Source organism: Ornithodoros turicata, chromosome 5, assembly GCF_037126465.1.
Source record: "Ornithodoros turicata isolate Travis chromosome 5, ASM3712646v1, whole genome shotgun sequence".
In the NCBI taxonomy this organism is placed as follows: domain Eukaryota; kingdom Metazoa; phylum Arthropoda; class Arachnida; order Ixodida; family Argasidae; genus Ornithodoros; species Ornithodoros turicata.
This window is the reverse complement of record NC_088205.1, coordinates 11591430-11835222: the sequence shown is the minus strand read 5'-3', so window position 1 is coordinate 11835222 and position 243793 is coordinate 11591430. Positions and strand designations below refer to the sequence as shown.

The following is a 243793-nucleotide window of genomic DNA, read 5'->3' as shown; positions in this document are numbered from 1 at the left end:
CCGTGGCGTAGTGGTTAAGATGATCGCTCCACGCTGAGACTGGGAGGTGACACGGGTTCGAACCCTGTCACCGACTGGGCTGTCTAAGGTTTTCCCTGGGTTTTCCGAAGACTTTCCAGACGAATGTCGGCACAGTTTCCCTTGAAGTCGGCCCAGGACGCACACTAACACCCTATCCCCCACTGCTTCCTACTGTCCTCTCTCCACCTGTCCACGTCTGTACGCCGCTCATAGACACAGTTGCTTCGCGGCGCTAACCCGGAATAAAACAACATATAGAAATTTATAAAGGTCGTGTTTGAAGTTACAACTGAGTGAAGTGAAAGCACTGCAATAGGGAATATTATCATAAATTCCAATTAATTAATTATTAAGCATTAGAAGCACATAGTTTAGAATTAGAAGCACATAGTAAGCACCAAGCAATCACAACGAAGAGAAGCTATGGAGCCGCACGCATGCATTTGCAAGCCAAACAAAGCACACCAAAACTATTGCAAGCCTTGAGACATCTACGAAGCCTTAAAACACCCAAACTAATCTAAACGCTCACAACGTTAAGCCTCTCATGACCTCCGCACGTTCAGTCCTCAACTGGAATCAAACTAAGTAGGCAAACCGCGCAGGTTGAGAGAGTCCAACGAAAACCGCTGGCTGCCTTCATTTCCCGATAGATGGCAGTTGGCGTTCTGTGCCTCTCACCCTCTCATTCGGGATAGCAGCGGCAGGCTCGGAAAAGTTGCCGTCTCGCTGTTCCCATAAGGCGTCGGTTGTGTCGGTCTCCCCGTTCTCTCGTTGCAATTCATGTGCGGCAAATTGTTGCGGATACTTTGTTCTGCTTCTCTGCGTCCGCATCCGACTTGTGCATCGTGTGGGATAATTGTGAGGACGCTCTTGATGATATGATGGGTTGTGTGTCATTTGATGCGACTACCTGAACCAGAAGGTAAGTCGCCAACAACTTCGTCGCAACATGAACAAGTGCGTTCGAAGTGAGATTTCGTTGTCGTTCTTGTATCTTTCTGCTTTCCGGGCGCATTGCTTGAGAACGGACGTCTCTTCTGCGGCAACGAGTCGTTAAGTAAAGTATGTGAAGTACAGCAAAGATGGGACTGCACTGTTGATGAAACTATTTGCGGGCCAGAAGAGCCCAGACAAGAGCATTGGGATACATGCGAAACTCGTTCTTTAGAAACACTTAACAAATGAAACACTCGTGCTCTTAAACGTGCAAACATAATCACCTTCGAGGTATGACCTTGCATCAGCAGGTTGAGCTCTGTTCGTTTATTTTTTGCTGTAAACTTTCATGAAAAGTTCTTCCGAAAAATTTGCTTCTAACGTGAGGGGGCAAGGAATGAATATGTTGCGAAGGTGTAGCGTTTTCTTACGTGGCTCCCTCGTAGTTTGTCACTTGTTTGAGAAGAAGGTCGTATCTTGCCGCCTTGTAAAATAAGCATATCTGGCTGGTTTGGGCACATGTTGTTCTTCGCTGTTTCTCTTTGAGTTTTATCAATCTATTCGATGATATGCAAGAACTTCAAAAGCAATATTTACCGTTGTGTTGTGCCTTATTACATGTATTGTCTCTTGTGCCTTATCTGCCCCCTGTCATCTGACATTATAACAGTAATAGTCCTTAGGGGAATAATCGGAATAATTTCCTTTAACATTTACGATAAAGATAATTCGTGGCATTACGTCGCGATACAACTGAGCGTACCGAGGGTACTTCATTGAAAACAATGTTTGGAATGGTTGTCTATCAAGACCTTTCCGTTGAACGTGCAGGATAAAAAGGGCTTTGCAGGTTTTTACGCGAAGAAAGTTTTTTACGAAAGAAAGAAACAAAATTTACAGTGCGATCGGTCGGTAGAATGATTTTGCCCACTCGAGAATTATGTATCCTTTTTGTTTCAACATTGACCTCCGGTACCCATATAACGCATTCTGCCGCGTTCTGGGCATTCTTACGAGCCCAGGCAGAACTTGGCCGACAACATTTATGCTGTCGTTACTGGCCCTTTGTGTGTCTGCATGAGGCTACATGTCGTTTAATCCCCCCCGTGACGGATGCGCACAATCAAACTCAAGCAGCACAATGTACCGAAAGTCGAGTGCAATAGGGGTGGACGGGTAGGTGGAAGGCCTTGAACAGAGTGATGAAGCTAAAGAACATTGATAAGACACATACCGTCCACCCCTATTGCACTCGACTTTCAATACATTGCGCTGCTTGGGCGGTGAGGCCGTCTGATAATGTATCACGCGATAAGCCGCGTACAACAAGGTCATTACAGTATAAGGTCTACACGAGTGATTAATGTCGTGATGTGGTTAGATAACCGCAGTTCGTGTCCAGATTAGAACTTTCTGGAACTTTCCAGGACAGACCCCCGAAAGATAAAAGTCGTCAAAACCAGTGATATACGATCGGCGACAGGTTCTTCTCTCTCTTGACGCTTACCCCATTGTTGTGGCGCCAAATTCTATTGCTAGCCGATTGCCAATTCCAAGTCCAGGCCAGGACGTAAACAGCCACCGCCAATCTGCTGACTTGGGTTTTCAGCAAATGGCTTTCAGCACTTCAGCTTCCTTCATGGGTCCGTGCGACATCTTAGAAACAAAATTCGTCATTATTCCGTCAGCAACGTGACTTATAATGGTAGTATTCGTGCGTGAACCGGAGTCACTGACGAGGCTGAGTGAGGTCCCGCGCATTCTGTGGGCTTGGTGTCCACGACTGTGGGACAGAGGAGGGTTCGGCTAAAACCCGCAGGAACAGTGCTTTAGCATTACGCAAGCTCCTCGTGCTCCAGGCAGGTTAATCTTTTTTTAGGGAGTGTGGACCCAAGCACAACGCAGTTGAAGCTAACAGCTGATACGAGATTCAATATTACCTTTGAATCAAGCGGCACAGGAGAAAAACAAAAGTCAGCGCGAAAGGTTTTATATGTCACACCTATCTCTCACAGGAGGGGTAGCGAAAGCACATGTGCAGCGGCCTTCCATAAGACATAATCCAAGCAACGTAGTGTACTGAATAAATAGCAGGTGAGCCAGTAATTCAAACGTTGTGTTTGCGCTCAGCCAGAGCTAGGAATGAAGTGCTACAACGATAAGACCACCTGTTCCACACGGGCACGAAAAATGACATTAAGTGCGTAATCAGTTAAGTCGTAATGTCATTCGCGCCGTGCTATACGGATATATTTAATGGTATTCGTCTGAATGAAATTTTTCGCGTAATGAGATCGCCACAAACTCCTTCGCCCACAAAATGAGTATCCTCGCGCTCGGAGTACAAGAGTAATTTAAAACTTCCGTAAAGCCACCCTGTTTTGCGTAACGCGTAATCATTTTATAAATTACACGAAAACGGTCATTATTTTTTGGCAAAATATCTGGCGTTGTCAAAGATTGCTTTTTTTGCATATTCACTTTTGGCGTAGACTGCCACCTGACAGGCAGGATGACAACAGTTTTCCGGCATAGTACAGACCATCGATTATGAAATAAAGCGAATTTTATGACTTTCAGATATTATGAGCATTTTCAATAACTTTGAACATGTTTACGCTCTTCTACATCTCTTACGCAGCAAGTGGGAGACCCGCATCGCCATCATCGCGTTTAAAGGGGCTATCGCATCCATCGCGGTTGATTCCGAAACTTCAGTACCATGATATTCCTCAGTGACCTCCTCCGGTCTTCAATATAGTGAAGGTGGTGGGACATTGGGCATCGAACACGAGGGATGCTGCCTTGGCGGCACTCGCGAAATTTGTTCAGAGCTGTGGGATGGACACAAGCTTTTAGGATTCTCTGTGCATGATCTTGGGATAATTGTGAATAGTGGACTTCTAGTGAACGTGGGAATAGTGGACTTCTGAATAGCGAACATGTGCATAGTGAAAAGCGAGCTTGCGAGTAGAGCACATGAGAAGCACGTATTTTTTTGGCGGGGGGGGGGGGGGGGATATGAGAATTTATGTTAGGCGTAACAGAACAAGTCGGGAGGCGAGTTCAATTTTTCCTGTTTTCCCCTCACAAACAAAGCAGACGACGGATTGCGAAAACACCTCACAAAAAAAAAAAAAGGAAAAAAAGAAATGAAAACGTCACGCGTAGTTACACCAATTAGAGCACATCTTGGTGCTCATCAGAACCACTTGCTGGCAAATGGTTCTGAGGAGTACACCAGCGATGAAATTGTGCTAGGTGATGTCCCTTACTCTCTACACCCTCTGCCACTCCATCCTGTCGCAGGTGAAGGTGCAGGCAGTGAGAACCAACCGTCCGTTTCGTGTACGCTTCAGATCTGATCGTTCCTGTTTGTGCACAGTTCAGCCAAGCGTTTGTCCACTTTAGAGCAGGCATCGGAACCGTTATCTTTTTCGGTTCGGTTCGGGTTCAGCTCCGCAGCAGCGCAAAATAGCGGTTCGAACCGGTTCAGGAAAGTGAATTTTGAGCAGATTGCAATGGGTTAAAGCAAGCACATCCTTATGATTCTCAAACAACACAAGCGTACTTTTGTTGTTATTGTCGTTGCCAATACAGCGACGGTTCACAGCAACACTGCGTGTTACTACGTTTCAGGTGCAATGCTACGGTATGATACTGTATATACTCCCTATGTTCACTCATCGTATACACCCTGTTACATAATCTGCTCAGGGACTGGCCGTTATAGTTTCACAGCCAAAACGAAAACACAACCGAATGAACGCAATAGCTGCGAGGAGGAAATACCTCGCGCACTTGGGTCGCAGTTTTGTTTTCTTGAGTTTCGGTTTGGAGTTTGTTTGGCAACGCGGCTCAATCCGCTGTGTAAATCTTAGTTCCGATGACTCACAACGCGCATTACGTCTGAACCGTTCCGTGAACAGGTAAACGCCTAAATTTATTTCGGTTCAGTTCCGGTTCAGCGAAAAGTACCGGTGTTTAGCGGTTTTCGGTTCGGGTTCAGTTTGATTCTGATCCCTGCTTTAAAGTAAAAGATGCCCCTGTGTCCCAAGGGACCCTTACGATCACATGTGCTGTAGTTCTGTTAGCTATAGGTGTCCGCTGTATTTGACGTGTGTCTGCGAACGGACCTCCTACTGGTTTACCGTACGCACCCATCTTTTGGCACCGTGCAGCGAACTAGCCAGGGTACTGCCACAAAAGCGGTGCTTCGCTTTCTGCGTGATTCGGGCATCCGGGGCTCCCTGTGAGCCGTCTGAATGCAGTCTTTTTTTGTTATTTTTCTAATAGCAAGCCGGCGTGCTGCTTGGCCGACCTTTCCGCATTTTCCTTTCCTTTTCTTTATTCATTCTGCCAATAAATCCCCGTCCCCCTATCTTTTGTCGCAGTAACCGCAGCATGCATCCTCGAGAGCCACATGGCATTGATTTTATATGTTCATGAAACAACAACAATGAGGCTTGTGCAGTGACGTCACGTTTGGTCACGTCACTGGGGAAAACATATTGCCGCACCGGAGTTACTGTAGCAAGGCATGCCGTGAGTTGTTGCAGTGTGCATTCAATTACGAGCCTACATTGTAAAAACACACGCTGTTGGCTCATTCGGTCCGCAGTATGACACCTGTGACGCATCTCCATGTTTTCCCGAGTCACGTGGCTCAAAGGCGCTCAAAGGCTGCGCGTGACGTCATCTGCACGAGCCTCATTATATTGTGACGATGAAGTGGGGAGGACTTCCATGTTCATGAGATTACGCAATATGTCGCCAAAAAGCATGAAAATACGTGGGATTAGCCTCCATGTTGTGACGTCACACCCCCAGGAACGAAATTCTGGGTAAGCCACTGGCGTAGTGGGTTGTCGTATGTTCTCTTGAGGGGACTTCGTTCTGGATAAACCTAGAACAAACGCTCACCTGCAAGTCGGCGGTTACTAACTACTGCGTTAAATCGTACTTTAACTACTAGTGTAACTACATCAGAGCACACTAGTTAAAACTACTTTGCAAGTCTAGGATGTAGTTGTTTAACTATGTTTTAACTACACCTGACGACGGAGGGGGCATAAGCGTTTTGAATGCGCTTTGTGTGTCGATTGTCATGTACCCTGATTAACACAAAAGACACACTTTCTGCTCATGTGCAGCAGCATTTCTGTACGAATCAAACTTCAAACTTAACCTACGAATGTCTCAATTCCGCGTCTAACCAATCTAACTCAACCTGTTTGACCAACGCTCCGACAGCTGATGGTTCTGTTGCAACACGTTGGATGCTGTCCTGTCCCTCTAGAAACCAGTTTTCGCGCCACGGGCTTTGCGGTCTTGTGCCAGGCAAAGCGCATCTGTGCACCACCATTTTCACGCGATCGCTGTGCGCATGCGCATCCAGCGTGTTCTGCTCTTCTGGTTGAAAACAATGGAACCATAGCTGAAACCGTAGCTGAAAACAGCCGTAGCCATGACTACGTTAACGCTGCTATACACCATTTTCCCGTTCCTGGATTGCTTCCGTCAATGAGTGAGGCTACGCTTCTCGGAACCAGAACGTATGAAAGGACCCAAGAACGATAACGAATAACTTTAGTGCTGGATGACTGCACTGCACTCAACAAGCGCAAGAATCTTCTTCTTCCTCCTCTTCAAAACAGTTGCGCACAGCTTATTGGTCTGGCATGGAATGACATGGACACGGTTTGCTCCAGGGTCCTGGCCACTAGGGGGCTGGACTCGCTCTTCTTCCGTAGACCCGGGATGTGAAGCGTTGTTGCGGGCACGAACTCCCGCCACGGCGGCGGCGGCTGAGAACCTGATCAGCGACGTTTATCACACACATACTCTGGTGTTCACGGATGGCTCCATTGACCACCGTTCCAAAAGTGCTACCAGTGCGTACTACATCCCGTCAATAAACAAGGCCTGGCAAGGGAAATCAGTTCGCTACCCAATCTCATCTACGACGGCCGAACTCCTGGCCTTGCTACACGCAGCTGCTGCGGTTCAAGTCACCGGAATACCTAAGGCCGTCTTGCTTACGGACTCCAAAAGTGCCCTCAACAACGTGATAAACCCCATGTGTGGTAGCATTCTGGCCCGATGTATAAGGAGATCGTGTGCCCAGCATAGGCTAACCGGAGGTGAGCTTACGCTCCAATGGATCCCATCTCATGTCGGCATCAGAGGCAACGAACGTGCGGACCAGCTAGCTTCCTCAGCACACAACAGCTGCAGCCCATCCTTAGCAGTCCCGGCCGACACTGACAGGCTCTTGGTCGTCAAACAGCTAGTTGACGTGCGTCACCCTGGCATACAGGACATCATGCAGAATCACCGACCCTCTCTTCCCACGAAAGATCTTCCCCGTGGTATGCAGACAATGCTCCATCGATTACGCACAGGATCTGCGTTCACGAACTCTCAACTGTGCAAGATCGGCTCCAGGGAGGATTCCAGTTGCGGACACTGTAATCATCCGGAGACAATTGCGCATATCCTGACAGAATGCCGTGCATACCATGCCATGCGGGAAACCCATCTTCCCCACGCCAGGCCTGGTATACTGACGGACGTCCTCTTCCCCGAAGGTTCTTGTGCGGAACGACTTTCAAAAACTCGCGGCCTCGTGCGCTTTCTCCAAGCAACGGGCCTAGCGGAGAGACCACTCTAGTGCACCTCTCACCTACAGTGTGCTTCCGTCCCATCAGTACCGGTCATCCTGCTTCTACATCACTTTGAAGTCCTCAACTCCCCTTTCTCCCACCTTCTTTTCCTTTTTTTTTGGCTATAGTCGTGACGATGCCCACTTGAGTGCGGCCAACAACGGCAAGCTACCTCGACACCCCCCCGTTTGCTCCAGGGTCGTGTTGCATACATCAAACGGACACTTACACCTTGTACAGGGAGAAGCAGCAGGCATAGGCCTCGAAGCCTAAGATGGATACTCAAAAAGTGAATGCACGAAGTATGCTGGAACGGAAGACACAGAAACCGCAGCGCTCCTCACGTGCATTTGTTTTCAGCCAGTAGCAGACGACATTCGAGAGGGCGCCACATCTCAGGAAAATGTTTCATTCTCCCGTGAATGACAATGCTGGGCGAGCTTTTGATGCCTGCGTCAGGTGCTCCGTGCCGGTCAGGTGCGGAAGATGAAAAAAATCTCAGTTGTTCCTAATAAGCGCAAAGAAAGGTCGTGGGGCACACGGAAGGCTAAGTGAAAAAATACGAAGTAGTTGTAGCCCGCTGTAACCTAACTACCCGTAGTTAACTAAAAAAACAAAAACAAAAAACAAGCAAACAGAAGACGTGTGACTAGTCACTACCATTTTTTCAAGTAATTCCTAACCACAACCCTTTTTATTTATTTGTTTTCCTTTTTCTTTGTTTTTCTTTTTGTTTGCCTTTTTCCCCTTTTTTCCTGGGAATAGCAAGCCGCCATACCGGTGGCTAACCTTTCCCTCTTATTTTTTTTATATATAATAAACATATCCCCCCCCTAACCACAAGTACGTAGTTAACTATGCACTTCCCTAGTACCAGCTCCCGTGGCATAGTGGTTAGGACGATCGATATTGGCCACGGCGAGACTGGGAGGTGACACGGGTTCGAATCCTGTCACCGGCTGTGTTGTCTGAGGTTTTCCCTCAGTTTTCCGAAGACTTTCCAGACGAATGTGAGCACAGTTCCCCCTGAAGTCGGCCCAGGACGCATACTAACCCCCTGTTTCCCGCTCCATCCTGCTGTCCTCTCTCCATCTGTCCACGTCTGCACGCCGCTCATAGACACAGTTTCTTCGCGGCGCTAAAATGAAATAAATAAAAAAGAGAACATCCCTGGTGGTTTCCATTCGCTCTTGGAATAATGCGGGCACAGGCGGGCTTTAGTCGCTTTCTTTTTGCAGCCAGCGCCATACGGATTTGCAATCCGCTTTAAATCCGATTTAAATCCGCTTCCACACACGCTTCGGTGGCAAGATACGAGGTATGAAGGTGCCGAACGCTCAATCCTTCCGTCTCGGTAGAAAACCTGCATGCCGGCGATTGCTGCTTCCCTTTTTGGCTGGTGTCCCTGCCCTTAGATACGGGAAATGTCAGTTCTGGCGTAGGCGTAGCTCCCGGGCGATTATTGCACTCAGGAACACAACGCCTCGTTCCCACATACCGCGTGGATAATTCGATGGGGGGGCAAATATGGTTTCCTAGCAGCAGCCCCGTCGAGTAGTGCAATGACGAAAGTAAAAGCGTCCGAAGTCAACTCCCCGTTTTTATGAAAATTTGTTGCAGCTAAAAAGAAACATCCTGTATAAGCAGGAAAAGTCAGAAGACGACACATAGCTTACAGGAAAACGCAAAGGGGAGTTTATTAACACTAATAGGGACGCCGGTCGATACTTTGGCAGTCAGCGTGCCTTCGACGGGACTTCGACCGTCCCTTTGGAGGCAGCTCTGACTGCCGGGACGTCGACCCCCCGTCCCGATACGTATATATACGAACGAGCCTCTTGCTGCGAAGGCTTTTGCTTAAACTACAAAGATTCCGGAAGCAAAGCCTCCGATGAATGTCCACAAATCTCTCGTAAGGTTGCTCTAACTCTTTTATGAGTCTCTCGAGTACTGTGCCGTCAAACGCGAGCGTAATATGTTTCTTGCGTGTTTGCTTACAAAGACACTTTGTGGTACACACCGCCCGTGTAAACAGATCATCTGTCTTGGCACTCTTTGGCCCTATGTGTTCTCGTGTTATAAAGCAGCAAAACAACAAAGACTGCCTGTGGGATTCGACGCTTCTGCTTTTTTGTAACGGCGAAGGAGAAAGATGTGTTTGGCTCGTGAGGCTGTGCATATTTACCGTACTTTTAATATTGCATTCCAAGTATCGGAAGCTTCACTGGGTGAAGCGTCACTGTATCATTGCGCTGTTCATGCTTTTCCGCACTCGTTGCTCCGATTATTTTGTATTTAATAAAAGTACGCAACTTGACATGTACAGGCGTCGCCACCCTTAACCGTAGGGCGGGAGCGCGTGGCCTGCTGAGCGAGCGGGGGTGGACAATCCGGGGCCCTGGTACATAAGCGTCACTCGGCAAGCACGCCACGGGTCGCCTGCTCAGTTACCTACACTGCACACACTTCAGCGATAAGCAAATCAGGATACCAATAAAAAATATCAGGGTGCCTTAGGAGTATTTGTATCCATGCAAACTCGTTACCAAATCTTTCCTCAGCACCATGAAACATAAGAAAAACACATATCAGGGCACTCGGGGCAAGCATGTGTGAGCCTACCAGCGTTGGCATACGCCGCAAAATAATTTCGTAATGTTGCGCCCCTCAAGCTCGCCCTTCCGCAAACCGGTATCTAGATAAAGTCTGGTAGATAACGCACACGCGTAGTGGGTGTGACGCGACTTCAATAAACTACCGGTTTGCACCACGCCGCCACTGTGGTCACTGGGAAGAACTCGAACATGTCTTCTTCCATAGATCTCTACCCGAGAAACATCATCATGACGTTGGTAGACGGACTGAAACAAGATCTATGAAGGGGATGGCTTCACTCTGAAGGGGAGGGCTGGGTTCCAGGAATGGGCACTTGCTCGCTGCTTCCTATTGAAAGAAAAGTAGGGCCGAATCTCGAATCCCTTTCAGGGCCCATCGTAATCTGCTCAGGACCGTGGCTTTCGGGCTAGACCATGTTCGCCCCCTAGCTTAGAGCATAGTTCAACTCTACCAAATTGGTGGCGCTGTCGAACACTATGACGTCACTTGTTCACAAACAGGGAGATGTCTATTGCCCGCAACACCAAGCCTTCATAATTACACTTACAGTGCCTTTCATTAAGCTAGTCTCTCGCCTTGTCAATATGACAAAATTGCTTGGTCCTTGGTAAAATTCCGCTCGCTTGTGCCATGACCTGAAGGCGTTGCTTATCTCTCTGGACGCTGTAATACTTTGGTATTCACTGTGAGACTCATTGTTATATTTTCGTATTACCGCGGGCAATAGGGTAGAGTACGGTATATGGCGACGAGACACACCCGCTCATTATCTTCAAAATAAAATTGTTCTTGTTACGCTAAACAAATAAATCGTTTTGTGGGCGTGCTTACTTATTATCCAACACTCATAAATGAATAGGAATTCATGCAAATTTCATAGCAAACAAAGCAAGAAACAAATACTACTTTTCTGAACACTTTAATGTTTCCTCGAATACGCTTGATGTATACTGTAGGGTACACTATTGTCTAAAGTCTGCACTCCGTGGTTTATCGCGTCTCACTCAAATGTCCAGACTATTTCTTTCGAATAACAAACATGGGCTGCACATGGTCCACCTTCAAATACAACATTGGCACACCATTTTAAAGTGCAATCAAAATAATATGGGACGGCGAAGTACTGACAGTCGATTTTAGCTAACTGTGTCCCCAACAGTATACACTAAAACACGAGTACTGAAATCTGCACTCGAAGCAATAGCGGAGAACATACTATAGAAACTTTTGGCGAATATTTATGTTCCATTAAGTACTAGTTAAGTGCACTCGATAGCGATAATCCTGAATGTACTGTATAGCGAGAAGAAGCAAGAGAGAGAAAACGCATTTCTTGCATTCGTATTTTTCTCTAGCTGAGAGCTTTATAAATCAGGCATGCTAGATATCTGCCCTTTCTCCAAGGGTATATCTGCTCTGAGGAACAGAGGCGTGGAAGAAGATACCACGCTGTGGGTGCCAAAAATATTCTTTCAGCGGAGCTCTTTAGGTTCTTTAGGTTCTCCGCGGTGATTATCCCTGCACGAGCTGGATGCCACTGAGACCTTATTATGTTATTTTTTGCTCGTATAAATATAGCGCAGAATACTTTGAATGCTGTACAGATACTTTAGCAGCATGTAAGTTAAATACCGCTGTGCTTCAAATGATAACGGCTTATACATTTGAGACCCGATAAACGTCATTCTAAAATTATGTACGACAAAAATATTGCGATATTATCCTATGCATGTAGGTGAAAGCGCAGCGCGTCCCTCCTGGCTGCCGCCTCTTCCAGTTTGTGAACGGCGTACTTTCATGATTAATATTCGTATACCAGGAAAATAAGTTTGAGGTGGACAACGGGCATTCTGTATCGGAGGCAAAATAAGACCAAGCCAAGGAAACAATATACCCAAACAACAATAACAACGCGTATGACACGTTACCCCTGTCAAGTAACGGGGCAGGGGTCCCATGACAACCATGTGGGCCCGCACGTGTTGATTTCGTCTCATGCGCAGAGGCATACTGTCTACTGTCTCTACTGAGTATTGAGAAATCTGTTCGGTCCCTGTACAAACTAAGGTCTGTGCCACATCTCCGTGCTACGAACGCGGTTAGCGAGCTCTGAAACGAGTGGAACTCTGGGATCTCGTTCTTCTTTAATTGCCATTTTTTTTCTCGGGGTCACTGTGTGGGGTAACGGACGTTCGCTTCCAGTACTGTGCGTGCCATGCCACGTATCATATCAGGTTCAGCCACAGCTGCTTCGCGGTGCTAACACGGAATTTACCAAAACATCATATCAGGTTCATATCATATCAGGTTCATGCATATAGCTGTAGCATCGTCATGCCCCTCACACACAGGATAGACTACCACTCCAAAATTGGAAAAGAGCTCTAAACAAGGGTACAGGGAACCAGTGATTTGCCCAGAAATTCACCGCTGGGGGGTGGGGGGGGGGGTGGGGGGTTGCCGAGCTTTCAAGGGGAGGGGGGGTATGCTTGGTGAAGGTTCCACTTACGGAATTTTTCTTAGACACGGAATGAATCGTGGCACAATGGTGACATATCTGCACAGCATTCCCGTTTCATTTGTACATGTTATTACGTTAGAACGCAGTACATTAGAATATAGATTCATTATGAACGGCATTGCAACATTAAGATGCATAATCGCACGACCGACAAAGAAACACGACTAGCACTAGATTGAGTTGGGCGCAAATGGTTCATGATGATCCACATTCAGTTTGCGTGCCCGCAGGCATTTTTGCTCGTATATGCGCGCAATATATGAATTGAACAGTCACTTTCAAATGACTTTGGAAAAATGCATGGTACGATCATCTGCATGACTGTGGTCCTACAGCATAAGTTCGACAGTACAGGATGTAATTCGCTGCGCCGGGCTCACTGCCAGAACGTGTTGGTGGCCGAGCTGGGTGGGGTCTCATGAGAAATTTCAGGGGGGGGGGGGTTCAAAAATGCAGGGAAGATGTACCACCCCCCTGGGAAGGGGGGGGGGGGGTGTAGGGAAATCCCTGCAGGGAACCATTTCTTATTCCAGCTCGTGCGTATACGTTTGTATCTCGCGAAAATACGCACGAAAACCGCTCCGACTCGAATGTGGCCCCGCGCACTGTTTACTATACTCGTGAACAAGCTAACTCCTACAGGACAAATCTAAAGACGTCGGCGGCTGGCTTAGGCTAGGGCATGACGCCTTCGAGTCACAACGCAGTGAGACTGCTGTGCATGCTTCAAACTGTTACTTGTACATTGATCAAGCTGCTGAGACAGTTGTCGGATACTGTGGCGCGTACTTAGAACACTTTTTCATGCTTTAAAAGACGACCTCGTAAAATATGCGTCTTAAAGGGACTATCGCATCCGTCAAGGTCGATTCCGAAACTGTCGTGCCGTTTTACTCGGCGTTCATCACTGCTGATCAGATCACTGCTCATCACTGATAATAATGCTGAAATTCAGACGCGAATTGGTGGCGTTGTTCCTGTGCAGTTTGATGTAAGGGCCGGGTCCCATAGCTTTATGCAAGCAGCAGCAGCAGCAAAGCAGCAAAGCAGCAACAAGGTTGCTTTCTCAAATCTTTGAACGTGGCTAGTTTTATCGGAATCAAAGAGAAAATGCTATGTGACCCATGATAGTAAGTGCCGGAAGATACTGAAGTGTAATACCAACCAACCTCCTGATTGGCTTGCGAGACCGGCTGCTCAGGCTGCAGAGCAACAGGGCAGCACAGCAACCAAAAATTCGGATACGGGAGCAACAGGGAATTTCTGCAGCTCGGCAGCGCTGCTGCTCTCGCCCAAAGCTATGGGACCACTCGTGTCGCTGCAGCTCTGCTGCTTCGCTGCTGTTGCTCTGCTGCTGCTGCTGCTCAAATCGCGGCTATGGGACCCCGCCTTAATACATGGCAAGAGCTGACGGCGCATATTGAGAGAATTCCGGATTCCCTGTATAGAAACGTCACCCGGACAAGGCCAATCAGAGACCAATCGGGGAGCGGCTGGAGGGACCTGCCTTGGCGACCGGCCGAACGACAGGCGGGCGGGCGAGACGGAATACTACGGGGTCCGCGTCTGCGCTGTGATCGGCTTGCAGAATGTTGTTTATGGTTAGCGTCGGACGTGTGCATACTGCCAGGAGCGTAACACCGTGTTCTACGCAACATGGTCGCGTCAGAACTCGCACTGGTAAGCGAAAGTCGGCGTATTTTCCGAGGACCGTTCACAGTATATTGCTCTGCGAGCGCCACCTCGGAGACAATCGCCTGCGCTGCGCTCCCACTCGTGTGCATGACACACGTCATCATGGTGTAATCTTTAGAACTCGTTTATTGGGTATGTTGCCTGTTTTCGGAAGAGAAACTTGGCTAAGTTGACTATGAGGCGGTGACGTACATTACCGTACCATACCGTACATTACCGTACCGTCTCGGATCACCAAATGTGGCGCAGGAATGGACTGACAACCGTACCCGGTGACTGGTGGAGAACAACTGGTTTAATCGCGCTCTGCGCGCTCGCGTTCAAATTGAGCTGCCATCATCCGATGGTACTAGTGCTGCTACAGGCTCATACATGCGTTCCCGGATGTGCAGGCCGCACTCTTCTTGTGCTCCCCACTTTCAGTGCAGACAATATTCTCCGCTGGCGGTGATATATCACCGTCCATCCTCATTCATTTCACAGGCTCTGATAAAAGGCAATTGCTGTATTGCTTTTTTTTTCTTTTGGGGGATGGGGGAGTCTGCTGGGGGGGGGGGTCGCACCACATGTATCCCAGTGCTAATGCGTGTTATGCCACCGATGTATTTCAAGTTCTAAATTTTCAAGGTCTCCTATGTGAAATTACGTGGGTGTAGCGGGGCCTCGAACACTGTGAAAATATCTCCGTTTAAACTTGTTTTGAGCAGTAGTTAAAAAGGTGTACGATTGAAAGACATTTAAAAATAATTTGTCTTTCGAAAACGGACTACCCGCTGCTTTCCATTACCGGCAATAGCTGGTTGCGATACGCTTAAAGAAGAGGGAGTTCAAACCGCCTTCTATTTATCGCTACCCTTCGTGCAGAAGAAAAACGTATCTGGCGATACTTTTTGTTTGACAGGCATCTGCTCCTGGCGTGTCGTTTCCAAAGCTTTTGACGCGTTACTATAAATAGCAACATTTAAAAAAATGCACGTTTATCGCAACAGTTCGCGTTCAACAATAATCGTTTGCGCGCCTGTGTGAAAATGACAGCTGTGGTAATAGTTGTCATCCACTCCACCTGTCAGCCCTTTCTATGAGGGTTGCGGTTCCTCATGAGGATGCAGATCCAGCAATGTAGAACAAAACAACAAAAATTACGACGATGAGGATTGTTTTAAAGTTCCGTGTTAGCGCCGCGATGCGTCCTGGGCCGACTTCAGGGGGATCTGTGCCGACATTCGTCTGGAAAGTCTTCGGAAAAACCAGGGAAAACCTCAGACAGCACAGTCGGTGACAGGATTCGAACCCGTGTCACCTCCCATGCAGTCTCTGCGTGGAAAAGCGATCATCCTAACCAATATGCAACGGGAGCTGGTCGATGATGATGCATTGAAATTACTGCTGAATTACTGAAATTAGCATTGCAAAAAAAAAAAAAATACTGCCCCCTTACCGCTAGGTTCAGTGCGATGCTGCTGCTCCTGATGCCCTGCTGCTGATGATGACGATGGTGATGACGGTGATAAAAGAATGTACAGAATAAATTAAAAAAAATAGCGGTCTCCTTGCTGATGCGACGTGAAGTAATGCGATAGCAATCGTTGACCTCGTCAGAAAATGCCGGCATTATTTTAAATTGTGCGCAATGGTTTGAAGATATGGGTCAAATGTAGGAGCACGCGTGCAATAGTTATGATGTCGTAATAGAGAAGGTAACGCGTTGTGGGGTTTGGAGTAAAGAAAAAAAACTCATACATGATGGGAAGAAAAGTAGCCGAAGCTCTGTGGCTGCACGTAGAACATGTGTTTATAAGTCCCAAACGTCGCTACATCAGCACTGGAGGGCTGTTTCGGCATTATTGGGCCATCGGCCGCAGTGCGCAGGTGGGCGACGTTTCAGCGAGTGGCGTCGGAGCGTCACGTGACACGTGATGTCCCCGTGAGAGACTCACCTCTGGCAGATATAATGCAAGTTATATCGAATCAACGACAGCGACTGGCACCAGGGTGTTGTGCTTCATATGCTTCAGGATGTTGGTCGGCAACAGGGCGTTGAAGTACCGTAAGGTGTGCCTTATGGACGGTCACTAGTCTAGTATGTGGAGACGGTAGAAGTGAGTACACCATAAGGTACTTCCCTCAGAAAGACGTAGTCGATGCAACTGCACGCTGGCTCTTCTTGCGCTGTAGGTTGTTCGCACTTCGTTGTTCGGCTTGCGCTTCGGTCTCCTGTGGGGTCCCGTTCGTCGCAGTTTTGGTGCGTCTCGCCCGTGCTTGTGCTGCGCGATGTGCCCGAAGCTCTTCAGGGGACGTATACTTCTTAGGACGAACCATAATGAGGCCAACGCCACAGCCAATGTGACTCTCCGACATGACCGATCTGCGTCTTGCAACTTTCTGCTCTTCTTCTCTTCCTTTCTTCTCTTCTGTGTTTCGGCGATGCGACATACGGGACAAGATCTTCACGAAATTGAGCCTGTCGCTGTAAAACGTTTTTGGCAGCACCACGAGTACCTTAGGTACGTAGAGCTTAGGACAAAAGCTTTTCACACCCGGTGCTGTACACTTGTGTTGTCATTGTTTGCTCTAATCTACCCTAACGTTTCCTTTCTTATTTACTTCCACGTATCTGTGCAGTTTGTTCACGCGGACTTATATTATTAAACGTTAACCATTCCCCTCTGTATTGCCTCAGTACCCTGAGGGTAAATAAATTAATAAATGAGTTGAAGGTCGCACTTTGCACTCATCGCGGAACCCAACTGTCCGCCCAACCTCAAGCACTGAGGCGTGGAGCCACAAGAAGCCGTAACTGTAATCCAGTGGCAAGTACGAAGGCGCGTACACGTCTTAGCGCCCGGTCGGGCACACTGCAAGTGTCTGCCTTCCGCCTGCAAATCCTTTCAGAGGGGCATAAATTGTGTTGAAATTGTATTGAAATTGTAGTACAGTGTACTTTTGCACATTAAATATCCTGAACAGACAAACGAGCTTTCTGCGCGGGACCCGTGGATGCCATATACGACAACTGATGTTTTTTTTTTTTTTTTTTTCCATACAGTGGCCATAAACTTTTCTCCACCGACTGGTCCCATGGCGGCATCTATCGTCCGAGCTGAGTTTTCGGCGCAGGCCAGTGGAATTTCTGAGGAGCTAGGGCAATAATGCTATCGCATTTAAAGGGTCCCTGGGGCAAATGAGAAAATGCGAAGGACTACGATATATCGAGCACGCCGGTGCATTGGAAAAAGTAGAAAACGGAGTGCAGGACTCCTTTCAGTTTGGCCGTGTTGTTTTCGAGGACCGAGGGTGGCGACTAAGCTGAGAGTTAGGCTGTCAAGCATTACAATTTGAGATCGCAATAGGTGCCGCTCATTTGTTTAAACCGGTGATAGACAAGATATGTATAACTATTACGCAGTTGAATGTAACAGTTTGCTAACAAACAGCTGTACTGCTACTATAAAACAGCGTAGTATAGGCTTGCACAATGTAGCAACACAATCAAGCAGAGTTCTAAGTGTTGACTAAGGAAAGTGTAGAAATCGATCACCTCATGTATTTTTCCTGTATACAAAGTTTCAGCTTGCGTATATTTGAAACGCTATATTGTGACATATTATCGCCGAAAAAGATAGGCTTCGTTATCTTACCTCATCTCACCTCACGTCACCTATAACCTAACCTAACTTAGCAACTACACGCAATTACTTATATCAAAGTTATCATCATCGCTCTGCTTCGTACCATCGTTATGAACTGCACTGTTGCTGCAATCCATTCTTGTATCGAAGCAGCTTCACTTTTTGCAAAATTCTTTAACATTTCTTGCCATTTCCCAAAGCGACGCGTTGAGCTGCCTACATAGAAGCCGACTGCACTGCTTTATGACGTCAGAATGCAGTCCTATCTCTTCTAATGAGTGATAAACACAATATGCTCGACATCCTTCACTTCAGCGCAGCGCTTTCCAGTTAACGTCAGGAGACTGCAGCTCCGGAACAAACTTTCCAAAAATGACAACGTCAGTGACGGAATTAATATTATGTCTCTGCGCAATATTTGATGAAGCTCGGTCCGTTTGCACGTTAACAGAAGCAGGATATGACTTACAGCAGGCATAGTTCGCACGCGTCCACCGAAAAAACAAGAACGAGCACATTTACAGAGCACGCGTGATATACAGATATTGGGTAAGCCTTTTTCCATGACGTCACATTAAATGCATGCTGCGGGGGTCTAACATGAAATTGTGATTGCCTGTCGACAACACCAGCGGCAGCAGCGAAGATGTCATACTTAGAAGAAGCTGGAAGCTATACAATGAAAAGAACACGCGGAAGAAGCCCTCACGCAGAATTTAAATTTTGCAAAAGCAGGCCGTCAAGAGTCTTCCGAATAAGCTTTCCGTAAGATTGGAGTTGTCTCGATCACTGGAGAACACTGGACACGTTATAAGATCCTGTTGAATTCCCTTGCTGTCGAAAAATGCCGAGGCGTGTGAAATTGAATAGCAAAAGTAAAATTCGGAATAGGAAAGAGCTCATAAAATTCATGGGTCGGTACTCGTTGTCCCCGTTTCCTTGGCGACCATGAAGAATTCACGCGCGTGGTTGATAAGAATAGTCTACGGCGAATGTGATACGCGTTAGAAAAGTTTATATTGAATATTTGTGTTTGTCCTTCTATGTTTCTGTTTAATTGCCTCATCCGCTACAACGTGAAATGACAACAGTTTTGCTACGCTCCTGCCACACGTCTAAGCACATTTGCAGCTTGATATCAAGACAATAATTAAGATGCCACTTATTGTGAAGTGTTCCGAAACTGTCACATCTGGTTGTCGCTGTCGCAGAACACGGATCGTGTATACAGATCACTTTTGTGTATGGGGGCGATTAACTGTTGCCCAACTCAACCAATATAGTTGATATGGCTCACATTAAGGAACAAGCGTGAGTAATTCGAGCATGGAAACACCTTTCCATCATCATCACTTTCTCATCCATTTCCACAAGCGCAATGGGGCAGTGTACCGCCATAATGGCGGCGAATGACCCACTACATCATCATCCCATTTATGTGTGTGTGTGTGTGTGTGTGTCGAGCTGGGGTTGTGATCAACAAATTGAATCACGAGTCTCCTCACTCGTCGTCACTACACGTATTTGTTGTTTTCGTCGCATCGTCGAAACGTAAGGATCTTTCGTGTCTTCTTAATGTGCGAACTACAATTTTTTCTACAAACATAATTTCATCTTGCGTGTGCGCATCCGTCGTTGCCTAACAACGCCTAAAGAACGCCTAAAGGCGGACACGCCGAAAGAATACCTATGTAAATGTATACCGCTGATGAGGGTGGCGTTCCAGCAGATGCTTTTTTTTTCTTCTGTTATCAACGTTGTTTTTATACTCAGTCGTCATGAGGGTGACCCGTTGTGTTCACATCAACAACAATTATATTCTGACGATGAAGTGGAGTGCTTTATGGAGAGGTAATATGAGCGATGATGAGAGATGATGGTGATGATCGGAGTGGTGATGGCGATCCTGATCGTGATGGTGGGAATGTCCGATGGCGCTGTCGGGGTCACAATGAGTCCTTTAGGGCAGTCGCCTCAAAAAAAAAAAAAAAAAAGAAAGAAAGAAAGAAAACTTACATAACGTAAGGTCGCATTGGGATAGGCCGCGGTGTCCCAAGGGCCGACGATGCGCGACAAGTTTAAGGGCCAGTTCTCACTTGGCGACGCCCGACGCGGCGTCGTGAGCGGGCGGCGGAAATAGACGCGCATTTCCGGAGTCGGGAGAGGAGAGACGTCGAGCCAAAAAAACTGCCATACCGAACTTCTTTCACGACGTCGGCGAGAGCTGGCGAGAACGACAGCTGGCGACCAATTAGGTGAGGCAGAAAGGCCACGCCCCCTGATTTTTCGTCTGCTTTGGACGACGGAAGGCCACTGTGGTGGGAACATGAAAATTGTGTGCGCTGACGAGGCGGCGGAAATGCGCCTCTACTTCCGCCGCCGGCTCACGACGCCGCGTCGGGCGTCGCCAAGTGAGAACTGGCCATAAGGGGTGGCTGCCAAGAGTAGCAAGCTGGGATTGCAGTGTACGCCTCTTGTTGATATAAGTCCGACAACGGCGAAGTATGTGCTCTGCGTTGGCAAGTACACCACACTCGTTTCAATTAGGGCTAGCCTCACAGCTTAGCTGGTAGCAATAGAACGGAGTGAAGGACAGACACGTTCAGACGTAGCCTGTGGATGAGCGACTCGAGGGGACGAGGAAGCTTTGCAAGCAGCCAGTATGACCGCGTTGGGTCTACACTTCGCAAAGAGGACCTGGCTACAATGTCGCGTTGCCATTGTAGGGTAGACCAGGAATCAGACAAATGCCTGAGGAGGGATCTTCTGTCGCCTCTCGAAGGCCGTTGTTGATTTGCAGCTGCAGCGTCGGCCTCGTGGTTTCTAGTTATTCTGCAATGCCCTGGAACCCATTGAAAGGCAACGGAGTCAGAGTTCTTGCAGAGACTTCAGTGTACACAGGATATCTATCACTACTGAGGATAGGGAACCGCGGATGCCCATGTTTTTAATGCACAGGAAAGCTGCTTTGGAGTCTGTATAAATTACCCATTGCCGCGGTTCACAGCCTGCTGCATATGTCAAGAATAGCAGGATAGCACAAACTTCAGAGCTGATGTCGATGAGGTGCAGTGAGACAGACGACATCCACGTGTAACGGACCCTAACGGAATGGCAAAGGCTGAAGATGAAGTGTCCCTGGTCGACGATCCATCCGTGTAGAGAGCGGTACCGTTGCAGTATTGAGCCTCGATGAAGTCAAGCGTAAGTTGCCTAAGGATAATATCAGGATAGCTCGTTTTCTTGTTCTTGAGGCCGGGTATGGAGACAGTGACAAGCGGCGATGGCAACGTCCATGAAGGCACTTGATCTATGTATCAACAAACAAACCAGTGCGCGATAGGTTGCTAGTATATCGTGGTTGCTTCCTAGCTTATAGGAACGAGGATTACGGGAATGCAACGCTATGGAAGACGCTTAGCACTGGTGTAATATTATGGGTGATCGAGTGGCATTGATGGTGGCTCAGGGCAGGTATTCGGAGGTTGGTAGCTCTTGCGACGCGTACAATAATAATACCAACGACGCACCTCCAAGGCGTTAAGAAGCCGGTGATGTCATGAAAGGATGTTGAACAAGGAAATCTCTTCTAAGCACTTGCGTGTGTGTGTAGCATACGAGTAAAACGTTTTTATTGAGAAATTGGAGGCAGTATATAGAGCTGGGGTCTGTGCGAAAGTTCTAATCAATATGCCAGAAGCAATATCTTTCCGGTCCAAGAGATGTAATTTCGACGTGCTTTTGAAAGCTAGCCGCGGCCTTGAAACTTATGTAGTACTTATGGGAATCCGGAAAGATGCGTACTGCAGTTTAGAAACCGCTATCTTAATATATTTACGTGCGCCCACGGCCGAAAGGCTTTTTTCGGAGAGAGGGCGAAATACACGATCACACAGACGCACAATATAGTTCGCAAATTGTTTTACTGTGCACGAAATGGGTAAGAAAGCCTCCATCGTTTTCTTTCTTAACTTATCAAATGCAGAGTGTTCCTGAAAGACCTTGGCATACCAACGTGATTTCATTAGACCCATAAGGTATGCTCGAACCAGTCTTCATAGCTGTGGTACCTTATCAACATAACGTGGTCCCTTTTGCGTCTTCATAGTGAAAGATCTCAGACATAATGTGTTGAAAAAAAAAAAAAAAAGTGGATCCCCACCTGCGGTTTCTAATGCCCCCAGCGCTCCGTTATATACCTCCGTCACCAGCTCCCGTGGCACAGTGGTTAGGATGATCCCTTTCCACGCCGAGACTGGGAGGTGACACACGGGTTCGAATCCTGTCACCGGCTGTGCTGTCTGAGGTTTTCCCTGGGTTTTCCGAAGACTTTCCAGACGAATGTCGGCACAATTACCACTGAAGTCGGCCCAGGACGCATACTAACCCCCTATCCCCCACTCCTTCCTGCTGTCCTCTCTCCATCTGTCCACGTCTGTACGCCGCTCATAGCCGCAGTTGCTTCGCGGCGCTAACACGGAACCTAAAAAAAATATCTCCATCATTTACCGGCTCCGTCTCAATGTCCCATATACCGGCCGCCTCCTCTTTAAACTTGGGAAGATTTCCTTACCGAATTGGAGGACAGAGAACCTGTTATCGAACCTGTTATCAGCGCGCCTTGTCGTTCCCTTGCGGCGGCACTATAGACCGCACACAGTCGACAGTCACCCTTTCTCCGTTGGGAAGTTCTCGGTTGCTGCCCTGCACTTCATCCCTCATCGCTTCGAACCTGCTTGACACTCTGTGACGACTTCTGTGACACTGTGTTTGCGCGGTCCCTGACATTATGAAGAACCAGTGGGTGTCTCTCTGTGCCTATAAGGTCTCCCCCTTTTTTCTTTTTCCCCTTTTTCCTTTATGCTTTCTTCTGCTTGACCCACTCTACTTCTTTACTGTTTGTTTGTTTTCTCTTTTTTCTGGCTCTATTGTTCCACCCACCAACGCGTTTTGGAGTAGCCAGTCCTGACTGGGTCGGGTCTAACATATTCAGATTTTTCTTTTATTTCCAATTCCAATTAAAAAAAAAAGGTCTGTGTAGAAGGTATTGAAGTGCACATTGAGAAAATTACGTTCTTGTTCTTTATTAATACTGGAATGCTGATTCGAAAATGTCATTTTCTATGCAGATTCATCCGAGTGCGCAAAGAGCTCGAGGCCTTCTTGGATGACGCGATTGTGACGATATTATTCGTATTACGAAACCAACAATACCAAAAGGTCTAAAATTAAGAAAATCGCATTATATCTTTCTCACCGTATAATAACGGGACAACGATCCGAAAAAAATACCGGGAACTTGCGAAACTATGCGCCGTGTGTATTTGCAGTCCGAGCTACGAAGCCAATCTCTCCAAAACGCTTTCAATCTTTCGCCTGAAACACATTAGCGGCATCGAAATAAAGTCCCAGAACGAGCATGAACAAAAAGATCCTGCTTCTGTTCCGAAGGATAATTGCTTTCCTGCGAACAGGTCTCCAATTCTAGATAGCAGCAACGCGTGGCTGAAATATCTGATACCAAGCCCTTCCTCCCTGTAGGCGGTTATGAAAGTTTAATATCTTTTGTCGCGTGTGTCGGAGTGGAACTTCATCAATTCCGGGGTCCGTTCGTGCTCTTGTCTCTTCATTAGCCGGCTTCCCCATAAAGGCGTAGAAGCCGCAACGCTCATCAGGCACACCACTTTGCCATGCATTCTGCATAGGCGTCGTTGACGAACCATTTCGGAGCGGCGCGTCGATAACGATTTCGATGTCGATGTTTACCGATAAGTTACACCGACTTCAGCCTTCAAGATACTGAAAGGGCGTGGACCGGTTGCAAGGTGGGAGTTTTAGAAGAGTTGAGTTGATAAGAAAAGGAACAAAAAAAAAAAAAAAAGAGAGAAATAGGCACTCATTACGAGAGCCGGCTACTCCAGATCACTTAGGAAAACACAAATGTCAGTCAGTCACTCACCGCTGTCAGTCACACTGTATCCACCAACTTGGAGTCTGCGCAAAATCGTACAAACGCCTGCATGGCGTGAAACTGATGGTCGGGTGTCCAAGGGCCAGAACCTTAACGACATCAAATGGTCTGCCATCCAGCCGAACTAAGGAAGCTTGTAGAGATTGTAGAGTTTTAGAACATATTCTCTTTTGAACGTCACTGCTGCGCTGTCAAGCATGAAAAGCGCGTGACATTACATTCCGCTCAGACATGAGCGTATATCGTTGACTGCGTTCGATATGCTTCGTAGCACATTTCGAAGTCACGTGGCGTAGCTTATACGAAGCTCGTTATGGAAACATCGATGCACGCCCTGGCGTCAGTAGGCTATAGAAGTCGTAGATGTGCCTGCGGTTCAAAAACCATGACCACCGGATGTGGGAATTGCCGATTTTGCGTGCCTTTCCGACAAGCAACTGGAGCAGTGTTGCCACACGCAAAAAAATATTTATCTGTAGATCCGAGTCCGAAAAATCTGTAGATCCAGCTAAAAATCCGTAGCCACTCAAAACTCAGTTTCTTGAACGCTTTGCCTTCAAATCTGGAACGTCTGCCTGCGTCTCTAAATTAGTGGAAGAGCAAGGGCTTATTTCGTTCCACTGCTGAAGACCACAGCCGGAATTTCTTGCTGTGGCGCACTGCCGTTGGAACTTCCGGTTTCGGTTTGCGATGTCGCATTTCTTGTGATTGCAGCGGACTTAAGTGTCTGCTACAATCACAAAAAAAGTGTCACTGCACGTAGATTGTAATACTTTGACATCTGTATTCACATCAGCTGTGGCGCTCCAATGCAAGAATAACCTATCGCGTGTAGTAGGAACATTTCTCTCGCTCGTTCCACCATCACAGTGATGAGTGAGGATCACAATGGACCACAAAAACAATAAAGCTCGATATATTATTTCCACAGACATAATGAAAGCGTACTTGCGTGACGTGAATTATAAACGTTTGGTTTCACTTCAAAGCCAGCCAAGTCAAGTCTGTGAGGCAAACTGGTAACCCGCACATACTCAAGAGGTGGTGCTGGTGCTGGTGAAAGAGCTCGCCAAATATTCAAGAAAACTGATTTAGCGTTGAGGCTCTCCAATGGTTCGTTCGCTGAAGACCTCCTTCTCCTCCGGCGAACCCCGCCAGTTTCGTGATCGACGGATCAAATTAATCCTTGTCAGTGGCGAAGGCAAAGCAGCTTGACCCAACAGCATGCGTTTCGTGTGCAGGAGGCCAGTTGTGGTAGTCGTTGAGAGGCTGTTTCTTTGATTCGTTTTCATCAAATTAACTGCAGAAAATATTCTAAAAAATAGTCGGTCAAACACTCATTGCCGCGTTCTGCTGACGTTTTTCATCGTTGTCGTTTTGTGCACTGATGCGAAACACGTACTGCGTCGAGTCATCCATTCATTGGACCAAAAATCATGAGATTTCCATAAATCACTGTAGATCTGTGGATTTTTCAAAAAGTAGGTAGATCTCATGATAAATCTGTAGGTGTGGCAACACTGAACTGGAGGTATGGAACGTACGCTGTTGTAGGGGGTTTAGAATATGGAAAATACTCTGCGACGGCGTACAACTCTTTGCCCCGTTTTGTGCATTCATTTCGAAAATTTGGAAAATAATAGGTGAACAGGACGTATAATATCCTGTTTTTCGAAAAAACCACGGACGTCATGAGCAAGTGTGTTGTTTTGACTGTTACGCCAAAGTAATTTTCTAAACGAAAGGCTTCTGCGGAGTAATGACATTCTGAAGACGGAAGGAGGAAGGCAATAATAATAATTGAGAATAGATTTGCCTGTAAGGTGAGCCCGCCCACATTTGTGTGGCTACATGGTGCACGTGGCGCAGGGTAGGACTGCGGATAATTTCGACCACCTAGGGTGGGGTGGGGGTGGGGGGTTATTGGCAGAAAGAAGAAGAGAAAAAAGGAAAAGAAAAAAAGGGGAAAGGTCAGTCAGGCAGCACGCCGGCTGGACGCCTGGGGTTCTTTCATGAAGACATTTGTAGTCGATCATGATTATTTCTGTTTATGTTCCTGATGACTGCAACAAGAAAGCGAACTGAAAGAAGACAAGGCCTCGTGATGACCACTACTTGTATTTTCTTTTCTAGACACGTGGTGGATATGACATACATAGGACATAAACGAAGCGAAGTGATTGGCGCGACACGTCCCTGCTACATGTTTTACGAACCCTTAGAGGCCGCACTCATTCATATTGCAAATCATACCTGGAATACCTATTTGATGAGTGCCAATATACGATGTTTGTAGTAGTGGGCTGTAGTGCAGGTACGTGACGCGAATGTCCGAAACTGTTGTCAAAGTGCTTAAGAGGCAAAATTCAATGAGCACTCATGTTATGTTAAGTTTACCTTTAACTTAACTTAACTTAACTCGATTTACGATATACGAGGGGTGTTCAAGTCAAACCGGGACTTTTCATTTTTCGCAAAAGTAAAATGAACTTACAGGCGAGAAATTAGTTTTATTTCTCAACGTAATCTCCTGCTGGCACTATTGCACTTGTCCCAGCGTTCCACGAGTGCTTGGATGTCAGCAGCGTAGAAATCCTTACCTGCGCGTAGCAGCCATGATCGGACCGCCTTCTTGACTTCGTCGTCGCAGCTGAAGTGGCGGCCCCCAAGGAACGCCTTCAGTGGCCCAAAGAGATGGAAATCGCCGGGTGGGAGGTCTGGACTGTATGGGAGATGTGGCATCAACTTCCAGCCAAGTTCCTGTAAGGTGCGTGTCGTGAGGTGCGGGCGTGCATTGTCCTGTAGGAGGAGGACTCCTTTGGTGAGGAGGCCCGGCTTTCCGAAACTGGAGGTGTTCATGAATGATAGTGTTCAACGTTCCCACAGAAAGGTCCGTCTTTCGAGCCAGTTCGAGACATGTTATTCGTCGGTCCTTGAGGATCAGGCGCTCCACAAGTTGAATGTTCTCAGGAATCTGACACTGGGCTCTGAGCCGCCCCGGCCGGGATCGTCCTGCACTGATGTACAGCCGTCTCGGAAACGTTTGCACCACTCAAACGCTTTGCTGCGGCTAAGTGTATCGTTGCCATACTGGGCATGAAGGTTTCTGTGAATTTCAGATGACTTTACGCCTTCATTCACGAGAAACTTCATGACAATTCGCTGTTCGATATGGGCGCTCACCTCGTTGTCGACCATCTTGCCCAGCACGTGTCTTCTGTTTTGCAACTTTGGACCACCACGTGGTGAACGCGGAGGCCTGTCGCGTGTGGAAATCGCGAAAATGAAGTAGCACGAGCAATTTGTACACTCAGGAGACAAAGTCCCAGTTTCACTTGAACACCCCTCGTATCTGTCTCTTATTGACCAATTAAAATATGGTGTGAGGATAAGAACATTTAATGAATTACACCTAAAATATTTCAAGTCGAGCAAAGTTTACTTTTGGGGGGCACATTCCACATGTACATAACAGGATGGCCCAATGAAAGATAATTTTGCGTTACGTTGATCTTCAAACAGGAGCTACCCTGTTTCATTTAAAAACAGCGCCAAGATAAAAAAGAAACTCTTTACTTATAACTCAGCCACTTCCCGCGGCTGCTTGGCAGTGCCGCAAAATTCTCTCCATTTCCTTTTCCTCGTTTTCTTTTTGGACCCGTTGCTATTCTGTCCTGCGTCTCCCGTGCGAATCTCTCTCCAGTCGGTGACGACAACCGTCGGTGACTAAAAATGCTCCCGAGTCACGTCGCAGAGGGGGGAACCGGGGCAACCGGGCCAGTAGCGTTCCCATTATAAACGACGCCGACGAATGCGACCGCTTCGCCTTCTAATGTTCAGATAAAAGGGAAGAGGAGGGAGAATGTCGCGTAGGCGGATGTCTTCCTGCAAAACAGACTGACAGAATGGCGTAAGGTGTTGGACCTGCCAGCTGCGTGAGTCGCCTGCAGGAGAAAATGCTACAATTGAGGTTGTGATTGGAAGAGACGGGCGTTTGCGGGAAGCAACATGCCGGGCTCAGACGTTACCAGAGAGTAGTAGCAATGACATGGGGTCCAGTTACGGCAATGAATGTTCTTTTTTTGAATATCAAATGTTAATGCTGTGAGCTTGTGCGCTGTTTTTATCTGCAGTGATTCTAGGGCGTTGTTTCTCTCTTTCTCTTTGTTAAGGTGTAACATTGATTATTTTGATTACGTCAGGTGACGTCTACCATGACGCAAAGTAGCGGACCTTCTGGTTATTTGTAATGGAACTCCATTAAAAATGAACGATATACAAAGTGGATATCCGCGATCCTGTTTTGAAAGTGATATCCTGGATCCCCGCACTGGAGATCCAGGGATTCCGTTCATTTCTGTTCTGTTGTTTTTCAAGCTGATGAGCCTGGTTCTGCAGTAGGCTCTTAGAAACTTGAGCATCCTAGGGACTTTAGAACTTTTCATGGCAATTACAATATCAGATATAGCGTAGCTAAATAGACAATAGCTGAATAGATGATCTTGTTGCGTCATAGGCTAAGACAAGGTAATCTGCCGCTTCTGTAGGGAACAGGTTCTGCAGACGTCGGAGCTGAGAGCGCAAGAAACCCGGACGGAGAATTATGGCCTTCGTCGCTTATGCGGCAGGAAAACCTGAATCATCATCATCATCATCCGGACGGAGAGACAGACAGGACGGGCCCTATTTCTCCGTTCTTCGTCCGCGTTTCTTGCGCTCTCAGCTCAGATGCCTCAATACCAACTAGCCCCACCCTCAACCCTTCTGCCGACGTGGCTTGTTTTGTCTTCATACTACAAGGGCGTACTAGTTTTCGGCCATCCTATAGGTACACATATTATTATACGTATGCTGCGGTCATGAAAGATCTTCAGTTTCCTAACGCGTCTACCTGAAATATTATAAAGAGGGTCGGACTTCCTTCTTGCCCAACTCAGTGCTGTAATGAGGAGTAGCGTAAGGAAAACCCATTGTGTTACCATCTGCTTCCATCCCACTGCATCCCGTGGTACATGACGTGGGAGCACTGTGACCGTGCAGGTCACGTACTACCGTACTACTTGTTTGCTAAGACATCTCTTACATACCTAGCAGATGACCCTTGCTGTTGTTGCGGCAAAAAACACAGAATCAATCAATCAATCAATCAATACCTAGCAGATATAGGGTGTCATGTAAACGTTTAAAGTTGCGTAACGCTTAAAGATGACGTAGGGGGATGTAGATGACGCAGGAAACTGTGTACGAGTTTTATGTTTATCTGCATTTCACTGTGATCTTCAACGTAGGTAATCTAACCCGATGCTTGGTGTAGATCGCGACAACAACAACATAGAGGTGACTTTATCACAATAAAAATGTCATGCTGATGAAAAGTAGTACGAACTTAGCACGACGTGCGGTTTCCGAACTACACTACCAGGTGCAACGAAGGTACGCCGACGTATCCTGCGTTGAACTACTCAATCGGAGTGCTCCCAAAAGTACCTAAGGAATGCGTTGCAAGGCAGGAACGCAATGGTACTGAAGTCAGCATGGTGCCTGAAACTGAAGACTAAAATTTGACATTTATCTTCTAAAGGGATCTTGCCCTAGAAACCAGAATACCTCTCATGTGAGGGGAATTCCCCTTCCACCGTTGAACGGGCCGAGACTGGTGGATTGTGGCCGACATTCCTCGTGTGTTCATGCCAACGACCCGTAGTTTGTCATGCGCCGCGACATGTTCGTTGAGTGGCATATCGCGTGTGAGCATGTTACTCGGGCCATGAAGTAGACAAAAAGAAAAAGACTGGTGAATAAATTAACGTCGACGAGAGAGCACTTCCCGAGGAGGTCATTTAAGTACGAAGTCGGCTTCTCACTCTAACCGCGGGGTCAGCAGCAAATAAATGCAAGTGTTGCGAGTAAAGCGAATTAGGCAAGGCGAGATCTATCAGAGGACCATGAGGACGACACATAAGCCTGCGATGTACAGAAAGAAAGATAGAATGGAATTAAATATAACCGAGGAAAACGCCGACGCCAGAGCTGTTTTTGTTATTGTTTCTGTATGACGTAACCATAAAAGCAGCAATGAATTTCCTGTATTTGTTCCACGTCATAGCTGCGGAAAATTACTTTGAAAACAAATACTGGAGTTCCTCGAAATCTGCTGTTGAAAGGGCTTGCCGTTGTCGGCCTCACAGAGGTGGACAACGTCACGACTAACGCCCTGGGAAAACGTGCGTCCTGTGCCGACTTCTAAGGGAACTGTGCCGACATAGGTCTGAAAGCGTCTGAGGAAAACAGCTCAACGACCGAGATGGTGGTGGTGGTGGTGGTGGTGATGGTGAAAGGGCTCGCCGTAGTCGGCCTCATATATGTGGGCAACGTCACGACTGGCGCCCTGGGGAATGTGTGTCTTGGGCCGACTTCTTAGGGAACTGTGCGGAGAATTTGAGAAGTGCACCGGCCAGTCAGCGAGGGGAGCATTGCCACGTGACTCCCGATGGCGTGGTGTGATTTCGTTAGTGGGTTCAAATCCTGCTGGTGCAGTTGTGAAATAACTTTTTTGTCTACTAACGTCACGCAGAAATGCAGTAGCCCTTTTTTTGAAGATCATGATGATCTTTTGGCGTCAAAAACTGACTAAAATTATATATTATATAAACAGCAGTTAAAGAAAAGACATCACCAGTTCGATTCGAACCCACGTTCTCCGGTTACCGTAGGGTTGCTTGTGGGTGGAGCCACCGAGTTGCTACGTGTGAACCACCACGACCACCACCACCACCACCACCACCACCACCACCACCACCACCACCACGTGTGGACTCGGTCTCAAAATTGCTCATAAGACGTCGGATCGAGTTGCTTCGAGTTGCTGGAAAAAGTTGTCCCGTGTGAACGCTGCCTTAAGCCACATAACGCCCAGTTACAGCAATTAAGAAGGCTGTCCTTTCACGTCAGCTAGCGATATTTAATGTTTTCTGGAAGCGAAAATACGTTTTGAATATTCCTCCACAGCGAAAGCATTAATACTACCGTTGCGTATTCAAACCGCGACTAAAGAGGACAGAGCACCTTCATACGCTTCGTAATCAGTTTATTCTTTTCTATCCGCAATGAAGATTTGAATCGTACCAGAATATTGTGCTCGAATCTCTCTAACGTGGGTTTGTTCATCTTACAGTCATTAATGATTCCTTTCGGGTAATGACCTGAATGTTTAATTTATTTATTTCCGTCCGCTTCGCAATTAGGGAGCTCAGCATTAGCGCTGTCTTTCGAATAAAAGAGTAATGCTGCGGTTGGATTATTGGGTTTGCAATTTGTGCGAAGCATGCGAGTACGTAGCAAGGTGGATATGGCTCTGCAAAATCCCTATATGCGGTGAATAGGACGTGACGTGCAAGATCACGTAGGGCCATGAGGTGCTTTGTACACGCACGTAGCTTTGGTATCACTAGATATAAAAATTGCTGCGGACCTTGCTAGGTGCACTTGCGCTACGTGCGTTACTGCTTTTGGGATTGCTTTCTGCTAGTAGCGGGAGAGGCATTTGAAACTTGGGTACTGTTCCTGTGTACCTTTTTTTTTAAATCTAGATTGCAAACGCAAAGGAGTAGGAAGCGCCTGCATAAAAGATAGACAGCGTGTAATAAACATGCGAGGGGACCATGTAATAAGTCTACTTCTTCAATTCGTGACCCATGATGCGGTTCAGTATAAAACTACACCCTAAGAAAAAAAAAGAGTGAATTGAAGAGTAATTACCGCTTCTACTGCCCTAGGTTGGACATACTCCTCAATTTTAGTCTCTAACTATGAAAGTTACTTTCTAGAACTAGGTGTAAATGATTGAAGCAATCCATCTCGTACATAGCAGGGCTAAAAGTAGTTTTGTCCTGTGTACAAGAGAACTACTGAGAGTGAATTAGTGTATGCAAAGAAAACGCGAAGAAAATGGAAGACTGCAGACTGATTACCACGTAATGGAAACTAACTATTCTGAGGAAAAATGAAAGGAAAAGAAAGTGAGAGGAGGGAACCGAACCCACGCCTGCTGATTACCGCTCAAGTGCCTCCACCATTACGCTACACTTAATTTTCTTTTACACTTAATAGACTGCATCAGGGCATGCACACATACACTATGGAGGCGAACTATGGAGGAACTATATGGAACCGTTATGACATAGTGTGAAAGATGTGTACATAATGAAAAGCGTCAAAAATGAAGGTTAGTCATAAGAGAATGAGATGATGTATAAGTGCGTTATGTACAACACCTAAAGGCGCTAAGCATGTGTATACGCATCTGTGTACATGCTTGTTACCAACCAAAGACAGGAAAAAGAAAAGAAAGAAGTGCCACACGTGGAAGTATGAATACCTGCGAACTAATAGACAGAAGGGCTTTTATCCATCAAATCGTGAACTGTAAACCACTCGGATTGCGGATCACACCCGGTCCGTGACACGAGGAAAGAAGGGCAAGGACCCTCGATGGAGGATCGATGCCATCTCGTATTCCACGCGCTATTTACAGGGAATACAGGCCAGCCAAGACTAGAGCATCCCAGGTCTTCCCCGGGCCTAACAGGAAGGCATATTACAGTGCATGGACACAGGTAGCTGTCTTCATTCAAAGACTTCTGAAAGACGTCCCAGAAGAAGATTGCGTTCCGACAGTACAAAAAGGCAAATTACCTCATTGCCAAGCCATAAGCCAAGGGAAAAGCTATAAGGAAAAGGACAGCTAAATTTCGCCATGAAATGTCCCGGGAGACAAATTACAAATATAATACGCACCTGCTAGCTCGAAAATAGACAAATAAGTTTTATCTCATATCGTATACCCACGCTCCTATACACCTACATTAACAACTAAGTTATGCGAAAACCAGATTGGGAGGGAACCACGTTAAGTAATATTTTTTTCGGACGTTCTTATCGCAGCTCTGCGTTATGTAAAAGCGTTACCCCGGCGTGTCTAGGCCGTATAAGGCCATGCAAGGCGCAGAATCAATTTAGGGCGAGGTGGCAGTGGAGCATTGCAAGGCCTGGTCCTTTCAGCTCCTGCTATCGATCAGCTCGTGGAAGGAAACGTTCCTCTTCACACCACACTGAACGTCGTGTCATTGTGCTTTTCATGTGGTGTTCGGACCGCGATGCAACTGAGTCTCTATTTGATGCACACATGGAAAGGAAACGGATGAAAAGGACTTGGGGGAAGCGCTGGGGACTGAGATACAAAAGAGTGATGGGTCCGTTATGTAGTTGAGGGAATGCAGGTCGTCTAAGTATTCAGGGGGAACTTTCAGGCAAGAAATAAGAGAGTAGATTTGTCGCAGATGGAAATTAAGACGTGCTTGGGTACGATTTCGACAGTTTTCGTCGTTTGTCCCCTTTGTCTGTAATTTGTTGTAACCAAGAATTCTAATTATGGTAAGAAAACGACATACTTTTCAGCGATTAAAACATTGAAATGAACATACAGCAACATTAAATCAATCCCCCCGGATGTGCCCGCACTGCTCACCACTTTTTGATGGATTATTATTTTGTTTGTGCTACTGGAGAGCGTTTCTACATAGTGTGCTGTAATTTTGTATGCTCAAAATCTGCTTTGAACCCCCGTAATGCTCTATACATTTGAGCTTTCGGCGGTGGATTTCTCTTTTTTTTTATTTAGGTACATCGCTTCGCCCGCAAAAAAGCTATTAATCTGTTTATGTACTTTATGATAGGTACCCTGACGGCATAGAGTGGGACCAATGTATGGAAATGTACGAAAACACCTTTAATTAACTTGAATTTCATGAACCCATTAAGAGATGTTCATCCGCATGCGGCAACAACTGCAAAAACTGCAACAATCTTCCAGTGGAACTGTAACAGACAGCGTCAGAAAATAGGGGATTTCCGTAACTTCGTCTTCCGCCATAAGTTCCCTATCTTAGCTCTGAGTGAACCAAGAGTGGACCCCACATTCAGGCTGTCAGTTTATGAGGTGTAGTCCTCCCAACAAGCCCACGGTCCGAGTAGGGCCGTGTTGTGTGTACGGAAGGAAATACCCTGTGCTTGCTTGCGTGCTTCCACGGATGACCATATCGAATACGTGACGTGCCGGGTTCGACTGCGGAGCAGTTTCATTACGATGAGCAGTGTGTATATAGCCTCGAATGTAAGAGTTACCATGGACCAACTCAGAGCTCTCTTCAGTGCTGTGCCTTCACCCATAATCGTCTGTGCAGACGTGAACGCGCACAGTGTAATATGGGGTAGTGAGCACACCGATGCTCGCGGCTGACTGTTTGAAGCTGTTATGGACGAGTTCCACCTTGTTGCCCTCAACGACGGGTCGCCAGCGTTCTTCCGTGGCGCTCGTTACCATAGCTCAATAGACGTCACAACATGTTCCCGGGAAGTTGCCCGTGAACTCGAGTGGTGCACCTATGCTGACTCAGTGGGGAGCGATCATATCGATGTGCTCATCACACATCATGCATCCAGCCGTCTTAAGAAACAACGACAGGTGCGTGTCACAGATTGGAGGAAGTATAGGTCCCAATCTGCTCAACATATAGCCGGCGCAACAACCGCTGAAGAATTTATTACTGCTTTGAGAAGCACAGCGGAGGGTGTTTGTAAGGTAGTCTCAGTGCCCGAAACGTATGCTCGGGTTGACGTGTACTATGAACGGTTGCGAGCAATCCGACGACGAGCAGAAAGAAGATTCCGCCGATCTGGGAACCTATGCGACTATCGCGAAGCGTGCCGTCTCCAGCGTCTCATCCGGCGTCACTTACAAAAGTTATCCCGGTAAGAGTGGCAGTCGTTCTGCTCCACACTTACACCATTTATACCCGCTACACGTGTGTGGCATATGATAAAGGCACTTGGATCAACAGATAGACTACTGTATCCGTTCCGAGCACTTGCCCTGCATCGAAACTCCGATGATAGATCCATCGCAAACGAATTCAGCAGCCTGCTTACTAGGCCATCCGAGGCATCAAAGACTCAATCATATCGCCTGTCGGAAGCGATCGCCAAGAACACTACATTACTGACCGAAGATGCCTCTCAGGTGCATTGGGCCTGAGCTTCACTCTCGCCGAGCTTAATGCAGCGACACAATTACGAAGCAGCAAATCATCACCGGGTGCCGACGGTGTGACGTACAAACATATCCGCTGGCTGGATGTCGCAGCACAGAAGACTTTACTAGATATCTTTAACAAAAGCTGGTACGATGCTGAACTTCTCACATCGTGGAAAGTAGCCAGGATCATCCCGGTCTTAAAGCCAGGGAAATCACCCCGAGACTTATCATCCTTCAGGCCAATAAGTCTATCGAGCTCTGTATGTAAAGTGCTAGAAAAGATGGTTTTAAGCCGACTGGAGTGGTTTTTAGAGACGGAGAAGCAATTCCCAGACTGCATGTCCGGCTTTCGCAAAGGCAGATGCACCATGGACGGGATCCTGGACCTAATTACCTTTGTAGAACACGAGCGCGCCGAGGGTCGGATTACGGTCGCAGTGTTCCTCGATATCCGAAGAGCGTACGGCACGGTAAGCCACAGCCATGTTGTCCATGAACTGTGTGCTCGCGGGATCAAGGGTCGGACCCTACGTTGGGTTGCGGATTTCCTTCGAGGGCGGTCCGTATACACGAAGAAAGAAGATGGAGACAGCGACAGATACGACCTGCCGAGTGGAGTGCCACAAGGCAGCGTTCTCAGTCCGTTGCTTTTCAATGTGGTTATGGCGGACCTTCCACAGCACCTGCACAAAAATATAGACATCGGTATGTACGCCGATGACATCTGCCTATGGACATCGGGCGTACAGTTACCAGCGCTGCAACGGCGGCTTCAAGATGCCCTCGACTGTACGCTAGCATTCTTGACGCAGAGGGGAATGGACATATCTCCCGAAAAGACGGTCTTCCTTCCCTTCACACGGAAAAAGATGAACAACTTCCACTTGCAGCTCTCGACACAACCAGTCCAATGGATTTCACATCATCGCTTTCTGGGAGTTATAATCGACGCACAACTAACATAGGCCGCCCATACCAAGTATTTGAAGGGCAGAGCCGACGCTCGGATTAACATACTACGGCATCTCACGGGGTCCCGGTGGGGAATGTCAACGTCGTCACTACTCACTCTGCACAGAGCCCTCATCCGGCAAATGGCAGCGTATCACCTTCCAGTTCTGAACAACATTTGCGCTACGTCGGAGAACATGCTGCAAGGCGTCTTAGCAAGGGGTTTGAAGGTCTGCCTTGGGGTACCCAGTGCCCACTGACCGTAGCAGAGGCCAAAGAACCTCCATTCGAAGCACTAAGGGTACGTGAAACGGTTCGGCATTACCTTCGTCTGTGCACTCAGCATGATCACCATCCCCTGATGCGGAAGCTGCTTCACCGAAACTCTTCTTTCTTAAAAGCACTCTCTCCATATCGACGTACATTGCCAACAGCACGGCCGCAACAAGCGGACCCACACCCTCCATGGACGCTACAGACACCTCCTATCTGTACCACCGTGCCCGGGATCAACCACGGAAAGTCAAGCCTCCTTTGGCCATGAGACAGCACTGCCGTGAACTGATGCAAAGGCACAAAGGTCGTGTAGCCATCTTCACCGACGGGTCCACGACTCTACCCGGGTCTGCCTCCGCATTTGTAGTACCAGAGCACAAGAGGGAAGGCATAGCACGATTGTCTCACAGGACCTCATCGACGACAGCGGAGCTCGTAGCCGTACAGCTAGCCATGACTTACCTTGTCACGCTCGAGCTGCCTGCGCAATGGATAGTGTACTGCGACTCCAAAGCCGGCCTTGAAGCTATCTCATCGTTCTTGGAAAAAGGCCGTACGGCGTCAACAGTACGAGACCTCTTGTTAGGGTATCGCAAGCGCACAGACATCGGTCACGACGTCACTCTTCAGTGGATACCTGGCCATATTGGCATAAGTGGTAACGAGAAGGCGGACGAAATGGCGAACATCGCACACCTGTCATCGACAGAACATCTAGTCACGTTTTCTAAGCAGGACATCAAATCTCTCCTAAAATCTATGACTGATGACATCCGCAGGACAAAATGGCACCAAGCCGACAGTGGTCCGTCACTGCTACGCACGCTAGACCCTGAGCTGAATTTTACCATACCTTCAAAAACGCCCAGACACATAGAAACTCTCCTGCATCGTCTACGCTTGAATGTGCCCTATGGTCGCCAGTTTCTTCATAAAGTGGGCAAGGTGAACTCGCCCAACTGTTTACTGTGCGGGACAGTGGAAAACACTGAACATATCATCATGCATTGTCCAAAACATGCTGCACAAAAAGGGAACTTGAGGCAGACCCTTGGCCATCTCGACAGCAGGGACTTCAGCATTTAGAAAGTCTTAGGCGTATGCGACGCTAAGCACAGGGACGCGGCCTTCAATGCTGTCGTCAATTTCATTGTGAAATCTGGACTGGAAACCCTATACTAGATGGTGCGTGGACATTATTATGATCCTTGATGTGAACGGCGCGCTCGGTCCTGCGTGGTCGCGGTCGAGACGCTCGCCCCAGTGAACTTTTGCGGTGCGCTCGCACCTTCTGTGGTGCAATCGTACCGTTCCCTTTTTTTTTTTTCGGGGTAGCAGAATTCGCTTGCGCGAATTCAACCTCCCTTTGTTATTTTACCAAACAACAACCAACCAACCAACTTGAATTCGTTCCCGTAATTACTGAACGCTGGGATGCCCTACTTGCAGGCTCCAAGCTTGTTCCGTGTTTTGTGCGTACCTGTATTTATTTGATTCTGGCTTATAACACGTAAGCGTTCAATGGCGTCGATAACGATGGCTGCGTTCCAATACCCCGGTTAGTCGACTGCCTAGCGGTCTAACCGGAAGTGCCGCCATTGTTCCAATTCCCGCCTAGACTGCTATCCGGGCGTCTTTCGCCTAGTCTGCATCGATGCACACTAGCTATGCGTCTGAGTGGTCGTCGCTGACAGCATCCGTGAAAATTAATACGCTTGTCGACGACATCGATACTCTTAGGTCTTGTGCGTATACGGCGTCAACAATAAGTCCAAAAAGAGATATTTTATCTAATTTATTTATTGAAAAAACAAGAATCGCGCATTTATAGGAATACTACGCCGTAACAGAAATGAGTTGTGACGGCATTTTCGCTGATCACTGTGTTCTGCAATATAACGATACGCAGGAAGAATGCATCGACAGTCGAGTTGAATTATTTAATTATTTGAGCGTTTATAAATGAATTACGCGGCGTTTAAACCGAATGCGGAATTAAAGTTCCTACGGGCCGTGACAGATGGCGGTAGCGGCGCCAAGTCCGCAAGTTTGTCCCAAATGTCCGCCGATAAGGCGTCTACCTTAGGCGTCTACCTAGCTGTCCACTCAGACAGCTTCTCCTGTGCTGAGTATTGGAACGCAGCCGTAATGTGAGTTTTCTTTTTCCGGCCACGTTGTGAGAGTTTGACGCTGTGTGTATGCCACATCTTTTTCATCGTCATCCCACTCATGTACTAACCGCAGGTAATGTACAACTCAGGTATGGTACCGCAGTTGTTGCGGTGAATCACCTCATCCTATAATCATTCATGTTGTTGTTGTTGACGCTGTGTTTAACGCATTGATAAGTGTTTTTTTATTCTTCTTTCTTTCTTAGAAATGGAGTGTATAGTCTTTATTTTGCACGTACGCTGGGCGGTTGCGGTCTAATTCGAAGTGCTTTAGTTCAGATACGCTGCATTTGTCGTGCTTATATAAGATGCTTTATAACATAGCGTTATTAACTCAACTCAAACTCTGAGATATGCAACACCATAGCAGAACTCTTTCCATGCTACGGAAGTAGCATGTACCACTGCTGTGGCTATCACTCTGTTAGTCGCGTTGAGCGAGTACATCACATCTGTCTTGGTTATCGCCGCGACGAGTGGGGCTGTAAATTTCTTTCGTTTTCCGCAGCACTCACAAGATGGCGCTGTGCTCTCAAATCTGTTGCCGCAGTCGTTTGCGGCTATCATCGCATCGAGCCGTGCCGTCACCAACCGAGCCAGAATTTTGTTGTTTTGCTCCACTCTGATGCAATAGGAGATCACCATAGGGAGACGAGATGAAAGCGCAGTTACTGGCCTCATCTCTAATGGCTGGTTCCCACTAGAACGATCCAACCGCCTCTGATTACGTAACGTTTGCACTGTTGTTGCGAAAACGGCCAGCAAATCTCGGTTATGTTGGTTTGGCAACTTCTCACGATTGAAGTTTCAATTAGTGTGAGTGTGCCCTCCGCTTTTGTAGAGAACTTTGATAACAGGATTCTGTAAAGAAAGCCATGTTTTGAGCCACTTCGCTGTCGTCGTGAACTGTTGTGGAAATCGTTGCCTTCTTGCAATGGAAGGCCTGCTTTCTCTCTCTCTCCCTCTCTTTTATTGCGAATTACGGCCCTTCCCTTGCAGAAGGAAGCAGGAAAACGTATAAGTGCACTGAGCCAACTGTAAATACGGACTAGGTCGTCAAGGATAGTATGGGGGTATGTGTTTATTCGAAACGTATATATGAGAAAGGTCAGTCAAGCACAAGGCCGTCTTGCTACTGCATTCAAAAGAAGTCGAAAGAAAAAGAAAACAACTATCTCACGAGTGTTAAAGGAAGCAGCACAGAACGTGAGCTGCCGATATTTCGAACGGAGACAATTCTCGGCTTCTCTCGTCCATAATATTTCCTCACGAGTCCACTGGTTTTTCAACCTTTCTACGTTCGCTCAATAGTAATTCGTCAAATAGAAGTGCTCGCTGACCGTACGCATTGCCACACCGGAATTCGAACCCGTGCACCTCCCAGTCTCAACGTGACATGGCCAGCACGCTAACCACTAAGACACGCGAGCTTGTCTCTGCTGTGCTGTCTGTTTTTTGTTTTTTTTCCTGGATTTTCCTCAGACACTGTCAGACATATATATCGGCAAAGTTCTCTTAGAAGTCTGCCCAGGATGCACATTCCCCCAGAACGTTAGTCGTGACATTGCCCACCTCTTTGAAGCCGACAAAGGCGCTCTTTCAGGAACACCACCATTTCAATACCGGAAAAGAAGAAAACAAAAATGACTAACCCCGCAAGTTTCGGTGTAAAAATAGTAGCAGAAGGAAGCAAAGAAAAGAGCCAGCGTCCCGAACAGTAACGATATGCGGGAAGTCCAACAGCGAAGCCTTCTTTAATATACACAAGCTTTCATGTAGTAGACTACATTACGTAGTCTGACATGTACATTATGTAGCCTGTACCACACGGAAGCTTGTGTACGTTAAAAGAATGCTTCACTGTTGGATTTCCTGTGAAACTTGGAGAAATTCGTCTAGATTGTGATTTTTGCCTTTCCAGTGTATTTCCTGCTTGAACGATAACAAAGCATTGTGCACTAGGGTTCATATTACTATGGTAGATTCCGCGGTAAATTTCTAAACAGTATACCGGCAGAGAACTTCGGTCCCCACTGTGCTCAAGGCACATCATTAACAAACATACTTGCGCGCAATGGGATGGAGTCAGCCCAAAAATCATCACAAAAATAAAATTGGTCAGTTCACCGAATATTACCTAAATTATAGGTTCCCAATGAGGCAGTCTTAGCCGATGGCTGTAGAGACTCTATCTATGGTACGAGGGCTGTTGAATAACCTTAAGTAACGCTGATGAAGTATATCGATTGACTGCACGCCTTTGTGGTTTCCCCACGTGTGAGGGCCGTGACCTTGGTGGTTGGGTTACCAGTCCGTGGACAGACAAGTCTGTGCTCAGTCATGTGCTTCCTGGCGTGTGGGCCCCGTTAGGTGGATGCACCGTTCCACGCGTGAGCACATGGAGCATGCACCACAAGAGTACAGCTATTTTCTTGCTCTTTGCATGCTCCTCGTATGTTCTCCATAGGAACTCCTAGTAGGCTAGGTGACATCTAGGTGAATTTTCTGTATCCCAGCTGTTTGTGTCTTCTTTTGTTTGCTTGAAAGCATTAGGGAATAGCAAGCCCACACCGTGGCTAACCTTTCCCTTCTCTTTTTTCTTACTTTGCATTAAGCATATCCCCCCCCCCCCTAGGTGACATCTCGCTTTATGATCCACCGTATCGTCAGAACTGTGTACCTTGAGTAGACAGTATAGCGCAGTACGCTCCGAACCACATATGCTGCCATTGGTGCGGGTACAAGGAACTATATAGTACTATGGTTTAGTAAACAGGGTGTTTGCTCTAACGTGTCCAGAAATTTTATTTAGAGCGAGCGATAAAAGAGAAACGAGCACTACTTTTCAGCTACTCGACTAAGGAACGGGTGCTCGTAGTGAAGCAGTACCTATTTCTTACTCAAGTAGCAGAAAAGTACCACTTGCTTTTCTTTTATCGCTCGCTTTAAATATAATTTCTGGACACGTTAGAGCAAACACCCTGTATAGTACTATGATCCTAGGTTTTTTTCCTCAGACACTTTGAGACACATGTCGGCACGGATCCCTTAGAAGTCGGCCAAGCACGCACATTCCCCCAGGGCGTCAATCATGACGTTGCCCACCACTATGAGGCCGGCATTGGCGACCTCTTGGCTGCAGATATTTCGAACAGATACTGTTCTTCTGTTATGGCGTCGCAAGCCGGTAGGTTTAGGGTACCGTTTACTTCAGTACCCATCACTTCCGAGCTTCCATTGAATTTCTGGACAATCTCGGCTATTCTGGAAGACTGACTGCAAGCTAATTTGAGACTACCCGGGAGTAGGGACTGATTTGAGACTGCGGGAGTAGCCGAATTTGTCGTGGGATGAATGGCCTCTCACCTTTTATTTTTTTCGCCAACATCAACATCACCGACTTTATTGACACCACCAAACTTGCCCCGTGTATAAGGTCCCATGGATGTAGGTTACGCATGTGTGCGCGTGTGTTACAGGAATACATGGTATGCGGAAAACCAGTATGGGACAGTAATGAAGTTGCGGTATTTCAAGAATTTAAGTTTAGCAGTAATGTATGCGTTTGAGATTGCGCTTTGTACTTAAAAAAAAAAAAGTATGTTTTGAAGTGTCTCTCTATATTTGGCCTCCATGCAATGCCCTCATTTTTAGGACACGTATGTTCTACGCAAACAAACCCAATTACGTTGTATGCTCCTTCTAAATATTGTGACATTATTCCACCTGTTCGTCTCATCAAAGCCACACATAGCTGCGCATCTAGTTCAACAGTGAGCGACTTTCAAGCTTCCTAATTACCACATGCACGGAGACAGCGCTGTAAAATTTCAGCGCGCTTGCTTTGTCGCACGACAAAGAAGTCTTCTCTAACCAAAATAACGTGCATTCAGTGACGTTTCCATATCGCTGCTCTATTTGCGCAAATGGGAGTCTTGAAGAATAAGAGAGTGGGAAAGAGAGAGAGAGAGAGATCGTTTTGAGTCAGATAATCGGTCTTTTAAGGCTTCTTCTGTCGACGCCACTTAATTGAAGGCCCGCGTCTCATTAAAATGTCGTTAGGTGTGGCATTCCGTCAGCGGGTAAAGCGTCCTTAACGATGCTTGGCTTTCTCTCCCTTTGTGTGTTTGCGTGTGTGGCGCTGTTGGACATGTAGTCATCAGTGGAAGGATATGTGTATGTGAAACAGTATGGGGAGCAGCTCCACGCATCGAGAGATGAAGCAATTAAGGCGCTGAGGAAGTCCGCCCAGGTGGAGTTCAGACGTTCCAACGTTTACTACTTGCACACCTGACGGAAGGCATTGCAGAACGTCAGTTTCATTCAATTTTCGGCGAATTCGAAACACTTTCCCAATGCATAACATTGGTATTTGTTTGCTTCTAAGTATTTTTTTTCTTCTTTTTCGGGTGATGTATAGCAGATAGATAGATATATAGCTGTATATAGATATATAGCAGCACTGTATAGCAGATGATTACTCTACGTCGGTCCGACCTCGAATAGGATGTGAATTTGTTTTTTATTGATCGATCCCGCAGACTGCATTTAACTAAGCTAACTATCAGTTGAAGTGAGACAGTGTGCTTCTTTAGCCACATATGCGCACGAACTTACTTGATGTGTGATGTGATCTGATAGAGGAAGAAAAAAAAAAAAAAAAAGAGGGACGTAAGTCTCGACGAACTTCTTGTGTTAAGTCTAGCGCAACCCAACGCATGGACCAACCCATTCTTGAGGTCCATTGACCCAACGATGGACTACACTATCTGCGGTCGTATCTCAAGGAGGGAAGAAGCTGTCATTCATCGGCTCCGCCTCAACGTCGCCCGCACTCCGTCACTTCTGTTCAAAATGGACCAGCAAGCCACACTCTTATATTCTACCTGCAACGTTGAGGCAGATATTCGTCACCTTCTGCTCGACTGCCCTGCCGCCGTTCCAAGTCCTTCCGCGACAACCTCAAGTCTCGCCTGACCAGCCTCGGATACTCCATCTCTCTCGCAACACTACTTGGCACACGGAGCAGTGGCGTAACCGCGGCGCTTCTCCATTACCTGAGTGATACCGGTCTCCTCAGCAGCCTGTCACACCGTGGGTGGGACGAAGGAAGACCTCAGACCCTCCATCGCCTTACTTTTAACTACCGCAGGACTACGCACTAACGAATTATTTAATAAGGAATAGCAAGCTGTCCATTTTGGCTGCCTTTTCCTGTGAAAATAAATAGATCCCCCCCCCCCCTCCTCTAGCGCAACTGATCTCGGTTTGTCTGCAACAACTGTGTACTTTAACAATCGTGAACGTCGCGAGCGAGCAGACAGTTACAGTGTATAAATGGATGTGACGGGTAGGAATGTACTTACGTTGTTTTTACTGCATAGAAATAAATAATGCTGAAATACATGGAATGCTTATGACGAGGAATGATATCATGAGGAATGCACGTGCAAATGCATATGACGCTGTGCCATTGCCCACCGTCACGGAGCTCACGACACATACCACTAGGAAACCTGCAACCTCAACTAACTAGATACACACTACATAGTAGGTACAGCTCCGGTCAACGTAAATAACAGTAGAAAAAATTCGGTCTCATTTCCAAGCGTGATAACTGCCACTCTTGGGGCACTGGGGGAATGTTAAGTGAACAAAATCCTCGCGTTAAACAAACCGAAAAATGTTGTTCAATTAAGATTTCCTCATGGGCCCCAGGGGTTGCTGTAATCGCGCCCGGGAACGAGACCGTATTTTTTTCAGTGTTAAGGTTGATGGCAGCTATACATACTCCTTCGAACTAGCACTGGTGCACATACTACCAACTACTTGGCTGATTACGGAGCGCAGCCTAACTGCGCTGAGTAGTCAGCTGAGTCGGTAACTACAAGCTCGAGAACACGGTACAAGCAGAAGTCAGTCGGGACTGAGATCTGCATCCTTTTTGAATCAATCAATCAATAAATCTGTTGCACAACCTGTAAGACACAGGATTATATTGGGCAGAAACAGTATGCAACTTGTGGTTATCAGCAAAAAAAGAACATCAGTTTAGCGGACCAGTCGGTAAAGGGTGCAGTCTACTGATCCTAGGTATGCGGATTCGAACCATGTCACGACGACGTACGCTACGCCAGTAGCTTTGTCGCCAGCCCTGTCTTGGCTAACCTCTCTCATAGCCCATGACAAACAAGTTCCCGGGACCCGTCGTCCACCGCGATTCACGTTCGTCACGGTGTGTCGTCTGCTAAAGACTTCAGCGCGAGTCAAAGAACCCTCTAGTGGGCATAACTAATCCGCACAGTAGCATTGCTGATGATCAGAGTTATCTCTTCATGTAGAACCACCAGCAGCTGTCACATCGTACCAATAAATCTAACGTTTCCTCCTTTCTTCGCGTTCTGCGGCTCATCGAAGAATAGCCGGCCTCTGTATAACGAAACTTATGGCTCCATCAAAGCGTCGCTTTCAGAATCAGGAGCAAATGGCATAGAAAGAGCGCGCCCGCGGAAGCGATTGAAAGATGCCAGACGATCAAACGACGAAGGCAACCTACAGCTTCGTTCTCCGACTAGGATGGCCCACGTTTTTTTTTTTTTTTTTGAAGCGCCGATTGTTAACTTTAGGAGGCGAGCGAGCCGTCAGTTTTAGTGCCGACGTTCAGATATTTTCTTTTTATTTTGTTCTTCAGTTATATCGTCCACGAAGACAGTGTCATGGCTTTCGTCTCTGAACGAGACCAAGAAGGAAAGAAGAGTTAAAGAAAAAGATGGAAGAAAGGAAAAACAGCTCAAAACACTAGTATAGCAAAGGGGCGATTGTTAAAATTGCGAAGACGGGATATATTGTTTAAAACTTGGAAAAATATAAAAGTGTTCCCGGTGTTTCTTTGTTTTTTTTTTTTTGTTCTTCTCTTTTTTTTGAGCAGTAACTAAGGTTATTGTGAACCCGCCTAGTTCTGCTCCATTGTGCGGATAAAAATGAGGCGTAGAGTCGGAAGTAGTGGATACGGTCAATCAATGTATACGGCGCGCGTAAAAAGTGTTTTCTTTCTTTCTCTCTCTTTTATTTCACAGTCGTTGTAAAAGGTTGTAAAAGTTGGGCTCAAGAAACAATGGTGCTCTTTTTATTGGTTGAGGAAGTGGATGCGGTGTTCGATTTGGTGCAAGATTTCAAAGTCCGTTTGATGGCCTTTTCGGGCTGAGACGGTACCGGGTCTACTTGTGGGCAAATGATGACGTCATTATCCTTCGGTTTTTTTAACGCGTCAAAGGAAGTGATGACGGTGATGATACTGATAAGAAAAAAGAATATCTGAACGTTTTTCCCACTTCATAAACATTGAGTCCTTTTACCTTGTATCTTTTGTCTTCGTGTGCATTTATGGAAGTTCTGAGCAACCTATGTAGCAGAATTGCTTCATTGAGCTGGTATCTAGTAATCGCCAGTGATGGCCACTAACTACTTCTACAGTAGTTTAACTATAACTACTAACTACTTTGGGATTGAGTAGTTCAACTAGTAGTTCAACTACTTTTCAGGGGAGTAGTTAAAACTACTTTTTTAACTACTGCAATGTAGTTTAACTACATCTATAACTACTTAACGTTGTCCACCATCACCAATCCCTTGTAGTGTTCTTGTGCACCTAAATATGAATCACAAGCGATAATAAACTTTTGCTCAAGTCATTGCTACGATCGTCAAATACAAAGCTTGCGGTGGGATTCTGTCTATGCCTACGCGATAAACTAAGTTGCAGAATTATTCCACAGCATATGAGACTTCAGTCGACAAGCATTAAAAGTAGAGGTGTGCCAATAATCGAAATTTTGAATACGAATCGAATATTTGCGATATTCGATTCGTATTCGTATTTGAAAATTTAATATTCGAAGTTTTCGAATATTCGATTTCTTTTCGCATATCACAGCAGCTTATTCCGAAACTGTTGCGGGCTGCGCACTGGAATTTGTACGTTGCGGCGACGAACATGCATAGTAAAACAGCTGCAAAGCTACGCGCGGAGCTTCCAAGGTACGCTCTTTCGCGAATGCGTCGCTATACGTTCGGTAACCGAAACCGAAACTAGTACGCAGTTGTGTGCGGCGGCCATTTTAAAGTCCGCCTCAGCGAAAATCGAGACCGCGGTACGTTTGATACATCGTCAGCACTGTCGTGGTTTTAGTGAATTGCTAGCGAACTCTGAACATTCGTATGAGGCCTACAGTTCGGTGAAATTACGGTTAAATATCAAAATTTTGTTGACGGTGAGCTGAACACCGCTGTTCAGCGTCCCATTGGATGCACAGCCAAAACCTGCGTCTCGAATGCGTCTTTTTCGGTTTCGATTTGTGGTTATCAGCGATATATGATAGAATCATGGTCGCGTTCGATGACGGCGATAATCGAGGAGTGCGACGTGTTGATATTTCGACATAGTTTCTCCAACTCCGGCGCTCTGCGACCGTATGAAAGCGCCAACTAGGATGACCGTAATGCTGCAGTCATTTGAAACTGCGCAAACTGTTGTTACAGATGATAGCAAGACGCATATATAGCCTAAAGCCCGACCTTCACAGATCGATTTTGCTCGCGACTGACGCGCGTCGCCGCCGGCGCGACAAAGTTTGAGGAACGCGCGCAGATTTCCGCTGTGAAAAGAAAGAAGCTTTGGACACGAACTTCGCGGAAACAATCACGCATGATAGAGCCATTCAACATCGTTCTGGATCGCAGTTTTACCACGCTATAATGCATGAGGCCGTTCCAAACTATGCATTACCGTCAGTAACGATAGTGAGCAGTGAAAATGAGAGCAGTGAAACCGTGCAGTTTCTCGCCTTCACGACAAGTGCGGAAGGCATTGTCAATGCAAGAAGAGACCACTTGCCACCATCATTTTCCTTCTGAGGTGCTCATCACTAAATCATCCCACACTCTGTACATGCCATTGCTCTTTACTTCCATTCTGTCTGTTTCACCAGCACTTTACAATGCCAACACAGGTGTTCACTGTTCATGAAAGATTTTTGAAATGAAAGTTTGTGCTTGCGGTTTTCAGCTTGCCTCATGAGAACAGCGCACTGTTTCATTGTAAAAATAATGTTGCTGTACATGTGCATATAAGCATGTATGCTCTATGCTAAGCCAATACATTAATACATATTCCTCATTAGCACTTGGGACATTTTCCTATCATCAGCAGAACACAACTGTGACGATGCTTTTTTCCGGGGCTTAATTAACTTAATTAACTCTTAGAAGCCGTTATCCTGTGACGTGATATTCGATATTCGAAGGACAATTTTGTCGATATTCGTATTCGATTCGTATTCAAAAATTTCAATATTCGCACACCTCTAATTAAAAGCGAAGATTTAGTACACATGCCCCACATAGTTGCTCTGCACCTCCGTTCTCAACAAACGAGTAGCTCAAGGCAAAAGTCGGAAGCACAATCGTGCCGTAAAGCTTGCGGCAAAATCGGAAGTAGTTGACGCCTCAGTAACTTAACTACTGTAGTTAACTACTTAAAATAGTAGTTTAACTAGTAGTTGCCACTACATTTCTGCAAGTAGTTGGTAACTACTTTTTAACTACAATCAGGTAGTTTAACTAGTAGTTTAACTACATGTAGTTAACTACTGGCCATCACTGGTAATCGCACACGTTAAGTTTCGGACTTTAACCTGAGTGATACAGTGAGTGGACTCATGAGGCATGAAAGTACACATACGTCCAGTGCTACTCTATATCGGAGTGATTGCTTCGAGAGGAAAAAAAATAGGGCCGGGACAGGCTACTCCCCAACATGTAAATAGAAAAGAAAGTAGAAAAAGCGAAACAAATGCGACCGAAGGTATCCAGGAGACATAAAAAAGAAAAATACCAACAGGGTAGGGCCCGTAACTGCCCGTAAGGGTCCTTGGGGTAAAGTAAATATATTAATAGATAAATAAATAGACTGAGTCGAGTTAATGAAACAATACCACAGAAGTCTGCAGACCAAATACAGCAAAGGCCCTCAATGCACGCTGCACAGTGTATCATGCCCACAGGACGGCAGCTGTAACTCACGGTGACTTCAACAGTATCGAGAAGGTCACATGATTTCAAAAATTTCACAACTCCGTGCATGGCCGGCACTTGGTGACCCACAGGCCAGCGCCTAAGAGCTTTCTCGCTGCTGAAAAGGTGGTTGTCCAGGTGACCACAGTGTTTACTTTCATCTACACTCTTGAAGGACGTGTTCAGCGCCCTCTAACCACGCAGCACTTTCTTCAATTGGGCGAGGGAACCTTTCCGAGTTTAAGCAGGAGACAGCCGCTATAGGGAACACTGAGGCTCAGCCTATATAGGTGATAAATGTAGGTGGCCGAGGCTGTCCCGGTGGCACTCAAAACTGAAGCTCAGGGTGAACTCTGTGTAAGAGTATTGAGCACTGGCAACAACAACAATAAATGATGACGATGAGATGGGGTGTTTTTGAACATTGGATTGAAAACGACTCCGGCAGCTTCTCTGTACAAATACCTTTTTTATGAAAGTGATACAATATTATAAACGATATATGCATGGCATACAAAAGTCGACAGGTCTGTAGGTCAGTTCTTAACAGTTCTGGAGTACCGTCACGTGTGACATTGGCGCGTGAGAGCACCACGTGATCGCCAGACTGTGTTTGCGTACGCTGAAATCGGGTAACCAACCAGAGTAACAATGTAAGAATAGCATACTCTTCCTCGAAACATCTTTTTTTTTACTTTCGTATTTATTTCCAAAGGAAAAGGGAGGTACAGCAAAAAAGCTGCAGAGGCAGCTCGACAGCAACCGTACCCCCAGATACCAGGGTAACAGAAACAGAAAACACACTATACAATCCAAGAACATATCAATCTACACAACAAGCAAAAAAAAAATGTAATGGCAATGCACCACTCGCTGCGCGCGCACATTTTCTACACAGTCTTATCGAAACAGAACTGCATCTGTAATAAAAAAAAATGTTTAAGCGTAACATCCTGACCTATTTCACCCCTGTGGCAAAGTATTTCTTTAGTTCTCTCTGGTGGCATTACAGATACGGCTGACCCGGCGTAAAGGTATGTATTTAATATGTGTGGAATATTGTAAAGTAACATCTGTTTTCCGTATTCAGTTCTGACTGTTGGGGTAACCCACCTGCATTCTTGTCACGTGTTATATGTTGTAGATGTTTCTCGTACATCTGCTAACCTATTGACATAAGAAATAAATACATCGCCCGAGAAGCGAATTTTTTTAGTAAGAAGAAAATTATAAAGATCGCGAACACGTACTACTCTGAATTCATCATAAAGTGGTTCTGTATGCGCAGTGTAAGCAACATTCGCAACACAACGAATAACCTTTTTTTGTAGCAGTGTTAGACGTTCAATATTTGATGCAGTTGTGTTTCCCCAAACCAAATGACAGTAACATATATGTGAGTAAAAGAGGCTATTATATATAAGTAATTTGACACTTTTTGGTAGGATTGAACGACATCTACACATCAGCCCTACTACGCGACTCAACGTTGTACATAGGTATTGCACATGAGTGTTCCAGCTCACGTCACACGTGAGATGAACTCCCAGAATTTTTACATGTTCAACTAACTGAATCGGTGTTCCAGCCAAGTAAATTGGTTGTTCCACGCGTTTTTTTTTTTTGTTTTTAGGGCGAAATATAACAGCTTTTGTCTTGTTTGTATTTATTCGCAGACCATTTTTGCAAGACCATAAATTTAAACTACTTAATACATCATTTGCACTGGTTATTAGTTCGTCAGTGTTGGGAGCGGAAATAAATATGCTAGTATCGTCGGCATAAATTACAAATTTAACGTGCTTGTCAATATCAACTGTGTCATTTATGAAGATATTAAAAAGAAGTGGACCCAATGTGCTGCCCTGAGGCACTCCACATGTAACCGGAACTTTGCTTGATACATGATTGTCTATAACAACACTTTGAGAGCGGTGCTGTAGGTAGGACTTCATTCAATTCAAGGCCAAGCCGCGTACACCATATGCAAAAAGCTTACGAAGAAGTAAACCATGGTTTAAATGACATTCCATAAAATATAAGGCTACTAAACCCAATCAGGCTACTGCATTTAAACGCTTTTGGCACAATGCCAGAAGATACGGCCAACTTTGTTTAGTTCTCATTCGTACAGAATGAAGGATAATAACACAGATGCGGAGTCAGCATATGTCAGTGTCTGACAGGTCAGTAGAGCATGGTAGTCTATGGAACTCTGTGCATGAAAGTATTTCCGGAGCAAGCTGATACATGTGGAGTCTTCAATGAGGATAGCAACCAATGAGCATCGAGCATGCGCGTGTCGGCACCAAGCGGGTAATGCGTCAACCACTCTAGAAGATTTGGATCCAAGCTGCATGAGAGAGCGGCTCTACATATTCAACGGCCATCGATTTCAATGACCATTGAAGTCTGCCCATTCCTGTCCTTGCTCACAGTACTTAGAAGCAGGGATCGGAACCGTTATTTTTTTTTTCCGGTTCGGTTCGGGTTTAGGTTCAGGCATATTGGTTCAGATCCACTTGAAAACGGTTTAAACCGGCTCGAACCGGTCAGGAAAGTGAATTTTGAGCACAGTGCCATGCGTTAAAACAAGCATATCCTTACGGTTCTGAAACAACACAAATGTACTTTTGTTGTTGCCGACACAGCAGTGGTTCACAGCGACACTGCGTGTTACAGATCTGCATTCCAGGTGCAATGTTATTTTAGCATACTGTACCCTCTATGTTCACTCTGTTTCATCCTGCCCAGGGACTAGCCGTTATTTTCACAGCCCAAAATGAAAACTTGGGGTTGCTGGACGACAAAAGTCGCGTACAAGGAAGATAATTATCAACAGGACGACCTCGAAACTAACACAGCTCAATGAACGCAATAGCTGTGAGGAGGAAATACCTCGCGCACTTGGGTTACAGTTTTATTTTGTTCAGTTTCGGTTTCGAATTTGTTTGGCAGCGCGGCTCAACCCGCTTTGTAAATCGTAGTTCCGGTCTCTCACGACGCACGTTCCGTTGGAACCGTTTCGCGAACCGGTAACCACCTAAATCTGTTTCGGTCCAGTTCTGGTTGAGACGGGTTTTTAGCGGATTTCGGTTCAGGTTCGGTTCCGATATCTACTTGGAACTAGAGTGTATACTTCTTGTATATAGTTTCCTGAGCAACAAGGACGATATAAAATTAAAGGGCATATTTAGCGCCTTTACTATATTCCGAAAACGTTTCGTATTATTACGTGGTCTTCACCCTTCCAGTTTGTATTGAGTCTGCGGCGTTTTCAGTCAACGAAGAGGTCCGCACCTCACATCACCCTCGGGCTGTGCTGATACCCGCTCAGATTGACGAATCAATTTCTCAATTTGTATTCGCGCCCCGACCCACTGGCTGATGAGCTTTATCGCGGTCGGTCAACCGTGGTTTGCATTTGGGGCAATCAAGGTCACCTCTAGGATTGACTCTGACATTAGACAAAATAGAAACGTGGGAGTTTTGCGCGCTAGCTTCGAAGAACGCCCTTTGAAACTAATGATCATCGAATAAGTCGATGCTTCGTCGTTCGATGATGTGTAAAATGTGTCTATAGGCGTGAATGTACTTATGAGACCCGTGCGAATAGCGGTTTCAAAACCGAAGGGAATACGAAGCAAATAGCTGTAAGACCGAAGCGAATAACTGTAGAACCGATGCAAATACGAAGCGAATAGCAGCAAAATGGAACGGTTTGCACGCATAGGCGGATTGAAAATAAAGTACAAACTTACAGGAAACCGTCAGCAGAGAACAGATATATTTCAATTTGTAGCAGTATACGAGCGCCAAATCTCTGTCAGTATGCTCTGCCAGTATATGTTTAGAAAGTGGTGCATTCGAGGACCACCTCGTTTGGACTTAAGGAAAGGGATAGGAGTGGGACGCGCCTATTAATGCCGTTAAACGCAGTGTCTCTCGCGGTTTCGCTGTACATTAATTGGTTGTTCTTGCGTGGCTTTTTGCGCGGCAACTATTCGAATATATTCGGTATGGAAGAGGCATTCGATTCCATTCGCAGTTCGAATATCGAAATTCGTACTCGGTTCGTAATTCGAATCGAACATATATAAGTTATCGCTTCGATATTACAAAAATTCGAATATTCGCACGGCACTCGTATTTATGTAGGTACTGTAAATATAGTTATGTGTGGTAATAAGGTAAAAGTGCATACAATTAGCGACGAGCGCCCATTTTCATGTCAAATTCAATTTAAGTGGCTCAGTGTTAATGTTTTGAGGCAGTTAATGCGCATATACGCGTAGTAACGAATTTTTTTACCTTTTTGACCTTTTTGACATTGAGCAATTGCCTGTAGTTGCACAGGCAGAAACAGCAGATGTGAAAATATGTCTCATTAAAAGCGGACGGGAGAAAACGCTCGCCAATTTATTTCATCGCCTCCTCCCCACCTACGAACGCAATACAGAATAGAAGAAGCAAGTATAGTTTGATTATTTCCAACTGCTCCGTCACCCCGTCTGCATGAGTTATGCGGGGTCTCATCTATCTTCCTCGACGGAAGAAAGAACGGTACGACGGTAAGGAAGAAGAGGAAAAGAATCGACATCAGCGAGATCTGGAAGAAGAAAAGACGGCGCTATGAGATGAAAAGAAAGACGAATTCTTCACTAATTCCTTCATCTTCGCAGCTTTGTCGTTTACCCGGAGGATGCTCCTTTCTTCGGGTCACCTTCTCCTTCCTGGGAACTGCTTTAAGGGATAATCAACTGAAACGGGAATCTGATTGAAACTGACAGGATGATGACAAAGGAAGGCTGGTTCGCCCTCGCTGACGAGCTTCCCCGAAGTTTACGACGACTTTCGTTCGTAGTGAGATGGGCTTATTGTGGTGTTAAACGGGCAGCATTCTTCGACGGGAAGTTCGAATGGAGGAAGCTGTCTTATTTTGTGGAAGTGCCCTGAGAAGATAGGCATGAATCGCCATAAGGTATTTCCGAGTCAATACCTGCGGGATGGTTTATTGGTTTTGTGGTGGATGTGGCCGCTCTGTGATGGCAAGGGCACGAGTTCGAACGTAGACGTGAATGTTAACCTCAATGCCAATGCAGCGTACGTCAATGAACCATGTGGTGGCAAGGTGAAGAGCGTACACAACGAAGGAATAGTAGACAAGGCCGGCTAGTGTTTATGCAGGAACTACGTTACAGGGAACTACGTATAATAATTCGCCGAGAAAGCCGACCGGGGAAGGACACACGGCACAGACCGTATCGGTCTTACCGATGTCGGATAGACCGTACCGATATCCTGCCCCGGGCTACAGTCAGATACGTAGTGCTGTGTTTTTATATATTGTTTGTGGTACGTAGCAGCAGGTATCCGTGACAGAAGGAACACCAAATTGTCCCACCGCTATCTTCTTCGCCAATAATCTCCCGTGGTTTTCAACTCCATACTGTGAGAAATAACTTTTCGAAACCCGTACACATCTTGAGCGGTTGCGAAACCTACCCTCTGATGGGTTAGACGCTTGTAGCTGTCATGGCCCAACACAACAGTCTACACTGGTTGTTTCAACACGTATGTAAATAAAGCATTGTGTAGCAGCCTGTGGTAGGCTACCCTCCGGCATCAAATGATTGCAGGTCACGTAGAGCTGTGTCCCAGGACAGGGAAATAGGCACTAGCCTTCCTTCGCCCTATTTACGGTGCACCCTCTGTATGGGACGGGACACCGAGAGAATGGACAACACCGAGGTGTCATTCCTTCACCTCCCTCACAGGAAGAGCCGAGTCGAACCAGTGATTCAGCTTCCGTTGCATCGAACAAGAAAGAATCGGAAAGGAAGGGTTCTCCTGTGTCGGCGTCGAGGTTCTGAGAGAAGCGACCGTTCACTTTCACTCAAGGGGGCACACGGCAACTTCCGGTAACCAAACTGACAATTCTTGTTTCCGGCCTCTCTGGTGTGCACTTCCGTTCTGTCGCTTTTCACCTTTCCTAAAGGGCATCGCTGGTTTAGTTTTTGCTGCGGATGTCAGCCAATTGAGGTGCTTGAACGTGGCATGCTTAATCTATCCGAGAACATTTCTTTCGTTGTAGCTAGAACTAAATGCAACACATGTGAAGATGGGCGGTCCTCTGTTATCACTTCCCAGTTGGCTCGCCTTAATATCCCGTATTTATCAAAGCTTAATCTTAACGCATAACTGAAAAATGCTGAGTGCTTTTTCGTCCTTCGGTTTACATACTGATGAATGTCGACGGCAGCCACAGAGAAAGCCTCATCGCGAGCATTCTGTTTCACTATTTAAATGTGTAAGCAAAAATAAAAGAAATAGTAATAATAAAATGAAGCTACAGGTATGAGGCACATAATGAAACAAATAGCAAAAATGAAAGTACGTGAAAGATAACGAGTGCATGATGTTTGGAAGAGAAACAAAGGAAACAAAAGTATCTACCAAAATGACGCTGTGAAACAATATCTACAAGTAGGCCTTCCGATTATTGGAAGGAAAGGTGCTCAGCCCTCCACAGACATGTCACATTACCAGATATGCGATAACAATCTACATACTGTTACTAGGAGACAAATGAAGCCGGTTGGTAAGTTCTCTCTCCGCCTGTGTCTCAATCCAGTCCAATCTACGTTACCAAAGGTCAAGGAAGAGACGACTATTGCTCATAGAGATTGGAAAGTTGCCTTTGCGGTGGATTTGAGCAGTGATCGTTTTCTTTAATTATTGTTTTTCGTGTCATCCTACATAGTGAATCCTGGTTTCTGCTGATTAGTCCGGTGTCTCGCAATCGAGGAATGTAGAAACTTTGTCAAGTGCGGTCAGCACAAGTGATAAAAGTGATAAAACTCTGAAGCTACGGTTTATTAACGGACAGGATCTCTTGCAGTAGTCTGCGTTTCGTCAGGTACCTGGCGAGATGCAGACTAATGCAAGAAAGCTTGTACGTTAATAAACAGAAGTTTCAGTGTTTTTATCTTTTTACCTCCGGTGTCTCGCCTAAAAGGAACACCAGTTCTCGTTTATCATGCTTTCCAAACTGAGCACAGGGTTAGGATGAGCAAACCGTTTAGAGAATCTGCGCGTTATTATTTTTATTACTATTATTATTGTTGTATTATTATTCACAGCGTTATTTATCCGTTATCAGCGCACGCTGCTTTGGCTTCTCCGCAGCGCAAAACCTCGTGTGGTGAAGCACGCTTTACAGGTAGTACATTGCCCGCAGAGAGCTCGCAACCAAAGATTTACAGTTTGCTTCAGGCTTTGTTTGCCTCAGGATCGAAATAAGCGTGTGCGGACAAACTGGAAAGTACTGGTGTCCGTTTCATCCGCGTTCTTAGGCATTGTCGCATCGCAGTTCTTATCGCACCTGCGCCCCGCAATTGTTTCGGGGCAACAGGTCACTTACACGTGGGCTTTGGCTGTCTACACGTGCCAACTCAAGGCCACATTTAGACATCCCTAATTGCCCTGAGGGATGACGACGTCTAAGTATATATACGGGTACTTCCAATATGTGCGCAGCGTATCCACGGATGAGTGGATATATCCTGGATCATGATTAGACGGAACCTCTCAGTACAGATTTGTCTCGGTGAAGGACACAATTCGTTGTCTCACCTTCGTTAATTGTCTGTCGGGTTTCTGATACGGTTGTTTCTATCTTTGCATTTTTCGGACATGTGTTTCATGTTTCCGGTGATGGAACGTTCGATTCCTTTCGGTAATCGCTGATACTCTCAGCTGTTACGTAGTGCTGATTGATCGATTGATTAAAAAGCTAAAAAAAAAAGACTCAGAATACTGAAATCATTTTCGTTAAGGCGATATCCTTGTATAACAAGCCAGGTACGTCCGTAGCTTCACAGCCCACGCGTGGTACTGTCATGTTACACAGCGAGAGTGAAGAGAGAGATCTGTTTCGGGAAATAGTGTGGTGGGACGAAGTATAACAATTCTCTGCCCCTGTTTGTCGCGTGACACAATGCGAGAGTGACACCACTACATGATTGCTATACTGTGTTTTCAAAATGACATATTTTTGTAATAAAAAAAAGAGAGAATATTCTTTTCGCCAGTGACGACGCTATAAACCTGCCGCAGTTAAACGCGTTTGGCACAGTGACCAAATATTAGGCAGTATAGCCGGACCGGATACAGACGCCGTACATCCATACGGATACGAACATGTGTCCATCGTGTATACAAGATATATTCACACGGATGCGAATATGAAGTATCACTCACTTTGTTTTGTACCCTGTCTTCTACCGTTTTCGGCTTTACGTGTGCAGCTTGAAAACTACTCTAATACAGTGAACGCTCGTTAATGTGACCCCCGATAATCTGACATACTCCCTTTATGACCGTAGATGGGTAGAAATCCAGCGAACCGGTAGAATGTAGGAAGGAGTTGCCTCAGGACAGAAGCCGCCGATATTTCGAACAGAGACTGTTCTTCTTCTGGGCACCGTCCTCATCATTGGCATGGTATTTAAAGGGTTAGGTGTGACGTGTTTAAAGGTTCATGCGAATTGTGGGTCAACAGCCCGGAGGGAAGAAAGGTTCCGTACGGGGTTTTACGGCCGGAGTGAATGGCTGCTTTGTTAGAGTGTGGAGGGGATTATGTGAACGTAGTGATCTAGGCTACAGACCGGTTTCACTAGATCACTACGTTCACATAATCCCCTCCACACTCTAACAAAGCAGCCATTCACTCCGGCCGTAAAACCCCGTACGGAACCTTTCTTCCCTCCGGGCTGTTGACCCACAATTCGCATGAACCTTTAAACACGTCACACCTAACCCTTTAAATATCATGCCAATGATGAGGACGGTGCCCAGAAGAAGAACAGTCTCTGTTCGAAATATCGGCGGCTTCTGTCCTGAGGCAACTCCTTCCTCCTCCCTTTATGACCGTTTTTCTTGGGAACCGTTTCTCAGCCACATAAATCCAGCTCGTTAGTATGACAATCCACTTATCGGACTATGACCGGCATTTTTGTCAAGAGTAGGGTCAAACGCAGGTATTATCTTCTGGTTATTATGACTGTGTCATGTGACCCGCGGAGTAGGCCCAGGGATAGGCTGCCACATACCTCAGGCAAAGGGTGACAAGTGCTAAAGTAGGGCGCCAAGGTTTGGGATAGAGAAAAAGGTAGTGACCACGGGACTCCGTTACAGTGGGACTGTACCACGGGAATGCCGGGACAGTTGGTGCCGTCGTGTATGCAGAAAATTGCTGGAACGCAGTGGTCTCTGCGATCAGTGGAGGGTGCGTTTCTCGTTAGTACGACATATCGCTATATGACCAAAATCTGCGTCAACGGTGGTGGTCATATTAACGAGGGTTCACTGTATATTCAGTTCGAAAGAAACAGCGATCAGATTCGAAATTTGAATATAGATCTCCGTATAAAATAGATTCCATCCGTAGAATAAACCCATCGAATCAGATTCGGAAATCGAAGCTAATAAAGAATTATTCACTCCGATATTTAAAAAAAAATCGAATATTAGCAAATGCTTACCCTTAGCACATGTAGCCCTTTTCTTTTTTTTTCTTTTTTTACATTTTTAAAGGGGAGAGGTTAAGAATTATAGTGGTGAGCGTTCATTGGCTTTCAATAAGACAGATACTTTCAGCGACTGCGTCGTTTATTCGTTTTCTTCTTATTCTTTTTTTTTTCGTTCCTACGCATAAATATAAATCAAAGCGAAGAAACCAGGGGAAGCGCACAACGGAAACTTTGAAGGTGACTTCGGATCAGGTTCACTACAACAGACAATATTCTGTTTTCATCTATCAGTACCAAAGGCAAAGCAAGGTTCTACTCCGCGAAGTAGGATCGTTTCGAAGTCTTGGTGTACAACCGCGCTCTGCGGCAACATTAAGAAGGTTCCTCATCGTTTTTCTTGTTACTTTTTTTTTTTCATTTCCTGAATTTTACTATACCGACTCGTAACTTTTACTAAATGAAAAAAACTAACATGGCAATGTTAACGCAGTGTTAATTAATGAGGGAACCATCTTAATGTTCCCACAGAGCGCAGCTGTACACCAGGACTTCGAGACGATCCCGCTTCGTGGAGTAGAACCTCTTGGCCTTTCGCGCTGATTGATGAAAAGAAAATATTGTCTTTATTCTCGTTCCATTGCCTCCAGTCTTTAGCCCGGAATCTCATTTGATGCGTATCGAACGGCAAAGTGTTCGTTAAAGCAAACTGCAAATGAGATGCTTTCTCCTAAGCGCCTCTTTCTTAGGCTTTTCGGCATAGTTTCAGAGCCGGTAGGCAAACAAGAAGTTGTGGAACGCAGCTGTGGAAGTACTCCGGCGTCTTTCGGAGGATTATAATCTAGCCTTTGGACGTCACCAGATGAAACGGATGGCGTTCACAAAGGGGGCCTTCCATCTTTAAGCTGCCTTTAGAGAAAGTAATTCGATTACAGCAAAGGCGCACGAGAAGTAACAGCCAGCAAAACAACAATCCCATGCGTGCGTTTTTCTGCTTCTCCGTTCTTTTTTTTTTTCTTTCTCCTTGTTTTGTCTTTTTTTTTAGAAAGCAAGCCGGTTCTTCGCCTGGCTAACGTTTCGTTTCTTTTTTTCATAATAAATATACCCCCCCCCCCCCCTATCCATGCAGGTTTTTTTTTTCCTGCTATATTATGCGCTTCGTACGTTGATAACTTCTTTGCGCAGCTGCGTATTGGGCCGCTGACAGGCACATATAAAATTTTTCTCAGTCTCTTGCACTTGCCCTTGAATGTGGAGTTATTGATTTCGACAGAGCCGGTCCCTTATGTACTGGAGAGGGGCCCCTTGATAAAAAGGTCTGCCCCCGGGTGGGCCGTGTCTTTAAACGCGCGGACTATCAAACGGTCGTCGGGGCAGCATCGCTTGGGGTGCTGTTTCCGGGAAGATTTTTTCCTAAAATGTTATTCGTTCTCATTAAGTAATTTCTTTGCAGATTTCGGTGCTGGCGAGTGCATTGTGTGCGCGAGTGTTTTGAAATCGTGTGAGGACCGCGGTGCAACTGGGGCTGTCAGCGGTGCGCAGACGTGGGCATGGAGAAACGAGAGCAGCGAGGAGTGAGAGACGGAAGGGGATAGTATTCATCCTGGATCGACTTCGGGGAGCACTATGCTGAGAATACCTGGAAAATCTTGAGAGGAACTTGAACGGTGCCACGCTTCCTAACAAGTGTAATCTGCAAGCTTGACTGACGAGCCCAAGTAGCCACATCTTTTTTATCCGCAAAATAATCGCCAGATAATCCCAAATCAAATAAAAAAAGAAATCAACATCTTAGACGGCACAGCCTGTGAGGAGCGTTATTCGATCCCCCTATGTTCTCCTTCTAGCGCGACCATGAAAGTGCCTCAAACAACCGGACGTTTGTCCACACACGGAGGCCGGATCGTCGAGCAATCGAGCAACCAGCTCGAATGTAACGCGCGACAGTCAACGATAGGAACCAGGACAGGACAGGGCCGGATAGTAAGGATGTTTATACAGTGTGTTTGCTCTAACGTGTCCAGAAATTTTATTTAAAGCGAGCGATAAAAGAGAAACGAGCGCTACTTTTCTGCTACTTGACTAAGAAATAGGTGCTACTAGTGAAGCAGTACCTGTTTCTTTCTCAAGTAGCAGAAAAGTTCCACTTGCTTTTCTTTTATCGCTCGCTTTAAATATAATTTCTGGACACGTTAGAGCAAACACCCTGCTTATGCATTTATACGATGCTCTACATCGGTGGCTACATATAACGGTATACCAGCAAGCAGTATATCCTAAATTTTAAGACCGCATATGAAAATAGGAGAGCCTGTTTTAAATTGCAGGATTAACGGAAATTGTGGAGAGCATGTAATAACGAAGCTAAATATGTCATTGTTACAGAATTATTAACCGTTTCATTATTATTTGATACTTTGGAGTCGTGCTTATAACTCGTTCGTGGATAATTCACCAAGTTTTTGAGGGGGGGGGGGGGTAACGTTGGGTAGACGAGCGGTCAAGTTTTTGAGCTGCATGGTTATTGATGGGCGCCTCATGTAAAACAGACAATTACATTTGGTGTGCATATTTATACTTCTTCGCAGTCGTCAATTCCAATAACCTTAGCAGCAAAAAGAAAATGAAGAATTTGCTGCTGCCTGAAACTTCCTTCGATGACACACAAACCTATTCGTTTACGAGCCAACAACATCACTTTTCCTTAAGGCATGTTAAAATTCTTGACTTCTAAACTGGCATTTATATAAGCCTTCTCCGCGGTTCGCTTCGCCATGGGGCTTCTATGTTATGTAGATATTCTCTTTTCTTCTTATTGCCTCCTCTAGAATTTTACCGTTTTGTTCCTTTCTTTTTGTCCTCACTGCTTTTTCCATGCGCCTGGCGCCGTTTGGAATTAGAGAAAAGACACCGCGCACGGATTCTGCATGCAAATTATGGTTGAAGCTTCTGGATGGGGGGATTTAACTCTGACGACCTTAGGCAGACAAGCCCTTCTATTTGCTGCTTCACGTGTTCGGGCAGCAGTATAATAACGCGGAATTCCGTTCGGCTTACCAGGATCCCTTTATCAATGGGCAGATGCAGCTGACGCGGTTTCAGGTAATACCTCGACGAGGTGCGTGTTTTTGGTGTTAGATTGGAAGGAACTACACTCGTTGCTTCTCTTTTATGTCTTTCTGCTGAGTTTATATCTCTTAGCAAGTGGTGGTGTCTCAAAAAAAAAAAAAAAAGAAAACGAAAGAGAAAGAAGAAGACCAAAGAGAGTGCACATATCTTTTTGTTTTCTTTACACATCGCTTAAAATATCGCAACGACCAGTATTTGCACGCAATCCTCTCGCCTTCCCGTAATTGGTTTAAAAATGCGTTTCTGACTCATTTGCTAACAGCTTCCAACTCCTGAATACTACGTACGAGGTTATATTTTTTTTTCGACCAATCTCTCAGAGTACACTATTTTGGATATCGCTCCCCGTTTTCTGGAGATCCCTCTAAACTGTGGATGTTTGTGAGCTATTTCGAAACAATTTCTCATTTTATTCGGTTCGAATATTGATTCCAGTCTTCGCGTTAAGGACCCGTGTGGTGAACCCTCATCGGTTTCAGTGTCTAAACTTACATAGCTTACTACATGAGTGGATTAGTGTTCTTTCTGCAAGAGGATATGCCAGACAAAGGCATGCGCTCAATAATAGAAAGGAAAAAAATCGATGAAACAGGCAAAACAAACGCACGTTCCCTGGATTAAAAACAAGCTCCGGATAACGTAATCTTCACTCTGATCAATTATTTGGCTGATCAATGTTAGAGAGCTAGCGTGGGACATCTATCGTTCACGTGAAGAGCGATAGTGGATATCTACCAGTAAAACCTGAATCCTGCCACCGGATTTGGTGTCTGAGGTTTTCCCTCGGTTTCCCGGCAGTTTTTCCTTGCTAATGTCAGCCATATTCTCCCCGAAGTCGGCCTACGTCCTTGTCTCGCGCTGTTATCCATCCATCTGTCCCCGTCTGTACGCGGCACGTAGCTTGATTGCACAGTTGATTCGCGGTGCTAACACGGAATATAGAAAACTAACATTATGCGTCAGTGTGACACACGCTGTCTTCCGCATTCTGATGTTACCAGCAAGGCAGTCGTAAAGCAATAGTGAAGTTACACTAAAGTAAGTAAAGCCATAGTAGAGCAACAGGAGAAGAAGTAGAGCAATAGTAAGTTAACAGTGAAGTGGGATTGAAGCAAGATAAACAACAGATGAGACAAACTAACAGTTAAACAAACGGTTTACAAACAACTTAAACAAACAGTTAAGACAAATAGTAAAGAGAGTAAAGGAAGTAAAGCAATAGTAAAGTAACACACACCAGCGGCATGGCCGGTCGCGCTCGTTGGTGTCGTGCTGAACACTGGGAGGTGGTGGGTTCGAATCCTACCACCGGCTGTGCTGTCTGAGGTTTTCCCTGGGTTTTCCGAAGACTTTCCAGACGAATGTCGGCACAGTTACCCCTGAAGTCGGCCCAGGACGCATACTAACCCCCTATCCCCCACTCCTTCCTGCTATCCTCTCTCCATCTGTCCTCATCTGTACGCCGCTCATAGGCACAGTTGCTTCGCGGCGCTAACACGAAAGTAAAAAAAGTAAAGTAACAGTAAAGCAATGGTAATGAGAGTCAAGCCACAGAAGAGCAATAGTAAAGAAATAGTAAAGTAACACTAAAGTAAGACTGAAGCAAGTAAAACCACAGTAGAGCAACAGTAAATGAAGTAAAGCAACAACAAAGTGAGAGTAAAGCACGTAAAGCCACAGCAAATTAAGTAAAGCAATAGTAAAGCACTACTAAAGTAAGAGTAAAGCAGTAGAAGAGCAACAGTAAAGGAAGTGAAGCAACAATAAAGTGCGAATAAAGCAAGTAAAGCCACAGTACAGCAACAGTAAATGAAGTAAAGCAACAGCAAAGGTAGTAATGTCATTGTTAAAAACTGTAGAGCAAGTAAAACAATATTAGAGCAAAAGCAAAGCAAGTAACTCAGTCGTAAATAACTGCTCGTCATTAAATACGTAATTGTTTCCGTCGTCTGCATCGGTGTTGGTAGACTCCACTCTTTTGTATTTGTGTAGTTCTAGAGCCCTCTTCTGCACGGGTAGCCACGACATAGAGTGTAAGTGAGAGAGTGCAGCTACGTCATGGGGGAAATCGAAAAAAAAAGAAAAAGAAAAAAAAACGCCGAAAACGTCAGACAGCAATCGCAGCACACAACGAAAGAGCCTTCAAAGAGCTCTGGAAAAAAAGCTAGGAAAGCAATCTATACTTTAAACGAAGTCTCCGACGAGCTCGACGTAGCATGGAATGTAGTAACGCAGTCCCTCATGCAAAATGTCCATTTTAGAGTTGTCGCACGAGCTTACCAACTGGCGGCGCGTCCAAAATATCCTATATCCTATAACGAAACGCTGGTCGTCATCGAACCGTGAAGCGAAAGTGATTGAGATCGATTATTTTGCGCCCTAGCCGTGTACGTACCTCGAAGCGATTGGCGCTGGGCCCGGACATGCCTTCAAACGGACAGGGTGCTGTCTGGACAGCTGTCACTCGGTTTTCGTATACCTTATTTATTTACATTACCTCAAATTCGATGGGTGTTAGAAGAAGAAGAAGAAGAAAAAAAAAAGGGGGGGACTTCGGTGATTGAAGTAAATAGATATGATTATTTACAATGCTATCAGCGGCGGCGATGGTGCTGTGCTTACGTTAAAGTTTAGCAGCAAAGCACACGTTGGTTAGATACGTCATCTTGAAACAAACGTTAACTGGGCCCTGTCAGCAGTGTGACGAGATTTCGTGCAAAATTTAAATAGTGCTCGGAGCGCGAAAATTATTCGCAGGGACAGCTGTTCATTATCATTTCGTCTCACGATACGCATTTCCCGATAGCTTTATGTTCCGAAGGGGTTGCGTTTATTTCCCGTAGGTTATCTCGTATTTCGGGCTCCGTAAGAATCATAGTATACGGCGTCCTGTCTTCACATGGCTCGCGCCGCCCTTTAGCTGGTGGTCAATGAACTAGGCCTTGCTCTATTCAAAAGCTTGGCTTTTTTCTTTATTTCCGTTCCCATCAAAGATGGTGGTAGCCCCGGACAAAAAGCTACCAGTTTGCAGCTCGAAAATGTCCTAAGACCGCGTGTGCATGGCAGGTGTCCGCACCCGGTAACAATAAAAACAGAACTTTGCAATGAACGTACTAACGGTACGTCATTACACAACAATAATTAAAGAATACTGCCTATACTTCATATCTTCCCAGCACTTCCTACTTCTTTCCCAGCATCGCGTGCACATGCGACCTCACATCCATAACGGTATGAAATAACTTCACGATCTGCTATGGAATTTTGAACGATTTGGTTATATATTCGTCCATTCTCCTCAATGGCCGGCTTTTTAACCAAAGGGTTTGTTTGACGTTCTCTGCCATTAGAGATGCCCCGTTACTATATGAAGCACTTTGTAAGCCATCCTAGACACCAAGGCTTGTTTATACAAAGAAGGATGTGAAGAGTGAATAGCGAACTTGCGAGTAGAGCACCTGAGAAGTAGTTTTTGGGGTGGGGGGCGGGGTGAGAATTTTTGTTAGGAGTAGCAGAACAAGTCGGGAGACGAGTTCAATTTCTTCTTGTTTTTTTTCTCTTACAAGCAAACAAACAAGGATGTTTTCATTATTAGTTATTAGCATAATTACTTATAGAGGGTCATAAACGGAGTCTGCACGAAGGGATGAACCACGTCGCTTCGTGCTGTCTCGGTGTTCCTCCTCATACTGATAGAAAATGTTACCTACAAGTGGCAGCAGCAGATCGGCCGCCACACACGACGACAACGTTATCTTTTCGCATGGTGGGTCACGTGACCCCCCGTGCGTATTCTGCGGACTACCACGCCCTCTCGGGTGAACTATCCTGAACAGCTGACTCTGCAAAAACAGGAGTAATTTTACCATTTTTTGGGAATTAATCTATTGCCAAACCGCAAGTCCCCTTCTGGACTAAATATATGAAAGTTTATGCGAAGTTTAGGGAACGTTTTGAATTGAATTGAAAAAGACAAACAATGGCGCAAAAATAGAAGTTTAAGAACTATTTGGACTGCTGTGGAGTATAAATATCGAGGGACTGAAATGAGGAGTAATTGCAATGTCCTCCTTTTACTGACTTACTGGTGGTTACTTTCGCCAAATTTCATCACCACCTGTTTCACCATCAGATTTTCTCCAAATTACCGTGAGAATACTGGGGTAAAGTAGAGCCGTTGTCGATGAAACACCTAGATCATGACCATCAAAATAAAGTTTGTCTTTGTTTTTTTTAGAGTGCGATATGGCTGTAGCACAACTCTAGAACAGAGAAGGTATTATCGTACGCTATCGCCTTTGCGTACGTGAGGGATAGCGTTGATGGTTCTGCGCGCGCCCATAACAGTGTGTGTCTCTGTTGTGTCAGCTCCTATTGCACATCGCTTCAGATGGCAGGTGGGCGCTGATACCCTTGGAAGTGACCACCTTCCTGTCCTGATCAGCATGCAAGGTGCGCGAGTACAAGCTCTCACACCGCTAAAAGAACGGATTTGCAGTCCTACAGATGTATGCTCGAATCTTCTCTCTTAGACAGGAGGCCCCAAAATGCCCCTGACTTCGGCAACGTGGTTGCTGATGCGGCCCGCGCTGCGACCCAGGTGCACCGCGTACCCGCCAAGTTCTCGTCCGTCGACGCGGAGTATGAGAGGCTGCGCGCTATCTGCCGCCGCGCCGAGCGACGCGCCCACCGCACACATCTCCCAGTCGACAAAAGTGAAGCGACACGACTACAGAAGATGATTCATAAGCATCTGTGCAAGCTGACACGCGACAACTGGAGAAGCTTCGAGACATCACTATCTCCAAGAACGCCCATGTCTCGAATTTGGTCGGTCCTCAAAGAGGTCGCCACTCCCGTTTTCCAAAGCCATCCTTTCCGCTCACTATCGCATGCCACTGGGTGCTTTGAAGTCGACGTTGCAGAGCAGTACTGTGCCCGTCTGACATCGACACCTGCCGCTCCTTTCGCGTCTTCCCTTGACGTCCCTGTAGCCCTGGAGTCCTCCGCCGATCGTCATTGGATGTCCCATTTTCGCTCACCGAGCTCGAATCTGCTATAGGGCTCTCGCCTATGCACACGTCGCCGGGTCCTGACGGAGTCACTTACAAAGCGGTGCGGTATCTCCCGCTCTGTGGCCGCCAGCTCCTTCTGGGTCTCTTCAACGAAACTTGGCAGGCCAGCTCCACCCCGCCGCACTGGAAGTCCGCGATGATCGTGCCAATCCTTAAACCTGGCAAGTCTCCTCACAATATCGACTCTTTTCGGCCAATCGCACTTACAAGCTGCGCAGGGAAAGTCATGGAGCGGATGGTTCAATCTCGCCTGAACTGGTTTTTCGAAGTCTCGAACTTCTTCCCTGAAGTCATGGCCGGCTTTCATCAAGGCAGGTCGGCGATAGACAACGTCATCGACATTGTCTCTAGTGTGCTACAAGCGCGATCGGATGGGAAGTTCACAGCAGCGGTCTTCCTCGACGTACAAAAAGCATATGACAGCTTGGTGCACAGCACTGTCATTGCGACGCTCCAAGAGGCTGGTATTGGGGGCCGTCCACTCGCATGGATTCGGGACTTCCTCGCTGATCGCACCTTGTTTGTGCGCACCTCTGAAGAGGACACCGCCCACTGCAGAGTTCTGCGAGGTGTCCCGCAAGGAAGTGTGCTGAGCCCACTGCTGTTTAACCTCATCATGGCCGCTTTACCTGTCTAATTCAGTAAACATGTCAACATCACGATATACGCCAACGACCTCTGCATCTGGGCCTCCTCCACCCGTCGGGATGTAATCCAGCGTCGCTTGCAAGGTGCACTGGACACTATCGTATCCTACCTCTCCGACCGTGGTCTTTCTATCTCACCCAGCAAGACTGTTGCCATGGCATTCACCCGCCGATACTTCCGCAAATACCTCCTCCGCGTTGGCGGTTAACAGCTCGCCTTCATACGTCATCACAAATACCTGGGCATAACCATCGACAGGGAGGTGACTTGGTCCAAGCACGTCAAGGTCCTGTCTGCCGCGGCGACTACCATCGTGAACGTCCTCCGCCGCATCTCTGGTTCATCCTGGGGCCCATCATACGCTGACCTTCGCCAGGTGCATACCTCACTCGTCCTAGCGCTCCTGCATTACAGCTTACCGGTATTGCACGGTCTAAGTTCAACAACAGAGCGCGAACTTTTGAACATCCAGGCGCGGAGCCTCCGGGTGTGCCTTGGTGTCCCCAGAACGACCGGCAACTTCCTGGTATTGGCTGAGGCGAAGGAGCTCCAAATACGTCGCTTGCGCTCTCGCTGTGTTCAAGATTTCATAGAACGTGCCATCTCGTCCAATACATTTCTGCACTCCATCGACCCAAATATGCAATACGTCCCTCCCCCAAACATCACGAGGAGGGAGGAGTCTGCTATCCACCGTCTGTGGTTAAGCATGGCTCGAACGCTAACACGGCTCTTCCAAATCGGCATGCTTGACACCCCGACATGTGCAGCCTGCTCTACCGAGGGCAACACTTCCCACCTGCTCCTACACTGTCGCCTGTTCGCCGCTCCCCGTGCCACTCTCATGGAGCGGCTAGCTACCCTGGGGCTGAGGGAGGTCTCGCTGGCAACGCTACTGGGCCTCCTGCCACGCCCTCTTCAGTAGCGCGTCGGAAGGGAACTCGTGCGCTTTCTGACCGACACAGGGCTCGCGCTGAGCCTGTCGAAGTGCGCCTCTTTTCTTTCGCTCTTTTCGTTTTTTTTTTTTGTTTTTGACGCGGGAATAGCAAGTCGGCTTTTGGAGCCAGGCTAACCTTTCCCCTCTTTCTTTGTTTTTTTTATTCAATAAACCTATATCCCCCCCCCCCCCGTAAGAAACCTTCGCGTAGTGTCCCTTACATATGTAAAGGAGATATCGTACAATGTACTAAGACTCTGTAGTAGTACTTTGCTTCTGAGGCAATTGATATTTTTAGAGAAAAGATATCACCTCTAAAACTGTCAAAGTAACGTGAATTGCGAAGGCTCAACGAACAACTATTTATTTATTTATTTATTGGTATTTTTGTGGTGCCCATGAACAGCAGTTGCCTAGGTGATACTATAAGATGAACTATAAGACAAACGCAACATTTAAGCCGCACTAACTGTCAAGCAGGGTTATCTGAAAACGCGGCAGTTGACGAAAAGTCAACGAGTGCCGGTGGCGGGATTCGAACCCACACCTCTCTGATTGCCGGTCAGGTGCGCTACCAGTTACATTACGCCGACATCGCACTCCGCCATCGTCAAGATATAGCGAGGTCTCGTTCATGAAAGACAGGATCCCATAGCACGTGGCAAACAACACGCTACAGATTCTGTTGTTTTAGCCAGGTCGCGGATGTAGCTATCGGACTAATTTGCAAGGCGGCACAAGAACGCGTACGTTTTGATTGATTATGCGCCATACCATCTCAAATATCAGGTACGTTTGATTAGGCCTGCACTCTCTGAACCAGTTCCGGGTGGTGCAGGGCCAGTTCTGAACTAGCGCAGCACTAGGCCAGCTCCAGTTTAACGGTGCAACACTAGTGCCGCCGCGAAACGATTATCGAAGTGTGGTGTAGTATCTAGTGCAGGCCTTCTGCTCTCCGCGAGTCTTAACACCGCTACGGATTGTAAGAACGCGTGTGACATTTCAATCACATGCGCATTGCTGCTTTTTAATTTCGAACACAATGAACTGTTCAACAATTATGCAAGCAGCCATGGAAGTTGTGGGTTCTGACAGCGAGGACGAAGAATTCGACGACCTGGTAACCGTGATAGCGTTGAATCCTCTGCGAACTGACAGGAACCGTGTACCAATGTACACCGAAACTGTAGTGAATCGTTATTTCGACTTCGAATTCAAACGTCTCTTCCGGCTCTCTCGGTGTCGTCTGCTGCCATTGCCGCCATTACTCTCCACTACCGTTGAACTGATCCCTGCGGGAGTGCAGAGTTTCCTTACACTAGGGCTACACTTGGCGTGCACTGGTTTGAAACGAACGAGACGGTGCAGGGGCGCTCGGCTGCACTGCCGAAACGAACGGGCGAATGCAGCACCACCGGAACTGGTTCAGGCAGTGCAGGCCTAATCGAACGTACCTATAATAGAAATTTGGATTCAACCCCACCAGGACAATAAATACGGAGAGGAATTTGCGATACTGTAATTTTGTTATGATACATGTGTCTGTGGCGACGCTGTTGGTCTATCCGTTATGACACAGTGTGCAAGAGATCTTGATCACATGCAAGCGATAACATTAGATTGAAGCGGCTGTTTGCCACCTACAAGATATCCACCACTATCTCTCATGGTTCGCTCCAATTGCATACCGCCAAATCTAGCGGATTTATACACGTGCAAGGCAACGCTCTAGCGACACGTTACAATATCCACTCAAAAGCAGATGCAAGATTTTGTAGCGGCGACGTAGCTTCCTGTTCGCTGGAGTCGGCGCGTCGCCGCCGATTTTGGCGCACCTCGCGTGTATCTGTCATTTGTAACGTGTTACGGGATCTGCCTAAAGATACGGACACACATGCACTGTGACTTATTCTCTCACATATTTTCTTCCATTCACGCTCACGTACACACACAGATGTGTGTAGGTTGATGGGATAGCGATGAAGTATAGGCATGTCTTGTAGTTGGTAGTACATTTGACCGGCAATCAGAGTGGAATGTTTTCGTGCCCCGCCACCTGCACTTGCTGGCTTTTCGTCAACTGTCATGTTTTTCAGATCTGTCAAAGTGCCATTGAGAAGTAAGGAGTATATGAATGGGGAGAATAGGGGGGATTGGGTATGTGCAGAAGTGGCCACACTGGTCGCAAAGCTGCGTCCTAGAAATACGGCTGCTGTGTTTTGATGGATCGCGACAGGGCGTGAAGTGTGGGTTCTAAAGGTGGAACTACCTCCTTAGACACTAAAAACAGAACGTCACCGCATAGCATGCTCGGAACCAACTTCAATTCAGAATGATATTGTTGAAACTGGGAGGCGCACTGTTAAACAGATGGTTTGCTGGAACTTAAACGCACGTCAACCATATCACGGATGTCATGCGAAATCACGGCCCCCTTCTTCCCGTGAAAGGCCTTTCCTCGGTCAAACCACGCTAATGGATCCCGGATTGACTCCAGCTGTAGACACTGTCAACAATCTCAAACCACCGACCACATCCTGAAAGGATGCTACGCATACAATACTACTCGGGAAAAGCCCACCTTGCACACTGCAGGACTGGCACGTTGGCTGATATCCTACGCTCTGGAAATGTAGAAAGAACCACAAAACCCCGCGACCTCGTGCGTTTCTTCAGGGTACTGGCAACGCCACCTAGATACAGGAGGCGTGCGTATTGTCAATGAAAAAATGGCTTTTGAGACTTCGTGTTGTGTCTGTCCTTTCGTGTTCCCTATTTTCGAGGTTTTACATTATGCATTGTGCTTATTGTCTTCTCTCCCTCCTTTGCTACATGGACATAAAAAGTCAGGATTAGCCTGCTACTGCTACGATTCCCCGTTCTGCGAATTCAAGAACTCGCAAATGATTGCGCCTAACTTCGAACCTGCAGACTTAAATCTGCACTCTTAAAAAAATGGGTGTACTTTTACACTTCCTTTTTTTGCCACATAGATAACACCCTTTTGGAGAGTACAATTACGCTCAAAAGGGTTTCTCCTCACTCCCTCAAGGGAGTAGCATAACACCTTTCTCCCTACTGGAGAGTAATATTACTCCCCGGCAGGGGGAAGGTGTTATGCTACTCACTTGAGGGAGTGAGGAGACACCCTTTTGAGCGTAATTGTACTCTCCAAAAGGGTGTTATATATGTGGCAAGGAAAGCAGTTTAAAGTACACCTTTTTTTTTAAAGAATGTGCAGACAAAATGTGCAAAATGCTTTTGAGAAAGATGTGGGACTGTTTTGCGCTTTATTTTAAAGTTTTCCCCATTTATTACGCGGGGACGTTCAGTCACAACTCGCAAACGACTGGCGGTTCGTCTCCATGGCTGCGGCTGCTGAAAGCACGTTCGTGATTGGCTACGGCCGTTGGAAACACGATCCTGATTGGCTGACTCTTAGTTGTTACGTCACGTTGGCGTGTGAGGAGGCTTTCTCTAGCTGGGTGGTGTTGGTACGGGCCTCTGTGACTTTTCAGTTTTAGTTTTGTGTTCTTCCTTTTCTTTCCTTCTTTGTCTTCTCCTTTTCCTTTCTCCTTTTCCTTCGCTTTTCCATACCCTTTCTTCTTTTTCTTTTTTCCTTTTCCTTTTTTTTTGGAATAGCATGCCGACTTCCGTTTGGCTGACCTTTCCTTACTTTTTCTTAATAAACATATTCCCCCTTTCCGGCAAAACCCCGTCTAACGTAATCCCATCCACACGCTTTCTCAATAAATCCTGATTCAGCAAGGCAAGCCTCGATACTCACCATTTCCGTCATCCCAACGTTCCCTCTCGCACCTTCGACCAGCAGACCGGTAAACTACCATTCACTCCCCTTTACGGACACCAACACGTTTCATCAGCCCCAGAAGGAACAATTCTCATAAATAACTCCCTATGCAACGAACAAACATGTGTTCCATTGTATTCCCTCGGAGAGTTTTATGTCTTGCAGCGGACAAACAAACAAAATAATGCGCCCGTAATCACCCCGGCAAGACTTCTGCCTTCCGCAGCTTCTCTCTTCTTGAAGAGCGAAGCACTTTTTGCTTCCTCGTCCATGGATCCCTGGCCATCTGTGGGATGCCAAGTGGTCGGAGGAAGATCCCCGAACGCACAACGGCAAAAATAACCGGAGAAAAATCGATGTCGAGTGTGTTCCGGGCAGTGTTGCGTGTGTGCACTGTGCGCCGAGGGAAACGAGGCGACTTCAATATGTGGCGCGGGATGACAAATGAACGGTAATGGTAGCTCCCCGCTATGCGCGTATATTGGGAGGCGGTATGGAATATAGCACAGCGAAACGTGGTGCCACCTTCAGGGGCCGTATTTTTGATGAGGTCTCAAGCGTGGGACCGATATCCTTTTGAGATAAGGTGCGACGTGTCTTGGGAGTTGGCACGACAGCTACGTATTATTTGTTCGGTCGGTGATGGAAAAGGAAAAAGGAAATGAGTAAATTGGGGGGGGGGGGGGGGGGGTTACAGCTTCTAGTCCTCTGGATCGCAATTACTTTACCCATTTTTACCCCTTAACCCCGATAGTTACTCCATCATGGAAATGATCTTCAGACTTTGCAGAAAGTTCCGTGCACTTTGCCTCGACAGGAATACTCCACAAGAGGACTAAGATTACTGTTTTTTTACGTAGAACTTACGTCATCCCCCCCTTTAGAGTATGCAATGTGAGCACCTCAATTATCGCTGACCGAGAACGTTATGCGCTGTATCACACGGTAAGGCATGTCTGCAGATTCCTGTGATACAGCGGTCCCGAATGCATTCATGTCCGCGGCCCGCATTGAGCCATGGGGGAACTACGCTGGCCGCGCACCATGACTTTGTGGTGGCGTGTTTCTGGCACAGATGACACAACACAGAATTAAATTAAAATTAAATTTCACAATTCAATTTAATTTTAATTCCATTTTCAGAATTGAATTTCGATCTAAATTAAAGTTAAATTTACCTAAAATAAATTTGATTCATAAATAATTTCAAATTTAAAAAAAATACATTTAAATTTAATCAAATTTTAATTTGTTAAATTGTTAAAATTATTTTTTGCTCGAGGGTCACGCGGTCCGCATGGCAACCGCAGGCGGGCCGCAACTTCGGCACGCCTGCTCTAGTACGTCTCATACGCTACGGAAGTTTTCAGTACTGAGTGGTGCCTTAGATCACTTTAAATGGTAATAGTGTGACTACAGTATTGCAGTTTATGCATAATCTGGTTATGCGAGGAAGACAGCAATGGAGATGGTGGTTATGGAACCTGGTTGCCGTAGTAACATGTACGCAGACGTAACGTGACGTAGACAGTAAAGCATGCTTCACACTAGTGCGTTCTGCTGCGTGCGGATGCGTGCGGGCGCTGGTTACCGTGGCAACAGATACGTGCGCGACCTCCCGCAGCAGAACGCAAGGAGTACGCCCGAGCTCAACTTGCTCCGACGCACGCAGCAGCCCGCAAGCTGAGAACGAATCGCGAGGCCGCCTTCCGAGCGTGCGCACTAGGTTTCTCTCTGCGAGACTGTTTTCAACATGGCGGCCACCGAAGTGGAATCCCGCTCGGCGCTCATTGGCTTACGGTTTTGTGACGCACGCATTCGGACGCAGGTATGTGAACAGCGGAACGCACGCAGGCGCACGCACGCACGCACGCACGCAGCAGAACGCACTAGTGTGAACCATGCTTAACATGTGCCACGTTACGCTCGGGTGACGATTTTAATGCTCCCATCTTACACAGCATCCGGTTTTTGGTGATCAATCGAACGTCATGCTAAATACTGCGAAGTGGTGGGTTGGCATTTCAAAGTGAATTGTAGTAATGCTACCTGGATACGGAAGACCTACTTCATGTCTCCTCTCTCTCATTCGCACGTATAGATATCTAAGGTCAGGACGTCAGCCAATCGCTGCAGACGATCCCAAACGTAGGCGTTCTCTGGCTACGAGTGGCTGCGCATGCGACTCATGGAGGCTCGTATCCATAGCTACGGCCGCTGAAAGGACGTTCGGGATTGGCGGGCTCTTACTTGTTACGTCACGTCGTTTAAGCGACCGAGCTTTGTTTCTATGCGGTGTTGGTTATGCTGTCTAAAGTTTTTCCTGGATTTTCCGGCAGACATTCCAGGCGGTGAAGTCTGCCCAGGATATAACTCCCTGTCTCCAACCCCTTTTCTACTATCTGCCCGCGGCCTGCCCCCTTCTGTACACCGGTCGTAGGCATTGTGGCGTCGCAGTGCTAGTGTGGAAGTATAAAAGAAAACACGAACAGACTAGAAAAACTCTTTGGAAATTATATGCACTGCTGCTCGTCTCTTTCAGGAATAAGTGAGTTGTGAATGTTTATGCAAATTTTAGGGATCATTTGGCGTACTGGGGAGTAAATGACGCGGTCAGGAATTAAAATGGGAAGTAACTGCAGTCAAGGGGATCAGAGGCTGCAATTATTCTCCAGATTGCTCATTTTTGTTGAGTATAGGCAAGATGCAGTGCTCTGACGTTGTGCATTAACAATCTAGCTTTATCGCACGTGCGTGGCAAGATAAGGCTGCCACAAACTGAGCTAACACTGAACGCAGACTGCTCAGGCGCCTGTGTAGATAAGCAGGGGCTTCATAGCGTTCCACCGAATAAAAGTCTAGAATTGGCGCCGAGAAGTTTGGGATTCGCCCCCTGGTGTTCACCGAACGAACCATGTCGTGAGGATGTTCGCGGGCAGTTATCGCACATTGCATTGCGTATCAAGACATTGCACGTGTAAGACGCTGTCCAGCGTTTATCTTTCCTGGTAACGCTTGACGAAACCGACATACGAGGGGGGACCCAAAAGAAACCGGAATTATTTTCTAAAACAATGTGGTTTTATTGTTTCATGCTCTAATTTCAAACACCATCAAAGTAATCTTTCTTTGATCCAATGGACCCGTCCAGACATTTTTTCCACTCTTCAAAACACTTTTGGAACTCGTCGACGTTGATACTTTTTAGTGCTTGTGCCGTTTTCTGTTTCACTTCTTCGACATAGGCAAAACATTTCCATTTGAGGGCTTTCTTCATACGTGGGCAGAGAAAACAGTCGCAGGGGGTGAGATCAGGTGGGCAGACAGGGTGATGCACAGGGGTCATGCCATTGTTGCTCAGAAACTGCGAACACTCAGCGCGGTGTGGGCAGGTGCGTTGCCATGGTGAAAGAACCAGTCACCTGACTCTCACAACTCGGGACATTTCTTCCGCAGATCGTGGCGCAACGTTCTTAAAACTTCCAAATAGAAGCGTTTGTTCACCGTTTGACACGGCAGAACAAATTCGGAGTGCAGAAGCCCCCTCACACCAAAGTATCACATCACCATTGTCTTGACGTGCGACTTTACTTGTCATGCTTTCTTGGGTCGTGGGGAATTGGCTGTTTTCCATTAGTTAGATTGCTGTTTCGTTTTGGGGTCGCAACCGTAGCACGAAAATTCGTCTCCAGTTATGATTTTAGAGAAAAAGTTGGGATCCGTCTCTAAGTGGTCCTTCAAAGCACGGCATGCCGCCATGCGATTCTCTGTTTGTTCGCGCATGAGCAGTCGGGGCACAAATTTCGCTGCAACTTGTTTCATGTGCAAATCATTCGATAAAATTCGCTGACCTGAGCTCCATGACACCCCTGATAACTCCACAACCTCATTCAGATCCGACCGCCCTCTTGCAAGACGGCCTTAACGAATTCTGTCGACATTTTTTTTAGTACGACTTGTCGAAGGCCGTCCAGAACGAGGTTGATCGTCAGTCGACATTTCGCCTCGTTTAAATTGAGAAATCCATTCGTAACTTGTGTTTTGCTCAAAGCAGCCTCTTTGTAAGCCGTCTGTAGCATAACTGCCGTTTCTGATGCGTTTTTGTCCAACAGGAAACAAAATTGCACTGTCACACGTTGTCCGTGCAAATCAGCCATCACGAAATGGGCAAACGCGTTGAAGTGGTCTAGGAATAGAATTCACTGAAGCCGAACGCAGCATTGCACAACAACGCATTCTGGTGCACTGATGCAAAACAGTTCGTAAAACTGTCAGCTAGTGGTGGAAGCCTGTATTTCAAGGAATGCGCCCTCACGAGGACAATTCCGGTTTCTTTTGGGTCCCCCCTCGTATGTGTTCCAAGTAAGTCGCATTTTCATTCCAATATGACAGTTTTTACTGTAAGTAACAGAGACGAGGGATCCCCCACCAAGAAGCGGCACAGTGGCGCCCCATAGAAGTAGAGAAAAAAAAAGAATTTGAAACGTAGGTTGTACTAGGGCGACCAGCTATTCCATGACGTTTGAATAGAGGTATGTTCTACACCCTTATAAAGCCACGTAAGTATTCTTTTGGCTCCCTCTTGTTACAATCTCCTTTGACGTCAATGCTCACATTGACGTCATATTCGCGGGCTGCACACCGAATATGATACCATCAATACAGGTATGCTGTGGAATGACAATGTGCTGAACCAGCGTGTCAGTAATTGCACGTCTCCAGTGATGAACAGTGTGTGGAAATGGATGCGCAAAAGAGAGTTATTTCCTTCGGCGAAATTGCAAAGTTGTGAGATTTAAGGCCAGTATGGGCGTGGGAAGGACGAAAGCGATAAAGGCGGTGATATAGTTAGGCCAACGGCATTTTAAGGGGCGAAAGTACGTAATGGCTGCGACATCCCCATGTGTGGTATTATATGCTGGTACAATATTATTTTGAGCTTGCGTGCTAATCCCTAAATAGGGAAATAATTGGGGTCGATCGGGGAAATGTCTCGTTGCACTCTGATAGCGATGCCTTGCGCCTCCATCAGCGTTAATTAGAATGCAGGACGGCGACAAACTGCGCTATGCACTCGCAATTAGTTGATCGATAATTTATAATCGTAGTACATGTCCTCGCGTGTTTGCCGGCCGAAATTTCACGCGCTTTTTAAACGCCCGCGGCCACGCATCAGGATGGATAGTTGTTGTCCTGCGTTTTTCTTCTTTTGTATTAGGGAAGTTGCTGGCTTTGCAGCATGCAACATGGTGATAGAAAGTCAAGAGAAAACATTACAGGGCACTCTGTTTGTGTAAAATCTGTAAATAGCATTCTCGTTACTTCAATAACGGAAGCGTTTGACGCATGAAAACTCTCAGCAGTCTACGTTCGATGTGTTGTTGTTGTTGTTTGCTGTGCACGTGCCGCAGTGCAATTTCGGCCACCTGGGGGTTCTTGTACGCCGGAAATCTCAGACACCCGATCCTCGAAATTTTGTTGTCTTGCTGAGTCATTTGCGTCCTTTGTATGTCCGTTGTGGGTACATTTTTGCAGAATTATTCCTGAGCGACAAAAGCAAAGGAACCTGATGAGCCGAGTTCCTTTTTCCAAGAATTTCTGCAAGTATGCAGATGCAACGGATATACAAATGACGCACGTAAATGCATGTGCAAGGGACATTTTGTCAATTTCTTTATCTGTGCCCGGTATCACAACACATGCCTTCGAATAAGTTATCACGAATTCGTATATCATTGGATTATATAGGCGTTGATGTTGAAAAAAAAAAAGAAAAGAAAAAGAAACGCCAATCATGAGTGGACTTGTTGGCTTCGAGCTCTTCCACCCTGCCCTAGAGCATAGGACACAGGAACGAAAAGAAAAATGAGAAAAGAAAAAAGTAGACGATGATAATAGTACAAAAAATGGTCGACCAGCGGCGTGACCGAGCGGGTTAAGGCTACCCGTCCGTTCGTGGTAGCCAAGGTCGTGCTGGAGACTGGGAGGTGGTGGGTTCGACTCCTACCACCGGCTCTGCTGTCTGAGGTTTTCCATGGGTTTTCCGAAGTCTTTACAGACGAATGTCGGCACAGTACCAGCTGAAGTCGTCCCAGGACGCATACTGTCCTACATGTCCCCCACTCCTTCCTGCTGTCCTCTCCTCTCTGTCTGTCCACATTTGTACGCCGCTCGCAGCCACAGTTGCTTCGCGGTGTTAACACTGAATAAAAAAAAAACGTGCAGGACGTGATTTTGCGTATGTATCATGTGCGCAGTATGACCACGCTATTTCCTTGCGTACGCAATGTGATCGCCTACGCTGCAACTGAAACTCTCTTATACTTTCGCAGTGGCGTGAGACGTACGCAATAAGAAAATGGAGACGACACTGTTCAAACCCTGTCTCATTCACACGCATGCACGCCATATTGCGCTGTTGAGCCTTTTGGCGTACGCTGCTTCGCGTCGCTAGCACGGAATAATAATAATACAAAAAAGATATCGACCCTCATCTAGATCCGTATTACCCTGTGTCAATCACATAAAAAAGAAAAAAAAAGAAAAAACGAGTTCCTTCATAAGAATTCTTCGTCCCTCCACTTTCTGCCTAACGAGGTTTTAGTCTTCATTTTTCCACACGATTACTTCTCTCACCTTACTCCGAAAGAGGTCCTAATAGTTACGAGGGATCAAAAAAAGCGAAAGAGGAAGAACGGTGAGCTGGATAATGAGCCTCCGCCTTTGTAGTGCGCCGCGTAACCGTAACAAGAAGGCCGCTTAACGAACAGCGATTTATGACCTCAGCTTTCTACAAAGCCCCCGAAGAGCCGTAACGGCCAAAATCCTTACGAGGGAACGTGTTTTTAGCCGTGACCCCCAAAGGCACCCTCAGTAAAAACTAATGAACTGTGCTTCGTCTTGCTGTACGTATATAGCCGTTAAGCAAGGAACAAAAGAAGCACGCGTAGATATACCGAGTTCTAAGCCGGAGTTAACGTGAACGGATGAAAGTTGCGAAGTGTATGAAGAAATTATGAGAACATTATGGCGCGAGCGCGTGTGTGTGATGGATGGTGCTATTATGGCTGAAACTCTAATGAGTCTGGTAATACGTAAGGGAGAGTTAGCAAAAATACGAATGGGAAAAGAGTGACGGAAAGAGCGGCCATTCTTGTGAAGAGGATGGGGCTCTCTTTTTTGTGCTTGTAAGACGTAGTTCCACCTTTCGATTGTTCCTCGCCTAAGATGGCGGACTAGTGACGGTACAGTCTCGTCGTGAGAAATGTGTATGAACGATAGGTCTTTAAATAGGAATTTTTGCTCCTTACACCATTATTGCCGTTATCTGGGGAAAGGTATGTGAAATGATAGAGAAAAATGAAGGGACCAGGTATGAATTGGATATTGTTGGGCCTCGGTTCGGAAAGTCGTCATACAGACTTGGTTTCTCGTTTTGTCTGTGATATTGTTACGTGTGTTTCATTAGCCTGGACTGTTATTTGGAACGCACTGAATGCGTTTACATGTACGCCCTAATCACTAACCGTGAATGTTAAGTGCGGATGATTTAAAATGACAATCGGCTGACAGAAGACATGGGCGCTGAATTCCGGTTTCTCACTCGATTGGAGCGCCCCCCGCTGGCTAAGATGCCGGATTTGCTTTTCATTGAGGACTTCAATCGACATATGTCGTCTGAATTACATCATCCCTCCCTTTCAAATTGATGTTTGTGTTACTTTACACGCAGAGGAATAGGTTGAGATCTTTTCCCCAGTCGACTTTAAAAGCACCCCAGGCACTACCTTTTTTTAAAGCCAGTCTGGTAATCTGCCTACTCAAATGCACTATGCGAAGTGACTCGTTCGACCGATGCATAAATATCGCACAAGTGGATCCCGAAAACTGCGATCGCGCGCAACAGTAACGATGCCCGCAACTTGCCGCCCGGGCACCGTGACGTCATTGCGGTACAGTCAGCTGATTGGTTTAGAGAAACGTCGTCCGCTACATAGGGTGTACTTGGGAGAGAGAAAAAAAAAAAAAAAGAGAAACGGACAAAGCGCCGGCGCCGATTGGACTGCGATCACTCCAGTAATGACATCATCGGTGACGTTTTCCCTCCCCCTCGTTTCACCGTGCAGAGCCAGTTGAGCGGGAACGGCGTATGTTGATGTTTAGGTGCGTTTCTCTCTCTCTCTCTTTCAGTGGAAGATATTGCATATAATTTTTAGTGTGTTAGTTGTCAAGTGAAGCCGCATTCTTTCATAATGCGTCAGAAACAGAAAATCTTTCAGATGGCAGCAAACGCGTTTGTTGAAAGACAAACGGCGTCTGCGACACAGTACTCACGCTAATGGAGCCAGAAAGAATAAATATATAAGAACAACACATTTCTAAGAGGTTTGTTTTTGCGCCCAGTAAGAAACGGAGGAAGCATTTTCTCCGTTGCACACGAAGTGTACTGAAGGATAAAGCGTATTTTCGTTACCATAAAAATATTTTTGTAACCATATCATGCGATCAAGACTATGTTTCCCTATGTATTCTAGACGACACAAATGCATGGCTGAATATACGGACACACTATTTGCGTTTTCGCTCCAGCGATGATTAACTGAAGCCTTGCTCTATGTTTGTCACTGCCCGTTGGGGGTCAGCCACGATGGCAGGCTTCTCCGACGTGCAGCCGAGTTAGACAGGCAAAGCACGCTTCAAACGCTCGAAATGAAGGTGATGGAAACTTTGGAAAGTAGCACTTTTGAATCAAGGCTGGAATGTACAAAGGGACAGATAAAATAAACGCTGCCAGGTCTCAACCATACGGACAAAAAGCTCGAGCCCAGGGTCATGGTTATGCTGTATGTAGCACATGACGCCAGAAAAGCAGTTGAATAAGTTTTGCGGTGTTTACGAGTATCAGAAAAAAATTAGTATACTGACGCGCGCAATGCTGACGGAAGCCATGATACTTTTAATGACACTCTGTCGCCAGTGCTTCTCTGATTTCGTTGATGGAAGCAAATGAACACACTACCGTCGAAAGATTACCTTTATTCGAATTCACATGAAGCATCTCCGCATAAAAGACAATACAGCTGAATATCTAAGTTATGGTGCTATTATGCAATGCTAGCGTTTAGTTGTTGTAATTGTGTGTGACACACTGCGGATAAAATCGTATGCGTTGATGATGCTGGCAATCGTTTTTACTATATACAGGGCGTCCCAGCTAAATGTGAACATATTTTTTTAAAATATATATAACACTTTTTCCAAGATGAAATCAATTGCAATATAGCATATGCTGAAGGGCACTCCCTAGCAGGGCATTAGCAAAGTCCAAAGGCAATATCTTAATTAACTCCCATTAATTAACTATTTAATTAACTTTTTAATTATAAAAGCTACAAAGTTGTCCCAATGAGAACATCTGTTCCTTTCGGTCACCTGATATCGTAGGCGTTTTCAGAACAAAAATCCGTTTGATAGATCGCCTGCAAACAATTCGTGAAGGAGCGCCATCTTTTCTTTATTTTGTTCATTTTGCATCTTGGCACAGGCGTATTTTCTTCATCCGCAACGTGAGAGGGGAAAGGAGTACAGTGCCGCCTCATGCGTCGAAGATGAGCTTTAACTTGCGGAAACAAAACAAAAACAAATGTATCGGGGGGAATAGGTTTATTGCAAAAAGAAAAAAAAAGAAAGAGGGGAAAGGTTAGCCTGGCTCCAGAAGCCGAGTTGCTGTTCCCGCTTACAAAAAAGGAAAAATAAAAAGAAGAAAGAAAAAACGAAAAGAACGAAAAAAAAAAAGAGGCGCAGTCACAGGCTCAGCGCGAGCCCTGTGTCAGTAAGGAAGCGTACGAGTTCCCTTCCGACGCGCCACTGAATGGGGCGTTGCAGAGGGCCCAGTAGCGCAAATGTATCGGGTGACTCAATCGGAACTGGCCTTATCTTGGGTTGCATTTTCTGTTTCCTTTTAATCTTTTTCCAGGACGCGAGAGGCGGTAGTGTGCTCTTTCTCCCTCTCACGTTGGGGGTGAAGGAAAGACGCGTCTTCTAAGAAGCGCAATGAACAAAAGAAAGAAAAAAATGGTGTTCCTTCACGAATTTTTTGCGGGCGATCTATCGAACGGATTTTTGTTCTGAAAACTGCTACGATATCAGGTGACCGAAAGGAACAGATGTTCTCATTGGGACAACTTTGAAGCTTTTATAATTAAAAACTTAATTAATGAAAGTTAATTAAGACATTGCCATTGGGCTTCGCTAATGCCCTCCTAGGTAGTGCCCTTCAGCGTATGCTATATTGCAATTGATTTCATCTTGGAAAAGGTGTTATATATATTAAAAAAAAATATATATGTTCACAGTTAGCTGGGACACCCTGTATATATATATATATATTTTTTTTTTTTCTGTATCTAATGTTTTCCCTTTTCTTTGCAGAAATGTCCGTTCGTTCGATGTATGCTGGCACCTCCTGTCAGCAGATTGACAACACGTGCACTGTAATTCAAATTTGGTAATTCACTGGCCCACAAGAACAATACGTCGTCTGCAGCTCTCTAGTGTATGTAAGGTAAGCGTGTGACCTTAGTCTGTCCAATGATTTAATCATCACCGTACCACTCCGGTATGGTTGAGAGGATTGTTGTTCTTCCGCACCAATCTTTTGATGCGAATAGAAAGTTTACATTATGGATGGACATCTTAGTAGAGCTACGAAGCAATGAAGCAGTACGATGCCGAGTGTTCACGAACGAGCTACAACACACACACACACAATTCAATGGTTGCTCTAAAATACAGAAAATGAAATTTAAACACGCGTTACAACGCATTTCAAGACTTCACAACACATTCCACTTTCACCGTTACTTCATCGAAAAGTCTTAAACTGTTGCTGAGATGGCATTAAAAGCCTAAGATGTGAGCTTTTCGGGTGTCATTTTCCATTACAGCGTCGATAACTGTCTAAAACGCGGGTCAAATCTCCTCCTCTATTCCTCAGCGGTGCAACGCAATTTGTCTTTCGAATAGGTGCCTCGAAGAATTCTCTTCGTGTTTTCGGGTGCGAATACTTGGGGCGCGTTACTGAAGAACTCGGGAGGAAACGGGAAATCAATGAACAGCAAAGTGTGACCCTGCAGGAAGAAGAGAAACAGGTCGAAAGAAATAATACTTCTTCCTCCTTGAGAATGGTCTTGCACAATGATCTTTCTCTAGAGGTGCCTAGTCGTGTATTCCGTCCTTTGTTTATCCTGCGGCGTGAATTTTGTTGAGCGCAACCAACTGGCTGTCATCACCGCACTTTTGGTCATTGAAACTCTGCGTTAACTAAGATTAGCCGGAGAAGTAGGTGGATTACAAAGCCAGCATTGTAGGCGTCGGATGCAGTTCCACAAAACCGCGGGCATCGCTGGACGTTACAGGATAGAACGTGAACGATAAATTTTGGGAGCGCTCACGGTATGCGAGAGGTGGGAAAGTTGCATTTGCCAGTCCTCTGTTCATCTTTCAAGGGAAGAGCTCGCATCCTTTGACCTTCGTTGACCTTGACTGTATGCTTGCCACTCGCCCGCTGTCCTGTTTAAGTCCTGCATTTGTCTTTCCCTTCAGTTGCTAGTTGGAGCCCGCCCGGTGTTGTCCGCAGGTCATTGCTTATAATTTTTTTTCAATGCGTACAAAGCCCAGTTACGGAAGTACTGTATAGAGACCTTCTCTTCCCCGCAATACTATCTTACGATAACGCCCTGGGCGGAAATTTACTACTAGATATTCATAATGCACCACTGGTTGAGTGCGCGAGTGGAAATGAAAAGTCACTGTGCATTTTTTTGGCATATTGCCAAACGCGTACGAAATGCGATCTAGCATTGCAGCAGACGAAGGGCGCTGCCCGCGTTGTGACCGTACATGATATACGTGCGCCGAAACAGCAAGCCCCGCCAAAGGTTGCCTCGAGCAGAAACACTGATTCTACCTGAAAATGCGTTCCCCTCCCGTCAAAGTCACTGTACTCTTTGTGCGCTTTTCTGAACATCTTTCCGAGGGTAATGACGGCTAGCTTTGTTGCACGCCGTTTCCTGGCATTCTCAGCCGCACGGCGCTTACATTCCTTATTTTTGGACAACGCGTCTTCATCTCCTGCATCAATGTCGGCACATGTGCGAGCTCTATACTTGCGCGAATGGTCCGGAGTACGCCGCCTCTACTCTGAGCGAAAAAAAAAAAAAAAAAAAAGAGTAATGTTACTCCTTTTGGGGACTAAATGCGCTGACACAAAAAATTATTTTTTTAAATATTCTTATTCGTCTTATATATATTAATATTCTATCTTTAATTATCTTAGGTAACCGCAGGTTACTTGAGGTAATCTTGAATGCCCTTACTTACCTTTAATTATGTTTACTTGCCTTAATTACCCTCAATTCCCCTTTAAGTGACGTTAATTACCTTTAATTACATTTAATTACCCCCGGTATAACCTGCGCTTACCTTCGGTATTTAATTTCACTTAATCTTTCTCTTAATTACATACTGTATCTTACATTCATTAACTTTTTAATTGCCTTTAATTACCCCTAATTACCTTCAGTTACTCTTACCTCTGTATTGTTGACTGGTTAGAGAAGAGTCACAAAATTAGTGGGCCCATCTTCATTATCGTTTTAGCCAACCACTCCCTATATCCTTCATTTACTGATTTGCTTTATTTTCCCCAACCAAGTCAACAACTGAGGCCAGCTCTAAAACTCTGCCCCATTGCTTTTGCACTTGAGTGTAACGCCGTATCATGTGCTTCAGAAGAGCGCCAACACCCCTGTGCTTTACGATTAACTCACGCAAAATTTCCGATAGATCCCCTCCCTGTGTTAGCATATTGTACCTTACCTCTTACTCTTAATTACTTTCGACTACTTCAATTTCAAATCATTTACCTCCGTTTACATTTACCCTCTTATATCCCCTTTGCATGTCCACTTATACCGCCGTCTTTTTGAGGCTTCACCATCTCACACACGGACACATACGCATACATACGACTTTTTCCATTTTGCCACTCCTAATGCTAACGCATTAAAAATGGCTAATTTCATTCCTAGTTCCGCAATTTCATTCCAATTTCATTCCAATTTCATTCCGGGCTCTGATAAATCTGGAATGATTCCGGAATCATTCAAACTCCGGAGTGGCAACCCCGCTACCCTACTCGGCGTGTTATATGTCACCGCGTACTTTCGCAACGAGGGCACAGTCTCAAATTATTCTGACGTTCCTGTCCAATTTAAAACGCTGTACTTCAGCCGTTTCGATACAGCCGGTAACGCTAGAAATACTCGCCCGACAAATGCGACACGCAACAACTTCCAAAATGAAATTTGCCTGGCTTGGACAACGGTCAGTCGTAGTCCATCTACGTAATGTTAAACGTAGCTGGGACGACGTACATTACCGCCCATTACAGTTGGCTATCAAAGCGAATGCACCATTGTGCGAAAGCATTAGCATTGCTTGCGCTCATTCCATTAACGTCGGGACGCCTGTATGCACGGGGATGGTATTGAACAAATAACGCCGCATCATGTGCGTTCTCACGGATTGTTTTCTGTGGAAGCCCTGCCCACGAGAACACGGAGTGATCTCAAACAATGAGAGGCCCATTTGTGGGCGTGTTTCTTTTCTATTGCTTCAATTTGTGAAGGTTGAGTGTTGGAAGAGCGAAAAGGTGGTGATGCTCAGTCACAGCACGCTCTAAAGGAAAATGTTTAGAGAGCTACTAGATAATCACTGATAATTGTGAGTTTTAGTGCATAGTACGCTATCGCCTTTGCGCACGTAAAAGATAACGTGGTGGTTCTGCGCACTGCGCGAGGCTGTCTTTATGGGGTTGCGCGTGCGCAGAATCATCAACGCGATCCCTTACGTACGCAAAGGCGATAGCGTACGCTACACTAAAACTCTCTAATGATCCGACTGTTTGCGTGTCACGATAAACTGATTAACAGGTGTCTCGCGTTCCTTGCGAGAGTGTATTCCCTGCAAGTTGAAGGACATTTCCAAAGTAGGGGAGGGTGCAAGATCGTGGGAAAACAAATTTATGTTGAGAGCTTCAGGAGGGAAAAGCCAGGTCCTCGAAGATCAAACAACACTCAAAAACAATAGACACTGAAGGGGGAATATGTTTATTATATAAAAAAATAGGAGGGAAAGGTTAGCCACCGCTACGGCGGCTTGCTATTCCCAGGAAAGAAAAGAAAGGAAAAAAAGGAAGGGAAAGACAAAGAAAAACAAACGAAAGGTAAACAAACAAAAAGCACACTGAACCTTTCGACATTTATTTACGGTACTAGCTTTCCCGTGGTGGACCACCTCAAGTACCTGAAGACCCGAAATACTTTTTGTAGCTGAAGAAGCAGGGACCGCCATGCGAAAGGTAGCACTATAAATAAATGTAGGTAGGTAGATATGGATTAGGAAGGAAAAAAAAAAGTAACGTAAAGCTTGGAAAGTTCAGCAGCCATGTAGAAACCTTTAGTGTCTACTATTTATGAGTGTTGTTTGACAAAAGGGGGGGGGGGTTATTGGCAGAAATAGGAAAAGGAAAGGTCACGCAGGCAGCACGGCTATTTCGTTCCTATTACGTTCCTAGACGTAGCCTTGCACATGTTACGAAAAAAAATGAACTAAATACCGTTACTAGTGTAGCAACTCGCCAAGCGCGGTCGCAGTGCCAGATGTACAACGTTGTTTCTTTATCTTTACTTTCTCCCTTCTCAGAAAATACTGCGCTCAAGTTCTCTCCTTCCTCTCGCTTCCCTTTTTCCCTTGCCGCGCTCTGCGGCTGAAAAGCTGTAAATACAGGCCAGTAGGTCTCCGACCTTGTAAGTACATAGATTGCTTTTAAACACACTCAACTGCTTCCGTGTTCTCCGTGCCGTTACTTGTGACGACCCGACACTAGTTACTGTGAAGAAAAAAAAAGGAGGAACTAAATAGGTTACTAGTTACTGAAATGCAAAAACGAGGGCGTTCTCGTTACTGGCTATTAAAGAATTAAAAGTTTGAATGTGAAAACAGTAGGAACGAGTTACTTTTCCGTTACGAAGTATATTTCAAGCAGCCAAGTTTCGAGAACCTTTTTTCTTCATTGAAATTTATTTTCAGTAGTAGTATCAGTGCTGTGTATTAAAAGGGAGTCTGGCCACTGGGAGGAGCCTAAAATAAAACTCGACCTGTCAATCAAACATGGGCGCATTGCATTGGTTGTCGTTTTACATGCGGGCCGCCATGACAACAAAATTTCTCCAAAATGGAGGATGCTGCTTGGACCGGCCAAGCGGAAATTTCGTGACAAAAACTTTTCAGACAACTTGAGTTTCATACTGTGAGTATACAGGGTGTCCCTCGGCGCGCTCGTGTTCTACAAAGGTAATTAGGTCCAGGATCCAGTCCTTGGTGCACCTGCCTTTGCGAAAGCCGGACATGCAGTCTGGGAATTGCTTCTCCGTCTCTAAAAACCACTCCAGCCGGCTTAAAACCATCTTTTCTAGCACTTTACATACACAGCTCGATAGACTTATTGGCCTGAAGGATGATAAGTCTCGGGGTGATTTTCCAGTGCTTTAAGACCGGGATGATCCTGGCTACTTTCCACGATGTGAGAAGTTCAGCATCGTACCAGCTTTTGTTAAAGATATATAGCAAAGTCTTCTGTGCTGCGACATCCAGCCAGCGGATATGTTTGTACGTCACACCGTCGGGACCCGGTGATGATTTGCTGCTTCGTGATTCTGTCGCTGCATTAAGCTTGGCGAGAGTGAAGCTCAGGCCCAATGCACCTGGAGAGGCATCTTCGGTCATTATTGTAGTGTTCTTGGCGATCTCTTCCGACAGGCAATATGATTGAGTCTTTGACGCCTCTGATGGCCTAGTAAGCAGGCTGCAGAATTCGTTTGCGATGGATCTGTCATCAGAGTTTCGATGGAAGGCAAGTGCTCTGAACGGATACAGTTGTCTATTTGTTGATCCAAGTGCCTTTATCATATGCCACACACGTGTAGCGGGGATAAATGGTGTAAGTGTGGAGCAGAACGACTGCCACTCTTGCCGGGATAACTTTTGTAAGTGACGCGGTATTTCTCGATGTCAATGCGCTGTACCCATTCTTTGCTTTAGCATTTCAATGACCTTCATGTAAGTAATATGTAAATCGGAGGACCGGAGACTCTTGGATGGCGAAAAGGAAAGAACTATCTGCAATGATGGTTCAAGGACAACAAATATACTTGAACGAAAACTTAATTGTTGTTAATTGAAACCTGCACTATCAACTAAGATTGAAAGCAAGAGAAATTGATTATCAGTATGTTTGGCTCAAGTACGGAGTCTCATACGCAAGGAAAAAAACTGGAGACGAAGTGATTCGCGTGGACAATCTTTGTGATCTCGATAAAATTAAATAGTCCATGTACTGCCCATTGCGTTGGATTTGAGTACATGCAATGCATAACGTGTCATTTTGCCCAAATGATATCTTGCAGTATGTTACACACAAACATTTGTCAGTTATGCACATTAACGCTCGTTCGGTTGTAAAAGAGCGGAATTGGAAGTTCTGTTTCATGACATGAACTATCTTTGTGATGTGATCATGTTTTCAGAAACTTGGTGCAAAAATGAACAGGATCTTTTTCACGTAGATGGTTATCAAACTTATTATTTAAATCGTACAGAAAAAAGGGGAGGCGATGTAAGTGTGCTTGTAAAAGATCCGAGTTGAAGTATTCTAACGTAATACTCTGCTGTCACCAGCAACTACGAAGTATTGGTGCGAAAGAGAAACAAAATGTATGGGAAATTCATAAGTTCTAGAAGTATGGAAGATCTAGCGACTTATAAGCGTGTTCGAAATCAAGTATCGAATATTCTAAAGCGCACAAGGAAGGCATATTACAACTTGTTCACTGTTGATATCCAACGAAACTCAAAATTAGTTTCAATCCATCCACAATTCAGTCCATTAACGTCGACGATAAAATCGTAAGCGGTCGTGATCTAGCAGAGCATTTTAACAAGTACCTTGTAAATGTATGTCGCACATACTTTACGCCAGACATTGGAATGTTGCACGAAGATATGCCAGGAAGTGTACGGGGCACAATATTTTTAGCACCTGTAAGTGAAAACGAAGTATTTTCTTCAATGTTTAACGTTAAGAATACAAGGAGTCTAGGTATGCACGACATGCAGATTCTTCCTATAAAACGGAGTCTCGTTTTATATTGAGTCCCTTAACGTACATATTAAATCAGTGTTTTTTAGCTGGCTCTTTTCCAAAGAGCCTTCAAGTAGCCAAGGTAACAGTTTTGTATAAAAGGGGCAGATATAAACTAGGTCTCAAGCGACCGCCCGATATCAGTTCTACCAGTATTTTCAAAGGGATTTGAGAAAATAATGCACGATCGCTTACTATCCTTTTTAAATGCGCATTCCATCCTCACCGATTCACAGTTTGGTTTTCGAAAACAGCGTTCAGCGGAGATCGCTTTATTTAAGCAAAAGCTTATAATATTAAATAATTTTGAGAATAGGCAGCTTACATTGGGGCTCTTTATTGATCTCTCTAAGGCCTTCGACTCTATAAATTATGATGTTCTTAAATACAAATTACAGTGTTATGGCACAAGAGGTACAGCGCTATCGCTATTCGCTTTCGTATCTCGGATATCGATGTCAACACGTTGCACGCAAAATATCTAGCGCCATGAAACTGGAAACTGGAGTTCCACAAGGAAGTATATTGGGACCCTTGCTTTTTAATGCCTATAACGATATTGCCAACTGCGCCCCGGATGCAGATTTTGTTATCTGTGCGGATGACACTACTATCTTACTTTCTGGCACTGATGGCGACGCTCTTATAAATGAAGCAAATGCAGTTCTGCGCAAGATAACTATGTGGACGGAACTAAACTGTTCAAAAATCTATGCCAAGAAAACAAAGGTTGTACGTTTAAGTCTAGAAATAATTTCATTTTCTTAATAAACATATCCCCCCTCCCCCTAGAAATAAGAAAGTTGCCCTATCTAGCAGCGTCCAACTAGGGAATGATGTTATTGACGTGTACAGTGTGGTAAAGAGTCTAGGCGTGTATTTCACTGAATCGATGCCGTGGACATATCACGTTGAAGAAACCAGGTTGAAAATATCAAAAACTATTGAAGTACTATTGAAACTATATAGAAGCAAACATACATTTAATCCAGGTATAGTTCGAACAATGTACGACTCACTTATACATTCTCAACTGAATTATTGTCACTTTTTTGGGGGAACTGGTAGTAACCTAAATAGTTTATTGCATGCACAGAAAAAGATGCTTCGCATCATAGAAAACCTTCCATATTGTCACACTACCAGGGGACTGTTCAAGAAGCATAGGATTATTAATATCTGGAAGTTATATGACTATAAGCTGTCTATTACATATCGAATAGCTGTTAAAGAAAATAATAAGACGCTCCATGTCACTATTCCATCTTTTACCCTCAGCGCCTCACTATCCGCTCCGGCGAGGTCCTAGCTGGGTTACGCCTCGCTTACGTACAAATTATGGCAAACAGACCTTAGATGCTACGTTGTCCCGACTGTTAAATTGCACCGAAAATAAGATTGACATTGTTTATGGTAGGAAAAAAGATGTTCTGGAATATTTCATGAGTGGTTGAACATGTGCGCACGGTTTGGTGATTTGTGCTATGAAAACGGTGTTACCGTCTTTTTGTATTTTAAAATTTTGTTTTTTGATGTAATTCTTTACTTTGTTAATGTGGATGCTTTTGCTGCTTTGCTGTTGTAGGAGACGAGCCTCGTCAAGCTTCCAAGTGAAGCTTTTTGCTCGCTCTTTTTCACATGTTTTTGAATAAAGGTATTATTATTATTATTATATGATTGATACTTCAAAAATTCTAGCCTGTCCATTTTGCACGCCTTGATTTTCCACACACCATATGTGGGAACATATGGCACCGCACATTTCAGGAGGTCGTCTAAACTGAAGCGAAAGCATAACAGAGCGGGAGGAAAAAAGGGACGTAACGAGTTATTCATTTTCGCCACGAAATTCAATACTAGTTACAAATTTTTGAAAAGTAACTACGTCGTTACTTCGTTCCTAAAATGAAGTACCCACCCAGTCACCGGTACCCAGTAACGGGATACTTGCAACGAATTACGTGAATGTCTGTGTAGAAGTTATTATTTGTATTAACCGTATAGTCTCATAAAATCTTAGCAGCGCTAACATATGTCGTACCATCGACAGTGGCACCGTCAGTTCACACAGCAAAGTAGGATGTAAAAAAAGAAGATGAAGAGAAATGCGACTATTTATAGCCGCGCCTACTCTGCGAGGAATTGGGAACTGTCAGCCTACGTCTCTGCATACTGATACCACTGCGTAGGGATTTGCAACTGAAAAGACATTCCGTATACGCAAATCTATCAGTGTTGCCGGGACGCATCGTTGTCCATTCGTAAGCCAGCGAGGAAACTGCCTCGTGAGACCAGAGCTATGGTGGCTCTCATGAATACTTTTGAGATGAAAAACCCGAGGTTCATTCATATCGAGGTCCTTTATATGCGTGCAAGTTCACATAAATTCTACGTACAATAACAACTTTGTTTCGACGATGACGATCGGGGCATGTTCTACGTATATACGCACGCACACATACCTACATGCGCACGCATGCACGCACGGCCATATTTGGATCATTGGATGATGAGGCAGGCGATTCACCGCCGTATAGACACGTACAGCGGTATTGCAAGACCTGAGACTATGCGCTCATCATGGCTTACGAGGCATTTGTAAGACCGAAATTAGAGTTTGCAGCAGTTATCTGGAGCCCCTATCAGTCGACTCTTATCAACGAGCTGGAAGATATCCAAAGTAGAGCCGTCAGGTTCATAACTTCAAATTACTCACGATTCACAAGTGTCTCCGCTCTCAAAAAAGATAATGGCATCCAAACGTTAGAAATCCGGAGGAAAATATCCCGGCTGTGTCTCTTACATAATCTTTATTATTCTCCATGTTTCGAAATTGACTTGAGTTTGCTTCCTCCGCCTCATCGACTTGCGCGTATTCATCATACATTACCCGCCCAAGGGCTCGAACCACTACATTTATTAAATCACCCATCCCATTGGCCATCTCAGAATGGGACACATTACCATCTTCCATAGTCACAATTAAGGATGCAGCACTGTTTAAGGCTGCTTTGTCTGATTTCTTTATCTAATTAACACTTATAATATCTTTGTTATCTATGTAAGATTGTTCTATTGTTGCTGTTCATTTTGGATGCATCAGTTGTACCCCCCTTATGTAATGCCCCTTCGGGCTCTTAAGGTAAATAAATAAATAAATAAATAAATAACTTTACCGGGATCATTGAATGATCATCGGTCACGGAGCTAACACCGAAAGGCAAAAAAAAAGAAAAAAAAAAAGAAAACGCTACTGTCATAACGCTAACGAGGTGTCGAACAGCGATGGAAGATAGCAAAGTTCTTCTAGATGAACCGCATGCCGCTCTGTCCAGTCCTCATGATTGCATAACATGTGTAGGTGCTCGTTCCTTGAAGCATAATATAACGCACCCGTAGAGCAAACAAGTACCTTACCGTCGGGGGCGTAGTCCAGCCTAGTGATATTGTCACAACTAATACAAAGGGTGGAATACGCGGACACAGCCCAATTTGCCGTGTTCCAGTTCGTCGCACACGTCGGAGCGGATTGTCTTTGTGGTGGAACGTCCACCCCTTTCTTGCGGGTGCGAACTGGGCGCAAGTTGGGCATGGGCTGAGTTGGTTTGGCTGGTGGCAAGTTATCCACGCAATAACTTTTCGGCGGGTTGGGTCTGGCGGAAAGTGACCTACATAGAAAAGGAACGACAGCACATATATCTTCTGCAAGATGTTGGAACACATGGCCCGATGGTTCACGGTGATCAGGAATCGCTCAGTGAACCATACAGTAACAGTTAGTGATGTTGCCATGTCTGTACAAAAAGAAATTAGGTTCTCTACCTGATGACGTTGAATTGGTACCCAGTTGGGAGGTTGCGGGATAAGGCATAGAAATAGGCATGTGCTCTACAACTCTGGGTTCGTGTATTCGATATCATTGACTTGCGGGATGCAGTACCTTGGAGAAGCAGGTCGACAGTCGCAGGGCACGTGCTGCTGTAAGTAAAAACATACCGCCTACCTGGCCATTTTCTTTCGTTAGAAAAAACTCACTGGTCAAAATCCACGTAGCGAAATAACCTGCCTGAAATAAATGTTTCGCGGTCCCTCGATTAAAAATAAGCTGTCTAAAATGAACAATCGCGCCGGGGAAATTGAACAGCGAGCTTAGACTAACATCAATAAAAGAAATGCGAATACCAAACTTGAACTGAGCACATAATAAATTAACCAATATGCTGTGCCGGCGTGTCCGCCCTGCTAAACATAACCGCCACTAAAATGTGGTTTTCATTCGCTAAAACCGGCTTCGACAGATATAGAAGACTCATGAAGCCAAGATCGGCTTTTTAAACACAGAATATCATCTTACGAAGCAGTCGAGCATTTTCTTTGTTTCGAGGCCGTGAATTTTTAGAATAGGAATTTCGCAACCGGGAATATCGATGCCCTCCCAAATAGTCATACCCTATGAATACGCATAGATTCAGAAGTTACCCGTCAAAAACAACTCGCTACGAGTTAAGTTACCGTGTGAAAAAATGTAACTAAGTTAATAAGGGCTGAAATGTAACTCGCAGTTATGGAGTTATTTAAACAAAAGAACGAGTTACTTCCAAGTTACTTCAGACACAAAATAGCACTACACAGGTGCAGTGCACGTGAGCAGTTGGGTTAGACCTTGAGTTGCCTGCGGAGGAGTGCAACACTCTTTGCATTTTGCTCCCTGTGGGCGCACAATGGTTCAGCTTCATTTCAATGGCAGTGGTTCTTACTTCCTGAATCGAATAGTGTCATTGATTGAATATCACGTTTTGCGGCATAAAATGCCATGAAAGAACCAGAGAGAAAGCAAGAAAATATCACGAACGAAAAGCGAATTAAAAGTAACTTGGAACTTAGCTTAAGTTACTTTGGCAAAGTTACTTGAAAGAGGAACGAGTTCCTCTGAAAGTTGCCACGGCGCAAAAGTACCGAGTTAAGTTACAAGTTACCAATAAAAGGAACTTAGTTAGAGCAACGAGTTATTTGTAACGAGTTACCTCGAACTCTGTGAATAAGAACCACGTGCTGTATAACCTAGCATGCAAAATTGCGAAACGCTTACTATTCTAGTTAAATAAAAACAGCACGCCCAGAGGCCATTTTTCAACCCTTGCAACTCGGAGTTACTCTAGGTAGGGGAAAAATAGCAGGAGTAGCGGAAATGAGGTCATAACTCTGCGCAGAAAAATAGCCACAGTTAACCCTGGTAACGACTCTTCTCATTCTCGACTCTGCTCCAAAGCACAGTAAGCTTTACTTATGACGTCACACACGTGCGCGTATGACATTGCCATCTGCTACACACGACAGTTGGGCGTTTTCCGCTTGGTCTGAACCGAGTCTTGACAGCGTTAAGTCTAGAGTTAACTTAGGAAAATTTTCCAGTGTTATCTCTGTGACCTGCTGGAAGAGTGGATGATAAAAGTTGGACACTTTTTCAGAATACCTTTTTTACCATAGAAAAATTTATCTGCTTGTTCGTCAAGACGTACAGGTTGTGAAAAGAAGTCGCACGCAAAGGGTGAGTTTTGATATCAGACGATATCCCCAGATTTATGCAGAAATGTGTTTCACCATTGCCATGTTCAGCATCTACCTGACAGCAAAACACGAGCGCGAATTCCCAACGAGCATTCAGTTATTAAAAGATTACCTTTGACCAGCAAGGCTGTCGCTTGGTTCTTTGTAGCACACGTATACAAATGTATGAGTTAGGAATCACATAGCTTACTGGGTCAAGGCTAACCTCTCCATATTTTTCTTTCATATCCAGTCCAATCCCATGTTCAGCTATAAATATTTTGTGTACATGCACTTTAGTTAGTTAAAGGAGTACAGAAGGCCATAAAAAAAAAATTCAGATTGAGACATCTGATGGAAGTGTGTGTGTCATTATACCGAATAGCGCGAAAGGTTTTGATGTGTGCAATTTGTTTCCCATAAAAAAACTCGCATAAACATATGGCTCCGCGCGTTCGCCCTTAATTCGCCACTCCAGCTATAACGAGGATGAGGAGGTATGATACCACGTCACCGATGACGCTATAAGGAGAACGCGTTCTGGTTCGCCGGTCAGAGGAGGTCAGCGCCTTGTCCCTTTGCCGCCTCCGCATCACTTTGAAGTCCTTAACTCCCCTCTCCCACTTCCGTTTTTTTCTTTGCTATAGTCGTGACGATGCCCACTTGAGTGCCTCCAACAACGGCAAGCTACCTCGACCTCCCCACCCCCTTTGCCGCCGTAAACAAGTTTTGCCAGTTCTCCCGGACAATTGGGGATAGAAGGAGCGGTCGAAGCATTACCGAGGCCAGGAGAAAGGCTTTTTCAGAAACCCGGACAGCGGAGTAGTAGACGACAGCGGACTTGCAGATATTTCTCTAGATAGGCCAATCAGCGAGCATTCTCCTTATAGCGTCAGCGCGAGGTTCCAGACAGATCACAGGCTGGTACTGCTCTTCACCACCGTTGCGCACAATCGCTTTTTGCGGCGTATTTTAAATACAGTTCCTGCGATAATTATGACTCTGTGGTGTAAATTACTTCGCATGGTGCATCTTACTGGCCTACTTAAGTTTTATAGGAGCAAAACTGCATGTTAAAAATGACTTCTGTGCTACTTTAATGCTTTAAAACGTAAGGTACGTCTTTGTAAGTTGCCGCTTATCTTGGCATTTTCTGTCAAGCGAAGCGAAATCAAAAACTCTATCGACATATTCCAATGGAGGTGCTTGACCACAGAATGCTCTTTCAGATATGACCTTATCACTCCAGTGGACGATCCACGACGAAGCCTTTCGCAAAACAAACACGCCCCCAGCAATGTGTATAGAGCACTTTGCCCTCATGTGCGAAACGTGCGACAATAACACATCAATTATGCACATTGTCATCACACATAGACATAATTGCTCGCATCCCTGGACTGCAGCTCGCAAGGATCAGCCGCGCGCGCCGTAACTCGTTAGCTCTAATTTGACGAACTGTTTTGTTCGTTCCGCGGTGCAACGGGTTGTGCGAGCACTTTACTCAGATAGGAAGGACGCAGGTGATAAACATTAGTGTTATGACATCAGTACGTTGAGTGTGATATTGGAGGCGCCGATGGATAAAATGGGATCCGTATGGGCAACAGGTACCTTAATTCTCTCGTCGTCCACTGTCCCTACCAGACAATGTCGTGTGTTCCAAATGAAGCTTATCTGCGTGTTTTAAATGGCTGCTATCTGAAAACGTAAGTCCCCGTTTTCAAATTCGCTCGGCCCTTGGTCTAACCAGATTGACCATCGCCAAGTTCTTGAGTATTTCAAGATTTTTCTCCGAGACACTGGTCTCCTCCCTACCCTATATGATCTGCCTGCGTACCTGTGTGCTGTGGTTTTGCCTACCGTTCTGATGTCTTACTGACTCCACTGACTATTGGCGCCGAGAAGTTTGGGTGACGCCCCCTGGTGTTCAGTGAACGAACCGTGTCGTGGGGATGCCCCCGGGCAGTATTCGCATATTGCATTGCGTATCAAGGCATTGCACGTGTAAGAGGCTGTCAAGCGTTGATATTTCCTGGTGATTCATGACGAAAACGACATATGTGTTCCAAGTAAGTCGCATTTTCGTTCCAATATGACAGTTTTTACTGTAAGTAACAGAAACGAAACCGAAACGGGGATCCCCACCAAGAGGCGGCACAGTGGCGCCCCTAGTGAGGGTCTCGCCGCCAATAGACCCTATTTAGCATCGTTCATCACCTCATCATCAGGACACGTCTCATCCTGCCCCATTGTGCCTTGGGGTAGTGGGCCGCACCTTACGTGGCGAATTTCCCCATTCATTATCATTAACTTATTTGTTGTTGTCGCTGATGCTAAATAATGACGGCTTTTTTCTTTCTTTCTTTCTTTTTTTACGTGAGCATCTTGAGTAACTTGCTCGCTGAGATTGAGCTAGGGCAACCTCGCTATGTTGAATGTTTTGTGAACAACAAGAGCTTCTTTTAATTCGGTGTTAGCGCCGCGAAGCAACTGTGGCTATGTGCGACGTATAGGCCTCGAGAAAAGTTTACGGAACGCGCGAGCGGTGTACTTTCTCCTAGGTGCGACACCCTAGCGGCAAGCGGAAGCGGGCTTGTTCACTCGTTCGGAGGGAGGGAAGAGTGCGCCGGCAGCGACACCAATTCAAACCACATTTCGAGCACATTCAAGCCATACCGAAACTACCGCGGTGTGTCGCTACCCAAGCAGCACGCCAATATTGGTCCAATATTGGACCCATATGAGCTGCCAAGATTCCCACTATTGGTCCAATATGGGCTGCCAATATTGGACCAATATGGGGAGTGCAACCAGGTTCCATATTGGACCAATATGGGCTGCCCGTATTGGCAAGCCCATTTTGCGCCGATATTGCCAATATTTGAGTGATAACGCCAACGGGGAGTTCATGTAATAATAAAACATCCGGTTTAATATCCACCACTTACATTATTTCTCTTATTTTTGCTTCATTTCTGCAGATCTCATTGATCCACGTTGCACAGAATTACAAAAAACAACACTGCATCGCCCCAAAAAACGAAGAACGGGTGCTGCGCCCGTCTTGCTGAATGACACATGCAGTCCCACGGAACTGCTAATGCCAAACATCCCTCAGAAGCCTTCATTGGGACCGCAACAGTCTATGAACCAAATATTTCCAACCCGCTACAAAGGAGCGAAACACTTTCGTGACGGTGACGGACATACGCCAGAGCAACTCACACTGCTGGCAGTAACTTGAAAGCACCTAACTTTACAGAAGAGCCATCCCTTTCTATAAAACATTGTGTTTTTTTTTTTACTTGACCTGCCGCAATTCCGTTATAATTACAGGAACCAGTGACATTTTAGCCCGTATGAAACGTCCGATCCGACTGTCGCGCATGCGCCTTAGTTGTAGGACGCGTGATTTCGCTCAAACGACCGCGCTCGCTCTCAGTCGGTTCGATCGAGTGGCATTGGCATCGCGAAACAAGATGGCGGCTGATTCCAGAATGTGGAAAGCTGAGTTGTCGAGTTCTAATGAATGTTACAATGGAATTGCCACGTATGTTGACTGTTTCGAACAATGTGCATCATCTGCGGGAAGTTGTTGGATGTAACAACGTATTGAATTGGGCATCTCACACGCTTCAACGTTGAATCTTCCTGTGCTGCTTGGGCATTTGTGCAACACGGGTACCGAACCATTTTCTGTATTTGCAGTCAATATGGGGTGTACACGGGGAATACGGGGCCCATATTGCCAGGATTTTCCCAATATTGGCTGAAACTGGACAATATGGGCCCCATATTGTCCAGTTTCAGCCAATATGGGGGAATTCTTGGCGAAACGGGCCCCATATTGGACCGTATCGCCAACGACCAGCCAATATGGGCCCAATATTGTGTGCTGCTTGGGTACCAGCGTACTCGCTCACCCCTCCGAACGAGTTAACGAGCCCATTCCCCCCCCCCCCCCCAAGAGAAAGTACACCGCTCGCATGTTCCGTAAACTTTTGTCTTGACCTGTGCAGACCTGGACATATCGAGAGAACACAGCAGGAAGGAGTGTGGGACTTGCGCTTTAGTATGCGTCCTGGGCCGACTTCTAGGGAAACTGTGCCGACATTCGTCTGGAAGGCTTTCGGGAAAACCCAGGAAAAACTTCAGCCAGCACTGCCGATGGTAGGACTCCAACCAACCATCTCACAGTATTCAGCAAGAGCTTGGCTACTACCAAAGAGTGGACGCTTTCACCAGCTCGGTCATGCCGCTGGTCAACAACTTCAAGTACTTCCATTAGAATAAGTAGACTACAGTTTACTCATACTACAGGAGAAGAATATGCGCAAGAATATTAATAATAACTGTAACGGTTTTCTTTCCTTTTAATCTAATCCAGTCACCAAATATACTAATAAAAGCAGTCGATACGTAGCACCTGTTGAATGACTTGCCCTTTATTCTCTGGTTTACGAGACATGAGTGCTTATAATGGATATACCCACGGGAAATTTCGGTTGGCGTAATTTCTGCTTTTCTTTTGGTAGACACTGAGGCATAAAGGGTGTTATTGTCTATACGGCTCTTCGTTGTTCTGAACGTTATCGCATAAAAGAGCAGGTATTATGATGCCTCTCGGAAGAGGATGGCGCTGCTACTGACAATGCCACCTCCCATGTGTATTCTTGCATTGCGTGACTGCCAAACATCTGCGATGCAAGAGGAAAGCCTATTTTTAGGGCCCCCTTCACGTCGACTCTGTAGAACAGCTCGCACAGTACAACTCGACATTCTGAAGCCCGAGCGTGCAGTGTAGATAAGGCGTACACATTTCCTGCCCTACGTTTTTGGGCGGAAAGCTGCCTAGGGGAAGCATTAAGCCGCAAAGAACAACACAATCGCTCTACAAGCGCGTTTGTTAAGTATGCGTTTTGCTGTCGTTGCAGAACGAAATCAACATAATGGTATTACGTGGTCTGAGTTTCAGGATTTTTCGTAGATATGCCGCACATTATAATCTCGAGATAATTTTTCGTCAAATATTCTTATTTATTGTCTTATTACTATTCTCATTACTTTTCTTTACTGCCACCTTATATAATCTATATAATTATTTTTTGAATTAAGAATCAGTAGTCAACGATTATAATTATTTTATCCGAAAAAGGTTAAAAGGAATATGATGTGCGCCTATTGCGTGAGTATGTACTAAAACCGAAACCTAATTCGAAGCATGAGAAGTTAACGCTGCGAACCAATAATTTCATCTTAGGTTCGTAATCTGTGAAAGTCGCTTGCGATCTTGTGTTGCCATCCGGTATCTTTCTACTTCAACATCTTATCACGACCGAAATGACGCGATGAGGGAATGATTGTAGCTTGAAATGCTCGGACTAAAAGGTATAGACGACTTGCACCCAGGGCCGGTGCTATAGGGGTGTGCAGGTCCTGGGGCAAAGGCACATCGCAGGGCCTGTTTCACACGATTAAGTGCATACTTGATACTAAAAAAAAAGGTTGAGGGCTTTGTGCGCGGGGCCTAAGGCGGTCGCCTTACCCCCCCCCCCCCCCCCCCCCTATCGTCGGCCCTGCCTGCACCGCTACGTCATCGGTTCCGTTTCGCCGCTGCACAAAGCATGTTGGTGGGCATTATCAGGTTTATCAGCCTATCAGGTGACACGTTTTTCCCGCTTCTTGCCCACCACAGCAAAATATAACCTCGAACCTGTGATCTCGTGACGTCACATATTTGTAAACAGAAATTCGTCTATGTCTTGTAGAGCCATGTAGAGCTCGGATTTTCATGCAAATACATATTTTTTTCTCGATATTGTTTCGTATCTGGGGGGGGGGGGTATCGTTTATCTAAAGAAATAAAAAAATAAGAAAGAGAGGGCGGTCTGCCTGCCGAGACGGGCGGCAAGTTGCCACAGAGAAAGACAAAAAAAAAAAAAAGCAAGAAAACAGAAAAAACGGGACACGGCAACTAGACACACGACACATGGAGCTGTTACGTTCATTGCAAAGTTCGGTGGCTGTGGCATCTGTGCGGTCTCTGCGGTCTGTCGTATCTGGGCGATGAAAAAACACGTTTGCTCTTGGTTTGGGACTGATCAGAAGGGTTCTATGGTGCATGTTTTGCACGTCGTGGCATATTTCGCATGGAAGTGCATGAATAGTGCATATTTTGCCTTATTTCCAGGTGCGAGAGCTTAATGCCTCTTTTGATGGATGGCTTTGCTGGTTTGGGGATGGCGTTGTTTCGGCTTTCGCGAAAATTCTGGTCAGAATCGAATATTTTTCATATTTCGGTGGGGTCAGCGTCCACCAGCTAGCCCGCGTTGACGCTATCTTACCGATGACGAACGCAAAGCCGTCAGCTCCATGATTTATATCTGTGACGTAAGTATCCTTTGTTGTGTGCTGCAGAACGAAGGCGGCTTTATTTTACCGCGTCATTTCTAAGAAAATACTCACTTTTCTAAAGAAAAAAAAAAAAAAAGAAGAAAGGCATTCGGTGCATTAATTTCGTCCGAAGAAAAACAGAAGATTACATTATTGAGGCTTTTACTGTATATTTTGAAGATTCTCAGTGCATAGTTGAAAGCGTATTTCCGGAGATTTTAGTGCGTATTTATCCGCACTCTAGTCATCAGTTTCTGAGCATTCGGCTGTGCCTACGTCTAACAACAACAACAACAACAGATAAATCGTGACTATGACATGAGGTGATTCACCACTGGAGAGCAGTGCACTACCCCGTTCCACGCGAAACATTAGATGTGAGGTATGAGAACGAAGTTAAATGAGCTATCTACAAAACGCGCGCGCCTATACGTAACGACAGTTTAACGACATAATTAACGACAGTGCTCTACAGCTTTCGAAAAACAGTTAATTAGTCATGACCAGATTTAAGTCATCCGCTCCACCATCGAGCTCGTCTCGTTAAATTATTCACCATGTGCAGGGCGCAACTCTATTCGAAGCACTACTAAGGTATAATATGGCCGGCTCCGCTCGGGGATTTGAGTAACTTCGGTACCCCAGCGACGGAGTCTGAACCGTGCGTAATTTAATGAGCTCAACTAACACAAAGCGTAGGAATCTTCGCGAAACTCGTCCAGGTACCGGATCGTTGCTGGGAGAAGCAAACAAAACAAAAAAAGGAAAAGAGCCGTTGTCGACGTCTCGCCCTAATCTACCCTTCGCTACGGCTAACCCGCTCGGGAAACCGTCCTAGAGTGGGCGGTTTATGTGGCACTCTTTTTATTTTGGGAATTCTGGGGCGGGGGGGGGGAGGGGTATGGGCTACGGAAATCACACGGTAAGTATCATTGAAACTTTTGAGGTGACTTGAGGAACTAGGCTGGTGGTGAAGCCGTACGTCAAAGTAGTTAAGCGTAGGGCATTACTTTTTAAGCTTCAGGAGCAAGTGTGACATTAGGAAGCAAACCATCCTGGTGGTTATGGTGACTGAAGGTGAAAATAAGAAGGGTGGAAAAGTTTTTGGGTACAGTGGCTGATAAGTTTAACCTGGCTTCTCGTGTACATGATAATACGATAGCTTAGTTCACGGACATTCGCAAAGGGCCTGCAATGTCTGTCGTGTCTTTTTCCTTTTTTTCGTGCGGCTTAGGGCGCAGGGGGATCCCTAAAAATGCTTGCCGCAACAGGAAAAAAAAAAGAAAAAAATAACCTGTTTTAGGAGACATCGACATTTAAAAACAATATTCCGAATATTCCTTCAAGTGATACCCATTGCGTAAAATACCCACTCACCGGAATTTGCGGAATACTTTTTTTTCTTTCAGTGTTCATAATTTTAACGCTTATCTCAGTATAGTCCGCGATTAATTGAATAATCTGCGCCCTCATTCGTCTTAGCCCTCTTTATCAGCAATATTATCAGCAGTCACAAACAACACAGATACAAATCCATTATGACAGGTCGACATAACAGACACTCATTCAAGAACCGTGTACACACGTTCACTGCCCTATTCACTGCACTGTAGGACAGGCGTTACTTTTTCAACGCAGATAAGCAGTCTCGCATTGCTTCAAAGACGTCAACATTACAGTCTAGCCACTATAATTACAGGTGTACACCGTGCACTCTTCTACCTGCTTCCTACTCCTGCTAGTGCGCAACCTCTAAAGAAGCACAAAAAGCACTTCATTCACTACCCACCATTTTTTTTAACACCGAGGCGTTAACGTGCCTATTAAAACGTACTATGTGAAGTGATTCATTCAACAGATGCATAAATATAGCAGAATTTGATTTTAAAAATCGCGACAGTGCGCGACAGTGGCAATTGCCGCAGCTAGCCGCACGGGTCGTTTTGTCGTCATTACTGTACAGCCTGCTGATTGGTTTAGAGAACCGTTTCTTTTTTCACCCACAAACGCGTTTTGGAGTAGCCAGTTCTGACTGGGTCGGGACTAACCTCTCCATATTTTTCTTTCTTTTTCCAATCCAATCCTTAGAGAAACGTCGTCTGCTACACCGTGAGAGCTCGGAGAGAAAGAACCAGGAAAAAGAAAGAAAAAGATAAACTGGCCCGATTGGAGTGTGGTCACTCTGCTGTGACCGTAATGACACCTCCAGTGACGTTTTTCTTCCTCCTCCTCCTCTTCCTCTCCTCGTTTCACCCTGCAGAACGAATTTTTCCTAAGAAAGATATTGCGTGCAGATGATTTTTTAAAATATTAGTTGTCAAGTCACATCCTTTCAAAATGACACCTCCAGTGACGTTTTACTTCCTCCTCCTCCTCCTCGTTTCACCCTGCAGAACGATTTTTTCCTAAGAAAGATATTGCGTGCAGATGACTTTTTAAAATGTTAGTTGTCAAGTCAAGTCACACCCTTTCAAAATGACACCTCCAGTGACGTTTTTCTTGCTCCTCCTCCTCCTCCTCCTCCTCCTCCTCCTCGTTTCACCCTGCAGAACGAGTTTTTCCTAAAAAAGATATTGCGTGCAGATGATTTTTTTAAAATGTTAGTTGTCAAGTCACATCTTTCCAAAATGACACCTCCAGTGACGTTTTTCTTCTTCCTCCTCCTCCTCCTCCTCCTCCTCGTTTCACCCTGCAGAACGAGTTTTTCCTAAGAAAGATATTGCGTGCAGATGATTTTTTAAAATGTTAGTTGTCAAGTCAAGTCACATCCTTTCAAAATGCGTTAGAAACAGAAGTTCTTTGAGATGGCTTTCATGGTAGGAGTGCACGTGTCTCAGCACTCTCCTGCGTTTAATTACGGGCATCTGATTTGAATGTAAAGACTGCATCAGCCGTAGTACGAGCGTACGCCGTTGCTGTCGCTGATGGCAGGGCATATAGGGCTCATAGAAATCTCGTGAAGACTCGGTCCGGACATCGAAAGCAGGACAAGAGCGATTGAAGGCGGTAAAGGCTTTGTCTGCTCTACTAACGTAGCCAATGTAGAGTGCAGTTGTGCTGAAACTTCATTTGTCTGCGAGTCTAAAGGTACTTCAGTGCAGTAGCAATCCGGTGGGTTGAGCCACGTTGCCGAAGCCACGACAGCACCTTTTTAAACATTAGAAATACAGTACAAAGAACGACGAAGCCCTGCGACGGACGTCACATGTCGCAAGCCTAGTTTCTTTTAAGATGAATGTGTTACCGTCACAATACCTTAGTCCGGGTTGTTGTTGCACCATTAAACGGCAAATCAACCAATCAATCAATCAATCAACCAACCAGCCAACCAACCAACCAATCAACCAACCAAACAACCAACTTTTTTCTGAGTTTGACACTGTTCCAATAAACACGGTTCCACACTGCCGACGCCCTACAGTACTTGATTCAGCGGAGCCACAAGGGAGTGGGTGACACAATGGTGAAGTGTGCCACAGTGATAGTATTCGGACCCGTTACGTGCCACTCTCTAATACCTCTGTCAGCCGGGCAGCCTTCAACGATCACATTGAAATCAACGGCCATTGAAGATGCACGTAGCGCCACCTAGCGTGCCACGTGTCAACTTCTCAAAAAGCATTGGATTCAATGCTCTCTGACAAGTTCACACGTTGCACGCTTTGTGGCGCTAAGCGCATGTTTGTCCGTTGATTTCAATGATCGTTGAAGACTGCCAGTGTGACACGGGTATTCGCGCCGAGAAGTTTGGGAGTCGCCCCCTGGTGTTCACTGAACGAACCGTGTCGTGGGGATATTCCCGGGCAGCATTCGCACATTGCATGGCGTATCAAGGCATTGCACGTGTAAGAGGCTGTCCAGCATTGATATTTCCTGGTGATTCATGACGAAAACGACATATGTGTTCCAAGTAAATCGCATTTTCATTCCAATATGACAGTTGTTACTGTAAGTAACAAAAACGAAACCGAAACGAAGATCCCCACCAAGAGGCGGCACAGTGGCGTTCCTAGTGAGGGTCTCGCCGCGAATAACACGACATTAAGGCTACCAACAGCCAGCTGGCATTGTACACATTCGGCCCTGTTATTCCGTTCGACAAACGTAAACCACCTAGTGTTAAGGGAAGTGCGGCAAGGACGAGAACCGCCGATGTTTCCAACAGAGGCTGTTCTTCTTCCGAGCCCTGAGGAAGAAAATTCTCTGTTCGAAATGTCTGCGGCTCTCGTCCCGAGGCAGTTCTCTTAATATTTCCTTACCGCCGGTTCTTCTATCCTTCTATGTAAACCACCCAAGAACGACAAGCTGCTGAATACAGGTGCAACGATACAGCGCAGCAACTCACAACCTCGAGATGCAACAATTAGAGAAAGATATTGGAGAGCGCAATACAAATGAGTCGGTTTTTCTTTCTGCATCTGTCTATCCCTCCCTCCGTAAACTTGAAAGGAATGACGTTAGACTTTACCATAGAACTCTAAATATAGAGGTCTTGACGGTGCGTCTTCTTATGAATGTCTGTACTAGTTCGAGCGTACTCCTGCCCGTACTTGTTACGCCCGAAGAAGTACCGACTCTCTCGTGAAGAGGCTCGAGATTCTTTATTCTTTTTCTGCATTTCTCTCGCCGTTTTGGTTCTGCCCTTCGTAATTGTGAATCGCAGTCGCAGTTCAAGATGCTGAAGTAGAGAGAGAAATACGACGAGCACAAGGAGTGATGTCGTTTGTCTTCTGCCATTTATGCTGCCTCTACAACCTGCTCAGCCTGAAGTAAAGGGCTTCTCTGTCTCCTTTTCGTGACACCACGCAGCTGCCGTGTAGCGCACGATGTAGCGTTCCGTGTAGCGTTGATGGATCAGCTAAGAAGAAAATTCCTACTTCGCGAACCAATACCGGGTACTCAATTTCCGAAATTGAAGTTACATTATAAAGAGGACGTCATGGGTCAGTTTGCCTTTTTGTGTCCTTTGCGAAGGTCGTGTGTCTGCGCAAAAACGAATCACTTCGAACTTACTTGTCGGCATTTCTTTTGCGTTTTCCTTTTTTTTTTCTTTTTTTGCTGTACGAGGTGTTTAATAAGGACTCCCATTTCGGGAGTAACCCCAAAACAGGAATCCTTCAAACTAGCAATTTGGAATATCTAATACGTCCTTTAATTAAAACTTTAATTTCGCTCTTTTCCTCGTTACACTTGCTGGCGTGTCACCTCACGTATTTTGCATACAATGACACTTTCTACTCTGTTTATGGTAACATAGAGTGTTACACAACGCACCGCCATCTAAGGCAATGAGGGGGGTGGAAGGGAATGGCACGCTGGTGAGTTGTTTATCGTTTTCACGCTAGAGCGCGCTTACTACAGTGGAACGAATAAGATAAGCCTCTTTGTTCGTGTACCTATAAGCTTCCCGAATACTTTTCACAAATTTCTTGCTTCTTTCGAGTTCCATAAACAAGTTTTGCTTCCTCAAGAAAGAAGATGAATGAATGGAGAATGAATAACAAAAAACAATCTTCTGTCACTGAAAAACCTTTAAAAAAGACTTTAGCCACACCCATACGTTTTCGCGTCGCAGGGTGATAACGCGTTTTTTGTATAGACCACAATGGACATCAAGACTGGAGTATACCGTTTTTTTGTTTGTTTGTTTTTTTGCACCAATGTTATTTTAGTTTTTCATAGTGCGTGTACAAACGATATTGTGGCGCATTTAAATATGCGCCTGGCCAGTTTAAAAGAAGGTTCCGAGCAGTTGACGCGCCATAGAAGAAACATATTGCGACCTCTTTCCTCATATATCGCGTTGTGGTGACTTCTTTTTATTGTAATCTTCATGATACCCATACAAATTTCTCCCGTTTGTGGACGTATTGTACCAGCTTTGGGCGATGTCGGAGTCCGAAAATGCTTTCTCTCGCTCTTTCTCGCTCTTTTTTTTCTTTTTTATTAGATTGGTCACCGGAAGGTGAGCTCATCTCTCTTAAAACAGCACTGAACTTAAAAAATCCCTTGTGGGGTGAAAGATGCCGTTACCTTGATAGCAATACAAAAGGAACGGGATTAACCTGTTGCGTAGTTCGTGTGCCAGGCGCGAAGGGCCGACACTCTCCTTCGCAAGAGGGGCGACGATGCAGCGCTGCCTCCCACTGGTCTACGCAAACGATTTCCCTCAACGATTGGACACCCTAACTGCACTTCCTTGATTGCCTTTTATATCATATCGTCGCATTCGTCACATTTCTAAGTCTCTCCGTAACAAGCAAAGCAAGCGCTCCGAGCTTTTACAAAGGCTCATACATTTTTGCAGGACTCCCCCAGCATATTTTGCTAAGATTCGCCGCCGCACTTCAGAACATCGTGTTGCGACATCCACAAGCTGTTCACACGCTGAAACATCCCTCACTTGCGAAGCGCTCATGTATGAAACCGAATCCTTGCGCCAGAAAACTTCAAACTCCAAACTCCAATGTATGAAACCGAATCCAACAGAACGCATAAAAGCTCCTTTTGTCTGCGCACGCAGAAACCGAACGGCGCCATTTCGTTCTCGGCAGCTTAAAGACACTATCACTTACTGCAAGTTTTCAGTAGCGTAAATAGGCTCCAACGGTGGGGCTCTTCGATGTATAGGAGGTCTCAACTTTCGCTTGCCTTCGTCGTGCCTATTATGTGTCAAGACGTGCTCAGATGTGGGACTGAAGCATTGGAGATGTGATCATCAATGGAGATGTGAGCCCGCTCACTACGGGACAGGCTACTCCAGGTCTAGTAAAACAAAACAAAACAAAACGTCTAAAAAGACGAGAGCTCTGCTATGCTCTTAACCAATGTGATGAGTGAGCGCTGTACACCCTGACGATGAATCGCAGGCCATTCGCCCAGCACTTTCACGACGTCAAAAGGTTGGCTATCAAGACGGTCCAGGGATCTCCGAAGTTCCAAACGTGCAGTTCGAAACCGCTCATATTCGAGAAGAATATGTTCCGAATCTTCACCCACACCAGACGTTGAACACAACGACGAAGGATGGGCGCATATCTTGAACAGAAGTGCGTTGGCCAATGGGACGTTGAGTCGGAGTATGTGAAGCAAAGCTTCGAGCGGCCGGGACATCCGCGGAGGGATTCGGCAAGACAGGTTCGGATCAACCCTGTATTGGCATCATGGTGGAAGACCAGCCATATCTCTCGGCTGGCTCCCTTTAACGCAACAAGCGCACTAGTCTACAACCATCGCAACGGCAACACCCGAAGATGAGGTCATGGCAGGTCTGGGATTGATGTACGTGCTATGCCACCTCCCTAGAAACCAAAACTCACGGAGAGTTGCACGTGGGACAGCGGCATGAAGGATATTAGAAGTGGATGACATACCTACCATTGCTTTCTTCGAAGGGGGTCGTTGATGTTTGCCACAGCCTTCCAAACTGGACGGCCCCAAGGACTGCTCTCTCCCTGTAAAGGACTCTACGGATGCCCGTTCTGACCCTGTTCAGTACCTCAACGGCGGTGCGAGCACGGCCACCGTGCACAGCTATGCAGCGTGCTATCCAGACCTGGTAGTTTATTTCTACCGCCAGGAGCATAAACTGGCGTCTATCGCCGACAGGAACTGTGAGCGGGCTTAGTAACTGGACCGTGCCCCACCGAATGAACGGAATGCCGTAAAGCACCTCGGCCTTGTGCCACAGAAAATCTGGGAGACAGATGCGGAAAGCGTGCTCCGACGTTTCAAAGGTAGGGCAAAAAGGGCAAAATGGCCTGGTCAAACGGAAGCGGGACAACCTGTCCCTGGGAGGTAAAACGTCGTGCGCAAGACGCCACTGCAAGCTTGCACGGCGCGCATCCAACCAGTCGGCCGTAATATGAAGCCACGCGATCGGGCGAGGCACAGCCGAGCTCGCCGTCGAAAGGAGCTCCAGAAGAGCGGCATAAAACCGCTTGACGGACCAGGTACAGAAATCCTCCGACGGGAATGATGCGCTACGCGACGGACGTCCAAAACGTAGTCTCTCAAGTGCGAGGCCACAAACTCAGAGCGCGGTCTATTCTGTACAAGCTGCGAAACAGACGTACGTCTGGACCTAAGCAGTATTGCAGGAGATCATGGGCGGGGTGGCCAGGGTCACTAAGGTAGTCGAAAATTGCCTTTATCTCGAGCGCTATTCACTAGATTTTTAAGTGCGGAACTCGCGAACCGCCAACCTCTCTCGGCTGGTACATATGTGCCCGGTATACCCACTCAGCTCCGTTGCTCCAGATGAACCGAAAGGCCGTACAGGTCCCGACAAAAGTTTACGGAACATGCGAGCGGTGTATTTTCTCCTCGGTACGACACCCTAGCGGCAAGCGGAAGCTGGCGAAATCAGGCCAGTTCACTGCCTCAGAGGGGTGGACGACTGCGCTCTTAGCGACACACAGCGGTAGTTTCGGTATGATTACTGTTGTATGTGCACGCGAAGTGAGTTGGATTTTACTGTTGAGCTCATCAACAACTCGTGACTCACGTCAGTTGTTTATCAATCAATCAATTATCAATGTCAGCGTCAATTGTTTATCAGCTCGTCACGCGTCGTCCATAATAAAGCAACTGTTTACAAGATACCTTTCTTTCTCTTGTCTACGTATCATGGCTTTCCAATAAAAGCAATACACCGTAAAGTGTTCCCACCATGATTCATCCTTGTTATCACGATGATAGCGACGAGCTCCCTGTCTCAAAAATCATTGAATCATGTGTTGCTGGCGAGCACAACAGTAAAATCCAACTCACTTTGCGGGCACATACAACAGTAATAATAACTAAACTACCGCTGTGTGTCGCTAAGAGCGCAGTCGTCCACCCCTCTGAGGCAGTAAACTGGCCTGATTTCGCCAGCTTCCGCTTGCCGCTAGGGTGTCGTACCGAGGAGAAAATACACCGCTCGCGTGTTCCGTAAACTTTTGTCGGGACCTGTACGAGTTGCTGCAAGGAAAACCTGACGAGGAGGAAGGCAAACTGACCCGTAATACCAGTATTTGCTCAGGCACCACGACGCAGTCAGACGAGCTCTACAGGCGATAGGGAGCACTAGGCCCCCCAAATCAGTGAGAACCGAGACGCTGCGCTCGTGAACACGCAACCAAGAAAGAGGAGAGACCCCAATCCTCTTATGGTGGATACCGAGCATCCGCACCTCATTCCTAACAGGGATCCCGAATGGAGACGGACAGGAGGGAGTGACGTTAATCAACCACGCAGTGCTTTTTTCTGTGTTGATCTGTACCTCTCTAAAATAACGAGAACACGACCTATCGAGTCCTCATTACTGAGGATTAAGGAGAGGTCATCTGCATACGCGAACAGAGGAAGGTTCCACGAGCCTGGCAGCGGAAACATAACAGGTCGAAGGTCCGGGTCAATTCTGCGCAGCAGCAACGTCGCCTCTGCGGAATTCGACCACTGACTTCGAACTGAACGACGCTAGATGACGCACAACATACGTTTCCCGTCCTCAGAGGTGAAATATACAAGGTGTTTGCTCTGACGTGTCGATAAAAGCAAAGCAAGTGGTACTTCTCTGCTACTTGAGTAAGAAACAGGTACTGCTTCACTAGTAGCACCTGTTTCTTAGTCAAGTAGCTGAAAAGTAGCGCTCGTTTCTCTTTTATCGCTCGCTGTAAATAAAATTTATGGACACGTTAGAGCCAACACCCTGTATATTTACAGGTGAAGTACGAGGGGCGTTCAAGTCAAACCGGGACTTTTCGTTTTTCGCAAAAGTTAAATCAACTTACAAGCGAGAAATTTGTTTTATTTTTCAACGTAATCTCCAGCTGCACTAATGCACTTGTCCCAACGTTTCACGAGGGCTTGGATGCCAGCAGCGTAGAAATCCTTACCGACGCGTAGCAGCCATGATCGGATCGTATTCTTGACCTCGTCGTCGCAGCTGAAGTGGCGGCCCCCAAGGAACGCCTTCAGTGGCCCGAAGAGATGGAAATCGCTGGGGGCGGGGTCTGGACTGTAAGGGGGATGTGCCAGCACATCCCAGCCAAGTTCCTGTAAGGTGCGTGTCGTGAGATGCGGGCGTGCATTGTCCTGTAAGAGGAGGACTCCTTTGGTGATTAGGCCCGGCTTTCCGAAACTGGATCTGTTCATGAATGATAGTGTTCAACGTTCCCACAGAAAGGTCCGTCTTTCGAGCCAGTTCGAGACATGTTATCCGTCGGTCCTTGAGGATCAGGCGCTCTACAAGTTGGATGTTCTCAGGAACTCTGACACTGTGGTCTGAGCCGCCCCGGCCGGGATCGTCCTGCACTGATGTACGGCCGTCTCGGAACCGTTTGCACCACTCAAACGCTTTACTGCGGCTAAGTGTATCGTGACCATACTGAGCCTGAAGTCTTCTGTGAATTTCAGATGACTTTACGCCTTCCTTCACTTCATGAAAATTCCAAACTTCATGACAATTCGCTGTTCAATGTGCGCGCTCACCTCGTTGTCGGCCATCTTGTCTAGCACGTGTCTTCTGTTTTGCACAAACTTTGGACCACTACGTGGTGAACGCGGAGGTCTGTCGCGTGTGAAAATGATGAAAAAGAAGTAGCGGGAGCCATTTGTACACTCACGAGACAAAGTCCCGGTTTGACTTGAATGCCCCTCGTAGGTGCACTTTCGTAGTGATACTGCAGCAAGAGACGACGACAGAGGGTTAAGGCCCGTTACACACAAACATTTTTCTCGTCCGTGTTTTTAACCGAGGCAAAATGGACCCATTGGAACCTACGGGCCCGACTGCCCTTAGCTTCTATTTGAGAAACAAACGGACGACAAAAACGGACGTGTGAAAGAGCCCTGAGACGAAGTAGACAAGACACTTGCATACTCTCAGCTGGTGAAATTTAATCAACACACAAACTTTGTACACGATCTGAAGCAGGTTACGCTCGCCTTAATAAACACGAACCGGAGGCTATCACCTGAGGAAAGTATGCGTGTCCCACAATAAAGTTGTTGTTGTTGTTGTAGCGCGTGATAACGACAACCGCGGGAAGAACACGTGAAGCAAATTCCTAGTTAAAGCATGTTAGACAATGCATTAACTTGTAAGGCATTCGAGCTTGGGCATGCCACGATAATCTCCTCCTAACTTAGTCAAATCAGTTGAACGTGAACTAATGCAAAGGTCTCCCAGCGCAATAATGTTGTGGGCTTCGATAATTTCCCTAACAGAGTGCTCCCTGTGTTTGGCAGTGATAGTCGTTTTATCGGGAGCGCAAGAAACACAATCTCTGCGATGAACAGATAAATGGTCAGAAGGAGTCCTGACCAATGATGAAGCATGTTCTTGCAACCGGACGTTCAGTCATCTACCTCATTGCTCCCACGTAGAATCTATCACACGAGAGGGGTATGCTACAGACGGCCTGGAGTGTGCAATCCACAAAGGTGGACAAGTTTTGTACTTTGCAGGCCTCCAGTGTGTATAAAGTTTGCGTATTTATTAAATTTCACCAGTTGAGAGTCTGCAGGTGTGTTGTCTACTCCGTCTTAACCCTCTGTCGTCGTGTCTTGCTGCAGCATCACTATGAACGCGCTCGAATGGAAATGTATATGATCCTTCCTGTTTCAACCAGTGTCAGAGCATTTTATCCTTCCACATTTCGTTCTGCACGTCTTTCATGTGCGTTGTGTGGAAATGCAGTGAGCGTCGCAGTAGGTGCTTAATGGGTCTTACGTTTTGGAGGGTTTCAATTCCTACTGCTTTGCAAAGTTGTGCGAAAATAGGAGTAACGCTTCTACCGGAAATGTACTTTTACAGCGGCAGATATTAACGGGCAGGTTTTAGAAGGTCGCCGTGTCTTTGACACAAAACCCCCTCTCCTATCTAATCCAGAGAGGAGGAAAGCAGAGAGTGCGCGGAGTCAGAGAGAGAGCAGCAGCTGCTCGCATAGCATAAATCAATTGCATTATGAGAGCTGAAGAAAAGGCAGCAGATAGATTCGAAACCACACCCTCTTCCAGTCAGAGATGCCACCGATTACACCGTGCTAGCTGCCCTCTCTTCAACATACCAAACCACGCTAATAAACACGGGGATACACACTCACCCTCAACACATTAAAGAGTTCTAGCAGACCGTTGATAACGTGGCTAGCGTCTCACCGTATCAACCGGAACCAATCAGTGGATAAGATTCTGAGTCACGCACGAGTGCGATTGGTTCCGATAGAGACGATAACTTTATCAACTGTTTACTAAAACTCCTCTAGAGTTATCATTGTTGTTGGTGCGTGTCCCCGTGTTTCCTAGCGTGCCTGAAGAGAGGGTAGCTAGCATGGTGCATAGGCCGACCCACATGGTGCGTATCCCAGCGCGCAACACGCACAGAATCCGTTATCTGTACGTGAAGCAGAGCGTCAAGAGGATTCTGAACTTCACCCCGGGCATATTGGTGGCGCACGCGCAGTAGCCAGTCGAACGGAAGACCGCCCGCGTATCACGCGGATCGAGCAGAGGAAGTGTCGCCAGCGTTGCCAGAGGGCTTGCGGTTGGTCGCGTTCTCGCAATAAATAATAATGGTGCCGTGATGTCACACGTAAGGATTGTCTGCGCAGTGTGGCGACATGTTACACGAGCCGCAGGGTATAGGACAGCGGATAATTTGGACCACTTGGGGTTCTTTTGACGTGTGCCGGAAATCTCCAACACATGGTGCTGGAAGCAATGTTTGCCCCCCCACCCCACATTACTACCGTCGTCGGCCGGGATCGAAACCGCGGTCTCGCGTTCGCGCAGTGCCTCACGTTTACGCCACCGGTTCGCTTCGCTCTGCGTGTTCAGGCCTCGGGTATCATGCGCTCTGTTTTCACGGCGTGAAATACGCGCCACGTGGGTCGGTCTTAATTGGTAGTATCTGTGGACTCTTCTCGGCAAATAGAGGATGTGGGTTCGCATCCCACTGCTGGTGCCTATTCTTCAGCTGCCGCCATTCAATTGAAGTATGCAACCGGGCGTTGCGGGGCTTGTGTTGTGTTTGTCAGTCTATGTTTAATTACCTAATCCACTACAACGTTAGCATTGAGCCATACGTTTATGCATTACGAATTTACGGTACATTACAGGAGTTTTATTTATTTACTTATTTATTTATTTTGATACTACTGGCCGACCGTTGGAGGCCCAAGTAGGAGTGTAGATGATACATAGACACATACACTAGCACTAAGCACATAACTTGCGAGTAGAGCCCCTGAGAATTATTTTTGTGGGGTAGGGGCGTGCGAATTTATGTTAGGAATGGCAGAACAACGTCGGGAAACGAGTTCAATTTCTCGTCTTTTTTTGCCCTACAACCAAACTAACCACACCTGTACTATACAAGAATAGAACGTGCACCTCATATATTACTGCTTCTGAATAAGGTTGGTGATGTTATTAAGAAACCGATTGCAGGTTGGAGATTGCACAACTTCTTGTGATAGGCGATTGGATCGTGCGAAAGAAAAATGAATATTTAAACAATCGTTTTTGGCTGGAACACAACTAAGTTGGCGGTTATGCATAAATCGAGTGTACCTCACAGTAAGTGGCGTGACATAGTCTTCAGCCGTAATTCGAAGTAATAATCCAAGACGACGTCACTCATCTGACGCCGCGCAACAGCAGCTTCATAGACTTCGTGAAGACAGGACTGAACGTGGTCTCGGTTCACCACACATCAACATAATCAGGAATCATTTCTCAGACCATAAAGCCATCATAGCTGCTGCGTAAATAGAGTGGTTCCGATATATCGCACACGTCCCGTAGACGTTTGAGGCGCTTTGTCCTCTCTCCTAACAATGGGGATAGTACACACTCTCATGCAAGAAATTACGAACCAGTTTGAAATGTGTCGAAAACTCCGTCCAGTGCCTTTAACAACCTTTCCGCAAACATATCACAAACATTTTGCGAAGAAATTTGCAGACCGTCACGGAAAGTGTTCCGACATTTAGCGGCAATGTGAAACGAAACGTTTCAGCGACAGCAAAACAAAAGCAGCAACAACTATAATTTTATGATGATGAATGTGAAGTTTCGTCCAGTAACACAATCAAAGTCACTATCCGCTGTCGCTGAAAACCGCAACATCTTCAGTAATTAGGAAATAAACAAATAGGAAGTCGAACTTTTTACTGACCTCTCCTCCATATTTTTCTTCGATTGGATTGGATATGAAAGAAAAATACAAAGAGAATAGTCCCGACCCAGTACGGACTGGCTATTCCAAAGCGCGTTTGTGGGTGGAACAATAGTCAGAAAAATGAGGAAAAAGAAACAAGCAAGCAAGCAAGCAGGAAAGAGGCAGAAGAACGCATAAAGGAAAAAGGGGAAAAGGAAAGGGGAAGACGTTAGGCACCGAGAACACTCACTGGTGCATAACGTCAGAGGGGGGGCAATGGCAGGATAGGCTCGCCGTTGTTGGCCAGACAGAAGTGGGCGTCGTCACGACTATAGCCAAAAAAAAAAGAAAGAAAAAGAACCCAAAGCAAAACAAAACACAAAGGAAGGAAGGACGGACGGATGGAGGATAGAGACCGCGCGAATAAACATACATTGCCCCTCTCCCGTGATGTAGTTGTATTGTTCGTCAGATTGTGTACTTGTTTGCTAAGTCAAGTCGAGCACATCACGTCCATATAATAATTCGGAGAGCGAAAAAAAAAAAAAAAGAACCTCCGAATTACATCGCAGCAAATGAAGTTTGGCATTCTGCCAAAAACTTCCCTATAGCTTCGTTCAATAGCTGAGGTTGAACCGCGGTACTGACATCAACGCATGCGTAAGCACTCGTTCTAATCGCTTACGTAATTGAGTGGACTATGAATCGACGCGTTGCACATCTCTCTAACTTCATCATTACGACCATTAATACTGCAGGGAACTCTGCACGAGAAGGTTCAGAACGTGGGGATCGAGATATAGCGCGCCTATCACAGCACTCTCTTCGCGGCTCAGTACACAGTGGCTCTGTTTGATCGTAGCCGGTCGCAGGTGCCTTTCGGGGCTTGATGTGCCAGCACTAAGAGTGCGTCTTCGTGTTCATCATGCTAGTAGGAATCCACATACTTTCGCATTCCTCCTGCGTGATCTTGCTGACATCGTGTAGTGTATGCCGGCTGTCGGCCGGTGCATTTGCATTTTTTTCTATATGTCTTGTGTATGCGTGGCGGTAGCAGGTAACGCGTGAAGTGCCAGGCGGTAGTGGTTCTTGTGTTCCACTGGCACTTCGCCAAATAGGGCGCATGCTAGAAACAGGAGAAACCCTTTAATCACACGTACATAGGTTAAGCTTCTGACAGTGTTTACTCTTAGTAGGTCTGGTTTACGTTTCCAGCTACGCTTCTTTCGGCGGCTTCTCTACAAATGTTAAGCTAATAAGGGGTGTTTGTTTCCCTTCTCAAGTATTTTTTGTAAGAAAATTGCGATGGATGTCGATGTTGCGTTTTTAGTTTCATTCCTCTTTAAATCATTTATGCTTTCCTACTTTATTAGATTCTGCTTCCATTCTTCATCAGATATGTTGCCGTCCGAACCTGACAGCCTGACATCGCAGTATTTTGAAATCTGTGCTTACTCATTGTGTTTTCCGGATACCTGTCCTTTACTCGGGAACTGATAGGTAGTTTGTCAAAGTGGAGTTATATTCTGCGTTGCGATCCGTATTCCACACTGTTGTGTCTTTGCAGAGAGTAAGTTTGTTTGCATGCGGAGTTCTCCCATGTGACGCTCTGTGTCGATCGGTACTCAATCTGCATGTTCTATTCTGAATTCATCCCCCGTTCTCGTTGCTATATATATCGAAAACACCACTCTCTGCTCTCCTCCTTGTTCTTTTTGTCGTTTCTTTTTTTTCTTATTTGATTTTGTCACTTTGTTTTAAGCCCCACTCGAAGAGACGCCTGACGCCCTTTGTTTTGCTGATGCGGCGAAGAAAACACCCGAACAGCACCAGGTGTTCCGCTAGAGACGGCTGTCGAATTGGATTTTGATGAATTTCCGTGATTTCTCTCTTTGCTTGCGCTAGTTCTACATGATAGCGTTCTAGCATGATAGCATGAGTTTGATAGCGTTAGCTGTTCGCTTGGTGGTTCTTCCTTGAGCAATCGTACATGTTCTTATAAATCCTGTTTATTTACTCTGGTCGGGCTAAAGTGAATAGACGATCGTTACGCCATGCTTAGGTTACGCAGCAGAGACATGACACATACATGACTCATGACTCATACAATAAACATGACTCATACAGTCACATAACACACAGACCCAGCGGCATGACGGAGCGGGTTATGGCGTCCCGCCCGTTGGTTGTCCCGCCAAGGTCGTGCTGAAGACTGGGAAGTACTGGGTTCGTATCCTACCACCAGGCTGCGCTCTCTGAGGTTTTTCCTGGGTTTTCCGGAGACTTTCCAGACCAATGTCGGCACAGTTCCCCCCTGAAGTCGGCCCAGGATGCATACTAACACCCCTGTCCCCCCCTCATTCCTGCTGTACTCTCCCTCTGTGCACATCTGTACACCGCCCGTAGCCATAGTTGCTTCGCGGCGCTAACACGGAATAAAAAAGGAAACGTGCATGACCAGACAGTTTTAAGAACTCAGAATTCGTCATCTGCTGCGGCTGCGATTGAACGTGACAGTGTCGTAGAATTTGAGGGTACCCACGACTCAGTGCCATGTGTAGTAAATGTGTGTTTCAGCGATGGGCTGCATCTGGGGTTGGGGTTGGGGGTAGAATATGCTTAATGCGAAGTAAAAGAGAAAAAAAAGAGAAGGGAAAGGTTAGCCACAGTGTAGGCTCGCTACTCCCAAAAAGCTGTCAAGCAAACAAATGCAGATCAAGCAGCTGAGACACATAAAATTATGACAAAAGAAAAAAAAAAACAGAATAAACAGCTCCTTCACTAATCGTTGCGCATAGGACGTATCAGAGCATGCTCAGGAGTTTAGATTCCCGAGGGAATCGTGTCAGCGCAGACGTGACTTCAGCGGGCTGAGCAGGGCCAAGTAGCACCGCGAGGGAAAGCTTTCGGGAGCCTAGATGAGCAAGGTGGCGCCGGAGACTGCATCTGGGGCACTGTGCGAAACGCATGCAAAGCGTTTACATCCATTAGCTTTCTAATATTTGGTGGAACGCTTCTCGAAATGTTATTAAATTAAAAAAAAAAACGTGGTTTTGGGAAATCATTTAATTTTGTCACTGTTATCGCAGTGATTACACAATATCAGCGTACCGCAAACACAGTCTCATGTTGCGTGTTTGCGCGTTGTGTGACATCTCAGTGTCGGTGTACTTGTTTTCTGTCGGAATCACTACCACCACTAATCATCATCATCGCCATCATCCTCCCCTTCATTGGCATCATAATTACAGGAGTTTTCCACAAAAGTATCTGGTGCAAGTGATGTAGAAGTTGCGGGCCTCATACTAGTGAAGCCAAAATCTCCATTTTACTTTTTTTCTTAAAACCAAACCAACAGTCTCGTGATCACGTGACAGGTCACGTGGCATTGGAAAGCCACTGACCGACCTACACGTTGGTTACCCGACCAAGCGAACGCCTTTCTTTTTTTCGTAATAAACATATCCCCCCCCCCCCCCCCATCGCTTTAATACTCGTAGCAGGCCTCGATGCTAAAAAAAAAGCAAAAAAAGATGAGATCACAACGCAGCAGTCAACGCGCTGCGTTACACACTAACAAAACCGAATTGTATCTTCGTTTTATATTTTTCATTTTATATTTTTGTTTTATTATTCGAATTACATCGTACTACCACCCTAAACATTCAATTCGGGTAGTGAACAAAACAGCTGCACACATATCGTGCACATCGGTTATATCTACTTAGTTATTCCGGTCTCGAACGATAGAGCTATGTACATATCGAAGATAGGCCTGCACGCCTCTTATGTTAAAGACGTGGCCACGCATATCTCCCAACATTTGCATGGGTCCGCGGATAACGCAAGCCGCATAAGCAAAGACGCTTACACGAGCGGAATATGGAACCTACATCCAATTGTCAGCAGGTGAGGAAAGACATGAAAGAGAGAACATCCCCCAACTTACTGACTCCCTATTTGGCATCTGTCCTTGTATTGCTTCCCGGGAAAATCATCCTCGTTCCCCCTCTTGCTCCCCATTTCCCCAATCCGATTGCGGACGAAAAAAAAAATCAGCCCTGCTATTGAATTCCCCTATTCATTTTTGCACTATTAGTTCTTTTTTTATTTTTATTTTTAAAGACGCTCGAAAAGAGGTAACGGAAGCGCATTTATATGTCTGTTTGGCTTCAACCTCTACAGAGAACTCGTTTCGTTTCGTAAACCTATTCTGTTCGAGGGCATGATTTATTGATCCTGTTGAGTAAAAGTTTTTGTGAGGATTGTGTGAACGTGTAGGCGGTATCGAGATGATCCGCGTGATTTGCCTTCATGTGCGCTCTTGTTGCGTTGCACGTTTTTTCTTACTTTTTTTCTCTGTTTTTACTTTGCGGTTCCCGAAATGGTCAGTCCTTTGTAGGGTCTGTAATGTACGTCGTTGATGGGCCGATACATTTGTCTAGGGTGTGCGAAGCTACAGAGAAAGAAAGTGAAGGACAGGGTGGTACTGCGTTGATTTTGATAAGCCGCGTTTAGATGTATGTAGTCGAAGTGATCCTTAGATATACTGTGTCAAGCTACTTTGTTATGTGCAACATGTTTATCCTGTGCATCCTTGTGCTATCGTGTGACCTAATGTTGCTACTGTGTCAGGTTTGTAAGATGTTTCGATGTTCCGAGAGAGAGAGAGAAATACATGATGACGATGACATGGGGATGACTTCCGCTCATTGAGCAGAATGCTACCCCATTGCTATTGGGGGAAAATGAGAGGATGGTGATGAGGATGATGCTGACGACGCTGACAGGGTTTTAGAGAGAGTCGATCAGGCCGAGTAAACATACCTGGTGTGCTATTATAATACTCTGCTATCGTACAGTGTCGTCTGACTGTTAAGCTGTCTAAAATTCTAAAACATGGATCCGTCAGCGAACAGGACACGCCCCCCACTGTTCAGTTTGTCCAATGAATGTGTTCTCCAATGAATGTCCAATGTGTTGTCCAATGAATGCACCATGCTGACCGGTCTCTACGATGGGCCGGGATTAACGGAACACATCTTGCAGGCTTGCGGGCATAAAGTTTGCGCTCGCTAAGTCGTCTGTATACAGTACGTCTGGAAATTGTAGTCCCTGTAGCAGCATAAATGTCTCTCGCTAATTCTCCTGCTATGCTCCTTCTGCGCCGTCCTGCATTCAGGGACAAAAAAAAAAAAGGTCTTGCGCGGAGTCGTAATCCGCAGACGTCCTGAACACATTTCCAGCATGTTGGAACCGCTGCCAAAATCTAGAAATGAACTTTGAGGGATGTGTGGGACACCGCCATCTGGGCTTGGCCAACCTCGAGTCTGCCCATGACTCTGCCCCGCATAACGTCATCAGTATGAGTTCACCGAATGTCCATTTCTAAGAAACAGCACTGTTAACTCGCTGAAATGCACTTGGCGAACTCCCTTCTGCATCTCCGAGTCCTCCTTTGATAAGCCGCTATGTACTGCACGCTCTTATCTTGTCCTCCTAGCACCACAATCAGACTGCTTGGACAACAAGTGGGCCTTATTCATTCAGGAATAGGATGCGGTTCACTTCTCACGATAATTTATTGATCAGGATCTGACATTTTCTTATTTTTCACAATTATCCTTACTTTTTGCGCATGAGTGTATACTAGCCTGTATTGATCTGTTTTAAACACTCTACTGAAGAGAAGAAAGACCAACGTCTCCGGATATTTCTCTCTTTACTGATGCCCGGGTACGATAAAGTGTTTACGTATTACAATTGGATCCTGGAACTATGAACGTGAGACACCAGGCGACCTCGCGATCTCAAACAATCTGACAGACGACAGAGCATGAACGACAACACAAACGATATCCAACCTACTGTGGCTTAGTAGCAAAAATAGTCGCCGACCTCGTGGAGACTGGGAGGCGACCTATAGGATCGAGCGCTGGCTCTGCTTGTCTGGATGTTTTCGTTGGGTTTTCCTCAGACGCTCTAAGGAGAATGTCGCCAAAAGTGGCAGGCAGATGGCTTTGCAATAAGAGGCCACCAACCCCACGATGTAATTCCTTATTCGAGTAAGGTAAGTAAAACCTTACAGTTAATTTAAGAGCGAAAATTTACTTGCAATAAATAAAATAACGAGGCACGAGCTAAAAGTTTCTACGAGCTTTCGTGTAAAGTTATAGCACGGAGTAATTCAATGTTTTATTGATGCTGTTTGGTTCTACATTTATTTCAAGTTTAGTTGCTTATTTGATAGATGCTACTTCTGCGTTCTCAATCCTTCAAGCCTTTGACAAGCAAATATTGTTTTAGAAATACGAGGGAGTGCACATTGAAAAAAAAAAAAGACATCCCATTGACAATAACGAAAAAGAGAGAGAGAAAAAAAAGCTGCAAGACAGGTGTGAAAACATGTACAGCCTGAAACGCAATATCCCTCCAAAGTGCGATGGACGCATTACAGGGCACGATGACACGCGAGTTCATATTGCTGTTCGCACCGTGGGCTTCCATGCGTTTGCACATTTCAGTTGAGCAACGCGATATCGCAGCGTTAAATATCGTTTCCCTGCCGCACGCAATATTTGCGCCGTTTCATGTGATGCGGCGCTTTGCACATGCTTCTATGTACACGTGGAGGGAGTCATATTTCAATAAAATAGTGAGGACCGAATCTCCTCGCAAGACCCTCGTGATTTTAGACGACTCTCTAAGGAAATGCAAGTTAAAAAGCAGTATAACGCAGCAAAGATGGAACGTGTGCGTTCGACAACGTGTGAGGGACGACAGTGTGGATTTCGCGCCGAACTGTATCCAGTAATGGAGTTACATGTTTCCCATCAGCTTTTCATTCTCTTTCGCTCGCATCAGTGATCATGTACAGTTTTACTCCTTGGAATCGTCTGATGTAGGCAATACATGTGTGTGACAATACGAAATGGCACAGAGTGTGTTATCTGCCGGACAAAATAGGAAAGCAATGGTGCAGAAGGAACCGAAAGTGAGCGATGTGAACCATGGATGAAATATCATTTCCTTTTCTTTTCCCGTGCCGCTGGTGTCTCGACTAGCATTTGCTATTGACCCCTCGGCAAGGGTTTATATGTATATATGTTAAATAAAAAATAAATGATATAACGGGGCGTTATGGGGGCTGTATACACGATGACAAAGTCCTACGTGTTTGTCAGAGCATGGTGCTTTGATGCGACGGCATTACGAATGTATATTACGGGATATGTTATTTGTGATTCACTCGTAAATTTACACCAAATTATAGATTCTGTTTTATGTATTGGTACGTGCGAGTTTAACATATGCTCCGCGTTTGATGTAACTTGATGGTGAACTCTAATATAGGTACTGCAGAGTAAAGCATTGATTTCGCATGAAAGATGCCTTCGATGATGTTCTTGCCGCGCTCCGTGCAATGCTTTGTATGTGCAGCGCACCGTTCTAAACGCTGTCGCGTAGATGTGGCAATGCTACCGTTGTGAATTCAGAAGCTCCACTACTTTCGCCGCAAGAGGGCTCTGTTTTGCGAAGAGTTTTGTTGACCCTTCATCCAGGATTTTCTGCATGCAGCATGTTTCAGCATACGAAAGCCTACTACAGAAAAGTACGCACTACAAGTATAGTTTGATCGAATAGTAGTTAGAAGAACTTTTATTTAATGAATTGAGCTTTGAAACTTGCCATGTCAACGTAACGTGCTTTTATTTCCATTTTTTGTCAGAAAGACAAGGCACCTGTCAGATTTACGCCATCCCATTACAAAATGCATTCCCAACTACCGTATGTAGTCCTTCAGTGTTGCCGTCGAATTAGTTTGTGTTGAGTACAGCTTGTGCATTAGGTTCATAGTAATTTTTCCCATAACAATGGTAAAGAAAAAGAGGCAGAGTGGTTGATGTGTCCCTTCAGATGACGCGCCCTTGGAAGTCGCTGGGGAGGTGTGTTAGCTTAGCTCAATTGGTAGAGCCCTGGACCTGTAATCCAGAAGATGTGGGTTCCAGTCCTACAGCTAGCTAACCTTTTCAGTGACTTCCATCTTTCATCGTTAATTTCTGAGGCAAAGTGAGGCCTTGTTGTCCTTTCTACGTTGCTCCAGCCTCAGAACATCAGTTCTCTCATGTTCAACAGTTGCCGCTTGCGTCGATCCCGTCGTATGATTGTGTGTATGAGTGAGAAATGTAAGAGTGAAAGGGGGATGAATGAGAGAGAGTGGTTGATGTGTCCCTTCAGATGACTCGCCCTTGGGAGTCGCTGGGGAGGTGTGTTAGCTTAGCTCAATTGGTAGAGCCCTGGACCGGTAACCCAGAAGATGTGGGTTCGAGTCCTACAGCTGACTCTCGAGATTAACTTAGCTTACAAATTAACAACGACAACAAATAAACCGTGACTATGACGTGGGGTGACTCACTACAAATTAACATAGCATCATTATGAAGCCTGTTTTATATGATGTACTATGCACAAGGATGCGTGTAAAAGGACAGAGCCTCGCCTTTTTCTTTTTTTCATTCGCTATTTCTCTTTTCTGCCAAAATGTCTTGCGATTCAAGCATCCTGCTTTCTCGTGCTAATTTATCCTGCCTTATCGGTTACATTTTATTTTGCACCGCATTTGCCGTACGTCTTCACATCAATTGGAATGGCTCACATTACATTCGAGACACTACATGAGTGATACAGGGCTGGATCAGAAATGAATTTCTTTAACCACACGCTGTCATCCCATAAATCCATTGACACGTAAGCCTGACGTATAATCTGTGTCCGCAGCACCTGCCGTCTGCTGCAATCACGTCTTCCGAAGAAGAATGAAACTGAACTCAATACCGTGCTTTGCGGCCAGCGTAATGATCGAGGAGTGTGCGTGCGAACAACGGAAGGTGTGGTTTCGAGGGCATCTTGACCCAAATGTGGATATATGGATTGGCTTGAGGGCACGTCAGTTAAGCCTAACCTGGTATATGGGCTGAAAGGGCCGGTGTTGGTAACCGCGTATTCAGATATTTATTAGATATCTGCCCTCTTTGTCATGAAAGAATTATCGGAGATGACGGGATGTGATAGAATTGTCTCGCATATACTTTGGACACTGCAATGGTGTTTTCCTTTTTTTCTTTTTAGGACTTACCTCAGCGTGTGCCGTTTTTTTTTCTTTTTTTTCATTAAGTTTTCATTTCATTTCATTTATTTCTGTTTGTGTCAAACACAAAACAAGGTGGTACGCCAAAAAGCAGCAGAAGTCGCTTGACTAGGGCGGTACCACCCTACATTTGGTGCAAACAACAGCGGAGTCAAACAAAAGAAAATAATACAGGCAAATATTTGAAAGCCATGATACAACATGCGCAGTAGAGATAACCGATACAAGGCTATCAATGAAATTCGCTTAGAAAAAGGAAAAGGAATAATATTACACACATGCAGAACGACAAAATGCAAGTTTATCAATTCAGTTGACTTGAAAACATATTTCTCAGATTTCTTGAGGACATCTGTGAAACATCAATACTAGAATTCAAGAAGCTATTTAGAACAATGGTAAGTCTGTAAGTTAAGGATTGTTTGGCGTAATTTGTTCTTATTGGCGGTACCTGCCACAGATGTGCTTGGCGTGTCTGCCGACTGGTAGTTCTGTCAAGGTTGCACAGCGACAACCATCTGCTATTGTTTAAGCGAAGGGCCCTTAGGTACGACCTAACGAGAGTGTAATTAGAGAGGATGTCAATTTTCATAATCCTTAGCTTCTCAAATAGGGGCTTAGCGTGTGTGTAAACGGAGACACCTTCTATGATCCTAACGGCTCTCTTTTGTAATATGAGTATCTTTTTTAAGTTAACCAAACCAGTAGAACACCACACCAGGTTACAGTAACAGAGAACGGAGTGAATAAGTGACTGATATATCAAAAGTTTCACCTGTACAGGGAAAAGAAGTCGATTCCTAGACAAGATACCGCAAACTTTTGAAATTTTGCTACAAACTAAGTCAACCTGTTTAGTCCAGGATAGGTCAGCAGAGAAAACAACACCCAAGACTTTTACGGAATCCACAACATCTATTTGCTGATTTCCCAGTACTACATCTACCGTGCAGTGCATGGGTTTGTTTTTTGCTTTATATAATACCGCTTTTGATTTATCAGTATTTATTAGAAGGCGGTTGTTTACTGCCCACTCATTTATAGCACAGAGAGCAACATTTGCACTATCCACTACCGTAGCTAAATTCGTCCCTGAAAAATATATCGTTGTATCATCGGCGTAGATGTAGAAATCTCCGACCTCAGTGGCATTTACGATATCATTAATATATATATTAAATAGCAGCGGTCCTAGGATGCTGCCCTGTGGGACACCTGACGCTACTTTACGGGCGGTAGAAGAGTGGTTGCCCATCGAAACATACTGATTGCGATTTGACAAGTATGACGATAACAAAGAAAGAACGACACCGCGAATTCCATAGTATTGTAGTTTTTGCAACAATAAAGAATGGTCAATAAAATCAAAAGCTTTGGAAAAATCTAAATAAACCCCTAGTGTATACAGCCCTTCTTCAAAGTTATGAATTAATAGCTCTTTTTGGGCAAGCAAGGCAAGTTCCGTAGAGCAGAACTTCCTGAAACCAAATTGATGATCATTGATAACATAATGCTTCGTGAAAAACTTTTCGAGGCGACTATGCAACAATGCTTCGAGGCCTTTTGAAAAAACTGGTAAAATAGATATCGGCCGGTAGTTCTTGAATTGGTTTTTGTCTCCTGCCTTACTCAGGACTACGATTTTTGCCGATTGCATCTCAGTGGGAAAGATTCCGGTTGTAAACGCAAGATTGTATATGTGCACCAGGACGGACGCAACAATATCAATAACAGCTTTAACAGGTGCAATCTGTATGTTATTGCAGTCACGCGATTTACTTTGTTTGATATTCGCATAAACAGAGCACACTTCACTTCAGTCAGATGTATTCTCTCATCAGACTTTGTTGTTCACTGTACTGCTGTCCGGTCGATAAACGTGTGGTCATACAGGTTAGCCAGCGCGGAGCGTTCTACTCTTACGTATCACTGACCGGCGCGAGGTTACAGTCTTTAATATCTATTTCACTTGTTTACGAAATGTTCAATCTAAGTAGCATATGACATTTAGGAGTTTGTTGAAGTCCGATTTCCCGTCAGTAGTGTCCGCAGTCATAACTGCACTGAGACACTGAGTGAGTTGATTTCGCTCAAAGTTTGTTGAACAATCAGGGTTACTGTAAAGCAAGAGTGGAACATTGCACTTCGTCGCTCGTTTAGAGAGACAATTCCAAAAGAACATAGGAACTACGTGTTGTAGAACTGATACAAGTCGCTATTGTAAAACGAGAGAAAGAAAGACATTTAGTGAGCATAACCTCGTTTCGTCCAATGAGTCAAACGTTGCTTCCCACTTTTTGGAACATTATGTAAACTCAGTTTACGTCGTGTTTGCGATTTTTCATTCAATTCATTTGATATCACGTCAGCAACGGGAATTGGCCGATGCAGCCTACAAGGTCGATCCAGAGTTACGCTTTCGAGCACAAGCTTCCTTCACGCGACAACCGCGCGATTGACCGGCGCGAGGTTACAATCTTGAATAGAATATTTATTTAACTTGTTTACGAAATGTTCAATCGAAGTAGCATATGACATTTAGGAGTTTATTGAAGTCCGATTTCCCGTCAGTAGTGTCCGCAGTCATAACTGCACGGAGACACTGAGTGAGTGAGACTGAGTGACCAGTTGAGCTCAATGTACCGTACAGCGCACGTCTTCTCTTCAAACTGGGAAAGCGAGACTCTCCGAACTGTAGTAAGTGTGACGGTTGTAGAGGACATACAACACATCCTCCTCGGGTGTCGGAAATACGTTGATGCTCGAAGGGTATTAGAGACGAGGCTTTCGCGCGTGGACTCCCGAGCCTTCAACATCGCGGAACGATTAGGTCCTCCCCCGTCCGACAAGGCGCTGAGGGCACTTGAAGATTTTCTACATACAACCGGGCTTATGGACAATCTATGACTCGCTGAATGTGTGCTGTGTGTGCCTCTAGCGGTACCGACATTTTACACTCACTCGGTCGAAACTTTTGAACTACATGTTGAACTCTATCATCATCATCATCTCTGTTCATCTATCATTTGTTTGTACGTTCTGTGTGTAAGCCTACTGGGGAAGCCAGCTCGACTTCGTCGAAACTCACATCCCCATTTTTTTCTTTACCACATCACCATTGCCAGCCTACATTTATGAACAAACACGTAAGCCTTCTTAGCGTACTCGTAAACCTCGTAAGCGTCCTGGCGTTTGCACCTTTTTACTGAGTCTTTTGATTTCATTTGGTATGTTTATCGTGCCACGCACAACCAGGATTGTCTCCGGAACGGTGCCCCACCCCGAACTACCATTAGGTTCTGTTTGCGGGTTCGACTATGTCGTGGTGAAGATCGTAAACCAGAGACTTCGAAGTTTTATGATGGCAAGCGAAGCTTCTCACCCCCACACTACAACTAAACCAGACTTGTTTCTGTTGTCTTTCAGCGTCAAAGATGCGCCAATATTGATATTTTTGTCTGGATCCGTTGCGACAGGTTTTACGTGTTTTTCAAGCATACTAGATTTCTATAACTGTTCAAACCCACTTCATCATCATCCAGTGTACGTGTGTGTGTCTGTGTACGACTGTTCCTTGTTGTGCGGAGAAGATAAAACAGTTGTCCCTGATGCCCCCTCTCTCTCTTCCTTAGGGCGTCTCTCTGGATTCTCTTCCTGTGCTCTGCGATCCGTCTTAAAGACATATGGTTTCATTGATTGCTTCAATGCCTCCTCGCGAGTCCCTGCGAAACAGTACATCTCAGTTGTCTCGCGACTTGCAGCCACGAATAATTATATAAGTATAACATGATAGCGTATCGTAAATACATTGTGATGCGTGTATGAATCCGAACATCAAACGAGTAATTTCAGCACTTTTTAATTAAAGGATCGGAAGCGCGGTTTTTGCACCGCTTTGATCTTGCCGTCTACTCGAAGTGATTTTCTATCTAGTCAGAAATCCAGGAGTGAATGACAAAGGCTACTGGGAGATATCCAGGTTGTGCTGGAAAGCAGCTCTTCATTTATTTATTTTTTGCTATAGTCGTGACGACGCCAACTTCTGTGTGGCCAAGAACGGCGAGCCGATCCTGCCATAACCCCCCCCCCCCCTACCACCACCACCACCACCCACACACACTGACACACGCACACACACACACACACACACGCCCAGTTAAAACAGCCACAATCCAAATCAAAAACCTCTTTTTATATACACATCTGCAATGCCAATTTGGTGATGAATAACATATTTTTCTATTTTGTGTTCCGATTTTTTTTTCTGCCAGGCACCGGTTCGTATTTTACAGGAACCGAATGATTGCAAAGACTAGTCATCAGCTTACCCTCGCGACTGTTGCGCGCCATTTAATCGGGCAAGGGATGAACTGGCTCATTAAGAAGTCTGTCCCGGAAGGTTATATCCCATCAAACTACGGTCTATGATACACAAGACTGTGACAAATATGATCACCTAATATAATAGTCCTACCTATAAAAATTGTTTAACTACGATAAACTTATACTGTTGTTATTATATGGCAATACTAACTCAGCTGCGACGAACGCAGCACATCAAGTCAGAATCAATCACAAGTCAGAGTACAGCATGTGTTTAAACAAACAAAACAAGAATTAAAGACCAAGCAACAGCATTGATCACCATTCCATTATTCATGTTCCTTGTAATCTAATCACGCACAGTCAGCCTTAATTAACTTTCCCGATCGGTAAACATCCCTACATGTCAACTTTTCCAGAGATTAGGAAGTTACTCGACGAACTCGTTACTAGTTATGTCAACGTGCAAAAAATGTAACTAAGTTGCTAACGGTAGTACAGGTAATGAAAATGAACTGGAAGTTCCTAAGCAACCTTGTAAAAGTAGCGAGTATTCGAAGTTATTTGCTACCAACACTTTTTAGTTCTTGACCTTTCTGTAATTAGTTCAGATATTGATCTCATTCTCACATTGGGCGCAAGACGTTTTATAATAGTATTGATATACGAAAACTGTACCAATATCTGATATGACGAAAGAGACCTACTTTTATGTGCTTCTTTAGGGAGGGATTTGATGATTTTGATCTCGTAATAGGGTTCTTGAACAGAACACAAAACGAGGAATTGAAAGTTCAGGTTCCATGAGTTGTCCTCTACGCACATGCCATAGAATCTTGTTACACAGTGCCCTCTGTCATTAGAAATACACTGCTCGTCTCTATGATGAGTGTCACCTGAGGCTCCTAATGCACAGCGAAACCAGAATTTGTAACGTTCGCCATGTAACAACAAAGGTGCCAGACGCGCCGTGCACGCACGAACGAGTGCACGTGGCTGTTGTCTCTCTAGAAAGCGATATTTGTAGACGAGAATCGAACGAAAGGTAATTGGAACTTTCCCCAAGATACTTTGACAAAGTTACCTAAAAAAGGAACGAGTTCCTCAAGAAGTTACTGGAGCTCAATGAAAGCAACGAGTTAAGTTAAACGTTACCGAAAAAAAAAGTAGCCTAGTTACAGTAACGAGTTACCCCAAACACTGAACTTTTCTGATACCAGTAAAGTCCCTCGACGTCCTTAAATGCCAATTCTATTCAGCGCAATCCGTTCAGCGGACTGAATAGAATTGCCAGCGTTATAGCGATACCCCACGCTGGGAAATTCTGCTCGAGGCGATATTCGTTGCCGCACCGCATATCCATTTTCCAGAGTGTGAACACCTAGTTGGCCGGACACAATATGGCACTTCGTGAGGAGGCTTTTTGAAATCGAGCAGAAAAGCTCGGTGGTGTTACCGCTTGGTGGTGAGCTCACTCATCAATATGCGTCAAATATTTCCGTCATTAGAAGGAGACAGCGAATACCGAGGCTTTCGGACGTTTCATTCCGACGTGCCGGCAGCATGCAAATGAAGTTATTTCGGGGTGGTGCATTCGAGACCTGTATGGAAATTCGAAAGGGTGTACGTTTTCAGCTTCGAATGAAGTTAAGCCGCGGGATTTCAAAGTTTGCCGCGAGAACGTATATCGTTGATGGATGGCATTTAATATTAAGTTAATATTCCATACCTTAGTTTCAGAATGGAGGGTACGACGTATGCAAAAGGTTGTTAAATCCGGCAGAGTCGACTGCAAGGGTATTCTAGCTAGTGTGGCATTTTGGATGTTTTTAAATTCGTAGTGCTCACGAGATAGGTTATCTAAAATGACCGCGTAGTGTGAAGGTAAACTTGCTGGATAAGCAGCATAGGGTTGCAAAGGCGGGGTACACGCAAGCTTGTTGGGGGCTGTATGTTTTTGTTGTTAAGAAAAAACATGTCCAAATGCGCAAAGCTGTTCTTTTGATAAGGAAATTAAAAAGTTATGCGAAACGGCGTCAAAGTGAAGTCAAAGGGGCACTTGTAAAATTCGGTGGCTTATTACAATTTACAATGCACCTCTGTGATAATACCACGTCCTATTAAACTTTCCTGTAACACCTCGTACTACAGCAACTGACTATGGATTTCATCGGCACCGCATATGACGGGTTCTCACGGTCTTCACGGATGGCTCCTCAACGAAAACTTCGTCATCCTCACCTTTTGTGATACCCTCGATACCACTCACCCGGGGCTGCCGGTTGTCCCATCACACCTCTTCGACCTCAGCCGAGCTGTACGGAATCCTGCTGTTTTTACAATATGCGGCCACCTGCGACCCACGGCGATGAGTAGTCTGTACGGACTCCAAGTCAGCTCTTCGATGCCTGAAAACCTCAGGTGTCCGCGGCTCACTGGCCACACTTGTGATAAACATTCTACGCCTACTGAAGTCCATAACTGCCCACGGCCACACCATCGCTTTTCAATGGATTCCGGGTCATTGCGGAATCTCTGGCAACCACGTTGCCGACGCTGCGGCTGCAGCCGCTCACCACGAGGGGGGGACAGACGGTCCCTTCGTCGTGACTGGGCTGCCTCCTCATCCGTCTAACAATGGCGTCGGGATGTCCCGGTCAGTACCATACTGGGAATTGTGGACCCAACATTCTCGTGTCGCTTACCGACATCTTTACCGCGCGTCATTAGGTCTCTCCTACATCGCTTACGGCTGAATGTTGCCTTTACGCCGTACTACCGTTACCAGATAGGGTTTGCCAGTAGTCCCTTGTGCCCGGAGTGTGGTGTGTCAGCGACCGCGGACCATGTGATCATCGCATGTGCCACTTATAGGAGGGAGCGTCACGTGTTGGCAAACGACTTTGCGCGGATTGACAGCCGACCCCTTGACCTCAGACTCATTTTGGGACCATAGGACACAGGAAAGCAGATGTCCGTCTTGCGACCCTTCATCAAATTAATGCAAACTACAGGCCTGATCGACTCTCTCTAAAACCCCGTCAGCGTCGTCAGCATCATCCTCATCAGCATCCTCTCATTTTTCCCCAATAGCAATGGGGTAGCATTCCGCTCGATGAGCGGAAGTCATCCCCATATCATCATCATCATGTATTTCTCTCTCTCTCTCTCTCCTCTAACACATACCTGCGGCAAGGACAAAGTTTGTGTATGGAGAGAATACCGCAATGTGAATGATCAATAACGTCTCAGTAATCGATTTTAAGACGTGTACACCAGAGTTGCGGAATTTCAAATTCCGGAATTTGAATGATTCTGGGATGATACCCCGTTTTTAGCCCACCGGAGCGGAATGGGAACGGAGTTAAGTTACCAGCTGTTGGGAATGGAATTTGAATGGAATTAGACCTGTTTAGAGCCAGAACGGAATGGCCAGCGAATGGTGTTAAATTGCTGGCCTCCAGCACGCTGGGTATTGAACGGAGGCCACTCAAAGTAAGTGTCTGGCAGCCATTCAACCGAAGATCGTCTATAGTTTCGGATTACAACGCATGAAAAAAACGTCCGCACTTCGGACGCTGTACGTGCAGGCAATCGTGCTCGTAAACGCTCGTCGCGGCGCTGGCTCTTGTTTTAAGATGTTAATGTTGGGAACAGAGAAACAGAAAATTCATCAAAATAAAGCAGAATACGATTTTTTGAGCGTTGGCTGTTTGTGGGATATCTACTACCCCGTTACATGCTTTTTTTTTTCTTCTTTGCGCTGATCAGTGCACTAGTTAATAACTTATAGTGCATCACTTTAGCCCCGGAGCCTCTTTGCCCAACGTGCAACGTAGAAGCCGATGTGCCACACATTCTCATTGTCTGCCAGCGGTACGAATATCACCGATCGAGTCTCCGGCGCCGCCTTGCTCATCTAGGCTACCGAGAGCTTTCCCTCGCGGTGCTACTTGGCCCTACCCAGCACGCTGAAGTCACGTCTGCGCTGACACGATTCCTTCGGGAATCTAAACTCCTGGGCATTCTCTGATGCGTCCTATGCGCAACGATAATTTTCTGTATCCCAGCTGTTTGTGTCTTCTTTTGTTTGCTTGAAAGCATTAGGGAATAGCAAGCCCACACCGTGGCTAACCTTTCCCTTCTCTTTTTTCTTACTTTGCATTAAACATATCCCCCCCCCCCTGGAGTGGGAATGGGAATGTCCTTTTCTTGGGTGGAATGAGAATGAGCCTCGCGTCTTCATTCCGAGGAATTAAAAGGAATGGAATTTCGACCACTCCTCGGAATGGAATTGAATGGATCGGCCCATTCCACAACACTGGTGTACACAATGCAAACAAAGCTGTTGTATTTGTATCCTGGTCCTTGCCGACTCCACGCTCTTCATGTCGTTCGTGTGTGCGCAAGTTTGTCCTTGGATATGAGAACTCCGCGGAGGAAAAGGCGTAGTGGTGAGCACTGCGAGAAATTAGACGGTCATCGACGAATTCAAGCAGAAGCGAGACTCGAACCTACGCTCTATGAACTGCAGTAACTGTGACCAACAGTGCAGGACCACCTGACGACTCTCGAAGGGTCTCAGTCGGACGGACGGGCGTGTACCTCTTCAAGCCCTCTCCTATCTTCGGTCTCAGACGCACGCGCATAATCACAACGAGTCGGGCGGCATCTGTCAATTTGACGCCTAGCATATTCAACTTACAAAGGTCACTTGTAGCCAAGCGCGCGCCAGCAGCCTATGCTCCAAATGTGGAGTCGTAGCGAACATGGAACACGTCCTAACAGAATGTGAGCTCTAAGAAACGGAGATGCGGCAACTCTGTGCTCAGTTGAGTACTGCTGGGAGACACAATTCTTGCCGGTGTCTGAGCCACGTGCAACACCGTCGATGCCTTCTGATGTTCTTGGATTCTTGGTGTTTCTTTCTTGTGTGTGTGTTTTTCTTTCTACACCTTCCTTTTTGTGGCGTAGCGCAGCGCAGCCAGTGGAGGAGAGGTCAGTTGTATTGTACTTGCACATAACTTCACTCTCATAACTAATAACTGCACAGAACTTTGCACATAATTTCATCCTCATATCTCACATCTAATGTTTCGCGTGTAATGGGGTAGTGTACTGCTCTCCGGTGGCGAATCACCCTTTCAGCCTTTGGAAGACTTAGAATCAACACGAACTTTTCAGTTGTGAGGCTTAGGACCAGTTCGTGTAACATTACACTGAACGAAGTAACGGACGTTGACGGGAACAAACAGCATTGAACATTGAAGCAAATATTGACGTCGCGAAAGCCGTTCGGAAGACCGTCGTGTACCGCACGAAATTTGACGCTTTAGGTAAATTTGCCTTGCTAGCTTTGGTTGCGGGAAGCAAACACATGGAAACCCTTGCGCAAAGGTCGGCGCCGTGTTTAAGCAGAATCCACAATGCTTCGTATATTTTGCGTGAAAAGCATTGAGTGGGTCGCGTTCTGTATTGATCCCGTTAAAAGAACAAAGAAAGAAAAAAGGAACACGAGATTTTTTCTTGTCTTGCTTTACGAATTTTGAGAGAATTCCGGAGTAGAGTGATAGCAACCAATAGAGGGGAGCGGGGGGGATATGTTTAATTATGAATGAAAGAAAAGGAAACGTCAGCCAGACTGAGGTCTGCTTGCTATTCCAAAAAAGGGGATGGGGAAGAAAGATAAGAAAAACAAGGAAAGAAAAGGGAAAAGAAGGGAAGAAAAGAAAAAAGAAAACAAAAGGAACAGCGCAAAACTAAAACTGAAAAATCACACACACGGTCACACAACCACGCGGCGTTGACAAGGTTCGAAAAGGGGGTGAAAGCAGAGGAGCGCAGTGGTGACGGCCCACTGGGGGGAGGGGGGGGGTATCGTTTATCTAGACAAATTTTAAAAAAATGAGAAAGAGAGGGCGGTCTGCCTGCACAGACGGGCGGCAAGTTGCCAGAGCTGAGAAAGAAAAAAATAGAAAAAAAGACCCACTGGCTCAGCAGAAAAAGCGCGACCCAGTAAGGTAGCCAGTGTCATAGTGCCGTTGCCAAGTTGGGATAGACGACGACAGAGGGCGTCACGATGCAGAAGGTGTTGCCGGCAGTGTAGGACGCAGTGGGGAATATCACCCACCACGCCACAGCTAAGTGCAGAGCGGGGTGCTAGAGTGACCCATTTTGAACAGTGCAGTTGCACAAGCTTAGTATACGAAAACATCATGGAAAGCAGAGGGGCTTTAAATACTTCTCCGTGCTCCAATTTTTGCTTCGCAGTACAGCGTTTGAGTTCGCAGTGAGAAAGGAAGAGACTTATTTAATGTTCTACCGAGTGAAACTCCCGAGACACGGGAACGACAAAAAGGGACGACACAACACAGTCTCGGTGTTGTGTCGTCCCTTTTTGTCGTTCCCGTGTCTCGGGAGTTTCACTCAGTAGAATGTTTCACCAGGTAGCCTGCGCCCTCACCCTTATGCATGTTATTCAGTATATCTGCCTGGAAGGCAATTGATGCAAATGTGTATAAGAGCGACGAATCGTGAAAAATAGCACAAATGAACTACATAATTTTATTCATTGCGCAAACCTATTCCTTCTCCAAGTGTCCACGCTTCTCCTACGTCTAGCCCAATGGTCAGACACCAGGGGGCAAAGTATTGAGTTTCGGGACGCGATGTTTTACAATTCTCTAAATTATTTTCCAAACGAAAGAGGTGATCGAAAATGTTATTACTCTATAGCCAAGAATTAGGGTCGAACATCTGTATGACGTCATTTTACTTCTGGCAGCAGAAACAAAGGCAGCAGTCAGCTTCATTGCAATAAAGAACTGAACCCATTCCGTGAATATCATAGCCTCTGACACATTTCACGGTCACGGTTGTAAAACATTTAATTAGAGTAACAAAATGTCTCTTTATGACCGCTGACATCTGGTGTTTCATCAGAATGGGCTACTACTTTGTTAACCCTAATGTTCTAGCACTGAGAACTAATTAAGTAATGACGTCATCGTCTCTTCAGAAACTACGTAGCCTCTGAAATGCGTTTCGTTGATAGTGACTGGAGAGAACACCAGTGCTCTATGTATCCATCCACGCACGGCGAATACGTGTTTCGTTCTTTCGACCATACTTTAACCTCATCGCTGCACCAGCCATAACACATTATAGTACATAGCAGACACTACAATGCGTCTCAAAGTCTCTGAGAGCAATTGCCAATATGAAAGCACTAATATCAATATGTGTGTACCCCGGCAGTCTGCCACTTTCCCATTACGAAGAACCCATTCGTCATTTCTGCACATTTCTTTTCACTAGTACGGCTACTCCCTTATTAATCTGGGACCAAAGGGACGCGTCGTCTAATGGGTACATGCTACAGCAATTGGCCCTTTTATTAGAGCGCTCCCATTGTGGTCCGGACGAAACGGGGTCCGCAAAGAAGCAGAAAGGACAGCAGAACGTAAGAGTGTAGTTTTTGCCAGAGCAGCACTAATACGTCTGACAAAGCGACGGTTTTGTCTCTAATGCTTCGGGCTCTGGCTGATAGATTGGAAGTGAGGGATTGTCATCTGCCAAACAGGAGCTTTCTAAAGTCGAGTGTCTTATGACTATGGTTTGAAATCCAAAGTAGCGCTCGTCTGTACTGGCTCGAGTATATCGGTGGCTCCGTAAATTTCTTCTGGGCACGATCGCAGCTGCCAAAGATTGTTGAACTCCCTGTGAACCACAAGTTCGCAATCCCGGGTGGTCAATATGACTGCCTAGGTAATCTCGCCGTCACCTCTAATCAACCTTCTGTTTCCATGACCTGGCTGCGATAAGCGCACGACTGGCGACCAACGAGAAGAGCACTGGAAAAGCAATTCACCGAGGGGTGAATTCGGTGCCTTCAATGTGCCGCTTACACGAATGGGGACCGAAGCGAAAAACACAGAAAACAGGGTTCAGCTCCAGTCTACAGCCGCATACGGGCACGCTGTTAATTCACACTGAATGAATAGCAACAAATAGATGTTTGCAGCGCTTGCATAGAACACTGTGCAAGATAAGCCCCACAAAGGACGCAAAGCGATCCCCGAGGAACGCCAGACATAAATACTAGTCTACTCTTCCTCGCTGCCTCGTTTTTGGTTTTCTTGCGTCCTCACTCGTGTATGCGACACGCAACACCTTGCCGCAACACTCGTTTCCCTTTCCCGGCCGCCAGGCGTGCGCTTATCGCAGCCAGGTCATACAAACGAGAGCGGTTGGTTAGAAGGGAAAGCGAATTCAAGCCGAAACCGCGCTTTCTCCTCTTTCGCTCTCTCCTAAGTTCTGGAATTGTAAATGAGTATAAAAATATGGAGATGTTAGTACCGACCCAGTCAGGGCTGGCTACTCCAAAACGTGTTTGTGGGTGAAAAAATAGCCACAAAAAAGAAAAGAAAAAAACAGGAAAGGGGAAGAGTGGGTCAAGCAGGAGAAAGCATAAAGGAAAACGGGGGAAAGGAAAGGGGGCCACGTTAGGTAAAGCTAAACACTCACTGGCTCATAATGTCAGATACAGCGCGAAGTTCGCTATTCACTATTCAGAAGTCCGCTATTCACATGTTCACTAGAAGTCCACAATTATCCGCTATTAGATTTCTATGGCGTGCATCGTAATAGTACGTGCTAAAAATTAATCTGCATGCAAACAAATTAAGATCGACAGACTGACGCACACGAAGTGTCACAAAGGGCGCTCCGGAATCTGGCGTGGCAACAAAATATTTTGCGCAACGCGTTTCCTTGACAATTAGGAGCTATCGGGACACACAAAGGCGGCTTTGTGTATTCATGGCATGTTATTATTAAATCAGTATGTTTCGTGCCGTTGTATAAAACGTTTCGTTTTTCTTCGTTCGTTCCGAATTACCTGTCACCGGGTTATTCCATAGCTAGAGTATTAAAAGCACAAAGAGGACAGCAGTCGTGCTCCGTCATACAGCATCCACTGAATGGGCGTTGTATGTTCGCAAACAGGAACTCTCTCTCTCTCGGCTTGTTTATTTTCACGTGTAATGACTTTCAGGCCGCTTTGCTCGTTGACACCTTACATGTGGCTGCTCTCTCTACGATGTGAATTGCAATCTGGCACGCGGCTGTTTCCAATTGGATATGTCATTGCGCACGAAGGGAAGTGCTGTCAAGAAGACACGGGAGGCGCTTCGGTGAACTGATAAGCGCTTATAAGGCACACATCTTTGCACTGGAACAAGAAACCTTCCTCGAACGCTATATGCGCTAGAGCAATCGATCTTATCAGTGCCAAACTAGAGGTAGCTGGAAGTCACTGGAAACGCCAGAACACGATCATGGTGAAACCAGGGGAGCTGGCGTTGCGGTTATTCTACTAAACCGTTAGAATCTCCGCTTTGAAATCAGTGTGATTTATGGTCATCACACTTGTGCTTTTGAAATAATTAGAAGGGACTCACTGTCACAGGCAGCGTTGCTGTATTAGGGTCAGAGCCTGCTCGCTTACCTATAAGGTAAGTCTCAAGAAAAGCGGCATGTGTTTAACTTAGAAGTCTGTTGTAATGAGCACGTAACACACTAGAAGGAAACAGCTTAAAGAGTGATGCAGACCGTTTCAGCGGCTCTCCCATGATCTCGATCCTGCAGCTTTAGCAACACCGGAGAAACAGAGTTACTCTAGAACACTTACGGCAGCATGACGTCTTACCTTCTTGACTTCGTAACTGCTTCCGTTGTACCGTAAGGCCAGAAGGTTATCTTCCTTACTGCATCTACGTCATGCTCACAGGGTTCTGGGCCAGGTTTCAGTTATAGAGCCCTCTTCAAGAGCAGCGCGTAGAAAAAGAAAATTGATGCGAAGAGGAAGTTGTCCAGTTGACGATCTTTGGCAACCTTCAATGCTCGTGTGTCAACGCGAGTTAAGTTTGGCACAATTTCGAGTCTTTGCCGGCTGACTCTGCATTCAGAACCAGGCCATGCTAAACCGGCGTAGAATGTGGCCGTTACATTTACCCGTTACAGGCTGCACTTTTTAATTTTCGGTATTTACACGTTGTGATTATTTTGTGAATATCATGATAAGCTTGCTCAGTGAGCGGGATGTTGTGTAGCCTGGGTGAGTCGGCAGTGCACGTGACCGGTAACTAAGAAGCGTGGGTTCGTGACCTGTCGCTACTTGACTTTTGCTCAACAACGGCCTTCTTTCCGGATTACTTCTCTTTTTCTAATAGAACAGTTGTCCATTAACTTGCTGGCATTGTCGTCGTCCATTAACTTGTTTACATCAGCTGTTAAATTCCACCCCTTCGAGTTCCTTTAGATTCCTTTACAGTTCCATTTCTCTCAGGCTACTTTTGCGCGAGAGAGAAATTGTGTTTAACTGTCGTACCCATACTTCGGGTCCGGCGTTTTCGGCATTTATTCCTGGATATACTCGGCGGCTGTTTATCTGCATTTAAATGTTTTGTCAAATTCAGATATTTTCCGGATTTTACCTCGTTTGCGCCAAATAGAGGCCGACAAATCGGCACGTATAATGACTCATGGAAGCCGACCAGCTTTCATCGAGAACGCAAGAATGTCCTTTCCTTTGTTGGAAGGTTCCACGTGTACTTGAACCCTTAGACCCAAAAACAAAATTGGCACAAGGGAAGGTGTTTCCCTGAACTAAAGTAGTCTCTAAACTAATTAGATAAATATATAAATAAATAAAGGCTAGGGGCTCACCAGGGCGGTATTTCCCGCATTCCACCTGGAAACGAGGTGAGGGAAACACGAAAATCTGATGCCCCGGAGAGAGAGAGAGAGAGAGAAAACATACAATCGAGTTCCGTCATTTTCGGCATGGAGCACCATATATGCAGGAGGATACTTCGGACTGTTACGGAATGTGCCGAATTTCCAATAAAATATTCTGCGGGTGATTTTCGGTATTTCTCGGCAAATGACAAAAAAACGCGGAACTCTACCTGTAATACATATATGACGGTTATGTTTTTGTTACATATTTGTTGCTTTGATTTGTTTACTACGTATTCATTGCCTAACGTTTATAAACCTACCTTTTTCAGGATCCCCTATTGTCGATATGACAGGATACCGGATCGTTCAGTCAAAGAAGGCTTGGAGGTGAGTTACACGAATGCTACGGGTTATTTCCTCCCGACATCAACTATGAAACGCTTTCATCTTGACCACTGAACGTATCCAATACGCATACACGTTGACGTAAAAGTACGCAGCACTATCTGGGATGCCTTACGCTATGTGCGGCTTTCTTTTTGAATAAACTAAAACTGTCGCGCATCTTCATGATCACACTTCGGTCCTGTGCTTTTCAAGGTACTCTACAACTTTCCAGTTGACACTTCCGCCCTGAAGCCAATATATTACACGTTAGCTCATAAGACTCATCTATTTATTCCCATTATTTTCTTCCTTTATCACATCACAGCACTTATCTAAGTAATGAACTAGACACAATGAAAATAATACTGGCGACTACGATACCCTACACCTAACAACATTGAGTTGGTTTCATTTACATAAAGCACTATGTCCTTTTCTCTCTCTCTCTCTCTCCTTTTTTTCTTCTTTTTGTTCTTGGTGCGTGTTAGCTGGTACACCCTGCATAACAACTCAATATGCCATTCAAACGCGGTAAATGTTCATTGCGTTCACTGCGCCTGAGGGCAAACATATGGAAACACCCAGAGTTGCGTAAACCATGTGGCCAGACTGTCGTATCATCGCCTTGCAATTTGCGCGAGACGTATTATAGAGTTTTAGCGGTGCGTGCACATCTACCTTGCGTACGCAAAGGAGTAGCGTGTGCATACTTGACATGCGCAGAAACCAGCGGCATGACCGAGCGCGTTAAGGCGTCGCCGCTCGTTGGTGTTAGCCAAGGTCCTGCTGTAGACTATGAGGCGATGGGTTCGAACCCTACCGCCCGCTATGCTGAAGTCTTTCGAGACGAACGTCGCACATACAGTTCCCCCTGAAGTCTGATCAGGACGCATACTAACCCCCCTGTTTCCCACTCCTTCCTGCTGTCCTCTCTCCATCTGTCCACATCTGTACGCCGCTCATAGCCACAGTTGCTTCGCGGCGTTAACACGGAATCAAAAAGAAGAAGAAAACATGCGCAGAATGAACACGCAATTTGATCGTGTACGCTGCAGCTGAAACTGTGTCATATTTTCGTAGTAGCGCGAGACGCACGCAACTAAATAAGAAAATAACCTAACGCTAACCCATAGCCTTCCACATATACCAAACAGGTTTTCCGCGCTGAATTTGCACGTTAATGATGCGTCATTGTCCTTCCTAAGGACACTAAGCATACGTGGTGCATTGTGTAGCTGATTATGCTGGATTGTTGTCTCCTATGTGCGGTGCCTGCATTTTGTGTATATGTTCCTTTATATGTTTTCTCTTCGGCTAGATTTCTGATATAACTATCAGTGACGAGCGACAAAGGGTCGTGCCCTAGTCAAGCAGCTTTTTTGCTGCTTTTTGGTCACCCTCTGATGTACAGGTTCCTACAAATGTTTCCAATAAATGAAAAATGAAATGAAAATGGAGACGGAACTCTTCAAACCCTGTCTCATTCATACGCATGCACGCCAGGGTGCGCTGTTGAGCCTCCTAACGCACTCTCGAGACAGAGTGCGACGTTTTCACGGTCGTACATAAACCCGGATAGCTCTGCCCTCATTAAGGTCATTTGCTGGTTTCGGCCCTTCGCGTTCCCTTTTCATGCTGCGAGATGCAGTTGCGTAACGCTGCGGTTCTTTTCGCGGTGATCTTTGCAGTTTGATTCGCTTTCCTTACTTGTCCTTGCACGCATTTTACGGGACTGAGGGGTTTCTGCATTTCAGTAGGTACGTGGTTGCCAGCAATTTCTACGGCGTGTCTAAAGATCGCCGATCTATTAAAGCGCGGTACATATTAAAACTTCGGGGGAGGCGACGGTGCATCACAGTGTGGCAGAAAGAGAGAGAGCGATGCTGTTGACACGTGCCAGATGCAGTGCACGCGTTTAACTGACATGCTTTCAGCTGCTGTCTGTTTTAAGATGGTGCCTTTGAGTCTGGTTCAGCTGACTTCTCTGCGTCCTATGAAGGTGATTTTATTAAAGCGCGGCTGTTTAGAGGAATTCCTGATAAAGATGACCTGCAAATTAATGCGAGGAAACCCATACCCACGCATACTACCAAAGTATACAAAACAAAAATTAGCTGCATCTTTCTTTTCCAATCCAATCCAATCCAATCCAGCTGCATCTTTGCGCTGCTGCTCACTGACACCAATACTCTGAGGCAGTTGCGCGTCCGTTTCAGTTAAAATATCGTAGCATAGCTCTGGAACCCGAAGCCTACTTTGTTGTGGTATGCACTGACCTTCCGAGCCTGATCAGAGCTACCGGTGCTGCGGACGATCAGTTCGAAGTTGCACTGACTCAATTATTGCTGCCCTGGTGATGCTGGCGACGGCGACAACAGAAAAATGCAATGCAACTATATAGCCGTGTAATACAATTACGGCTGCAGACGCCGCAACCGTTAGTCTGCTATCACCAACCAAGTCTGCTACTGCAGTACTGAGCAAGGACGACGTTGTGAGCTGTAGCACGTCTGTACATTAGGGTCGTTAACCAATCCTCACAGCGAAGCGTCTGCGGCTGTGCCTGTCTGGGTTGTGTAAAGTTACGTATGGAATAGTTTCTGGTTACTAGTCAATGTTACGAAAATTGAGAAAATTTTGGCGTTTTTCACTGGAGAGCTAATGTACTGCTTGCGACACACTTGTCTGAAATCTTCATTCAGAGGTACAACAGATCGTATTACCTTGCGCGTCCCCGAAGGAGCTGTACCATTATTGTGTTTGACGGTGGGCAGTATTCCGTATGAGCCTGTTAGTCGGAAGAAAGTACCCTGAAACACTTGGAGGCTGCAGGGAGGATACACTGCGAGCTGACGATTTCACACAAGTATATGTAGCAAGCTCTACATCTGTGTACGCTTGCATTTGTATTGGAAAGAGACTTAAATGATGACTTATTACACAAATAACTAGCATTCATGTGACGATTGACGCATACCATATATAGGGCGTGTGCAAAAATAAAACAAAAGAATGAAAGAAACCGAAGTTGGGCACGTGACCCGTTGCCTACTTAACTCGACGAATTCCCAGTGGCGCACGGCGGCTTTATTGCTGTGAGCTAAACCCACAGAAACATCGTGGGTATTAAACTCACAGTAACGAAATGAAGATAAAGCCAAATTGGACCTTGCATGTGCTATAATGCTACACCGATGTCAACATGGCAGTACTCAGAAAGCTGTGTGAAGGTACCGCGGGGGGCGCTACCGGTACGTAACAGAAACGAGTGCCCATATGACATTTCGTTTCTGTTTCTGCACCAGTAGCGCCCCTAGCGGTACCTGTACACAACTATCCGGAGACCGCCATGTTGACATCGGTGTAACCTACAGTCATTACGCAAAGCTGCATGCGATCACTTGATAAACCTGATTCGGTGACCACCTGATCAACTTGAATGCACCTGTGAAAAATCTAGTATGCAGAATCAGAAGATGTTACCTCTTCTTCATCTATCTTTCGCATAGGCCCGGAGAAATTTCCGACCTTGCTTTGCGTACTATCTGATATTCATAATATTGCCGTTATAGGCTTTTTAAAATGGCGACACACAACAGAGCCCGTAAGTCACTGCATGGCCACAACGCAGGTCATTAATTACAGGCCTCGTACAGTAGGCGTTCGACGATTAAGCGCAACGCCGTTAACTTCGTGCTTGGCTCGAACATACTTCTGCGAACTTTCAGAAAGTATCTGCATTGTTTCGCCGTACATGTTGCTAACACCCGTATGCCACGAAATGGCCTAAATTTATCATGGAAGGGTTAACGACGTTGGCGCACTTTTGCACCGAAACCGTCACGTTGCTTTCGTTGATAAGCAAGTGAGCATAAATCGCTTGTGTCAGCTACACGGGGTGATTGGAATGAAACGGGGTGCTTAATGTCAGACAAATCCTTAGATGTACGGGGCCGTATATGACAGTTGATTGAGCTTGAAAGCAATCACACAACCGACAACTGTAATGTTTGTTGTAATGAAACAAGTGCTGCTTTATAGAGGAAGTTGGAAAATTGGTAAAAGTAAATTGGAATTACAGCCTCTATAGTTCTCTAGATTGTTCCCTAGTCCCCAGGAGAACCAACGTCACTCATTTCTTCTTAGAGTGTGCCGTTTACCCGTTGGAATGGCGGCATGAAGAATACATCCAGTCTTGACACAACAAGTAAGCATTCATTGTGCATTTACTGAGGTAATCGATGCGGTGATCGATGCGGTTCGTTTCCCACAAACACTTTCCTACCACAGCGCTACATACAGGATGTCTCATCTAACGTGATAAAAAAATTATATGAAAAAATCTACTTGTTTCGAACATTATGGGGTCAACGCTATCTATCTCGAGGGAGAGTTTTGCATCACTCCGAAGTACTTCGATCAAATTTAATTCGCGAGAAATTGAATTTTCCCAATTGGATCTCAGAGAGTTGCCTATGGGAAAAGCTCTATGGGAAATTTACATTAAGTCTACGTCACGGCGCAAGCTCCGCCTTCGTCAGGACAAACGTATTAAGTCTATTTGGTATTTGTATGACAACGTATATAGTATAATATTAGGGAAAAAATAGCCAAAGCTCTGGCCGCACGCGTAGCATAGGTTTGTAAGTGCTCAAACGTCGCCGCGCAGGTACTGGACGGCCGTCCAGTACTGACGCGGCAACGTTCCGCATATTGCAGACCACATGTGCAGGCCACCCCCAGTAGTACAGGTTACTCATTACTTGGGTTGGGTTTCGCGCTGACAGGCGCTACCACAGAGTTAAGAAATATCATTTGATGTAGTGAATTTGGTACCCATCTGCCAGGCTCTCATCTGCCCGAGTTTCTTTTAAACCTGTTTTTTTTTTTTAGTTATTTCCCCTACTTTTGTCTCCCATTTATATCAACGTTCACTATAATTACGTAGCCGTCCGTCCCCAACTTCAAGTTTTCAAGATATATGCAGGGTTTCTTTTTTTAGGTGATACAGATTTTTCATAAAAAAAACTAAGGGCTATAGACATGCTGTTTTCACTTCTATCATCTCTGGGCCGGCGGACGTTCTTGGCCATATGTTGCTCGACCGTCAAATGAATAATTAGCTAATAATTGTTAATTAACTTTTCATTTATAAAAGCTATGAAGTTGTCCCAATGAGAATATTCTGTTCCTTTCGGTGACCTGATATTGTAGCCATTTTCAGAACAAAAATCCGTTCGGCAGATCGTCCGCAAAAAATTCTTGAAGGAACAACATTTTTTCTTTATTTTGTTCATTGCGCACTTTCGGAGACGCGTCTTTTCTTCACCCCCAATGTGAGATGGTGAAGGAGCCTCATGCGTCGAAGATGACCTTTAACTTGCCGAAACAAAACAAAAACACATTTATCGGGTGACGCTATAGGATCTGCCCTTATCTTCTGTTGCATTGTCTGTTAATCTTTTTCCAGGACGCAAGAGGCGACAGTGTGCCCTTTCACCGTCTCACATTGGGGGCGAAGGAAAGACGGGTCTCCGAAGATGCGCAATGAACAAAAGGAGAAAATTGTTTTCCTTCACGAATTTTTTTGCGGAGGATCTACCGAACGGATTTTTTTTCTGAAAACGGCTACGATATCAGGTCACCGAAAGGAACAGATGTTCTCATTGGGACAACTTCGTAGCTTTTATAATTAAACTGTTAATTAACGGTTAAAAAATTAGTCATTTGACGGTCGAGCAACACATGGCCAAGAACGTCCGCCGGCCCAGAGATGATAGAGGTGAAAACAGCATGTCTATAGCCCTTAGTTTTTTATGAAAGAGCTGTATCACGAAATATATAAGCGAAAGCCGTCGTTCGGAGACGCGCAAATTGCCGGCCGCGCTTACATCTCGGAAAGAAGCGATGTGAAGAGGTCGTGTACCTGCCCTTTCACTTTTCCTTTTCCAACGCAAAGTTATCTGAAAGAAGAGTGAGAAGGAAACAGGAAGGACCAGGCGACTGTTTTGATTCCGCCGCATCTTGCATTAACTTCACGGAGAACTGAGCTTGGCCGACAACTTGCGCGCCTCGAAACGACGGTCTTTCACTTCTGTTCTTTTTTATTTTATTTTTTGCGGTTATTACCAAAGTAGTAGGGAATGTATTTTGCGGTGCAATAGAGTAAACCCGACGTGCGCTTCCTGTTTCTGTCAAAACAGCGTGAGAGTGACTTTGCAAATTTCGAAAATCAATTGGAAGAAATCAGTTTCTCGCGAAATAAATTCGGGAAATGTGCTCAGTAGTAAAGGCAAAATCTTCCCCGAGATAAATAGTATTGGCCCCACAATGCTCAGATAAGTAGACTCTTAATACGATTTTTTTTTAAAGATCATATTAGGTGAAACTCGCAACAAAGGAGAGACGAATCGCAGTTGGACACACGCGAGACTCTGCACATTTTCGCATTCAGCCCGTTGGATGGTGCTGCCGGTGGCTTTATCATGCGTGGGACAAAAATAGCACCCTAATCAAAGTCAACCAAATCCAGGTTTACGAGAAGAAAAAAAGTATAAACATGTAATGGGCGCGGGTTACGTCAGAAAAAAGAACTAATATAACAGACTACGTCAATGGCGTGCTATGAATGAAAATAGTGTAAAAAAGAAAGATAAGCAAGTCTCAGCTTCTTTATCCCCCACACAAACTCCAATCTAAAGTAGGTATTTCCTTGGTGCATCCGTGTTACGCAGGCAAAGCACGCTTTAAAGGCACAAACGAGGTTGGCTAGTCGGCGGAATACCTGTTTTTCAAATAGACCGAAATCGAAAAGAGGGACATAGTCTGTAAGAACAACATTTCAGAGCTCCGCAATGCTTTCAAAGGATTCAGGCTCCGACATTAGCATCATATGACTCACAAACTTACGTTCGGAACAACATTGCCTCAAAAGGCCTTGGAGAACTGTTCCATTGAATAGCCCTTGTGCGCCATTCGACGATTGAGTCCCCTATTTTTGTAAAATGCTAGCATGATTTATTTCCTCGAACAGCAGCATAATTACTTGTCCGTAGTAAATATTCTTTGACTGTGACTTCGATTGGTTTCATACACGATAGAAAATGTGAACACTGGGTTGAGTTCTCTAATATGCATGGTTGAAGCATTAGGATAATCAAGCGACGAACAGAAGTTTATAGTCATATAGAAGTTTGAGCTTCATTTCACTTTTAAAAGTACGGTTCTTTTGTAGCGAAGTTTTTCATATCAGTCTGTCACAGATTGGGATGATCCGTGACACACCTAACGTACTCTAAAAACTTCGTTGGGGTACATGCTGCCAACAAAGAATGAAACCCTAGATCTGTAAATTAGAAATGTGCCTCGCTTTTGAAATTTTGTAATAGGTACGGTCTACTCCTATTCTGCTATCTCGCTTTTGCCCTAAAACCCCTAATTAAAGAGTTGGTGAATTTTGGGTAATGCTCTCTAGCAAATGCTGAGTGTACAAAGAGAGTGAAGTCAGAGATTAAATGTAGAGCACTCAAAAACAACACTGAAGCTTCCTAGGTTTGATATGTACAAGCTTTCGCGTGTTGGACCACGCTTCGTCAGGTTCGAGGGAAGCAGTACGCTCATACAAGTGTAGATTGAGTTCAATATGGCATGTGGGTACAAATCGGAAAAGGGAGATACACACTGAAAGAACACAATGCGGTGAACGCAACTGCATTTTTTCCAATCGAATCCAATCTAGAACCAGCTCTGACCCTACTTGACTACCGAGGGTCGATACGGTAAGCAAGCCGAAAGGAGCGAAAAGAGAAAACCAGTGTCCCATAATGGGCACCTTGGCCAGGGCACCACCCTCTTTGAGAGGATGTCCGCTTTGCCCTACAGCGATAATTCCGTGAAAGCGCTTCTTTTCGTCGCTAAGTTTGCTTTCAGGCACATTCTAATAGGTGTATTCTCGCTCCCAGAATAATTTCATGTTTCTTTTCGTCTCTTTTTTCTAGCCGCGAAAAACCGTTCACGACCAGATGTTTCTTGGTCCATGTGAATCAGAAATTCCCGTTTACTGAACTTATGAAATTTGGTTCCAAATTATTCATTGATATGTCAGCCACTTTGATAACTCGCTCGAGCAAAAACGAAAAAAAAAAAAAAAACTCATCCTGACCCACATCAACTGTCCTATTTTAAACATGCGAATATCAACAACAACATTGTCGCAATCCCTACACATTGGTTTTACATACGTTCTCATTGCAAAGGTATGCTCTCAAGTCCAGTTCTCATACAAATGAAACTTTCACTATTTAGCTTTTTTCTTTCCTTCGTCCTTTTCTTTTTCTTTTCTAGTACACAGTCAGCGTAAAAGACCTAGAGCGAAAGCGGTAGTAGACGTGGTGGAAGGCGAGGTCTTGAATGCCAAGTCTCTCCGGCCTTTCGTTAAGATTCATGCGGTTGCGAGTACTGAAAGTGAAAATTCGTGCGTTCGTGCGTGCAGAATGTTGGTAGAGTTGACTGGCCCCAGTCGTCTGGGACGCATGTTTCCGAGAGTAGACGCGGAAGAATTGCTCCCTTACCACCGTGTTCCTTCTTTTTTTTTTTTTTTTTTTCAATAGGCAGTAATGGCTTTGTAAACTTCTTTTGCAGACGTCTTTTACAGAACGCTCGTGTGTTGTACAGGTCTAAGGGTACTGTACAGTACAGCGCTCGTGACGAACCTGTTGATATAGTATAATGGAAAAGGCTAATAGAAACGCTAGAAACGCGTTTTCAGCAGGAACACACTGAGGCAAAGAGTGTACCTTCGGGTTCCTCGTCTGAAAACTCCGCCCCCCCCCCCCCCGTGCCCCACTCCTTCGTGCTGTGCTCTCTCCACGTCTGCACGCCGCTGATAGTCACAGTTGCTTCGCGGCGCTAACACGGAGTTAAGAAATTTCATTTGAATTACTGAAGTTGGATAGAAAAGTACAATTTGCCGTGTATAGTGGTAAGAAATTTCATTTCATCTAGTGAAGTTGGATAGAAAAGTACAATTAGCCGTTCATGGCGGTTCTGGTCACGACTTCATTTAGAGCACTGTGCACACTTTTATCCCCATATTTTTCTTTTGTGATTCGTTGCTGTGAGCGAGGACAGAACATCGTTCCTTATAACACAATATCTACTGAAATAGCCTAATACAGAAGATTATGTGGATCTCGCATATGGGACTCGCTCTGGTGTTAACGAGCATGAGCCCGTCCGTAGCTCGAGATGTAGCCTGTGGTATTTCGGGATATGTCATATGCTAGAAATAATATATGTAAAATGACATAACGCGAAGCGAGAGTTTTGACAGTAACCAATGTTTCATGCACCAACTGGTCATGTCCGCACCAATGTAGTTACTTTGGCATATCATACTGTCTTTACTTTCGTTTTTGTAATCTAATCTAATCTAACCTGATCTGCACGTGATATAGACTTCTAGAGGGCGCAAAGGGGGGACTTTATCCCGCAGTGTCGGTAACTGTCAGAAATAGATACTAAGCCCTTGAATTGAAACATCTGAAAAGTTGTCTAGGTTCGAGAGTACACTGTAAAAAGGTTACAGCGACATGTCTTCCCTGAGCTTGTTTACACTCAGAAAGCTTCCACAGTGGCGGTTACGGCATTGAAAACGATCATATTTCATGCAGTGCAGTTTCTTACTCGAATTGTCCATGATGTCCTTAAGCAAAGGTACTCCATATTCAGCATTCATTATCTCCTTTTTGCGTTTGCAGGTACAGCCCAACAAGCCGAACTTCTCATGGTTTCGCTTTTGACCACCTTGGCGTCTTCAACTAATAGTAAGTGCTACACCAAGGTTCTACCCTTAAGGATTCACTCGTCGCTTGCTCTTCTTCGCGCGGTAGTACGTGAAAGGAGTTAATCTTCTCCACACTTTGTTTGATCGAGTATGACGGGGCTGAGCACGTTGTCACGTGACACGAGATAACAACGTTCTCGTACAAAGTGATTAACCTGGTTATAATATCGTAGCAGGTGATGACCTACAAATATCGATTTATACCGCCGTCGTCAAAAGCGGCAAAAATTAATATGGTGCAATCATGACCGAACAGATAGCAGAGCACCGAAATAATGATGTTGGCAAGAGAGCTGGTAACCATATCTGCCTTGGCTGCCAGCAACTAATACAATAAATGTGACTGCACTTAGTGCTTTGTGCCAGATGAGTCAAGGAATCTAATAATTTTCGCGACTGACTAATGATGACCGCAACATTTCCTTTTGGTCCCCGGTTCGTCTGACGGCACCATCGTCAAATGTCAGCTACAACGTCATTTCTTTACGGCGCTTGTTATATATAAAGCAGGCGTACGACAGAGCAAAAGAGGAAAAATCGCATCGCGGATATGCATCCAAACAACGCTCTTAAATATGCGTCAAATATTTATTTACTTATGATTATACCTCAAGGGACCTGAAGGGCATTGCATGAGCGCGCATGGTTGGCACGAAAACATTAAAAAATGAGTTGAATAATGCGGGACGTTTTATTCCCGTGTGGGGTCTACGATAAGAACTGTTATTGGTGTTACCTATAGTAGATAGTGTAGTTGGCAGAATGATATTGGGTTCTACAGCAGAGGTAGGTAATAATGGATTACTTTGAACGCTTTCACTTGCATTACGAGCTGTCATGCGCTGCCGGAAATGCGTCGCATCTCGAAAATCGGTAATGCGAATGCATTCCATTTTATGAAGGAGCAATGTAATGCCATTAATTCTGGTGGGGGTAACACCTAATGACGTTGCTCATTACTTGGGTTCAAAATTCAGGCATGATCTAAATCCAGCCGTTCCGAGTTGTGCCTGGTACAGAAAGGAGGTTTTTCCTAGCACCTCAACTGGTCTAACAGTTCAACTCGTTATAACGCTGAAATTAATCTTATCTGTGGTTGTTCATTTCGATTATGTGTACTGCTCTCGTCTCTGGACTCGTCACACACGGTAATGTGTGACGATGTAGAAGACCGGTCGCTTCTCTTTACAGTACGTGCTTCAAACATCACGTGTCATTAACGTAATGCACCAAATAGCTCCACACATCTCGCAGTTTTATGAAGAAGAAGAATGTAATGTCATTAGTAATAATTTAGTAAGCATGAAAAAGTAACGGGGAATGTAATATGCATTAGTGTACAAAACTGTAATGAATACTGGTATAGTGCATTACAAAATAAAAATTGCTTCCCCAACTCTGACCTGCTGGAAGGTTGTACATAGCCTGCAGTAGAAGTGGTAGCTTTCTTCCCAATCTATTTGTAAGGCTATTCGTCAGAAACTGATCTGACGTCATTATGAACCAAACCCATGCGGATGACTTCCATTCGACCTTAGACAGTGTGGAGTCTTCTCTTCAGTCCATATGTGTGGTACAGAACGAATCGAACTGAACTGGACGAAACCTTATCAGTTTTTGACGCGATTGCGCGCCGGAACCGCCTACGCCAGATTGAAACTGGCGTGCACCGCAAAACCGCCTGACACATGTAATGGTCCCAGCTTCTACTCCCATCACCTCGTTGAACACAACCGAACCGTGGTGAAGACCTTACCTGATCGTGCTAACCACCTCACATCCAGCTCAGATCTCCGCACTACTAAACGCGCCTCTGAAAAAACAGCTACATACACAACGTGGTTACCCGAGACATGTTATTGAAGCCACCCTAAGCAAATGAATGATTTAAAACATCCAAAAGAAAGTAATTTTAGTCAAGCCCGTCGTGACCATCCCGTACGCCAAAAATCGGAATGTATCTGCCAGGCTTACCTCCCCTTACGGATAACAGCCTTATTAAACCTCACATCAGGCGCTGTGACGTCATTCCCATGTCATTTCTTTGTTTTCTACGTTAAGTCGGCGTGATCTCTTATTTCATGTCAAGCACCCAACATCCTCACCTTCCAAGTTCTGTTGTTGCCTGTTTCCTTAACTCCTTTTCAACCTCGCGAACAGATCATCTCATTGTCTTTCTGTTCTAAGCTGAGGCACGTAAGCTCGTGGGTATTGTTATGCAAATACGCTTCCTTGCATGTCGTGTTCCCAGAGACGTTGAATCTGCAAGGGAAAAGACAATTAAGCGGCGTCAAAACGGAGAGCGCGCCTTCTATCAGCTATCTTTGGAAGCACACAGATACTTCCAAGTAAGGTTATCGCGTTTTTCAGCGTTTCCAGAAGCCATTTATTTCGCTCAACCAGGAGTAGATATGTGAGAGACACGAAGAACACATTCCTTAGGTAGCGTCAATCGACGTATTCGAGACAGTTTATTTTTATTTTCCATATCGTGTTTCGCTCCCTGTATTACGTTTTAATATCCTATTAGATGCACTATTAGACGAACAATTGAACGCACGGCATATATTACCCGCATGCGAAGGTCTTGTCTTAATGTCCCCCCAACATTCCGTTGTTTTTATCGACATATGTCCTCTCTGTTCATCGCCGACGTGCATGTATTATGCGTTCAATCAACGTTATAATCAGAGATTTTGCTAGCTCGTCGACGTCATACTCGCCTCGTCAGGTGTGTACTATGCAAACGCGGTAACAAGCACGTGCCACACAAGGCCTAATCCGAGTGGCTGGAGGTGAGATTCTAAGATAAGAACGCTTCATTAGCAGACTTCAAGACAGATCACGGGAGCGCCATGGCTCTTAGAATGCCCGATTTTTGGGCGTACCACCATCTTATATACCCCGTTCAAAATAAAGTTGTTGTTGTTGTTTTACCCCGTTAGCAAATTACCTCGAAGAGGTATACCGCTGAGGATAATATCTTGTGTCCGAGTTTGCGGATAATCCAAATAGTCTGGAACTGGAACGACTGTGTTAGCTGAGTATTTTACAGACACTTGATCATTGAGCTGCCCCATCAAGGCCACGAACTGTGTCATCAAAACATGGATATATAACGTACAATACATTTATTTATTGGTTATATTATTTATTTTTGCTGAGGTTTCTCTGCTCCAAAGCGTACCATACCGTATCCCGTTTTCCTCATCATCCACCTCTCCTCTTTTCTACCGCGGGAATAATCTCTCTCTCTTTCTCGTGAGCATTTTACACTCACGTTGTGCGAGAAGGAAGAGGGACCTTACGATGCATTTACCCTGGCGCTTTTTTTTATCATTTTAGAAAAGTAACCTAGCAGAGCGTGGCTTACCCACCCTGTCGAACGTCACATTGAAAAAAGCTAAAATCCTCAAGTGAAGCATAACACACATAAATACAACCGCACCACAATGCACTGCACTGTGAACAAGTTTCGTTGCATAACCCTCCGGTATTTCATGTAGAAAGCTGTTCACTTTCCCTATTCGCCATTCACATACTTTCTCTGCTAACGCACATAATAATAATTGGGAGTAGCCCTACACGCAAGGTGACTCCGCGCATGCATCTTGTACGCATCCTGTACGCATCATCTACGCATCATCTACGCATCGTCTACGCATCATCTACGCATCATCTACGCATCATCTACGCATCATCTACGCATCATCTACGCATCATCTACGCATCATCTACGCATCATCTACGCATCATCTACGCATCATCTACGCATCATCTACGCCTCTTCTACGCATCATCTACGCCTCTTCTACGCCTCTTCTACGCCTCTTCTGCGCCTCTTCTACGCCTCTTCTACGCCTCTTCTACGCCTCTTCTACGCCTCTTCTACGCCTCATCTACGCCTCATCTACGCATCATCTACGCATCATCTACGCATCATCTAAGCATCCTCTACGCATCCTCAAACTAACGCACCCTCTCTGCCCCATATGAGATATGCGTCCCATAGTTCTGCAATATCACTTGTTGACAGTCTAAGTGCTTAGTGCAGTCTAGGCTCTATTTTGAGTTGTGTAGTCGTCATGAGGGTTTTAGCCCTTTCAAACATGTCGTTCCCCGGTTACCAACAAGCCCAAAATAATGTTTTATTGTTCCATGTTGTCGTCAAGGGGCTTTTGGTCGAGCCATTTGCCTCAAGAGAAATGCGAATCAACTTCTCTAGCCGCAGCCGCAGTAGGCTTCCTCTTTTTCATTCCTTTATGCAGTACATGCGAATGCAGTACATGCGTATGCAGTACACGGCTACTTCGCTCAGATGATGAAATATCCAACAACTCGCCGCCGCTTCCCGCACTCTGCCATAGTGATCTTCCCAATTCCATATAGACTTGCAGTTTTCAGTGTCGCACAATAGTGGTCCAGACACACAATGCAGGATGTGTGGTTGGCCCCATGTAAATCATTCAGCGTGTCATAGCATTCTGGGACTCGGCGTCCGTATCATCCCGAGTTACGAGTGTGGCGAAATAACTCAACGAGTTTCGTCGCTGAAGTGCACCGGTTTATACAAAGCTGATTGAGTTTGTGATTGGGAAAAGTATTTTAATTCATTCACGCAACACGCCCACGTGCCTGATGCTGTATAATGAAATTGAGTAATCGGAAGACCCAGTACAAACGCAAGAATACCGATTTAATTGCTATCGAAATTTGTTTCCTCGACCCTTAGAATTAAGGGTACTAAGGAATTAACTCACACCCTCACAAACTCCCTTTGCAATACACGTTCAATCCATGGAGGCATTCCATTTGTGGGCAGAATTTATTACCATCAGGTGTTCGAACAGACAGGTACCCGCGAATTGTTCTTCCCGCATTAGATGAACGGCCGCAATTCTCGTTCTGCCAAAGTTTGAAATCAGTTGTGAGGACTGATTATCTGCGGTTGTTATCGATTGTATTTTGTAATCTCACTCCAGGGTGCGCCTCCTGCGCGAAAAATTAATAAAAGGATTAAGCATCTGCGTAATAGCAGTCCTGGGACCGTTTGTAATTACCAATGAGAACCACGTATTCTTGGTTTTATGTGTTAGTTCAATAGTGATGCGGACACACTGATTTTAGTTTAATGAAAATGCCCGAGCGGTTGTCGTAGTCTCTAATTCTTGGTACTATACTACGGATGGAGTGAAGACATACGCGCGTCTGGAGCTCTGCACACAGTGATGATTCGTGACTCTACGTCGCGAGACAGCTACGATCATGAGCGAATTTACACACAGTGTAGACGGTGAACTAAACAGGTGTGATAATAAAATATAGAGAGAGTTCCTTATAATATAATACGAGGGGCGTTCAAGTCAAACCGGGACTTTTCATTTTTCGCAAAAGTAAAATGAACTTACAGGCGAGAATATAGTAATGAAAAAATGGCTAGGAAGCAAGCGAGCTGGTGAAGATGATGCATAATGTAAAAACCCCCGAGACTAGAGAACACGAAGGGACAGACACAAACACGAAGTCTCAAATTAGTTTTATTTTTCAACGTAATCTCCAGCTGCACTAATGCACTTGTCCCAGCGTTTCACGAGGGCTTGGATGCCAGCAGCGTAGAAATCCTTACCGGCGCGTAGCAGCCATGATCGGACAGCATTTTTTACCTCGTCGTCGCAGCTGAAGTGGTGGCTCCCAAGGAACGCCTTCAGTGGCCCGAAAAGATGCAAATCGCTGGAGGCGAGGTCCGGACTGTAAGAGGGATGTGGCAGACACTCCCAGCCAAGTTCCTGTAAGGTGCGTGTCGTGAGACGCGCGGTATGCGGGCGTGCATTGTCCTGTAGGAGGAGGACTCCTTTGGTGATGAGGCCCGACCGCTTTTGCTTCAGCGCCTTATGCACATCCCTCAGAACCTGGCAGTAATACGCACTGTTGATCGCATTATATGCACTATTGATATCGAGGCATGTTATCCTATCGGCATGTGTCGGGATGTGTCGGTCCTTGAGGATCAGGCGCTCCACAAGTTGGATGTTTTCAGGAACTCTCACACTGGGCTCTGAGCCGCCCCGGCCGGGATCGCCCAGCCCTGATGTACGGCCGTCTCGGAACGGTTTGCACCACTCAAACGCTTTGCTGCGGCTAAGTGTATCGTGCCCGTACTGAGCCTGAAGTTTTCTGTGAATTTCAGATGACTTTACGCCTTCATTCACGAGAAACTTATGACAATTCGCTGTTCGATGTGCGCGCTCACCTCGTTGTCGGCCATCTTGTCCAATACGTGTCTTCTGTTTTGCACAAACTTTGGACCACGACGTGGTGAACGTGGAGGTCGCGTGTGAAAATGACGAAAAAGAAGTATCGCGAGTCATTTGTACACTCAGGAGACAGAAAGACCCGGTTTGACTTGAACACCCCTCGTAATATAGAGCTTGGTAACTAAATATTGAGCTGCTCTCTGTTATTCTACTGTCTGCTACTCTGCATATATGGATTGTTAGCTGCTAGCCAGGGGTGGCGTAATGTCCTCAATTCAGAGGGACCCCAGATCCCAACCGGCGCCCCTCTTCCACCCCCACTGCCACCACCAGTTTATGCCCGGAGGCCAGAAATTCGAGCCATTCTGAATGACAAAAAGTGGCAAATGCTTTATTGTTTTCGTCTTGTATGGATTGAATGTATATTGCATTATTTGCATATCAATATTTCAGTATACAGAATTAAGCAAAAACACACCACGCAAACCCTTTCTCTGACTGTATCACGATCCCAAAGAATTCCGCTCTAAAACCCTTCCGCGAGGCGAATTCCTCTATTATAGCGTTGTCCTTGAGCATGTCGAGTTTCTCCGGGTAGGCGTGCAAGTTGCACAGATGGTGTAGCCGTCTCTGCCCATGGACGGTCATAGGAACGTCGTCCCCATTCGCAGTAACGAGAGCGATCTCTCGGCCACTGCTGACGTGGCTTCTACAGCTTGGGACGAAAGGTTACGGAACGCGGCACTGGCGTATACCTTCATCCGAGCGGCTCTCCACCAGAGATTAAGGAAGATACCGAATAAGCAACGGGTGACCGGCTTTTGTATCCATCTCTCCCTCTGTGTGTCCGCTCCTGTTTGCTGCTATAGGGTGTCGCCCCAGTGGAGGAGAAATGCCAGCACCCTTGTGGTCCGAGAACTTTTGTCCCAAGCTGTACAGCCAACAAGGCGCAGATGCAACACACGCAACCAACCGACAAAGCCCTGCCTATATGCTCGCAATTTGATCGATTCAGGAAAAGGGTTTCTGGCATTTTATTCGCGTGCGGTACCTGAGATAACACTTTGTCGCCTCACCTCAATGGGAATTTTGCGCCCTCCTAACAAATTCAACGGGCCTAAAGTAACCCCTGTAACCCCCTCCCCCTTTTCCACCGCCCCTGCTGCTAGCAAATGTAACCAAATGTCCATGACCAGGGTCTAGTCATTGTATGCGTAAGGAAATCTTCAAGAACTTGGGATGGTCAGCTTGGTCCAAAGACCAACTAGCACTTTCAAACTCAGACGACACGCCTATGAAAAAAAAAAGTAATAATAAATAAATAAATAAAAAACATAAGCGCTAAAGGCACCGTTGCCTTTCGTGGTCTGCACAGTGGCGGAGCGTGCCACAGATGGTACAATTCAGGTACTAGTTTTCCTGATCATTATTCATCCGAACCGGTATATTAGCAGCATTTTGACGCAGCTGGCGCTCTATGCTCGTCGTCTGCCCACACCCCGAGGCATGGAAAACTTCATAGCGGACTGTGTGCATGTGCAACTGCCACAGATCGACAATACTGAGGCAATTGTTGTTGTAAGTGTAAGTAAGTGTTGAGGGAGGTCAGCCCAGATCAGAGGTCAGAAGTGAGGCAATTGATCAGCTGCAAACCGCCGTAGGAACAAAGTCGAACAAGTAAGCGGTGTAAAGGCCATATCCATCGTTATACAGTGGGCAGAGACAGCATGCACTGCTTCATTTTCTGCAATACTGCTGTACCCACTGTGTTTATGTTGATGACAAAAAATAATATGGAGGGAGGGACTGTGTACCCGTTGCCGCAGTCACATGATTATGACATGATTTGTGATAGTGACTTGTGCATTCCGATTAGCCTCGCAGATTTCATTGCTCAAAATTACTGCCCCATTCCACAGGGCCGTGGTGTTGTCGTGTAGTGACATCACTCTTCAGATCCACTTACAAACCAAAATGAAATTGCTTGTGTTCTCTAAACATATACCCAAGGTAACACGACGATCACCAATAATAAATCGAAACATATTTGGAAGGCTGCTTGAGAACTATTGGTAGGTAATCGAAACAATTCCAAACATAACAAAACGTAAACCCAAACATTCTTCAAATCTAATCTTAATCTAAAATCAACTAAATAAACACACGCTCACGAGGCGTGGAATACAAGACTGATGAAGGTACAGATTGGCGCGACAGTGTTGAAGCATTCTGGCACTGTTGCAAGTCTTGGACGTGAAATATGCTGGAGGGAAGCCAAGGACGCAAGTCATGGCCACCGTCCTTTTGGCTCTGCCTTCGGCTATTGTCGTCTGCCGTTACCGAATTTGCCTTTGCTGACGATGCATTATAATAACCCGGAGTTGTCATGCGCTTGGTGAATGACAACTCATAAATGATTAACAGTACGTTGGGCATGAAATCTATTCTTTTCTCTAGTATCAAGTGATATGCCTGAAAAGCGGAATGTTGAAAGCTAGCGTGTGAATATTTTGTTCATTGCTCTTTGTTTTTGTTATTTTGTTCATTTTCCCAGTATTACGTCTTATGTGCATGAAAGAAGGGAGAAATGCTTAGTTGTCTTTCAATAATAATAATAATAAACGCTGGGTGCAATTTTGGGCATTGTGCAAAATGCGTATGAATGCAATAGCTTTGCAGGGCTATCGCTAGCGGTAAAATTTTGTGGATTAAATGTCTCGTAACACTGGGACTAGTAACTTATTTCGTTTCGAAATGCTATTACGTTTTTGTAGAAAGCCCTTTAACGTTTTGTGAAATTGTTTATTTCCTTTTCCATTGTTACTCTGGTGGTTACACAATTTCAGCGCACACGAAACACAGTTTGGTGGTCACTGTTACTGTCACTGACGTGGTATCACGTGGCTCTATAAAGCTACGGACGCACATATACACGGTGGATGGGCCTATGATGCTACCGCTTCAATAATAATTCTGGACTCTTCCCCGCGACACACCTATAATCATCAGCGGCGAACATACATTATTACAATTATCACCAAGTTGTAATAAATCGATTGAACGGTAACATCTCTTTGAGTCAGGAGGAACGTGGGGACGAAAACAGGACGTGCACAGGACGGGACAAGAACCGACGACAACGACGACTCAAATTAATCACCGGGTCTACTACTAATATATCAATAATAAATCATAATCAGTAAAATCAGCAATAAATCATCAGGTCTACTAGATGCACTCAGAGACCGCTGCGTCGGACCTTTGTTTGTTTATTTGTTTATGAGGTTGTAGGAAATGTTAGCCTGGTAATGTAACGGCTTGGTACTCCTGCGCTTGTCTTTTTCTATAACATGGTAGGTCGTGCCTGGACAGCATTGAGCACGAGTCTCCTTCATAACGCCAGTCGCACTTTGTCTGAAACGGTTTCTCTCTCTCTCTCTTACCCGGTTTTACTAATGGAGGGCTCCAACCAAAGTCGAAGTACGTACTTGAAAGGTACATCAGAAGAACGCGGGAGGTATTCTACGCGAACGGGCGGCACGGATCGCTTTTAGGGAATATAGCTTAAATGGAAAGCCCGAGCATCACTGTTATGCACAGCTGAAATGGCAGTCTCGCTCTTTCTTTCCTCTTTTTTTTTCTTTTTACATATTTCAGTAAATGTTTGTTCGGAACGAGAGCCATTCCACTCAGCGGTACACACGCTCCTTTATCTGGCTCCGTCTATTTTTGAACACTGATGGACCTTATTGCGCATCAATACAGTTTTCCTTTTCCTTTTTTTTTTTGTGCTTTGGGGACGAGATTAAATGGAAGGGGTTTCTAGACTGCCAGGAGCATTTCTTGGATATGCAATGGGGAAAGGATGGGAAGCAAGTTATTATTATGCAACAACTTTATTTTAAAATGATGAATGGGGAACTAAACAACACATATACACTAACACATACAACAAACAACACACATACAAACAACACATATACACTGCAACACATATACACTGCAATATGAAAGGAACAAGTTATTAGAATTGTTGTGTGATATCCAAGTAACGAATGTGAAGACGGTGGACGGTGAAGAATGTGGACTCGGACAAGGCTCCTAAAATAGTCAGTTTGGATTGGGATAACGACCAGGCTGGTTGTGGCACGATCTTCGGGGCAAAACATCACATCCGGCATATAGTGCACTACGAATATAAAAATGCTACAAATGAGCTATACGCTCACTAGCAGAAGCAGTCTCATGTAATATGGTACTTTATATGTTTTCATTAAGGTAGGGAAGATATAATGAAATATCACTTCGATTCAATTCAGTTCGAATGCTTATTACCCATTCAGCATCAGAAAGCAGAGAACGTGACAAACCATAGGGTCTGTTGCTCCTGAATTAAATTTATACTGTGGTACAGTTGTATGCGAGAGAGTGTGTGGGGGGTGGGGGAAGGGGGGGGGGTAATGTCAAAATTCGCGAGTGTCAGCAGGGGTCGCATAAGACTATCTGGCTCACGAATGTGTGCAGTGCAAGGATGGATAGGTAGCAAGCGAGCTCGTGATCCATAATAGCAAAACTCAGCGACGAGGAACAAAAAGGGACATACACAGGCAACATCTGAAACGCAGCTACTTTTTGGCAAAACTGTTCAACTGTGTTTGCGACGTTGCGTGTGTGTTTGTCCCTCGTCTCGGGGTTTATCATGAACGCTTATACACGTCATCCCTGGGCATTTCGCTCGTACTCTAGAGCAGGAACTTAGCAAATCCAGATCAGAATCCCGAAGGAGTTGCAAGGGGATTCTTTACTCGCATTATTTCTACCAAAGATTTGCTGAAACATTAGAAAATTATAATGGGAGAACAGAGTTGAACCTTCCGTTGCTGTAAATAACCAGCGAAATGTTCCAATGTTTCGAAACGTTTCGTTTCCGAAATTCCAACGTTTTGATACAGCGTGCTAGTGATGTTATATCTGATGGAGGAAACCTAAATTACCGAAACAATCAAACATCAGCTAAAACAGATCGGGCGATTTCCTACATCCTCGCTTATGTCAAACCAAAGTCAAATTTCAATGAACTTCCAACATGAGATGTTTCTTATCTCGATTATACGTCGAATCCAATCATCATTTCCACGTGCCAAAGTGCAACCATATGCGACAAAGACATCGATCTAGAACGATATGTTTGACGACATTTTTTTTTTTTTTTAAAGATGCTGATAGAAAATTCTGTCATCTGTTTCCCTGCTGCTGAAGACTGAAATCCCGAACTGTCAGGTGTGGATCTGTATCGCGAAATAGATGGCGCTCGCGGAGATGCCTTTCCGTTGATGACGGTTCAGCGCACCATCAGCAGCTGTCGAGAATACGGAGCCTCAGATGACATCCACTGCAATATGAATACATAACATCCAAACAACGTTGACGCCCGTGTTTTATGTTCACATTTCGCTGGTTTTCAATGTCGCTGCCTCACGTCAGTGTATCTTGTGCGAACAAACACGACAGGACGCTGGGAAAAGGTGAAGTGTCACTCCGAGAAAGTGAAAAGAATGACAGCTCGGAGGCGCATTGAAAGATGAGATAAATTTTCAATGTAACATGTTTTGTGCTCCTGACATTGCGGAACTGTATAACGCAGTACAATGCGATTACGATAACTGATTGGTAAAATGACGTGAACGGGGGCAAGCCTATGGCGATAGGTCCACGAAAGCGACAGCGCGACTTTTTAAAGTTGAATGTGATCTCGTTCAGTTATACATGTCAAGTAAAAGTCAATATGATTCGGGAACACTAGTCGTTAGTCCACGATAATGAATTAGGAACAGCAACGAGAACGACAACCAGGAAATAGAGCAGGTTGATTGTTAATCTCTGTAATTGTAAAGTGGCACACACGTGATGAATAGAAGAAAAATCGAATTAAAACAAATATTCAACAACAAATGTGTAATATATATACATATATTATATTATATTATATATATATATATATATATTAAGTAAAGAATAGCCGGAGCTATTTGGCTGCACGCATAGCATATGTTTGTAAGTACTCAAACGTCGGCACGCCAGTACTGGACAGCTGTTTCTGCCTTATTGGGCCATTGTCAGCAGTACGCAAGCAGGCAACGTTTGAGCGGATGGCGTCAGACGGTCACGTAGCACGTGACCGTCGCACGTGACCTCCCATACTGGCGTGGCGACGTTTGAGCACTTACAAACATATGCTATGCGTGCAGCCAAAGAGCTCCGGCTATTTTTGCCTTAATATACTTCACTGGCTTTGCACTGGGCTTTCAGTGGTGAGTTAGCACACTATGATGGGAGGAATCACGTGCTACGTGACCTTCTGAGGACATCCTTTCAAACATTGCCTGGCTTGCTGAGCTCAAGATCGCGGGTTCGATCCCGGCCGAAGGCGGTAGCAATGTGGGGGCGGTAAACATTGCTTCCAGCACCGCGTGTCGGAGATTTCCGGCGCACGTCAAAAGAACCCCAGGAGGTCCAAATTATCCGCAGTCCTACCCGGCGGCACGTGCAACATGTCGCCACACTGCGCAGACAAACCTTACGTGTAACGACACAGTACCATTATTTCTCAAACATTGCCTGCCTGCGTACTGCTGATGATGGCCCAATAAGATCAATAGAACACCCGCTGTTATGTAAACATTGCATCGACTGAAGCCTCACAATGGTGGCTGGCGGCCCTCCTTGGAACTATTCGCGTGTTCCTGCATGTATGACAGCGTGACAGAAAGCGCACGTCAAGAGAGAGAGAGATACATGATGACGATGATATGGGGATGACTTCCGCTCATTGAGCAGAATGCTACCCCATTGATAGTGGGGGAAAATGAGAGGAGGATGATGATGGTGACGACGCTGACGGGGTCTTAAGGGCGAAACGCATTGGACGTTTTCTCAGCGTCAAAACGTCGCGCGCACGCCATGGCATTGCACACGCGGCGAAGAGAGACTGAAAAACCGCACGGAATCTCTCTTCGCAGCCACCGTGCGCGCTTTCACCGAGGTAGTGCTCACGCCACCTGCAATGTCCCGTAAGGGTCCGCCTTGGACGATTTCCGATTTTCACATCGAGCTATACCTAGCTGGACTTCGGAAGAAAAATGAGCTCTCTGACACCGTTGTTCAGCGCCTTGCCGCCGAGTTTATTCAAGACGTTTACGGCACTGCCACCCACATTTACACTAATGCCAGCGTTGACAATAGAATGGGCAAATGGGGCATACCGTACTGAATACCATCATTGAAGTGGGCAGAAAGCCTGGAAGGAGAGCTAACCTCTACCGACGCAGAACTGACGGCTATAACTGAAGCGCTTAGGGCTACAGAGACCTCGAAGTTGTCAGACATTGTTGTAATCACGGATTCACGAGGCGCTATCTCACGCATCGATCATCACTCTGAAACGCGATATTTCGCAGGAGAAGCCGTGCACCAGCTTAAATCCTGCGGTAGCGCGGTAGCGCTGCAGTGTATCTCCTCCCATAAGGAAATTTTCGGGAATGACCAAGCTGATGAGCTGGCCAAAGCAGCTACAAAATCGAACCGAAAGTCCAGGCGCAGTCAAGTAATTGATATTAACATTCCCTTGAGTTTGAGGGGGAAACACAGGACGAGATGAACAGATAGACTCACGAACCAGGAATGAAGCTTTAATACACAAAGGGCAAGGGAGACAGGGTGAAAAGAAAGTGTACACTCCGGTATCTCAGCGTAGGTGAATATGAGGCGCGTAATACGAACCTCTTAACGGTCGGTGCACATCGATAACTGCACAAGGGAACCTGCGTGCTTGCAAAGAATGGAAAGGTATTCCAAAGCAGTACAATTGCACAAAGGATGATAAAAAGTAAAAATATTGGTAACATTAACAGTACAATATATAAAAATATAAACATACATGTAAAACTCAGGAGTGAATAAGGTACGGAATAAAATGTGTTTAAGTCTCTCTCATGGAATTAGTCAAGATTAAAGGAGTTATCCGTGGCTAACGGGGCTAAGGAGAGTGACCAAGCCTTCTGGGAGGACAATGCTAGGTTGGCTCACACATCCTTTTGTAGTTGCTATAAGGGAGGATCCTAGTAGAGTGCGGGACAGTTTGTCATTGCAGGAGATTAAACAGTTGGTTCCGGCGAAGGTCTGCCGAACAACCGGAACAGCCTTCCACATGTTTAAAAGGTTCAGAAGTACTTGCAGCACATACGTTCCCTTGTGCAGTTATCAACGCTACCACCGACCGTTAAGAGGTTCGTATTACGCGCCTCATATTCACCTACGCTGAGACGCCGGAGTGTACACTTTCTTTTCACCCTGTCTCCCTTGCCCTTTGTGTATTAAAGCTTCATTGCTGGTTCGTGAGTCGATCTCTTCATCTCGTCCTGTGTTCGTCCTGTGTTTTCCCCTCAAACACAAGGCAATGTTAATTTCAATTCAACACCAGCTAGCTTGCCTGCTCCTGCTATGTGCAGTCAAGTAGTTTCGTCTGCTCCAGAGCTATCAAAAGACGTGTATGGAGGGTGCATCCTGGTACGCGAGAGGGAAACGAGGCTGCACCCCCATCCTGAGCTAGTGGCCTCCCCGTAGTGCCTCCCATCCAATCTCGTAGTGCCTACACGTGCGCCCACACTTTCAAACTCGGCCGCACTTCTAGTCCAAATTGTCGCCAATGCAGTGAACCAGAAACGGAAGAACGTATTATAATGGTCTGTCCGGCTACATCCGACGCCAGACGGGAACTCCAGAAAGAAATGCAGCACCCTGGAGCATCAGAGCTCCAGATTGAGGAGATCGTCCATCTACGCGGCAACCTCCAGCGCCGCAAACCAGTACAGAAAGCCTCGCTCAACTTTCTGAAGGCAGTGGACCCTCACGGTCCGCTGTAATGGAGGAAATTGTAGAACCAGACGCGTGAGTTCTCCCCTACCCCTTTTACCTCTTCCCCGAGCAACGTGCGCCAATCTAAGCAAGCAGACCGCTCGGATCCCTACGTCACCCCCCACCCCACCCCCCTCCGTTTTTTTTTCCTGTTTTCTTCTCGCTCTTTTTTTAGATAACTTTGCGTTTCAACCACGCCGCTGTTATCAGCAGGAGCTTGATAAAATGAGAAGTGAAAGAGCAGGTGCATGGCCTCCTCATATGGCTTATTTCGGAGCTTATTTGAGCGCGGCAGGCGACCTGCGCGCCTCGAAGCGAGGGTTATCCCAATTTTATCCCGGCTATTACCATTGTAGTAATGAATGTATACTGCCACAGAATTAATTAAACCCGGCATTAGCTTTCTGTTTATGTATAAAAAAAAAATTGTGAGGTATACTTGAGATAGGAAAAGACTTGAGAGGCGAGACAAAAAGCGTGAGGTAGGCAAAATGTCCGCCGTGATAAATAACGTTGACCCCATAATATTCCGACATGTAGATTATTACGTATTGGATTATTATTATGTATCAGATTAATACGATTTTTACGTGAACTTAACGCGTTACGTGAAACACCCTGTATGTGACATGCGTTTACGCGCATCTTTCGTGCATGTTTATCTGAGTATACGCGTATATACGGGTATACTTAAAGCTTACGTGAATAAAACAATATCCATCCATTGTGGGGTCCATCCATTTAGGGGTTCTTTATGGAAGTAACATAATTCGTCAGGTGATGAATTCAATTTCTTCCGCCCCCCCCCCTTTTTTTTTACATTCAAACTCAAACTCAATATCAATTCTGCTTGAGGAGACAGCTGGTGGAATGCAGCCACTGTGTCCTTCCATTGGGACACAGCGGTGTCACCACAACTATTGCATACCCTTCCTGCGCAAGTACACCTTGCCTGCATTGGTTATGCCCGTCACGTGGAGCGAGCATCCCGAGAGACGACGTCGGTTCATTAAACTTCAATAGCGCGCGATGCAAGAACGCCATTTAGGTTTGCCAGCAGTTCTCACCCTTTACATCATTAAGGCTCAGACTAACTCCGACCATCGGCTAATGAATGCCACCCGCTAGCTTTTTCACGACCTGTGCCCTCTAGCGGATAAACGATGCAGAGCAACGCGTGTGTGTTACCAACACGGCTTGCCTATGCATTGGGCTTAAAGGTGCGCATAGTAGAATAACAGCACGACACTGGGACGTTAATTATTTCATAGGTTAAATACTAATGGGTAATTGCCTACTATGAGAGTCAAGCGAACGCTTTACTGAGCAACAAACGTTAAAAATAGGTGACTTCCCATTAAAAATTGAGAGAGTTAGAGAAGCCTTCGTTGCGTTTTTGGAGTTTTCTTTCTAGCCGTTTCCAGGATTTAGACTTGGGCTCAGTCTTTAGGTGGCTTGAAGATCATTATCAAACCATTGTGTGTGTTGTCGTGGTTTCTGTGCTAATTTGATGAGATAACGTTCAATCTATTTAAATTTTACCTGAGGCCCTATAGATGAAACATTTATTATTTATTTCTCAAGGAGAATCCCGGTACTAAAGCCACACGGCCTACATGACTTCCACACTTTGCCTGGGGGGTTGATATGTTTATTAATGAAGAAAGAAAGGAAAGGTCAGCCAGACTGAGGTCGGCTTGCTATTCCAAAAAAAACATGGTAAATGGGGAAAGAAAAAGAGGGAAAAAAAGAAAAGAGAAGGAAAGGAAAAGAAGAAAGGTAAAGGAAAAGACAAGAAGAAAAGGAAGGGAAAGAAGAAAAGAAACGAAAAGGAAAAAAGAAAAGAAGACAAAGAAGAAAAGAAAATGAAAAGACAAAGAAGAAAAGAAAAGACAAAGAGGACAAGAAAGGGAAAGGAAAACTAAAACTGAAAAGTCACACACACGGTCACGCAATCACAAGGTGTTGACAAGGTTCGAAGCGTACACTTTGCCTGGTCTTTCTTCGTCTACATGAGCGCTCGATTAGAGTAAACACAGTCGCCATCGGTGTGTGCCGTCTTGAGAAATATTGTTGACCTCGGACATACTCATAAGTGTGTCCGGTACTTCTTTCACCGCACCTCCTATGGTCACTCATATTTCTTAGTTTGTATCGTGGGACTCGCCCGCTGTCTGTCTGTCTTGTTTCTTTTTGTGGTATCCGTATCGCAATTTTTTTATCCCATACTCTTGGTTTCCCTACGACTACGAGAATGCGATAATTGGAGTAGCTACTCTTGATCACGTCGGAAATGTCTCCATGTTGTTATTTTACATATTGACATTTGTTTTACTCATTTCCGTCGGCCTGCGTGTAATAATAGAGGCCCCTGCTGTCGTTGGAAAGGAATTCATAAAGAAAGCAGGAAATACCATACGTGCGGTTCAACTAAGTGTTGCTTGCAATAAAACGCGCATAGATATAAGCCAAAAATAAATAAACAAATGCGGCCAGCTTTGATTAGTCCATTGTGTAGTTCAATGTGAACTTCAGTGACGAACTTCAAGACGAGAGACGTGATCACACAACTCCCATCTACAACCGGAACGAACAAGAACCCCCTAATGTCAGCATGTCAGTGCATACAAGAAAAGAATTAGCTTGTCGCCGGTCGTCATGGTTACGCCAGATAACAATGAAGAAGAGAGGGGATTCATTCGGCACGGAACAGTACGTAGCTTACAGAATATCTCCGGAGAATGAAACGGCATTGTATGCCAATATGAGTGAACCATGCGACACAGCAAAATATTTCGAGAGGGGCGTAATGTACACATTAAAAAAATAATAAGTACGTATGCGTCAGAGCTGTACGTAACGCGTTACAGTTTGTGGTAACTTGGTTACCTTCTAACAAATGTAACTAATAACGTAGTTAGTTTTAAACAAATTGGTAGCGCGAAAGTGCAAGTTACTCGTTCTTTTTTCATTATTATTATTTTGATTTTTTTCGCGCACTGACACCAATCACGACCGCCTGTTGTGGTTTTTACCGCGCACATGGCAGCATTCCGTGATGCTGAAGCACGCGGAAAAACCCCCCAGCGGCGAAAAAAGAATATCAGAGATCATCGCCTTTCTAATTTCTCTAGTGTTCACAGTGATGTGAAGTGAGAGAAGAAGAAAAAAATTGGGGGGGGGGGCGGATATGTTTATTGAAAAAAAAAGAGAGAGAGGAGAATTGGGATTTAAGTCACGACAAAGTCGGATTGGCTACCCCAGACCACTTAGCCGCAGTTAGTTGAAAAAAAGAGAAAACCCAGTAGTTTCTTGGCGGGAGACAAACATCCCGAACTAGTGGGAACACCTGTCACAAACAAGGGACCAGAAAGCCTCACAAAATGTCAATCAGATTAGTTTCTTGGAGGAAATGTAGGAGCGCTTTCAATGCCGCTGCTTGGTGATTGAATGGCTGAGGACCCAGGAGCTTTACAAGGTCAAATTGCTGGGAGTCCGAATGAGCCAGACTTGCTTCTAGTGTCTGGGCGACTGTCGGCATGCTAGGAGCACCTGAGCAGGATGTGGTCTGTGTCCTCGACACCATCGCTTTCACCGCAGTTTAGAGATGAGGACTTTACCAGTTTGTGGAGCAGCCGACCGCTGTACGGGACATTTAACCGGAGCCTATGAGTATGCAGGAGACACGCTGCTTGACGAGGAAACGACGGAGGTACCTGGAAGCGTAGCCAAGGGTCGAACACTCAATGTGTTCTTTCTGTTCCTGCTTTCGAGGGTTAAGGGCGTTTAGTGCTTTGTCTCTCTGTCGCCTTCTCAGGAACTAATGACAGCCAGCTTTGAGTACCAGTTGCTACTGAAGCGCAACTCATCATGGACGACCTGAACAAAATAATGTAAGCGACGCTTTCGTATTTCTGCAGTCTGGTATGCAAATGGAACGTATAGAAGTAACTCGTTACTTCCAAGTAACGAGAATGAGTTCCTTTTATCTCTTAGTAACGGGTAACGTATTTAGTTATTATTTTTTCGAAGGAACGAGTAACGTATAAGTTAGTAGGGGAAGGGGAACGTGTACAACTCTGGTACGTGTGTATGCAAGAATGGGTAAAGACAACTATTAATATGCGGATAATTTTTAAAATACTAATTAGGAGTAGACTTAAGGTGACTTAACATGCGCAATATATGGAATTAATATGCTGAAGCGGCCACGATGTCCACTTGTTCGATTTCACCAATGCTCGGATCGCTCGTCCCTCTAGCCCAACCGGCCATTCCCCCTGCACCATCGTCGGGTCCGTTGAACTGGTGTCTAGTTGGTCCAGCGTTGCGCAAAGATAGCGTCAATGTGAACTACATATTGAGAGCAACATAGCAAGATGTATTCTGCGTTGTCAGCTCCGCACGATGTACGCTTTTGCGTGAATTAGACGAATAGCATCTAAAAGTAATTCGCTTCGTTCACAACAACTATCTTTAAGCAGTCGCAGCTGCTCCATTGAAGGAGGACTGCGTGTATTGCAGAAAGCTGGCCGAGTTAGTCGTGCACGATTCAAGGAACAGCTCAGCAGGATACGAGGCCTTTAACGGCCTGTCGTACACTCACAAAATGCCTAATGAACTGAGCTTGGTACGCAGCACTCACGCTAACTCTATTTGCCTACCCAGACGCATACATGTGCACGCATTCCAGAGCTTGCTGTGTGCAGGGATTCTTGTAGACCGTGTAGGGGGCAATATGCTGAAAGAATGTTAGCTTGCCAGAGGAACAAACATTCCGCTTTCGTGCTGACGGACACACGTGTCATTAGTATATGTCGTGCTACCGTATGGGAGAGCCTAACTGCTGTCGCGTTCACATGTGTATTCATTGGCGCGCCACACGGGACTGTAAAGTCGTAGCACGTGCACAATTCGAACTGTTGTCGACTGTTGTAGTTTGCTCAATATTTGCCTTCTGCATGAGAGTATTCGAGGCAATGGGACGCAGGCAGCTCTAGGATCAAAAGGAATTTACCAGAAAAAGAAGTTACGCACGTAAAATTTTCCACACAGCGAGATCTTTATTGAACATCCTTAGAGTGAACTCAGGGTTCAGTCCTTTCCTTTCTATTTATTCTTCGTTTTCTTTTGATTTTTTTAAATGGAATAGCATGCCGACCTTGGTCTGGCAGACCTTTCCATTCAATAAATATATATTCCCCCCCCCCCTCAGGGTTCAGTAAATCTATCACGCCTGCAACTTTAAAGCTATCCACAGTGCACCCGCAACATATTTTACAGTTAGATGGCCTCTGGCGAAAACAATCAATATTATGTGAAGCTCCCGTGACTGCCTGACTCATGGGAACATGAATCGGCGGAATCTTCATAGTATATAGCCTTTGTCATGCGTCCGTTAACGCTGCTGCGATGCGCATTCGTACACAATGAAGTCAGACTGAGATATTCCCCCCAAAATGGTAGCTCTTCATCTTCCGGAACGATAAACGCGTCTTATCTTTTCTTTTTCTTTGTTTTTGTTTTTTGTTCCGTGCTAGCGCCGCGAAGCAACTGTGGCTATTAGCGGCGTACAGACATGGACAGATGGATAGAGGATAGCAGGAAGGAGTGGGAGACAGGGGAAGTTAATATATGCGTCCTGGGCCGACTTCAGGGGGACCTGTGCCGACATTCGTCTGGAAAGTCTTCGTAAAATCCGGGGAATACCTCAGACAGCGCCGCCGGTGGTAGGATTCGAACCCACCACCTCGCAGTCTTCAGCACGAATTGGCTACCACCAACTAGCGGGACGCCAACTCCTTTATAGCGAAGACCTCTTTAACGAAAATACCACTACAGCAAATTTTTTTGCGGTCCCGCTGGAGCCCTATAGGTCCAATAATGGACATCCTTTTTAACGTAAATACCTGTACTGCGAATTTTTTTTTTTTTTTTTGCTGTCCCCTGAGTTTTGTTGTAAAGGAGTTTGACTGTATAAATAAATGCATACTCTGCCCATTCTCATGAATCGATAAAATAGGAACACACCAATCGACGATTGAGCGTAAACTGAATAGCCGTACATGCTTCCCCCGCCATTCTCACTATCGATGCCATCTTTTAGCTGCAACAACCGTTAAGCAGGTTGCAACAGACACGTCTTAGACACGGGTAACAAATTGCTTCCTTCACAAGAGCGTGACGCATCCGAATAAAGAAGCATCATAATATGTTTTCACCTTTTCGCCGCTAAGCCCTAAACGCCTGCTTCAATTCCCGCAAGACGCGCCTTTTGCCGCATCGAGTTTTCTTTGCCAGCTCATCCTTTACCCCCTTGAAATCTGCCTTGACACCCTAATCCCTGCTCTCCGATACTCTACACATACAACTGAACTACGGAAAGCTCGATCTTCCTGTAAACAACATCATCCTATTTGGTCTTTCCATGATTTCGTCAGCCGTCTCTACATCAATTTTATTCTGTGAGAAAGTGTGGCTCTCTATACTGATGCCCTGGACTTAGCTCCGCTTCGATCGCTTCGGCGCGGAGCGCCGGTAACGGATTGACGTGACAACGTTATAGCATGTGCTCGAAGGTGGAGCTGTCTTCGAGGGCAGTTATAAATAACTAGAGGTGAGCGCTGATAACATTGACACTATCTGCATCCTCGCTGTACCCGCGGTTCAAGTGCGGTTCAAGAGGTGCTTCCGCGCGGTTATCCAGTATTCAGTATATCCACAAATCCGTGATATTGCATTCGGACGAACGAAAATCTACACTTAATGACAGAAATGTTACGCGAAAAATGCTTTTACTTTTGAGCGTACAAACTGTTCAGGAACAGTATGTCATACACATGCATTTATCAAACAATAGCAGTTAACTGCATAGCAGCTCAGCGGAGGGCACAGTTTCGCACGCCGTTTCAGACTCCACCAATCGTCAATCGTCAGTGGATGCTACCTGCATATATGGGAACGTTCCCATCCAGCACAACATTTTCACCAAATATTGGACCAATATTGGCAATACTGGCCCTCGTCCAATCTTGGGTCAAGATGTTGTGCTGCTTGGATCGGCAAAAACAGTTGTTTTTAGGTGTGGATATCCATGCATTCAGCTGATCCGCGCGGATCTGAGTTCAATTCGCAAATCAAGATGTCGCGCGGATGTCTGCGTGGTTCCGCGAAAAAAAAAAAAAGAGCTCTAGTTCTAACACTTGCTGGTAGGTCTTCGTAAAATGTGGTTTATTCTGGTTCTCTCCTCTATATAGACACGTTGCTGATAGACAGCTCGCACGATAGGACCGGTAGCTGTGTGACTGATAGTGGATGCATTTCCAGGGCTCTATGTCGCGTAGAAGGTTGTTCCCAATCCAATGACACCGCTGTTTTTTTTTTTTTTTTACTTTAGGTCAAGTTCAAACAGTAAACAAAAAGTAAAAATGACCTCTAAATACATGAAGTGGCTTCGTTTGTAATACCGCTACCCTGATTAGGAGGACAGCTAGCGCCCGCGCCACATGGTGGTGATTGAGATACCGAGACTAGAGTGTCACTCCTTTCATTTATTTATTGATACTGCAGGCCATGCGAATGGCCCAAGCAGGAAGGGTTACAAGAAATCGCAGTTACAAAAGGAAACTACGCATAATTCTAAGCTTTACATAATGCTGATTTAACGGAATCTTCAATACAGCTTCGCGTCTCACTGCTAACCATTCCAAGAGACAATGTACGACCTTATATGTGGAAATAGATTGAGGGTAAAAACTGGTGAAAGGTGTAGCTGTACATAGCATAGAAACTCTTGTATACCTTTCTAAACATCTTTTCCAGTGTGGTCCCATACACATGCATACGCTACCCTCACAAGTGAGATACATTCGTTTACCTTTTCATAACCTTACCCATACCATTATTACGTTTTAGCAATGTACTTTTACTCACGTAACAAGTCAACTAATGGCCCTGATTGCGAATTACGCATTCTTTTCATTTTCGCTACGTTTATCTTGTATTTTTAGCTCTCGGACTCGAATATTTCAAAATATACGGTAAACCACATAAACCATTAAGGCGAAGGCAAAAGCCGGGAAATATGGGAACAATTTAGGACTCCCCCTCACATCATCAATCCTAACATATCACATGCCCTTGGAACGTCAACGTGCCAATAACAGGACAGATCCATTATCGCTACCCGACAAAATAAATCGGGTTCATCAAGTGTCACTTCAGCGGGATCTCAATAATCGCGGGTATGCTCTAGGGACAAAAGGAAAACGCCACCTTATGAAGCGCAGGTTCTCCTGACGCGCATTGAAGACCACGCCATCACCGCCGGCGGAGAACACTTTGAGGCTTGTCCCTAATGGGAGGCCATCAATAATACCTGCATGCACGTGAACAGGTTTTCCGCCCTGGCTTGTAAAGAACGAAAGTGCAGATAAAGGGGCGAACCAATTTTTGTTTAATGACGGCGGGAACCGATGGCGAACTGCCATCACTGGAAGACACGAGAATTAGGCTTAAATAAGGTTGCGCAAGCAAAGATACTGGTGAGCTTTAAGCCGGCGTTCACACGGGGCAACTCGCAGCAACTATGAGCAACTTTGCAGTTGCTGTCAGCCGGCAACCTCCAGCAACTCGAGTTGCTCAGAGTTGCTGCGAAACGCTCGCCGACCGAAAACTTGAGAAGTTGCTCGTGCACCGGCCAATCAGCGAGGGGAGCATTGCCACGTGACTCCCGGTTGCGTTGTGGATTTTGTTCGTGGATTAATAGGTTCGAATCCTGAAGGTGCAGCAGAGAAATGACTTTTTTTTTTTTTACGACCTTCACGTAAACACATCAGTTGCCATTTCTGGAAGGTAAGAATGATCTATTGGGGCAATAAAACTGACTGAAATTTGATAAACAGCAGCTAAAGAAAAGATTCCACCAGTTCGATTCGAACCCACATTCTCCGGTCGCCATAAGGTTGCTTGTGGCTGGAGCTACAGAGTTGCTACGTGTGAACGCGGACTCGAAGTTGCTCGAAAGACGTTGGTTTGAGTTGCTTCGAGTTGCTGGAAAAAGTTGCTCCGTGTGAACGCCGGCTAAGGCTGATTCACACTACTGCGTTTACGGTTGCGCTTGCGTGCTATGTAAGCTGACAGCGAAACGGAACATCCTTCAGAATAGAACGAAGGTACACGTAAGACGTTGCACGCAGCCGTAAAACAGCCTTTAGTATAACGTATGCTGCCGCCTTTGCGTACGTAAGGGATAGCGTTGGTGGTTTTGCTCGTCTGTTCAGGTGTTCAGGTTGTAGTGACACCCTCGAACCACTGCACGCGGCATCGCACTGTGCCGTCTGCATCCAAAAAGTCGCACGCCACTCAAAAAAATATCCAAAGCACTTCAAAGCAAATGTAGTTTGCTGTTGTATTTCCAAAATTTTCAAACTACCAACCAAACGTTGTGTTCGTGTACTCTGTGAGTAAAAAACGTGACTTCATTACATTACGTTCAACGTTCGCAGATGTGTTTATCGATGTGAACATCATCGGCAAAATGCCTTCACGGATACCGTCTGGCAGCTTCCCAGGGCTCACGGTCGTATCTAACTTATGGCCATTTCTTAATGCCGTAACCTTAAAGGCCGTATATGTGCCCGTCTGACAGATGTATAACAAAGAACTGCTGCAAAAACGTGACAATCGCAAAGGTGCGATCAAAAGGCTGTGGACGTTGCCATGGGAAACTGCCGTACTTCTTTGGAGTACTTCTTACTGGAGTCCATGGCGTGTGAAATCATACAGAGCCTCTGGTGGCGATTCTCGTTGTATATAACGCGGCTCAAGCCGTGTTGTCCTTGCAGTATTTGTCGAAGAGAGAACTGAATGAGTTTCTCTGTACTTTTATTTGCTTATACATATATACACATATACTCCTCCGCTGTCGGATTTATACCAACGAGAGGCGTACTCTGCAATCACAGCTTGCTACACTTGGCAGCCGCCCCTTCAACCTGTCGTACATCCCCGGCCCTTGGGACACCGCAGGCCAGTCCAGGGCGGCCTTACGTCACGTAGTTGGGTGTTGTGTAGAAGACTGGCCACTCCGATCATCATCGTCATCTCTCATCATCGTCATCACTCATATCCGACCTATCCGACCCCCTAGCTATGGGGTAACGTTCCACTTCTATTGTGGAAAACATCCCCACTTACTCGTCAAAATATAATTGTTGTTGTTGTTGTTGTTATACATAGGTGATGCAACAGGAGTATACTCTAAGAAAAAAAGGAGCAAAATGGGGAGTGATTGCAGCTTCTAGTCCTCTTGAGAGCAATTACTCCCCATTTCAGTCCCCTAACCCCGAGGTTTACTCCCCAGGGCTGCAAATTGTCACTGAACTTCGCAAATGGTCTTTCGAATGCAACAGTCTACGTAAATATGTGCTATATTCGTGAATTTGATGGCATAAGGCTGCATAACTCAGCCAACCTAAAAATCTTCCACACACACAAGTGTAGGCAACAGTTAGCGCTTCTTTTTTCGCAAATTTTTTCCCTATGTATGTCGCAAGATTTTATCACTCGACATATCACGGTTGACAGTTTATTTTATTTTATGCTTCCTACATCGCCTTGCGGCATAGATTAGCGGGGGTACAAAACGAAGAATGAACATGAACATAACATTACAACAATCACTGCACTACACATCATGGAAACAATCATTGTCCATATGGTTTGATGGTTGATTGATGGTTTGATTCATAGTATTTTCATGCATGCACGCGAGTTACGTACCTGGAACTGTAGGAACAGAGCGTGAAATGCAGTCTCCACTTTGTGAGATTCATTTACTCCCGTGCATTTACTCCTCAAAGGGACTATTTTTTTGTGGCAATGCATTTAGTCCCCAAGAGGAGTAAAATTACTCTTTTTTTCTTAGAGTGCACGGGATTGTATAGCTTCAGTCAAAACAGATGTCAGCTTATTTAAGGAAGCTAATTTGCGAGATAAAATGTGGAAGTGACTCGAGATAAATGTAGACCGTTGTACAAAGTACCCCCGCTGCAGGACTGAGCCATCTGTCTGCGATATTTTTTTTTTTTTCTGTTTTTGTTCAGACACGTTGACGAATGAGGCCACCGATTTACGGCAGGTGGGAACCATATTGCGCTCATCGCTCGATATCTGAGAGGCCTATTCATCAATAAGCTCGTCCATCATTCCTGCACGAGATAGACAGCCTTAGAGGTTAATTGCGAAAGGCATATACTGTGTATGAAATATCTACTCCAGGAGCGTTTGACACAAAAAGAAGAAAAGGGGAAAAGATGGGCTGAGTGAGGAAGCAGCGAATAACAGCGATATTCGTTGTCAACAGCGTAGAGCGAGGGACATACCGCAGTCAACTCTACCACTTACTTGCACTCTTGAGACTCTGTTGAGACACCATCGTACAACTGTAGGTTCCACGGACCCTATGCGCATCGGTGGCCCAGCGTCAGTCATTTATTCAGACCCCTGCCTACACCTCCCCCATGTTTGCTGACACCCCCTTAACTTTTTATTTCTGTGCGCCCACTAAAATGGGGCCTTTGTTATTTCAGCTTTAGACACGTGCCGTAGTGATACAGTAAGCTGTTATGACGTAAGTTCACCCCCCCCCCCACCCCCAAAGACCCCCGTGCTTGCGATTCTAGGTACACCACTGTACAGTGGTACACATGTCTGCATTGGTATTCGTCTGTGAATCCCTGTTGTGGGCGTTGAATCGGAGCGTGTTAGCAGTTTCATGGCGTGGTGTTTTTCTATCCTTTTTTTCTTGCACGGTCGATTGCAAAGTGTGAAATCACCACTCTGATCATCTAAAGCTATAATCCGATAACGGAATTTTGATAGCAACTAATAACCCAATTTAACGCAACAAATATACGTGCACCGGGTGAGTGGTGATTTGGCCAGTCCCAAAAACTGGCGTCCAATAACGCTTCTGAACTCCGACTACAAGCTTGTTACGTCTATCTTGGCCTGTCGAATTCAGAGCGTTCTTCCTTCTGTAGTCCACCATTCCCAGGCATGCACTGTACCAGCACGAACGATGTATGACACACTATCAAGTTTGAGAGATATGCTGCCCTACGTGTCCATGCGAACATCGGGTGTGTCTCTGTTGTCGCTTGACCAGAAGAAGGCGTTTGGTCGTGTGGCCCATTCACCTGTTCACTGTGCCTTGTACATCATGCAAAGTTTTCGAGAGAATTCCTTGTCTCAAGAGGAGTGTGTCAAGGCTGCCCTCTTTCACCAGCTTTGTTTACCGTAGTAATTGACACTTGCCTCTGGAACGTTGACACGAATTCGAAGATCTGTGGTTTCCCTCTCCCGCAATCAGGCGACTGGAAGGTGACTGCCTACGCTGATGATGTAACTGTTCTTCTACGTGACGTGGACTATGCACTCGAAACATTGCGTGTGTATGAGTCCTACGAAGCAGTGTCTGGGGGTACCATGAACTACCAGATGAGCAGGCCTATGCCCCTCGGGTGTCCTGCGCAGTACATGTCTCTTCCCTTTCAGCACGCTACTTCGCTTAAGATCCTTGGTGTAGTGGTTCCAATTTCTTGGTGTAGTGGTAGTCCAATTATCAGCCTACTCCTAGACAATGGCCCTTGGACAATGGATTGGACAATAGCCCTTGGAGACCTGTGAGCAATATGTGAAGCTACCCCCTACGGACTTTCTTACCTAGAGCGAGCGTACCTTCTCTGCTGTATTTTATCAAGTCGTTTATGGCATTTGAGCCACGTATCAATAGCCCTCCACACATTTGTGTTCCAGATTCATTCATGCTTTCTTTCTTTCTTTCTTTTGGAAGAAACGAAGAGGGCCTATAACACGTGCAGTGTTCTTCTTTGGAGAATCTGCTGGCGGCGTAAATTTGCCAGACTTCGGTCTTATGAACCGCGGGATCGCCCTGGGTACGACCTTGCGAAGTCTCTTTAGCGTTGAAGGCACCCCTTCTAAGGTATTGTTAACCTACTGGATGGCACCGTTTCTGAGTGACTTCCTGCACGTGACCATTGACCCGCCAGCAGCAGTGGTACCGCAGCGTTTCCATGAAGCCGTTCGCGCATATCACCAAAAGCTGTCGTCGCTTGTCCCCGTCCGCAGCCTGACATCTGCTTCAGCCTCTTCTACGGCAAAGAAGGTGCTACAGAGCACTTTCGCAGCATGTGACGGTGTGAGAAGACGAATGGAGCATGCGGCAAACATATCGTGGGCAGCTGTATGCGCCTGTCTACCTGGATTTTTAGGAGCCGTGGAGCTTTGTATGAGGAATCCAGCCAACTCGTGATCGTCTCCACTCACGGAACGTAACAACATCAGACGTTTGTCCATACTGTACTCACCAGGAGACTAACCGTCATGTTATCTTCGAGTGCCACGTCGCTCGTATATTCTGGAGCATGGTTAGATGGTCCACACACATCTTGTGTCATGTACACTTCGCCCCATATAGGCGGCCACATCGGCTAAGTGTCTTGCTCACTCCGTGTGGTGCTTCGGTGCTGTGGAAAGCTCGTTGGACTGCTGTGGCACGACGTGAGCGGACGACACCTACCTTCTTGTTAATTCGCAACGTGCGCGTTTTGATCATCAACGTGTTACAGCATGGACTACTCGCTTTAGGTGTCTATAAGAGCTCGCGCGCAAATGTCGGCATCACACTTCTATCTTGCTTCACAGTGGGTGTCTGACCGTCTCTGGTGCACCCTCCCTGAGCGTCATTCACGCGCTCTCATTTGCCTTTAGATACTCTGCACCTGTGTATATACTCATGATGTACTGCGTTCCATACTGTTGATAATCGCAGACATCTAGAGTGGTGAACCTAAGGACTACTATGTGTGTATGTAGTATATAAGGCATATGTCAACTAAGGTGTGAAGTAACAGTTCATATTCCGCTCTCGAGATTAGTAAGTTTACCTTTAACGACAAACCGATGAAGTACCACTCGTGTTCCCGCCCTCTTCCCATTTGCGCTGTTCATTCTCCGGTATCCTCTAAGTAAACCGCAGTGAGGAGAAAGGCAAGCTAGGCAGAAACCCAAATAAAGGCGGTTGAGCAAATGTTATACGACTTCAAAGAACAAATATTAAATGGCTGGCCTGGCAGTCAAACGGACTCCCCAGAGGGCGCCGTACAAAGCGACCTCGGAGCACCAGTACCGTATATCTGAATACATATAAAGTCGGAGAAAGTGGAAACTTGCCAGGACACTAATCTTGGTATTCCTCGTTCTCCTTTTTGTACCAATGAAGTGTCCAAACTAACCTCTCCAGAGGAGTAAGCGACTCTTTTCGAAATTGCAATTCAAATGAGCTACTGCACAAACTTTAACGTCGGAAGAAGGAAGGCTCCTATGCGGTGGCACCGCGCTCGAGTGCACAGATATTCTAACGCGTTTCTATTTTTAGGCTCCACTTCTTCCGAGACAGAGAAAAAGGAAGATTGGAGAGTCAACGGTATAACGGCGAAATTAACCACGTTGGTGGGAATGCAGATCAACAGAGAGCTCTTCCCTTTGTCTGAATTGTCTAGTGGCTGGGAGGGAAATCATCTTGAACGAGAAAATAAAGTCGGGACGTGCCGCTGGTGTTATAGTTGAATGTCTGAGTGGCATCTGTAATGGAATGGTATAGTGTCGTCTGTAAAAGGATAGGCCTCGAGTAATTTTGAAATTAGGGTTGCATTCGACTGTAAGTTAGTTGCAGATTGCAAAATTTCACCCGGTAGAGCCTCATGGCTCTTGAGAAAAATGAAGAAACACAGACGGTATGTTAACATCCAGCTTCGGTTTCACAGTGACGTAAGCATGGGGTCCTGTACCTGGGCTGACGTCACAAGTGTTTCCGACAGAGATATAGGTATTGGGGACTCTTTTGAGATACGGCCTAATCATCAGGTTTTGTCTGAATTGCGTGGCTTATTTGTGTCCCTGAATAAAAATTGGAAGCTACTGACGGTGACGGTCGCGGCCGCAAAAGCGCTTGCAATAAAATTGAGTTACAAATAAATAAACTAATAAATAAATACAAATCACAAGTAAATAATTGACATATTTACAGATATTTACGAAAAATAAATGTTAACAAATATTGACAAATTTTCTACAAATGAACTGATTGAAATATTTTAGCGCGGTTACTCCGATCGTAATAAGAAGACAAGGAAGAGCGTTTCTTTAGGTCTGGTTTGAAACTGTACTCTCGCTGTATTGTATGCAAGGTAGATTTTTCTCTGAAATACCTGCCATGTTTCAACTGTGGGTGCGTCAAGGAAAGGGGGTGGGGGGCGAATAACATCGCCAGACCCCAGTGTGCAAGACTCCGCTTAACGCTCCAAATGCGCCTCACCCATACCGCTCGCAACTTATAACGCTCATGTGCACACATGTTTCCACTTCAGGAAACTTTTCTTCTACGTTCGTGGCGTGCTTTCATGTGGAATGAGGTTACTGTACCGGTACTATAGATCTCAAGTTGCCGAGGCGCATCTATCACTCGAACGCCGCCAAAAGGCGTGAAAGCTGGCTCAACTATACGTCAGTGCGCTGCCATTTTTGTAATATGTAGTTAAACCGGTGGTACTCGCAGGTAATCCTTGCAGAAATGAATATCTGGTTTGAATATTGGGCATTCGAAACGCGGGTTTTGGATCCGGCTGCCTCGTTTTGCTTGGTATGCACAGCGATGTGCAGCAATACTGACACATAACGCGGGTTATGCTAAGCGCATAATTTCGCGATTCCTGTGTAGCAGTCAAACGCTGTATGAAAAATCGGGTAAGCTTCCGACTTATATGCAGGTTATTTAATTTGATTTTAACATTCCAAGTTCTCTCTGCTAGTTTTGAGTTTTTTTTAAACTAGTATTTCTGGTCACACGGTAAGACGGCTTACTAGAAATAGCACTTCTTAATCGTCCCACATAACTCTAAAGCAACGTTACCGAACGCATGCAGTGAAGGAATATGTTAGACAGCACAATCTTAAGGTAAATGTGTTTTAATGCTCGCAGAAATATCTAAATAGTGCGCTTGACGATGTTCAGGTTGATGTTGAAAATACTAGGGAGAGGTTGAATTCGTCACACGACAAATTCGGCTACTCCCATGAACAGTTCCCCCCCCCCCTTTCATGAAAAATAAATATGAAAGAGAACCCCCACTTTCGGGATAACTATCGGCCAAAGGCCAAAATCGAAAATCACCGGTTCACACGGTCCGCTAATTCAGTGAATTAGCGCACAGTGACTTACATGGTCCTAATAGACTGACTCCAACGCACATCTCTGAATAAATGTCACAAGCGCTGGCAAGGCAGCATCCCTCTTGTCAGATGGCCAGGGAACCAGCAGTTTTACGAGGTCAAAGGTGCGGTTGTCCAGTCGGTCGAGAGCAGATTTCATGGTAGCCCTTTGAGTTGCGCATCTAGAGCAGTCCACGATAATGTGCTCAGTGTCCTCCACGGTTGCACAAAGTGTACAGTTCGCTGAATCTGCCTTCCTAATTTTATAGAGGAATTGGCGCCCGTATGGCACGTTCAGACGGAACCTGTGCATGAGCGTCTGGATAGACCGAGGTAACGTGGACGGAACTCGCTTGATGAAAAAGATGCGACAAAGAACTGTTCTGCTGAAAGAAAGGGTAAAAGGTACAGGCGGCCTGACAGAGCAACACCTACCCGTGAGAGGTCGATGTCATCCCTGACTACGATAATGCGGTCTTTTCGTACCTTTGTCTCGTAGATACTTTGTGTTATTGCATCTATTGCGAAAAGTGCTGCGAAGATGATCAAAGGAGGGGATGAAAATGGTACATCCGGACGATTGTTCTGTGCACTGCTCGCTTAGGATTAATGGTATGTCCTATGTTAGGGTGTCCGGCCTTTGTGCGGTGTCAGGGTGTGTATTACTTTGCTTTGCTTTCCCATATGGCTACCCTAATGTACTTGCAGGTGGACAACAGGATAGGTATTTGATGTATGACCTTACCGCGCACTGGTACTTCGTAGGCATAAGGGCCTCTCACGAGACAGGAAGAGCTGTTCATGTTGTTGGCCACAAGAGACTACTCAATGCTCCTTTTTTGTGTTGCTTTATTACTAAAACATTCTAACTTTTTCCATGTGCAAATATACATACAGGGTGTCCACGCTAAGTGTGAACAGATTTTTTAAAAATATATCAATCACTTTTTCCGAGATGAAATCAATTGCAATATAGCATATGCTGAAGGGCACTCCCTAGGGGGGCATTAACAGACTCCTAAGGCAATGTCTTAATTAACTTTCAATAATTAACTCTTTAATTATAAAAGCTACGAAGTTGCTCCAATGAGAACATCTGATCTCTTCGGTCACCAGATACCAAAGCCGTTTTCAGAACAAAAATCCGTTCGATAGATTGTCCGCAAAAAATTCGTGAAGGAACGCCATTTTTTCTTTATTTTATTCATTGCGCATCTCTAGAGACGCGTCTTTCCTTCGCCCCCAATACGAGAGGATGAATGATGATACATATACATACATACATAACACAATTTCTGATGCGTCTCGCGTGATGGTGATATGATAAGAAAACTGTTACGTGAACCACACTTTTAATAACATCCAGGTACTTGAACTATATCGCATAAAGGCTCGCCTATACCCGTATCCAACCCAAGAATGGCATCTTCGTATGTTTTATTATTCAATCGATCAATCAACCAACCCAATAATGAGACGAAATGTAGTCTGTCAATCATACCAGAGTTACTCCGCTCCAGATATTGTGCAGCAACGCCATCAGGTGTCTCTCACCGTAGTTCTTGCGTCGACGCATTAGATGTGGTGGAGTGACACGGCTGGCTATTGCAGCCAATAGGGAAAAGCATAGGACGGCACTTAAACGTGGCAATCTGAGGTTGAGCAGGAAAACTCCTAACCTGAAATGAGAGATCTTGTCAAGGGGAAAAGACGAATATGTAACCTCATTGTTCTTCTTTTGAAGACAGAGGTACTGCACGTACTTACTACTGTTGAAATAAGTATAGAAGAATGAAAGTAAAACGGAGCACTACACAAAACTCGCGTTTTTCACGCGGCCTTTTTTAACATTGTTTCTGACCTTCCCTCTAAAGTGCTTGATAGTGTGTCCACCTTCTATTCTAATTTCGCCTCTATGACTATATGCGTATTTTATTTTACTTTTTGTGTGTCGTCAAATAATTAAATAATACATAAATAGAATAGGTCATTCACTCACACGCGTTCGTACCCACGGTAACCATGGTAGCAAACTGAAGGAAAGCGTTTCATTCCGCTTCCAAATTGAGTTATCGCCTGCTTTATCCCCACTTCTAAAGCTTCGTCCTCCGAAGTTCAAGGCACTTTAACAGTGTTAACAATGCCATGATACAAAAAAGGAAATATATGATACGTTGACCTGTACGCGGACTGCATGTGCAAGCAAGAATTTCTAATTTTTTACAATGGAAGTTGAATGTGCTCAGTGTATTTCTACTGAATAGTGAAGAAACGGAGTTTAAAAAAAGTTGCGTAATCGCAGCATGCCTTTCATTAACAAAAAACATGTGATATATTTCCACTTATCTCGCCTTTTTCTTCTTCTTCTTCTTCCTGTCCTTTCCCCCTCACCCTTGTCTAGCGCATCACAACATGCCGGAAATTTCCCGTACCACTTCGCGTAATCCCACAGAGTGAACCCCGCAGCCAGGGGGTGAGCCTTCGAGGACACAATGCATCCAGACTATATCAGCAATTGCACAATAGGCGGAATCGCTAATGTGCCATCATGGCTTTGTGGGCCGGACCCTTCCTCCTACATGTACCCGTTGGTACCGTCCAGCAACGATACCACGGACATACCGTACTCTATGTATGACGCCAGTAACCTGTCATCGCCCGCTTTGTCCTGGGACAATGGAACCTCCCCGGCTCCCACGCCAGAATCTCCGTACAGCCAATTGTTGGACAGCAGCCGGTTCTGGATACAACGAGTCCTGGTACCTATCATCACTATCATAGGTGTCGTGGGTAACACGGTCACCATCGTTATCATGACCAGACGCCGTATGCGGTCATCGACCAATAGTTATCTCGCCGCGCTCGCAATCTGCGACATGTTGTACCTACTCTGCGTGTTCGCCCTATCGCTGAAGCATTACCAGTTCATCCAGGAACAAGGACTGTACATCTATTACAACTGTTTCCCTCTCATTGTGATGCTGGCCGACGCCTGCAGTAATACGTCTGTTTGGCTCACGGCGACCTTCACGATGGAGAGGTACATAGCAGTTTGCCATCCGATTCGGGGAAAGGTGCTCTGTACTGAGTCCCGAGCTCGGAAAGCCATCTTTATCGTTTTCGCATTCTGTTTTTCCTTCACGTTGCCAACCTTGTTTGAATACTCCGTAACGGAAAAGCACGATCCCGTTACTAACACTACGAGGACCCATTTAGATGCGTCCGAATTGGGAAAAAACGAATTATATAAGAAGATCTACTACTGGCTCACCGTTGTACTCTTCACTGTCATTCCGTTCCTTCTCCTAGCAATCTTCAACGCTTTCCTCGTGCGTTCTGTGCATCTGTCGCGAAAGCAGCGATCTCGAATGACACAAAGGACAGACAGTTCACGGGATAACCAAGAGAATAAGATCACAGTGATGCTTATCGCCGTAGTGATTCTCTTCTTTGTCTGCCAGCTCCCTACAGCGGTGACACTGCTGTACACGTCAATTCGTTCGCCGGAACCCGACACTGACGGTGAGAAACTCATATTTATCCTGGGAAATATTTTCAACTTCCTCATGACCATCAACGCAGCGGGTAACTTCATTCTGTACTGTCTACTGAGCCAGAAGTACAGGCGTACCTTTTTACAAATCTTCTGCCCATGCACCACGAGTCGTTTTGCGAGGCTCCAGTCCGTGTACCACTACAGTGGGGCACCCGCGACTATGAATTCGGTCCAGGACGACAATAGTCCTGCTGGTAACAGGAGGTTTAGTAGCACTCGTTCTGTGAAGTCGACCAGGTCAAACTCTGCGTCAGTGGTCGTTGACAACCAGAAAGTGCCAGCGTCTCAGGGCTCCTTCCTCAAGGTTCCAGGACAACAGGAGAAAGAGGTGAACAGCAATGATGCTCACAGCGATCGTACCAGCGGAACCAGCGAGAAGAACAGTGTGAGTTGTGGTGTTACATGTTCTCTCTGGCGTAAGCTAAAATTGGCCCGCAAGGCGGCGTCTGGTGTTGGCGCTAATCATACAGCTGATCACGTGATTCCACTTCAGGGTGCCAAGGACTGTGTGGTGGTCATCAGGGGTGACGGTGCTCCGACCAATAAGTGTATACACACTAGCGTTTGACCGACTGGATCGTGATTTACAGAAGTAGACCGTGAGGCTCGATGGTTTGGCTAGCCTTTGGAGAAATTGGCGTTATTTATCACGTGTACCACTCTCTCTTCGCTGCGTTGAAATGCAGAAGACTGTACAGAATCCCTAGTGGTGCCCGAAGTCCAGTCCGCACAGTAAGAGCTTGTTGTTTGTTAAGTGAGTTCGACAGAGTCATTGCAGAAATAAATGCAAACCAAATAATTGTAACGTCTCGCTGAGGAGTGTAACTCATATTTCTGCCGGAAAATTCAGCAGACGACGTTGTGAAAGGCCATGCGCTGCGCTGGAGTCTTTCTTTCTTTCTTTCTTTCCACGCCTCCTGCTATTTAACTCCACAGCCTGCTAGGGGGTGCCACTGTTCCGTGGTCATTTGGTATTGCATTTCAGCGCGGTGTTGAGGGAGCGGTACGTTTGTGGCACAGTGTTTATGATATCTGATAAAGGTGACTCTTGTGACTTTGTAGGTAAATGGAAAACAAAAATTCCGTTTTGTCATAAGACACCAACCACACCCACAGTGTGTCTGTCTGTAGTGTTTTGTGCTTTTAGGTTTTAATGTCGTGTTATTTTGTACTTTTTAGAGCTGCTATATGTAAGTTTTTGTTTAGTTTGACTCAACGTTCGTATGTAAGGAACATCTACAATTTACCTGTGTAATATAATAAATTATAACATAAACAACACTTTTAACACACACACACACACAAACACTTAATCCGTATATGGATTACCAGAGCCCGTTAGTGACAAAATGAACTGGTTCCAAAAGCGATCGCTTTTAATCTTATCTCTCGATGTGTATTTTTGGCCCCACTCGTCTGAAAACAACCTCTTATCCATCTTTTACACTCAGAGAAGGGTATTACCTACGACTGCGTACTTCCGTGTTTTTAGTGTGCCTCCAACTTATCCACGCTTAGTTGCGAGACCAGGTGTTCACGAAATGTATAATGGAGTGTAAGTTCCAAGGAAACCACGAGTATTTACTGCTCAGCCTGGTTGTTTCGTGTTTCGCACATTTGCGCTGAGGGTAATACGACTTGGATAATTTGCCTGATTATTTGCGCTGAGGGTAATGTGACCTGGGTAATTTTTTTTTTTTTTTTTTACGTTACGTTTCTGTTCTTTTTAGCAAGACGGTGATCTCGTGCGCTTCTCTGATGCTGACACGAATGAAGGACTATCACGAGAGTACCAGAAGAACTTACGAGAAGGCGGAGCAAATTGAAATCAAGAACATAATATGATGAACAGTCAGATACCTTTCAGAACCTCCTACAGAAGCCCTTCGTCTACTGTTATTACAATTACGATGTTACAATTAAAGTTTTAGTCGAAGGGCAAATTCGAATTGATGTATGCTTCGTAAAATGAGAGACCGAAAAAGCTGAATCTTCTTGCACTGTGCCAAACGTGATTAAGTGCAGTAACCGCGAAACTATTTTTTAAATGCTATTAACTTTTCATTATGTCTTTTAAATTTTTGTGAGATATTTTATTTGTTTGTTTTTGTATTGTTACCCTGGTGGCCACACAGTTGCTGCGTCTGGTGATCACGTGACTGCTCACGTGGGCCTATTAACGCGCCGACGGACCCACACAAAAGCTATTAAACGGTGGTCCTAAACAGCTGTCGCTTTAATGTCTAAAGAATATAATTAATGACAAGAGCGAGTTAAATGCTGTCTTCACAAGGTTGATAGCAGCTGGTACATTCGACAGAAATGTCGCAATAGTATAAATACATTGCAAAATTTGCATGTTTCTGCATTTTCTGTTGAGACATAGTATTGCTATCACGTGTTATCACGGTTTCATTTACTCTACTTACTCTACGGAAAACCTTTTTGGAGCAACGTCATTCTCATTTAAAGTATCATGTGACAGTTGAAAATTTGGACGATCACGGAGTGATACAGCTATACGAAAGAAATGAGACAGATGTGTGTCAGTTCCTGGGACAGCAGTTTTTTTTTAAATAAACGATCCTTTCTATTACTTTTAGCTCTATTACTTTCGTCGTTTGTCCCCTTTCTTTTGTAAATTATACTTTGAATACAGACGCTCGGGAAAAGAAGAAAACTAACGTAAACATATCGGGAATATTGGCTGCGATAAAATGTTGATGTAGCCCCTAATTGCATGCATAAAAAGTCGTGCCATTTATCCTTTTAGAAAACATTGCAATCACCGTTATTGATTTTCTCTCAGTTCATAACTTTGAATCTGATTTCGAGATTAAGTTCAGCACATAATTTCCTCGCTGAGCAGTGGTATACGCTTCAGTATCCGCATATTTTACGAAGAGAGGACGTAATCCACATGGGTCTGTCTCCGGCCGTTCACATATTTCCTTTTCGGTGTACAGAACATCCCAGTGACATGTTTTCATTGTGCATATCATGACTGTGCGTAGGAGTTCGTTAGGGAAAAAGTACTATCCTGGTGCGAGGACATACATAGCCTGATGTTCGTAATATTTTGAAAAGAGTAAATGCGCGTGTGGGTTTTGTCGAAACACAGTTGAAGCACGCGATGAAAGACGAGGGTGAACTACGTAGGCACGGCAAGTGACGTTTATTACAAAGTTCACTACAGGGTTCAACTACAGAGTACTATACAGAGTTCCAGTCCAGTACAGACACTGCGCCCGCTAGGGAGGGGAGGGGTGGGGAGGGGAAGTTATAGTTTTACGCTGAAGAGGCAACAGTCAAGGCTTCTGCTTCGATATCAATCAGACGTCGTCTAACCTTTGTTCCAAACCAGGTCACTTTCCTTCGCGGGGATTGGTGGTGTGGGCCTTGGCGGGGACACCGGTAATTAACATCGTTGCAAATGCACGCAGTCCCCGTCGAAGTTAACGCCACGGCCACAAGCAGCCGTGGCGTCAACTTCGTGCCTTTCCTGTGTTGTGTATTGCTGCATTCAACAATATGTCAAGACACCAACTATACCCCAACTTGGTACACTTGCGCCGTCCCCGCGTTGTCAGTCCTTGTCTTTCGTCACGTTCTTTAACTTTGTCTCGTAATATTTTAATAGCATTATTTACAGGATTGCCGGAAGTGTCCACAACAACTTGCTCGTTTCCGAGGTTTCACTCGTTGCAAGCCCGGCGAAATCATCAGGGTGTTTTTCTTTGTGTTTTGTGCATTTGTCTTCGACTTTTAAAAAGGACAAAGTGTAGACGGTGAGATATAGCTCTACTGGGGAGAATCACTTCGGTGCTCCGCAAGAAATGATCCAATGGCTCCTGACCAATGATTGTCCTCTACGTTGGTTGCCCTTTTGAAAATAAAGTTATTAAAACGTTATTATTTAATCGCTTTTCTCGATTACGTTTTACTTGGAAGGAAGCCCTCAAAGAGATGGTATCAAACATGCCATTGTTTTGTGATTCAAAAACGCCACAACGGATAAGCCTAGAGGGCTGGTTCATCATCATCATCATTTACACCGCCGCGTTTACAGCTGTCATACACGTCTTTGTGGTACGGAAGAGTACGGAAATGGATTATCTAAAAGCATTACATCATGCTGAGCGATCTTCTATTAAATGGGCCACTTACCATACCCCTCAAATCCTCCCACACGGAAGTAGGCACAAGGAACAAGGTAGGTGCTGTTCCGCTTCCGTATTTTTTTTTTTTGTGTGTGTGTGTGTGTGTGTGCGCCTGTGTGTTTTCCAAGCGCGGTGACAATAGACAGCGCTCTTGACAAGCTTCGAACGAGTGAGGTGTTTTCCTGGCCTTGAATCCGTGATTACAAGAGCTAAAAACGTATCAAGAGGGCCGACAACACGAACATCAGCAGATGAACCTCAACGAGTTCTAAGCCTTCCGCGTGCGGTATACCGCCAGCGACGGCGTAGGGTATCTCCCCCTGGCGATGAAGTTCCCCACTCATCATTTAAGTAAAGTTGTTTGTTCTTGTCAACTTTGGCGCGCTCGATTAGATCTGTCATGTTCGACGCTCAATACGCAATGGCCTTCTCAGTGACGGACGCCGAGCTATACTTACCACGATACTCACTAGTTGGCAGCACGCGCCACTTGTTTCGCAGTAAACTTTTCCTCTTAGCTTCCGACTGTGTCTCATAAACAGCTCAGTCAAAATAATCGTCATTCAAGCGAAACAGAACGCACGAAGAATCTTCCAACTGATCGCTCCTTCAAGAGCTCTCCGCCGCCCCTGGATATGGCAAGCGAGGAACCAATAAATCAGGGTTTCCTGACGAAAAGGAAAACCTCATATATATATATCTTTGATTGTCGATGTATTGATTCCCTCCTCCCCGCTCATAATCGATAAGAACAATCTGATTGTGCAAAGTGGGAAGAGATTTATTTGCTTTTTATTTCCTCTACCCTCGAGGAAATGCGTACGAAGTTCGGTGCTGCATGCGCGAGTTTACACTGAATTGCCCGAGGAACTTTCCCTTTCTTTGTTCATTAATATTTTTATGGCGCCGCTTTTTGCGCGTCTCTGTCAGCAAGGCCGTCTGCGATTGTTCCGTCTGATTCTGATTTCATCAGTCAAAGTACTGGTCGATAAATGACGTGAGATTTGTCAATCAATATATTGGATGAGGAAACAGGGAAAAGACTGACCTTTGTTTTTGCTCCTTCCTTTTACCTTTTTGTACATTTTCCCATCACGTCATTTCTCATTTTATACGAGCAACAACAACTTTATTTTAGGATGGTGAATGGGGAGTTTCACCGCCAGAATCGATACTCTACCCCATTGCTGGTGGTGATGTGGGGAATGAAATAAGGAGCCCTTCACAATAAGCATCGAAGTCCGATTGTGCCCACAGAGATCAAGAGAGCCTTGAGCGCCGAGCGTTGGTGGGCCGAATTCGGCCAGGGACCATGCAGTTTTGATAGGGAGAAGGGGCGAGAGTCCAGCGGACTAGGAGATCCGGAGAGTTCGGTTCGGGAAGGTTGGTAGTGTGGGCAATGAAGAAGAATGTGCTCCAGATCCTCTAGAGCACCGCAGTGACAGCATCTGGGACAGTCAACTTGTCTCAAGCGGTAACGCCACTGAGCTGTAAAAGCTACATCGCCACAAAAATGAGACGGATACAGTATTCTCGTATTGTCAAACTGAAAACGAAAAACATAAGAGATGGACGTTGAGACGGCAGGGGACGTTTCAGGTGTAAGCACAATCTCGCGCATGATGCTACATCGTTCTACTGATCCAATCCTAATGCTAAATAATAACTCAACGACATTGAAAACGCGTGAGCATTGAGAACAAATAAGATAACGTAGATCGCCGACCACACTACGCGGTGGGAGCACATAGGAACAGCCTGAAGAAACGGAGGGGAGGGGGGATATATTTATTAGAACAAAGAGAAAAAAAGGTCGGAAAGGTCAGCCGAAGGTCAGCTTCCTATTCCGCAAACCAAAATAAGTAAATTGAAATAAAATAAAAAATAAATAGAAAGACAAGGAAAGAACTAGGAAATCAAATATAGAATAACAAAAGGTAAAAGACGGATGAACGAGATGAACGGTAAAATACGAAGGTGATATAAAAAAAAAGATGAGGGTAATACGCATGAGGGTGAGAGGTGAGGGTGGGGCACTGAAGAATGAGATGACACGTCTTGAGTTCAGAGGCTGTTCATGAGGCCTGTGTCGCTCAAGAACGTCAAAACGGCTTTGGTCACAGGCCGCTGTGTTGGACGTCGTACTGGCCAGGGCGGAGTGGCCAGAGAAAAGTCTGCGCAGAGAAACTAATTGAAAACGATACTTTCATTGAGAGATCGAGTTGGGCGAAGCAAGACCCTGACAGGATTAACTGGTTTCCTCGGCAGTTCGGCGTGTCAATTGACCGCCTGGAACATGCTATACAGTCGTAGAGTTCAGTTCCATAAATCGCGGCCACCTTATTTCCTTTTGCCCCCCTCTCTATTGCTTTCTGTCTCTGTGACTACACTTACAGTCACTATATAAGCTGGTATAGTGTCTCTTACTACACTAACGTGCACAATGTCGTCGACAACTCCCGCAAGAGCAAATGTCCACTTCAGTTTTTGTGGCTGTGTGTGCGTGTTATACGTTTCTTGTTTTTGTTTGTTTGTTTGTTTGTTTTTTCTTGTGAATGTGTTGGCATTAGTTCAAGACCTGTTGTGAAATGTATGTTGATAGATATCGTCTCAGACTAAAGGAATACGCATTGGAAACTCGATTCGGTAATGTACGAACACTGTAATGAGTACACACTTTGTCCTTTTGAACTGTGGTGTCATGAACTGGATCCACAGAGTAGTTGACCCCGGTTTGTTTTTAGGCCCCATGGACATCTTGCGCTGCATGTGTTTTGCTCTTTCTACCTCCTCTCTTGTTTATGTATACCGGAGTAGCATGTCCCGACTTGGTCGAGACTGGTATCTCTATATTTTTATTTTTCAATCAATCAATCAATCTTTTCGACATGTGCAGCGCACGGCATTAATTTGCTTTCGGTAATGCAAGCAGACACGTTTTTCGAGTTCCACCTATAAGCAAAATTCAACAGGCGTTGTTGCCTTATTTGGCATAGCGAGTGCCATGTAATGCTATCCTTTTTATAAGGTAATGTAACAGCTTATCTGATGTACCAGCCACTCTACTTGCAAACTCCGATATGCACGGCGACTGTCCTTTTAGAGCGAAATTCGTTCGTGAACGTCCCGACTTTCTTTACCGTGCTTGTCATGAGTGGCACAGTCGAGGTGCACATTACAAGGACAACGCACGCGCCTTTGGTGTTGTACTTCTACATCGACCGCTTCCCGTACTGGAGCTTCCGTGTCAAACTTTGTCAGCATTAGTTGATCACCTTCCAGGAATCAGCTTACGGGAAGTAATCAAAGCTCTGAGTGAAGTCACCCCATCAGTAAATGAGGTGCACCTTACGTTCCCAGGCCATGTTTCTTGAGTGGGAGACCAGGAAAGATGGAGGGGTCTCGAGTGACTTGCTTTTTCTCATTAGTCGCCTATTTCCCGTATTTGTTTACATTTATTTCCTGCCTCATTTCGTTGTTGTTTTTCTTCGGGCTGATTAGCCACCAAATTGACCGAAACAAATGGTAGGGAGTTATTTTACTGCATGGGTAGGATAAAAGTGGGCGCTAATGAAGATATGTTGGAAGGTGCTTGGGAATCATTAGGCCGGCAGCAGAAGTATTGTAGTAAAAAGCTCTAGAGGATCAACGTGGTCTATAAAAAAGAAGTTCGATAAAGAACCCCAGTTTCGAAGAACTTTTCTACTACAATGAAAGATGAAAGTCACTGAAAAGGTTAGCCAGCTAGAGGCTTTGTTTGTATCTGTCCCTTCTATGTGTTCCAGCCTCAGAACATCAGTTTCTCTCTTTTTCTACTACAGCTCAGGCATAGGGTTATACATACGCGATTATACTGTATGCGTGGTTGGTTTGGCTTTCTCACTTTCTCTCTCTCTTTTCGTTTTATCCGCAGTTTTAAAACAATTATACAATTACGGATCTGTTGAAAAAACTTACGGCGAATTCGCTTGGGTGCGTCCGAAGCTAGGCCCCGAATATGGGTGTGCCCAGAAGCTAGCGGTCTTAGTTGCTTGGATCGCTGACAAGGGGCCTCGCGGTGGATAGTGTTCCGGTTCCGTAGTCTGCTAACCCATGTTAACTTCGGCGTGCGGCTAAATCTGGGCCAATGCGGGCCCTCGCGGTGTGGAATGTGACAACACGGAGTATAATTTGGAAAGGCCGTGCGAAAAAAGTGCTAGCTGGCGAATACTTCGCGCCAGGATATCGCGACGAGAACACGCACGGCTGCCACGTTTTGACGAAGAGGATCTGGCAAAGAAAGCTACTAATCAATGACCACGCGAATTCGCCATTGGGATGTCTTGATGGTGACTTAGACTTGAATAATGTCGCGGCAACTTCTCACTTCCACTTCTCTCACGATCAGAGTTGTCTCGCGTCGCAGCAAACGTCGCTGAGGCGTCGGGAATAGCACGAGCTCCATATCGTCCCTTTTCACCTTATTTATGGCGAATTCACGTGGTCAAAATGAAGCAACACGACGTGGCGCTCGTGCCAGGTCACGTGACAGTTGTCATGCGAACATGGTTGCCCAGGAGCTAGTGCTTTTAGTCACTTGCCTCACGCTACGAGCATCGCGGTCGTTGATGTTCCGGTTCGCGATACGGATGTGACGACACCGGACATAGTTCTCCACGACGCGGTTGGTCAGTATCTGGCAAAGAAAGCTACCAGGAAATGACCAATGAAATGACTGGGTTTTCCTCAGACGCTTTCAGACATGTGTCGGCACAGTTCCCTTAGAAGTCGGCCCAGGACGCACATTCCCCCAGGGCGTTAGTCGCGACGTTGCCCACATCTGTAAGGCCGACGATGGCGAACCCTTTCACCACAACCACCACCGAATTAACCGATATAAACATCACAATCTGCGTGGCAGAGCTGCAGCCCGCCGCAGAGCCAGCTACACACGATAACACAAGAGATAATGACTGGGGATAACGCCAGAGACAGGGTACTAAAAAAGCAGTAATCTTGTAAAGAAATTCCGGCGTGTACTTCGCTGTTATACGGGTGCTGAACTTGATCTATCGACCCATTTGCGAATGACACCTTTTTTTTTTTATGGCGTGCATCACCGCGTAGTGAAAATGACATTCTATACGACAGAGTGCACTCAACGAAAGTGACACTAAATTTGCTCGGGTGACAGGCGCCTCGTGAACGGATTCGCCCTGTACTTCAGTTTAGTCCTGGCTGCTGCAGTGCTGTACAGGACAGTTTCGATAAGATGATTTCACGCCGGTCCACACTAATGCGACCCAACAGTGTGTCCTGTAAAAAAGGCAAAATGTTAAAATACTACTTTTGTGTTCCTTGTTTCATATATATATATGTATATATATATATATATATATATATATATATACAGGGTGTCCACGCTAAGTGTGAACAGATTTTTTTAAAAATATATATAACACTTTTTCCAAGATGAAATCAATTGCAATATAGCATATGCTGATGGGTACTCCCTAGCAAGGCATTAGCAAAGTCCAAAGGCAATGTCTTAATTAACTTTGACTAATTAACTTTTTAATTATAAAAGCTACAAAGTTGTCCCAATGAGAACATCTGTTCCTTTAGGTCACCTGATATCGTAGGCGTTTTCAGAACAAAAATCCGTTCGATAGATCGCCCGCAAAAAAAAATTCATGAAGGAACGCCATTGTTTTCTTTATTTTGTTCATTGCGCTTCTTAGAAGACGCGTATTTCCTTCATCCCCAACGGGAGAGGGGGAAGGAGCACAGTGCCGCCTCATGCGTCGAAGATGAGCTTTAACTTGCGGAAACAAAACGAAAACAAATGTATCGGGTGACTCTATCGGAACTGGCCTTACCTTGGGTTGCATTTTCTGTTTCCTTTTAATCTTGTTCCAGGACGCGAGAGGCGATAGTGTGCTCTTTCTCCCTCTCACATTGGGGGTGAAAGAAAGACGCGTCTTCTAAGAAGCGCAATGAGCAAAATAAATAAAAAATGGCGTTCCTTCACGAATTTTTTGCGGGCGATCTATCGAACGGATTTTTGTTCTGCAAACGGCTACGATATCGGGTGACCGAAAGAAACAGATGTTCTCATTGGGACAACTGTGTAGCTTTTATAATTAAAAAGTTAATTAATGAAAGTTAATTAAGACATTCCCTTTGGACTTTGCTAATGCCCTGCTAGGGAGTGCCCTTTAGCATATGCTATATTGCAATTGGTTTCATCTAGGAAAAAGTGTTATATATATTTTTTAAAAATCTGTTCACACTTAGCGTGGACACCCTATATATATATATATGCGTTGCCTGCCTGCGTACTGTTGATGAGGCCCAACAAGGCCGAAACAGCTGTCCAGTACTGGCATGGCGACGTTTGAGTTACAAACATATATATATATATATATATATATATATACACACACACATATGCTTATGATTCAGGGGGTACGAATGGACACGTAAGTATGTAAGCACAGAAAAGGTAAAGAAGGGATTCAGAAGCCTTGAGGGAGAGTTAAAAAATAATTTATTACAGCTAATTACGGGAGAGAACTAAGGTTTATTTACATCTTATTTACACTAACATGTAAATAAACCTTAGTCCTTTCCCGTAATTAGTTGTAATAAATAATTTTTAAACTCTCCCTCAAGGCTCCTGAATCCCTTCTTTACCTTTTCTGTGCTTATATATGCAGGGTGTCCCACCGAAAAAGGACCAGGGGCTAAAGAAAAAACGGAGTGCTGGACACAAATGGAACCAACTGTACGTGTTTTGCAGTTGTGTGGTCTATCCAAAAATATTTTTTCATCGCCCCTTGTTAATTAATTAGCGGTAATTAATTATAACTTTTTAATTATAAAAGCTACGAAGTTGTTCCAATGAGAACATCTGATCTCATCGGTCACCTGATACCAAAGCAGTTTTCAGAACAAAAATCCGTTCGATAGGTCGTCCGCAAAAAAAAATCGTGAAGGAATACCATTTTCTTCTTTATTTTGTTCATTGCGCATCTTCGAAGACTCGTATTTCCTTCATCCCCAATGTGAGAGAGTGAAAGAGCACAGTGCCGCCTCATGCGTCGAAGATGAAAAACTTTTTAACTTGCGGAAACAAAACAAAAACAAATGTATAGGGTGACCCTATCGAGGCCACCTTTGTGAGGCCGACAACGGCAAGTTCTTTCGCCATCACCACCACCACCACCCTTTTCCTGGTGGAGGGCGTGGGGGTGCTTGTAGAGGGTCAGAAGGACAGTACGCATTACGAACTGCTCGGAAAAGAATTGGATTTTTTGCCTAGATTCGAATTAGTCTGCATGGTTGAACTTTTCGAGAGACAGTCGTGAACCATTTTGAATTTAAGGGCGTTCTGTGGTCTTTTGAAATATGCAAGCTCTAAGCTCTTTCACTGCGCATCTCTGGATAGCATTCACGCTCAATGTAAGTTGCATAAGTGGGTTCCTCATGCATGTATTTCTCAGATGTATCTCAACGGTGACGCATATCAACTTCATAACTTCATATGTCATGCGATTACGTTGACAGGTTGTGCGGCTTCACGGAGCACAGAGCACTTCTCTTTTCATGAAGCAGAAATGCCAAACTGAGACATGTTTGTAGACCACAATGTTGCACATTTTGAGAAGCCGGCGATATTTTCATGAGAGGGAAATGTAAGGAGCTTCTGCAGTACCAGAAATATACTAAATATTCCAAAGTACTTTCGGTCATTAAAGCATATGGTGCGACGCCTTTACATTGTGCAACACCTCATACGGCGACAACGGAGACTACGCCGTCGTTATGGGCGTTAGGACTAAACCACGCCAGTATGATCTTCGTGGCTCGAGATAGAGTAGGCTATAATAACTACCGCATCCCGTAACGCATGCCTTAAGACATTATATGCTGCTTACATTGCTGCTGCAAGACATTAGGCACCCATTCTAGCCAAGTTACCCATTTGGAAACTTCTGCCTATTACTCGTCCAGAAAAAGAGAAGAAGATCAATGGCAGACGCGTTTGGACTGGGTTGACAGCCAACACGGCATAACTACGAGCTTGTGTTGTGCGGACGCTGTCGCAGCCTCGTTGAATGACAAGACATATTGGAAGTGGCACAAAGACATGCAAACGGCAGAGCGCAAGCTGCGCAGATATTCAAATCAGGAAGTTGTATACCACGAAGAAGTCTGTCATATTGATTGCACTATTTTGCCGTTATTTTGTTCCTGATATTGTCGGGAACAGATGACTGGGCACCATTGAATCGCTTCTGCTTCTGGCGGAGTGCGGTATTGTGGATTTGTTGAGGGATTGCGTCCATAGCGTTGGAAGAAAGGCCCAAATTGGTGTACGCTGGAATTGGTGGGGTGTGCAGTTGGTGTGGAAGTAGAACTCTGCAAGTGGAACTCTGTGTTTATTTTTCAGTACCATGTGACAAGTTCGCAGGCTTTATACGAAGAGTGTAGGTATATGAACAACCTTGAAACAAGACTTTTCCAAAACTCGACGACGAAGTGATCGTGCATGGCGGTCGCGCTTACCCCGAGCTCCGGAGTTCCAGTGGCTACGAGCCAGGTACCTAAAGTTTCTGCTTCTTTATCTCCTTCTTGTTCATCTGCTCCAATGGAAATCCATACTGACTATAAGATCATTCTGCCTCGCTTTTCGTCTGCTCTCGACTTCAGCCTCTGTGCTGTTTTGCACGGGGATGTCACAGGAAGGCCTTGCATGGTAGTTGACTACAAGCTTGCCCTTCGTCCGATTCTGAAGTTTAGCGACGTCGAAGACCTAGGTCAATGTCGATACAACCATATGTGGCTACTGCTGTCCAGATCTCCAGAGGCTAAATCGGCCTTCACGTCGCACCGCAGGCTCACTGTAAAAGGATAACAATTTGTTGTGCTGGAAGATATAGACCAGATTCTCCATTGCACATTGATCTGGCTCCCGTCTGCCGTCCAAGAACGCGACGCCGTGCCGCCTTTGCTAACTATGAGGTTGTGGTAGGAAACAATGTCACATGGTATGACCCTAAGTTGGGCAATGTCGGAACATTGTCTCGGTCAGTGAAGCTACGCTTGAAAAGGGATGGCACAGGGCAGCCCCAAGGGATGTTCTGCACTTGATCACTATATCTGTGGCTGCCAAGTGCGTGTGTTGTATAAAGACAGGACACAACCCTGCCTACGCTGTCAGCAGCTAGACCGTAAACGCCGCGAATGCCCTGTTCGCCAGTGTGGCTCCTGTAGACGAAAGCACTTTGCCTGAGGTCTTACGAGGCCATGGTGACTATTCCAGACAACGATAACGACTTGATAAACCATATCGAAGACGAATCTGATGCCGTGAAGGAGCAACGCCCTCCATATCCATCGGCTGACACGGATATGCCTTGTGACAGTTTAAAGGCAGCAATGCAAGCAGCAGAGCTGAAGCAGTAGCATGCATCCTGTCGTTGCTTCAGGACTAGGACCAGCACTTGTTGGGGAGCATAATGTCACCAGCCGAGATCGCATGGGTCCTTCATGATGGGCTGAAGTGATGGACAGCGAGGACACACAGACAAAGAGGAGGTATTCGTCGCAGCCATGCAGTCAATAAGAGCCTCATCTGGCCCTTCGATCGAAACGGCAGGAAGCTTCAACTCCACTCTTGTCTCCGTCCCGTTGTCAATGAAGTCCGATGGGTCCTCCGATAACTTGAATGACCGTGGTGGAAGTGAAGCCACAGAGTGGACAGCTGTGACACCTAGGCGTGTGTGGCGCAATCGTAATTATTCGACAAAAATTTCCACTAAAAGTGTTGGTGGCCTCTGTAGCCGCGAAAAATGTTTTTACGTGCTACAGTTCGCGAAACCCAGGAAGTTAGACATTGTTGCATTCCAGGAAACAAAGATATATTCCCTTGCGCGACTAAATGTTGCGCTTGGGGTGTTCGCGAAATACTACAGTACATTTTACGTGCTCTTACGTGAGAGATCGGGAGGGTGTTCCTTGATGTTCAGGTGAAGTTTAGATGGCCTTGTATTCGGTGATGTTATTGAAGGTAGAGCTGGTGAATTCCTAATTGTCGACTTCCGTGTCGGTATGAAAAAATGCTGAATCATTAATGTATACGCCCCGAGCACACCTAAGGGTAGGAGAGCTTTGTTCCTGGAGCTTTCACCGTTCTGCAATAGTTGTCGTGAGACTATCCTTCTGGGAGATTTCAATTGTGTCTTGAACCCCGGAGACAGAATTGGGGGAGTACCTCTCACTGATTGTCGCGTGCAGGGCTTCCGGACAATGATAAAGAATGGGCTTATTGATATAGAAGAATCTGCCAGTGGTTACCTATGTGTTATACGCACAAGCAAGCTTCACCGTGGGCGCGGCTCGATAAGGTTTCTGTTAATTTTCGTGCATCTGGAGGTGTGCTACACTGTATATCCAGTACATTTCACTGATCATAGTTGTGTGTCATTCATTGTACTGGGTCGGCACAAGAACCGGAGAACTATTGACTATTCTAGATGGAAGCTAGAAAGCTCTTGCGGCCTTTGTGACCCACCAGATCGCTGCATTGCCGTTGGATGGGAAGAATTCAAATGTGAATTCCTAAAAGATGAGGCGATAAAAATTGGTGTCAGGTCGTCTTTCAAGAAATCTGGACAAACCAGAGGCTTACCGAGGCTACTGCGTGGCCTTTTAGCATTGGAAACCCGTCAACCAGGATCTTGGGCCGACGACATTCATTCTGTGCAGAGAGATATTTATTCTTTCAAGTAAACGAAATATGTTTTGCGCTGCCGTACGCGCTCGATCGCAAAAGCGCCTTGATGGAGAGAGGTCTTCAAAATACTTTTTGGGCGTAGAATTGAATGATGCAATAGACAATCGCGTAACAGCTCTTGATTCGGGTACTGCTACTGTTGATGAACTAAATGCAATAACATGGCTGTTTCTCGACTACTTTAGGGGTATTTTGGTCAGCGCGCATCTATTGCATCTGGCACCGTAGCCTCTCATCTCCTCAACAGGGCGCCTCAGCTTTGTGGAGAGGCTACAGACAGCATCAATGGGTCCATCACTCAAGAGGAAGCGGCTAGGGCGATAGGTGCATTAAATAGAGGAAAGCCACCCAGTCCTGATGGGCTCAGCGCAGAATTTTATAAAGCGTTCAGTTCAATTCTATCGTTGTTGTCGACATCCGCGTTCAATGGAGATTTTATAGTAGTGGTCCATCTGGTAGTGGCCTACATCTTTTGCCGTTCCGCACACTGTACCAATTCCAAAGAAAACGGATCCTGTCGCGAGACGGAAGGTAGAGGATCATCGTCCCATTGTACTCTGACTAATGTGGATTATAAGATATTAGCGACAATCCACACAGAGCGTCTGCAGGTTGTTAGCGATATTGTCGGGGAACATCAAGCGTATGGAATTAGAGGTCGTACTATCTATTCTGCAAACGTCCGTAGGCATGATGCAGCGTCACTTCGAGAAGGCATTTGACGAACTAGTACAAAATTTTAGTGGCAGCATAATTTTCTCTCCATCTGTCCGCCGCTCATAGTCATAGTCTTAGATCTCTTCGCGGCGCTCACACAGAATAAAAACAGACTAGATTTTTTTGTGCATTAGCTGTTTTTTTTTTTCGAATGTGCAACACGGGCGTGTCAAGTGTCACGTTACGTGCCGCTTTTTTTAATTCAATTTCAACGCCACGAAACGACTGTGGCTATGAGCGGCGTACAGACGCAAACAGATGGAGAGAGGACAGCATGAAGGAGTGGGGGACCGGGAGGTAGTATGCGTCATGGGCCGACTTCAAGGGTCACTGTGCCTGGAAAGTCTGCTGGAAAGTCCAAGGAAAACCTCAGACAGCACAGCCAGTGCCGGGATTCGAACCCACGTGACCTGCTAGTGTCTGCGTGGAAAGCCATCATCCGAACCACTACGCCCCGCGTACTCCTGCCGCTTTTTTTTTTTTCTCTCTCTCGCACGTCACACAAAAGCTAAAATTTGGGATGACCTCACCGCTCTGGGAGGCAGCGAAGAACTGATCATTCGTAGAACCCAACTCTCCCCTTCCGATTTGTTTCGGTTTCAGTCTGTCTACCAACGTCATGACCACGTTTCTCGGGTAGAGGTCGACGGGTATGTGGAAGGCCTTGAACATACCCTTGAAACTAAAGACAATTCATAAGACACATACCGTCCACCCCTACTGCACTCGACTTTCAGTGCATTGTGCTGCTTGGGTCACTTCACCCAACAGCCACGTCTTTACCGATTTCAATTAAACGTCCCGAACGGGCGTCAGTTTCTTCACAAAATTGGGAGGTCCAAGTCTGCGTACTGCTTAACGTGCGCCGTTGTGGAAGGCACAGAATGCATCCTTATCCATTGTAACAGATATGCCACCCAACGTTCATCATTGAAGGCCGCTCTCCAACGGCCGTAGGGTAGACATTTTGACATTGCAAACGTGTGGCCCTCCAGCAAGAGGAATGCAGTTCCGGTTGTGCTTGCGAATTTTATTGCACAGTCTTCTTTGGAAGCCTTTTATTAGGTCCCGTGCACTGTCGGTGTGTGATGTTGTGATTGATCAGTTAATAAGTCAGTTTTTAAAGAAATATGGAGAAATGGAATTCGGCACCTGACCAATTCTGCAACATAAAAAAAAAACTAAAAGACAAATACAAATAAAATACAAAAATTGTTGCCGCTGTACCTTACCTTTGTTGTTGCTTATATTGTTGTTGCTCACGTGCTATCGCTTTGAAGATAAATGTGACCGCGAGACAGCGTTTTGGTGGGTGAGTGTGTTACGACGCGGTTTCTGTTCTATTTGTTGTTTTTTTGTATCCTCCTCTTATTTTTTTTTTTGCTGCAAAATTGGTCGGGTTCGGAAGTCAATTCCTCCATATTTTGTTTTACATACATGCTAATACTTATCAACTTCAGAAAAGGTCGTTACCTACTCGCCGCTTAGTCGTTACTTAGACGTCACTCTTCGTTACTCAGAAATCAAAATGACACATGGAAGGCTCGTGGGCGTCGATTTTTACGTTAAAGACTTAAAGCGGACGCAGTTACTCCTTTCCCCGGCAGACTTCTTCACTTCCTTTTGAAACGACCGTCATCCCCAACCTGTCAATTTGGCTTAATTTGAAAGTATATCTCCTTCGGTCTGACACTCGCACGACTGCCATACTTTCTTATCTAGAGTCGTGTGATTAAACTTCGTCACATACCTTCGTGGCCCATTTTAAACCGACAAATTCTCCTTTGCCGTAATGTGTACCTATAGACTATGGTGGTTCCCAAAGCACTGAAGTGCAAAAAAGAAAGACAGAAAAAAGTGTCAAAATTCAGCATCGTGGGGTTCAGCACTGCGCGATAAATATTTGTCTTATTATATAAATATCGATGAGGAAGAAAAAAAAATTAAAAATAATATTATGATAGCATGGGATATGGGAGCTAGAAAGTGAGAGTTTATTTTGCGAACAGAAGGAAGAAGAACGTTGCTTCGATTGTTAACTCAATTATGCGATTGTATTTTTTAGTAATTTTTATTATAAGCTTAATAAACTAATGTAAAATGTTAGTACGTGATCGTAACCACTAAATCCCGAGCAAGAAATAAGGGTTCTGGTTCAACAAGACGTAGTAACAATAATAATAAGAATACTGAAAGCCAGACACAGCACACCAATATGTTTACCTCGGCAGGGTAGCGGTCTGATCGATTCTAATCTATCCCCGGTGCAGACGCGGTAATTGTCGCATACGATCGGCGCCGGCTGGTATTAATATTTCTTCCAGCTTTCTCTTTAGCCATCCTATCTCTAATGTCTCATTCAATCGTCGACAGCGCAGTTGTCAAACATACGCGACAATGTCATCCCGTATCAACCTGATTACAACAGCTATGTCTGAAGCTTGCAGCGACAGAACGAGCTTTTGGCTGTCACAAATCGAAGCAGCGTACAGGAGAAACGCTCTGTAATTACGTAACGGCACAGCGGCGATGCGACAGAATTGCTATCACGAAATTAGTCAGCAAGCTGAACAGGTCGCGGGTTATGGGAGAGGTGTTATCTGTTACAGTTTTCCTCCTAACTAAATGTACGACAGCTTTGTTTTAATGCGTTAGCATCAGGAGTGGAAATGAAAAAAAAAACTATGTATGGTCTGTGTATGTGTGTGCGTCTCTGTGTACGAGTGTGTCTCTCTGTGTATGAGATGGTGAAGCCTCACCGAGGAAGAAGTATAAGTGGACATGTAAAGGGTATATAAGAGGGCATGTACGTGGAGGTAAATCATTTGAAATTGAAGTAGTTGAAGGGGTAATTAAGAGTTAGAGGTAAGAGTAATGAAAGCTGTTAAAGCAGGGAAGTTGAGTTTAAAGGTAATGAATGTAAGATATATGTAATCAAGAGAGATTAAATGAAATTAAAGAGGACCGAAGGTAATCGAATGTAATTACAGGTAATTAACGACAGTTAAAAGGAAATTGAGTAATTAAAGCAAGTAAAGGTACGAAGGCAGAAAAATAGGCGATGTGAAGATGCCGGTGGTGAGTAAATCAGAGTGATATTAAACGGTAGGAGCAACTTATTTTGTCCTACCGTTTAACATCACTCTTTCAAACAAAGGGAATTAAATGAAATTAAAAATTACCCCAGGTAACTTGCGGTTACCTTGGGTAATTAGAGCAGTTAAGGGTAATTGAAAGTAATTGAGGTTCATTAAAGGTTAATTCAATGGTCTTACTTTGGTCTTACTGCAGCCAGCGATTACTTCATAGACTTATAGAAAGATAGACTCTCCTAGCGCCGCATGTGTTCCTCTGTAGAGGACACAGAACATACCTAGTCATGGTCAAGGTATGGTCAAGCAGATTTAGAGAGAAAACTGGCATGGGACGCAAACCAGAGCGCGAGAAGGAAGAGATAGACTGTGTTCGACTGAGATTGTGGTCCGGTTTGCGACCGGACGGCAACATCGATCTGGGGCCCCAATCTTGAGCTTTCACATACAGATCGTTATCGTTATATTTAAAGTTCGCTCGCTTCAAAGCCGGTTTGGTAGGCTAGTGCAGGAGCTCGTGGCGAATATCGGGCCGAAGTGATGCATTTGACGCGCGTTATTTTTTATACGACGCGCGTTTTTTATAATTCCGTGTTAGCGTCGCGAAGTAACTGTGGCTATGGCGGAGTACAGACGTGGTCAGGTGGAGAGAGGACAGCAGGAAGGAGTGGAGGACAAAGGGGAATGACTATGAAAAGCGGACGCGGAAACTGTTCCATTCGTGTGAGCGTGACTGAGATGATCGCCTTCCACACCGAGGCTGGGAGTCAACCCATGATCGCGACGCTTTAACGCTAATGTGGGACCAGTTCTCTGTGAAGTTGGCCCAAGACGCACAGTACCACACGAGCAACATGCTACAACACCAGCAGGCAGATCGCTTGGCAATAACACGACCGCAACGAATCAACCAACCCTGTGCATCCCGTTACGAAAGCATGCAGTCCCAAAAGGCCGGCATACGCGCGTGACCAGGAAATGCATTACGTTGTTTTTGTTGTTGTTGTTTCGCGGGAGAAGGTCTATTTGTGGGAGCAGCCGCATTGGTCGTGTGATGAATTTAAATCTGCCCCCGTTATTTTCCCTCCAACGTCCGTATCGTCAACATCAACGCCGCTGTTTGGTTTTCAAAGCCACCCTTCTTAAAGGGAACATGAAATGATTTGCGCAAATTCCGAGTACGCTGCCGGAAACGGTTCTCGCGATCCCTCACCACCATAAACACATCGACTTTTAAGCCTGTTCAGTGCACCGTGGCACAGTTACAACGCCAAAAATAGCGAGGCGTGAACGCCGGATGCATCCCTTCGAAGCGGGCTTACGTCACCAACATCCAGTCCGCTCAGCCAATTGTGGTCGACCGGGAACACGCACCCCCCCTCTCCCCCCTGGGAACACGTGGGTGCATGGATTCGGTTTGGACTAAATCTGCCGTCTACTTCGGCTGAAATACGGCGAAACGCAAATTGTCAGCGATGGAGGAAGAGATTATGTGTCTAGGAATCGTTCTGTACGCAGCAGCTCCCAGAAGGCCACCGACAGAGATATTTTTTGACGAAGCAGCAGCTCAGAGAGGAAAACGCGCTCCGGTAACCACGCCGACAATCAGCGGCTACCTTCCAGTAGGCTTCTGTGTCAATGATGAGATGCGGTTTTAGCTCCAGGTCAAATTTTACAAAAAAATACTTCATGACGAAATCCGCAAGCTTGCTTGCAAATTTTGCAATTTGCTCGCGATAGACCGTCCGCCAATCGGCAACGTCCTCTACGTTTGACGTCACGGCTAGTCCGCCGTTCGCCTCGCGGGAGGGTCATAGCAGCCGCCTTTCACGGCCGTGGTTTGAGTTTGAATATATATCAAACAGGGAAGGTATTGAATTCGTTACTTGACGAATTTTGCTACTCCCACAAACCCCCTAAATGAACCCCACAGACAGGGAAAAGGAAAATTAAAAGATAGAAAAACATCACCCCTCCCTGTTACCGAACAGTATGTGCGCACACGTTAATATAGAATATTTTCGCTATTTCAACGGTTTTCCTTCAAATGTCACAAAGTGAATGCTTTACTGCAGAGGGACAAATTGACAATGGTTGTAGGCTTGTCAAATATCATTTCATTGTCCCTGTAGCAGACGCTCCCTTGTTATCTACGGAGACGCGCGGTGGGAGATATGCTCATGGCGTCTGTACAGTCGCCTGGCTTGGATTGCCACGGAATGATATATGATTCTGATAATGATTAATGTTAATGATTCTGACTTTTTCTCGCCGCGTTTCTTGCACAGCACCGAAAAGCAGCTGACACGGTGGTTCTGCTCCGTGTTCAAGTTCAGAGTAATGCACAACAGAAGCATGCTATACGAGAGAAACATCCCAGAAGAACATCGCTGACAACTGACACAGAGTGTGTTTGGTAGCACGTAGCATCCCTATGCGTCAGTCAACTGGTGAGTTTTTCGTTCCTGAACCGTGTGGAGACCGCAGATTACATGTCAGGCTAAAAGTAATGCGAAGTATGGCTGTTGAATGCCGGTCCCATGCTTATTACTGGTGGCGGTTTGAATGGTCCTTATCCACGCAGTCACGTTAGTATGTGAAAGCTGAGAAGCAAAGGTGACAAGCCTCGCATAAGAATGCACTGCTGAAGTCTATCGCTCGTAAGCGTTGGACTCGGATTACTGCGGTTGTTATAAGTCGTTGTACCGGTGGCGATCCATTATTAGGTTGCGGGCGCAGGTATGCGAACTGGGAGTATATAAGCTGAAATCACATTATGGGAAGACAGGTCGTTGCTCCTTCTCGTTTTCCTCTCTGCATGGAATGTCGGTAATCCTTTCGGCGAAGAGGAGGGAGGGGTATGGTGACACCGCCGTGTAGTGCGAACACTATTCCGAATTGTTCTTGTTTTAGGCAATTTCAGCAGGTGAGTATTTAGGCGCGTCAGATTCTTTTTACATATATATTTACGTCAGCCATTTTTTCACGAAGTAGCCATGTCTGTTTATCATGTTCGAACGTAGGAGAGTGCGACATGAGCGAATAGCAGCATCGGCAGCAGTACAGATACAGAAAGAGTTTCAAACAAATTAAGCGACATTCATATTAAAAAACTGCCGGCCGAGAAGCCTCATATATAGAGGATTTCCTATTAGGCAAGCGCTCAACGTGAGAATAAAGAATAATGAGAACAATATGTTGTTAGTATACGACGTAAACAACGACAGATGGCCGTGGCAGGTTACAATTAGGGACGACACAAACACGTAAGACTCAAACGCCCAGAAATGAACCAATTCAAACAACTCAGAGAAAAGAGGTGCTGTCGCCAGGGATTGAATCTGGGTCCCACGTTCGATTACTGGCATCAGCAGCTCTTTTCCTCGAGTTGTTTGGATTAGTAGCATATAGGGATAACATTAATAATTTATGAAGCCGCAATCGAGCTATGGCATGAGAACGAATTTCACTGTGCTTGATGTTTGGTGGGCTGACTCTGTAAATTGTTCAGTGTGTACAACAGTGGATAACATGGAAGATGTCGTAATAACACTGACAAAACACAGCAAGAAATCACACTTGCGTGCAGCGCGCGCGAGCTGCGGCATCTGAAGTGATTGGAGCACCTAGGGACGCGACATGAAGCAGGTCAGGCAAACTATTGCGTTTTTGTAGCAGAGATTGTCACCGCAATCGGAAACGGAAACGGCTTCCACCCGAATTGCATTGGAAACGGAAAGAGAAACAGACATAAAAAATATTTTCGTTTCCACTACCAGAAACCGAAACAGAATTCAAAGGACAGTAACCATAACGGAAACATATTTGTCGGCCTCAGTTATACCTAAACGGGCAACCCCAAAAATTTATTCATATATATATATATATATATATATATATATACTTGAAGGTCTTGAAGATTCAGACGGCGCCGTATTAATACACAGAAGAAATAAGTTCGCACAGAGCACAACCAAAGGAATATTTTCAGATAACTTCATTTAATTCATTTTGAAATTACACAGACACGACGTTTCGAACGGTAGACCATTCTTTTTCAAGTGAAAAGATATAATGAGTTGGTCAAACAGAAAACACTCACTTTCGTGTGCTTCGACAGTGGTGGGGGAAGGGAAATCGCAGTGCGTTGAGGTTGCCGAAGGGAGGTCATAAATTCTGTGTGCGGGGTGGGTGGGGGTTTTGGGGGGGGGGGGTTCTTTCCCTAAGACGCATTTGTGTGGAAAGGACTCGTTTGCGTCGCGTAAACGGGTGTAGCTTCTTGTTGTGTTGTAGGCGTTATTATTTCTTCATGTTTTTCACAGTGGACAGCGATCCCGGGTGTTCGTTTAGTGCCGGATTGAATTTATGTATTAAAAATGATTCCTTCATTTCACGATCCCTATCGCTCTTGAATCCGGATTGTAATATGGCAATAGAGAGTTTCTCAATCGCATGTTCTGGAAGGGCCATATGCCTAGACAGCGGGAGTTCGGGGTTTTGTTTTGGTGTGGGACTTGTGGTTGTTGAAGCGAATTCTGAATGATGTGCAGGTTTGTCCAATGTATTGAGCTTGGCATATGGTGCAATGTAGAAGGTATATTACGTTTTGAGTCCCACAGTCAAAAGTGCCATTGATATGGAATTTGAATTTTTGAATTATATATATATATATATATATATATATGTGGTATCTACAGCGCATTGCAGCCAATTACGACTAATTGCATGACATGTGTGAGTGTTGATGAGTGAAAGCAGCGAGCGGTCCGCACTTTACATCTGCCTGTGAAGGAGTATGACACAGTATGAGTAATGGCGATTTCGGGTGATGCACCCCAACCGTGCAGCGAGAGCGGCCCCGCTGGGTTCGCTCTCCACAGGAGAGCCGCAGGGAGCGGGCGCTCTTGCCGCGGAGGCACTGCGCAAAATGCTGCTCTTTTTCAGGGAAGTTCTAGCTCGGCCTGCCCGAGCAGGAGCCAAAAAAGCGCCCCAAAGGGGCGAGAACTGCTCCATGCTGCATGACCCGAACATGCGGCTCTTCCTCCGTTGGCATCATCCGAATTTGCACCTCGCTGTGAGAGCAGAAAAAAGTGCCACAAATGCATCATCCGAGATCGCCGTAATCAAGTATGCCGCGGACGCCGCGTTGCATAGACTAGAACGCCACGGTTTTCTTTCTTTTCCGGTCTTCTTCTGAAACGGAACCCGAAACAGAAACGAAATATCTACTTCAAGAAAAGCAATTGAATCCGATACCAAAATTCAGTCGGAAATAATAGAGAGCTTTAGTGAATCGTATTTCCTCAGACAGTTTGCCAACGGTTTCGCAGATGACCAATGAGAAGGGTAAATGTCTCAAAACGTAATCTGATTGGGTCGTGTCAAAACCATACGCGAATTGTTTGAATGAAAACGATTCACTTAAACTCGATAATAAGAGGAGATCTTCGGGTTAGAGCCCCGCACCATCCGCGGATGGAAGCGGATATCCGCGGATAACCGCAAGATACTTTCCGGATTCTGATGAAAATTTAGCACTTCCTGCGGTGTGTGGATCGGATGCGGATGGCTCGAGGTCGGATACGGATCGGACGCGGATGTGAAAGCAGCGGATCGGATGCGGATATACCGCGTGCTGTAATTTTTCGATCAGCAATTTATTTGTATTGCGCGCCGTCAGCGAGCGCATGTTTGGGTTCACCTTTGGGCCAAAACGGGGGGAGAGAGAGAGAGAGAGATTATGGTTTTAATGGCACAAAGGCAACAAAGGCCATAGAGCGCCAAAACTACGGTGCCAAAACGGGAGAGGATGCATTCTGGCATCTCGAACCACGCGAGCACCGGCGGGGCGGCGTTCCACGCGTTCCAGAAGTCACTCCATATCGCGTTTGTTGAAAGGTTTACCTTTGCTTGTCGTCGTGAGTTCTTCCATGACAGCATGGAGGCATCCGAAATTATACCTACAAATGCTTCCTACGGTCTTTACGAGCCCTAAGTAACGTGCGGATTTTGCGGGACCTGGCGATGAACCTCCCCACTCTCCAACGTCAAAACAAAGTTGTTCTTGTTGGATTTTGCGGATCGGATGCGGATGGTGCGTTTTGCTCAGCGGTTCGGATGCGGATGTAAATTGTTGTGTATGCTGCGGATGCGGATCGGACGCGGATAACGTGTGCGCGGATGCGGGTCGGATGCGGATGCAAAAAATCTCATCCGCGCAGGGCTTTCATCAGAAAGAGAAACGGAAACTTTATTATTTTGGGTAACAATCCCTGATTTGAAGGAGAGAGGAGAGGGCGTATACACATGCGTCTAAGCAACGAACAGGTGAAAGGCATGCTGGGAAGAGTGCGAGGTGTGTGTAAGCTGTCATAGGTAAACAATGGGCGCATGGACGGACGGACGGACTAAAAATAATACGGAGAGGTTGAACTTGTCACCTGACAAGTTCTGCTACTCCGAGAAAACAAAAAAAAAGCAACAAAAAAAAAGAGAGAGATGACTAGGCTAGGCTGTACGGCGCAGTGTTCACTGGCACATAACCGGCGCATGGAGATGACATGGTCGCCGCTGCCGAAACTTTCCCGGGGAAATTCGTCTCCGGAGGAATTTGTGGAACCGACCGCCGCTTGATTATTCTGGATTGCGATGCGCCACGCAAAATTCCATCCAGGTATGTAGATTAGAAGTTTGAAATCGAGTGGCGCCGCTAAACTAGACATGGACCCTATCTTCTTCCACGAGATATGTAGAAGAATTTAAAAGCTCAATAATGAAGTTGAATTTCTGTTACAAGTATCCATGTTGCAAGAAACATTTGTGCCTAAACGTCGCGCCAGAGTATTGTTGTTTCTTGTATTGGGAAGCTTCGCCATTCCTGGAAATATCCCAAGCAGCAAAATGTACTGAAAGTCGAGTGCAATAGGGGTGGACGGGTAGGTGGAAGGCCTTGAACAGGCTGATGAAACTAAAGAACATTGATAAAGACACATACCGTCCACCCCTATTGCACTCGACTTTCAGTACATTGTGCTGCTTGGGATCACAACGCCAAACACGCCGGATTCGCTGCTCTGATATTACATTACCTGATAATGATATGGATTCTCTTAGTTATGTTGGCAATGACGGGATGATAGTGCGTAGCTATCATAGCAGCACTGCTTTTAAGCACACGTCGACGGCGTCATACTCTTCGTGATACCAACCGCTTACCCACACCGAAGTGACGCTAAAATGCCACGGGTTAATGGTTCAGCCAATGATGACAAGACACCATGTTGAGGACGTCAAAACTGCTTTCTTTCTCCGTTCATGCGTGGACCATCCATTACTCGCGTGGCATACAAGAAAGAGAAGAAAACCCTAAGCCAAACCTTTGCCTCGGGGGTAGCTCGCGAGGGTAAAGGCAGTATCCATAAAGGGGATCAGGATGTATAGGTGGGACGCATCAACGCGGCTGGCGCGATGCAAGATCTCTCCGGGGTTTATGTTCCGTCTTTGAGAACATGGGCGCCTAGAGCACCCTCTATCATTCACTCTAATCAATTCGCTCCGAACGGCCCGGAGGTGTCCATCGACCCTTGTGACATCTTCGCGAGGTAAATATTGCATAAGCCCTTCTTGACGTAGGAAAAATTTGCCGGCACTCCTGTATAGTATCTGTTGTGCTTCAAATTTTGTTTGTCCTGATGAAGTTCTGCGTCGCTAACCGTATTCGACGATTTTGTTTTTCTTTCTTTGCTAGCATTCCTGCGGAAGTTGGGGGATCTCCGTGAATTTTACATAAAGGGCAGATGTCCAGGGAAACTAAGTTTGCTTACAGCCAAGCCAAATTTGCTTAATGCTTACAGAAGTGTTTTAGGTGAAAGCAAACGTTCGCCCCCTACACTCTTGAAACGGATGTTCATTGCCACTCATCAGCCCGCATGACATCCTTCTATCCCCTGATTTGTTGAAAATGGGAGCCATACACCTTTCTGTGACACATATGTGGAGTTATGTTAATGATGACACAAAAGTTCATTGTCGCAATCAGCGTATCTGCAGAAGTGTCACGCAAAAGTTAATTGTCGCAATCAGCGTATCTGCACAAGTGTGACAAAAATGCGTATGACCCGTGACGGTATTGTTCTGTGCAATCGTTGGCCTTCGAGGTGAAGAAGTTTTTTTTTTTTAAGAATGTACTGCGTCCCCTGTTAGGTCTGAGAGTTTACAGAAAGGGTTCGTCGTCGCCACCATGCGGACAACAACGCACTTACCAAAAATAAAAAAAATAAAGGAAAAAAACATGCTCATAAGAATCGCATGCCATGTCTGAGAAAAATGGAATGGTTTGCTCTCGGCCAGTCGGTTTTGTGCTAGCCTCAGCATGATTACTTTCTGTGATGCCTGCGAAAAAGACTGGCTTGCCTTACGTGTACGTCTAGTCAATTTATTACTTACGCTCACATAAACAACTTAGTCTGAAAAACCTTTATTCTCAGTTCCTCAATTTCCTGAGCAGGCTACACACACTGTATACGCATACATTTTATTTCAAACTATTCTAAAAACATGAACTTCAGTAAATGGCGGAACAGGTGAACGCCTCGGTTCCGTTTGAGTTTGATTATAGAAAAGAACACACAGCTCTGTTCATAATGATTAATGACTGGAAGCAGTTTCAGAGGGTAGGACTGCTGATAATTCCGATCATCTGGGGCTCGTTAAACTGTGCCGGTTATCTCGGACACACGATACTGGAAGCAACGTTACCCCCCCTCAAACACGTTGGTACCGTCCTCGGCCGGAATGGTACCCTCTATCATGAGCTCAGCCTTTGTAGTGGTGTGGCTTCATGTTCAGCATCGGATCTCATCTCTTTTGGCTTCACTTCTTGGCGCATCGGTGTCATTTTAGTCTTCTTCCACCATAAACTATATTAAATGAAAGTGCCGTTTAAAATACAGCGTCTGCTCATCACTTCATCCAGTTCGTTTGCCGCTTGACACGCCATATACGTTTTGCTCCGCTGCTTAAAAAGTTAATGGCGCGTTTTCTGGCACGTTACCGTTATGAAGACAAGTTGCGATACTTTCGGCTTCCAGATGTCGTCACCCCATGAAATGTCTCGCTGCGCGGCATTTAAAATAAATAATGTTCACAGTGAAGATTTATTGAGTCTCGTTGCTTGCGTTCTAGCGAAAGAAGCATTTCGACGGTTTCGTATTCGATAGAGTTCTCTGACAGCCCGTCCCCCCCCCCCTTCCCCAATACCCCTATATTTCGCCCACATACCCGCCATGTACTTGTGCATTTCAGGGAGCACTGTATCTATTGAGAGGTAGGGACATTGCTGCTGGTGGGTGTCAGTGTAACTGCTTTGATTGGGTAGTCTTTTACGAATTATTTTTCCAGATGAATTATATTGGACCGAAAAGGTAAATAATGTAGAGCGTATCTGCGGTGCGGCTAATGCGTGTTAAATTATGCACAATTACTGGAGTTTCTAGTTGGGTATGTGAAGAAGGTAGTGAAGAAGAACAGCAACAACAACTTCATTTTGCGATGATGAATGGGGCATTGTTGGTAGTGATGTGGGGAATGAAATAATGTCGAAGTCCCATGGTGTCCAAAAAGGTCAAAAGAGCTTTGAGGGCAGAGCGTTGTTGGGATGGATTTGACCAGGGACCAAGCAAATTATATGGAGAGCGGAGACACACAAAAACACACATACATTGGATGATGATGAGGTGAGTGCAGCTGATTAAGAGAAAAAGAGAGCTGATTAAGAAGAAGAGGAAATGGCGCAGTGTCGAACTATGGAGCTGAACGTTCTTGGGTATTGTGTTATTGTATAGCGTTAGTTTATGTTACGCTGCCTCATCTAGCACTACATGATGTATTACCTTCAAGTATAGAACCCTTTGCAAGACGAGAAAACTATAAAGACGTTTTGACAGCCGGCAACATTGTAGCTAGGGTTCTAGAAGTTTATTATTTTCGGATAAGGTTTTCAGTCGTTTACTTTTTACATGCACACCTTTTTACATACTGAGTGAATACCCGAAATTCGGAGCGAAAGCGGCAGGTACGGAAGGACATACTCACAGAAAGAATCAAAAGCGCATATGGCTCCCAAAAATGCTTACTCCTATGCAGCAGAACTTTCTATACTTGTATCACAATTACTTACCTGGCGAGTAGAACATCTCGGAATCTCGTTATTCCTTCGCATAGTCACGATGCCACGTTCGACAGCATCCCATCCTGTGGTTTCTGCGCTGCGACAGCCGTAACTGCCTTTTCAAGAAGACAATTTGTGTGTCATCCGTGTTCCTTCGTCCACTTTTAGGAGGGGGGAAGCATGATTCACAGGAAAGGAAGAAAAACCCTAGGCGCTCGACGTTTTCGATAGAGACATGGAAAATGGCCGAAATGTTATGAAAATTTCCTCATATCAGGGTTCAGTCGAGGTACTTCAAAGGTGGCGTTCACTCGCACAGTGAGTCACCTTGTCGCAGGGGCCGGGAACTCACGATACGAGGTAATTCCGACACACGAGAATATAAATGGCTTTGCTTGCTGAGCTGTCGGTCACCACAACCCCCCAAAACCAGAGCTTTTCAGATAAATCCGAATTTTACCTGCGTATGCTTTCCACATTTTTGTTTATCAATTCGAACACCTGAAACCCTAATTAATGTCGATATTTGAAATTCAAAGAGCTGTACATTGTAACAGGATGGGAACCATCGGAGTGTCGTTTCTCCTAACATAACCGGTATAACTTCACGGTGCTGTCAACAAAGCAAATGGGACTTTAACAACCTTACCTCCTCATGAAAAATTTGTCGACGAACCTTTTCCCTGGTAGCCACCGTCACTATAAACTAACTTATTAAGGGAACTATCACATATACGCCACGTATCTTGGTCTCGTTCCGTGTCCACACCATCTCATACAATTTTTATCCCCATCATCCTGCCTTGTGACGAGGCTCACAGGAGCAGCTGGTCCATCTTCCGTTCAAAATTAATGGGGTACGCGCTCGAAAGAAAAACAATGGACTAACTCGTTTCGCCTTACGCTACACTGAAGCCACTATTAATGTTAACCGAGACTATCCTGATATCAGATCGTACAAAAAGAAACCGGCTTTGCTGTTGCAGTCTTATATTCTGTATGAAAGTCTTACGTTATATTCTCCCCCTTGCTTCCCGCCAATGGACCGCTGACATTCTCCCCCCAGCCATGCTGAGCAGAGTTGATCCAGCGGTCGCTTTCCGCATGCCTCGACATACCTCTCGTCGAGATGCCGCATTAGTTCATCGAATGCGCGCCGATGTGACTTTTACAGCGCAGTGGCGTTACCGCTAGAGACAAGGTGACTCTCCCCAATGCTCTCACTGCGGTGCTGTAGAAGATCTAGAGCACATTCTTCCCGAACCGTACTCTCCGGATCCCTTAACGAGCTGGACTCTTGCCCCCCCCCCCCCCTCTCTCTCACAAAATTGCTTGGTCCCTGGCCACATCCAGCCTACCAACGCTCTGCCCTCAAAGCTCACTTCACCTTCCTGAATACCATAGGACTTCGATCCTTATTGTGAAGGGGCTCATTCTTTCATGCCCCGCATCACCACTAGCAATGGGGTAGAGTATCTCCCCCTGGCGATGAAACACCCATTGATGAACCCATTGATCATCTCACAATAAAGTTGTTGTTGTTGTTGTTGTTATATGACGCTGCAGGCAAAGCATTTTTGTTCTTTTTCTTTTTTACTATAGGGTTCCGTGAGGTTTCGGAAGACGTTGTTGGAAGCAAATCCGTCCTTCCACAAATATCTTTCAATGTACTTTGTTCTTGCTTATTTGTTCCGATATCACGAGCCGAATTTGCCGTGGCAGCAGTACAGCTCGCATAAGAGTTAAGTTGAACGCTGTTGAAAGCGTGCTGGGCGAACGCAATGCGTCCTAGACAGGTCCTGGTCACACGTCACAGCAAACGTCAAAGCACACGTGATCTTAAACATGGCCGCTCCCGTGATTGGCGGCGAAACCGTTTGTAAACAACGCGTTTGTTGTTTTTTGTGCGACGTTTTGGGAGTCTTTCGAGCACGTTAATTATTTTTATTAATGTTAAATAATTAATATTACTAATTATTTTTATCCGAGAATCAACGCGGTAAAATGCGCAGTTTTGTACATAAGGCCTCATATACTGTACACATCGCACCACCCTCATCATCATATATATTTGGTTTTATTTCATCTTTGTGATATATTTTGATTTCGGAATAGCAAGCCGACCTTCGGTCAGGCTGACCTTTCCGGAATAAATGTATATCCTCCCCCCCCCCCCCCCTCGTATACTGTTGACGACTTGCAAAAGATGTGATGACGAGCGCGCGTTAAGACGCACTGAGCCGATGCGATGTACTTAAACTAATGAGAAATGGGCTACCATGTCGCGGCAGAACCACCGTATAGTTTCCTCTGGCAAAATACTTTAATTCCTTGACTTTATGGCGACTGGAGTATGTCTGCGGCAAGACCATATGTAAAGAAAGTTACGCGACCTCAAAATGACGTTTTCTATGACGTAAGACCAGGACAACGTGGCGGTTTTGCAAAAAAAGCACCCGTTTGAGGGCAGTTACAATAATGGCGGACTTATGTCACCCCCGTGGTTGTATATTCTACTAGGCGCCGCCAGGGTGGCACCCATCCCGCTTCGCAGGCTGCAGCGGTGCTCAGACTAACTTTGACGCGAGCCGTACGTACGTCTGTTCACCGTAGTGCCTCACGGCTTTTCAAGGAACACAAAGTGGCCGTGCACAGTCCAACGGGCCCTGCTCGTTCATTCTGCACACATAGGAGAGAAAAGCCCTTTTCTGTGCTGTCTATTATGCTGTTTTGTTTTACACAGACGAAATCAATTGCTAAGGAAGCCATCTCATAGTGCTCGGAACCTTATGAATGATGGGCTGAAGATGTAGCAAGGAAAGCAAGGCAACGGGGAATTTCAGGGGCAGCCCAACAGGCAATTTCCGCCTGCGTCGTCTCAGCATCAGTAGGCAACACAAACAGTGCTCTGCAATTGAAAGCTCTGTGTTCGAGCACAATGTTTGCCGAGGTAGACCTTCCCATGTGGGTTTGTACAGAAAAGCCGTGTCAACAGACACCGAACGGATTTTCCTGATAGGGCAAACTTCGCTGCCAAGCTGGGGAAAGGATGTCTGTAGGAAAAAGCGGCTCGTAGGAATGTCGCCGTGCGTTGCTGGCATGTCGACCATGCTGTCCGAGATGGGAAATGAAAATGGCGGGGGAGAAAGGAAACCGCCTTCGCGTGTTTGTGCTTAGAGGGATTAGGGGACAAGTGGCGTATAGTGAACATTCTCGTAAAGTTACGTACATGCTCGTATAAGAGCGCTTCAGGTGAGAATGACGTGAAAAGACAAAAAGAAATGAATGTGCCGAATGATTTTTCGTACGAAAGTGACTCATGACAGTGAGGTTTTCTTGGAGATTAGGTTTTAGCAAAGCACGTAACATAGATTTCTCTGAATAACCGAATATGTTAGGGTCGGCGGTGAAACCGAGCTGCCCTCTGCAGCTGTTTTCTCTCTGGCCCTATCCGTCAATGAATGAGAAATAAGGAGTATTATTGCTATTATAAAAAAGGCATATTTTTCTCGTGGTTGCGTTGAATCCGGACCTTTTAATGACCGACCTTAACCTGAAAGATGATTCGGCTGGGGGTGATATAAGCACGCGTATTACTTCAAACATTAAAAAGAAACAAAGAAAGGAAGAAAATGAAACTAAAAAAAAGAAACGGAAAAGAGATAGGTCCACCACGTTTCTAGTGAGCAAAAACGCTCTTGCATCGTCGTCTTCTGCATTTATTGTTCTTATCACTTGTGACAAATGTTCGGGTACGGGAATCTGGATTTGTGCAACTACCGCCTCCACATTTTTCTTTGTGTCCGCCCGTTCCGTTCCGTTCCATTCCATCCTATCCTATCCTATCCTATCCTATCCTATCCTATCCCATCCTATCGCATCCTATCCCATTCCATCCTATCCCATGTGGATTGCTTAGTCTATGCAATGAAGACCCGTTATACTAGCGAACGAACCACTACACAATCCGCGGATCTCCAGCCTTTTCATTGAAACTTTTTCTAGCTCTTCACTGACTTTACGACGAATCCCATGCCACCCGTACGAGTGAAACAGGGATGTCTCCCCAGTGCAATATTGGAGCTCGTTGGAACAGCCGCCAGAATGCTTTGGAATTCGAACTGAACACCTTATAACAAATTTGTCTGGGCCAAGAATTGCTCCCCGACCGCAGTTTAGAGTCGTCTATAAGACGAGTGGAGCTGTCTGCAAAGGTTTTGCCGCTTTCAGCAACAATGCTGTGGTTACAAACCTATATTCGTGGTCGTACATTTAGGTCATCAATGAACTGGCAGTGCTTCAAACACTTTGAAAAAATTCGTAATTTTACAAGTTACTGCTAACTCTGTTGCCGGCATATGCGCTGTAACCTAGTTATTGCAAGAAATTTGTTTGGAGTGCACATTGCACAGCCCCTATAAGTGAAAATAATGAATGACGAAAAGAACGGATATTAAACCGTGAAAGCTGAGTCCGGAACTGTGCAGCATGCACTCGAAACGAATTTTGTCCAGCATATTGTTTACGGTTCATGTTCCGACAACAGAATTTACAGTCACTTGTGCAGTAATATTACGGAAATGTTTCTTAGAGCGCAGTCCCTCTTGTGCTCCAGTGTGACAGTTAACAGCAACGGGAAAACAGGGTCGCAAAAAAGAAGTCTCGCGTTTAGTTTCTTTAGGGCTGCATGCTCACTTCGTTCACTTCCTAGTTGCATGAAAAGTACTAGCAATAACAAGGCGTGTTCCCTTTAAAACAGGCCTGCGTGTTTTGAAACCATATAGTTCTAACACTACCGTACCACGTTTTACCCGTAACCTGCGATAATGTAAAGGTCAATATGAAGGCTGACTGTGTTACAGTTAGGTTACATACAAGACTGTGGTTGCCCGCCTGTATTTTTACTCGGGGTTTTTACATTATGTATTTTTACATTACGATGCAACCTTAACATCATTCGACTATACCATAAAGCCAGCTTTACACAACCTTTCCAACAACACGAATCTCCTCCAATCTCTGACAGTATGATTCGCACATCACCCCCATTATACAGCGGCTCCTACTGTCATCATCATCATCATCATCTCGTATACGCTGTCGTAAATTTTTGCCATATTTTATTGCCACGTGCGTCACAGGAAACATGTTCTTTCAAATATTAAAAACCCGCGAAAACATTTGGCGCGGCGCACTGATAAAGAGCATATAATTTTCATGATTGAATCAGGCTGCACTGAAAAGAAAAACGACGTGGAGGACCTTAGCAACATGTTCCTTAGCTTGGAGGAGGGATAAAAGACAAAACACAAAAACGAACAGCACAAGACAAGGCTCAAGCTCAGGGACATGCTCAGGGACATGTTGCTAACGTCAAGTATGCACCAGCTCGCTCGCATTTTACTGACATGTTCAATGATGTGGAGGTTTTTCCTGTTGTTTGATTTCCAATTTTCATCCCACTTTGTTCCACGTCTATAGTTTTCTGTTCCTTTTTCTATTTCAAACGCTTTACGAGAAGTAAGGCTGCATTGCAGATACCGCTCACCATTCGCAATCCAATAGACATATGTCACCGATCAAAATGGACATCAGTGATGCAGGAGAACCCACGTAGCGCCCGACTGCGCTGAAAATCATTGCAAATTGCGACCATCGAGTTCCACCCCGGTCGAATTTCGGTGAATGTAAGAGTAATCCCTTAAGTATTTCTTTAATGGCGCAGGCATAGGGGGTGGAACTGACTGTAAGAGAAGCCGCAGGGGAATGAAGAAGGGTAAGCGACTGTCAAAAATGTCGCCCAGTTTGATGGCTCGGAAAATGGGTTCGGGAACATGAAAGCCAATGGGGAGGCATTAAATGAAGATTCTGTCCGCGATTGTGTCTTTCCTCACTGCCGGTATGTCGCTGTAGAGCTTGCCAGAGGAACGAAAGAATATATATATATATATAAAGAAAAATAATGTAAGGAAGGTCATGTTAAACCCTCGTTTTCGCATCGTTGGGGGCCGTCTGCTTTTAGTATGCTTTTGTTCAACGATGTCTGTCGACGGTGATCGCCTGTTAGACTCTAGCGTTAGCGCTACGAAGTTTTTTCTTTCTAATTTTGAAATAAAACGATCTATTTAATGGAATAGAAATTATTGTATTGAAGTGCGTTCCGTGTTATGACTGACACAGAATCGTATCCCGCGCGGAAATTGTGAGGCGTAATGACTTTGTTGCGTGGAAATATCAGGGTCGCGGAGAATAATGCCGAGATTCGTTGTGCATGATAAGTTTTTGGTTTTTTGTATTAGTTGGTTGTCGTGAATGTACAATATCAAGAACTATCATGCATTCTCTTCTATTCTCCAAGGTTGTGCGAACAATGCAGGCACAAAGATCGTTATTTTTTCGTTGCATTATCACGTGAAAGACCATGGATAAATGTGATGTTTAGCACGTTTACATTCGCGCACGATCCCTCCTCTCTCCCTCCCTCCCTCCCTCCCTCCCTCCTTACCCATACTAATCACCCAGGGCAACAATACCAGCCGAGAACTCAGAAAATACCGAGAACTCAGAAAAATGAGCCAAATCTGACTTAACGACGCATATCAATTCGAAATGTATAGTTTGAACGTATCTTGACCACTCCAAACAAAAGGGCATCGTGATGACCACACAGATATTAGGAAGGTTCACTTAGGTTCCATTTCTCACCTAGAGCTATACATACCCGTGATTAGACGTTCGCATTTCTTCAGTGAGTGCCCATAATGGGACCATTGCAAAAACAAAAAAACAAACATGAAATTGTTGGTGAACAACTGATTCCTGCCAGCGCTCACGCCATCATGGCCGGTCGCGCCATGACGAGATCTTTTTTTTCGCGGGCCCAGCAACAGGCATGCACTGTGTCCATCTGTTCACTCGTGCTAATCTTGATCTACAGCTCCGACATGCGAACGTCGCTTCCTGTTTAACCCAAAAAGTGTACGAGCTCCGCATTGCAATGCACGGGCACGCGGCACGGACACTGAGATGCACGGATAAACAAGCCCACTGTGACACATGCGCATGGGAGCAGGATACGCAGGATATTTTCAGGTCCTTTCGGACAGCGACACCGGCGTGCTTCGTAAGTCGCGCTATGTTTTTCGCTGGAACTGCTCCGTGGCGTGGCACGCGCGTTCACGCACAGCATGAACTAAAGGTACCGACGCATGAGCTGAAGCGACATTCACTCCGTAGTGCCGAGGCAAGAAAGAGTCCGTTATAATTCTATAGCTTCGTAGCGGAATCGAAGTTTCGAATTACGTCAACAAGTGCGAAATTACCCTAGCGTGTAACGTAATTTGAGGTGAACTTGTGGTGGCATCCTAGTGCCCCTTTAAAACTGCTTCCGGACCTCTGAATGTTGATCATTAGCTGAAAAGTGTAACTGCTGTGGGTATAGCTACTAATTTCTTCAGTTCCATTAGGCCACGTGGACCACGTGTAACTGCTCACACGTCGTAACTGCTGTGGGTATAGCTACTAATTTCTTCAGTTCCATGACAACGGCAAGCCCTATCGCCATCACCACCACCACCATCTTCAGTTCCATTTTCTCCGTTTCTTAAGTTACTCGAAGAGAGTAGCCCTGTAAGCCCGTGTCCTCTCACAAGCTCAACGGTATATGTCGACGACCACGGAAAGAAGGAAAAACATAAGGAACGAAAAAGGAAAAAAGAGATAAATGAGTTTGCGCGTGTAACAGAAGGTAACAGCGCGGGAAATTGTCCACGGTCTCGCCCCACACGATCTCTTACATCCGTTTTCTTTTCTCATCCATTTTACTTACTCAACTTCTTTCCTCTTTCGCACTGTTTGCCCAATTCCGACGTAGTCCTGGAAGTACGATGAGGTGCTCGAACTGAGGAACACCGGTGATTGGCCTCTGATAAGGAAACGCGTTTTCTTTTTTTTCACGGACGGCTCTTCAAACGATGGCTGGGGAATTGGAGAGTTATCTCGGTCCGGGCCAAATTATTGTCGTTCATCAGACGACGTGGCTTGCAAGCTAATTTAGTAGAAAAATACGAAGGGTTGAAAGTGAAGCCGCACAGAGGACTGTAGTTAAGTGGTGCTTAGGGTGTAGTGATGTAAAGTGGTTGGAGAGTGGTGCTCATGGTGTAGTGGTGTAAAGTGGTTGGAGGGTGGTGCTTTGGGGATATGTTAACGAACTACCTGGATGTTAACCGAAAGCAAAACGAGTAATGGAACCACAGACCGGTGCCTATACTGTGGCTCGTACAGTGGTCGAGAAAAGCGAAGTCATGTACAGTGATCCTCGCTTGCATAGGGTTATGATAAGATGCAACAATCAGCAGTGGAACAATGATAACAATGTGGCATCACAACACGGTCTTATTTCAGTACTACGTAACACAATTATGCCGACTGTGTAACGTCTCGTAATACCCTGTAATCGTTCTTATGATGCCGATGGAATGTCCTAGAGGGCCGGTTGTGCTGGGCAGGTTCTCAACCAGCGGCTTCACTCCCAGGCCGTTGCGTCTAAAATCGATTGGCTTGTGCCATGGTGCGCGGTCGTCGTCATCCACGGGCCACTACATCACTCCGCCATAAGACACAGAGCGGTGCGGTTTGCGGTTGAGGTCCACGTGGATACCGCGAGGTGGAGTATGCGGGCGACACATGGACAAGAGACGGGACATGGCTTGTGGTTTTGGCAGTAGATAGAACAGCTTCATGATGGCACGGAAAAACACGGTGTAAGCTCTGCGGGTTCCAGTGAAGGGGGGAAGCTGAGAGTGAAAAGGCGACAGTACCGCGACTTGTACGTGAGGCAGGGCCTCCAACGCCAAGGCGGTGCCGGGGAGGACCATCGCGAAGCAGGTGGAGGCCGGGAATGTAGCTCACTGTGGTCCCCCTGAGAGTGCAAGAGAGGTCCCGGTTGCCATCGCCTGCCAGTCGGTAGGCGGTTGCTGCCTCGCCGAAGATGAGGACCACTTTGTCTAACAAGATGACCGTGGTCCGGTTAGCAGCAGCGCACCGCGACCGTTACTGGAGCGTGTGGCTGTGGAAGGTACTGCTGGTGGATGCTGGGGAGGACCGTCGCCAAGCTTGAGGCAGCGTGACACAGTGAAGGTGACCGCGGTGTGTTGAGACTTGTGTGAGACGGGGCTGGCGTGATGAAATTACTGGTCGTTGATCGAGTGTGGAGCGTCACCGCCTAGCGAGTCCATGGAGAGACAGGCACCGTACCTCGAGCCTGCGCTACGGCCGCTAGCGACTATGGGTGACTCGCTTGTGCCAGTATGCTTGTGCTATAGCAGTGGAGCTTCGTCGTCGTCGTCCACGGGCGCCACATCAATCATCTACGACTACAATGCAGTACACGCAATACAAGCATTTTCTGGCCCAATTTACGATGCTAACCCGCGTGGCCTTGTTAACTAAATATATAAACTTTTTATTTCCTACGACACGACGTCTCCGAAGACATAGCGCTCGTGCCCAAATCCGACAAAAATTCAGCAGCGTCGATTTTCTACAATTGATTACGAATATGTAACAATATGATTTGAGATATCGTTCTATATTATTCTAGAAAAATAGACCTTGTGGAACTAGTCTTGGCAAAGTGAAATGCACCTATGTACTGAGATGTTAACAATTTTCCTTGATTCGGTTATGAATGTAAACATAACGAACGTTCTTAACAAAAAGCGCACTCGAACACCTGCCAGCAAAATTTTCTTTCTTGTCGACACGCCTTCGAAGCAAAGCACAGAAAGGAATGCAAGAAAAGGGCAGCGTTATCGTACAACCACCACCTTGCTATTGCTAGGGGACCGAAGCAGGGAGGCGACATAACTGCTTCCCCTGATTATGTAAATTACGTGCCTACGGGAAAACGGGACAGTTTATACAGCGAGAAGATAAATGCAATAACTTTTCTGCTTTTGGAACAGCGCCTCCTCAAAACTGCGTAAAGGACCGTGCATGCTTGCTGTCACACTTAGGGCGTCTCTTAGGAGAGGTGCGCTGCTGCTATAGAAAGCGCTAAGGACATAGCAAAGAAGTGGGACCGTAAAAGTATTTTATGCGGTTATTGCACTGCATTTTTTTTCTTTTTCTTTCTGGGCCTCATGTAAGGCCTCATGAGTGGGGCTATCCAGCCAGCGGACAGGGTTAAAGTTATATACAACCATGTCTCGACGATGCCCCACTGCAGCGGGGAAAAAAAAATGTTGATGTAATTTGGCAATAAGCTTCCATAATTTTTATCACTCATATTCATCCTCATGAAGAGGACGGTAGAATAGATTACGTGTCCAGAAAGGGAATGGATTTAAGTGGCAATATTGCTGCAAGAAAACCGCGCAAACCGCTCAAATGTGGACTGCATGCTTAAATGGAGATATTCATAAGTTTTGATGGAGGATCCAGCAATACGACCCAGAGCATCCCAAACAGCAACAAGATCTGTTGATGTCAACAAGTAATTCAGAGAGAAAAAGAAAAAAAAACACAAAGGAAAACGAGTGCCAGCGCCAGGGTTTGAACACGGACTCTCCTGGTTACCGATCAGCGATGATACCTTTACATCCCGGGCTCGTGAATTATTTGTTGACTTTGTCCCTTAGACACTTGGAGGCTCTAGTGTGTTGCGTTTGTCCCTAGATGGAGCTTGCCTCGGCTCGTTTTCCTATCTGTTAAGTTCTGGTTATGCTCCGCGCTTGTGCAGCACCACCTAGATACAGCCAGCCAATCGGGATCTTGTTTTCAACGGCCGTAGCCGATCACGAACGTGCTTTCAGCGATCGTAGCCATGCAGACGAACCACCGTCGTCTGCGAGCAGTGATTGAACGTCCACGCGTACTAGACGGGAAAACTTTAAAGTAAAGCGCAAAAGCGTCCTATACCTTCATCAAGACATTTTTTTGTCTGCCGATTCAACGCTACAGGTTCTAAGTTAGGTTCGCCTTTTGCGTGTTCTTGAATTTGCGGAGCGGCGAATCGCGGTAGCGGACGAATTCTGATTTTATATGTCCACGTAGCGGAGAAGGGAGAGGAGGCAAGAAGCAGGCCTTCTGTATCTATGTGGCGCTGGCTTGTGGCGCCGCAATATCCATCTTATTTTTAAACCAAAATCTAATCCAGTTAACACAAACATTGCGCGACGACGCAGTTCGTGGTACATCTGAACCGCGTTTGCCGTTGTACAACTATTAACATTAAAAGTGGCATAACCACGCGATTAACTTATGGGCTCTGCTACTATACCATTCCAGGTCACCAGTCGAAAAAGACATAAGACTGCAAAGCCAATGAAAGCATTAAATAGCTTTGTATCTTTTCTGTAGCTTCACATATCGATATATTCAATGAATAGCAAAATCACCGATTATCACGCCGAATCGTCTTACGGAACCCGGCTGTGTAGCGCAGACAGCTTCCATTGATTTCCACTCTGATGACGACTTCAATTGGAAACCATTTGTAACGCAGTTTTACAAAAGCCGAGAACTGCATGCAACTAGGCTGCACTTTGTCCTGCCCTATACATCGACTCTCTTTGTTTTCCTGGCTTGAACTCAGTCATGCCATTTTTCTCTGCTCCACCCTCTGCAGAAAGCTTTCTGCTGGCGGTTCGAATGAAATTCAATACATTCTGCGAGGCCATAGAGGCTTTTTTTTCTTTTTGCTTCCCTTTTCGAGTTGGTGAGAATCAATAAAGCAATAGAAACGCAGTTATACTTTTTAATTCGCGTTTATGTCGAGAGAAATTTCTCATGCACCGGAAAGCGCCTATTAAGCGCCTGCACCTATTTTCCAAGTGCATTTATTATACCTAATGTTTTTGCATATGCTTGTTATGTTCATATCTGTACAACCCCACTCCCCCATGCAATGCTCGCAAGAGCCTTTGGGGTATTGTAAATAAATAAATAAATAAATAAATAAAAGGTATACCAACCTCCTGGTAGCAACACGCGTTTACAGGAATACCTAACGTCATTCTCTGAAGCGTGAATACCTTCGGGTGTGTAACTTTGTAAAGCGGCAGTGTTGATGCTCGAAATTCCTACCTCGGGTGTATACCATAGTATTAAACCTGTAGAGGAGATGGTGTCCCTCTACATGAGTCCTGACCGGCGATGATGGAATGTCCCAGCGGGCAGGTATGCGTGGCCTCACGCTAGGACGGTGCCGGTATGGCGGGCTAGCCCGCCACAGTGCCGGTAGAACTGGCTGGCATGCGCAGTGGCGCGAGCCAGCACAGGCACGTCTTCATCGTCGTCCACGGGCCCCCACATCAAACCTCTCTTTCAAAACAGATATATTCCAGATGAGCGGAGCTTATGACTCGCACGTCGCCATACCAGCACCGAATGGCTCTTTCAGCCTTATCGGGGTGGGTGGGTGGGGGGAATATGTTTAATAGACAAAAAAGAAAAGAGGAAAAGTATTGCTATTCCAAAAAACCCGAGAAGACAAATATTCAAAAAAGAAAAAGAGAGAAAAACGGTCGGAGCAGCACAGGCACGACATCGTAGCACGAGAACGCCCGGTCAAACGGAGGGCGCCAGGCCCGAATCTTGCAGGATGCGGAGCAGGGCTGTGGTGACGGCCCACTGGGTAGGCAGAGGGACGGACCAAGGAGGGTGGCCATGGACATTGAGCTGCACCCAACCTGCATTAAGCTACGTTTCCACTGCCTTGCGTGCGCTCTCGGAACGGAGAAAGGCCAGAGTGTCCACACCGAGGTTCGCCGTACTCTCGAGATAAACCGACGAGGGCGAGGGAACGAGATCTCCACCCGCGCTACGAGGCAATCGTTTTTTTTTTTTTTTTCATGCGCCACGTACCCTCGCCTTGTTCTTCGCTTTGATTGGTTGGTCGCTGCCGTCCGCCGTCGTGAGTCGCGCAAGTAGCAACTGCTTCGACTGGTGCAGTCTGTGCTTCCTGGGTTTTTTTCCTGGGCTTTCCTCAGATACTGACAGACATATGTCGGCACAGTTCCCTTAGAAGTCGGCTCAGGACGCACATTCCCCAAGACCGTTAGTCGTGACGTTGTCCATCTCTGTGAGGCCTACAACGGCGAGCTCTTTCATTAGCACCACCACCAGCACCACGGCATCAGAGAACGGGCCTCCAGCGTCCTCCAAATGACGCATCTGCCGTTGCGGACTCCCGCCCGGCAGTGGATCGTGCCTTTAGACGGCGACGGAAGGCTTGCCGTTGGGGATGATGCTGTTAGCAGTGCTGGTGACAGTGAGAAATATCTGCCACCACGCCACAGCTACGCAGGACCACAAGGGGGAGCTAGTTTGGCCCATTTTGTACATTGGAGTGTGGGCAACACCACAAGCATTGGAGTGTGGGCAACGTTGAGACGGAGCCGGCGCAGAAGTGATCTCTTGTGGCGAGTGCAGTGACACACAATCAAGAAGGGAACCGAGGGGTCGATGGACTGCATGTGACTGCTGTAGGAGGCAGCCTCTGATCTGAACGCTTGGGCACGGGCAGTACACCGGCGGCGGATAGATAGATGGCAAGCCGGAACGGCATTACTGGGCCTTCGTTAGCAGTGCGCAGGTAGCCAACCTTTCAGATGGCGTCGTCATAAAGTCACGTGCAACGTTATATCCTCTTGTCGGGGTAAGAGCCTCACCAACTCAAAAGCCCTAGTGCGAAGCCAATGAAATAGATAAACTAAAAGCCGAAACTCTATGACTGCACGTAATGCGTGGGTCTGTAACTCAAACGTCAAAAACACATTTTGGAAATTGAGGTTGTGGCTATGACGTCTCTGGACACAGTTAAATGATCTGCAAAATTTATGTTACGAAATTACACTGTTTTCATAAGGTTGGCAGTGAATTTTATCGCGGAGTCAGTTCTGTGTTCCCGTACGACTTGAGGGTTCTAGGAAAATAGAAATGAAGCAGAAACACATAAAGTTAAATAGATTTTGCAAAAGAGGCAAGTGCGAATCTCCACGTGCACAGCAACTGTGTCAAAATGACATATAATATGCGTAGGCACCTACATCAATTCAGCACAACGATTTGATTACTGGTATGTGAGACCTTCAAGGGGCGTTAGATAGGCCATTACGGAGGGAACTGGGAGTCACCTGCCATAACTTTATAACTGTCAATATCGTCGATCGTGAATAAGTCACTTCATAATCGAAGAGAAAAACAACGATAAAAGGTATGCGCTAATTGTAACGATATTGACGTGTGTGTGGATTGAGCAACTCCAGGGCCACCGTCACACCAAGGCTGCAGGCACGTCCACCTGATATATTTACGACAAATATCACTACACAGGGACAGAGTAATAGAATTGATTTTCTTTCTCTCGTCAAATTGCCGGAGATATTAGTAGGCGTTACAAGCTTGCGTCACGATGCGAAGTAATCAATGCAATTCTTTTGCTCCACACTCCGCACACAAATTTGTCATCGCACTGACTCTTATCCCATTTCACAGCTTACCGCGATACGATTGTTCGTTTTTCTCTCTCCTTTTCCCTTGTAACCTAACCTACCAGAGGCAGATATTGTGGGCCTTAGGACAAATACGATCACGACATATTGACTTAGTCTGTGCTCACATAAGACTCACGCAGGGAAGAAACCTCTCTCACTTTCATCAAGAGAAAATCATGTCTACTATCTGCGTGACGTTGGTAATCAGCAGTACGTCATGACTCTCGAAGCAACACAACGTCGACGCAGTCCAATCTTGCAGATACGGGTGGACGTGCTCGTTCATTCATCATCGGGAAAGGACATTAGGCTTAGTGCCTCTTTCGGAATTCGCACCAGTGCTGGCTTCTGTGCAGAGCGACGGTGAAGGAACAGGGTAGTGAGACGCGGAATAAGGATAATATGATAAATGCAATAAATGGAAGTAAAATAAGATGCTATGCTTTGAGTACCGATTCGGTCAAATATTGCGCATCTATGCCAGTTGTAAATAATTATGCCAGTTAAGTCTTGGTTCACCAAAATTACTGAAATGCGTTCTCATCATTATCCGGGTCAAGTTTCTTCTTTTTTTTTTGTCACGAGTAGTCACCGCATTTCTTAGAAAATCTAGCATGGATTTTTCGTCTGTGATGTCACAAGCCGCAGACACTCACTCTCCACCTTCCTTTGCACAGACTAAGCGCCCAGCACATACATTTTGATTGGCGTGTTTGGAGCGTACAAAGTGTAGACAAAATAAAGAAAAGCTTCGGGAACTAAGCCGCTAAATCCTTCCGCATTTCGGGAGCTAAGCTGGGGACTAAGCCGACCTAAATCTGTCCTGGCCGCGTCTTGCCACCCACACATGCCTAACCAAACCATGAAAAAGCACACAAAGAAAACGATACACTTAGTTATTATAATTCTTCTGCGAGTAAAGTTACTTCGAAGAGACAATAGGAGCCCACGTTCTATTGTCAGGCAAACCGTCAAGCGACGTTTTAAAGGGGTTTTAGGAAAAATCTTCCCGGGCTCTAGCGGCTTAGTTGAAGGATTTTAAGAAGAAATCTTCCCGGGTACAGCACCGCAATCGATACTGGATAAGACGACCGTTTTATAGGCCGCGCATTCGAAGGCACGGCCCACCGAGGGTGGACTGTGTTATCAAGGGGCCCCTCTCCAATATATCAAGGACCGGCTCCCATTTGTCTCCCCCCACCGCGTACGCAGATTTTGTATTGTCGACTCTATGAAGCTCTTGTATTCACCGTCATCATCACTCACCGTCTTCTTCCCCTCAAGCAATGGGATAGGGTGCTGCCTCAGCGGCGAAACATCCCACTACGTCATCGTTACTTATGTGTTGTTGTTGTTGTATAAAGGGAGACGAGAGCATAGAGCAGGGACAAGAGAGGGAGAATAAGGAGGAAGGGGGGGAGGGGGCATGGATGGACGTTCGCGAAGCTTCAAGACGCTGTGACCTTCATTCAAGTGAACCGAATGCAATTATAAAAGACATTCCTCGAGGTGACAAGAGTATACGCGAAAGAAATTTGCCGCCGGGTTTATCGCTCGAGGCGCTAAGCGTCAAAATTATGGCGAATTCGAATGGTCATGTCGTAGCAATTTTTTTTTTTTTTTTTTTTGCCAGATCCCGAGCAGTCATGTTCGCTTGGTCAAAATGAAGCAATCTCGCATGTTCGCGTGGCGCTTTCCGAGCGCTCGGAATTTGCCAGCTAGCACTTTTTTTGCCCGGTCTCAAAACGATCGAGCAGCGGATTGCTCAACTATATTCGGTGTCGTCACATCCGCACTGCAACGGTGGCGAGTGCCCTCATTGGCACGCACGTTGAAGTCACGTGGTTTAGCAGACGACAGACCTCGAAGACGGGCGACCGCAATGCCCCTAGAGTGATCCAAGTAACTGAAACCGCTAGATTCCTAGCACTCATGTTCGGGTGGCAACGGTCACGTGATCCAGCTCGGCCTCCGACCTAGCAATTTCCGAGCGCGAGGCCGCGTTGCTACGAAATGACCACCTGAATTCGCCATTAGGGTTAATCTTCCACGAGCGCACGCACCTGACCAGGGTAAGGTGGTCTATGTTGAAGACGGTTGAACTATTTTGTTAATCGCAGTCAGAATAATCGCCTAAATTGCACCATAATCCGTTAAATGAATATTCAAACATTTGAGAAATGATCCACAAATCACTGTGGTGCCAAACCAGATATTTATTTCGTACGAGCCAAAAATGACAAGATACATATTTGTATCAACTTACCCCACCCTATGGATAACTTGAGGATATCAAAAAATTAATGCTAGGTTTAAATTTTGTCTTTTGTTTGGGCCAGCAGAAATGGTCAGCCAGGAGTAATGCACATGGAAACACAGCGCAGTGACACAGCACCATAACGGCATGGTCATATTTTATTAGCCGAAGAGCAGAAGTGAGCAAACTGGAAGTCAATGCTCGCGAAAGTTACAGATAGGACAAAAAAAGGCCCCTCTTACCTCGACAACATCTGCAAAACAGCGTCTGACGTCTTTCTAAAAAGCCACGTGCAGAGCGTCAACACGTTACTTCAAAGCCCAGACAATGACTGTGCTCACCCTGGTGTCACATACGAGAAAAAATTATTGCTAAGAAAATGCCACGCCAAACTGTCCTCAACTTACCCCCGTCTTCAAGTAGCCCACTTTACTCTCTCTTCTAAGTGATTCTTTGTTGAGTGTAACACGTGTCCCTTGATGTCCTCAGCCCCTCCCACCAAAACTATTGTTAATCTTCCCAAGCAGCACAACTACTGAAAGTCAAGTGCAACAGGGGTGGACGGTATGTGTCTTATCAATATTCTTTAGTTTCACGCAGTGGCGTATCTAGGGTGTGGCAGGTGTGGACAGGTGCCATGGGCGCCAGGTGAACAGGGGCGCCATTATGTGGTCGGGTGTGAATGTGCCAGGTCGGGCACTCAACCTGTCACATTCATAAATGATCTAAAGCAACCACCGTTAGGGAGGTTGTAGTGTGAAACCTAGTGCGGACCACACGAAAACGCATCCCCAAGGACATCATGTTAACCATGTTGCTATGGGCGCAGGTAGCTCTAGATACGCCACTGGTTTCACGAGCCTGTTCAAGGCCTTCCACCTACCCGTCCACCCCTATTGCACTCGACTTTCAGTTCATCGTGCTGCTTGGGAAGACAATATTGTCTTCGTGTTGAGTATAACACGTGTTGCTTTGTGTCCTCAGCCCACGCCACCAATTACCACAGGGTCGAATGTGAAGCTTTTGTTCGTTTCCGAAAATACGTATTCTTACTTAAACATGATTGTTTTGTTTGAAACCAGTGTGAGGAAGGTCCTATAAGATATTCTTGGAACGTACAGGAACGTTTTCTGTGAACAACTTTTACTCAACACTCAGACATACACTACTAACCCCAAACCCGACACCCAACTCCACCCCGTTGTTTCCAAACACTTCCATGTCCACCTTTTCTCACTCCCGTCCCTCGTCTTTCTCTTCCAAGATCCTGCTGATCTTATACCTTTCACTCCTCCCCCCTCTCGAAAATCACTTTTATTGATTCCCCCTTTAATGTGGCAACAGGTATGCCGGCCACATCGGCCGATGTATAAAGAACAGGCTGAGAGAGCCCTAGAACAACAGCGTAAGAGTTGGAAGATGTGGATGGCCCGCTATGTATTGTAAAACGTGCGGCTGTAATCCGGCACTCCAAGAAAGTAGTGCGATATTGAGGTTCTCCAACAATACCACTCGTGAAATTATAGAGTCAGAAAACATGGATAAAATTGGCACGCTATGCATCAGCAGCCAATCGTTGACATTATCAGATAAGGAACTAGCTTTTCCTCTGTCCCCCTTCCTCGTAGACGGCGATCACAATCGGCGTAGAGGGCGATCACAATCGCTGCCTAATCACGATTGCGCGCGATGTGGATCCTGCATCGGTGCGTTTTGGGTATTACTCATTCCTTTCCACCTCAGTTCTTCCAAACGGAACCAGACAACGGGAGAAGATTTCAGTAAATCATTATAACTTTATCCCGTAAAGAAATCGACGCCGATGAAAGCAACGTTGTGCAAGACGTATGCTCACGTTGTCAGCGTCGAAAATTAGAACGAGAGTGATACATTATTGTAGCTCGAAACTTCAAAGACGATGAGTCAGATATAATACCAACTGTAATGTGGGACGGGCCCAGTGCCTGTCCACATAATTATTGTCCGCGCTCCGGCTCGATTTCATCCTCGTATCGAGTAATAATGATGCATCATTCCCGTTGAAACGTCGTTTGAAAGCGTTAAGCATGCAGGAACGTTACTGTCGCTCTACGATGTTTACCAAGTTTACGTTCCAAGAAGGACCACCGGCAAGGCTGAGCGGAGTTAAGGCGTCCCGCACGTTGGTGGTAGCCAAGGTCGTGCTGAACATTGCGAGGTAGTGGGTTCGAATCCTACCACTGACTGAGCTCTCTGAGGCTTTCCCTGGGGTTTTTTTGAAGACTTTCCAACCGAATGTCGGCACAGTTCCCCAAAGTTTCCACTGAAGTCGGCCCAGGACGCATACCCCCCCCCCCCCCCACACACACTCCTTCCTGCCGTCGTCTCTCCGCCTGTCCACACCTGTACGCCGCTCGTAGCCACCGTAGCCAACCATAGCCAGCATTCAAGGAATGTACATTCAAGGAAACATGGCGGTTAACATGAGAATCTGTGCCTTCAATGTAGCTACCTGGGGCAGGTCTATCGAAAGGAGCTAGCCTTTTAGACGTGATCAACCCGAACACGCTCGAGGAATGGTGTTAAATTTTATTGAATTTAATGAATTGGTAATTTATTGAATTTAATTACTTCATGGTGTTACCGCACGCGTGAACGCGGCTTGTGCTGCGCTCGACGAATCCATAGCTTGGACAGATTTCGCGAATACAGCATCCACGAAACGTGGGAGAAAAAGGGGGAGAGGAATATGTTGTGGTGTTGTGGAATATGGTGTTAATGAAAAAAGAAAGAAAGGAAGGAGGAGAAGAGGACAGGAGAGGGGGTCTGCCTGACTGGCAGAGGCCGACCTGCTATTCCTTGAAAAGAAAAGAAAAACAGGAAAAAGTCTGGACTTAGAAAAGTAGGACATTGTCAGGCTTCCAGTTAGAACGATGAAATGAACGCATTGACATCCGGGGACTGTGAATGCAACATAACCGTGACCCAAGAAGTAGACCTGTACAGCTTTATACGGATTGACCATTTAATACGAAACTTGACGTAGGCCCCACCTGAATGCAATGCGTACCTGCATCAATGTGCAAAGCCTCTCTCCATGTAGCTTAATAGGACGAACTGAATGCGAACTCCCTAACATGAACTCACAGCTCATATCAATGATTAATGTGTGTGCTAGTTGTTGCCAATCAGGTATGCAGTCAGAAAGGTGTAGGTTCGAGTCGTGACAGTGGCTTACATCGCGTCATCAACCGCCGATTGATCATTGCTTTGTGGTTGCTGATGCTTTTTTTCGTCGGTGCTTCTCAACCGATTTCCCACGGGACGGGCTGTCGTTGTAAACAGTAGAGTGAGCAAATATATCGCCGTCGTTGGTTGGCCGAACAGCCCCATTCCATCCCGACAATTTCTTTTGCACCACGCGGGGCTCTTGTTTTTCTCTTGCGTTCCGAAGCTTTTTTCCCGAACGCTTGGAAAGTCGGAGCTGCTCTCCTACCAGATGGTCTTGAGATTTACAAGCATCACTGGTAATCCGCAATGCGTTACCTGAGGGGAAGTACTGTCAAACAGTTCAATGAATGAGTTCAACTCAACAGTTCAAGCGATATCTTACGACGAAACAATAAGTAAGTGACGAAACAAATTAAATGATTTGCTACTTCTACGACATCTAGTGCGCCCAACCACACTTCCACACTGTTGCTTTCAGTAGTATGTTCCCTGAAGTCATGTGGACACGATAACGGGTTCCTTGGAGTAAGATGACTCGAGAACCACTGCTGCATGTGATAAGACTGTCCGAACTGTTCCTTCAGACTTCTGCAGTACACTTCACTACTTTGCAACGTACTCTGCAAAAGTGAGCGATGACGATGATGATGATACAAAGAAGAAGAAAACGTGGAAGGTAAGTCGGACACCACAACAGGCTGGAAGTATGTCCCAGAAACGGCACCGTGCTGAATTCAACGGCAAGAAACAAAGTTTTTCCGCAGCAAATAGGTATGGCTCGGATGAAAGGAGCCAATAGAGTCACCAGTTTCCGAACAGTTTCGGCAGCGCATCTTGCCCCATCCAATATATTGGATGGGGGAAGGGCAAGCTCTATAACCGTGCGAGGTATCAAGAGCGCCACCGTGTTCGCATACGAAGAAAGTGATAAACCCGCCCCCTGCTGTGACGCTGCTGAATTGGCAAAACTTCCTTGAGCACTATCCTTCCCGAAGCCGCTTCGGCCGAGCGCTATTTCAGCAACTCAGTGGCTTCGCGTGCTCATGACACACGCTGGAAAGGGGATCGAAGAGGAAAAGCGTCGACGTGACATTTTGTACGCCCGGCTCTTTTGACCGCGAACGGGGGAAAAGAATGGATGTTTGCCTACTTCCGCTAGCTCTGTAGTAATACATTTTCCCGACACATTTTGCTCGTCGGAAAAATGTGCACTCTGATACAGTGACCGGTGAAGAGGTGGAAGGGTAGTTTGCAGGTAACTACAGATGCTGCGGACCTTCGTAGAATGTGGGTAATATACGAGGTATGCGTCGATGTGTCAGTGAAAATTTATACAATATGGTCTTTAATCTTCCTCGTGTTTATAAATGACCCCTACCTACGGCGATACGCATGAACTTTTTGGCATTCTCAGATGACGTCACGTTGATGAATGTATAGGAGTGGCTTTTGTGTGTGTTAATTCACCCGCCTTACCATGGGTTACGCTTATTTAGAGAAGTGACTTTATGTAACATCCACAGCAACAAGGGGCAGACGTGGTATCTAGCGCAGCTGCTCCGCAGTCCCGTAGAACGGAACCTTTAGGCATACATACGCGCGCACGAGATTTTAGCTTGGTACAGTGATATGGGTCACCTTGGACCGATGATATGGCGTGTTAGTTGTTGATGAGGCGTAATGAAGAGTAATTTTTCAAAATAGGCACTCCATATCCTGCGCATTTTCCTTTCATTTTCTTTTTTTTCGTAAAGTTCACCATTGACACATTCATGATTACTCTTAGCACGGAAGGGGTGACAGGGTGTACATAGGGTGTGACAGATGTAATCTCGACGTCTTGTGCCACTCCGTTCAACTCCGTCTCTACTAAATCTCTACTTCGTCTCTTTGCCGTTCTGTGGACCAGTTCAATTTCTTCACCGCTATGTTGTCCCCACAGCTTCCCCTGGCATGAAACCGGGATGCACGCCACTCTTGAGTGGTCAGGAGCTCCAGCTCATGTGCTTTGAAAAACAAAGCAGTAACGTGCAAGCAAACTGGTGGATACGTGAAGCGGGCGGTATTTTCTTGCGCATGAGGTAGGGGACCCTGGTGTAAGCGGCCACTTTGTAATGACCGACAGGCCGTCACCCAGAGCCGATTGCAAAGGACCGGTTCCACGGTCAATCTGGGCTCTTTCTCTCTCTCTCTCTCTCTGTTCTTAGGTGGTGATGGAACTGTTGGCCGTATTCGCCCACACTTAGGCGGGAAGGCCACGACTATCACATTGCGGGGGGGGGGGGGGATTTTATGGCCTGGCCCGAATTCACAGGGAAATGTACCAACATTTGTCTTAAAGAAAGAGAAAGAACGAGACCAGTGTCTCTCTGTTCTTAACTGTAACATTTGCAGCGAGACATGCTTCCGGATCTTAGCATCAACTCTGCTGCGCTTCTCGCGACCGATAAATCCTCAAAATTTTACGTATTACCCCAGGGAACGGTTACCGAGAAAGCTAATGCCGCCATCTTCTCTGTTTCGCAGCCCTTAGTTGATGATTTAAGGTCCACAAAGCGTAAAGCACTTACACTCCTGTGCTTGCACCATTTTCGGAGCTCCGCTATTTAAATAAACTCTAGGAGCTCCCTAGACACCTTCTCTATAAAGTTTGTGATTAAGGGCCACGAACCTGATCTGAAATAAACTTCGTGTTATTGCAACCGAAGACAATATTGGCAGAAAGTTATTTCAAGTGCGTTAATTCGAGTTATTTCGACCTCACCCATACTCCCTAAGCCTCTTCAACGTGGAAGAACCTTTAACTGATGTCAAGCCCTATCACCCCCAAGAAGTGGTCATGATGACGCTTGACATCAAGGACCCCTATTTTTTTCCTTGAGTGTAAACTACTGCTGTTGAGGCTAAGGAAGGCTCTCGAATATGAACTCTCCAGACAAATGCGCGCATTCCGATTTCCTCGTTCTTAGAACTTGTTCCGATTTAGCTTGTCTCTACTGTTGTACGCTTTGATGGCCAGCTTTTTTGCACAATCCAAAGGCGTTTGTATTGGCTCATGGATTGCCCCCAAACTTAGTAAGATTTATCTTCAGGTCCTGGACCGTGCCTTGTCTTCCTTTACCACCCCTTGCACTAGTTTTTCTCTCATATGCTGGTATGTTGATGACGTTTTAGTCGTTTCCTCGAATCCCTCTTTTTTCTGTGATATTCACTCACAGGCACAACAGTCCTGTCCAGAACTCGTCTTCCGGACAGTAGCACCTTCTCAGGGGTGTCTACGTTTCCTAGATGTCACATTTTCCATGAACCCAAACATATGCTAGGAATGCGGTCGCGTAGATGCTAAAACCATTCTTTGAATACACAGTTGTCATTCAAAACCAGTTAAGTTCGCTGTCATCAGGTCAGTTCTTTCTTCCGCCACCGTCAAATTTTGTTGCCGCCGCGTATGTCATCTGGGGTGACACATAAGATTTTCCGCCTCGAGCAAGCTGGTTACCACGTTGACCAAATTCATCGACCTCTGAGTAACACCCTTCTGCTGCCCATTCTCTTTCAACAACCTCCACCCCTGCCACAGTCATCCCATCCTTCCACTGGATCTTACATGCCCAGGCAAAACTTGCTTCAACACAAGGCACCTGCACAGTTTTCTCTCTCATACGTCAACTGTCCTCCCTCCCTCGTTTTACATGCTCAGCGAAAAAAAAAAGAGAAAGAGCCGTGTGTCTTTCTAGCCACGCCAGTCAGTACACCACTTGCAAGAAGACCTGTGCATATTATGTAGAATACCGCTCACACGTGGCAGTTGTTGCATTGGTCAAACCTCTCGCTGCTTATATGAAAGAATTTGTGAGCGTGCTAATGATATCGAGAATAGTGCGAAAACATCTGAACCCTGCAAGCACATATCTTGCGGACAAGGAAACAAGCACGATGGAAATTCATGTTCTGAGGCTGGAACACATAGAAAGGACCCGTCGTCTTTTGTAATAATGGTCTCTCTGAATATTGTTATCGCCTTGGTCGTTATGGTTGTTAGTCGATCGCTAACAACCCAGGGTCGCAGGATCGCTAACAACCCAGCAAAGCGTCGGTCGCACATCTTTGTGGCCTCCTTAACTTATACTGTGTAACAAGGGACCCGGCTAGCCTTCCTTGCTGGCCCCATGTTAAGCTTTTGTAGACTCGTTGTCATGTTCTCCTGTATCCTTGTGCAATAAACTCTCTTCATTGCTGATTTGCGAGTCTCCCTGTCCACTTCCTCCATATTGGCGGCAACGAAGGGACGGATCAGCTGGAGTCCTCGGCACACCTGGGCTGCAGCAATAGTTTCCCAACTCCGGACGACACCGGCAGGCAAATGACCGTTCACACGCTTGTTGAACTGCGCCACCAATGGGATACGGGACATCATGCACCATCATCGCCCCCTTCCTCCCATGAAAAACCTTCCTCGTGGAATACAGATCATGCTCCATAGGCTCCGCACAATCTGCGTTCACCAACTATTCAAGATCGGCTCTAGGGGTGGCGCCTGCTGTGGCCACTGTCAACAACCTGAAATAATCGGACTGCCGAGCACACCATTCTGCGCGCGAAGCCCATCTTCCTCACTCGAGCTCGGGCACGCTAGCGGACATCCTCTACCTCGGTGATTCCTCTGCCGAACATTCCGCTAGAGCAAGAAACCTTGTTCTCTTGCTGCAGAAAGTGGGTCTTGCTCAACGACCCCTTTAACACTTTGCTCTCCCCGACGAACTCATGCACCCTCTACGCATCTCCACCCTTCATCCTCTATCCTCCATCCTTCTTTCTTTCTTTTTTTTTCTTTTCGGCTATAGTCGTGACGACGCCCAGTTCTGTGTGGCCAACAACGACGAGCCGATCCTGCCATTACTCTCCCCCCTCCCCCCGCCCCTTTCTTTTGTCCAAGTCCCGTACCTCAGAGTCAAGGAAATGCTGTCCACTTCTCATATACTTTCACTGAATTCCGCGTGTTTATCTTCATACAGGAGAGTAAAGTCTTGCCGGAAGCGCTCCTCCCATCTTTGCACCAATGTCTCAACGACGTCATGCCTGTAAAGAAAACAAAAGCATACAACAACAACAAATAAATCGTGACTTTGACAAAAGCTGCTACGTAAAGAAGTGAATTAAGTGCACCAGCTCGAATGTAAACAACGGATACACTATTTGTGTCTCACTTCTAGACATTGGTCGTTGTATCTCTTCAGAAAGCCTGACGTGGTAAGCTTGTTTTCACGAGTTTCCTTAGAATCCCTATACGTGCTATTGAAAAACTCTTTGTTGCAAGGGCTTATAACACGGCTACAGCAGCAAGTGTTTTTGACATCAGCTTGACAAAGGATTGTAATGGGATATAAAGTTTAAAAGAAACGTCTAGGCGAACTTTCTAACTGTTGTTGTCACTCACTATCTGAGGGCTACGCGTAACAGTGAAGATTAACATGAGGGCGATAAACTGGGCAAGCTGGTATTGTCCTTGCATGATGTACTAGCACTAGGTAACAGGGACAGACAGAAGGAGAGAACTAGCACCTTGTCCTGTTGCCTCATTCTGTCTGTCCTTGTTGCCTAGTGCTAGTGCATCACGCAACTGAAGATTTAAAATGTTTTTGATGTCTGAGGATTTATTAATCGGCTTCGGTTAATTGAAATACGGTTTGGGGAAAAACGCCTCTGTGAGCTGAGTAACGATAGCACATGTTGAGATTAGCAGAGAGTCATTTGATAGCGCGCCAGTCTACTGATCCCAAGGTTGCCGGTTCGAACCCAATTGAGCAGCCTCCAACTTAGTAGCCGTTTACAGGTTGACACACTGTATTCGTTAAATACGGTGCGGCTCGTGCTGTGTTTTCTGTATATGCTAAAGAACCCTTAGGTGGGAAAAATTAATTCACAGAAGAACCACTATGGTAAACTATACAACCACTGTGGCGTCGCTCATGATCATAGTTGTCTCCTTTTTTTTCTTTCGCAAATCAGTCAATCAATCAATCATAGTTGTCTCGCGACGTGAAGCCGGGTGTCATCACCACCATGTCTTTCTTGTCGTCGTCGTCGTCGTTGTTGCTGTTGCAGCATTTTTTTTGTGTGTGTGTGTCTTTGAACCAGGAAAGTTTATACTGCCGTCCTCCTCGGGGCTATAACAGCAAAGACATCAAGACGTTTTGTAATCGCTTCTGAAAGGATGTTGAGGACGCTGACCCTTTCAAAACATATTGATTTGATGTATTTCTTTCGCAAAACAAGGACGCTTCTATTCTTCACGTTAACTCCAGCGATACTTTTGTTCCATTAAACTCACTGTCAAAATAACAACACACGTTATTTGATATACGCTAACAAAGCCTCGTTGCGAAACTGTGCTGCAGTAAGATGCTAGATGATTAAAGGTGGTGTCCGTGAGGAATCCGGACCTTTCCTTTTCTTTTCTTTTTCTTAATAAACATATCCCCCCCTCTAGTATTTATAAAGTTAGTGTGATATCCCCTTGGAGACGCCTTCCAAGAAGAAAACACAACACAAAAAAATAAAAAATTCGCAAAATTCGTTCGCGTGTTTTCGTAATACATCAAAAACATCGAATTCGAAACCAACTGCCAGCTTCCGGTGACGTGATAGGCCATTGCCGGCGAAATTCACAATCACTCAGCTGACGGTGTCGCCAGGCTGGTTGGAATCCGATACCACCGAAAGCATGAACGCAGATGGTTCTAGCGACTGTTCGGCAGAAGGTTGCGAGTCAGTCGGAAGACCGCATTTTTTGACGGATATCCTACGTTCATGACCGACTCTAATGACGTCAGTCCGCACACTGTTGCCTGAATTCAGCCCGGGGTGCGGGGCGGGCTGCAAACTCCGATTAAATTCATTTTATAATGTTTCCGACTGTTTCAGAACAAAATAATGTGATTATATGTATTTCAGGCACCCAGTATTCCGATCGCACCCTCAGCTCAACAGCGTTCTTTTTCCGGACACCACCTTTAAGGAACACATTTTAATTCACAGAAGAAAAGAAATTAACTCTTTATAGCTTATGACGAATAGGAATGTATAGACTAAGAACGAGACATCATGCAATTAATATTTAATAGACAAGCTTTCATGTACGAACTACACTTCATCAGTGTAGTACCTGATGAAGTGCGGTTTCTATACGAAAGCTTGGAATTAATATTTAATAGACAACTGTCTATTGAATATCAATTCCACGATGTTTCATTCTTAATCTGTAAAAACCACGTTTTATGAAGTATAATAAGAACGTTTCGGTCTATTTATTTATTTCGCCTCGATACGTGAACCGCAGTACCTGCTCGACGACGTCTGCGAAAAATTTGCGTGCAGGGCTCGTTGTCGTTTACCGGAGCACTTTGGAACCTCGGCGATGTAGTGGTGTGAAGTCTACGTGACCGGCGATATGGGCTGGTTGGTACATGACATGTGATTGACACGACATGTGATATGACTTGACATTGATTGACATGACATGTGAGCACACAACACGGAGGAGGACGAAAGACGACAGGAGCTCGTGTTTGTCGTCTTTCGTTCCCGCTCGTCTTACAGGCTCCGGAATCACATGACTCGTAATGACGCTCAAGAAGGAGTACGTCCGATTGCCATCCATTGCGAAAAGAACGGTATTTCTTGTACAGGTCCCGACAAAAGTTTACGGAACACGCGAGCGGTGTATTTTCTCCTCGGTACGACACCCTAGCGGCAAGCGGAAGCTGGCGAAATCAGGCCAGTTCACTGCCTCAGAGGGGTGGACGACTGCGCTCTTAGCGACACACAGCGGTAGTTTCGTTATTATTACTGTTGTATGTGCCCGCAAAGTGAGTTGGATTTTACTGTTGTGCTCGCCAACAACACGTGATTCAATGATTTTTGAGACGGGAGCTCGCCGCTATCATCGTGATAACAAGGATGAATCATGGTGGCAACACTTTACGGTGTATTGCTTTTATTGGAAAGCCATGATACGTAGACAAGAGAAAGAAAGGTATCTTGTAAACTGTTGCTTTATTATGGACGACGCGTGACGAGCTGATAAACAATTGACGCTGACATTGATAATTGATAAACAACTGACGTGAGTCACGAGTTGTTGACGAGCTCAACAGTAAAATCCAACTCACTTCGCGGGCACATACAACAGTAATCATACCGAAACTACCGCTGTGTGTCGCTAAGAGCGCAGTCGTCCACCCCTCTGAGGCAGTGAACTGGCCTGATTTCGCCGGCTTCCGCTTGCCGCTAGGGTGTCGTACCGAGGAGAAAATACACCGCTCGCGTGTTCCGTAAACTTTTGTCGGGACCTGTACCTACTTAGGTGGGGAGTGGAGAAGTCCACCAGAAGGACAGGAGGACTGGGATTAGAGGAAGGTACGCTGCTACACCTTTTTTAGCTCTCAAACCCCCAGCAAAATAAGAAGAAAAAAAAGTGTCCTACGTTCAAAAACCGAACGGATCATTATGGAGCTTCGCCATTGTATTTCACCCCGTACCACACCACTTTGATAGAACGATGCCCTGCAGGTCATTTTACACCCCACTGGCTCCCTCTCCGCGAGGTGCATGAGGGCCCAAAATATAGGGCGCGCTCTTTGCGTAACGAGGCTGCCTTGGGGGCCTCTATAATGATTCAGGCCCAACTCAGGTTTCTAACCGGAAGACACACACAACCACCGAGTTGCCTACTTCACTCCCTCATCTTCTTGTCATCATCATCTCATCATCATCTTCACTTCAGCCACAGTCGTCACGATGCCCACAGCTGTGGGGCCGATAACGGCAAGCTGCTGCCATCACCACCGCCACCGCCACCGTCACTACCGCCACTCCTAGCGTGTGTGATACACCATCAGTCACCTTCAAAGGGACGGTCCGAAGAGTGAGACTAGTTTAAAGACGATAGTTTTATCCCACTGCGAGTTATAGGTAGATCCCATATGCAAAATTTCATCCACCAGGTGTCGTAGTTCTTGATATGCAAATGAAGGGCGTGCTCACATGCGGTTTCAGTTTTAAAGTGAGATAAGCACGAGATACTACACCTTGGCGGACGTCAGAAGGGTGTGGGACCGAGATGAGGATGATTAAGGAATGCGTTGAAATAAAACAAATGGGGAATAGGGAAGCTTTGACTCGAATGGGTGGCTCGTCTCTTCCCAGAACAAAAATCGAATGCTGGTGGCAGTGACGCCACGACGACGAAAGGGCTGACTGGAAAATTCAATAATTAAGAATTGGCCGTGAATTTAGATGAAATATTTTGCCCCGCATGACCTCGCGGACTGCGAAAAATAAAGAGGGAAATCTGCTGGAACGAAAAACAAACAAACAAAGAGAACAATCCTCCATATGCAATGTCGGGAAGGGGACTGGGCACATAGCAAAGAAAGAGAGAGGGGGGAGAGAGAGAGAGGGAGGGAGGGAGAAATAGCGGAACCCTCCATGACCTCTCACAGCACCTGTCTGAAGAGAAAAATGACAGCACAATCCTTATAAGCTTTTCTACTCACTCCCGCACTCTGATAACACAACATAACTCATCCAAATAAAGTCACATATATCAGAAAAAATGAAAACAACAAAAACAAGAAGAAACACAGGGCTTTCCTCTTGATGAAACACAGCGCTATGTATTGGGGAAGCAAACAGCTGTAGGCCAAATAAAGGGCCGCACTCGTGGATTGTTCCCTGCAGTATATGTAAGCACCGTGCACTGCTGACGCCGGAGAAGCCTGCGTTTGTCGTCTGCAATAGGTCTTTGTTTGCGTTTCATTTTGACGAAGCGATGGCATTGATTTTGGACTTGCAGTCATGGTTGGGGTCGGACTGACCCGGTGCCCCCGAGATGCATCTGCTGCGGAAGCATAGGTGGTAAAAGGACGATGACAAATGGTAGAGAGATTGGAACTCATTATTCGTTGACGCGCGTGTTGAAAATCCTTGTTTTTGCTGTTTGATGTAACGATGCGTAAAGTTGCTGAGTAGTTGATGTTGGAGAAACAAAATAATGTTGAGAGATTAAATTCGTCACACGACAAATTCGGCTACTCTCATAAACCCCCACCTCCCCCGTCAAAGAATAAAAAAGAAATAAAAATATATGTATGTATGAATGGTATAGCTATATAGCATCACGAGATGCAGTCCTCGTTTAAAGCCATTCCACGTTTCAAAAATCCTGAAACACGTACTTGCCTTAAAATATCCATCCCGGAATTTTTATACACAAATGAGCCGAAACCGAAACCGCGGCAACCAGGACCGCATGGAGCACAGCGCTCATTTCACGTCAGAGAGCCA

At 45.7% G+C, this 243793-nt stretch overlaps 1 protein-coding gene across 2 annotated transcripts; it reads left to right on the top strand.

The window, feature by feature from the left end:
* Positions 1-728: 728 nt before the first annotated feature.
* LOC135394023 (FMRFamide receptor-like) lies at positions 729-188477 on the top strand. Of its 2 annotated transcripts, XM_064624448.1 has the most exons (6): positions 729-946; positions 82180-82312; positions 139647-139704; positions 149463-149528; positions 183410-184949; positions 185058-188477. In XM_064624448.1, exons 5-6 carry the CDS (start codon positions 183501-183503, stop codon positions 185130-185132), a joined length of 1524 nt encoding a protein of 507 aa, XP_064480518.1. In that variant the 5' UTR covers positions 729-946; positions 82180-82312; positions 139647-139704; positions 149463-149528; positions 183410-183500; the 3' UTR covers positions 185133-188477. The 2 variants fall into 2 exon arrangements, with proteins under 2 accessions (XP_064480518.1, XP_064480517.1); XM_064624447.1 differs by having other exon boundaries at positions 183410-188477.
* Positions 188478-243793: the final 55316 nt, after the last annotated feature.

Excerpts from the sequence above, each read along its gene's own strand:
- LOC135394023 (XM_064624447.1), top strand. The coding sequence starts at position 183,501 with ATGCATCCAGACTATATCAGCAATTGCACAATAGGCGGAATCGCTAAT.